At 32.1% G+C, this 288,358-nt stretch overlaps 1 protein-coding gene across 1 annotated transcript; it reads left to right on the top strand.

Annotated features, from left to right (window-relative positions):
- The first annotated feature begins 78,324 nt into the window (after positions 1 to 78,324).
- Positions 78,325 to 287,863, top strand: LOC114342221 (synaptotagmin-7). The gene is made up of 8 exons (XM_050656848.1): positions 78,325 to 78,337; positions 79,189 to 79,210; positions 79,304 to 79,442; positions 165,165 to 165,305; positions 201,783 to 202,040; positions 229,961 to 230,129; positions 274,656 to 274,868; positions 287,727 to 287,863. Exons 1-8 carry the CDS (start codon positions 78,325 to 78,327, stop codon positions 287,825 to 287,827), a joined length of 1,056 nt encoding a protein of 351 aa, XP_050512805.1. The 3' UTR covers positions 287,828 to 287,863.
- Positions 287,864 to 288,358: the final 495 nt, after the last annotated feature.

Below are 288,358 nucleotides of genomic sequence, written 5' to 3'. Positions count from 1 at the left end.
TTTTCAATAGCTATATGCGTTATAGTCAACCTTCATTAGTGGATGCGGCAATAGAAGAAGAAGAAGATGCAGACTTATTAAAGAAAGGCCAAATAGTGCCATTTAGGGGAGATATGCCTGACACGGCATACTAGCTGAGATGGCATATCACACGTTTTTCGTAAACTATTTCAAATGTTGTGCCTAGTGTGACAGTTTTTAGTTTCTCAAGTTAGCATTTGTCAACCTTGCTGAACTTACGCATGTTAGTTTTGTTTTGACAGGAGTAGCTTTTGGAGTGTCTAATAAATAGGACAAAATATTTATTAGCTTTTTTTGTATCACATTATAATTCGCGAGTCTTTACAAGTGAAGTTTTTAAATTTTGTAATGTTTTTTTACCTTATGCCTATCACACCTGTATCGATTTATATCTTAAAAATGTGCTTAAGAAAAGTTAGGTTAAAAAACCTGAGATGGCATACTAGGTAAGAGGGTTAGATGGCATAGGTATGCCATCGCATCCTTATGCGCTTTTAAACTGCATTAAGTTTGTTATATGATTGGAGTTTTCATTACAGTTATTGGTCGTTATAAGAGGAATACGAACCGACAAAGTCGATTCCGTCTGTGTTAAGGCGAGTGACCTGGAAGATGGTGTTTTTGCATTTTTTGTAATGGCCTCTTTCCATTATTTCGTTCTCGAGAAACTTGGCTAAGATGCCAAATTTGTGGCAAGTGGTCATATTCTGAATGTGCCGGTGTACCTAAGATTGTAAAAACATTTATTTGTGACTTATTTCGAGATTAGTGCCTTTATTTCAAGGGTATGCCATCTAACCCACATTTATGAGGGTGAGATGGTGCATGTAAAACTTTAAAATTTATTTTTTTAGAAGAAAACTGTAATATGTACCTTGTTAAAAAATAATGTTATATTTAAGTTAATGTTCCTAGCACTGACTTTGATTTTCAATACAAATCTAACTTTATCGATTATCGATTACAAAACATTTAAAAAAAAAGTATTCCGTCTTAGGCATATCTCCCGTACACATATTTTAGTAATTATACTGTTATTATGTTGCTACTATGTCGTTATGTTTATAATACGGGGGCCCACCACAAATTGTCGCGGAGGGCCCCCAATGTTCAGCTACGGCACTGCATGTAGAGTATTTAAAAGACACCGCACACATCTTATGGAAAATATAATGTCACTTAAATGGATGGATGTAATATTTACATGAATAGATTGGCCTCGAAATTTCATTAATTTCATATCATTGCGCCAAATCTGAATTATTATTATTAATGGCGTAAATTGATATAAATAAATAACTTAACGTGAAGTAAAAAAACTCCCTGGTGTAGTTGGTATAAAATTGAATGAAGAATTAAAATTCTCAAAAATCCAAAAGGACATTCATTCATTGTTCACAACGTTTTCGGACTTATCTTTATCCTTATTAAGGGGGTGAAATTTTGACTGTTAAAAATTGAAAAGTTTGGTTAAGTTTACTTACTCCGTGTCCTTGCAAAATAGCCACAATGCCAAACACTGGTTGAGTTAAATGTTTAAACTACAATATAAATACAAGAAAATAATGTGACTTATACGCTGTGAGCTCGTACGTAGAGGGGATATTTACAAATTCGCGAACGCCAGTAGTGACAAGTTTGTAAACGTTTACTGGAAATTTGACATAAATGTCAAAGTGATTAATTTAAAATTAAAATTAAAAACATTAATTATAAACAATATTCAATGTCAAATAAACGTCAGATTGAAAGGCAGTTTATTTAGAAGTTCTCCTAAAAATTATTAATTTTTAAGGTTTTTTCTTAACTTTTTGAGTATTACGAGTAGTATAAAGAAGTACTAAACCAGTGATCTGTAAGAAAGTGTGAAATTTAGCGCCTAGAAGTTAAATTTCAGGAAACAAATAATATGGAAGGTATACCACCCGAACCTCCAGATAAAGGTAAATTTTATGTAGAAATGGAAGGAGATGGGATGATGGAATATGAGGAATTAAATAAAAATAACAATAGAGTAAATAATAAGGTAACAAACAAACAAAACCAAACAAGTAGTACTATTGAGGTAAGTAACAAATTTAGTTGCAATAACGATGAAACTTTGACAAATTTAAATCAAACAGATAAGTCAGGTAAGCAAAATTTAAATAAAGTAATAAATTTAAGATTAAAACATAGATATCAATTTGGAGATAATGCACCTTATATAGTACACATAGAAAATAAAAACGGTAACATTGGTCGATTACACAGGATCGGCACGGCCCGTTTGATTTTAAGTGCAGTACCTGAAATTGAAAATAATATCACACAAATTACAGTAGTTGGTAGAAATAAAATCAAGGTAGAACTAAATAATTTTGCTAGTGCTAATAAATTAATTGATTCTCAAATTCTTAAAAGCAAAGAGTATGAGGCATATATTCCAACGTTTTTTACTCAAAAGAAAGGTGTTATAAAATTGGTAGATAAAGAGATAGAAGATAATGATTTATTATCATTAATTAAACCTAGATTTGGAATTAAATTCGAAGTATTACATGTAAAAAGAATTATGCGGAAAGTGATTCAAGATAATGGTAATACAAATTATGTAAAAACAGGAACCGTAATTGTCACTTTTAAAGGTCAGTCTATACCAAAAAATGTAATAATAGAAAAAATGATATACGAGGTGGAAAATTATACACCCAGAATAATCCAATGTTTAAAGTGTTTGAGATTTGGGCATATAAGTGCCCAATGTAGAGGAAAAGATAGGTGTGAAAGATGTGGCGAAGAACACAACAAATCTAATTGTTCCAATCCGAATAATTTACTTTGTGTATTGTGCAAAGGAAAACACAGCGCTACTGACAAGGGAGCAGATTGTACAGAAAGACAAAAACAGGAATATATTAAAAAAGTTATGAATAATGAAAATATAACATATTATGAAGCTAATAATAAATATAAAAAATGTTATTCAACAGTAAGTAAAGACCAAGAAAATACTTCAAATAAATATACAATATCTAAACGAAAAAGATCAAGTAGTATTGATTCTAGTAGTGTAGATAAAGAAACAATGGAAGCACGCAGAAAAATTTTGCAAACACCAAGAATACAAAGTCAGCCTTGTTATAATTTTAATAATCCCATTTATTCTAACACAACACAAACACAAAACGATAATCAAAATAATATAGGAGAAATAATAGTAAACTTTATTTCAGCAACATTAAATCAAATTAATCACAATTTAGATCAAAAAACGTTGGAATTATTAAAAAACAATATTTCACAATTATTATTACCTCGTGATGGCTAACGTTTCATTTCTTCAATGGAATGCGAGATCAATTAAAACAAATAAGGGTTATTTAGAAAAATTCTTGTATGACAATAAAATAGATATAGGATTAATATCAGAAACTTGGTTAAAAAAAAAGTAATTTTATTAACTTTACTGGTTATAATGTCTTTAGGAATGATAGAGATGATGGATATGGTGGAGTAGCCATCCTTTTGAAAAAATTAATAAAATTTTACAACAGTCCTACTTTTCACCAAATTAATGACATAATGTGCAATAGCATATCAATTAAAATTCAATCCGGAAAAAAGTTAAACATTTATTCAATATACGTAAAACCAAATCTTAAAATCACTCTAAATGAATGGAAAAAGTTTTTTAATAGTCTAGAGAAGCCTTTTATAATTGGTGGTGATTTTAATAGCCACAATTATGTTTGGGGTTGTAGTACTGTAGATACTATAGGAAAAAATCTGTTAGAAGCTATTGAGGACTGTAATCTTGTAATTTTAAATAATGGTAAAGAAACTTTGATGCGTAGACCGAATAGCAATAATAAATCTGCAATAGATCTTACAATATGCTCAGCAAATATTAGTCATTTTTTCGATTGGGATGTTGTGGACGAGACATTAGGATCAAATCATTTTGCTATTATTATTAAGTCAAATATTAATGTTAATAAAGCGGAATGTGTAAATACAAAATTCCAATGGAACATAAATAAAGCGGATTGGTCTCTTTTCTCTTCTATCACTGATAATTTCATGGAAATAGATAATAATTTAAATTACCAACAATTTTTAAATAAATTAAACGAATATTGTAAGATATGTATACCGGAGAAGAGAACAGGGACTAATCCACGATTTAGAAAAACTTGGTGGAATGACAATTGTAAAAAGGTAATAGAAGAACAAAAACTAGCTTTACGCAAGTTTAAACTACAGTCTAATATACAAAATTATATAAATTATAATAAATGTGTAGCGAAAACCAAAAAAGTTGTATTAGAGAGTAAGCGTAATGCATGGAGAAATTTTTGTAAAACTTTAAACAAAAATACACCAATTAAAGATATGTGGAATCAAGCCAAACGATTACAAAACATTTTTAAACCACAAGTAAATCCAGTGACTGAAGGAGAATGGGTTGAGGAGTTTTTAAGAAAATTATGTCCAGATAATATATTTTCAAAAATTAATGTAATGGAAAGAAAAAACTCTATGCATCCACTTTCAATTCCATTTAGTTTCTGTGAATTAGAAATAAGCCTTAAGAATAAGAAAAATACTTCTCCAGGTATAGATAATGTACATTATATTATGTTGGCCAATTTACATCAAAAAGGGAAAGAAACACTATTAAATTTTTTTAATCAAATATGGTTATCAGAAGATATTCCAGATAACTGGAGAGAGTACCGGGTGATTCCTATTCTCAAAACAAATCGGAATCCTGATTCAGCAGAATCTTATAGAGGTATTTCATTGAGCTCCTGCATAACAAAAACACTGGAAAGAATGATAAAACTTAGGCTCGAAAGTTGGCTAGAAAAAAACAATAAATTATCACAAACACAATTTGGATTTCGAAAAAATCATTCTACTGTGGAAGCTGTGAGTCATTTGGTAACAGATATAAATTTAGCGTTTACGAAAAATTCTTCAGTAATCGCTCTTTTATTAGATGTTGAAGCAGCATACGACAACGTTAATTTAAATATACTATATAACAAAATGATACAAATAGGTCTGCCAGAATGCTTCTGTCAAAAAATAATAAAATTGTATGACTGTAGAAAAATTTATATATCGGTAAATAATAACACATTTGGTCCAAGACTAGCGATGGGTGGTTTACCTCAAGGAGGAATATTAAGCCCTTTGTTATATTTAATTTACACTTCTGATATAGAAAAAAATTTAAACTCAACAAAAATTTTACAATTTGCAGATGATATAGTTATTTATCAAGAAAACATTAAAATAGAAAATGCAGTCAAATCCATTGAAGAAGGAGACAAACATATTAAAATATGGAGTGAATTACATGGACTAAATATATCTGATTCCAAAACCAAATTATGTATTTTTACAAGAAAACGAAAAGAAATACCCAATCACATCTTAATAAACAATATATCCTATCCTGTACAAAGTTATGTTAAATATTTGGGTATTACTCTGGATAGACAGCTTCTCTGGAAAGAACATATAGACCATATAGTTAAAAAAACAGAAAAAGGAATAAACCTTCTTCGATTCGTATCACACTTACGTTGGGGAGCAGATCCAAATATTTCTTTGTTGTTATTTAAAAATAATATAAGAGCTATATTCGACTACGGATCAATATTATACAGTGACGCATCACAGTGTCATTCAAATAAAATAGACAAAATCATTAATAAATCCCTTAGATTGTGTATAGGAGCCCTAAGAAGTACACCGATAAATAATCTACAAGTTGAATGCTGTGAAATGCCGATGGATATAAGACGAAAAAAACTTGGCATCAACCTTTTAGTTAGATTGTATGAAAAAAAGGCAAGTTTAATTTCCAAAATACATCAACTGTTTTTAGCAGACGTGACAGAAAAATATTGGATAAAAAAGAAAACTCTAAATATGGTAGATTTATATTCAAAAATGACAATATATGATAAACAACTTTATAAATATGACATAAACCCAAATTATAATCTTGACTTTAATAGTATGGAACAAGTTCAGGTATACTTTTTAAGGGACTATAGCAAGTTGCCTATATCTTTAAGAAAATTAGTGTTTATCCCCGACAGTTCACAAATGTTCAAAGATTATTGTATACTATATACAGATGCATCAAAAAATATTGAAGGTGTGGGATGTGCCTATTGGGATAGCAGTAATAAAATTAGTAAAATGTTTAAACTAAATTCTATTATGAGTATATACACAGCTGAATTAATAGCGATAATGGAAGCACTAAAATATTTATCTAATATAAATCATTCAAAGTTTATAATTTTTAGTGACAGTAAAAGTTCTCTTAGTAAAATTAGTGCTATAAATCCTAAATCAAAAGTGAACTACATTGAATTATATATCATAAATAAAATTAAAGAACTTCAGCAACAAGGAAAGTCTGTTAAGTTGGCATGGGTTAAAAGCCACTGTGGAATAACTGGAAATGAAATGGTAGATGAATTGGCTAAAAACGCGGTGACACAAGGAGTATTAACCCATTATCTTTGTACGCCAAAAGATATTGAATCAAATTTATTCAAAGAGATTAAGAAAGAATGGAAAGAAAGGTATATTGATGAAAACGTAAATACAGGAAACCACTACAGATCAATCAGAAACTATATAACGGATAAACCTTGGTTTTCTAAAATGGAGTCGACAAAAGATATGATAAGAACCATATGCAGAATGAGATTTGACCACTGTCTTATTCCATCATATTTATTTAAAATTAATATAGCTGATAGTCCACAATGTATTTGTGGACAGTTGGGCAATCTACAACACAAAATTTTGACCTGTTCTCTTATCTCTAATAAAGTTAATATGTTTTTAAATTCACTGTATTCTTTGACTGATGTCCACCATCCCATTAATTTAAATTATTTATTAACATTAGAAAATAATGAGTTGGTATACCGACTATTGTATAAACATATTTTAGATATTAAGCTTAAATTGTAATTGTAAAATATAGAGTAAGTATTTCTTGTAAATTGTTATATGTTAAAAGAAAAAGAAAAGAAAAGAAAAGAAAAAAAAAAGAAAAGAAATATAAAAAAAAAATAATAAAATAAAAATAAAAAAAAAATAAAAAAAAATAAAAAAATAAAAAAAAAGAAAGAAAAAATATAAAAAAAGATATAAAAAAAATAGAAAAAAAATATAATAATTAAAAAAATATAAAAAAATATGTAGATAAAAATGAATGACGAACTTGGACAGTCCATAGTAAAATAGCTTTCGAATGAAGTAGAGGGCTAAAGAAGAATGTTGCAGTTTTTGCTGTGGAACTCTGAGAACATCATTTGGAAAAAAATTAATAAAAATATATATATATGTATATAAAAAATTATTAAAAAAAAAATACAAAAATAATTATTTATTAGTAGAATTGTTTATTATATTAGTATTAGTTTTAGGATAAGATACGAAAAAATGACTAATAAAATAAAAAATAGTAAAATTGGCGAATGGATTTAGTATCCGCAGTCATATAAACCCAAACAAACAACAACAATAAACAATATTAGTTGGTCAAAGCTGTGGTATATATTTTTACCTTAAATATACTTACGTTTTAAATACTGAATTTAAGTTTTTTTAATGTTCCGTAATATCTATTATAAATAATCTATTATAATCTTAGCGCCATCTACACGAATATTTTCACAGTATCCGAAGTAAGAAATTGATATTTTATCAATAGAACGTCAAAATGATTAGAAAAATTTTAAAAAAATCGATTACAATTTAATTACTTTTTTGCGTTGTAAGTATTAAGCGATAACAATTAAATAATAAATTTAAAAATTACCGGTAAAAGTTGAATTAGTAACCGCTAGGAGCGACACCAGCGAAGCTCAGAGCGTATAGTCGATTGCAATAGGGCTTTTCATTCACAGTCATTTGTTTCGAGCTTCTGTCATGTGTCACATAATATTAATATATCTACGTCAAACGTTATTGGCATATACCAATGATACAAACCAAAGACGTATGACGTAGATGTATTAATATTATGTGACACATGACAGAAGCTCGAAACAAATGACAATCGATGAAAAGCCCTATGGATTGCCTCCAGGAACATGTGAATACTCTATTTTTACATAGTTTTTTATTACGTCTACTTTGGACCACGTTAAGTATGCCAATGGTTTTTAAGAATGTAGAAATACTTCAAATGTTAATGACATTGACATCCAGGATGGGCAATTTTTAATGTGTTGACCAAGGTTAGGATCCAATGTAAATTCGGAAATTTGAGTTTTAGTATGTATTGAAATGAACGTAAATTTAATTTTAAGTTTGATATTAGACATTTTTAAATTTTACCTTTTAATATTGTCATTTCGAGACCAATCTATTTATGTAAATTTTATTTCATTTGAGTGACATTATATTTTTCATAAGATGTGTGCAGTGTCCTTTATCTAAACCTACACTCACCTGCACAAGATTTCGCCACTAAAAATTTTTTATTAAGTTCGACAATTTATAAATTTATTATTTGTACTCCAATTTCCAAGATTTTTTAATCAGTTTGTAGGTACATATTTATGTCTTGATAGGGTTTGTTATTATTCCGGTAACAAAAAATTTTGCTTACATGGTACTACACGGGGATGAATATAAGCGTTGTATTTTCTCTTAACTTTAAAAAATTCTGTGGAAAAACTGAAGAACTGATTTTGCTAAAATTTGTTTTTAGTTAGGAGAAGAAGTGTTTATTGTAATTCTACTTTGCTTAACTATATAAGTACATATTAGATCCGAAAACCGTCCTTCTTATCGTCATGAGCATTATAAAAAATGCGTTCCAAGCGATCCAGGTACCCGTTTCGAAATCGGTAACTGAACGGTCCTTTTAATACATGCCTTCAAGCAGAAACTGTTTGTACTGACTTGCGCAGTTAGGATTGTTTTCATTTTTACTGGGCACTGCTATAGATCCATCTGATGATTCAATAATAGAATAATCCACAATCTACGCTATTAATAACTGTGAATCTTGATTTTCGTTTAAATAATTATTAATTCTTTTTTTTTCAAAATAATCTTAAAAATATGGAAAATTTATTTTTTTTTCATAGAAGACAGCGATGTTATGTCAAATATTGATTCTGAGGAAGATTTTTAAGTTGAAATGATAAATTTCATAAAGAAATGATAATTTCTATATTTCTAACCATCTAGCAAACTACTAGTGGTACTCGTACTGAAAATGGTTCGGCGCAACTCGAACTTTAAATGGTACACAAATACAAATAGTACGAGTGGTCGTTAAACCAGTACCTGTGGATCTTTTGATCACTGAGTGTGTTTCAAAGATCTACATCTTTTGTTTTTTCGTACACAAGACGTTCCAAGAGGGTTACGTACCGGTAATCGGTTCGGGATCGAATGAAAACTGTTCAAGGGCGATTCTGCGCATTAAAACAGTCCAATCGATTTCGTGACGGTTCAAGGGATCGTACAAATGTGTCATCTTGGAACGAACCTTTTTGGGGTTAACCATGGAGACATAAATATTCGAATAGTAGGTACATCGTTGCCAAGCCGATTAGGAGACATTCCAAATTAACAAAATGATGCCAACACTGATATCGTAATGTTCATAATATAGTAGTTGACGTAGACTTAAAAATTTAAATTTAAGTGTTTTAACACTAGAAAGTCGGGCTTAGCTTACCTACCTAGAAAATCGGAAGAGATCATTTTGGTCCCACGTTCTTTAATCAATTAAAACTCAGTTTAAAGAAATTAAATCTGCTCTAGACGATAGAATCTGATTTTATTTTTTACTTTCATTGTTTAACACATTCGCTGCCTATCAAAAACATTCGGAACACCATACAGTTTGCAGTTTTTGATTTTGCCACACATTGCCTTGTTACAGCCGCGGCAATGATTGGAAGTATGATTTCCTTTACAAAATATTTTCAACTGATATTTTTGTCGTTTTTGGATAGTAACAGTGATATTTGTTGGTAGACCTGGTGTTGCTAGGAGTAGTTCCAGATTTCGGGAGGCAAGGTATGGGGCCCATAATTCTTCACACAGCCGAAGAATCAACTTACAAAGACTGAGTCTATTTCCAGTTATTTCTTTATAAATAATCCATGCATTTTTTGCTTCCAAGTCAAGAGTATTATAAAACAGATAGGCCATCGTCTTGAAGTTACTTTTGTAGTATAAAGACGCGTCATTTGGTCCTCTACACCCACAATTGTATCTTTGTGTTCACTTGTGTTCACCAACAATTTTATCTTTATTACGTAGATGATCAGTACCAGTATAAGGGTAATTATTTACAATAAGCATACATAAATATAATTTTACCCATGCGACAAGAATTTGAAAGAAAGGCTCGTCGAATTTCCCAGAAAACGATAATAACTTACACAGGGCCAAGTTGGCCCCTTTAGACTTCTATGGTAGATTTGTTAGAAAAACCATTTAATAAATTTAGTAAACAATTTTTTTGTGCTAAATAAGTCTTTGTATCAAAATATTAAAAGTCATAAAATATGAAATTATTATTACCTCAAATAAAAAAACTACAATAACTTCAAATCGCAACAGGGGCCAAATTGGCCCCTTTGACTTTCTAGTGTTAAGATTTTTGAAGTTATACTTCTTTAGGCGCGATTGAGAGTAAAATTTCATAATACTGCGCGCATGCGCACACAGACAGTATGGCGTTTAGTTGCTGAATCTTTCAAGTTATGTATAAATATATCAGTGCAAGAAAAGGTGTGAAAAGAATATATTAGAGTTTTTAGTAAATATATTTATTATAATTTTTGTATCTTTGGGAGTATCTTCCTCAGGAGTAAGATGAGTATTATTAAAACATTTTATTGTATATTTATTATACTTCACCTTCCAGTCTGTTTGTTACCGTGAATTGTCATTAGGTACGTCCGAACCGATACAGATACAGTCCTCGTAGCGTATTTGGTATAGCATTCGGCTAGAGATCGAGAGGTCTTGAGTTCGAGTCCGGAGCAATCCTATACTTTTTTTTTATTTTTTTGAAAGCGGTAAGCACAAAATTAGTTTGATGTTTAAAAAAAATTAAAACAAACTGTTTAAAGTATATTTTTAAGAAATCATAATATAATAGAAGTATAACTTCTTACGTGCGTACAAAGTACACACACATTCATTTTTTTAAGTAATCTGCTTATCAAATAATGAATTGATCTTTGGCATTACACTGTATATAAAAATAACAATTAGGTGTAAGAACAGAAAGATAAAAATAGGAATATTGATTAGGAATAGAATAGAAATAGGAATATTAAAATTAAATAGTTGCTAAAAAATAAATATTTGTGAATAAAAAAAATATAATTCCACCATGGAATAATATACAAATAATAAATAAATAATACTTACATAATTTGTTTAGTTTGTTTTGGTGGTTTTAATTTTCGGAATTATGTCGACTGTACTTTTGAGCTAACAAAAACTTAATTATGCTCCTTAAATATTAAGGCCTGGTTTAAAACAGAGTTACTCCTTCCCTTACAACTTTCGAACGTTTCTATAAAACCACTGGCAACTTTATTGCTGGAAGTTTCCCAATTAAACTCTAATTTCTGTTTTAGGACATGTAAGATAACCTGAGTTTTAATTATGGTAAAAGGGCTTTGCAGTAATTAAGGACAGGAGAAAAATACATGTTTTACTCTAACAACGACAGGAAAATGTTTAATATGTATTACTTTAATTAGAAAAATAGTGGTTAAATTGTAGGATAAACAAATAAAGAGCTTCTATTATATGAATTAATTTCACTTTGGTATATATGACATTATTTTGATATTTTTGTTGATATCTTGATAAACATTTTTAACCATTTTTTTTTAATTTAGCTTAAAGTGAAGGTAACAAAATGCAAAATTTTGACGCCTGTCAAAATTTTCAATGTATTTTAAATGTAATCATTTTTTTCGAATCCTGAGATAACTAACAAGTATTTTTGAAAAACTTAAACTCAGAATGAAAGATTACTTTATTACCGAGGGCCGAAAGTCACTTAGAATGAATAGAAAGTTTCTTTTAAATGAGATATTTGAAATTAAAAATCACACTAAATTTTCTCTTAGATTTTCACCCCTGTAACTTATTAAAATATACATTATAGAAGTTTTTAGGGACTTTCGGCCCCCGTAATAACGTAATCGTTCATTCTGCGTTTAAATTTTCCAAAAATATTTATTAATTTTCTCAGGACTCGAAAAAAATTAATCCCATTTAAATAGCATTGAAGCCGAAATTGCGTACCTATCCCCTTTAATGCCTCAACAACTGAGGCAAATGGCTTCACAGAAAATTATTAACTCTGAGATTGGCATATTTTGTCTAGTAAATATAGTTTTAAATATTTATTATCAATTTTTTCTACGTGTTTCACTGGAAAACGGAAATAATTCAATGGTAAATAGAGGTCACTGAGGCGGTTCTACATAGATGTATGCACCACATTTATTGCCCCACCGATTTTTATAACCGAGTTAAAAGATGTTTTATCGATTTTCCCATTTCTTTCGGAATGCATAACTTTAGATCCACCTTGTATATTTTTTGATTTTTGGAACACCTCTGTCTTATTTAGAACACACACTACAACTACTAATCACAAGAAAAATCCAGGTCCGGATTAACAAAAAATTTAAATTCATTTTGACCTGTGTATTGAAATTTTCAAAATCCGTTTGCATATTTGACAAGAGCACAAAAAACTTAAGTTTAATAGTTCGCTTTAACTTTTTGGCTTAGAAAATTTATGGTAAGGGAGCCCAAGCGGGGATTTTGTGCGTTACTTGAGCACGTCTGAAAATCACATGGGGAGAAACCTTGTGCCCTGTAAATGTACCCCTTCCATATACAGTATGGTGCAAGTGAAAGGAATAAATTTGTTATTTCGTAAACCGGCGACTTTAAAGAAAAATCCCGAGACAGGTCGATTTTTAATTTTAAATTATATTTTGGCATGTATATCATACTAGTGACGTCATCCATCTGGGCGTGATGACGTAATCGATGATTTTTTTAAATATGAATAGGCTCGTCTGCTAGCTCATTTGAAAGGCCATTAAATTCTCTATTCAGTTATACAGGGTGTTTCATTGGAAAAGTAACATACGTTAACTGTAGAAAGAGGACACTTAGGCGGTCTCAAAAATACCATACTTAATGGATCTTACTCCATTAATAACAAAGATACTGGGTGTTTTATCTATTTTGCCATTTTCTTAATTGGTTCATAACTTTTTAACCACACTGTATATTTATTTTATATTTGGCACGCAAATATCATTTAAGGTGTACAATCAGTTAATGTATTTACAATTGTAGAAAATCCAGGTCCGGATTAAAGAATATTTGAAAAATGTTCCGACTAAAAAAAATCGATTTTTCAGTTGAAAAGAGGATAAAAAACCAAATTTAGTGGTATACTTTGAGTTTTCGGCAAAATGATTTTTCTGGTAAAATTTTGAGTTTGAATTCTGAAATTATGTGAATTGCGAGAGCTCTAAGTATAGTATTTTTACTACAAAAGCGATATTACGTAGGTCAAAATTTTTGACGTAAGAGAACTGTCAAAACATTAGAATGTGACTTTTCATTATTGCCATGTTTATTATAATTGCCTATAAACATGGCAATAATGAAAAGTCACATTCTAATGTTTTGACAGTTCTCTTACGTCAAAAATTTTGACCTACGTAATATCGCTTTTGTAGTAAAAATACTATAGAAAAAAATTGAAATACAGCTTACAACTTGTCAACCGCACTGTATATTTATTTTATATTTAACACGCGAATATTGTTTTAGGTACCCAATCAATTAATTTACTTAGGGCCGGTTGTTCGAACGCTAATCAACAATGATCACTATCAAATATTTAATTACTGTCACAACTGTCAATGTCAACTTTGGTTGGGTTGCTGAAAACATAATTGATTATAATTATGAGATTAGTTAATCAATTCACATAACAATTATTAACATAATTGATTAACTAATTTCATAATTCTAAGCAATAATTATGTTTTTAGCAACCCAATCAAAGTTGACATTGACAGTTATGACAGTAATTAAATATTTGATAATGATCATTTTTGATTAGCGTTCGAACAACCGGCCCTTGTAAAAAAAATCCAGGTCCGTATTAAAAAATATTGTATAAATATTCCGACCCAAAAAAATACCCTGTATATTAAATTTTTTTAAATGGATTTTGCATTTGAAAAGAGGATGAAAAACTAAATCTAGTGGTATACTTTAAATTTTCGGCAAAATGATTTTTCTGGTAAAATCTTGAATTTGAATTCTGAAATTATGTCAATTGCGAGAGCTCTAAGCAGAAAAAATTAAAATGCGACTTAATTTTAATTAATACCATTATTTAATCTAAATTGGTAAAATGTTAACATGTCAGTGTTTTTTAATTATGTGTGACAAATAGTTTATGGCGAATATTCATCTTTAAATAATGAATAAATAATAAAGGGTAAATAAATATTACATCAATTTAATCAACAAAGTATATAAAAATTATAACAAACAGCGAAAATTTGCAGTATAATAACTATTCAAAACTAAAGCACTTATTCAAAATTACCACCATAAAAAAATATTGTTATGTGTGCAAATGTTAATATTTTACCAATTTAGATTAAATAATGGTATTAATTAAAATTAAGTCATATTTTAATTTATTTTACTTGGAGCTTCGCAATGCACATAATTTCAGAATTCAAATTCAAAATTTTACCAGAAGAATCATTTTGTCGAAAATTCAAAGTATACCACTAAATTTAGTTTCTCATATTCTTTTCAAATGCAGAATCCATTTAAAAAAATTTAATATACAGGGTATTTTTTTGGGTCGGAACATTTATACAATATTTTTTAATCCGGACCTAGATTTCTTATAATTGTAAATAAATTAATTGATTGAACACCTAAACGAATATTCGCGTGTTAAATATAAAATCGATATGCAGTGCGGTTGACAAGTTGTAAGCTGTATTTCAATTTTTTTTTACTTAGAGCTCTCGCAATTCACATAATTTCAGAATTCAAATTTAAAATTTGACCAGAAAAATCATTTTGCCGAAAATTCAAAGTATACCACTAAATTTAGTTTTTCATCCTCTTTTCAACTGAAAAATCTATTTTAAAAAAATTTAATGTACAGGGTGTTGTTTTTGGGTCGGAATATTTTTCCAATATTTTTTAATCCGGACCTGGATTTTTTACAATTGTAAATAAATTAGTTTATTGTACACCTTAAATGATATTTGCGTGCCAAATATAAAATAAATATATGGTATGGTTAAAAAGTTATGAAACAATTAAGAAAATGGCAAAATAGATAAAACACCCAGTATCTTTGTTATTAATGTAGTAAGACCCATTAAGTATGGTATTTTTGAGACCGCCTAAGTGTCCTCTTTCTACAGTTGACGTATGTTACTTTCCCAATGAAACACCCTGCATAAACATTTACATAATTTTTTGTAAAGCGTGTCCAAAAAACTTTATAATTAAATAATTTGACAAAAAAAGAAGAATGTATGTAATTTATTTAATTCAAAATGCATTTTACTATTGCACGACATCATAAAATAGTTATTTATGAAACAGTTCGTGAAGTATGCTTTTTGCGAACGCACGGGATGTTTAGAGCATGAGCGACATAAGGTACTATAGGTATGTTTAGAGCTACGGAGCGAGTGCTATACATCGCGTAAGTTCGCAAAAAGTACTTCACGCACAGTTTCATACAATATTTTATCTACGAAAAACAAATAAAAAAACTGTAACTCTTCGTCACTGGAATTCATTTCTATTCTACAATTTTTAGAACTTTGACATTTAAAAATTCTAATTTCTTTCAAACCACAAAACTGTCAAAATTTTTGTTGTAATTTATTGTTCATTATGTCATCACCATGACAACGTGAAAGTTAAGGATATTTGATTATATGAAAGTGTGTCAAAAACAGTGCGAAAAAGTAAATCCCATTTAAAATACATTGTCACTTCACGCACACTTTAAACCTTTCACGCACTGCTATCTATAATGACAGTTTCACAAACTGAAAACTTATACATAATATGACATAGAGTAGATAAAAAATGTTTATTTCACAAATAAACATTGCTGCTCGATTAAATTCAATGTTCAAGCCAGCTCCCGCCAGCCACCTGCCTCTTGGAAGTTTGAACATTTAATTTAAGCGAAAAGCAATATTTATTTGTGATATAAATATTTTGTTCTTAATTGCTGACAGCAGTAGAATGTATTTTGAATTAAATAAATTACATTCTTCTTTTTTTGTCAAATAATTTAATGTAAAATTTTTTTTGGACACCCTGTATAAATAACTATGTAAATGTTAATATTACGGAATAGAGAATTAAATAACCTTTCAAATGAGCTAACACACGACCTCTACTCTTATTTAAAAAAATCATCGATTACGTCATCACGCCCATATGGATGACGTCACTAGTATGACATATATGTTAAAATATCATAATTTAAAAATAAAAATCGACTTGTTTCGAGATTTTTTCTTAAGGTCCCCGTTTTACGAAATAACGAATTTATACCGTTTATCTGAAGCACACTGTATATGGACTGTTAATACAGGGGCGTGCGTTGGGGCCAGTCCGTAAAAAAAAATATATCCTTCGAAAATGTAAAATTAAGTCAAGGTAAATTAAGTACATGAAGAACAGTATAGGTATTTCAAAAAACTGACAATTTGAGCAGATCGTAAGGAAATGGGTGAGTCACAAAGTTTCACAAAAAAAGCGTATATTTCACAAAATGAACATTAGATTAAAAAACTGAAAAATACTTGTTTAATATTTTTCAAAAATCTATCGTATGATACCAAACACAACCCCCACTCAGTTACTCGGGTATAAACATCGATGGGACAATAAATGCTGTATATTTAATACAGCCTCAGTGACCTCTATTCTCCATTCAATTATTTTCGTTCCCCAATTAAACACCCTGTACAATAATTATAATTTTAATACCACTTTTTGAAATTTAGCTATCTACCTCCATTTTGTCTACTGTCGAGAAAGTTCCGAATATGGTCTGATCCATGGATTTAACTTGGAAGTCATCTGTCTAACTAAACTTCTGAAAATGTACGTTTTTTGCTTTTACGTACGCCGTAAAACTAAACTCTAATACAGTAGTTAACTTTACAAATGACATTTTATTTATTGAATGATGAAAAGGTCAGGGATTTCCCAGTAGTTTAGCCTCTAGTCTCAGTCAGGCACATTTTACTAGATAAACAAACATATTTTATTTTAATCCCAAATTTTATTAGAGACTGGTTTAGTAATATTACCATAAATTATTATATCATGGGTAGCAGCATCTAATTAAAGAAAGACACAAATAGGTGGAATTTATGAAAAAAGGGAAAAGTTTACAAAAAACATACAGGAAATTTTGAGTAATTTTAAGAAACGCCAAAATTTTTCAGAGTTTAATTTTTTAGTTTTTTACCTTTACTGAGCATACACTGTGATACGCTGTGTGTATGTCCGACCCTGGCCACTTAGGCACCATTTGAAAGCTGAACTCAATAATTTACCCAAAAATTATGCTTTGTTCTACCTACTTAGTCCTTCTTCTTCTTTGGGTGCCATCTCTGCTACGGAGCTTGGCAATCATCATATCTATTTTAATTTTTGAGGTAGTAGCTCTAAATAGTTGTTTTGAGCTGCATCCAAACCATTCTTTCAGGTTCTTCAGCCATGAAATTCGTCTTCTTCCGATGCTTCTTCTGTCATCTATCTTTCCTTGCATTATGAGTCGCAGGATGCCATACTTCTCGCCCCGCATCGCATGTCCGAGATACTGTAGTTTTCTTTCTTTAATTGTAAGTTCAATTTTCTTCTCTTTACCTATTCTTCTCAGTACTTCATTGTTCGTAACTCTATCTACCCAGGAAACCCTCATAACTCTTCTATAGGTCCACATTTCAAAGGCGTGAAGTCATCTCATTGTCTCTACATTTAACGTCCATGATTCCACTTCATAGTATAGTACACTATATACATAACATTTTGTTAGGCGTACTTTAAGAGCTAATATTAAATATTTGCTACATAGGACCTTTTTAATTTTCATAAAATTAGAACGTGCTTTTTCTATTCTGACTTTGATTTCTGCAGTGTAGTCATTATTTTCTGTTATAAGTGTTTCTAGGTAAGCGTACTTTTTTACTCTTTCGATATGCTGGACATCTATTATCAATATTTCGTTATTATTATGGTTGTTTTTACTATTTCATAAACTTCGTCTTTTTGATATTGAGAAAGAGTCCGTACTCCCTACTACACCTTACTATTTTACTCATGAGTCTTTGCAGGTCTTCTAAACTATCGGCTATTATTACTGTATCATCTGCATAATATCTGATGTTGTTAATTAAAGTTCCATTTACTCTTATGCCGACTGTTTCATCTTCCAGAGTTTCTCACATTACCTCTTCAGAATAAGCGTTAAATAATAGAGGTGATAGTATGCAGCCTTGCCTGACTGCTCACTTTATTTCCATTTCTTCAGATGTTTCTTTTTCAATTCTTACTATTGCTCGCTGATTGTAATAGAGGTATGTTATAGGTCTTAAATCTCTTTCATCTAGGTTTTTAGTTTTCAGAATTTCCATGAGTCGATCATGTTTTACTTTATCAAACGCTTTATTGCAGTCTATAAAACAGACGTAAAGAGGACGGTTAACATCCAAACATCTCTGTGTCAGCAAGTTGAAGGAACACAATGCCTCTCTGGTACCCATACCATTGCGAAACCTATATTGAGTGTCACTAATATCCAGCTCCAGTTTAGAGTGTATTTTGGCGTGGATAATTTTCAGCAGAATTTTCAAGGTATGCACTGCATTCTTTGGCATTTACTTTCTTTGGCAAACACACAAATGCTGATGTCAACATTTCTATAGGGATGATTCCCGTAGTATAGATAGCGTTGAACAGGTCTACTATTATGTCTATTATGGGCTTAGTCCTATACTATTATGAACTTAGTCCTATAACTGAATTATAGTTGGTCAAAAGTCACAAACTATACCGGTTCTGAATCGGCCCCGACCTCCTCTTGAAACATAGAAAAAAAATTCAGATCGGTGTAACTTTTCCACACATACATATACGTACGTACATACATCAAACATCATTTTCCTATTTCTAAATAGAAATTGAGTCAATTTTTTGAGCTCGGTAACTTTCGAATGGTATAACCGATTTTTAAAAATTTTCGAAATTTTTGGGAGTTTTGGGGATGAGAACGAAAAACAGACCTCAAATGGGGAGGTTCGTAAAACCTACACCCTTGGACCAAAATATATGGTTGACATATGGATTGGCGGATCGTTTCCTAATCTTTACGATGGAATTTGGGCCATTTTTCAATTCGGTCAGGATGACAGAATTGAAAACTTCGCTTATATGATATATAGTGTCGCATGTAGGAGGGTGTGCGCCACTGACGAGAACTGTGGTAATCTGGGATACAAAATCAAAAGTTCAGATGCAATTGGAAACAAGTAAAGGTACAGACATAGTTTCTGGGGAAAATTAAAAGAAATCCTAAATACGAGGCAGATAATTGGGATAAAATTTAAAAGAACTAAACATATTTAAAAAAAAACAACCAGCCAATATACAATTAATTATATTAAATGAATTAGTCAGATAATGTCGTATAAAGAAATATCTAAAGAGTATTCAACAACAATGAGAATACCATAATAAGAAAATATTGCTTTGTAATTATTCGTTATTTACAAATAACACATCACACACAGAGGCCGAATATTTTCTCCCGAATAAATATTTATCAGGGAAACTTTTGTTTGCAATATATTCTGTATTGTATACATACGAATAAATCATCGAGAATTTATATATTTATAGAAAGCGTAGAAAATATCTGTTTTATTATAATATTCCATTCCATCTTACATCAGACAAAAAACACGCAATAAGACAGATCGATAAAACACTCACAAGGCTTATTCATGATGAATATCTACTTCGTGAGATACTGCAAAAATAAAGTTTATTTAACTGCAATCGTTCGGAACAATGGATCGGTAAACATTAGTAAAATTCGTTAAATGTATATCTCGTAAATGGTTGTTGAAGTCAAACGTTATACAGGGTGTAACATAAATCACATATTATGGGACAAAAAATAGTTCGATTGAGCCTAACTTATCTTAGTACAAAAATGTGCACATAAAAAAGTTACAGCCCTCTAAAGTTACAAAATGAGAATCAAATTTTTTCAATATATCGAAAACTAGGTATGTATTAGAGATTCTTTATTAAAAAGAAACATGTGGCATTTTTGTGGCAGGATCATCTTAAAAATAATAAAAAAGAAATTTGTGCAACCCAGAAAAAATTTATGGAAGTTTTGTTCCCTTAAACCCCCAAATATTTGTATTCGTTCCAATTAAATTATGATTGTGGTACCATTAGACAAACATAATGTTTTTAAAACTTTTTTGCCTCTAGGTACTTTTTAGATAAGCCAGTTTTTATCGAGATATTTTGAACATTTGTAAAATCCACCACATATTTTTAAATAAGTAAGTAAAATTATGCCGAATTTCGAACTCACACCGAAAAGTAGAAGAGTTTTGGATTAAGTAAGGAAGTAAGGAAGTAATTAAAATTATAGAGACCTGGTAATAATATTATGAAAATAATATTGTATAATTTTACTTAACCGTTTACAAATATGTGGTGGATTTTACAAGTATTTAAAATACATCGATAAAAACTGGCTTATCGGAAAAGTACTAAGAGGCAATAAACTTTTTAAAAATATTGTGTTTAAGTAATGGTACCACAATAATAATTTAATTGGAACGAACACTAATATTTGGGGTGGTTTAGGGGTTTAAGGGTTGAAACGTTTGTTTTTTTAAGATGTTCCTGCCATAAAAATGCCACATGTCCATTTTCAATAAAAAATCTCTAATAGTGATCGATATATAAGAAAAAATCGATCTTCATTTTATAACTTCAAAGGGCTGTAAGTTTTTTTATGTGCACATTTGTAAAGTAAGTTCAGAAGTTGTCAACATATTCAAGACCGAGAGAGGTGTTAGACAAGGAAGCGTGTTGTCACCTAAGCATGTCATGAGCTTTAGAAGGATGGGCCGGTGGAGTGACAGTACCTGGTAGGAAAATCTCAAATTTAAGATTTGCTGATGACACTACACGTATAGCAGAAAACAAGCAAGAAATGTTTGATCTCCTGCGAAGAGTTGAGTATGAAAGCAATAAAGTTGGTCTGAAAATCAATAAAGCTTAGACAAAAATAATGGTGGTCGACATATTCGACACTATTCAACTTACTAACAGGTTACAAAAATACGAGATAGTAAACACTGACATAGTCTATCTCGGGTCGAGTATAACTGACGATGGTAACTGTGAAGCAGAAGTTCGGAGACGCATTGGTATGGCAAAAAATGCGATGCGTCGCCTAACTAAAGTTTTGAAAGACAGATCTATCTCTCAAAATATCAAGAAGATGAGACTGGTGAATGCCCTTTTATTCTCAATATTTCTATATGGAGCAGAGACTTGGAGTTTTCTCGTACGCGAGCGCCAGTAAATTGATGATTTTGAGGATGTGCTGCTGGAGAAGAATGCTGTGCCTGCCTTGAACAGCTCATAAGACAAACGTTTCCATTCTAAACCAACTCAAGATCAAAAAAGGCTGTCCACAATATTTCTGCAACGAATTCTGCCATTCTTCGATCACGTGGTTCGCAGAGGTGACGATAATTTGAAGAGATTAATTGTTTCTGGAAACGTTCCGGGGAGAAGATCAAGAGGACGATCACCAACTAGATGGTCCGACCAAATAAAGAATTCAGCTGGAAACTCATTCTGCGAAGCTCTTAGAGCAGCTGAAGATAGAGACCAATGAAGAAACATTGTTAGGAATATTGGAAGAAATCACGATCCTCAGTAATGGGGAAACGACAAGAGGGAGAGAAAAGTTAGGTTTAGTTGAACTATTTTTGGTCCCAGAATATGCGATTTAATTTATGACTTGCCTTTTTGTTCCACCCTGTATATTTTTTTGAAGCAGACATTTCTTTAGAATTTTTAGTAACAATTAAATAAAGTCTCTTTAATAATTAATAAAGTCTTTTCCAATATTTTCAGGTAAACTAAATAAAATTTTGTTAAATAAAATTTTTAGTATTTACTGTTTGTTATTTTTGTTGTATTTTATATTTGATGCTTTGTTAGGTTTTTGATTTTAATTGGTATTTAGGTTTTTTTAATTGTAATAAGTAATCTATTTCCTAACTAAACATTGTCGCCTCAAGGGGCACATGAATAAAATCTAAAATCTGACATTGTGGAGGAACTGCATATTATGGTGGAGGAGCTGCAGATTAGGATTAAGGAACACGCAGGCAGCTCCCAATACGTGTCGTCATAAAAATCAATATGACAAAAATAAAAACGATGACAACAAGTGCCTGAATATAAACTTACGTGCATAGAAATCGGCCCACTTAAACATTTGGTAATTTTTAATGTCTCATATTTCCTAAACCTGTCGGCCGATTAGGGCGATTTTTTGAACATGTTATAGCCTGATTCTTTAACAATACCACTGTAATAATATTGTTGCTAAACAGGCAAATTTTCATTGTATACCGGGTGTACCAATCAAACTGTGTTTTTTTTTCAAAGTTCGCATCAACCTGTGGAATATTCTAGCATTTATAAAATACTGAAATTAAAACCCAACTATAGCCTCAGATTTTCTTAATATTTTGTTTTTTGATTCATTCGTTTATGTTGGATAATAAAAAAGTTAGGTACTTTAACAACTAGACATGTTCTTCATCAATACACGGTGTTTCTAAATAAGTGCAACACACTTTAAGGGGTAATTCTGCATGAAGAAATAATGAGTTGGATTTATAAAAGTATGTCCGCAAATGTTTCGTTTCCGAGATACGGGATGTTGAATGTTTTCTTACAAACTGACAATTTATTTATTGGTTTAAAACCAGTTGAGATATGCAAATGTAATTTGTAGGTTTTAAGAGATATTTGATAGTTGATAGTTGATAATATATGAAAGGTAAATATTTATTTAAGAGGAAAGGAACATTTTGACGCCTGTCAAAATTTTCAATGTACTTTAAATGTAATCATTTTTTTTCGAATCCTGAGAAAACTAATAAGTATTTTTAAAAAATTTAAACGCAGAATGAAAGACTATTTTATCTACGACTGATACATAATATATGTATTATACTTGTGGTGTTTGCAATATAATGCCATATAATAATCCCTTAGGGATTGATAATGCGGGATTAATAGCTATTAATCCCTCTGGCACAACAATCACAAAATTCACCACGGAAACAAAATAATCAACCTCAAAAAGTGTCACTGTCAAACGAATAGTATATTTGACAGTTTGTGTTGAGATGGACGAAAATGAAGAATCTTTTAATTGTACACCACCAGAAATTGTAGAACTAGCTACAGCAACAGCATCTACCTTAATACCTGAAACATCGAAATCCATTTATAATAAAACGTACGCAACCTTCAACGAATGGCGTGTTCGAAACAACGCGAAATCATTTTCCGAAAATGTTCTGCTGGCCTATTTCGCTGAATTAAGTACAAAATATAAACCGTCTTCATTATGGTCATTCTATTCAATGATTAAATCTATGTTGAGAATAAACCATGACGTTGATCTGGAAAAATACGGCAAACTAAGAGCGTTTCGAAAGAGAAAATCGGAAGGATTTCAAGCAAAAAAGTCTTCCACTCTAACCCCAGAGCAAATTAGGAAATTTATTGACAAAGCTCCTGATGAAATTTATCTTTTACATAAGGTAAATATACATATTTAATTTGATTTATTCAAAAACTCATATGCTTATTTGCTTCAGGTAATATTGATCATTGGAATTATGGGTGCATGCCGCTCAAACGAACTTTATCAAATGAATATACAAGACGTGAAGGATCTCCAAACAGATTTATTAATAACAATCCCCAAGTCTAAAGCCAAAATTGTACGAAAATTTACCATAAACAGTACGTTTTACAATATTGTGAAGAAATACATCGATCTCCGTCCGTCACATGTGAAAATAAATTCATTCTTTCTAAATTATCAAAAATCTAAATGTACAATACAACGTATAGGAAAGAACAAATTTGCAGATATTGGTAGGCAGATTGCCAAATATTTAAACTTGCCAAATCCTCAAAGTTATACCGGCCATTGTTATCGCAGATCATCTGCCACTCTGTATATTGATGGAGGAGGCGATTTAACTGGATTAAAGCGTCATGGGGGCTGGAAGTCAACACAGGTAGCTGAAGGATACATTGATCAGTCTATGAGAAACAAGGCAACTACAGCAGATACTAAAGAGATAAACAGTAATGTACCATCTTCTTGTTCTACAGCAATCGAGATCCCAAATATTTGTATTAAAAACTCTACTAAAGTTAATGATGATTCTCTACCAATTCAGTTTATTAATTGTACTATTACTAATTTTAATGTTTTTAACAAATAAAGTTGTTCATTAAAAATCTTAAATTAATTAATTTGTCGTAGATAAAGTAGAGTATACTACTCGCAATAATGGCTCTCATTCCCTCGGAATGTTACTCCCTCGCCGCTAACGCGGCTCGGTTCGTAAATATTCCTCGGGAATAATAGCCATCATTATTGACTCGTGGTATAATCTACTATTATTACCGAGGGCCGAAAGTCCCTTAGAATGAATAAAGCTTTCTGTTGAGTGAGATATTTAAAAATAAAAATCACACTAAATTTTCTCTTATCTTTCACCCCTGTAACTTATATAATAAACATTATAGAAGTTTTCTGGGACTTTCGACCCTCGGTAATAACATAATCTTTCATTCTTCGTTTAAATTTTTCAAAAATACTTATTAGTTTTCTCAGGATTTGAAAAAAAAATGAATCCTATTTAAATAGCATTGAAGCCGAAAATTCATACCCATCCCTTTAAGTCAAAATTACACAGGGGTGTCCCAAAAGCAGCGGTATGGTCGTATAATTCGCGAAAAAAATATCCGATCGAAAAACTGAAAAATATTATTTGTTTTATACCAGGACTAATTTGTAAAAAAACGTGTTTTTATGGATGTGAGAGGTGGCATTCGGATTTTTGCAGATAAAGTTAGGTAATACCTTCAGTAATAATAATAATTGATTTATGCTCCTTCTCAAATATGCCCGGAACATTAATAAAAAAATTAAAATATTTAAAAATTTCAAAAAACATCGATTTTTTTTCTGCTTTCTTTGCTTATAACTTTAAAACGATTCGTGTTGGAACAAAGTCGTACAAAAATAAAATAAAGATAATTGAATTTTGTATGATATACGACTGGTCAAAAATGTCTTAAGGTATTACCTTTTCTGCAATATAGCAATAAATACAAAATAATGGGGCAAAATACGCCTGTTGTTATTCAATGTTTTTTAACCACTTAGGTGGCACAGGTGGCTGACCTTAGTAATTCGCTTAAAAAATTCTTATAACTTACTTAAACGGTCTACCAAATTTCATTAAAATCGACTTAAAATGTATGTATTTCAACCTAATCCAAATGTATAATTACAATATGATTATAATAAAAACTAGGTACTTACCAAATTAGAATGAGTTTTCCTTGTCCAAAATAGTCCAAAAGTCCAAAAATATAGGTATATGAAAACTATTTAAAAAGGCAGTATAACTATTAACTAACTTTTGTTTGTTGTTTCTTTTCACACAAATTTTAAAACGCAACAACCATAAATAATCTAACTACAGCTGTGCCACAGCCACCATATTGAATAATTTTTGACATGTCATTTGAACATCCAATCAGAACAAAGTTATAATGCGCATGCGCCCGGTCGCTAGGTTTTCCCATATAAAAATTTACCCTCTATCGCCGGTAAAGAAGTATAACTTCAAAAATTTGGGTAAGTCCATCGAAAGAAAGGAGCCCGTAGCACCCCCCTCCTGGACACAGCACTAATTTGTTTATAAGCCAAAAAACTGTTTATAATCTTAAAACATTGCTTAGGCTGCTTAAAAAATCCGATTTGAATTCTGTAAAGTGCATTAGATAGGTGAAGTGCTTCTTTATAAGTAAAAAAAATGACAAGTCTTTGTATGTTCTAGTTTTTTTGTGCAAGATTATTATGCAAAATTATTATGCAAAATCTAGTAAGTCAATTTTAATGAAATTTGGTGGACGGTTTTAGCACATTACAAAAATTTTCTAAGCGAATTAGGAATGTTCCAAGTGTTACCTAAGTGATGGAAAAACATTGAATAAGGACAGGCTTGTTTTGCCCCCTTATTTTATAATTATTGCTATTTTGCAGCAAGGGTGTTAAATTAAGACATTTTTAACCAATCGTATCTGATGAAAATTTAATTGTCTTTGTTTTATTCCTATACGACTTTGTTCCAAAATGAATCGTTTTAAAGTTAAGCAAAGAAAGTAGAAAAAACCAAATTTTTTGAAATTTTTAAATATTTTATTTTTTTTTATTAATGTTTCCGGCATATTTGAGAAGGATCATAAGTCAATTATTATTAACGAAGTTATCACTTAACATTATCCGCAAAAATCCGAATGCCACCTCTCACATCCACCTAAAAACATATCCTTCCTGGTCTATTGAATATTTTTCGAAAATCTATCGAATAATACCAAACACGGTCCCCACTCCATCCCCTGGAGGTGGAGTTGGCGTCACTTTAAAAACTTAATAGGAACCTACCTTTTTTATTGCACAATTTAATTGCTTATACAAAAATAAGTAACTTTTATTCGAGACATGTTTTCGAATTGTGGGTAGATAACGCTATAATCTGAAAAAAAATTTATCCTGATACACTCGGTAAATTATAGAAACGGTCTAATATCTCGAGAAATACACTTCCAAATGAAAAAACAAAAATAAGTTTTTAATATTTTTCAGAAACCTATCGAATAACACTAATCACGACCCCCACTCCTTCCCACGAAGGTGGGGTGGGGTAACTTTAAAAACTTTAAAAACGGGGAAACCTATTGCACATTTGGATTCACCATGAACAAATAAGGAATATTTATTCAAGACATTTTTTAGAATTGTTGATAGATTGCACTGTAACTGGAAAAATACGATTTATTAGCGCCATTAGATCAGCAAATCTAAAAAATGCCTTAAATAAATGTGGGTGTGGAGAGTGGTGTGGTGTTTGGTGTCATTTGATAGATTTTTGAAAAATAATGAAAACATATTTTTCCACTTTTTTTATCCAACGTATATTTCGCGAGATATTCCACAGTTCCGCTACTTTTGGGACACCCTATATAATAGGTATCGATTAAAAAACAAAAAGTCAATCTTTACATATTTCGTGTGTTTCTATTTATTAGTATTGTAAACAACACACAGTGGTTGTTTAACTATAAAGTAAATATTTTCTTAACTACATTGTTATTTATTGATCACAAACTAACTGACTTTCTCTTTGTTTCATGTTTGCCATTGACCTCGTTGATTGGATCTACAAACAGAGCACAATTAGAGTAAGTATATCCCAGCTTAATGGTTTGTCGTTCGGTTTTTTTTTGTATCGATATTCCTTAGTTCAACCTATGTATTTATTTATATATTTACTTATTAAACAGTTATTTATTTGACTAATTTTTAAAGAACTTTATAGGTTGTTATTTAAGTCACACAGTTTCAGTAATATGAATAAAAACATCAATTTAATAAACTCGTATGAGCCTTATAGTCTAAGATCCGAATCTAGATCGACCTTCATGATCATGTAAACAGAAGTAGATTTAAACTTTATTTTACAGATATAATGGCAAATTAATTGCATCAAATGGATGGTCGGTACGATTAAAAAAATAAAACCGTATTACTCGGCTTTTTCTTCTTATAGTCTGTATAGTTTTATTACTATATAGTCTCTATAGTCTGTATAGTTTTTCTTCCTATAGTCTTCTTCTACTGGAGGTTGGCTATCATCACAGATATCCGTACCTTATTGGAGGCTACTCTGAAAAGATCTACCGAGCTGCAACTATAACACTCTTTTAGGTTTCTCAGCCAGAAATTTCTTCATCTTCCTATTGATCTTGTATCCTTAATTTTGCCTTGCGTTATGAGCCTTAATATCTCATATTTCGCAACTCTGTTAATTTATTGTTTTAATGTTCTGTATGACCTCGCAATCCTTTTGTAGCCTTCTTAACACTTCTGCATTTTTGAAACTCGTTGGATCCGTGGTATTTTCAAAATTCTTCTATAGTACAACATTTAAAATGCTTCCAGCTTCTTTATGTGATCCACTTTTAGTGTCGAATTTATCATTCCTTACAACAAAGTCGAGAACACGTAGCATCTTAAGGCTCTTATCCTCAGATCCAGAGGAAGGTCTGTATTAACATTTTTTTCATTTTTATAAATTCTTGTCTTGCAATTTCAAAGAGCGTCCTGATTTCTCGACCTTTGTCATTGTTTTTGCTTTCCAGGTTCCGAGATATTTGTAGTTATTCACTCTTTCTATTTGTTTTCCCTCTATATCTAGCCTTCCTACTGTATGTTGCTCAGAAATAATCATGAACTTGGTTTTCTTAACGTTCATTTGTAGTCCATACGGGCGGATGCAATTTCGGCCGGAAAAAGGGCAGGTACTAAAAGCCGGTAGGTAAATTCGGCCGGAGGTTTTAAGTTGCTTCCTTATCTCATAGGTATTTTCGGCCGCAAATCAAATAAAATAACAGAATGCTTTATATTAAAATATTTCTTTATTTCAATAAAATTATTACATCAACTTATTTCTATAACTTAAGTAAACTTAAAAAACGTTTAGATGTAATACAGATTTAACGAAATTAATTCTAGAAATATTGTCAGATCGAAGCATATTTACAATGTTTTCGATAAATTTTAGTTTGTGTTTTACTTGTTTGTCTTTAATTTTTGCTGGAATATTTAAATTTTTTATTTTTAAATATGCATCGATGTGACAATCTTTTAATTTTTCTATAAAAATAAATATAGAAGGGTGACTTGAATAAAAACTAGAATTAAAGTGCGTATGGAATTATTCGCAGGCATTTGTGGTTCTTTTAATTGATGGGTTTTCATATGCCCATATATTTGGTGGAAAATGAGATTCTGGCGCTATGTTGTTTTCTAATAAATAGTCTGCGTATTTATCTATAAGTTCATGGTCCGGTTTGTATGACATGAGATCAAATATGAAACAATCTTCAACTTCAGAGGGGTCTAAATAAGTTAGCCCAAAAGTATGAGTAAGCCATTTGCTTTCCTCGCAGTTTTTATCTTTATACATTTGGGTTAACCCTAATGATTGTATTTTCCTATACCACGCCTGGTGCAAGTGAAATCTACAACCATTTAGTTTGGTTTTGGGAAAGACAACTTTTAATGCGTTATGAATTGCGATTTCAAAATCCACAAATACCTCCTTCGGTTCAAAAACAATATTATAAAGTTCAAAAATTTTAGATTTTACCAACAGAAAAAGTCTCATATATGTGTCACTGGTCTTATTGGGCAATCCATGTAAAAATCTTTCATTTTACATAAACTTATTATATTTGTATGGCAAGAAAAAACAATGATATTATCAGCTGTGCTGTTAATAAACAAAAAATTTTCACCTGTTGTGGTTTTCGGTCCATAACTATCGAGTACAGAATGTACATCGTGAATATCCTTAGGCAGGGCTGGTAAGAGCTTACGGCGGCTGTTATACAAATTTCTTCTTATTAGACTGACATCTATCGATGACAAATTCTCTGGCAAATGATCTGAAAGAACGCTTTTAATAATTTTTGAAGGTTTCTCCGATATGTCTTCCACAGCTTTGCGCTTGCATGAAGTCGTCACTATTTTTCTCTCCAACGTAATTTCATCGGTCGTGGTTGTGGATTAATTCATTTCTAGTAACTGTGTATTCCGCACCAACAGTGTACAGTTTGGCTAAACATCTTAAATTTTTCTTTATACACCTCCAACGTACTTCACCACTTTTTAATACGTCCTGTTTACAAAACTGAAACTTTTCTACAACTAGTAAGTCACAACCGCGTGAACTCTTAATTACTGAAACAGATGCCATCGTATACAAATAATATATTTTATGCTTTCTATCGACTAGTAGCTTCAAGAAAAACAATACTACAAATACAATACAAACTGACTAGCTATAATAATTTTATACCTGTTATTTGTGAATTTTACAGCGGCGTAGGATTAGGTATTTCCAAATAAATACACAATTAATATTTTACAGAAACTATTAAGCGTAATTACCAATATTTTAATCTCATCGTAAACATCAACCCCTCGGCCGAAATTACCCCTGTCATAAATGGTACCCCCTGATTTATGCAGGTAGGCCAAGGGATTACCGGCCGAAATTACGCCCGCCGGTCCATGCTTTATACTGACTTAATGTAATCTATTCACTAATCGTTGCAGTGTTTCTAGACTGTCTGCAAAAATATGTGTCATCTCGGAATCTTATGTTGTTCATGATTTTTCCGTTTGTACTTCCTCTGATATTGCTTTTTTAAATATAGCTTCGCTGTACAGATTGAATAACAATGGGGACAACACGCAATCCTGTCTAATACCTCTTTTGATTTCAACGGTTTATGTTTCGGCATTTTCGATTCTAACCTTTGCTCTTTGATTCCAGTACAGATTGGTAATAACTTGTATATCTCAACTGTCCACACTCTTTTCTTTTAACAGTTCTATAAACTAGGTATTCTCTATGTCTTCTATTTTTTGTATTGTCTTCCATGTATTGTTTTGAGGAATATCTTAAGTGTGTTGCTTATTAATTTATACTGAGAGAATTTGTCACCTGCACCCCTAATAACACCAAACATTCCATGTATGTTCCTAGAATGTACACACAGGACATTGAAAACATTCCTGGAATTTCCTCAAAAGCACAAGAAAGTCCCCTAAATGTTCCAGAAAAGTCCTGTGTCAACATTTTAAACATTCCTTGAATGTCTTGTTGCAACATTCCATGAATGTCTACGAATGTTCTTTGGACATTCACAGTATATTTTTTAGACGGTCCCTAAATATAGTCGCTGCTGTGACATAATACCTCCTATTTGTTTTTCATGAGTTTTGTAAGATAGACTAAAAACTTTTTTTACAGTCACCTCCTGTTCTCATACGATATTTTTTGACATGTTTTGTAGTAAATTCAACTATCTATTTACTACAAAACATGTCAAATTTACATGTGAAAATAGGAGATGACCCTAAAAATTGTTTTTCGTCTCCTACAAAATTCATGAAAAAGCAGATAGGAGGTACTGTCATATCACCGACGATATACCGAAAGTATATGTGGCCATACCAAATAATACATCCTTGATAAATATAAACACTTTTATTGCACAAAATCTTGTCATATATTTTTTTCCATAATCATCACTACGACGATGATTCGTTGTATTGAATTGTACATTACAATTACAATCTGGTCATAACTGACCAATGCGCAATTTTAATTTAACCTAAATTACTACCGTTCCTTAAAATGAAGAGCTTGCCCCATAGCGTCTCTTATCTAATCTAACAAGATCGTGCACTATTTTAATATACACAGGCACACAAGCACTATACTCTGCTTTTCACTATCACCTATCACTCAAACTAGTTCAAAAGGCTTTCTCCTCTTTAATCTTCTAGTTTGCCCAATATTATCGAGGAGCTGGATTTTCTCAATATTCTCGTACTTATGAAGTGGTTGCTCGTGGCTTCCTGTCATCTTCTTGATGATTATATCCAGATTCCATTTCTAGGTCCCTATGGAGATCACTGTTTGTCACATACCAAGGAGCATCTACAATATTTCTCAGTATTTTGTTCTGGAGTCTTTGTATAATTTTTATATTACTTGGTCTAGTAAGTACACCCCCATAGTGGGCATCCATAAGTCCATACAGGCCTTAATATTTATGTATAAAGTAATAACTTATTATGCATCGTCAATGTGGAGTTTCTTCTAACTAGCCAATACACCTTTTACATATATCTTTCTTTTGCCTTTCATAGCCACAAGGACAAAGATATACGTTTCTTTCCTGATTTTTTGTAGACCACTTTCAGCTGATTCTAAAAAAAAATTAAAATGGATGGTAATTTTTCTATTCTTTACAATTAAACATCAAAAGAAATAGGTACTATTTACAGGTAATAATATGCATAAATAATTCGTTTCATAAAGAATAAAGAAAATTGGAAACGGATTTTATAATACTTACATAATTGTTTAAACAAAAGAGATCCAACCTGAGCAAAACTAACATACAGATCAGCAGAAAAAAGCCACTATAGATATAATTCTATTTTCCATTTTCCATCCAATCATAAATTTTTAGGTTATCATGAAATGTGAAAATGTGATGAACACGCGGCACGCGACCATACTTACATAGAACACGAGCGGCAAATTTGAAAATGAACGCAAATTGAATAGTAAATGGCCTCACTTAAAATATAGGACATTGGTAGTATGTTCATAGAATGTCTTGTAGTAACATTCCACCAATAATTTAATCAGATATTCACCGAACATTCCTTGAATGTCCAGGGCATTCCAACATTAAGAGAACTTTGATAGTACATTCCTGGGATGTTTTGTGTTGTTAGGGACTGACTTTGGTAGTGTTACAAACGTGGACAGCAACTAATCTTGGGGTTCTACTACGGTCGTATATATCTTGTTGAACATATCTAAAAGTATATGCAGTGTTTCTTCATCAATACATTTAATTGGCTCAGTGGGTATCTGATCTAGAGCTACTGCTTTTGCGGTTTTTGCACTTCTAAGGCGATGGTCTCTTTACGCAGCCTACGGCGTCTATTGGAGACAACCGGCTAAGTCGCTGGTACCTTCAATTCACCCCGTAATTTTTGTTTGTTTTAAAAGTACTCTTTTTAACTATTTTTGGTTGTAAGATGCTTTTTGTCCTTCAAATTTGATTAAAAGTGACGAAAATGAACAACTTTCCTACGGCGTGACGCTGTGCGCAGCCTATAGCGTCTATTGGAGACCACCGGCTAATTGCCTGTTCTAATTCATGCGTGACGCTGTGCGCAGCCTATAGCGTCTATTGGAGACCACCGACTAATTGCCTGTTCTAATTCGCACATCATTATTTTCGGCCCTGTTTGTTCATGTTCTTATTCTTGTATCATCCTGTCATGTTTGAAATGAGTGTACCATGGTCATCTTTGAGTATTCCATAGCGTGCTCGCTTTTTGGTATTTGTTCATCATCCAACAAATTTACGTCCACTGCTGGACAAAGGTCTCCCCCAATTGTTTCTACACTTTACAGTTGTGTGCTGATTGTTGTCAGTTTTTACTAATCCGCCTGATATCATCTGTCCATCGTGTATGCGGCCTTCCTCTACTGCGTTTATCTTCACATGGTCTCCATTCCATTACCTTTCTTGTCCATCTTAAATTCTTCTGCCTGGCGGCGTGTCCTGCCCAGTTCCGTTTGAGCTTGGTGACACATTCGATTACATATGTGATACCAGTTCTTTGACTGATATTTTCATTTCTTATTTTTTCCCGTAGGGTTACGTCCAGCATGGATCTTTCCATACGCCTTTGAGCAATCCTCATTTTCGACGCTGTTGCCTTGGTTAGAGTCAGTGTCTCTGCTCCATATGTCATTACCGGTAGCACACATTGATCAAACACGTGTCTTTTTAAACTGATCGGTATACTGCTCCTAAATATGTCTCAGCGCTCCGTAGGCTGCCCAAGCAAGAGTTCATCTTCTTTTTATTTCGCACGTTTGGTTATCTCTGCCAATTCTACACTCACCGGCAGAGAAAACGGGCACCCCAAAAAATGGGTCATTTTTAATGTCTTGTATTTCCTAAACCTGATGTCCGATTTAAGTAGTTTTTTTAATATGTTATAGCCTTATTCTTTATCAATATCGCTGTAATAATATTGTTGCTAGACAGGTACATTGTCATTGTATACAGGGTGTACGAATCAAACTGTGTTTTGTTCTCAAACTTTGGAACACCCTGTGGAATGTTCTAGCTTTTTTTAAATACTGAAATTATAACCAAACTATAGCCTCAGATTTTCTTAACATTCTGTTTTTTGATTCATTCGCTTGTGTTGGATAATAAAAAAATTAAGCACTTTAACAACTACCCCTGTTTTTCGTTAATACAGGGTGTTTTTAAATAAGTACGGCAAACTTTAAGGGGTAATTCTGCAGGATAAAATAATGACAGTTTGCTTTATAAACGTATGCCCGCAAATGCTTCGTTTCCGAGATAGGGGGTGTTGAAATTGTTCTTACAAACTCACAATTTATTTATTTCTCTAAAACGGTTTGTGATATGCAAATGAAATTTGGTAGATTTTAAGAGGTAGTTATTGCGCATTTTTTGGCATACAATTAAGACTTTTATATTCACTATTGGCGTGCATACGGGTATAAATATTTTAGATATATCCCATATGCACGCCAATAGTGAATATAAAATTCTCAATTGTATGCCAAAAAATGCACAATAACTAGCTCTTAAAATCTACCAAATTTAATTTGCATATCACAAACCGTTTTAGAGCAATAAATAAATCGTCAGTTTGTAAGAACCATTTCAACACCCCCTATCTCAGAAACGAAGTATTTGCGAGCATAAGTTTATAAAGCAAACTGTCATTATTTGATCATGCAGAATTACCCCTTAAAGCTTGCCGTACTTATTGAAAAACACCCTGTATTGACGAAAAACAGGGGTAGTTGTTAAAGTGCCTAACTTTTTTGTTATCCAACATAAGCGAATGAATAAAAAAACAGAATGTTAAGAAAATCTGTGGCTATAGTTGGGTTTTAATTTTAGTATTTTATAAAAGCTAGAACATTCCACAGGGCGTTCCAAAGTTTGAGAAAAAACACAGTTTGATTCGTACACCCTGTATACAATGACAATGTACCTGTCTAGCAACAATATTATTACAGCGATATTGATAAAGGATAAGGCTATACCATATTAAAAAAATTACTTAAATTGGACATCAGGTTTAGGAAATACAAGACATTAAAAATGACCCATTTTTTGGGGTGCCCGTTTTCTCTGCCGGTGAGTGTAATTTCATGACCTAAGTAAATGTACTTTTCCACTAGTTCTACTTCTTGTTCACGTATAATCAGCTGTTCGCTAGGAATCAGATTAGTCATAAATTTAGTTTTAGTAAAGTTCATTTTCAGGCCTATTTTTCTATTTTGGTATTTGTTAGTTCTTTTTATTTTTTTTTATGCATATTAAAGCCGTCGTATTTTCTGCCATACTCTTCCATGTCTATGCACTGATCTGTTAACCACTTTCTCTTGGACTTTTAATTCTACGTTGAAGTTCTTGGTATTTTAGCTCATTTCTCCCTTTGGCTTTTCACCTCTCTTCCATTAATATTATGATTTTAAAATTTATCCACTTCTGCTTTTTATTTGTCTTTTTAGGCTTTAAATTTTCTTCTCCAGCCTTTAGTAATGCCTTCTGTATATTACTACATTTTCATTGACATTTTCTGATTTTAAAATTTCTTCTTTTACTGGATGGACTTTTTCTCAATTTTGTATAGATAATCAAATGTTGGTTTATTTATACGTCATACATAAATTCTTTTTGAGTTTCACGTACATTACTGCTATCAGCGGGTTATGGTCTGAGTAGACATCTGATCCGGGGCATGGCTTCACTGCTTTAATTGAGTTTTGTATCTATGTAAGAAGCTTCCTCAAAGATAAGAAGCTTACTCAGAATACAAAACTGAAAATTTACAAAGCAGCAATTAGACCAGTAATCACATATGGTGTTGACGTAATGTGTCTGACACAGAAAGAGGAAGAAAGATTGAGGATCCTAGAAAGGAAAATAATTCAGAGGATAGCAGGACCACTAAACTTAGGTAATAATGAATTTAGAAAAATCATGAACCACGAAGTAAGAGAACTTCTGAAAAGAGAAGACGTCGTCAGATTTATCAAGGCACAGAGACTCAGATGGATGGGACCTATAGAAAGGAGGAATCTAGAAGCCGTTATCAAGAAAATTTCAAATGGAGACCTGTATCAGGCAGACCACGAGGAAGACCCAAAACTAGATGGGAGAACCAGATAATGGAGGACCTTAAGAAGATGGGAGTCAGAGAATGGGTAACCAGAAGCAAAAACAGGAACGAATGGAGGAAAATTTTAGAAGATGCCAAGTCATACAAACAATTGTAAAACCAAAATGTTAATGCGGATTGATTCACCGCGACAAACGAATCGGAAGAGCCCAGAGAGGAAGGCAATCACTCCGCTAGGAGTGTAGATGCCATGATGATGACGATGATCTATGTTTGACTTTGACTAAATATATATTCCATTTGAGTAGGTACTGAATATGCGATCTTTGTTGTCTGCAGGAGATCTCCAAGTTTACAATCTTCTGTCAGATAGATGGAACATTGTGTTCATAGCCCAATAAAATAAAAAAAAAAGTCAAAATTTAAATTCGTACAGGTTAAAACAAATTTTATATCAAAGTTTAGGTGGGTACAAAAGATATTTTCAAGAAAGTATCAAAATCATACAAGGGGATCATTGTTTAAAAAATTAAAAAGGGGTCATTTTTGCAAAAAATATACTTTTTTAACTGCTGAGGTTAATGGAGGTCTGTGGGATTTTTTTCTGCAAAGTTGAAGGGTAAATCTTTCACATAAGGCTTACTAAATTAAATTTGACCCCCTATTTATTTACATAATTGTATATAAAACTTTAAAAATAAATTTGCAAAAAATAATTTTTAAAGCGTTTTAAATAAGCATTATAAAATATCTTATTTTAGAGACTAAGTTGCACTATGTTATCAGTATTAAGCAAAAAAATTGGTCCAAAAATATTTAATATTTTTTGAGATATTTAATTTGTTTATTAAATGTTACTCTATTTTAAATTGCAAAAACGCGGTTGTTGCCAAAGAAATATTCACCTGCTTAAGATGTCATTATTTTTATTTGTATGTATATTTTCGACATATGTATTGATTAATTCAAATTTCAATTAAGCTCCCCCCTAAAATGGCATTTGAAAATTATTCAAATTTGTTTATAATTTTTTTTTAATAACGTCGCGGGGATTAAGTATTTTGAAATGTCGTTTCGATAATTGGGTTCCTGCGAATTTTTTACTAATTAACAAAATTTTTCTGTCGTTTTTTCTTATTCTTTTTCTTTTTCTTGGAGTTACATTACTACGGGCCCTTTTAGGGTTAAATTTTATTAACAATATCGAATCTCTGAGTTATAGATTCTAGACCTAAAAATATTAAGATTTAACTAAAATCTCTTAAATAAAATGTGGCTACTTACTGAGTTACAGGGTGTTTTATTTAAAAATTTAAAAATTATTGGTACCAAGTACTTTAAACTATTTGACGTATCCTTATCATACTTGGCAGAAAGTGTGGCTGTTATACACCCTACTAAATTGTGATTAATAAACGTTTCTAGCTAGTGCCAGATGCGTACGACAGGGGATAGTGAATGATTGACTCTTCCCAAATTCTACGCCACTGAGTGAATTACTATTTTAGCAAAATTTTTTGATTCTCCAATAGTTTGTATGTAAGTGACTTTATTGGTATTGATAAAGCCATGAGTTTGAGAGATATTGGAAGTTTAAAATGAATGAATGAATGAATCAAAATAACTATGCCGTTTCATTTTTAACGTCCAATATCTCGAAAACTAATGACTTAATCGTTACCAGTAAAGAGTATATTATTTACATAGAAAGTATTGGAGAATCGAAAAATTTCGCTAAAATAGTAATTCCCTCAGTGGCGTAGAGTTTGGGAAGGGTCAACCATTAACTATCCCCTGTCGTACGCCTCTGGTAGTAGTTAGAAACTTTTGTTTATCACAATTTAGTAGACTGTATAGCAAATACACTTTCTGCCAAGTATGATAAGGATACGTTAAATAGTTTAAAAGTAATTGCTAAAAATAATTTTTAAATTTTTAAATAAAACACCCTGTAACTCAGTAAGTAGCCACATTTTATTTAAGTGATTTTAGACCAATCTTAATATTTTTGTGTCTAGAATCTACAACTTAGAGATTCGACATTCTTAATGAAACTTAACCCTAAAGGGCCCGTAATAATATAGCTCCAAGAAAAAAAAAAGAGGAAAAAAGACAAAAAAATTTGTTAATTAGTGAAAAATTACCAGGAACCCAATTATCGTAACGGCATTTCAAAATATTTAATCCCCGCGACGTTATTAAAAAAACAATTTATAAACAAATTTGAATAATTTTCAAATGCCATTTTGGGGGGAAGTTTAATTGAAATTTGAATTTATCAATACAGTTATCAAAAATATACATAAAAATAAAAATAATAAGATTCAACACAGGTGAATATTTCTTTGGCAACAACCGCGTTTTTGCAATAGAAAATAGAGAAACATTTAATAAACAAATTCAATATCTCAAAAAATATTAAATATTTTTGGACCAATTTTTTTTGCTTAATACTGATAACATAGCGCAACTTAGTCTGTAAAATAAGATATTTTATAGTGCTTATTTAAAACGCTAAAAATAATTTTTTGCAAATTTGTTTTTAAAAGTTTATATAAAATTATTTAAATAAATAGGGGGTTAAATTTAATTTAGTACGTCTTATGTGAAAGATTTGCCCTTCTAGTTTGCAGAAAAAAATCCCATAAACCTTGATTGGTAATTGAATGACCTCAGCAGTTAGAAAAGTAATTTTTTTGCAAAAATGACCCCTTTTTAATTATTTAAACAATGATCCCCTTGTATGATTTGGATACTTTCTTGAACATATCTTTTGTACCCACCTAAACTTTTATATAAAATTTGTTTCAACCTGTACGAATTTACATTTTGATTTACATGTAATGTAATTTTATTTTACTAGACTATTCATTATTGCAAAATGTTCACTTTGACTAAAATCCACAAGTCTATCCCCTCTTTTGTTTCTGACACCTAGTCCAAATTCCCCAATATTATTACTCGTACAAATAAAGTATTATTAATTTCATAGGAAATAGATTTTTATCTCGGCAAATTAAACTTCAGGATATTTAATTTGGATCTACGAAAAAAGGTCGCCAACAATTGGTCGAGCGAAAAAATGTCGCGCACATTTGAGCGCGTATCAAAAGGTCGCCGGCGAAAAAACAGCGCCGGCGAAATAAGGTCGCGTGCAATTGATCGCGCGAAATAAGATCGCGTCAGAAAATATGTTTTCATTTGCATACTTTAACTTTCCTTCACACTTAATCCAGGCTTAGGTCAGATTTAGATGATGCAATAGAACTAAAGGATTGCTGTTAAATAATGACCCAAACAGTTAAATATTTTCTTATTAGTCATTTTAACCTATTGGTAAAAAATATTTCGTCAACCCAATATTGACTTCTAAATGACTTTAGTTTTATTTTCCACTTTAAATAATAGGAAAATAATTGGAAGTAAATAATCCTATTTGAAATTGATCATGTAAAATGTTCGACCAATTTAATGGTCGAATTAAGGTAATTTTAACTGTAAATGTTGTAGGGAAAGTACCTAGAGGTATTATTTCACGACTTGGCAGTGTCGCAAAATTTACCCTTGGTTATTTAAGAGTAAGTTTTAATATAAGCTTAATATATTTTACAGGGTATATACTACATATAGATAGGGTAGGTTAAGGGCTACCATCTTTATTAAAATAAAATTTCCCAAATAAAATAATGATATTGTGGTTAAAAATTATATAACAGGCACAATTTCATTAATACATTGTCACTGGTGAGTACTTATTGAAGATATCATAGTTAAAGAATACATTTATATTAATAACAGATTTGCATACTTTAACTTTCCTTCACACTTTATCCAGGCTTAGGACTGGCAGTTAGTAACTGGCGTGTTTAAAAGTTTTTTTAATTTTAATTTTTTTATTTTTTTCTAATTTTTATTTTTTTTTTTTTTTATTTTTATTTTTTTTGTGTTTTTTTAATTTTTATTTTTTTTTGTTTTTTTTAAATTTTTTTTTTAATTGTTTTTTAGTTTTTTATACTTGCAGTTGAAAATTTTGGGCAATTCCTCTTAAATATTCTAGATTTGGCCGGTTCCCGTATTGCAAACAAATCGTTTTTATTCGCCGCGCTGTATCTTTATTTTTTTTTTTTGAGGTTGTTGGTTTCCAGCTATGTATTGCTCCACTTTTAATCGATTTAAACTCTCTTCTTTCTTTAGCCCCGTAATAAACTTCCATAGATTTGGGTGTGCTGCATTTAATATCGAGGAGAAGCTGTTGTGCCAACCTTCGACAGCATTATTAGTACGCGGTAGATCTTCCTCTATAAATTCGAAGCAATTCCAAAGATTCCTTGGAAACATTGGCGGTCTTCTTTGTTGTCGTCGATCCAATCTGCCTATCCATACATCCTCAAAGTAGTTTATTAAAGGTGTTAGTAAATTTTCATTTTGAGTGTAAAACTCGCTGTCCAGTAGCTCTCCGAATGTTGCAACAACATCTACTTCAGGTACGAAGGCTAGGGCTGCCAATTGTCGCAGATGTAGAGCAAAATTCGCGTCTTCTGTATAAACTTGTTGCAGTCCTGTACCTTGCATGTTTCTCCACAAACATTGTGTGAAATGAAAGAAACATCCACGGATTCTGACTTCAGGAAACTCTTGTTGTAAAGCATTAATTGCTGCTTTTTCATAATCCACCATTATTGTTGTAGGACGTAAACCTGGTCGTAACGTTTTTAATTCATGGAAGAGTCGAGTGTATGTTGCCTGAGTTTTATTAGGAAGTAGAGCAAAAACAGTTGGAATAACGTTGCTATACTGTACGCCATGTATTGTATACAGCTGACCAAACAATAGAGGAGTACATGTGAATGTTCCATCGGCATACCAGTGTTCACAGCTCGCCATCAAAGTTAAATTTCTTTCAGTGGAAAATATTAAAATTCTCTGTTCGTTTGGACCACTGTCAAATAAAAGAAACGGTTCGCCGTTATTGTTGCTGGTGTATTCTTCCGGAATAATAAGCTCTGTTAAGCTTCTTGGATTTGCCGGAATAGCTTCCACTCTTTGGCGTGTGTTCTGAATAGTTCGCTTTAGGGATGAAATAGAAGGTAGCTGCCCAGTTGCACCCACAGACACTTCTTGTGAAACGGTAGCTATGATTCCTTGTGTTGTTAGTTCAACTTGATGAGCCAGTTCTTTCATTCTGTTACAAGCCTTTTTTGCTTCTAATATTGACGCATCGGCAACGTGGTTGTGACTTGTACTTTTCACTACTTCATCTCCCACTGTGTGAACTCTCCCGGTACATTTATGCTTATTGTACTGAGCGCACTTCCAAATTGTCTTTTGATCAATCGTTTTTTCCTTTCTATGGATATATCCATTATACACCAACATATTGGCACCTTTTTGACTCTTTACGTAAGTTAAGACCATCTTGACAAATCGACAAGCTAATGAATAATGAGATATACGATATTTTTCCCATCTTCTTATACATCCAAAATACATTAAAAAGTAATAAAAGTACGTTTCACGAATATGGAATAATAATTACCACATTAGTGAATAACGCACAATTAGACAAAGAACTTTTGTACAATATTTATTTTAGCATTTCCAATAATGTCTTATCGTAATGACTTCATGGAATTCCTAATAAATACCTACACAATAAGGTGCCCTTATCTAAACTACTTATTCTTCACTAATCTGCATAACGACTTTCTACTAAGAACCAATTATGCTAATTACCGGTCTCTGAAAATACCAAAAATAGGTAAACTGGTACCTGGTATTCGTTTGTATGTAATATATACTGTAAATAGAACTATTATTACTGTACGTTTTTAACGATATCCGATTAGGAAGAGCAAACACTTTTAAACACGCCAGTTTTTTGCTGACAGTCCTAAGCCTGTAAAAAGTGTGAAGGAAAGTACCTTTCTGAATTTAGATCCATATATTAAAATTATTCACGTAGAACAAAAAAATACTTTCTTCATGTTAAAAATTGTTCAATTTTCAAGTATATTCACTTGAATAACCTGAAAATACCATATGAAATAATTTCCCATTCTCCTATATTTCCCATCTTCCTACACATCCAAAATACATTAAAAAGTATTTAGATATACGTTATTTTTCCCATCTTCTTATACATCCAAAATACATTAAAAAGTAATTAGATAGAATTCCAAGACTAATCGGCTCATAATGCATAAAGTTAAAGTATGCAAATAGAATTTCTTTAGAACCTTTTTGAAAACCAATTGAATGGTTTTAATAATGTAAAACATGACGCGATCTTTTTTCGCGCGATCAATTGCACGCGACCTTATTTCGTCGGCGCTGTTTTTTCGCCGGCGACCTTTTGATACGCGCTCAAATGTGCGCGACATTTTTTCGCTCGACCAATTGTTGGCGACCTTTTTTCGCGACACCATTTAATTTTACTCTTGCGTTATAATAAATATATTTTATGGGATCCGGTCCTGAAATTTCAGGTAGTAAAGTCGAAATAGTTTGAGCTCCACAATTTTTATAGTTTTGAGAAGAAACATTGTAAATTTAAATTATAAACCGAAATATATAGAAGCAGTGTACAGTGGTCTGTTAATAGCTGTAAGTACAGTTTCCAAATTCGCAGTAGTTTGATTACAAACATTGTTTTTATATACACACAAAGAACATTATTTATATTTCGTATTCATTAATTATTTAAAAACTAGTTTCAACTCTTGGCATTATCTTGCTAATTGCTAGATCGACTATTTAATTTTAAATAAACAGAGTCGGACCTACCCAAATTAAAATTATTGAAATTAAAGTTCAATTTAAATTTAAAAAAAGATAGATTAAATTTGACAAAATGGCAGGTGGTACTTCTGACTACAGGGGTCCATCAATTAATCCCGATCAGCAAAAAATTACTTATTCTACCATTACTAAGCAACAACCATTAACAAAATTCCCAACAAAAAACCAGCCCATAATTTTACCGGCAGTAGATGGAATAAGAACAGAAGAGTACACCATTGCAGTAGGAACTATAGTCCATCCAAAAGATGTACTGTTTTCATCCAAAATGTCAAACGGAAGAATATGCATCTACCTTTCAAGCATACAAGTCGTAGATGATTTTCTAAGTCAACATGGTGAAATTAAAATTGGAGAACATACAATCAAAGCACGTAAACTAATTACACCCGCTAATAGACTAGTTCTATCCCAAGTATGTCCATCTATACCCCATAACATAATTGAACAGTCTTTAATCAATCTTGGTTTTAAATTAATGTCTCCGATTTCGTTTCTTAGAGCTGGAATACAAGACCCGCAATACAGCCATGTTCTTAGTTTTCGAAGACAAGTTTACTTTGCACCTACAGACAATTTTACTGTACCCGACTCCGTCCTAATTGATTTTGAAAATATTTCTTACCGAATTTTTCTTTCCGATAAACTAACTTGTTACAAATGCCACCAAACTGGTCACGTTTCCTCGGACTGTACCTCAAATCATTCTTATCCACAAAATACTCAAAAGCCCCAAACGGAGGAAAATTTTCTTTCACAAATACCATCTACTAGCCCCGAACAAAATCAAATTACACATGTAAATGACGAATCTCGAGAAGAAATGGATGCTCAAGTCAGCACTGATACCGATAATAAAAATAAACGATCTCACTCGGAAGTGTCATCCCCAACTTGCTCCACTCCTACAGAAACTATACCAACAGAATTCACGAAACCAAAACCAGTGCAAATTAAAAAGAAGAAAAAAATTATCAAATTAGACAAATCCACTTCAGAAACTACCAATATTGAGTCATTATTACAACCAGTCCAACAATTTATCCAGGATGCATCACCACCATATGTACTAAATTACACCCAATTACTAGCATTCTTAGAAGACGTTCACGGTTCTTCCACCCCAGTAGAACTGGCCCTAGAATACACAAAGGATATAAACGGGTTGGGACATATGCTAACTGAAATATATCCCATGTTGAACGAAAGAGCAATTAAATCTAGAATTACAAGAATCAAGAAAAAACTACTTAGTAAAATAAATCAAGATTTTAGTATGCAGGATGACACCTCTGAAGATACTGACGCATCACAGGAAAATACTCCTTTCAACGATAAATAAATAAAAAAAAACAAACAAAAAGTTAACAAAATGGCTATTATTCAGTGGAACATTCAATCCGTATTCACACATATAGAAATGCTACAGCTTTTAATTAAAGAAACACATCCACAAGTTATCTGCTTACAAGAGACAAATTTCACAACAAATAAAAAATACTCATTAAAACAATATGAGGCCTACCATAAAATTAGAACAAACGCTGGTAAAGCTAGTGGCGGCGTATCCGTTTATGTTAATTCACATTTGGAATCAGAGGAAATCCCCATACAATCAGAATTAGAGGTTGTAGAAGTTAAAATAAAATCTTCAACACAATATTCTATATGTAATGTATATATTCCATCAGATACCGAAATCACTGCCAAACAACTCGAAATGTTAATAGAACAAATTTCAAAACCCAGAATAATAGTAGGAGACTTTAATGCACATAGTACAGCATGGGGATGTCTATCTACAGATAAAAGAGGTGATACTATAGAAAGATTTTTAAGCTTAACCGACTTTGTCTTGCTTAACACTATATAATCAAAATTTGCAGTATGTAGAAGAACATTGATTTTTGGGAATGATATTAGATACAAAACTCACTTGGAATACCCACATTCAACAACTTAAAAAATCTTGCATGCAAAATATGAACATTCTCAAAGTATTAGCCAATCAAAATTGGGGATCTGATACCACACAATTACTAAATATATATAAAACACAGATTCGTAGCAAGCTAGATTATGGATCAATAGTCTACAGTTCAGCTAAAGATAGTTTATTAAAGCAATTGGACATCATACAAAATACCGCATTAAGGCTTGCACTTGGAGCCTACAGGACCAGTCCAGTAGAGAGTCTGTATGTAGAAGCTGAAGAACCTCCTCTTTCAATTAGAAGACACAGGTTAAGCCTACAATATGCAGCGAAAATTGGAGCAAACTGTAATAACCCTGCTTAATACAAGCAAACTGTAATAACACATTTTCTAACAATTTTCATTTAATTTTTGAACAAAAACCCTTTCTTTCTGCATCATTTAGTAAAAGAATTACAGGTTTCAATTTTCCGAAAGTTATTTCCAATGAAATAAACTACCCTCCTCCTTGGACCATAAAACTCCCCAAATGTAATACCAATCTTCTACTGTATCCTAAATCTGATACTTCATCACATATAATTCTACAACGGTTTCAAGAGATTAAAGACAAGTACAAAAGATATTACCAAATATATACAGATGCGTCAAAAACTTCTGAAATGGAAACGGTAGGCGCAGCTTTCGTTGACGAAACAACTAAACATCAGTTCCAGCTACCTAAGGAGTACTCCATATATTCCGCCGAATTATATGCCATATCTAAAGCCCTACAACATATATCAAACCAGCCCAAATTGGAAGATTTTCACAGATTCTTTAAGCGCAGTACAAGGAATATTAAGGGTTTACCCAAACCACCCAATACTATGTCAAATTAAAATTGATCTAGAAGAACTTTACAGTAGGAATAAACGGGTAGAATTAGTTTGGATTCCATCTCATGTAGACATAATAGGTAATGAAAAAGCTGATTGGGAAGCTAAAGAAGCCTGCTATACGAATAGACCAGATAAAGAGCTCCTAGAAATTCCTCATTCCGACATTAAAATCACCATCAAAGAATTTTCAATGAGAATATGGCTCGAAAGATGGAAAAAACTTGACGACAACAAACTACAACGCATCAACCCAAATTTGTCACCAATAGGGATAATGCCACAAAAACGACGAGACCAAGTTATACAACACCGCTTGAGAATAGGACATACCAGATTAACATACCAGTACCTAATGAAGAAAGAACAACAAAAACTGTGCTATGTTTGTGATATTCCTCTAACAATCGAACACATTATTGTTAGTTGCCCACTCTATCATCTGGAACGACTTCAAAGTGATTTACCAAGTGATCTGAAAAGTGCTCTGAACTATAGTAAATGTGATAAAGTGACTAAGTTTCTAAAACTAACTAAATTGTACAATCTAATATAAAAATAAGCTTAAGTTCTCAATTGTAATTAGTTGTTATAAGCAAACATCTGATTTTATGTACAATTCTTCCCCGCCAATAACCTTTCATGGTTGACGCGGTTTACTTAATAAAAAAAAAATCTATTTTATTAAACGAAAATAATCATGTCTCCTGCTATACCTTTCAAAACTTTTAAATTTGTATCCTTAACCACAAAATTTAAAAATATGCCGCGAAGCGTACGCTATTCAACTCTTTAGTGATTTATTACCCCATTACGGAGATTCCAATTTCCAGTTTAAATTCAGGTAGAAACATGTATACCAACAAATATTTGAATTTCCGTTATTATTTTCATTAATTCTTATGTGGGAAGCAGAACAGGATTATACGCTATGTGCGAAAATATTTTAGGACAAATATTTTTAGTACAGTAGTGATCTAAAAATCTGCAAGATATCAACCAAATAATAAAAGTCAACAAAAACTAAAACAAAAATAATTTCCATTAAAAATACATACTTTTAGCACGGGAGATGTTAGACATTTTTGGGCAGGTGTTTGAGGCAATCTGAAAAATGTTCAAATAACTTTTCCATGATAGCCTAATAAAAAATGCCGGTCCAGCTGGAGGATAGCGGTCATTTGCTACAAAAATGCCCCCGAAAGTTAAAAAAAAATTAGTCGCTTTAATGATCTTCTTCTTTCTGCTTCTTTAATAGGCTCGCCTTCAGATGCCTCCTCATCAGATATACAGGTTGTCACTCCATCCCTTCCTTGGCCTTCCTATACTCCGGCCGTTTGGTGATCTGTCTCGAACTATCTTTACCATTCTTCCTTCTCCCATTCTGCTTATATGGTATTTTATGTTATATGTTATATATTATGTTATACCACTCTTTTTTTCTTTTCAGTGTCCAGTCATTTATACTTTCTATATTACAGCTTTGCCTGAGGTATGTGCTACGTTGTCTATCCCATAATTATTTTCCTGTGATATCTCGGACTATTTTAATTTCTCACGTTTCCATCAGTCTTTTTGTCCTTGTGTTGTCAGGTCTTGTTTCCTCAGTGTAAGTCATAATTGGCTTAACTGCTGTCCTATAGATCTTGGCCTTTGTTTCTGTCCGTAGATGTGTGTTGAGCCAGATAGTGTGTTTAAGACATCCTGCTATTCTGTTGCCTTTGTTTATTTGTTGGGCAACTTCCGCTTCTGTATCTCCATAACTTTGTATTAGCACTCCCAGGTAGCTGATACTTCTTTCTTGCTGAATTATTTTGCTGTCCACTTCCAGCTTGCACCTTATTGGATCTTTAGAGATTACCGTACTTTTTGTTTTATTTGGTGATATTATCATGTTGAATTTTCTTGCTGTTATATTAAATTAATATAAAAGTCTCTGAAGGTCATCTTTACTCTCTGCAATAAGCATGACATCACCTGAATAGCATACTATAGAGATAATTTCTTCACCCTAATTCTGTACCCTACACTCAGGTTTTTGACTTTATGAATAATTTCATCCATGATGAGGTTAAACAGCAGCGGGCTTAATGAGTCTCCTTGACGTATGCCTCTTTCCACTGGCATCGGTTTTGTTAGTTTGTTATTAATTCTGGACTGTATGTTATTCCTTCTGTATATGTTTTCGATATTCTTGATAATATCTGACGGTAAGTTTTGTTTATATAACAGGTGAATTACATTATTCAGCTCTACACAGTCGAATACCTTTTGTACGTCTGTGAAGCAACAGTAAGCCGCGACGTTGTATTCTAGTGATTTTTCCATGACTTAACTGACGACAAAAACTGCATCGTTACAGAATCGTCCGGATCTATAGCTTTGTTGTTCATATGCTAGACCTACTTCGTTGGCAAGTTTGGTGGTTATGACTTTTGTGGTCGATTTCAGAGCGGTACTAATAATAGGGTAGCAAAGTATGTTAAATGTGCAGTCACTCGAGCGTTATGGGGACCTAATGGGTTGTGAAGAGTAGGTCCTAAAACCAAAAAAAAGTTAAGTAAAGTTTTCCATTTTAGTGGGCGCTTGCCATTTTTTAATTTAATTTTCCATTTCCAATAATCGTTTTTTCCAATTTTAACGCCATTTATCCATAATTCGAAAAAATGTTTCGAATAAAAGTTACTTATTTTTAAGTAAGAATCCAAATCTGCAATAAAAAATGGGGGCTCCTATTTAATATTTTAAAGTAACCCCCACCACACCTCCGTGGGGGGTCGTGTTTGGTGACATTCGATAGATTTTTCAAAAGTATTGAATAAGTGTATTTTACAGTTTTTCGATCTGATTTTCATTTCGCGAAATATCGCGGGATTCGTACTTAAAATATTAAATTTACCCCCCACCCCTCTCCGTGGGAAGTCCTGTTTGGTATCGTTCGATAGATTTTTAAAAAATATTGAGCACATATTTTTTAGTTTTTCGATCTGTCATTCATTTCGCAAAATATTCGCTTTTCCCTTGTGAAATTTTGGGACTCACCCATTGCCTTACGCCCAGCTCAAATCGTCAGATTTTAGAAATATACACTCTTTTGCATGTACTTAACTTACCTTATCGTAATCTGACAATTTCGAGTATTTTTAAGGATAGATTTTTTGTTTCGAGCCCCCCTTAACGAACTCCCCTGTGTTAAGAGCCAATATATGGTAGAGGTACATCTGCAGGGTACCAGGTTTCTCCCCATATGCTAATCTGACGCGCTCGAGTAACTGCAAAAATCCCCGCTTGGGCTCCCCTACCATAAGCAGGTATATTCCTCTATAGTTTTCGGGTAGCGTTTTATCACCCATTTTAAACATTAAGATCGTTGAACTAGTGCGCCAGCTGTTAAGTATTGTATGTCCCAAAAGAATTTTTTGTACTTGGTTGTTCAGTTCATCCTTAGTTCTTCAGTAAATATTTTTGCACCGTATTTCAGCATTTCGCTTGAAATCTTGTCCGGTCCTGGCGATTAACGGTTTTTCAGTTTTTCTAATGCATTAGTAATTTCCTCTGTTGTTACGATTACATTTTCGGTTGTTATTTCTGGAGTTTCTGGTAAGGTCTGGTCTTCGCCTGTCTTATACAATAATTGAGTGAGATAGGCTGTCTGTGACCGATAGTGCTGTGTTTATATTTGATAAATTTTTTTAACTATAAATTGCACACACAAATCTTTCCAAAGTTTCGAAAATTTCATAGCGCTCTTCGGTAACGTGGGCAATTCCGAGATCCGTTATTGCTTTCTGGTAATTCTGATTTTGCTACAGCGAATGGCCGCAATCGATGGTGCAAACAGCTATCGATATACTATGTTGTATACTCTGTCTCACACTTCAACTTCTCATTCCCATGCACGCATAATTTTTTTGATCACCTGGCAGGTAGAAAATCTCACCAAAATTATTTGTCTTTTTTTAAATTTTTATTTTTAATTTTAAAAAAAACCCTGTCCGGAAATAGAGTACATAGCTGTACATATATAGTATATATAGTGCTCCCATGTAAGCATTTGGCAGCGTTAAAATCCCTCGGAAATTGCCTGGCTTGTTTATTTTATTTATATTTGAATATCTAAAGTTACTTTAAAAAATTACAAGTCGCCTCAAATATATTTTTTGTAATAACAATGTTAACACTTTTATTATAATTTGGGGGATATTTTGGGGGAAAATGGCCGCTAACCTCCAGCCAGACCGGAATTTTTGTATTTGCACAGCTCTCGGACCATTATCCGAACCATATGACAAGATGACCGATTACAAAATTAAAAATGAGAAATGATTCATCCACCTATAATATAAATAAAAAATGGACAATATTAAAGAAGTGATAAAGTTTAAAAAAATTAACCTATAAAAAAATATTGCAAAACATAAAAAGATATAACTATTTGAATGGGATTTTGTAAAAATGCTGGAACAGATCGGTTTTTATGGACCGTGTGTGGCAGTTTATTGCACATAGTCCAGTAGAAAAGGTTTTTGTCGGGACACTTAGACAGCCAGGTTGCAAATGGATTTCTTGGGTACTAACTTACGTGCATAGAAATCGGCCCACTTAAAAATTTATTCATATTTCCTAAACCTGTTGGCTGATTTAAGTGATTTTTTAAACATGTTATAGCCTGATACTTTAACAATACTACTGTAATAATATGATTGCTAAATTGGTAAATTTTCATTGTATACCGGGTGTACAAATCAAACTGTGTTTTTTTCTCAAAGTTCGCATCACCCTGTGGAATATTCTAGCATTTATAAAATACTGAAATTAGAACCCAACTATAGCCTCAGATTTTCTTAACATTCTGCTTTTTGATTCATTCGTTTACGTTGGATAATAAAAAAGATAGGTACTTTAACAACTGGACATGTTCTTCGTCAATACACCGTGTTTTTAAATAAGTGCGACAAACTTTAAGAGGTAATTCTGCGTGAAAAAATAATGACAGTTGGCTTTATAAACGTCAACGAGATACGGGATGTTAAATTTTTTCTTACAAACTGACGATTTATTTATTGCTTTAAAACCAGTTGATATATACAAATGAAATTTAGTAGGTTTTAAGAGATAGTTATTGCTGATTTTTTTACATAAAATTAAGAATTTTATATTCACCATTAGCGTGCATACGGGTAATATGATCGGTTATATTACACGTATGCGCGCTAATGGTGAATATAATTCTTAATTGTATGTCAAAAAATGTGCAATAACTACGTCTTAAAACCCACCAAATTTCATTGGCAAATCTCAACCGGTTTTAAAGCACTAAAATAAATAGTCAGTTTGTAAGAAAAAATTCAGCATCCCGTATGTCGAAATCTAAACATTTGCGGACATACGTTTATAAAGCTAACTGTCATTATTTGTTCATGCAGAATTACCCCTTAAAATTTGTGGCGCTTGTTTAAAAATACCGTGTATTGATGAAGAACATATCTAAGTGTTAAAGTACCTAAGTTTTTTATTATCCAACACAACCAAATGAATCAATACACATAATGTTAAGAAAACCTGAGGCTATAGTTGGCATTTAATTTCAGTATTTTATAAATGCTAGAATATTCCACAGGGTGATGCGAACTTTGAGGAAAAAATACAGTTTGATTTGTACACCCGGTAAACAATGAAAATTTACCCGTTTAGCAACAATATTACTACAGTGGTATTGATAAAGAAGCGGGCTATATGTTTCAAAAATCACTGAAATCGGCCAGCAGGTTAAGGAAATATGAGACATCAAAAATGAACAAATTTTTAAGTGGGCCGATTTCTATGCATGTAAGTTATACATGTACCTAATACATTATAAATACGAAAATGCCCGTCACAGTTCGGACGAAAATTTTAGTTATTAACAAATAAGCGTCAAAAATGACAGTTTTTTCGCTTAAATCGTTAGACAGGTAAAAATAGAGTAATTAAATATCCTATTTACAGTATTCATCTTTTAGTAGATGGGCAAAGGTTCAATATGGCAGTTTTTGAATTTTGGTCCGATCATTTTTTGCTTCGCTAGTTGCAAAATAAGACTAAAATTTGGAAAATAAAAAATTTGCTATAACTTTTTTGAAAATGAACTTAAGACTTTGATACTGCCTAATTCAAATGTGGTCAAAATTAGCCACTTTTATTGTTTAATTCAGTTACTTCTATATACATAAAATTCTCGTGTAACATTGTTAGTTACCATATTTCTCCGAAACGGCTTGACCGATTTTTATAAAATTTTACACGTATATCTTGTAGAACTGAAAATAGGTTTTAACCTATTTTTATACCCATAATTTAAAAGGGGGGTTTCCTCCCTGACATTTCTTTATTTTTTTGAACAAAATTGTCTACTATACTTTTATATGGTGTAGAATTAAAAAATACATAGAACCCTTAAGTTTCACTCTTTTATCACCAACCCCTATTTTTTAATAGTCATCTATAATATTTAAATCTATAAAATTCTCCTGTAACATTGTTAGTTGCCATACTCCTCCGAGACCGCTTGACCGATTTTTATGAAATTATATATGTATATTCGGTAGGCCTTAGAATCGGTCGTAATCTATTTTTTATATCCCTGATTGATAAGGGGGTTCCCCCTTACATTTTGTAATGTTAGGTAGGGATATGTATATAAAACGTACTCTACAATACTACGAGTACATACAAATTAAGAAAATTATGATCAAAATCCATCAACAAACTCCGGAGATATTAATTGCACCATATGTTTGAAGAATCAGTTTCATTTTTGAGTGCACGGATTATAATAATTCCCCTCCACCGACCAGTAATCGATTTAGTTAAACCTTTATAAACCACTTTGTTGAAGTTTAAAGTTTACTCATACTTTTACATATAGACTATATACCTTGAACGTCAAAATGACGTTAGTTAGGTTGCCTTATTGTGATAAATAAAGTAGCTGTGAATAAAAAAATGGTGGCCAACTTTGACCGTAATTATTAACCTAGGCAAAAAGATTTTTTTGAAAATTCGTGTAAAAATACCAGCTTTTAAAATCCCAAAGCAGTTTTAGCCTAGAGTCAACATTAACAGAGTTATTTAAATTGTTTATAAGCCAAAAATGACTCTACTTTGATTCTACAAAAATACGTTGAAAATATAACGATTCTTCCTTCACATAGTATCCACAGAATTGCTATATCATTATTATTTTCTAAACAATAACATTGCAAAAAAAAGTTCTTTGGGATAAACAAATTAAAAAAAATTAAACTATTCGACGAATCGTCTTAAATTTTTTTTGTGCATTATATGTGACTCAACTTTTCATGCTATATGAAAGTCTTAAGGTCCTTTTTGCAAACGTTATAGCAATTTTTTATTTTCGAAATTTTAGTTTTGTTTTGAAATTTCCGAAGCAACAAATGATCGGGCTAAAATTCAAACACTGCCATTTAAAAACTTTGCTCATCTACTAAAAGAAGAATACTATAAATAAGATATTTAATTACCCTATTTTTACCTGTGGCAATTTAAACGAAAAAAACTGCCGTTTTTGACACTTATTTGTTAATAATTAAAATTATCGTCCGAACTCTAACGGGCATTTTTGTATTTATAATGTATTAGATATATAGTACCCAAAAAAACCCATTTGCAATCTGGCTGCTCAAGTGTCCGGAGCGTGGTATATTTTTGCCTTATTTCCCTGGCGTAGCAGGTATTTTGCTGGAGAAGTCAGGCATTGATGTTTTTTTTTTTTCATATTAAGTCTGTTCTTGTGACCAAGTATCAATATATTAAAAGTGTTACATCATCATAATTCTCTTTCCCTTTATTCTTATACGGGGTCGGCTCCCATAACTTAATTTCTCCATTATTTTACTGTCTTAGGTGATATCAAGTTTAATCCCCTTTACTGACAAATCCTCACTAATCGTCTCCCGCCAGATCTTCTTTGGTGTTCCTCTCCCATTCCTTCCAGGAACCCGTAGTTCAGGAATTCTTCACATTGGGTGATTGACGTCAAGACGTTGAACATGACCAAACCATGTTAACCTATGCTCTCTCATTTTGGCATCAATTAGTTCCACTCCTAGACTTCTCCTAATATACTCATTCCTAATCTTAGCCTTCCTTGTCACTCCACCCATCCATCAAGCATTCTCAGTTCCGCCACATGCATTCGTTGTTGCTATTTTGTTTTAACTGCCAAACATTTAGTTTCATATATTATAGCTGGGGTGTTGGCCGTTTTATAGAATTTTTCCTTCAGCTTCATTAGAATTTTTCTGTAACACAACACATTTATCCTTTCCTTCCGCTTCATCCATTCAATTCCCCATTTTACCAGTCGCTCCCATATCTTTGTCATTACTAGTTGTTACTCCCTCACACATATATCTCACACTCTTTACATATTCACCGGCAACTCCTTTCTTATTAAGTGCCCACCAGAGAATCTCTCAAGGAACTCTTTCATATGCTTTCTCAAGATCAATGAATACCATATGGGTGTTTGTTTCTTTATGCCTGTATTTTTCCATCAACTGCCTTACAATGAAAATTACATCTGTTGTTGACCTGTCCTGCATAAAGCCAAATTGACTATCAGATATTTCGGTTTCATCATGTATCAGTGTATCAATTTCTCTCTCGCATAGTTTCGTGATGTCACTAAGTAGTTTTAGTGCTCGTAATAGGCGAGCGGCATACCCCTAATTTGAGGCTTAGATTCGAAAAGCGACCATGATACGTAAATGGCAAATTTTGGTCATTCTTTATATTTTCGAGGTCGATGAATTTGAATAGGAAGATTATTTTTATCTATAATTGGTGGAACATGTTCAAAAATCAAATGTTATGCAAAAATGCGAAAAATCAATTTTGATGATATTTCATATTTACCTCGCTGTATCCTTGGTCGCTGTAAATATTTCCTTTTGAAAATTTTACTCTATCATCTTTCGAGTATTTAGATGACAAGGAGATTTGTCCAAAATATTTAAACAGATTAAAAGAGGGGTTGTTAATTTTTAAACATTTTGTCGTCAGATTTCGTTTGTTTCATGTTTACTTAAAAAAGTTGAGTGACAAACTTTTAAGTTTATAATTTTAACCAACACAGCAATAAAAAATAATTCATGAAGAAGTTTACTGGAAAATGTCAAGTCAAAATTTGTAATAAGAAAAAAGATATGCGACTTTATAGACGAGTGGCACTCTTTCAAAGAAATGCTTATTTCTCGAGATACTGATCACAGTGTGGTGAATGGCTAATTTTGGTCTTAATTTGTTTTTTAATAATGGTTTTTATGGTGCTGAAAACGAAAATAAGGTTTATTTTGAATTTTATATGGAGGAACATTGTCAAAATCTCAATTTTCTCTAAAAATTAAAAAATGAAATCAAGTTTTTCTTAAAATTGAACTTTTAATATAATCAGACAGAAAGATTGAAACATGTACTATTGTCTTTAGAAAGGTAAGAAATATATAGTGAAAAAATTTCAGAGAAAAATAAGAAAATGGAACAGATTTATTAAACGCAAAAATGTGATTTTATTTTTTTTATTTTTAGGGTAAAATTGCGATTTTGCCAATTTCTCCCTATGTAAAATTCAACATAAACGTAATTGTCGTTTTCATCACCATCAAAAAAATAAGTTATTACCAAAATTAGCCATTCACCACACCGTGGTCATTACACCACACAGTATCTCGAGAAATGAGCGCTATTTTGGTGTGCTGCTCGTCTATAAAGTCACATAACTTTTTCCTATTTCATATTTTGACCTAACATTCTCCAGAAAACTTCTTCATGAATTATGTTTTATTATTGTTTTGAGTAAAATTATAAGCTGAAAAGTTTATCACTCAACTTTTTTAAGTAAACATAAAACTAACGAAATCTGAAATTTAAAAATTAACGACTCTTCTTTTAATTTATATAAACATTTTTGCACAAAGCTCGTTGTTATCTAAATACTTCAAATATGACACAGTAAAATTTTCAAGAGGAAATGTTTACAGCGAGGTAAATTTGAAAAATCATCAAAATTGATTTTTCGCATTTTTGCATTAAATTTGATTTTTAAACATGTTCCAGCAATTCTAGATAAAAATAAACTCCATATTCAGATTCAGCGACCTCGAAAACATAAAGAACCGTCAAAATTGGTCATTCACCTTAAAGTTGATTTTCTTGGCAAGTATAGCGTAATTTTAGGGGTTGCTACCGCTCGTCTATAATGTATACACTGTTGTATATCTCCCTTTTTTGTGTAGACAGTCACTAATATACTGCTTCTCCATTCGTCTGGTATTTACTCAACTTCCATAATTCTATTAAAAATACACCTGTTAGCCAACGTGTTCCTGTCTTTCATAAAGCTCTTCACACTTCCCCAGAAATATCATCTGCCCCAACTGCTTTTCCTTTCTTTATTTTTTGAAGTACTTGAATCACTACCGACTTTGTTATTTTGGTGACCATCGGTCCTTTGCTCTTTGTTTAGCAACTTTATATAATAATATCTTTGTTTCCCCTTTCCTAGTGTCAAGTTGATTTTATGGATTTGTATACGCTTCTGCTTTAGCTTTTGATACTGCTACTTTCGCTTTGTTTTTGGCGACCGTATAATTTTGGCCACCGTATTAAAAGTGGTACATCTCTTAAAAACTAAACGGAACGAGTATTATATGTTTTCCTATTATTAATTACAAATTTTGTGTACTTAACCCTGTATAAAGAAAATTGTTTTCCATATAGAATGGAATAGAAATAATATGCTTTATTGTCACTGAAAATTTTTAGCTTATATACTATATACTGTCAAAAAATAACAGTAACAAATACAATTTACTAAAATTAGATAAATCGTCAATATATAGGGTGAGACAGATAACTGGCGTATTAGAAATATCTCGAGAACTAAAGGCAACAGAATCATGAAAATTGGAATAAAGGAGTTTTGAAGGATGATCTATTAGATTAAAATATTTTCAACTCTTTGAAACTTCCGGTTATACCAGAAGTTGCTTATAACTCCGTTTTTTTTTAATAGGACACCCTGTATATTTTTACATTTTTGGATTCACCTCAATATCTTCTTTCTTAAAATAGGAGGTTTTGTAATATTGTACAGGGTATATTAAGAGATATTTACGTTTTTTTATTTATTTCGTAGCAATATTCACACCCTGTAGAATTGTAATAGTTTGACATTAAAAACTCTGCTTACGTGCAAGTGATTTTAATATAGTCTATTATTGTTATGAATCATTAGTATAGATAATTTTGAAATTTTAGTTTACAGGGTTGGTCGAAAGTCGGAATGAATATTTTCTGAGTTTTCTTAAATGGAACACCCTGTATTTTAGTATCATAATGAAATGATATTTTATGGTACTTTTTTATTTTATAAGTATTCCCTATACCTAACTGCTTTAATTTGTGAGTTATTGGTGATTCAAGCTAAAAATTAATTGCAACAAAAAATACGTAAAATTGTATTAGGTTGGCCGTGAAAATATTCAATCACAAATAATTTTTCAGAAATAAATACATATTAATCCACACTGATTCTTAAAATTACTAATAATGGTTTAGCTATCAAAATACCTACGTAAGATTGTTGGTGCGATTAACAATTAAGCACAAATTAAAGCAGTTAGGTATAGGGAATGCTTACGAAATAAAAAAGGACCATAAAATATAATTTCATTACAATACTAAAATACAGGGTGTTCCATTTAAGAAAACTCAGAAAATACTCATTCCGAGTTTCGACTAACCCTGTATACTAAAATTAATAATTTAGCTATACTAACGATTCTTAACAATAGTAGACTATATTGAAAATCATTTGAACGTAAGTAGAGTTTTAGATGTCAAACTACTACATTTCTACAGGGTGTGAATTTTGCTACGAAATTAATAAAAAAACGTAATTATCTTTTAAAATACCCTGTATAACATTACAAAACCCCATATTTTAAGAAAGAATACATCGAAGAGATTTCAAAAATATAAAAATATACAGGGGGTCCCATTTAAAAAAACGAAGGTATAAGCAATTTCCGGTATAACCGGAAGTAGCAAATAGATGAAAATATTTTCATTAAAGAGACGACTTTTCAAAACCCCTTAATTCAAATTTTTATGATTATGTTGCTTCTAGTTCTTGAGATATTTCTAATAGGCCCTTTATTTGCCTCACTCTGTACAGTATATAAGAGTATTAAAGTAAAGCAAAAACAAAAACAATATCAAAATTTACTTCTTTTTTTTTACTAGTCGTGAATGTTTCCCTGCAACATTAATTTAAACATATAATATCTTTCCCCAGGCATAATATCTTCAGGTATTGCAGCTTTGTTATTTCCATAACGTCTTTTATTTTCATTCTCTCGTTTATTCTTCTTATGACTTCGTTGCTTTGTTGTGCTACATCCATGATATATTCAGGATTCTTCTATAAACGTAAAAGTTGAGTGCCTCTAGATTTTTAATAGTCGCCGAGTGCGTCCGTTCCCTAAAACAGTGCTGAAAAAATTTAACACCTTGCCAACATTATTCCAAGTCCAGTGTCACATCTCTTGTATTATAAGTTCCCCTTTTCAATATAGTGAAGTTTGTTTAAGTTGTTTATAACTAAAAAAAAGAGTGTGTGCATAGGCATGGATCCCGTGTACCAAAAAAAAGTTTATTACTAGCAAGCTAAAAATTTTTAATAGCTTAACGGTGTCTAGTCGGACAAATTTTGATATATGGGAACACTGGAAACGAGGTAGTTTTAATTGTGGAACGTGATTTTAATTGTGGAACTTTGTCACTCTGGCAAGTTTGTGATTGTGAAAACTAGCAGGTTGTTTTTAAATTTATTAAGTTTATTTAGCAAACTTTATATGGAAAAAATTTTGTCGGACAAATATGTTGGGCATTTTGATAAGTTCGACACGTAGAACATGTCAAATGACCGGAATTATGTTGGTGATAAATAGCAGTCTGATTTTGGCATGAGAGTTTAATGAAAGGGTAACAAATCAATTGGATGTTCTATCCGACAAAATACATGGGACGTTTTCGTATTCTGACGTTCGAAACTTGTAACCTGTTCCACATTTAAAACTGCCCCTGTTCCAGTGTTCCCGTACATCAAAGTTCGTCCGACTAGACACCGTGAAGCTATTAACAAATTTTCAACTTAATATTAGTAAACTTTTTTTATACCAGGCATATACTTTGTATGCACGTAAGAAGTTATACTTCTATTTTTCTGATTTCAACGAAACAAATATATTTTAAACATTTTAATTGTATTTTTATTTCAATATTAAACTAATTTTAATACTTAAAATAATACCAAAAATTGAAAATACCGTCAATACGTCATTTTTTATGAACTGGAGCGTCCCCGCAATTGCTTTTCTCGTTAGGAATCGTATAAACTATAAAAACGTCAGATTTTCTACACAATTTTAATAAGTCCAAAAATAAAAGCTATTTAAAAAGTCAGTACAACTATAAACTCACTTTTGTCTCTGTCTCACTTTTGTTCTCACAACTTTTAAAACACAAATTAACAACCATAACCATAATAATAAAAATGACAACAACACATTCTTTAACCACAGCCGCCATAATGGATACTTTTTGACATGTCATTGGAATACCCAATCAGAGCAAACGTATAACTTATCTGCGCGTAGCACCAACAATTTTTGATAAATTCGCGCACATTCACATTCACTCTCAATCCCACTTAAAGAAGTATAAATTCAAAAAATTCCTAAAAAGGCTACATAATAATAATAATTCCATTATCAGTGCTGATTATCTAAATTAAGTACAACTTATTTAATAAGAACAAACGAGAAGTAAAATTTTTACCAAGATTGAAAATTGCAAGATGGTTATATGTTATAGTACATAACTGAGCCACCAAGATATTTGGATAAAACTCCTTTAAATGTTGTATAGTTTGTTTACATTATGTTGTTGGAATGTTACATGTCATTGGAATACCCAATCAGAGCAAACGTACAACTTATCTGCGCGTAGCACCAACAATTTTTGATGAATTCGCGCACATTTACATTCACACTCAATCTCACTTAAAGAAGTATAAATTCAAAACATTCCTAAAAAGGGCTACATAATAATAATAATTCCATTATCAGTGCTGATTATCTAAAATAAGTATAACTTATTTAATAGGAACAAACGAGAGGTAAAATTTTTACCAAGGTTGAAAAATGCAAGATGGTTATATGTTATAGTACATACCTGAGACACCAAGATATTTGGATAAAACTCCTTTAAATGTTGTATAGTTTGTTTACATGATGTTGTTAAAAAGATGTGATGTTTAAAATAGTCCTGGATTTAACTTCAGGCATCGCAGGACTCTCCCCACACAGGTTGCAATGTCTAGTTATGTGAGGTTCTAGATAGAACCTCACATAACGGACTCTAAATGGCAACTAAATTTCAAGGCATTTTTGAATGATGTCAAAAACAGACTGTCAATTTTTTCAAGCTACATTGACAGTCTGTTTGTGAATTCATTCAAAAATGCCTTGAAATTTTAGTACGTTCTTTAAAGGTAGAATATTGCAAAACCTGTAAATTTTAAAGAATTGCTTAGATTGACATGAAATTTGGCAAATACATAGATATCAAGGCAAAGAAAAAAAGTGATATTGTGCCGATGTGTTGCTTTTGTCCTAGGGGTGAATTTCACCCCCTTTTGGGGGTGAAAAATATATGTTCGAAATATGTCCAGAAATGGATAAAATGACTAATTCTAAGCAACTTTGGTTCCATAAAGTTTTTTCACAAAGTTAATAGCTTTCGAGTTATTTGCGAGTGAATATGTTAATTTTTCTACAAAATAACCACGTTTTCAGACGGTTTTTCGCAAATAACTCAAAAAGTAAGTATTCCGGTCGAAAAAAAATTCTTATCAAAAATATAACACGTAAAAGAGTGAAAAACATGGTGTATATACTAGGTAGAAGCAGAGTTATAGCTAATGAAAAATAGGTTCATATTCGTCAAATTCCAAATCGAATATTTTAACGTGCCATAACCAAAAAACGAAGCATTTTTTGGGAAAAACTCATTTCACAAACTGTTTTCTAAAAAAATTTTTAGTATCAAAAGTAAACAAGTTACGCTCAAAATAAAGTTGGTCCCTTTTTTTTAGTAAGAAATCTGGAAAATCACCCCCTAATTATCATTTCAAATGAACTTAATTGTTACCACTTCATCACTTCAAGTTTTTTATTTGCGTATGTATTGATCATATGATCTGTAAGTTTCATCGGTTCAAAGTCCTTACTTTTGAAGGAGCTCTAGTTAAAAGGGCTTGAACGAGTCACTTATCACGAGTGTATGCAAATTTAGCAACACCGAATCTTAACCAACTTTTGTCTTACAGAAAAACAAAAAATACAAAATATTCAGAAAAGTAAAGCCAACTTTTTTTATTGTTTAAGATTTTTGGTATCTCTAACAATTTTTAAGTTATTTTGAAAAAAAGCATTTTTTAAAAATTAAAATTTTAAAAAATTTTATTTCAAAACCAAATTTTTTCAAAAATAAGCACTTTGAATCGATGAAACTTACAGATCTAATAAACACAACATAATAAGTAATAATATATGTAAAGTGACTTGTGAAGCGGTAACGATTAATTTCGTTAATTGTAAGTTGCTAATTGGGGGGTGATCTTCCTGATTTTTTTTGCCAATACAAAAGGGACCAACTTAATTTTGAGCGTAACTTACTTACATTTGATGTTAGAAATTTTTTTTATAAATACAGAAATAAAGCTATTTTTAAACACTTTAAAAAGTTGGAATGTGTTTTTCCAAAGAATTCTTCATTATTTGTATATTTCGCATTGAACTATTCTATTTGGAATTTTTCGAATATGAACCTATTTTTCATTAGCTATAACTCTGCTTTTGCTAGGTATAGAGACCTAATATATATACACCGTTTTTTAATTTTCTAGAGGCTATAGTTTTGCTAACAATATTTTTTCGACAAATGCTTACGTTTCGAGTTATTTGAGAAAAACCGTCTAAAAACGTGGTTATTTTGTTGAAAATTGAACATATTCACTAGCAAATAACTCGAAAAGTATTGATTTGGTGAAAAAACTCTATGGAACAAAAGTTGCTTAAAATTAGTCAGTTTGTCCATTTCGGGACTTATCTTGGACATATATTTTTTCACCCTCGAGATGGGGTGAAACTCACCCCCACGGCAAAAGCACACATTTGCACCATATCACTTTTTTTCTTTGACATGTTAGCTATGCGTATGCCTAATTTCATGTCAAAAACCGTGAAAGAATTTACTATTTAGTTGCCACAAATACTATAGACTGTAATATATACAACTCTTGACATTTCCCTTTAATTTTGAGGAAGCAAAAAATAGCGTCATCTAGCGGTATGAGTAGGATAACCAGAGTAATCTAACCTTACATTTATAAAATTGCTTTATTATTGTTTTTGTATAAGTGTTTGAATTATTTTTATTTTTATTTAATTTAGCAAAATTACCTCGGTATTCAAAAATTTATAAAATTAAATTTGAATGTTTACGTCAAATTTTACGTTGTCAAAACGTAGTTCAACTCAAGCCGACAGTGGCGCTAGCGGCAACGTGCTTCGAGATTTCTGTGGGAGTTGGATGTATTACAGTCGATAGTATTTGGTTGCCATTTAGAGTCCGTTATGTGAGGTTCTATCCTCTGGACATTGAAACCCGCGTGGTGAGAGTAATGTGATGGCTGAAGTAAAATCGAGGAATATTTTAAGCATCACATATATTTTTAAAAACATAATGTAAATAATTTAAAAATTTTATAATATTTAAAAGGTTTTTACCCAAATATCTTGGTGGCTCAGGAATGTACTTTAACCTGTCCCTTTAACCTATCCCTCTTGCAATTTTCAACCTTAGTCAAATTAATTCACATTTTTGTCTTAATTAAATGTGTTACACTTATTTTAGGTAATAAGAACTGATGATGGAATTTTTGTTCCAAAAACGTTCTGTAATGTAGCACTTTTTAAGGATTTTTTTTGAAAGGTTCTTAAACTGCTTAAAAGTTTTGAAACTAAGTTTATAAATCTTCCCAAAATATACCAAATATAATTCAAAACATTTGGCAAAAACTATTACAAAACTATAACTGTATGTAACCATTAAAAGATGTAAAAGTCAATGTTTCGTAATAAGTCTTTTGTAAGTCAGTAACTGTACGCCAAACATTTCTTCTTTCAGGTAATTTTGCCATGCGATTAGTATTTTGAAACTCATTGAAATCGATGTCACAAAGAACGTAGCAGGAAATGATATATAATTTAAAACAACTAGTGAATACCACAGAGACAATTTAATCAGAAAATCCCTCGACGACGGCGAAGAAATTTGGGAAAATCAACTAGAAGTTCCGAACAACTTTTAATCAATAAAACGCTAAATATACACAGATAACGACCGAATGAATTTTTGGAAGTTTAGAAAATCCCAACGGCGCAATATTGTATTAGAGTCGATTCAGCTTTGATTATTTCTGATTAATCTAAATATCCTTAAACAAAAACGAACAAAAAGGTAATATTAAAAAAGTTTAGATGAGGAGAGATGCCATAAAATAACACAGATATTTTAAATTTTCTTCTGATAAAAAACGACTATTTAGAGGCTATTGAATTTATATTTATGTTAATTAAGAGACCAGGGCGGATCTGTGAAAAAAGGTCTATTTTTGGATGTGCGAAGTGGCATTTGGATTTTTACAGATAAAATTAGGTAACAACTTCAACAATAATAATTGACTTATGCTCCTTTGTAAATATGCCCGGAACATTAATAAAAAAATTAAAGTATTTAAAAATTTCGAAAAACATCGAGTTTTTTCTACTTTATTTGCTTATAACTTTAAAACAATTCATTTTGGAACAAAGTCGTAGGGAAATAAAATAAAGATAATTGAATTTTGTATTATAACCAACTGGTTAAAAATGTCTTAAGTTATTACCCTTTCTGCAAAATAGCAATAAATACAAAATAAGGGGGCAAAATAAGCCTGTTTTTATTCAATGTTTTTCAACCACTTTGGTTGCACTTAGGACTTTTGTAATTCGCTTAGAAAATTCTTAAAATGTACTTAAATCGTTTAACAAATTTTATTAAAATCAACGTGATAAATTTTGCAGAATAATTTTGCAATCTAATTTTTTTTAAGTTCAAATTTTTTAAAAACTTTCTGAAGAAAAAGTAGACCGTTTCGAAGTTTGCTAATTTTTTTACATATAAATAATTTCACTACCTATCTAATACACTTTACAGAATTAAAATCGGATTATTTAAGCGGCCTCAGCACTGTTTTAAAGTTATAAACAATTCTTTGGCTTATAAACAAATACAATGAGAACGTTTGAATTGGTTATGCCAATTCAAACGTTCGAGAATAGGCGTCTCTAGGCGAATAGGTGAATAGGAAAATTCATTTTCTCGAGAATAGGCGTCTCTGGAGATAAATCCCGAAACAGGTCGATTTTTATTTTTAAATTCTAATTTTTTGGTATATATATATATATATATATATATATATATATATATATATATATATATATTATACTAGTGACGTCATCCATCTGGGCGTGATGACGTAATCGATGATTTTTTTTTAATAAGAATAGGTGCCGTGTGATAGCTCAATCGAAAGGCTATTCAATTTTGTATTCACTTATATAAACATTAACATAACTATTTATACAGGGTTTTAATCAAATAAAATTGATTTAAATTAGTTCCAATATTTAGATTACATCATCACACCCAGATGGATGACGTCACTAGTATGATATTTATGCCAAAAAATTATAATTTAAAAATAAACATCGATATGTTTCGGGATTTATCTCCAGAGTCACCCATTCTCAAGAAAATGAATGTATTCCAACTCAAACATCCTCACTGTATTTGGTTATAAGCCAAAATATTGTTTATAACTTTAAAACAGTGCTGAAGCCTCTTAAATAGTCCGATTTTAATTCTGTAAAGTGTATTGGATAGGTAGAGAACCTCTTTATATGTAAAAAAAACAGCAAACTTCTAAATGGTGTAGTTTTTGTTCAGAAAGTTTTTAAAAAATTTGAACTTTTTTTAAAAAATTTAGATTGCAAAATTATTATGCAAAATTGATATCTTAATGAAATTTGGTGGACGGTTTAAGTATGCTGTAAGAATTTTCTAAGTCAATTATGAAGGTTCTAAGTGCAATCAAAGTGGTTGAAAAACATTGAATAAAAACACTCTTTTTTGCCCCCTTATTTTCTATTTATTGCTATTTTGCGGAAAGGGTAATAATTTAAGACATTTTAGACCAGTCGTATATTATATATTATTCAATTGTCTTTATTTTCTTTTCCTACGACTTTGTTCCAAAATGAATCGTTTTAAAGGTATTTAAAGTTATATGCAATGAAAGTAGAAAAAAATAGATATTTTTCGAAATTTTTAAATATTTAAATTTTTTATTAATGTTTCGGGCATATTTGAGAAGGAGCATAAGTCAATTATAGGTAATTATTGAAGTTGTTACCCAACTTTATCTGCAAAATTCCGAATGCCACCTCTCACATCTACCTCAAAAACAGATTCGTCCTGGTATATTAGCCTTTTGTTTGCATTTGCAATGTTCTAAAATCTTTCTAAAAAGCTTTATGTGATACTTTGGTTTCCTGGTGAAAATAATTTTTAAAATAATTTGTAATCTGGAAACGAAAAGGCCAGAAAAAGAATATATAATGTTATATGTTGTGTTTTTGCCACCAATGGGAAATTTAATACGAGCCACAAGGAAAAAGATTCAGATAATTTTATTTAGTTCTTAAAAAATTCAATTGTATACATCTACATAGCGTTAACAGTTTGTCATACCCAATGACTCTAATAAAAACTTTCTAATTCTAGTGTTCAAACTGTATTGTAAGCAGTTACTAAAGCATTATGGACTAGCTGTGAAGACTAGGTCCTAAAACCAAAGAAAGTTAAGTTAGGTTTTTCTTTTTCGTGGGGACTTTGAATTTTTAAATTTGGTTTTCCATTTTCAACCATCGTTTTTTTTTATTATAGCGCCATCTATCCATAATTCAAAAAAAATTTTAGAATAAAATTTACTTATTTTTATGTAAGGAATCCAAATCTGCAATAAAAAATGTGGGCTTCTGTTTAAGATTTTAAAGTAGCCCCACACCCACCTTCCTGGAGGTTATGTTTGGTGTCATTCGACCATAGATATATAATACTCTAGATTGCGCCTTACGATCTTAAAATGGGTGACGGTTGCGACAGAGATAAATGAGCCTATTTGGTCGGTAGTCTCTTTCTAATTCAAGGGGAGTATCGACGACGTCACTATCCTACTCTGTCGTCGAGTATTTTAGATGATTTGACAGTTCGACCGGATGGCGACGAGAACTGGTCGTTTGTCTTCGGACGTGGATAATCCTGGTTCGAATCCCATACCAATCTTTACTTTTTTTATTTTTTATTTAATCAATATTGCGTTTATTAGATATTATTACATCTCTAAAGTAAATCTATGCAAAGAAATATATAACAAATAAGAAAAACTGTGTAGATACCTATAGATTTTTAAAAATATAAAAGCCAATGTTATTTTTTTAATAAGTTAATTGTAGAATAGTATAAAGTAATTGTTAAAAATATTCGTAAAAAATTACCAATAATTAATATCAACATAATGTACCATCGATTTATTAATTGAATCGGTCATTTCAAAAACAACATGAGTCACATATTCCTAATTTTACAGAAGAGCAAAGAAAACTAACTATATAGTCGAAAGATGGATGAAATGAATGACATCAAAATTCAGAGTTATATTGTAGTTTTGTTCCTAATGTTTTTACTGGACTGGTGTCGTTTTTGCACACAACATTTATCTTAAAGGAGTCTATTCCTCTCAAAAAGTTAGTTTCTGAAAATTGTGGACTTTTTTGAAATGACCGATTCAATTATAAGTAATTAGACATTATTTTTATTTATGAAACTATTGTTACAATTTTTTAAAAAAGTAGAAGCAAAACAAACATTCACATCATTCGAATAATGACGAATTTATATCTATTAATAACGAATTGACTTTTATTTTACTATGCAGTTCACAAATTATGTATTCCAATATTAACTTACTATACATACATTTATTATCTGCTAGATTTACTTAGGTCCATTTTTCAGATGTAAAAATATCTAATAAACGCAATATTGATTAAATAAAAATAAAAAAAGTAAAGTTGGGTATGGGATTCGAACCACGATTATCCACGTCCGAAGACCAAAGACCATTTCCCGTCACCACCCGCTCCAACTGTCAACACATATTACTCGATAAAGTGGGATATTCACGTCGTCGATATTCCCCTTAAATTAAAAAGAGACTACCGACCAAATAGGCTCATTTATCTCTGTCGCAACCGTCACCCATTTTAAGATCGCAGGGCGCAATCTAGAGTATTATATATCTATGCATTCGACAGATTTTTCAAAAATATTGCACACGTATTGTTTACTTTTTTGATCTGACGTTCATTTTGCGAAATATTCGTTTTTTTGTGAAACTTTGTGACATCCATTTTCTTAACTATGTATTTACTTGCTTTTATTATTATGTTTTAATTAAATGACCGTTCTAAGCTCCCAGTTTTTAATATCTTAGCATATTGCATATAAATAATTTAATTGAACTTCAAAGATCATCCAAGAATCCAAACAATACCTAATAATTTTTATAATTATCTTCTTTGACGACGGAAGTGAGTATAATTAATTATTTATACTGACAAGACATAATGATGTCGCCGCAATAACCTCCACGTCTTCCATCGTTGAGTCGTTCGATAATGAGTTGAGGACATCGGTGAGGAGGACTGATCTGAACACTTCACTCGCGTGCATATTGTATTTCGGGCAATATTTCCGGCAGCGGCAGGAGCAGTGGTGAAGGCCGAGTATAAATCCGGCTTACGATTTCCATGACGTAACATGCGAATCCTCAATGGACGTCTGGCATTCAGGACAGTTTCTTTACCTATTTCTTACAGTTTGGTTACACCCAGTAATATTGTGAGTATTTTCCAAGGCCTCTAAGAGTTCATGTGCAGTTATATGCACATTTCGACGAGCTAATCCTAGCATATGTTGATGCTGTGGAAGAATACTTACTTTACTTTTTCGTGCCTGGATCCGACTACAGTTTTTCTGCCCAATATCGGGCCACGTCTACACCCTTTGTATTTGCGAGCCATAAATCATCGAGGGTGCACTGTGATGGGCAAAGTCTGCATACTCTCAGGTGCTCCACGTTCTGTATTTCCCCACATTCACAAAGTGCGTCGTTATCTGTCTTGATGCCCCATTTAATGAGGTTCTGTTTTACAGGGGCAACACCTGTGCGTATACGGTTGAGTGTCCGCCAGGTTCTCCAGTCCAGGTTCATTCCATTAGGTCGTTCTGGATGTAGGGGGAACAGTTCGGTTGGTTCGACGCTGACATTTCTCATAAATCTTTTCCTTGATTTAAGTCGGCTAGTTCCTGGAGGTTCGTCAAACCCGTATAATTGGTGCCTTTCATCGAAAGTTTGCCTGAACTTCTCCACATATTGTGAGGCACATCTACGGTCGTCTGGTGATGGGAATCCAGCTGCCCGGTACAATAGGTGTAGAGAGGTAGGCTTCATGCAACCGGTAATTATTCTACATGTTTCATTTAACGTCGTGGTGACTTGTTGGGCGTGTCTAAATCTACCCCAAACGAGACAAGCATATTCCCCTGTTGAGAAACATAAGGCCTCAGCTGTTGACTTTAAGACCTGAGGGTTTGCACCCCACTTGCTCCCTACAAGTTTCCGGAGAAGGTTGTTTCTCGTAGAGATCTTTTGTCTTGTGCTCTGACAGTGGAATTTATACGTTATCACTCCAAGATATTTGGGCCTATCAGTATGTTCCAAGCGTTGTCCCTCCCAAGAAACATTCAGTTATACATGCGCCAGATGGTTGTTGAGATGGAATGCACATACTTGGGTTTTTGTAGGGTTTGGTTTTAATGAGTTTTGTTTGTAGTAAGTTGACATCATGCTTAAAGCCTCTTCCATTGTCGACTCCACTTGGGTGAGTGTTTCCCCTTCACGGCGATACCAAGGTCGTCAACGTAAACAAAACTCTCAGTCTGAGGGTGCATTGGTTGGTCGTTGGTGTAGATGTTAAATAGGGACGACGCCAGAACGCTTCCTTGAGGTAGGCCATTTTTTTGGGTTCTCCATCTGCTCTTCTTTCCATTTAGCACAACGTAGAAGCGTCTATTACACAATAGTGATCTAATGATATTTACCAGGTCATAGTCAAGCACAGTGTTATAGATCTTAGTTAGCAAGGTTCTGTGGTTTATAGTATCATAGGCCGCTGTGAGGTATATCAAGGCTACTCCCACTATCTCTTTCTGTTCAAATGCCTCCTCTATGTACTCTGTTAGGTTCAGCACCTGGCCTGTGCATGATTAACCTGGTCCGAAGCCTGCTTGTTGTGGGATTAGTTTTGCATCTAATTTTTCCTGGATGCGGTTCAAAATGAGGCGTCCATACAATTTATACAAATGACATAGCAGAGATATCGGACGGTACCTACCCGGTAGTTCAGGGTCTTTCTCAGGTTTCAGAAGGGCTACTACTTTTGATTTACGCCACAGTTTTGGAATCTGGTAGGTAGAGCGACAGATGTTAAATAGATCGAACACCCATTGTCTCGCTTTTTCCCCGTGTTTTATCTGCTCTGTTAGGATTTTGTCCACCCGAGGTGATTTTCCATTTTTCATACAGTCAATACCATTTTTGAGCTCTTCGATGGTAAATGGGTTTCGCAAGAGAGTTGTTTCCTGGTCTTGAGTTCTTACGATCTTTGGTGTTTTGCAACGATGATTTGCTTTGCCATTCAGAAGCAGTTGGTGGGCTATCGGATTTGGCGTTATTGCACATGGCTCTTTCATCTCTGTGGGATCACCAATAAGTTTTTTCATCATATTCCAAGCCTGCTTACTACTGTGCGTCATATCCATTTTACTTAATGTCTCGCTCAACCGTTCTTGTCTGGAGGCGCTTAATATTTGCTGCAGTCTCTCCCCTATCTCTGCCGTAACTTCGCTGAATAAGTCTTTACTATATTCTTCGGTGTACTTTGTCATAATATCTTTTGCTTCGTCATTCAGACCAGATATGTAATGTTGTTGACATCCTCTGGGTATATGTTTACATGAGGTTCGCTTTACAAGTTTGATGAACGCATCATAGTTTTTGGGGATCGGGAATATGTTTTTCACTTGTGTTTCCAATTCATCAGTATATTTTTCCCTGTTCGCTTTTTTGAAATTAAACCTTCGTTTGAAAGTGATTTAGGGAGCTTTTATAGCGCTATATACCGTTATTCCCACTGGCCTATGTTGTGTCTTTGGTATAGGCTTATATACCTTTCTAACGCAACGGTCCTCTAAAGACATGCTGATGAAGGTGAGATCAGGGTTGTAACCTTTCTTCCACACTTTGCTCTGGAACGAATAGGGTAGTTTTGGGTCATGCAGCAATGCCAGGTTGTTTTGTTCATCCCACGATTCCACAAGATCTCCATTTTTATCAGTTGAAGCGTAGCCCCAATGAACATTATGACTATTAAAATCCCCGAGGATAAATCTGATTTTTTGAGAAGCGAAATTTTTTGGAGGGGGGAAAACAAAGTCTCTCCAGGGTGGTTTATACACAGATGTCACTGTGCAGGCTCCTATTTCGACGGTCAGAATTTCAATGTCGTTGTAGCATGTTTTTTCAGCTGATGTTACATCAACATCTCTCCTTGCGAAGATGGCGCTTCCGAGTTTTGCACTTGGATGTTCAATGATAAGCTGCATTCCCTCAACGCTAGGTCTATGTGCTGATATGTCACGGTGAGTCTCTTGTATACATAATATATTACACTTGTGGGCTTTACACAGTTCAGACAAAATTTCTTGTTTATTACAAGTAATACCCTCAATGTTTATGGTCATCATTGTCAATGTAGGCTCTGAGAAGAGCCGTTGATTCTCGTTTGTTTCTTCGGATCCAGTGGTGGAAGGATTGACCGCCCGAGGGGAGTTTCCAGGGAGCGCCAGTGACATTTTGTTCTTATAATATTACTTGCGTGGAGGCTCCTTCCGTGTGGAGGAATAATTGAACGTTAACGAACTCCATGTCATTCAGAAACTTTACCAAATTGTTGATTTTGACGCCAGAATCACGAAACCATGCTCTGAGATACGTCAGAATGACGTGCAAAATCTGCCAGTAAAAGACCAGCCTTAATCATATTCACAGCATTTACAATAATTTGAACATGTGATGAATGCATACGCTCTATGACTATCGTTGCGTTTAATAATCTTCTTGTAAAATTTTAAAGTAAATACTGACTACCTTTGATCATTTTCCTTTACAATAGGGAATTGCATAAAATTTTAAGATGGGTAAAATGATGATCCGGTAAACGATAAATGATAAAAAAAACGGGTACCTACTGTTTACCGTTGTCGTCTCTGGATATGTGGCCCCAGTCAACTCTGCACTCTTCCATGCACCAATATAGCAACTTTTGACAATTTCTATATCACGATTTTTATTGATTTAGTCGAAATTTTTGATATTCGCGGACGGTACGATGTACGTTATCGCCATTTTCGAATTACTGGTACTGTCTTCCGCATATGCGCAACACCGGTTCTTTCGTACCCTGCGCAGAAGTACAGCTGTGTGTTTTTTGAAGTTTAATTTAAATATTTAGCGGTAAAAGTAAATTTGCGCTAACTACTGTAGAGAACATATTTCCGAGGTATCTATTAACAATAATGTTTTATTGAAAAAAGTGGAATATTAGTTATTTTTCTTTGGACTTTTTTTATGTCTGTAGTTTAAAATTTGTCTTCTGAGGAAGCTGTTGATCAGCGCCGGCTAAAACGGGCCTGCAATAGATGCACTGCAAGCGGACGCCAACGTTTGAGGGCGTCAAAGGCCATGTTTAAACTAAACTGATCAAATATCAAAAGGATGGAAAAGTTTGCAAAGTAATATTGCAAAATTCAGCAATACATATTTCAACCGGAAAATGCAGAGTGTCTGAAGAGGTGAAGATATTCCCAATCTTTCAAATATTGTTTTCTGCTTGTGTTGTAAGATTTTTACTGAAGTGTAAGTTTACCGTGTTAATTTTTTTACGATTGTCAAAATATGAAATAAATAAGTAAATTAAAAAACGAATAGCGCAGTTTCAAATACGTTTATTTTAGTCCTGTCGCCAGGGGGGGTACAACGGCCTCCTTAATTCAGATGGACTTACCCAAGTTTTTTTTATGTATTTTGACCCGTAGAACACGAATTTTTTGGGTAACAGTTGATCCGGATGTCGATAAGATTGTTATAAACCAAGAACTTGAGGAATTACATAGCAACGATTTTTCGCAAAACAAAATATTGTTTTGTATTTTTTGGGTGATTCTCAGCAAAAAATGGTCTTACAAGTTTTTTCGTAGGACGCGTAGTTTTCGAGATAAACGCGGTTAAACTTTCAAAAAATCGAAAAAGTGCAATTTTTGAACCGGAATAACTTTTGATTAAAAAATAAAATAGCAATTCTGATTACTGCATTTGAAAGTTCAAGTCAAATTCCATCCGTTTTGATTGTTTGCATTGCTAAAAAATAAGTTTTTATTTGTTAAATAAAGGTATAAACACATAGTGTTTCCCGGGCCCAATGCATGCGTTTTAATGGACGTAATGTACGTAGAAATTCTGTATGCGCGCCTACTCGTTCGATTTCAAATTAGAAATGCATTGACAACATCATTCAATCACTATGTGTTGATAGCTTTGTTTAACAATAAAAAAATTAATTTCTAGCAATGAAAATAATCAAAACCGATAACATTTTACTTGAACTTTCAAATGCGGTAAGCAGAATTGCTATTTTATTTTTCAATCAAAAGTTATTCGGGTTCAAAAATTGCAATTTTTCGATTTTTTGAAAGTTCAACCCCGTTTATGCCGAAAACTATGCATCCTAACAAAAAACTTGTAAAATAATTTTTTGCTTAGAATGACCCAAGGAATACAAAAACATGTTGTTTTGCGAAAAATCGCTGTTATGTGATTCCTCAAGTTCTTTGTTTATAACAATCTTATCGACATCTGGATCGACTGTTACCCAAAAAATTCGTGTTCTACGGGTCAAAATACATAAAGAAAACTTGGGTAAGTCCATCTGAATTAAGGAGGCCGTTGTACCCCTACTGGCGACAGGACTATTTGGATTTTTCGATTTCAATGTTTATTTTAAAATGAAGGTATTTTGAAATTGTGGTGTTCGCAACAAAAATAGTAAATAATATAAAAATGCCAGAAGAAGAAAGCAGCTTCAGAATAATAGTAGACATAAATAATTTAATGTCCATTAAGCATGCCCCAATAGTTGTACACAAAGTTTCAAAAGTTATGCATCACCTAAAATTATAAAATTATGCTTATTTTCACAGTTGATTTTTTCATGAACAGATTAATGGATTCCGCTAATTGTTTTATTATTTGAAATTTCTCTTTGGTATTTACACAGCTGAGCAAAGGTTTATTCAAATTTCTTTTTTTTTTACTTACACCGGCTGGAAGAAAAAAAATGTTTTAAGTAACTAAAGTAAAGTTGCCGACGAGAATTTTTATTGTGCCTTTCTGTTTTTAAGGTGTTGTTAACTGATATTTTTCATTGTTAATTTAGTTTTATTTCAGTTAAAACACTTCATGTCATAGAATAAAACCATCTATTTTCTTTGTTTTAAAAGATATCAGGGACATTCAAAAAACAAAATGTTTACATAGCATAAGACTACAACACAATTTTAATGTACATCCACACCTACACTTATACCTTGTCCTCCCTACAGGGTGTCTCAAAGTTAGAAAATAAAACATTTCTTTTCTTCCACCAGTTATAATTTCAAAAAAGAAGTTTGAGTAAACCTTTCCCCATCTTTGTCAATTCCAAAGAAAAATCTAAAATAATAAAAAAAATTAGAGGGATCCCTTAATGTGCTCACGAAGCAATCAACTATGAAAATAGGCATAATTTTGGGTGATGCATAACTTTTGAAAATATTTGTATACCGATTGGGAATTTTCTCATGGTTGGTTTGCGCCTTTAATGAGAGCGACAAAGAGACATGTATTTATTATACATTTAAAACGGGCTAGAAGATATACGCCGGTAAAGCGAGGTAGCGCGAACAACCCGCTTCATGTCGTAGGTAGGGCTATCTCAGCACAGCGTTGCCAAAGTAAATTTAAAAAAGAAAATAACTAAGTAGAAAAAATAATATTTAAATTATTGTAAACGAATATAATAAACAAATTATTTAAAAGAAAAAAACTTAAGTAAAAAAATATTGTTTTCACCCATTTTAAAAAAAAGTGGGTGAAAAAGGTTGGATTATATTTCAACGTTTTCACATTTTATTAAAATGGATGTAAACGATATTTTTCTACTTAAGTTTTTGTCTTTTAAATAATTTGTTTATTCTATTCGTTTACAATAATTTAAATATTATAATTTTTTCTACTTAGTTATTTTCTTTTTTAAATCTACTTTGGCAACGCTGTGCTGAGATAGCCCTACCTACGACATCAAGTGGGTTGTTTGCGCTACCTCGCTTTGCCGGCATAATCTCCTAGCCCGTTTTAAATGTATAATAAATACATATCTCTTTGTTGCTCTCATTAAAGACGCAAACCAACCATGGGAAAATTCCCAATCGGTATATATGTACATTTAAAGAATATTTGTCCTCTACAAAACATACTGTATACAGGGTGCGCCAAACCTCGGGTTTTCTTTGATTACGGCTAAATTATGGGATATACAAAAAAAATCTTTTTAACAAAATTAATGTATATCGAAGCCGTCTAGAATTTAAAATTATTTTCGATTATACGATTACGTTATTTTGAAAGTTGTGTTTTTTTTAATGGAACACCCTATATATTAAATCATTTTGGAATATACTTTTTAAAAATATTAAGAATTTATATAAGGTATTATAGGCCTAAAGTTAACAATTTTCGAAATATTTACACTTTTATTGAGAAAAATGGTAATATTCAAAGGGCTGTGGATTAGGCTTTCAAGGTAACAAAAGTTTAAATGACATGTCAAAGTTTTTTTAGTATACTGTTATTTTTAAACAAATTAACATATTTGACATATAGCCATAAAATATACAGTGTGAACACTATTTGCAAATACAACATTTTCTCATTTTTTTTAAACGGGACACCCTGTATATTAGTATTGCCTTTTGTAGTAAATATTACAACCTTTCTTTTGGTATAAGGTTGTATGTACCTAGCATGTTTCGTTTTGTAGATATTTAAAAAAAAGCTATAGATATCACGTTTTTGCGGATTTTTTACGAGTATTAAAAAATTTTTTTGCGAAAAAAATAATTACTTATAATCTGGTTTTAGAAACATACATCAAAATATCAAATATGAAAATAAAAACGTAATTAAAGATTAAAATAAATCGTATACTAGTACAATTCAATTGAATTTAATCACTTAAAATTATTTTACAAAAAATATTTTACAATGAATTCATAAATTAGTTACTAAATTAAACAACCTTTGATATCTACACTAGTAATTGTTCTACCACAGCAACTTTCCTGTACCAAATTAATTCTTATTATATTGTATTTACGAGTAAGATCTGTTAAACTTTTAATTTACCTTTTAAAACTTTCATCTTGAAAACATAATTTTAAAATATGCTTTGAAACAAATGAATGTTAAATATACCGGGTGTCCACTTATATTTTCCCCCACTTTAACTGCCTATAACTTCTAAACGGCTTAAGATAAAAATATGCGGTTTTCGCTAAAATGTTTTATTTTAGTGAAAGTTTTGTCTGAATGGACTGAATTTTTCATGTCGCTTTCAAATACGAAAAGAAAAATGGCTGATTTTTGAAAAAAACGTTGTTGACTTTTTTTAATGGAACACCCAGTATATTTTTCTGTAAATTGAAAGAAATGTCATTCACTTATCCAGCGATATAAAGTTTTTCAAAATCGGTTGTTAAATCACTGAGTAATTAATTTTTAAAATGAGCGGTGCAACGTGGATGTCACATACCTAAATAACATAATTAAGCAAAATGATATTATGTTATGTGATTTCCACATTGCATCTTTCATTTTAAAAATTATTTTCTCAGTCATTTGACAACCGATTTTAAAAAATTTAATATCGCTGGATAGGCAAATGACCGTTATTTTAAGCTACAAAAAATATACTGGGTGTTTCAATAAAAAAAGTCAACAACGTTTTTTTACAAATATCCGCCATTTTTTATTTAAAAGCGACATAAAAAATAGTCATTTACCTAAGAATTTGAAAAAACGGTCATTTCCCTATCCAACGATATAAATTTTTTTAAAATGGTAGTCAAATGACTGAGCAATTAATTTTTAAAATGAGAGATGCAATGTGGAAATCACATATTATGTTATTTAGGTATGTGATATCCACGTTGCACCTCTCATTTTAAAGATTAATTACTCAGTGATTTGACAACTGATTTTGAAAAACTTTATATCGCTGGATAGGTTAATGACCTTTCTTTCAATTTACAAAAAAAATATACTGGGTGTTCCATTAAAAAAAAGTCAACAACGTTTTTTTCAAAAATCCGCCATTTTTCTTTTCGTATTTGAAAGCGATATAAAAAATTCAGTCCATTCAGACAAAACTTTTACTAAAATAAAAAATTTCAGCGAAAACCGCATATTTCTTTCTTGAGCCGTTTAGAAGTTATAGGCAGTTAAAATGGGGGAAAATATAAGTGGACACCTGGTATTAGCCAAATTATTTATTAATATAAATAGTATTAACTGGTGTCACAAAAGCTGGTAATACTTTTGAAGTTGAAATTTTTGTAACAATTTTTTATACCCTAAATTTTAATTTTTCAACCGAACAATTGATGGATATGATATTTGTTTTGGGTGAAACCATTAGAAATTATTACCAGCTTTTGTGACACGACTACATAGATACTATTTACTTCATAATATACTTCTATAACGTTCATTTGTTTCAAAGCATCCTTTATACCTTCTTAATATGTAGGTAAATTAAAAAGTTATTAAGTGATCTTACTCGTATACAGTGAGCACGTAAAGGTTGGAATAAATTCATTTTCTCGAGAACGGACGATTTTGGAAAAAAATCCCGAAACAGGTCAATTTTTATTTTTAAATTAAGACTTTTTGGCATATATATTATACTAGTGACTTCACCCATCTGGGCGTGATGACGTCATCGATGATTTTTTTAAATGAGAATAGGGGTCGTGTGATAGCACATTTGAAAGGTAATTCAATTTTCTATTCAGTAATATAAACATTAACATAATTATTTATATAGGGTGTCCAAAAAAAATTGTTTTGGATTCAATTTATTGGCATAAAAAGAAGAATGTATGTAATTTATTTAATTCAAAATACATTTTACGGCTCTCAGAAAACAGAAAAAAATGTATATTTGCAAAATAATCATTGCTTTTAGCTTAAATTAATTGTTCAAATTGTCACGAGGCTGGTGGGTGGCTGCTTTAATATTGAATTTAAGCAAAAAACAATATTTATTTGCCAAATAAACATTTTTTTCCTGTTTTCTGATAGCAGTAAAATGTATTTTGAATTAAATAAATTATACACATTCTTCTTTTTGTTTCAATAAATTTAATTAAAAAAAAATTTTTTGGGCACCTTGTATAAATAATTATGTTAATGTTTATATTACTGAATAAAGAATTGAATTACCTTTCAAATGAGCTATCAGACGACCCCTATTCTCATTTAAAAAAATCATCGATTACGTCATCACGCCCAGATGGGTGACGTCACGAGTATGATATATATATGCCAAAAAGTCGTAATTTAAAAATAAAAATTGACCTGTTTCGGGATTTTTTTCCAAAATCGTCCGTTCTTGAGAAAATGAATTTATTCCAACCTTTACGTGCTCACTGTATAAAATTTAACTAACAAAATTGGGTACAATAAAGTTACTGGGGTAGAAAAATTTCTAAGGTAGATTTTAAAATTGGTTGTTTAATTTAATTATTAATTTATCCATATTAATTACTTATTAGTATGGTAAATTATTGTTAGTGACATAATTTTAAAGTTATTAAATTCAATTAAGTTGCACTTGCATACGTTTTATTTTAATCTTTAATTACGTTTTTATTTTTATCTTTCGTATTTTAGTGTATGTTTCTAAAATCAGATAATAATTTTTTTTGCACAAAAATTTAATTAAAATTATCGCGGATATTATAAAATATCCGCGAAACGTAAAATCTATAGTTCTTTTTTAAATATTTACAAAACCAAACATGCTATGTACATACAACCTTATACCAAAAGAAAGGCTGTAATATTTACTACAAAATGCAATACTAATATACAGGGTGTTCCATTAAAAAAATGAGAAAGTTTTGAATTTGCAAATAGTGATCACACTGTATATTTTATGGCTATAAGTAAAAGATATTAAATTATTTAAAAATGACACTATAATATAAAAACTTTGACCTAGCACTTAAATTTTTATTCCTTGGAAACATAATTCACAGCCCTATAAATATTACCATTTTTCTCAATAAAAATGTAAATATTTCGAAAATTATTAACTTTAGGCATATATGACCTTATACAAATTTTTCATATTTTTAAAAACTATATTCAAAAATGATTTATTATATAGGGTGTTCCTTTTAAAAAAATATATATTTGGTTCATACCGTCGTTCTGACTCACCCTGTATAATCGAAAGTAATTTTAAATTATAGACGGTTTTAATATACATTAGTTTTGTTAAAAACATTTTTTTGTATATCCCATAGTTTGGCTGTAATCAAAGGAAACCAGAGGTTTGGCGCACCCTGTATATATTTTACATTTATGTAATAAGTAGTGAACCATTTTACAGCTTTACTTTTTTGTTTTCTCTAGTTATTGGTCTATACTGGCTTGTGTAATTTTTGCAACGTTTGCAGTTGTGTTTGCAATTGCAATTAACTAATACAAACACACTTCCACCGTACTAAGTTTGTCTTTCTCTTTGCAGGACTACAGGCAGTCCCCAAGCCAAATCACCGGCAGGCAGCAGCCAGGGAGCACTTCCCCCAGAAGCACGTACCCCCACCGCATCGTCGAAAGGGGCGCTTCAGAATGTCAAGGGGGACCACCCATCGGTAAGCCAGGATGTAAGCATGATCTGTTTTCTATTACTATCCTAGTTTCTAAGTTTAGGGTTTTTATCCAGAGTATTAACAAAATATTTTTTGGTTAGAGTAATAAATAATGTACTTAATAACTTACAGACTAAAATAAATATAAAATATACATATTCTCATATATTTATTTAAAAAAACACACACTTTTTTTAAAACTTTAAAGACCTTTTCGATTTTAAAAATAAATAACATATTTGAGGCTCTGTTACGACATAAATTCGACGTCTTCTTCTTTTTGTCTGGCGTTACAACTTGGAGTGAGTCTTCGCCGCGTCCACTATAGCGTTCCATGTTCTACGATCTTGCGCTTCGATTTCCCATTGTTATACCACAATTATTAATGAAGCCATTTTGGAAATTTTGGATATCCGATTTGTCTGAAAATTGGTATATAGCTTCTGCGGGGCGTAAAAATAAGATATTTAAGGTCAAAAAATTTTTCTAAAAATGTTATTTTCTGCGATTTTACAGTGATTTGCTGTTTATTTAAACAAATTTGCATTTTGTGTCGTAACGTATCAATGAAAAACATACCATTTTAATAGAAGGGACTCAAAAATGTCATTATATGGCATTATAATAAGTTATTTTCATTCAAAACAAGTTTCTGATCAAATTTTATAGTGTAGAAAACTTTAAAATACTGTTTTTTACATTTTCCTCCATTGCTAAAATACGTAATCATCGATTTGGCTGAAAATTTGCCCACTGATAGCCAAGATATAGGACTTTAAGTGGTTAGAAGGATTTAAATTATGTTATAATATCAAAAAAGTTACATGCAGTAATATCAGACTCAAAAGTATATTAGTACAATCGGGATAGCATTTGACTTTGCATGCCGAGCTGCCCAAAGTTTTATTTTTCTAATCTTTAGGGGAATCAATAGTAGTCTAAATTTAAAATTACGAATGAATTTCTCCGTTATGTTAGCCGCCATCTTGATTTTAAAGGAGAACCTGTTTTGCTCAATATATCCGCCATTTTTAACTTTTCGACAAAAATTTTAGGAACTGAAATTATTCCAAAGAAATCGTATTTACAATTATTACAATTTCTTATTTAACAGTTTTTGTCGTGAGGTCGATATTTTCAAGTTAATTGTACTGTCTATATTTTTGACTATGATATTGCATGTAACTTTTTTCGTATTGTAATATAATTCAAATCCTTGTCACCACTTAAATTCCTATGTTTTGGCTATCTCTGGGCAAATTTTGAGCCAAATCGATTATGATGTATTTTGGGAATGGAGAAAAATATAAAAAACGGTATTTTAACCTTTTCTACACTATAAAATTTGATCAAAAACTTGTTTTGAATCAAAGTAACTTGTTATAATGCCATATAATGACATTTTTGGGTCCTTTCTATTGAAATTATAGGTATGTTCTAGCAAACAGTCAAACTAGTCAGAAACCGTCAGCAAACAGTTGGTCAGTGAGAGAACATAATACAGTCACCCACCAGTGCTATCCCCTCTACTCGCGCTGGTCCGCTATTCGATGATGGTTTCAAACCGTTTGAAACTGATGCTAGAACAAACCTATTATGTTTTCCATTAATACTTTACGATAGAAAATGTAAATTTGTTTAAATAAATACCAAATCACTGTAAAATCGCATAAAATAACATTTTGAGAAAAAAGAAGAAGAAGATTTTTTGACCATAAATATCTTATTTTTACGTCCCTCAGAAGTTATATACCAATTTTCAGACAAATCGGAGATCCAAAAATTTTTTTGCTCCAAAATTGAGTGATTTGAAATGGAATCACCCGTTTACGATAAAGGTGGCAAAGCTCAAAATTATAACGTGTACGCCATAACCCGTATTCCTGCACGCCTGTACAAAAATGGCTTAGGATTTTACGTTCAAAACAGCCTCAACTTTTCTGACGTATCACTTTTTGTCAACGTCCACGTTTCTGACACGTAATCAAGATAATGACACTGAAGCGTAGATAATCAGTGATCCAGAGGTTAGTGCAACCAAAAAACAAGGCTTTTGTGTCTTCACCCTAAAAAATTATTACTAAGCATAAGCAGTTGTCATTCTCGCAAGGAAGATTGAACAAGGCTGTACAAATGATAAGGAGATAAACATACGTCATATATGCCAGTGTTACGCATACGCATTGGTGAGGATCTGAGAAATGCTTAGTTTGAATTAGAAGACAGGTTATGTTTCATGGAATGTTTTACTATGCATGAACTGGCAGTCCCGGATTAAGAATCTTGAGACCCATAGGCAACCCAAGCTATAAGGCCTCTTAAGGCTTCCGCTTTCTCTCTCCAAAACCACCTCGGTTAACCCCTCCATCTCCATCCTCCATCTGCAGTTTTAAGTTTAATCCCTTTTCTCTGTAATGATTTACTGACAGCATTGATGCATTCTAAAATTGTTGCCCAAAACTCATTCATTACGAATGTTTCTTTTTTTGACATTTCTTTCAACAAACACTTAGCCTCTTGAACTGTTTCATCCTTTTGATTAGTGTTTTCAGCAAGGGAATGCACAGCAGATTTAAAGACGTTGTAACCTTTAGACAAAGCTCTTGTTGTATTAGCCCTTGCATTCCATCTAATGCTGCTTATTATTTTAATGACTAGATCGTGGCGAATGGGATCGCTTAGTGGAGTTTCATTTAAACATTTGATCATAACTTTCCGACGGTTGGTAGAGGCTAAAAAAATTGTACACGGACTGAACAAACCACAAATACGATATTGCTCCATAGTCTGGGCTGATTACCGGCGAATAGGCCATTTTTGGGAAAAGTTATTTACCAGCAATTTTATTGCTGGAATCGAATCATAAGATCCTATATATTAATAATATAGGTATGCAAAGTCCTCAGATAGTGTGCTACTTTTTTTATAAACAAAATGGCGCACGAAAATCGTGTTTTTTTCAATTATTGCTCTATAACTCCGAAGATTTTAACTTTACAACAAAAACACTCAAATAAAAATTCACCGTGATTAAATTCTGCATAGAGACGCGTTTTTCCCGATCTGTTCCGACGAAAATTTTCCTCGGAAAATGCGGGTTTTCCCAACAAAATCTTTAATTTTCAAATAAAGTTTTAGATAAGTAATTATCTACCAATAATTAAATAATTTGGTGACTTAAAAGCCTTTTTGGTTTAGATTATAGTTCCAGAAGAGCTGATGAAAATTAAACGAATATTTTAGCAACAATTCAATTGTTAATTAATAATTTACGGTCGCAATAATAACCAAAATAATTATGATACACTGATCAAGCTTTGAAATCTTATAAAGATGAGATGCCTATTTAATATTTTGTCGACAAAATATGAATTTTTTATTTTTTTGCATAATCTTTAAATGTTTAAAAAAAATAGTTATAAACAAATTAACGTTTCTCAGAAAGTTTTTATTATATTATAATTTTAAAAAATAGCTAAAATATGCATTTTAAATATCTTTAAAATGAATGCTTTAAAACTTTTTTGCAACCATTTGTAAAAAAGTTATGAAACAGCAAAATTAACATACGATTACTACTGTGTTTATATATTTTTTTAATTCTTTCAAAGCGTAGAAGTGAGTTTAAAGTACAAGCTAATTATTTACAAAAAAATATTGATTCTCCGTTTAATGGTTATATTTTAATTAAAGATTATAAATATATTTTTTTGTAATTTACACGCGCGAAAGTAGAGCAACACAGTACTGTAGCTAAAATTTTCACTCTGAGCGACGACCAGTCGCGTGATGTACACATTTAATAAATAATGCATGCTGCGTGTCAGTCGCTTCGAGTGAACATTTTAGCTCCGACTCTGTATCAGGCCTACGTTTGCGCTAAAAATTACAAAAAAAAGTATTTTTAATCTTCGATTAAAATATAACCGTTGCACTAATTTTTGACATTCTTTGTGAGTAATTAGGTTGTACCATAAACTCACTTCTAAGCTTTGAAACAATTAAAACAAATTATAAACAACGGAGATTTCGTATATTTATTTTGCTGCTTCATAACTTTTTTGCAAAAGGTTGGAAAATTTTTTTAAAGCATTCATTTTCAAGACCTATGAAATACGCATTTTAAGTATTTTTTTAAATTAGAATATAGTAAACAATTTCTGAGAAATGTTAATTTTTTTATAACATTTTTTTTAAACATTTAAAGATTATGCAAAAAAATGAAAAATTTATATTTTGTCGACAAAATATTAAATAGGTATCACACCTTTATAACCTTTCTAAGTTTGATCAATGTCTCATGATTATTTTGGTTGTTATTGCGACTGTAAATTGTTAATTAACAATTGAATTGTTGCTAATATGTTCGTTTCATTTTTACCGGCTTCTGAATTTATAATCTATAACAAGAAAGCTTTTATTTCACCAAGCTATATAATTATTGATAAATAATTACTGGCCCAAAAAATTTATTTGAAAATTCGAGATATTGTTGGGAAAACTCACATTTTCCGAGGAAAATTTTCGTCGGAGCAAATCGGTAAAAACATGCCTCTATGCAAAATTAAATTGGGGTGAATTTTTATTTGAGTGTTTTTGGTGTAAAGTTAAAATCTTCGGAGTTATAGAGCAATAATTGAAAAAAATACGATTTGTCGGCGCCGTTTTGTTTATAAAAAAAGTAGCACACTATATGCGGACTTTGCATACCTATATTAATAATGTAAAGGATCTTACAATTCGATTCCAGCAATAAAATTGCTGGTAAATAACCTTTCTTTGTACTTTACTAATTAGCCCAGCGTATTATAACTATTTTTTTTTCAAAATTTAAAGATTATGCAAAAAAAAGAAAAATTTATATTTTGTCGATAAAATATTAAATAAGCATCTCATCTTTATAATCTTTATAAGTTTGATCAATGTATCATGATTATTTTGGTTATTATTGCGATCGTAATTTTTTAATTAACAATTGAATTGTTGCTAAAATATTCGTTTAATTTTCACCGGCTTCTGGAATTACAATCTATATCAAGAAAGCTTTGATGTCACTAAGTTATTTAATTATTGATTAATAATTACTTACCTAAAACTTTATTTGAAAATTAGAGTTTTTGTTAGGAAAACCAGCCTTTTCCGAGGAAAATTTTCGTCGGAGCAAATCGTGAAAAACATATCTCTATGCAGAATTTAATTGCGGTGAATTTTTATTAAGGTGTTTTAGTTTTAAAGTTAAAATCTTCGGAGTTATAGAGCAATAATTGAAAAAAAAATACGATTTTTCGGCGCCATTTTGTTTATTAAAAAAATAGCACACTATCTGCGGACTTTGCATACCTATATTGTTAATATATAGGATCTTATAATTCGATTCCAGCAATAAAATTGCTGGTAAATAACTTTTCCCTGAATTTTGATAATTAGCCCAGAGTACCAACGCAACTTTCAGCAGCACTTACTAAAACTAAATTAAGTGAGTGTGCGGCAAAAGGAATGTGAATTGCAAGTTTGTTAATCTTAGATAAAGGAGCTTGGATACCATTATATTTGTCTGACATGTTTGCTGAATGATTGCCCCTCATGTCGTTTACATTAATGCCAGTCGTTTAAAATGATTAAAACAGCAAAAGAAAGATTTTCTCCAGTATGGCTACTTATATGTATGAATGTGAGAAAACCCTCATACACTTTACCATCAGCTGGATTTACATATCTTAATAAATAGGCAAGTGGTCAATATGAGACAAATCTGGTATTGAATCGACACGTAAGGAGTAGTATTTGGCTTGCTTAATTTCTTTAACAATTGTATTCCAAACGTGTTTTTCCATTACTTCTATTATTCCTTCCCAGATCTTTGAAGAAAAGTAAGAAGGCTTTAAAGTACCTTTTTCCATACTTAGCTAAGTGATAGTTTATAGAGGATCGTACTCTGCAAGTAGCTCTAAAATATCTAAGTAGTTTCCATTATTTTGTGAACGAAAGATCTCTGTATCACTTCTAAACGCTAATCCGCGAGAAGATAGAAACTTAACTGCAGACACTACTTTTTCAGAACTTGAATGCAGTAATTTCGTTCTTGATTAAATTAAATTTACAAAGAGCTGTTAATTCGACCACGAAGACGCTGCCTGTCGATGAGTGTTCGCCATGTTCGCCATGTTCGCCAAAAAGAATACATGAAAAGCAGTACAAATTTCCATTTGAGGGAGAGAGTACATTATATATCCAATCTCTTTTAATTTTTGTTACACTGATATATTTTCGGAAACCATAGATTGTGTAAAAAATCTTGTAATGCCTTCAAAATTTCTTTTTGATGCTGAAAAACTTCCATCAAGATTTTTACATTCTGAAGAATCTTTCCCAATCCAAAATTTTCATATTTCTTCAGTTATGGTATTCCATAATCCTGTTGTTTCCGAATTCTGGGCCCAATTTACCTTCAACTTCAATTTCTTACTTAGATTCGGTTTCTGGTTCTTTTCTCGAACTGGAGTATAACTGTCATTGTATGTTTTTCATCTTTTCCAGTTACGGAAGCTATGCTTCTTCAGCTTTTTCTATTTTATCACGTGCCTTTTCATTGGTTGCAGCTTCACTAGCTGTGGATTTCCGTGTGAAACCGAGTTTATGGTATTGCGCGATATTTGAATTTTTCAACATAATATATGATTTATATATTTTATTTAATTCTAATTACATATTATTTTTTAGTTTTGGGCCCCCTACGAGGCCCCCTTTGGGGCCGAGGCCCCTAGGCAATTGCCTACTTTGCCGGCACTGTGAACTGGAAATACCATTCACCGCTAAGGAGTTGATGTTATTACATTCATGAAATGGAAAGATTATATTTTTACCCTCAATTCTTTCTTAGACCTGTTAGCGTTAATACAAAGAAAACTTAAATACAACACCATAAATCCTATGCATGTATACGCCCCACAAACGAAACAGTGATGGATTAGTTCAGTTTTACGAGAGCAAAATTTAATAATCATAAATACCTTTTTCAAGGTACTCCACGCACACTAAATGCATGAACCTCTCAACAGCACAAAAAAAAATATGAGGAACTAGATAACAGTGTAATATCCATCAACAGAAAAAGGCCTGGATCCCGCGTACCAAAAAAAGTTTATTAATAGCAATCTTAAAATTTGTTAATAGCTTAACGGTGTCTAGTCGGACAAAATTTGATAAATGGGAACACTGGAACAGGGGAAGTTTTAATTGTGGAATAAATTAAAAGTTTCGGACGTCAGACTACAATAACGTTCCATGTATTTTGTCGGACAGAACTTCCAATTGATTTGTTACCCTTTCATTAAATTCTCTTGCAAAAATCAGACTGCTATTTAGCACCAATGTAATTCATGTCATTTGACATGTTCTACGTGTTGCATCTCAAGCTTAGTTATAATCTAAGGTCTGTGTTGCAGAGAATTGCTTGCATTTTTACAAAGGCATATGTTTGATCATTATTGTTTGAAATCCAGGTATCTAGATACTCGTATTTGTCAACCCTTTCTATCGGTATATTTCCCAAATTTGTTTATTTTTGTATTTGTTTTCTTAGTTATTATCATGTATTTGGTCTTTTTATATTACCCCAGGCTGTGGGTGAAAAATAGGTCGATTTCTGGATATAATTCAGGAATTTTTGAAACCTATCAGGTGTTGTAAAGGACGATGCCAGGAATAACTTCTACTAAAATGTAACCAAAAATATTGTGCGCTTTTTTTTAATTGCGATTTTCATTTGTTAAATTTGCAATTTTTATCGATTTTTAATTTTGCAGCTTAGGATATTGATTTTAGAGAAAAACATTTTGATAGAAAGTTGTAGTAAATTAAAAAACCTACAATTTGAGGTACGGTAGGTTTAATTTAGTTAATTGGTTATTGCAAAACAGCCTGCGAAAGGTCCAAAATGACCGTTTTTTACAATTGCATTATTTATTGTACAAATATTTTTTTTTTATTTTTTAAAGCTTTAAAATAAAGATCTTTCAATTCCAAACATAAAAAAAATTGTAAAGCCAGATTAACGAATTTGTTGCTTAGATATTATCCCAAGAGGTCAAATGTCGAAGGCTATAACTTTTTAAAAAAAATCGTAGAGAGTTGGTGAAACATCTAATCTCCTTCTAAAGAGTTATATTTTCATATTCTGATGTAAATAAATGCGTAAAACATTTTTAAACCTCTAATTTTTGGGTTTGAAAATAAGGGGGCAAATTTCGTTATAAACATTTAGAGCTGAAGCGGCCCTGTACATCCTATGAGTTTTTAACTTACAGATCATTGTTGCTAAAGATGAAACAAAGATTTATAAAAAAATTAAAAATTTCTACGACCAACTGAAGCTGAGATAATTTTTGGGTTTGGAAATAAGGGGGTATATTTCGTTATAAACATTTAGAGCTGAAGCGGCCCTGTACATCCTATGAGTTTCTAACTTACAGATTATTGTTGCTGAAGACAAATTGAAGATTTATAAAAAAATAAAAATTTTCTACAACCAACTAAAGCCGAGATAATTGTTTTTTTTTTCTTAAGTCGTAGTGCCTTTATTTATAACAATTAAGAAATTATTTTACAGTCATTGACTAAAGAAAGACTTATATTATCTTAAAATAAAAATTATTATAAAATATAAAAAATATAATTAAATTTAATTATTAAAAATTATTTCTAAAATCGGTGCATTTGCGAGCGGCCGAATTTTGCAAATCGCCCGGCTCGCTTCAAATCCGCGAGGTCGGAAAATTTTTACGTAGCTTGTATAAAATTTGGAGAGAAAACAATTTAATAATATTACCATTATAATATACAGTCTATTTACCACTGTATTTGTTTTTCTTGATAAACTTTTATATGTGAAATTTCATTTCTGAAGAAATAATATTACAAAAATGATACATATATATGAAATATATAACTATATTTTAATTTTTTCATTGTTATATAAATATAATAATAATAATGTTACTTCTTACTATAATATACAATATAAAACTTTTTCTTCTTGTAGTGACTATTCTTTTTGGATTTCACATATAAAAGTTTATCAAGAAAAACAAATACAGTGGTAAATAGACTGTATATCATAATGGTAATATTATTAAATTGTTTTCTGTCAAAATTTAATACAAGTTACGTAAAAATTTTCCGAGCGCGCGGATTTGAAGCGAGCCGGGCGATTTGCAAAATTCGGCCGCTTGCAAAAGCACCGATTTAAAAAATAATTTTTAATAATTAAATGTAATTCTATTTTATAATAATTTTTATTTTAAGATAACATAAGTCTTTCTTTAGTCAATGACTGTAAAATAAATTCTTAATTATTATAAGTAAAGGCACTATGATTTAAAAAAAAAACAATTATCTCGGCTTCAGTTGGTTGTAGAAAATTTTAATTTTTTTATAAATCTTCGATTCATCTTCAGCAACAATAATATGTAAGTTAAAAATGCATAGCATGTACAGGGCCGCTTCAGCTCTAAATGTTTATAACGAAATTTGCCCCTTATTTTCAAATCCAAAAATTAGAGGTTTGCAATTGTTTTACGCATTTATTTACATCAGAATATGAAAATATAACTCTTTCAAAGGAGATTGGATGTTTCACTAACTTTCTACGATTTTTTTTTCAAAAAGTTATAGCCTTCGACATTTGACCTCCTGGGATAAACAATTTATAATATCTAAGCAACAAATTCGTTAATCTGGCTTTAAATTTTTTTTATGTTTGGAATCGACAGATCTTCATTTAAAGCTTTAAAAAATAAAAAAAAGAATGTGTGTGTACTTTGTACGCACGTAAGAAGTTATACTTCTATTATATGATTTAAACGAAATTAATATACTTTTTATTTATATTTTGTTTAAATATTAAACTAATTTATACTTACTACTTCTCAAACATTTTTATTAGAACAGTGCCAAAAATTAAAATAATAAAAGAATAAAACACACACAAACACATTAAACAAGCCACAAATGATGTCTGAACATTAATTGTCGAAAATTTTTTTAACTAAATACGTATTTTCTGAAAATACAATTATATAATAAATATACTTACAATCATAAAATGTATTAAAAAAAAACAAAAAAGAAAGTTTCTATTGGGACTCGAACCAGCGCTGATAAGAGCGGTTGGTATTGGAATTCATTCTCCTTCTCCGCTTAGCCACGGACACTATGTGTCATTATTTACGAAGATCGACTAACTAAACGGATTAAACTTGTGATATTTTGATATTTTGAAAATTGATCAAATTATTTTAATTTTGAATTGAAATGATTTAGAATTGAAAAAATACAACAAAACATAGAGTAAAAAAACAATATATTAGGTGAATATTGATAGAAATTTTGATGGTAATCAAATTACCTATATAAATAAAAGTATTACATACTATGTATTTTGACAGATCAAATAGGTAGGTTTATACTCATGATACATTAACAATTATTACGTACCTGTTGCTTTTAAAAACTATTTAAAAGTCACTACAATATTATAAACTTTTTTGTTTCTGTCCTCACAACAATAAAACTAATATATTATACATTTGTTTACCTTCACCTTTACCTCCAAACCACAGCTGCCATATCGGATAATTTTTGACATGGCATTTGAACATCCAATCAGAACAAAGCTATAATGCGCATGCGCCGGGCTGATAGGCTTTAACATATAAAAAATCACCCTCTATCGCCGGTAAAGAAGTATAACTTCAAAAAAATTATTTGTACAATAAATAATGCAATTGTAAAAAACGGCCATTTTGGACCTTTCGTAGGCTGTTTTGCAATAAACCATTAACCAAATTAAACTTACCGTACCTCAATTTGTAGGTTTTTTAATTTACTACAACTTTCTATTAAAAAGTTTTTCTCTAAAATCAATATCCTAAGCTACAAAATTAAAAATTAATAAAAATTGCAAATTTAACAAATGAAAATCGCAATTAAAAAAAAAAGCGCACAATATTTTTCGTTACATTTTAGTAGAAGTTATTCCTGGCATCGTCCTTTACAACACCTGATAGGTTTCAAAAATTCCTGAATTATATCACGTTTTTTCACCCACAGCCTGGGGTATATTTATTTTTGGTCCATATCTTTCACAGAATCTGTTTGTTTTGTTTAGTAGTAATTGGTATTTTTCAGCAGAACTTGCCATAATCAAGGTGTCATCTGTATATCATATGTTGTTAATAGAACTTTCGTTGATATTTCTTCACTTTGAGATAGTAATGTTTCTTCAAAAATGGCTTTAAATATTAATGGAGACATAATACGTCCCTGCCTAATAGCACTCCTGATTTCAATTTCTGGATTGGATTCGTTATCTATTACAATTTGTTTTCATTGATTCCAGTAAAGGTTTGTTATTATTTGTTCAAAAGCCAAATTAAAGTCCCTTTTGTCTATGTTTTTGGTCTTTAGAATTTGGACTAATTTTTCATGTCTTACTGTGTTAAGTCCTTTTTAAAAATCAACGTAACAAACATGTACATCCATATTCATATTCATGCATCTTTGAGCTAATACATTAAAAGCAAATAACGCCATTCTGATTCATAGTCCGTTTCTGAACCCAAACCTATCATCTATTCCTTCTTCCGGTTTTTTTATATAAAGGGTGTCCCAGACTAACTTGCCCACACTATATCTCTTAAACGAATAGAGATTTTCGAATGTGACAAAAAGTGTTCTATTCTGCTTGTAATACACTTTAATATGGCGTAGAAAAAAATCATCCCCTAAATATTCATCCCTTGCTTAGTTACAACCCCTAACTTTAATTTTTTAATAGCACCCTGTATATTTTTTTGTAGTTTTGGATGTGGTTTTCTATCGTCTATTCAACAATTTTTTTTAAAATAAAATCGGTTCGTAAATAACCAATAAAATATCAGTTTAGTTTTGTTAATTATGTGCGTCCCAGACTAATTTATTAAGGCTATATTTCATAAACGAATAGAGATTTTCGAATGGGACAAAAACTGATCTATTACATTTGTAATACACTTTAATATGGCGTAGAAAAAAAATATCCCCTAAATATTCATCATTTAGTTACAACCCCTAACTTTATTTTTTTTAAATAGCACCCTGTAAGTTAGGGATGAATATTTAGGGGATGAATTTTTTCTACGCCATATGAAAGTGTATTACAAAAGGAATAGATCAGTTTTTGTGCCATTCGAAAATCTCTATTCGTTTAAGAAATATATCCTGGATAAATTAGTCTGGGACACACAATTTAACAAAAATAAACTGATAGTTTCTAGGTTATTTACGAACCGATTTTATTTTCAAAAAATGTGTTGAATAGACGATAAAAGACCACATCCAAAACTATAAAAAAATATACAGAGTGCTATTAAAAAAATTAAAGTTAGGGGTTGTAACTAAGCAAGGGATGAATATTTAGGGGATGATTTTTTTGTACGCAATATTAAAGTGTATTACAAGTAGAATATATCACCTTCTGTCCCATTCGAAAATCTCTATTCGTTTAAGAGATATAGCGTGGGTAAATTAGTCTGGGACACCCTGTATACGACTATGTATTATTTTCAAGAATTTTTAAGACTGTGACTTATTAATGATATTGTTTTGAATTCACTGCAATCTTTAGCGTCTGTATTTTCAGGGATAGCACAAAAGATGGAGAATGACCATTGTTTCGGTATGTGTTCTGTTTTGTACACTATGTTAAACAAGTCTACTCTAATGTCTAAGATTTCATCATTTATCCATTTTAAGCTTTCTACTGGAATTTGGTCTGGACCTACTGCTTTACCATTTTTGCTGTTGTTAATGCTAGTATAGGCGCCAGAGGGGTCACTGTGTCCTTTTCAATTCTGATGGACAAACTGAACGGTTTCTTATGGATTTTTGGCTGCTGATTACGAATTTCGAGGGTGGATTTCGATCCGAGTGGTCAAAAAATTGTTATAAACAATTAAATTGTTTATAAGGCTCTGGCTCATAAAATACAAAAGATAAAAAATATTGTTTCAAATAAAATTTGTTCCTTAATAAAAACGAAGAAAAAAACGCTTACTAAACTTAAATCGAACAATTGGAACTCAGGATATTGTAAAATTAGTGCACAATGCAAATTGCAAAATAAGTATTTTTCGAAGCTTTATCCATCGTAACTAAGCTTCTAAGCATGTAAATGAGTCTTACAATAGCTCATTTTAAAGCTTAATCAATAGAATTCCAAACAAAGTTTGTTAAATTACTTTATCTTCATTTGTTTTAAAGATATACCCGTTTTAATTTATAATTTAAAAAAAAATTGTACATTAATTTGTTTGTAAGGGTTTCAAGCAAATTTAAGCTACTTTAATTAACAATAATAATAGAATAACTTAGAAGGAACAATTTAGGCTTATATGAAAATGTTCGTAAGTTTATTTTTGGCCCAGATATCGATATTTTAATGCCTTCAAGATCAGATTTAGTACCACCAGGTATCTGTAAAAATTGCAAAATGGAAACCATCACATTTTAAAAAATTGTATATATGACATTCACTGTAAGTAGTTTACTTCACAAACATAATAACAGGCACAGATTAGTTGGTTGTCTGTCAACAACTATCTATTCGCCCTCAAGAATTCCTAAATCCCATAAACTTGTTTACCTTTGCAATATTCTCCGTCTATTCCACCATATCCCGTTAGCATAACTTAAGCAAAAACATCATGTTAATGAATACTGAGGCACAGTATGAAGAGGGACAGTAGAACCACTCTCCAAAAAATTGGAAGTAAAATCTGTAGTCGCGCATGGCGACCGCGCAATGTTCTTAGTCGCTTTTTCCCCACTCTTGCATTGCTATTCGCATAGAAACGTACGGCTTTTAACAGGGAAAACCCGCATCCACCACTGGTGAATTACCAATTGCGTACTGCCGGTATTACTACCTGAGATCAAAGCGCCGATGGAAGAGTGATTTTACTGTGGAACCTCTATATACTGAGACTGAGGTAGTAGCTCCTTGTATCCGAATCATTTAGTGACTTGTAACCGTTGACCTGATGATGCTCTGCAACCTATAGAGAGCGAAACCGGTCGTCGGAAGTACACAATTAAATGATTGAGAGTACGTCTGTCTTTTACTTCATTCAAAATGAACTCTCACATGCAACCCATTCAACGTTTTTTTCTTCGTTTTTTATTAAGGAATAAATTTTATTTGAAACGTTTTTTTATCTCTTTTAGTTTATGAGCCAGAGCCTTATAAATAATTAAATTGTTTATAACAATTTTTGACCAGTCGTATCGAAATTCACCTTTAAAATTCGTAATCAGCAGCCAAAAATCCATAAGAAACCGTTGAGTTTGTCCATCAGAATTGAAAAGGACACGGTGACCTCTATTTCGCGCCTAGACTATGCCATTTTAGTTTCCTTTTTTAATAAATTTAAAACCATATCTTCTTTTACTCCTACTTTCATCTGCTTGTCACGGGTAGTTCTTTCAGGACAGCAGACTCAGTACAACACAGGTTAAAACAAAATGAGTTAAGTTCCTTCCAATTTAGTAAATTGATTAGAACTGATTTCATGATCCTCGATTCTCTTCTTAAGTACACTCTCGGCTGCCCTACTTTGATGCCTCGGAGTAGAAGTGGAAATGAGTGGGGTTGCGGTGGTATTGGAACGCGTGCGGTTCTCTGCTGTTGGTGTGCCTAACGCCAGGGTGAAGGCCTATCGTTACATGCTCTGTTCTATTGTCTTTGAACAGTTCGTTAACGTATTCTGTCCATCTCTTTAATATATCGAAATATATGAGTTTAATATATCAATATATATATATATATATATATATATATATATATATATATATATAATGGATATCTACGGCTGTCGCCGCCTCTCCATACCCAGCTTCCAATTTGTTCTATCGTAACACATATCTTCATCTAATTGCCTCGAAGCCATTGCCTCCTGAATATTGTCCCTCCAGCTTCTCCGTGGTCGTCCTCTTCTTCTTCTCTCCGTGGGACCCACTCTAATATTTTTCTCGGCCAGCGAGTCTCATTCATTCTTTTAACGTGACCGAACCATGTCAGCTGTGTCTTTTCAATATCGTCTATTATAGTTTTTTCCAACTTCATACGTTTTCTAATTGTTTCATTTCTTATATGTTATAATCTCGAATTCTGACAACATCTCCTCAAAAAGTCGATTTCTGTACTAAGTAGCTTTTTTTATTTGAACCATATCAGCGGTATCTTTTCAATATCGTCTATTATAGTTTTTTCCACCTTCATACGTTCTCTAATTGTTTCATTTCTTACATGTTATAATCTCGAAACCTGACAACTTCTCCTCAAAAAGTCCATTTCTGTACTAAGTAGCTTCTTTTTATTTCTTGCCCTTATGTCCCACACTTCGGCACCGTAGATTGTATCGCTCTTCATTATACTTTCATATATTATTATCTTTGTTTCCTTTCTGATATCTTTGTCCCATAAAATTGAATTGAGAAATCTAGTGATGCTTTTACCTTTATTGATCCTGTGTTGTATTTCATCTTCACTATTTCCTCGTTTGTTAAATATAGCTTCCAAATATTTGCATTGTTTCACACCAACCATATGTCCTTATTCCAATGGTAGGTTTTCAATGTATTCGTTTCCCACTATGAAGTATTCTGACTTATCCATATTTATTACTAATCCTGCCTGTTGGTAATGTTCATTTAGCTTCCGTATCATATAGCTTATATTATCTTGATCTTGGGCCATAACAACTTGGTCGTCCGCAAAGTATAATGTAAATGGGGAGTCGTCTCACACTTTCAGTCCCATCAGTTTGACTGCTTTTGTCCACCTCTGTAAGGATTGGTCAAGGTATATTTTAAAGAGAGTGGGAGATAGACATAGACAACATCCTTGTCGGAGGCCTTTTGAAGTATTAAATGACTCAGTGAAATTTTTGCCGTCTTTGATTCTGGTGTTAGTGGTATCATATAACATTTTAGTTGCTTGTATGAGTTTCCCATCGATTCCGATGTCTTTCACTGACTTCCATAGTTCTATTAAATTTCTTAATATATCAATAAAAGTTAGTAGTAAGATTCTAATATACCTTTTTCAACCTATTATATCCATTGAGTTTTTACCTAAAATATTATCATAAATTGATACACAAAATACTAGTTATAAAATTTTTCTCAATATTATACTTCGGGATGTAAACCATGGAATTTTACATCAAGAATAAAGAGATGGTATTTCGTTTTAAATTGATCACGTAGTGCACCGTTTGTTCTCATATTGCTTATATTTCAACTTCAATTTAGAAAACAGTTCTAGAAATGAGAAAATTTACGGATACAGGTAATATTCAACATAATATGATTTATTTGACATGACTATATTACGATTCTTGATATATTACTTTTGTGATAGCAAATTTAAGTAAATACAACAATTGTCTGCTTTTATAAAATAATGACAGTAAGTTATTTTATTGTAATTAATATCGTTATACTAAGAATACTCTGAATAAAAATCCAGTTTTAAAAGAATTGGGTTTTTGGAACCTAAACGGAACTTTGCAGTTTAGCTCTCCGAAAAACATGATTCTGTTAAAACATTGTTAGAATAAAGGTACATTAAACTTAATTTCACGTTTGATTGCAGTCAATAACAAACACACTTTGTTGCAAAATGTCTATAATAAAGATCCACGAGGGAGCTGGCTGTACACCATAAATCACAAAAATAGATAAATTCCTTTGTAAAATGCATATTTATAAAAAACTCCTAAAAAGGGCTACATCACAAAATGTTTTTGGAATAATAATTCCATTATCAGTGCATATTACAGGTCAAAATACATGCCTGAGCTACCAAGATATGTGGGCAAAAACCCTTTAAATGTAAACCCTTTAAATCTAAAGTTTTAGATTGTTTACATTATAATATTAACATAGATATGTTGTTTAAAATATTCCTGGATTTAACTTCAGGCATCACAGGACGCACAGGATAATACAGGATATTTTATTATTTTTAGAATGTGTTTCATGCAGAAATTTTCTCATTTAGAAAGGTTTTTAGGATATGTAGTACTTTTTCCTTTATAATCTATGCACATTTTTCTCTTTCCTCATAAAAAACAGGTAGTTGCTTATATCATGTTTTTCCAAAAAAACATTTTGGCTTTCCATATACATATTAGTACGGTTAACTGACGCGACGGTAAAATATTGCAAAACCTGTATATTTTAAAGAACCGCTTAGATTGACATGAAATTGGAATACACATAGCTAACATGTCACAGAAAAAAACTGACTAATTTTAAGCATCTTTTGTTCTATAGCGTTTTTTCACTAAGTTAATACTTTTCGAGTTACTTGCGAGTAAATAACTCACAATAAAACACATTTTAGACGAATTTTTGCAAATAACTCAAAAAGTAAGTAGTTTATCGAAAAAACATTCTAAGCAAAAATATAGCTCATGAAAAAGTGAAAAAAGATGGTGTATATATGAGATCTTTAGGCCCAATAAAAGGTGAGTTGTAGCTAATGATAGTAAAATGATAATAAAATAGGTTCAAAAAATGAAGCACTTTTTGGGGAAAATTGGCTACAACTTTTTAACTGTTTAAAAAGCTTTACTTATGTTTTTTTAACTTAATTACTTTCGATGCTAGAAACTATTTCAAAAAACAAAAATAAAGCGTTTCTTAAACAATTTAAAAAAGTTGAAATAATTGTTCCCCAAAAAGTGCATAATTTTTTGGATATTTCACGTAGAAAAATATTCGCTTTGGAATTTGACTAATTTGAACCTATTTTTCATTAGCTACAGCTTTGTTTCTGCTGGGTCTAGAGACCTCAGGCATACACCATTTTTTTCATTTTTTTATAAGCTACATTTGTGTTTATATTCTCTCGATAAAATACTTTTTGAGTTATTTGCGAAAAATTGTCTGAGAACGAAATTTTTTTGGTTGAAAATGAACCTAGTCATTCAATAATAACTCGAAAAGTATTGACTTAGTGAAAAAATCTATAGAACAAATGTCGCTTAGAATTAGTCAGTTTATCCACTTCCAGACTTATTTTGAACCTATATTTTTCACCCCCAAGAAGTGGTGAAACGGTTCTTTAAAATTTGGAGCAAAGTCCGTGAGTAAATGGACTAATACGGAGATCATGTTTTGGTAATTCGAGTATAATGCATTAGTTAGTTAATATAAATCGATATTAATGATGAACACACCTAACACACCTTTACTAGAATTAAATGTTATAAGTTTTATACGAGTTCAAGAATGCAATCAAACTATTTTTATACGAATATAATAATTTATTTAAGAGTTTAATGTATACTTTTTAACTTATCCATGGGCAAATAATTTATACTTTTAACCTAAGTAAAAATGAAAATAATTTATGTCTTTAATAATTTGTTATTACTTTAATAATACATACATGTATTTATAGACCAGTAAGGATCTGTTTTTAGGTGGATGTGAGGGGCGGCATTCAGATTTTTGCGGATAAAGTTAGGTGATAACTTCGTTAATAATAATTGAATTATGCTCCTTCTCAAATATGCCCGGAACATTAATAAAAAAATTAAAATATTTAAAAATTTCAAAAAAATTCGTTTTTTTTTCTAATTTTTTTGCTTATAACTTAAAAACTATTCATTTTAGAACAAAGTCGTACAGGAATCAAACAAAGACAATTAAATTTTCTATCAGAAGCGATTGGTTAAAAATGTCTTCATTTATCACCCTTGCTTCAAACTAGCAATAAATATAAAATAAGGGGGCAAAACAAGCCTGTCTTTATTCAATGATTTTCCATCACTTAGGTTACACTTGGAACCTTCCTAATTCGCTTAAAAAAATTTTGAAATATGCTAAAACCATATGCCAAATTTCATTAAAATTGACTTACTAGATTTTGCATATTAATTTTGCAATCTAAACTTTTTTTAAAAAATTAAAATTTTTTAAAATCTTGCATAACAAAAACTAGAACATACAAAGATTTGTCAATTTTTTTGCATATAAAGAAGCACTCCACCTATCTAATGCACTTTACAGAATTGAAATCGGATTATTTAAGCAGCCTCAGCAATGTTTTAAAGTTATAAACAATTTTTTGGCGTATAAACAAATTAGTGCTGTGGCCAGGAGGGGGTGCTACGGGCTCCTTTATATAGATTGACTTACCCAAGTTTTTTTCATGTATTTTGACCGGTGAATTTTTTGGGTAACAGTTGATCCGGATGTCGATAAGATTGTTCTAAACAAAGAACTTGAGGAATTACATAACATCGATTTTTCGCAAAATAAAATATTTTTTTTTTGTATTTCTTGGGTAATTCTAAGCAAAAATTTTCTTACTAGTTTTTTCGTAGGATGCATAGTTTTCGAGATAAACGCGGTGGAACTTTCAAAAAATCGAGAAATTGCAATTTTTGAACGCGAATAACGTTTGATTAAAAAATAAAATAGCAATTCTGCTGACAGCATTTGAAAGTTTAAGTAAAATTATACCGATTTTAATTATTTGTATTGCTAAAAATTATTTTTTTTATTATTAAACAAAGCTATTTGTTTATAAACCAAAAAATTGTTTATAAATTTAAAACATTGCTGAGGCCCCTTAAATAATCAGATTTTAAGTCTGTAAAGTGTATTAGATAGGTAGAGCACCTCTTTATATGTAAAAAAATTAGCCAACTTCTAAATGGTCTACTTTTTGTTCAGAAAGATTTTAAAAAATTTGAACTTTTTTAAAAATATTTAGATTGCAAATTTATTATGTCGATAAAATTTATATGGTCGATTTTAATGAAATTTGGTACACGATTTAAGTATGTTACAAAGAATTTCCTAAGCGAACTGCTAAGGTTCTAAGTGCCACCAAATTGGTTAAAAAATACTGAAGAACAACAGACTTATTTTGCCCCCTTATTTTGTATTTGTTGCTATATTTCAGAAGAGGTAATACCTTAAGACATTTTTTACCAGTCGTATATCATACAAAATTCAATTATCTTTATTTTATTTCTCTACGACTTTGTTCCAAAACGAATCGGTTTAAAGTTATAAGCAAAGAAAGCAGAAAAAAATCGATGTTTTTCGAAATTTTTAAATATTTTAATTTTTTTATTAATGTTCCGGGCATATTTGAGAAGGAGCATAAGTCAATTATTATTACTGAAGGTGTCACCTAACTTTATCTGCAAAAATTCGAATGCCACCTCTCACATACAAAAATAGACGTTTTTTCGCAGATCCTTACTGGTCTATTAATAATATTTTACTCAAAGTATAATTACTCATAATTAAATATATGTTTTAAAGAGATGTAGTTACTTTTACTTTAAGATTCGAATTTAGGTCGACCTTCACCCATCTGCTTTCCGGATGAAACATTTTTTTTATTAAATTTCATACATAGACAAATATTTCTAGCATGGGTTGCCTATAAAAATCTTGTAATAGCTATCCTTAAGGGGACCATAGGGGTTTGAAATCAACATTTTAAGTACATTTTTGTGAATTTATTTTAAAAGTATGGTAAAATATTTTATTTTTAAATTAAATAAGCATATTCAGTATAATTCATAGAATATTTAAAAAAATTAAGGAAAAATATTGAAAAATAAGCCACTGGTGGCAAATTTTTAAAGACACCTCAAAACACAACGTGGAGGTCAGAATTCGTCATTTATTTTTTTATGGTAAACAAAAAATTCAAAAAGATTTTATAAGCTTCGAGTTTCTTGAAGTAACGCTCTTGAGTTTTTTGGTTTTATCGACTTTTGACTTTTTGGTATCAGTCGGAAGTCATAACAACGAATTTTTTTGCAAAAAAAAGATGAAGATCAACATATTTATTATTGTTAAACAATAAATAAGCATAAATCAAATAATATCTCAACAGCGCAGCGTTACCTTAAGAAATGTCTAAAGAAAGTATATACAAAATTCCGTGTGGGTCGGTCAAGTAGTTTTGCGTTACAATGACTACCGCCTTTGAAAAAATCAGTTTTGAGGAAAACGCGTTTAAAGTATTGTCAACTATTATTTTCAGTTTTTTTTGTCTGTCAAATCGTAAAGTGATGCACACCGTAATATGTTTTTGAATCTCGGAGTAATTTATAAAAGAGAATGAAAACATCTGTTGACCGTTGTTCACTACGTTCAAGCGCGCTGGCGCGAACCTGCTGCAAAGCGAGTCGAATCCGACATTATCTCCCTACCTCCCTACCTTCGACTCGCTTTGCAGCATCTTCGCGCCAGCACGCTTGTTGTGAACAACGGTCAACAGCTGTACTCACTCTCTTTTATAAATTACTCCGAGATTCAAAAACATATTCCGGTGTGCGTCACTTTACGATTTGACAGACAAAAAAAACTGAACATAAAAGTTGACAATACTTTAAACGCGTTTTCGTCAAAACTGCTTTTTTCAAAGGCGGTAGTCATTGTAACTCAAAAATTACTTGACCAACCCACATGGAATTTTGTATATATTTTCTTTAGAGATTTCGTGAGGTACGTTGTGGGGATACTTTTTATTTTGATATCCACCACAAACTCCATTATTTTTTAGGTGTCTTTAAAAATTTGTCACCGTTGGCTATGAAGCTATTCTATGAATTGTATTAAATATGCCTTAAAGTTACTTTTAAAATAAAATAATTCTACCATACGTTCAAAAAAATTCACAAAAATCTGCTTGAAATGTTGATTTCAAACCCTACGCCCCCCCCCCCTTAAGGATAACTATGACAACATTTTGATGGGCTACCCATGCCTATCCCTTTTGTCTATGCATAAAATATATTAAAAAAAATGTTTCATTCTGAAAGCAGATGGGTGAAACTCGACCTAGATTCGGATTTTAGACTATTAAAAATTTTTTTAAGTCAAAGTATAGTTACTCATAATTAAGCAAATATATTTTTAGGAAATAGATTTACTTACTTACTTTATTTTATTTAATTTGGAACAAACTAATACAAAGTAATAATTCCATAATTATTTGCCCACTGAATTCGACTTTCCGATGTTGCTCGATTGTTCTATTATGACCTGAGTTGGACCATTAACTGTAAAATGTAAATTTGTTGTCCCTGTTTCTAAGTTAATATTGTATTTAATTGTCTTGGGAATACAGTTCGTAGCCCCACTGAATGTACCTTCTGTGTAAAATATAAGCCACATATAGGTATTGCTATTTTTATGATATCTGTTATTGCTGGATTTATTGGCTAGTAGGACGGTGTAACCAGTTAAACAATGTAGTATCATCGAAGCTAGAAATCGAATTGGCGTTATCCCGATGGCATTGACAATAAACAGGGGTAGTAGATTAGCGTTATATATTGTCCAAAGCAGAACCGTGTTCATAAAATTTTATGATCGATATATTTGAAGTAATATTATTCAAATTAATAATCTAATAACAATATCATATAAACGTTTCTTAGTCCAGGAACTGAAGCTTTTCACCTCGCAATTTTTACAGAATGGATCGATTTGCTTGAAAATTTGAGAATAAGTAGTGGATAGTCCAAGGATCAAAATCTATATGATGTCGAAAGGCGCTTTTACCATGGGGGTGGTTGCCACCCCATCTCCGGGTGGAAATTTTTTATTATATTTTGACCGCAAAAGTTGATAAAAACATTCATTCTAAGCAAAAAATGTTCTAAACATTTTTTTGATAAAATTAATAGTTTTCGATTTATTCGCTATCGAAAGTGTTAGTTTTATATCTAAGAAATCAATGTTTTTGGTATAGATCCTGATTTACAATTCACTCAATTTGTGCCGCAGAAAAAAATTTTTCAAACCAAGTTCTTGGAAATTAAATAATCTACAATTTCATATTAAATCATTTTTTTCGTATCTCTGATGCTAATCTTTCTATTCTGAAGAAAATTGCATTTTTTAACGAACCTATCCAGCGCTGTCTTAGTCAAGCACTCGCATTCCAGTGAGACTGGCGCCAGTTACTGGATACGTGTAAACGTTACTTTACCTTTTATTTTTTATCTTAGAAAGTTTGGTGATAAAGAATTTTATAGGTTTTTATGAGATCTATAAGGCTATTAATATTAAATATTTTTAAAGTCCTCAGTCACACAATGAGGTGACTTTGAAAGGGTTGGTAAAGGTGGTTTTTGCATGTTATTACAAGTTTTAATTGTCAATAGCTCACTCCATTTTTGCCGTAGGAAAATTTTTTGCAAACCATGTTCTTGGGAATTAAATAAACTACAATTTCATATTTAAACATTTTTTTCTATCTCTGATGCTAATCTTTCTATTCCGAAGAAAAAGGCATTTTTTACCAAACTACAAAAATTAATTATTCGCTTTTAACTCCATTTAATTAAAAACTAATAATTTTAAGCCAGTCAAACTTCTAGAACCTATTAATAATATATAAATAAAGAAGCCATAGTAGGGCCAGTGACTAATGTTAATTAGGCTGGTGATAAGGGAGTTGTTTCCGATAAATTTTTTGCCGAAAAAAATAGGGACTTACATTCTTTTCATTATAAGTTATTTAATTTTTGAGCTAGAGCCTTTTTTTATTTATAGAGATAGATATTTTTAAACACTTTAAATTAGTTTCAAAGAGTTATCCTCGAAAAATGCATACATTTCGCGTCGTTTGACTTTGAATCTACAATATTTAGCATTCGACGAAGAAGAGCTAACATATAAAAAAGTATAGCTCGATTACTATTGGTTTTAAAAAAATTAAAAAAACCAGATTGGTTTATTTTTCAAAAGGTATATTTTTATTAAGCAAAGTTGTTTTGATAAAATAAAAAGAATGTGTGTGTACTTTGTACGCACGTAAGAAGTTATACTTCTATTATATGATTATATGATTATATGATTATAAACGAAATTAATATACTTTTTATTTATATTTTATTTAAATATTAAATTAATTTATACTTAATACTTCTCAAACATTTTTATTAAAACAGTGCCAAAAATTAAAATAATAAAAAAATAAAACACACACAAACACATTAAAAATGCCACAAATGATTTCTGAACATTAATTGCCGGAAAAATTTTTAACTAAATACGTATTTTCTGAAAATAAAATTATATAATAAATATACTTACAATCATAAAATGTATAAAAAAAATAAAAAAATAAAAAATGAATAACCACTTTCAATTTCGTTGCAAAACGAAAATACAGCCGAACCATATTCCAGTCCAATCAGAGAGTGCTGCAAGCACCTCTACCGGTTTCGAAACTTATTAGTCTCTCATCAGGAGGCACATATGCTGCTCTCCCTGATCCAACCAAAACAAACCCCAGCGTGCAGTCCCGAATTGCAACGAACAAAATAAAAAATAAAAAAAAATAAAAGTTTCTATTGGGATTCGAACCAACTTACCACGCGGCTGGTATTTGCGTTGTATTGGGATTCACCCGCATTAAAACTGCACCACAGAGGCAGCTTGTCATTATGTGCGAAGATCGTCTAACTAAACAGATTAACCTTTTGACATTTTTAACTTATGTAAATCAAATTATTTTGATTTTGAATTGAAATGATTTAGAATTGAAAAAATACAACAAAACATAGGGTAAGAAGACAATATATTAGGTGAATATTGATATAAATTTTGATGGTAATCAAATTATGTAAAAAAAAGTATTACATACTACTTATGTATTTTGGTAGGTTCAAGGTAGGTATCGGAGCCCGTATAACGACTAATACATTTCGCAATCACTTGCGTCGTGCAAAGTGGCTATGTTCAAATATCATAACAAAATTTGATCAACTATTTATAAAACACTTACCAGTGAAAAATTCTTTAGCTTTGAATAAGCGAGATCTGCGGCACTCATACTAGGCACAGTTTGATGAGCTTTCACATTGGCATGCAACAATCATATCTTCTATGTAAATAAGTCCAAAAATATAATATGAAAACTATTTTAAAAAGGCAGTATAACCATTAACTAACTTTTTGTTTGTTGTTTCTCTTCCTACAAATTTTAAAACGCAACAAGCATACATTATAACCAAACACAGTCCCACAGCTGTGCCACAGCTGCCATATTGGATAATTTTTGTCATGTCATTTGAACATCCAATCAGAACAAAGTTATAATGCGCATGCGCCCGGTCGCTAGGTTTTCCCATATAAAATTTCACCGTCATTACGCCCGTAAAGAAGTATAACTTCAAAAACTTTTTGAATTATTAGCAGAAAACTGATTAAAAACATTGATTTTTTCGATATAAAACTAACACTTTCGATAGCGAATAAATGAAAAAGTATTGATTTTATCAAAAAAATGTATAGAACGTTTTTTGCTTAGAATAAATGTTTTTACCAACTTTTGCGGTATAAATATAATAAAAAATTTCCACCACGAGATGGGGTGGCAATCACCCCCATGGTAAAAGCGCCTTTCGACATCATATAGATTTTGATCCTTGGACTAGCCACTACTTATTCTCAAATTTTCAAGCAAATCCATCCATTCTGTAAAAATTGCGAGGTTTTGTTCTATTCTAAGCTTCATTACTTGGACTATCTGCCAATAATTTGTTTCATTGAAAGGATAAATAAATAATCAAAAAATAAAAATTACAATATACTGGTTTGTACTTAGCTTGCCTTTTGGGCTTAGGTGAAAGAATTCACACAATGATTTCAACTGCCTTTATTAATCATTTGGTTTCAAAGTCATTTCGTAGCAATGACTTTGGTTATACAATACGTTAACAAACAATAATATTCATTGGCCAACTTCACTTATTTCAACATACTATTAACAATCTACTTTAAAATTTATACCCATTAGGCATTGAGAAAGCACGCACGCACGCACGGTCAAGTAATGTTAGGCGTAAAATACACTCACCGGCACAATATTCCGCCACCCAAAATTGTTGATTAAGTTTGACAATCTATAACTTTCTTATTTGTACTACGATTTTCAAGATTCTTGCATCAGCAAGAGCTTGATCAGTTTGTAGGTACATATGTGTTGATGTCATTTGTTATTATTCCCACTATTCACACTACAGCAAATTATTGAAAAAACACTGTTAAACAACGATACACTGTACCTGGCGTTTTTAGATATAAAAAAGGCGTTTGATATGGCCAATACAAAAGGAATATGGCAAAGCCTGATAAACAAGGAAGTAGATGAAGAACTTGTAAGTGTAGTAAAGAGTTTGTATGTCAACACAAAAAACCAGGTCAGGACAAGTAGCTTAATCTCAGGCGAATTTTCTAACAACGATGGAGTGCTGAGCCCACTGTTATTTATTTGTGTTATGGATGAAGTTATTAAAAAGTGTTGGAAAAAAACTAAAAAATGCGCTATAGGCTATAGAAATTTGCAGCAATAAAAATTGAAGCCTGTGCATATGCTGATGACATTGTATTAGTTGCAAGAACTGAAAAGGCTCTCGCAGATAACATAAGAATCTCGGCCGAAGAACTAAAAAACTACAACTTAATAATAAATAGAAAACTAAAGTAATGACAATAGCCAACAAAGAAGCAACTGTAAATATTGAAACCGAAGGGCAAAACATCGAGCAAGTAGACTTAAGTATTTGGAAATAATGTTAAACAACAAAGGTACACAAGAAGATGAAATTGGAAACAGAATAAAATTGGCAACGAGAACTTATTATTCACTGTATAAAAATTTCCTAAACAAAAAAGAAATATCGAGAAAAACCAAAATGACAGTATATAAAACCGTATATATGCCAATTACAATATACGGGGCAGAAAACTGGGTACACAATGACAGACAAAGAGAAAGATTAAAAGCTACAGAAATGAGATACTTAAGAAAAATGGTGGGAGCAAGAAGATTAGACAAAAGAAGAAACGAGGATATAAGACATGAATTACAGGTAAAATCGCTCAACGAAAAAGTTGAAGAAAGAAGTTAAAATGGGCTGGACACATGATAAGAATAAGTGGCGACAAACAAGTGAAAATGACATGGGAGGCCAAGGCAGTGGATAAAAGCACGAGGGGCGGACCAAGGAAAAGCTGGAACACTAGTGTAAACGAAATACTTAAGAAAAGAGGAACATCTTGGCAAGAAGTAAAAGTTTTAGCAGCAGATAGGAAGAAGTGGCATAAATTTGCAGAGAGTATTATATAAAGGAGGAATTCTCGACACCTAATGGTGAAAGAGGCAATCGATTATGTATGTATGTTATTATTCCGGTAACAAAAATTTTTTGCTTAGATGCCATTATACGGGGGTAAATGGAAGCGTTGTATTTTCTCCTAACTTTAAAAAATTCTGTGGAAAAATTAGTGGGCTGATTTTGTATCATACTCCTTTTGTATTTTCCTAGAGGTATCACTAAGGCTTTGTTTTTTGAATTATCGGAATATCTCCTTTTTTGTAAGAGCTGTGAATAAAAACACTGTTTTGACGGTTTTTTTAATTAAAAGTATCTAATGCACTAAAATTAACAAAACAAAATTAACAACAAAACAAAAAAACACAAGAGCGGGTATGTATAAGTCTTGCAGCAACGACTACTCGCAATCTGTTTGGCATCGAAAAAGATGTGTGATCCTTGCCCGGGGAATAGCCCGATATTCCTCTACCAGGGTCATAACTGTACCAAATTTTCTGGAGGTCTAGGTTGACGCCGAATAGCTTTCTTAGTTCATCCCATAAATGCTTAATAGGATGAGATCTGGGCTGCATTTGGGCCATTCTAATCTTATCAATCCAACCTCTATTTTATGAATCAATCAATGTTTTTATTTACAAAAAATTGTACAGCTCTTACAAGAAAAGAGATATTCGAATAACTCAAAAAACAAAATATTAGCAATACCTCCGGGATAATATGACACGGCTATGAATCAAAATCACGTATTCAATTTTTCCACAGAATTTTTTAAGTAAGGAGAAAATACAACTCTTCCATTCACCCCCGTATAATGCCATCTAAGCAAAAAATTTTATTACCTGATATAATACCAAACGATGCCAATATATGTACCTACAAACTGGTGCAAGAATCTTGAAAATCGGAGCACAAATAATAAAGCTATAAATTGTCAAACTTAATCAAAAATTTTGGGTGGCGGAATTTTATGCCGGTCAGCGTATATTTTTATATTAATTGTATTAAGGGTGGTTAAAACTTTACCACATTAGGATTCTTGACTTATTATATAAGGATACTCGATTTGCACCCAAGAGGTCCAGAAATCAAATAAAAATTAACATGTAGCATTTTTTTCATGTTTAAAGAGGCGGATGGAAAATCTTTGTAAGATACCAAGTCTTATTGCTGGTTATAAGAGATTCCCTCGCCGCCGTGTCTGTCTCACGAACGCATGGGTCCTTGCCCTCGTATCTTCATCCTAACACATCCTCGCAATCATATCACTAACAGAATTAAAACGAACACCATTCCTTCTCTCCAATTCTAATCTATTCAAACTCCATCTTGTACATTCCAGCAGTGTACCTATCTGACACAGTGTCGATCAAACCAAAGTAAGGAGGTTGTCTGTAGCTACCTTCCTGAACCTGAAGAGGTGCGAGCGAAAACAACCGTTACAGGTGAGCACTTGCAACAGGAAATAATCCAAACGCCGGCTCCCACATTCGAGCCACGTCTTCGGGTCGAGTACATAGTCCGGACTTAGTCCACTGTGGCCAAATCCAGAGTTGCCCCCTATTCAGTTTACCACATCCGTATAGATGTGGCTCTCTCATCACGTCTTAATTCACCCGTTATCACGAGTACGATGAAATAAACGGATCCTCTCACATGCCAAGATGTGAGAGGGTACATAGCCGGATATGACCCACAATGCAAGAGCCTTCAGTAGGACGATATTTCTACTGCCCCACTTTAGACTGCAGCTACATAAAGAAGGATAGAATGCACCTTGCCGTACAAAGTCCTCCTCCTTTCAGATTTGCGACTGCCAATGTTGGGGATCATCCCCATAACGCACATGCATGATCAACATTCATACCATGCTTTATACAGAAGTTCTTCCCTGTCCCGTGTTACTGCCAGCAACGCAAGGTCATCAGCGAATGCGAAGGGAGTGACCCCCTACCGTATTCAAGGCACAAGACCATCATATGCCAGATTCTGTAGCGGGGGGCCAAGGATGAACCCCTGTGGTACACTCGACTCTACAAACCAACGGCATAACACACTATGATTATATATTGTGAGTCCCTGTATCCTTAAAATATACTGTAAATATATTGTGAGTCCCCTGTATCCTTAAAACTCATCCAGCTGAAGTCTCTTGATAAGATTCCACAATCCACAACTTTGAGAGCGATAGAAAGCGTGTCATCATTCTCTTTGCCTTATCTCTATGCGGGGTCGGCTTCCCTAATTGCATTTCTCCACACAATTCTATTTTGGGCCATATCAATGTTAATCCCCTTTACCAACATGTCCTGCCTTATCGTCTCCCCCCAGGTCTTCTTTGTTCTTCCTCTCCTACTCCTTCCAGGAATCTGCACTTCAGCTATTCTTCGTATTGGGTGGTTAACGTCTCGACGTTGAACATGACCAAACCATCTTAACCTATGCTCTCTCATTTTGGCATCAATTGGTGCCACACCTAGACTTCCCCTAATATACTCATTTCTAATTTTATCCTTCTTTGTCACTCCACTCATCCATCTAAGCATTCTCATTTCCACCACATGCATTCGTTGTTCCTCTTTCTTTTTCACTGCCCAAAAATTCAGTTCCGTACATCATAGCCGGTCTTATGGCTGTTTTTTAGAATTTACCCTTCAGCTTCATTGGAATGAAGCTGAACAGAAAGCGATAGAAAGCGTGTAATACCTGTTATATTATAGCCTTAGTACTGTGAAGGTCGATTCGCACACACCCGTGACCGTACCGTGAACATGAACGGGAAATGATTCCACCCGCGACCTGAAAATATTCCTCTAGTAGAATAAACGGCCCTATCCTTGCATGCTCGGCATAGTAGTCAGGCAGTGCTGTCAGTTTGTCGACGGACCATACCGTATAGACAGATTTTTGGTCGATGATATTTTTATTTTCACTTATTTCCATAGAAATTATTTTGTGCTATTTATGTTATTTTTAGATATTGCTTTTGAATTTTTTAAATTACGTTTTTTTATATTCTTCTGTATTATACGTGTTAACTATTATTATATAAAATAAAAATGTTTTCATTACTTTAATTCACTCGTTTATCAAAACACCTCAAACAAATCACAAGCCGTTCAACTGGTGTGATATGCTTCTTTTCATGAGAATTTTTTAGTGCGTCACAAATGATAGAAAAAAAGGTAAGTTCGTGATAATATACTTCTTCTTCTTCTTCTTCTTCTTGTAATAGGACTATGTCCTGTTTCTTCTGTTACAGTCTTTGCTGCGATCCGGAGCTCCAACTCTCGTACCATCGTTTTTTGGGTCTTTCTATGGGTCGCTTGGTGTTGGGCTTCTGTGTTTTCACCCAATGCGCCATACGTTCAGGGTCCATCCGATCTACGTGGTCCCTCCACATGCGTCGTCGCGCTCTTGTCCATCTCACTACGTCCTGAACGCCTAGCTCTCTCAATGTGTCTTCGTTTCGTACTCTATCTCTGAGTGTGATACCTCTTATGGATCTTAGGGTTTTCATCTCTGTTGTTCTCATTATCTGTTTGGTCTTTGTTGTCTCGGCCCTTGTCTCAGCTGCGTATGTCAGTACGGGTCTAACACATGTCTTATAAATGCGGACTTTGCTTTCGGTGCTCATATATTTATTCCGCCAGATTATATCCCTCAGGAAACCAGATATTCTCGCTGCTTTCATTGCCTGCTGTTTTGATTCTTGCCACAGATGCCTGTCGCTAGATATTTCCACACCTAAGTATCTGCAATCCATTACCTTTTCGATTATATGGTCGTCCACTACTAACTTACATCTAATTGGGTTCCTGGATATTACCATCGATTGGGTTTTCTCTTTGGATAGTGCCAGGTTATAATTTTCGGCGGTTATTTTGAATTTTTGTAGTAGGCGTTGTAAGTCTTCTTCGTTCTCGGCTATTAAGATTGCATCATCTGCGTAGCAAAGTATTCTCATGGTTCGGTTACCCATTTTGTATCCCTGATTCATTATGTTAACACTACCTATAACTTCATCCATTATTAAATTAAATAGGCATGGACTGAGGCTGTCCCCTTGTCTAATGCCTGCATTGATTTTGATTTCTTCCGTGAGCCCGTGTGTGGTTTTAATTCGTGTTTTGTTGGATCTATTGAGCTCTTTGATTATGTTTCTCTACCTCTGACCTATGTTTTTCTTTTCAAGGATACTGAGCACGTCCTTTAATCGTACTCTGTCGAATGCTTGTTTCAGATCTACAAAGCATGTGAACATGGGCTTGTCGAATTCTATTGATTTCTCAACTAATTGTCGCATTATGAAAATAGCGTCTATTGTAGATCTGTTTGGGCGAAAACCCTGTTGTTCTTCCGATACACCGGCTTTCTTATATATTTTTTGGGATAGAATTTTTGTCAATAGTTTTGATGTAGAATTGAGTAGTGTAATTCCTCGGTAGTTCGTAGGATCTGTCTTTACGCCTTTCTTGTAGATGGGTATTGTTATACTCTCTCTCCATTCCTCTGGTACTGTCATGTTGTTTACAATTTTTTGGAATAATGTTGTTATCTCTTCTATTATTTTTGTACCTCCATATTTATGTAATTAATTCATTTGGTATATTATCCGGACCTGGTGATTTTCTATTTTTTGATCTTTTGATTGCTTCGTTTACTTCTTCTTGGGTGATGTTGTCATTCTCTGTTTCTTCTTGGTGAATGTTTTGTAGGTCATTTCTTTGTACTTCATTATTATCGTCGTTATCGTCTTTGTATAGATTCTCGAAATGAGTTACCCATTATTCTGGTTTTATTGCGTTAATTTGTAATTCTTCGGTAACCGGCTTCTTCCTGTTCCTCAACATGTTCCATACCTTCCTTTGACCTCCTCGTAAATCATGTTCCATGTCATTTGAGAATTTGTGATAATATACATTTATAATATTTATTCTAACATGACATTTTAGTTAAATCTGACAGCTGTCACATTTTATTTGCAATTTGGCATAAAAGCAAATCAATTGTGTTTACTGCATTTATAAAATAGTATATTGTTTGATTTGTATAGTCTTATAAATTGTACAGATTATATTCGTAGATGTATTATATAATTCGTAAATTTTATTTTCGATTATAGTGCCATCTATTGGCAACTAGAATAAATGTTATAAATGTCACCGACGAAATGTAATCACCGACGTGCGTTTTTTCTGTCACATACAATTTGATGCGTTAGAAAGAAATCGAAAAACTGTGACGCACTGAAAGATGCTCATGAGAAAAAGTAGAGCTTTTCCCAGTGTGTGTGTTTTTGTTCTAATCTGAGACATTCTGAAATATTCAAAAAACTTGTTTCCGTCGTTAATCAACTCTTTATGTAGAGTAAAGACTGCCACTTCCGTTGTTCGCTTCTTCCAATCTTGATATACCCACAAGTGTTTATTTTTAGTGTCTGTTTCCTTTCCCAGTTGTTCTTCATCTAAGATCACATGAACAGTTCGCTGTCAAAAAAACCACCATTCTGGCAACCTTCACGTCACGGCACTGTGTTCTGTAAACACGAAGTGAAATAGTCGAAATCACGGTCCGGTGAAGCACTGATATAGTCCGTTCGCTAAACTCAGACTCAACTGGCTAGTGATTTAAGCTAGTAATTTTGCCAATTTGATAAAATTGCCAAAAAAATCATTTAGTCCTGTCGCCAGGGGGGGTACAACGGCCTCGTTAATTCAGATGGACTTACTCAAGTTTTTTTTATGTATTTTGACCCTTAGAACACGAATTTTTTGGGTAACAGTTGATCCGGATGTCGATAAGATTGTTATAGACCAAGAACTTGAGGAATCAAATAACAGCGATTTTTGGCAAAACAAAACAATATTTTGTATTTTTTGGGCCATTTTAAGTAAAAAATATTTCTACAAGTTTTTTCGTAGGATGCACAGTTTTCGAGATAAACGCGGTTGAACTTTAAAAAAATCGAAAAATTGCAATTTTTGAACCCGAATAACTTTTGATTAAAAAATAAAATAGCAAGTCTGCTTACCGCATTTGAAAGTTTAAGTCAAATTATATCGGTTTTGATTATTTGCGTTGGTAAAAATTTATTTTTTTATTGTTTAACAAAGCTATAAACACGTAGGGTTTCCCGTGCTTTTACATGCGTTTTAACGCATGTAACGTAGAAATAGTCTTGATTGCACTAGTACCTATTCTACCTACTCGTTCGATTTTAAATGAGAAATCATAGAAACATCACTCACGCACTAGTTGTTTGTAGCTTTGTTTAACAATAACACAATAAATTTTTAGCAATGCAAATAATCAAAACCGACATAATTTGACTTGAACTTTCAAAGGCGCTAAGCAGAATTGCTATTGTATTTTTTAATCAAAAGTTATTCGGGTTTAAAAATTGCAGTTTTTCGATTTTTTGAAAGTTCAACCGCGTTTATCTCGAAAACTGTGTATCCTACTAAAAAACTTGTAGAAATATTTTTTGCTTAAAATGACCCAAAAAATACAAAATATTGTTTTGTTTTGCCAAAAATCGCTGTTATTTGATTCCTCAAGTTCTTGGTCTATAACAATCTTATCGACATCCGGATCAACTGTTACCCAAAAAATTCGTATTCTACGGGTCAAAATACATAAAAAAAACTTGGGTAAGTCCATCTGAATTAACGAGGCCGTTGTACCCCCCCTGGCGACAGGACTAATTACTAAATAGTTAATAATTACTAAATATTTAGTAATTTTGCAAATTTTGTCAAAATTGGCAAAAAACAAAAAAGTTACGTACTAAAATCATTAGCCATTTGCGTCTGAGTTTAGCGAACCGACTATAGGACAATTTATCGTTAGTCACGGAGTGTGCGAATCGACCTAAGGGTGCCTGCAGTGCCTGACAGTATTTCATCCCAACTCGTGGGAAAAATGACCAGCGAAATTAAAACAAAAAGGGATCGCTCCTAAAAGTATTCAAAAATCAGTAACACTTCTGAACCTATAAATATAATATAAAACGGGGACAGTCACATACGCGACTTGTATCCACAGATACAGCCGAGAATCAAATAACGTCCCTCTGAAGCTCAGCAGACCACGGCAGATCGATATAAAATCAAAGCGAGGGGCCAGAAAAACTTGGGGGTAAACTGTATTCCGACAATTCTACACCGATAAGATCTATCTAAGATTTTAGCAAAATATAGCCCGACTAATTAAGGAAATATGAGAAAACGAAAAATGTCGGAGCAATGGAACACAGCAATCATCTGCCCAATTCACAAGAAAGGTGATAAAACTATCTCTGAAAATTACAGAAAATTCGCACTGTTAGAAGTGCTTTAATATATAAGGTATTGGCAGAAATTATAAAAATCAGAATAAAAGATTAAGAATCAAAAATAATACGAGAGTACCAGGCTGGTTTCAGACAGGGAAGAGCAACAACCGATCACATTTTTATGCTAAAATTATTACAAAATAATAGTTATGAACAAAATCTAGGTTTGCGCATATACTCTTTATTGATTTTAAATATACTTACGACTCCATCTCACGAAACGGACGATACGAAGCAATGAGATCACTAGGAATACCAGGGATACTGATACGATTAGTTAAAATGACGTTAACCAATACAGTCAATAAAGTCATGATTTAAGGAAGTTTTTCAAATCTTTACAACTTCAATAGAGGATTAAAACAAGGATACCCCCTGTCAACAGACTTATTCAGTCTAGTACTAGAAATGACAATTACAGGAGCCAATATCCAGACAAGCGGCATGATTCTCAACAAAAGACAACAATGCATAGGTTTTGTAGATGACTTGGTGTTTCTGACACGCTCAAGAATAGAACTTCGAAAAATGTTCAAACAATTTGAAGAAGCTAAAAAATATGGCCTGACTATAAACCAAGAAAACCCCAAGTATATGGAAATGAGAGGGGAAAATGCAGAAGAAAATAAAAAAATAAATGGACCACTCCTAAGGACGAATGACAGAGAGTATAAATTTTAGAAGGTAACTGAATTTGAGTACCCTAAAGTAATAGTTACAAATAGAGGAGACGAAGAGAGGGAAATTGATAAACGGTTGTTAAAAGCTAGCAAACAGTAGGATCATTTAACGCAGTATTAAAAGCCAAAAACGTGTCCAGGTCAGTCAAGATTCGAACTTATGAGACAATAGTGAGACCAAAGGTGTTGTATGCATGTGAAACTTGGACCATGAATCAAAAATAAGAAATTTGGTGGTATGGTGGTATACACGAATATGTAATGTTACTATATCGGTCATATCAATAAACAGCATTTCATTGCAAGTCAAGCTACCATAATTCTTTTAGATGAGAGGTGAAACCTATAAACCTATACAGAAGCATGGTGGAGCTCGAATTAAAAGAAAATATAATAATTGTCTATTTTCATTTTAACATATTTTCCCTTCAGAAAGTAAAGAGTGCAAAAGCTGGTGTTTTGTAAGTTTTTTCTATATGTATATTCTTAAAAGATATGTGTCAATCGTTGAAAATGCTATCACGACTCTACGCAGATTTTATTAAAATGTTACTATAATTTTATGTATACCTTTTTATTATTTTCTCTGGTCCTTTTGAACTGGACTATTTTACCTGCTAATCCATAATATGCATTATGTTTATTTCAGTTTCTCGATTGTTCGACTCGTTGGTCTATTTTGAAAATCTAGTACACTTTACCATTTACAAACAACAACAACCTTTTTAAAATTTTACCTATCTAAAATTCTATGTCGATAGTCATAACAACGAGGTGCTTTCAGCAATGCAAGCTATAAATCGCTTTCTAAATACAATGGACCATAGACAGAAATAAAGCTGAGAGCGACCTACTTATAGTTTATTTCCCGATAAAGCTGTTTCACTTGAAGAATAATAAATGGTGTTTATTCTTAAAATTGCACGAAAATCGATATTTTTAAAGTATTTAATTCAAGCGGAACTTTTAAAATAGATAGTCTTATTTTGGTTGTTCCAGGTTTGGCGAAAATACCAGTAAATTATGATGGCGTATATTAAAAATTACAAGGTTCTTTTAGTATTACCTAGACTGTATTAGGACTTCCACAGAAATTAATAATAAAGTTAATGATATACATGCACGTTAATGCATAGTATGATAATAATTAAAAATGAATAACCATTTTCAATTTCGTTGCAACACGAAACTACAGCCGCATCATATTCTAGTTCAATCAGAGAGTGCAGCAAGCACCTCTACCGGTTTCGAAACTTATTAGTCTCTCATCAGGTGGCACATATGCTGCTCTCTCTCTAACCCAACCAGGACAAACCCCGGCGTGCAGTTACGGATTGCAACGAACGAAATGGCAGGGATGCCCTAGCGGCCACTGCTAGCAAATGACTAAGTTTTTAATCTAATAACATATAAAATAATACCAAAAATATTACTCTACATCCCACTAGATTGAAAACAATGGGAAACTTCTCCGGTTACACCTCCGAAGCTTCTAAAATTTGCAAGCCATAATGGTTGCTGAGACTAAAGAAGATGAGGGAATTGTACAATTTATAATTCACGTTCCATTTGCCCAGCGCGGTAAAGTTCCAACGAGAATAGAAGCCTTGGAGGTGTAACCAGAGAAGGTTCCCACTCTTTTCAATCTGGTGCGATGTAGAGTAATATTTTTGGTATTATTTTATGTGCTATTAGATTGAAAACTTAGTCTTTTGCTAGCAGTTGCCGCTAGGGCATCCCTGCCATTTCGTTCGTTGCAATCCGTAACTGCACGCCTGGGTTTGTCCTGGTTGGGTCAGAGAGAGCAGCATATGTGCCTCCTGATGAGAGACTAATAAGTTTCAAAACCGGTAGAGGTGCTTGCTGCACTCTCTGATTGAACTAGAATATGATGCGGCTGTCATTTCGTGTTGCAACGAAATTGAAAATGGTTATTCATTTTTAATTTACATATTAATTCTGATTGGAATACGAAGGGAACCATTCTCGTTGGAACTTTACCACGCCGGGCAGATGGGACGTGAATTACAAATTGTAAAATTCCCTCATCTTCTTTAGTCTTAGCATCCGTTATGGCTTGCAAATTTTAGAAAAATTAGATTGAAAACTTAGTCTTATGATAATAATATATATCACACTGTGCTCATAGACCAACCAGTGGCATACAATAGACCGGATCTCATACTAGATAATCTTACTAGGCAAATAACACTGATAGACCTGGCGATACCTACCCAATGCGTGTCCATAGTGCACGCTGGTTTCCGAGTCAGAAAGACGAGTCCGTGTGCGAATAATTGCACTTTGGATAGAGGTGCGTTTAAATACAAAGGATTACTTGCACACGGACTAGGCGCTGACTTCGGAAACCATCGTGAACTATGGACGCGTCCTATAAGGTAACATTCCGCAACAAGCGACTGAGACAGGAGACCGAGACAGGCATTTTTGGCCTTAAGTTGTTAATAATTTACAAAGTCCACCAAACCTACTACAGGAAATATAGAGGATTTTATTATTGAGATCCATAAACCCAAAAAACTTATCAGATACCTATCCGGATTAAAGTCCTTAACACTCCGAACATGATAGTTTTAATACCTTATTTTCCTGGACTATTATCCAAATTATTATATTATATTCTGGACTATTATAATTAAAGAACTTGAGGAAATGGTTCTCCACAACAATAACTAATCTATTTAAAGCATCAGTTAATAAAATAATTATAGCCAGAATGATCGCCAATATTCGAAACGAATAGGCACTAAAAGAAGAAGAATTATCCAAATAACACTTTTTTGACCTACCTGAACATCATTAGTGTGTCAAGTATTGTGTATCCGTATATTATATTATAAATATACCCATATACATTATAAATAAAAAAATGCCCGTCACAGTTCGGACGGTAATTTTAGTTATTAACAAATAAGTGTCAAAAATGGCAGTTTTTTCGTTTAAATCGCTACAGGTAGATTATTAGAAAATACTTCATCTTTTAGTAGATAAGCAAAGGTTTAAAATTGCAGTTTTTGAATTTTGCTCCGATCACTTGTTGCTTCGGAAATTGCAAAATAAGACTAAAATTTCGAAAATAAAAAATTTGCTATAACTTTTGCGAAAATGATCTTAAGACTTTCATATTGCATGAAAAGCTGAGTCAAATAGTCCCTAGAATGCACAAAAAATTTCAAAACGATTCGTCAATTAGTTTAAATTTTATTTAATTTGTTTGTCCCAAAGACCTTTTTTGCAACGATATCGTTCAGAAAATAATAATGATATACAGTATGTCCCTGTAAGTTGTATCCATATGGAAAACTTTTTTATTATTAATTTTACGAAAAAAAGTTATTCTTCATAAAAAGCTCTGCATGGTCCAAAACCTAAGATTCAACCATCAGATATCAAATTTTATGAATATTATACGAGGTATGTCAAAAAGTTTGAATTTCACTCAAGAGTAAAGTAGCTTTATTTTTCACAATTTTGAAAATTGCTATTATGAAAAGTTATTTGGAATTAATATGCAATTACATCCTTCTAATTGAAAAAAAAAATTTTTGAAAAATTATAGATAACTAACATTATTTTCAGTAATTTTAATTCTAATAACTCTTTTATTATTAATTTTACGAAAAAAGTAATTCGTAATAAAAAGTTCTGCATTGTCTAAAATAGTCTAAAACCTAAAATACAACCATCCTATGTCAATTTTATACGAGGTGTGTCAAAGAAGATAAATTTAGATCAAAAGTAAAGTACCTTTACAGTTCAAAATACTTCAATAAGAAGGATGTAATTACATACTGAAACATGGTTTTTAATTCTTAATAACTTTCCTTAATAACAATTTTCGATATTGTGAAAAATAAAGGTATTTTACTCTTGAGCCAAATTCATATTTTTTGACATACCTTGTATAAAATTGATAAAATTTGACATAAGATAGTTGTATTTTAGGTTTAAGACCATGCAGAACTTTTTATTAAGAATCACTTTTTTCGTAAAATTAATAATAAAAGAGTTATCAGAATTGAAATAACTGAAAATAAAGTTAGTAATTTTTCAATTAGAAGGGTGTAATTGCATATTAGAATATAGTTTTTAATCTAAAAAAACCTTTTTATAATAACAATTTTCAATATTGTGAAAAATATAGCTACTTTACTGTTGAGTGAAATTCAAATTTTTTGACATACCTCGTATAATATTCATAAAATTTTATATCCGATGGTTGAATCTTAGGTTTTGGACCATGCAGAGCTTTTTATGAAGAATGACTTTTTTTCGTAAAATTAATAATAAAAAAGTTTTCCATATGGATACAACTTACACGGACATACTGTATGTGGAAACTACATGAAAGAAGAATAGTTATATTTTCAACATATTTACAAAAATCATTAAAAGCCATTTTTATGATTCCGAATACATTTTACTAAAGTAGAGTCATTTTTGGCTTATAAACAATTTGAATAACTTTGTTAATATTGACTATCGACTAAATCTACTTGGGATTTGTAAAGATAGTATTTTTACACGCATTTTCAAATAAAAACTCTTCGCCTAGGTTAATTACGGTCAAAGCTAGCCACCTTTTTTATTTAATTCACAACTATTTTGTTTATAACACTTAAGCAACCTAGCTAACTCCATTTTGAAGTTCAAGGTATATAGCTTATGTGTAAAAGTTTAAGTAAACTTTGAACTTCAACAGAGTGGTTAATAAAGCTTTAAAAATGACGTCCTAACGAAATCGATTCGTACTATTCGTACTATATCGAATTATTAAAATCCGTGCACTCAAAAAATGAAATTTATTCTTCAAACATATGCTGCGATTAATATCTCCGGAGCTTGTTGATGTATATTAATCATATTTTTTTTAATTTGTATGTACTCGTAGTCTTGTAGAGTACGTTATGTACACATCTCCCCACCTAACATTATAAAATGTTAGGGGGAACCACCCTTATTACTAAGGGATATGAAAAATACATTACGACCGATTCTAAGACCTACCGAATATACATATATAATTTCATAAAAATCGGCCAAGCGGTCTCGGAGGTGTATGGCAACTAACACTGTTACAGGAGAATTTTATAGATTTAAATATATAGATGGCTATTAAAAAATAGGAGTTGTGATAGAAGAGTGAAAATTAAGGATTATATGTACTTTTTAATTGTACATCATATAAAATTAAGGTAGAAAATTTTACCCAAAAAAAAAATATCCGGAGGCAACCCCCCTTATAATTTGTCGGTATCAAAAATATATTACAACTTATTCTCAGTCATACAGGATATACGTGTACAATTTCATAAAAATCGGTCAAGCCGTTTCGGAGGAATATGGTAACTAACACTGTTACAGGAGAATTTTATGTATATAGAAGTAAATGTGAATTAAATAATAAAAGTAATTGACCGTAATTAGCCTAGGCGAAAAGTTTTTTTTTAATTCGAAATATATCAGCTTTTAAAATCCAAAAGTAGATTTACTGTACAGTCAATATTAACAAAGCTATTCAAATTGTTTATAAGCCAAAAATGACTCTAATTTAATAAAATGATTTCGGAATTATAAAAAGACTTTTTATTAATTTTTTTAAATACTTTGAATGTATTCTTCTTTCATATGATTTTCACAGAATTGCTATATCATTATTATTTTCTGAACAATAGCGTTGAAAAAAAGCTTTTTGGGATAAACAAACTGAAAAAAATTTAAACTAATTGACAAATCGTCTTGAAATTTTTTGTGCATTATATGGACTATTGAACTCAATTTTTTATGCAATATGAAAGTCTTAAGGTCATTTTAGCAAAAGTTATAGCACATTTTTCATTTTAGAAATTTTATTCATATTTTGCAATTTCCGAAGCAACAATTGATCGCACCAAAATTCAAAAACTGCTATTTTAAACATTTGCTCATCTGCTAAATGAGGAATACTATAAATAAGATATTTAATTTCCCTATTTATACATGTAGCGGTTTAAACGAAAAAGCTTCCATTTTTGACCCTTATTTGTTAATATCTAAAATTCTCGTCCGAACTGTGACGGGTATTTTTATATAATATAACAGGGGTGGCCAAACTGTGGCTCGCGAGCCACATGTGGCTCTTTGAAGGATTATTTGTGGCTCTCAATAAATAATGTCCTGAATTACTTTCCATTTTACTACAAGCCATCCTGCAAGGAAAAATAGTTGGAAAGCGAGGTCCAGGAAGAAGAAGAACATCCTCGTTAAAGAACCTCAGGATCTGGTTCAATAAAACATCTGTGCAGCTTTTTCGCGTTTCTGCAGATAAAATAAAGATTGCCATGATGATCGCCAACATTCATCACTGACTGGGGGATTTGTGAATCGAGGATCAAATTGCTGGAATTTGATGATGATCTAGATGCAACCCCCATCCCACAATAGACATGAGAGAGGTGTTTTCACAACTCAAGGAAGAAACGAGTAGTCTGGGCCTTCGAATAAATAAAGATAAGACGATATACAACTGTATTGGTGTATTGTATGGTACTTAAAACATCGTCAGACATATAAAAGCATAGATAAGATGGACAGGTCATGTATTAAGATCAGAGGAAGACAGAGTGTTAAATACAGTGTTTTTTGAAGATAAGTGTTTTTTGATTTCGGTAGATCAGTAGGCCGTCCTAGAAAAAGATGGAGAGATGATGAAGAATCGAAGTACCCAGAATTAGTAAAGGCGGCTTATAGCATTATTTGAAACAACGCTGTGAACCATTTTATTTCACTTTAAAATTCATGAAATCCAAACAGTGAGAGAAAAATTTGATACCTTTTTGCACTTTTTAAATAATTGTTTAGTTGCGGCTCCCGAAAAATTTCAAATTTTGAAAAATGGCTCGGACTATCAAGGAGCTTGGCCACCCCTGTAATATAATGTATTAGGTATATAGTACCCAAAAACCCCTTTGCAACCTGACTGCTCCAGTGTCCCGACAAAAACTTTATTTCTCTGGACTATGACTTAAAATTATATATTGCTTGAAGTTAACATTGTATTTCAATGAGCTTTGGAAATTTTATTTAAAAGCAAGCTGATATTTCCCTCCATATGAAAGGCTTAACTCATATATAATTTAGGGGTTTTTATAAATTCTATAATACTTTTATGAGGGATTAAATATTCTCCAATTTCTAAACCTTAAACCATTAGCATTATTAAAATCCTCTTATACTATTGTTAAGTAATTATATCAACGTAGTACCTACTTGGGTTGAAAATGCTTTCATAATTAAGATCGAATAACTGGATTTAGTCGATACACGAGGAATATTATTTAAGACAATATAATTTGATTCAAAATCTAGCAAACATTGCACAAATAATTGCAGAAAAATATCTATAAAGATCTAGCAGCTTAACTGGTCTGATGTAGTGTCGGAATAAAAGGGCATTCCTCAAATTGTCCAACAGCATGCAGTAAGCTTGGAGTTGCAGTTCACCTAATTCTCCATCGAATAGAAGTGTCCTGACTTCTCGTTGCTGATCTATGTTGCTCAGGTGGCTACTAGAGCACTCAGGTATATTATATTACTATAAACAGCATTTTATTTCAATTTCTTCTTCTTCTTCTGGTAGCACTACAACCCGGGGTGGGTTTTGGCTGACTGCACAACTAGCTTTCATCTCGAACGGTCGTCCATGATAGTTGGGTCAGTGGGTAGCCCCATTGTTCTTAGATCTGACCATATATTGTCTCTCCATCGCATTCGTGGGCGTCCTAAGGGCCTTCTTCCTCCCAGATCAGTTTGGTAAGGCGGTTATTAGGGAGTCTATGGACATGGCCAACCCATCTTAGACGCTGAGATTTAATTTCTTGGACTATATTGCTCGCCCTGTACATCTGTTTGATCTCCGCATTTGTTCTCATTCGGTATTGGTTGCTATTGAGGTCGTGATAAGGTCCAAAGATTCTTCTGAGGATTTTTCTCCCAAAACATCTAAGTTTTCTTTCAATTGCTTTGGTCAGAGTTCACGTCTGACACCCATACATGAGCACCGGTCTAATCATTGTTTTATATATTCTGATCTTTGATGCTCGTGTTAGGCTCTTAGGTTTAATAGTATTGTGGAGGCTATACATACATCTGTTTGCTGCTTGAATTCTCCCTTTAATCTCCTCAGTGATATCGTTATCTGCAGTGATTGTTGCTCCGAGGTATTTAAAACTCTCCACTCTTTCAAAGTTATATGGGTCTATTGTAACATTTTGCCCTATTATATCTCGTCCCTTTTGTCTGTTGATGCACATGTATTTGGTTTTCTCTTCATTTACCCTTAAACCAGTTTTCTTTGCCTCTCTACCTCCAACTTATTGAAAGTATCCTTCACATTGGTGACTGTGTTTCCCACAATGTCAATGTCATCGCGTGTGCTAGTAGTAATTTGGGTCCATTTACTGTCTGTAATTCTGTTCTAATTTGTGCTGTTCTTACTACTTTCTTCAGGATTATATTAAAAAGAAAAGGTGACAACACATAAAGTGCCTTGTTTCAAGCCACTGCTAATTTCGAATGATTCTGAGAGTTTATTACCTAAACGTACCATGGATCTACAGCCGTTTACGCATATCTTAAACATTTATCTCATTCATTTCAATTTGAGCTACCACAAGTCTTCCTGATTAGAGGAATTGCGAACTCTAACATAAACTAGAGCCTCAAACCTGATGTAAACTGTTTTACTTCAAGCACCAGTAATATAAATGGAGGTACTACCTGACTTGACAATGGCAAGTGCAATTTTGCTGAATTCATCATCATCAGTGGCGTTACAGCTCTTTATGAGCCAAAGCCTTCTTCAGAACAATCCTTCATTCGCCCCTGTATCTGGCAACTCTTCTCCGTGCTCTAATTCCAATAGATTTCAAATCATTTTCTAGGTTGTCTTGGTACCTAAGTCTCGGTCTTCCTCTTGCTCGTTGTCCTATTGGCCCTCTTCGGTCAAAAACTTTTCTGACTATGGCATCTTCCTCTCGCCTGATTACATGACCTATCCATCTAAAGCGTGCTGCCTTAATGAATTAATTGTACAACGTCAGGTTCTCCAAAATGTCTATACAACTCAAAGTTGTAACGCCTGCGCCACAAACCTTGTTCTTTTATGCCACCATATATTCGTCTTAGAATTTTTCGCTCAAAACGTTTGAGCAGTTCTTGGTCATTCTGAGTAAGTGACCAAGTTTCTGAGCCATATATTAGCACTGGTCTTATTAGTGTTTTGTAGACAGTCAATTTAATTTTCCTAGGTATTTTTGAGGCCATGTGTCTTCTTAAGCCATAGTAGCACTTATTGGCGAGCACTATTCTTCTTTTAATTTCTTCACTGACATTGTTATCTTTAGTTAGCAGCGAGCCTAAGTATATGAAGGTGTCGAGAACTTCCAGTTCTATGTCGTCAATTATTATTCTTGTAGGTATCGAGTTGCTTGACTTATTGCAACACATATATTTGGTCTTTTGAACATTTATATTTAGCCCCATTCTCTGTGCAGATGCTCTTAACGACCGAAATTCTTCAGTCAGAGACTTTTTAGATCTTCCTATGATGTCTATGTCATCTGCGTATCCGACAATTTGTACTGATTTGTTAAAGATAGTACCATTCGTATTAATTTGGGACTCTCGAAGTATTTTTTCTAATGCCAGGTTAAATAAGAGACACGATAGTCCATCACCCTATCTTAGTCCATTTTTGCAATGGAAGGGTCTTGAGAAATCGTTCTGGAATTTTACCACGCTCTCTGCTCCTGTGAGCGTAAGTTCAGTTAATTGGACAAGATTAAGCGTTATTTTAAATTCTACCATAGCAAGTAGAAGTTTGCCTCTATTAACTGAGTCGTATGCGGCTTTGAAGTCCACGAATATGTGGTGGGTGTCGACGCCGAACTCTAGGGTTTTTTCAAGGATCTACCTCACTGTAAATATCTGGTCCGTTGTTGATTTATTAGGACGGAAACCGCACTGATATCCTCCTACTATGTCTTCAGCGTAGGGGAGAAGTCTTTTGTACAATACATTGGACAACACTTTATATGCCATATTGAGTAGAGTGATGCCTCTATAATTATCACACACCATCATGTCTCCCTTTTTGTGTAGAGGACACAGTACACCCAACTTCCAGTCTGTGAGTGTTTCTTTCTGTTGCCAAATTGCAGTTACCAGTTTATGCATGTGTTTCAAGAGGGTGTCGTCGCCGTTTTTGAAGAGTTCAGCAGGTAGATTATCCGAACCGGGGGCTTTGTTATTTTTAAGTGTTAAGATGGCTTCTCTAATTTCTTCTTCGGTGGGGAGTGGCTGCCGATCATCTTCATTAATTTGAAGCATGAGATCTTTCATCTCGCCATCTTCATAATTGCCACTAAGCAGTTCTTCAAAATTTTGCGCCCATCTGTTTAGTATCTCTTCCTTTTAACTAATTATAGAGCCGTCTCTATCTTTACAGGCCATTATTCTGGGTTTGAAGTCTTTTCTGCAACTATTTATCTGTTGGTAGAATTTTCGTATGTCTTTTTCATTGTGGTAGTTAACAATTTCGTTTAGAGCGTGTTCGTATTGTTCTTTCTTTTTCCTTCTGAACATTCTGAACATTTTTCTTCTGAACATTGCTACCACAAGTCTTCCTGATTAGAGGAATTGCGAACTCGAACATAAACTAGAGCCTCAAACCTGAAGTAAACTGCTTTACTTCAAGCACCAGTAATATAAAAGAAGTTACTACCTGACTTGACAATGGCAAGTGCAATTTTGCTAAATTGAATTTCAATTTAATTCGAACCCCACCGGTGCCCTACACGATGTGTCTTGATTACTTTCAAATCTCATCAGAAGCACTAGGTAGTGTGTTCAAACTGAAATGAAATGCAAAGCCGTTTTGGTGGTTCTATAAACAAAACCGACCTGAGTACGCTGAGCGTGATCTCTATACGAAATAACGAGAAATAATTTTCTTTGGTAGCGAGGTCAATTGCAAATTCAAGCTTAACAGAAACCTATGAAACGAAGTAACGAAAACCTTTCGTCCGATAATACATCTACAATTCACCGTTTAATGGTAACCATTCCGTATCTTACGTGGAAAATACAGTAAAATGAGAAATAGACGATTGCAAGTCAGTTTAATTCGAACTTCACTGGTGCCCTACACGATGTGTTTCGATTAATATTAAATCTCGTCAGGAGCACTAGGTGGTGTGTTCAAACCGAAATGTCAATATTATTAGACCTATTCCTCTAACAAACATTTTTAAATATATTATATGCAAAGTTGTCTTGAAATTATATAAAAAATTTTATTTGAAATAAGTCGTTGTATAAGGAAGGTATGTTTTCCCGGGGTTCGAATTTTTAGATCCGTCGAATCGGGAACAGCATTTTGATAAGTTACCGGTTTGTTGTATGGGCGGTGGTTGAGTAGTCACTGCCAATTTTCGCAATAGTTCTTAAAATTTATCATCTGTAAATTGCACAAGAGTCCAGCACAAATTAGTCCTATTTTGGAGTCCGTTCACAAGTTGAGGTTCCGCGTTAGGGCGCCAGTTATAAGGAAGGTATGTTTTCCCGGGTTTAAAAAATTACCACGTGTGCAGGAGAAGGTTAAATCATATATTTTAACTGTAAAAAAGTGTCAACTGTCACTCTTCACTCTTCTGTCAGGCTGGCCTCTTGTAGTCAGAGCTATGCAGCCCGGTACCCCGTCAAAATAGCCCCGTCGAAAAAGCTCCGACAAAATAGCCCCGACATAATATCCCGCACACAAAATAGCTCCGACAAAATAGCCTGCAAACAAAATAGCCGTGGAATAATAGCCCGCCGACAAAATAGCCGCGACAAAATAACCCCTACAAAATAGCCCCGACAAAAAGATCCCTTCAGAATTCATGATGAAATAATTCCTTAAAAATACATTTTTTCGGAAATGATAATTACCTATACTCTATGGTTTCACCCCTATTCAGCTGTCCCCATAAGCGCGGTCCCCGATTGAGCGGTCTCAATACAGCTGTCCCCGTTTCAGCGGTACCCCGATTCAGCGGTACCCGATTCAGCGGTCCCCATAAACGCGGTCCCCAATAGAGCGGTCTCAATAAGAAAATAATCATATGACAATTATAAGTAATTAGTTTTATTGTAGGATATTATTTTAACCTATTCTTGTTTGAAAATATACAGGTAATATCTAAGTATCTGGTATATACCCCAGTTAATAGGGAAAAAATCATCGATTTCACGTAAAAATATTCTACAGGGTTTTCAAAGTTTTAAACGGTAGACGAGGGATAACTGATGATAATTCCGTGAAGACGTACAGCTGATTTTGCTTTTTTTTAAACAATTGTAAAGAATGAATAAAGCAGTTTTTTGACTATAAAACGTGTCTTGTACATTTTAGAGAAAAATGTTTCAAATAAATGTAGATCTTAAAAAGTTCTTTAATTTTGTGGTAAGCATATTGTAATATATAAACAAGTGACCGCGATAATTGCAACAAACCCTCATTTTTGCAGTAAATTATAAATATTAATAACTTTATTTCTTGCAGAATGATGTAAAATTTAATGACTTTAAATTATGTCAATTAATGAGTTATTTAAGTGTGGTAAATTTCAACCAGATCGACCAAATTGTTTATAAGTTATTCAATTTGTTTATCCCAGAGAGCAATTGTTTATACAACTGTTCTTGCCCTACAGTGACACTGTGAGATATTTAGCAGATCGCAGTCGACTATTTGAGACTTTAATTTTAAGACGTATTAAAAAATTTTTAACATTTTATTGAAATTGTTATTAAAAAAACTGTTTGAAAAAGACCTGACTTTTTAGCTTAAAAACAATTAGAATAAATTAGATATTTTTTATGTTCCGTGCTTGCATGTAGGCTCAATGAAAAGCTGATGAAAAAATGCATATAAAAAAGAAAAAATAATTTTATATGACAAACAGAAATCAAGTTAGCATTTATTTTTTAATAAATCATATTTCCGTTGTTCATACAAACTAAGAGCTGAAAATTGAAAAGATTGTATAAGAGAATCTACGTTTTATGATCCAGTTTATGAACTGCCTATGCAGTGAAATAATAAAAAGTTGTGACCCTTTAAAATGATGGAAAATCATGGAAAAATCAATTGATTACATTTTTTTTAATTATTGAATTTTACAATTATTTCGTAAGAATTCTGTAAATTTTATTAAATAAAGTATAATATTAAGATAAATATATAATAAAACGCTATTAAATAAACTTTTACAATTTTACAAAAACTATTGCATGAATTAATCTAAAAAATTTTTTGCAAATTATTTACTATATTACCCTACTCTTTATGCAATTGCAAAGCTATATATAGGGTGATTTTGGGACAATTTATTGTTTATTTTATAAAATTCGTTTTTTATTGTTAAAACTACTGTCCCCAAGAGGGTCCTGTTTTTACTCATTTTCCTGAACGATGCCTCTCAAACGGCATGCTCCAAATACTCCGGTCAACTTACGCATCCGAGGCTACAAAAATTACCATCAAGCTGAAAATTGGCAGGATTGTTAAAAATATCATCATAAATGAAATCTAAAAAGTCCTCATAAATCCGACCCCTGCTAAAATTTTTACGCGGGGTCAAAGGTCACCAAATATGGTTTTTAGCGATTTTCAGCGAAACGGTAAGCTTTATGGTAAAATTAGTACTGACAAAAGATGTAGATTAGATAATTATCTATAAAAAATGTCTTATTACTTTTTTTCCTGGGAGCCATCGTTTTTGAGATATAACGATTCAAAAAGTGGTAATCGTCATAATATAACATGTGCACACGTTTCCACACCACCTTTGAGGTAGTGTACTTAGCGCTTTTTTTTAACGTGGTTTCCCCAGTAGGCCTATTCAACGGATCTGTTATGATTCTGATTAATTTAAAGCTATTTAATAATTGATATTGGCAAGGGTTAAAAATGATTAAACTTTATATAAAGCGGTATAAATTAAAAAAAAATGAAATTTATCAAACTGGTTCATAATTTTCTAATACTTCTGCTTCCCTTGTTCTTCTTCCTCTTCTTCATCTTCTAGTTCTTCTTCTTCTTCTTCTTGTTCTTCTTCTTCTTCTTGTTCATCCTGGGTGCAAGTAAATTGTCCCAATAATGACACATCAACATGGCTCCTCGATAGAATCAAATGAATCCTCAATTGTTGGTGATTCAACATTGGAGCACGACCGGTTTTGACAATTGGTGCATGCTACCGAACAAAACAGTCCAACTTTTTTGCAACCACATTTAGCGCTACATCCCTTTTTACAGTTGCAAAAAACTGTGTTCAGGAGTTTTTCCGGCGCAGGGGAGAGTAAAGTTTGAATTGGTTCTAATGAACTGTCGACTAATTCCCATCCACAGTCTTTTGGATCTAGCTGATAACCAAGCCACACTTGAACTTGGTTATATACCCGAAAAAGATGTTGATGAGCAGCCGCTGAGGTTGGAGGAAGACAAGATAACTGCACTTGTTTTTTGTTTCGAGTACTTTTAAAAAAACATGCATATCGAACCTTATCTAAGCACGTAATTTTCTTAGGCGCTCCATACATATAGAGAAGAAAGCTAATTCCGTTGGAAATAACTTCTTGTGGAGTTGGATTAGTTTTTTTAAAAACTTCAGCACATTCAAGTAAATCTTGTTTTTCAAACATTTTAAAAACAGTCGTTTTACCCCTCCTGAAAAATGCAGATGTCGTATCACAGCCAGTTATTGCGTGTAAAAATAGTATATGATTTTGACATTTTGCAAAAGTAGATAAACTTTTCGATGAATATATTTCCGATTGGTGTTGAGCTTTTCCAGGTTTAAAAAAAAAGATAGTTTTTTCCATTGGAGTTCTACCAGTGAGTAATACGAGCAAGTCTACATCTTCACCTACAACAATAGTTGTATTTGTTAAATTGAATTGCTCTATGGCTGTTTCAATTATCATTACGCCAAATAATACGCGCTGTTGGATTTTTGCAACACCAAGGAAATAATTTTACACTGGTTTTACACTTCTGAAGCTAGGAATAACTAAAGACACTTTTCACAACTGATATTTTATTACAATAACACAAACTTTTGGTATTAAAGTAATTTTTGTGTGGGATCGGACACACGCCCTACTTTCCCGTTTTTTATTATCTTATTATTCTATATAACAACACCTTGGCAACGAACTTTTTTTTTGAATATTGCGCCTTTGTGTACACTTTGAATTATAGAACATAAAAACATCTTTGTGAAGTGTACACAAGGCGCAAACCACTAAATAAAATATTGAAACAAAATATAGTTTTACTAAATATTAATGTTGGGAATTTATTTCTCCAACATGCTGGGGGGCCTTGGTTTTGATACCAAAACAATATATTCCACCCCTTTTTTTTACACATTTTTTAAAGAATTTATTGCTTATATAAGTATAAAACTTTTACAAAGTTTTAAATTTAAATAGAAATAGTTATAAAGTTAAATTTTATTTATTATTATAAATTGAAAAAAAAAATAATTTAAATTTGTTCATCGTTAATTGGAAGAACAGCAATTTTTGTGACAGAACGTAAGTATGTTCCCTTTTTAGTTTTTACTTCCACCACTCTTACCTTTCCGTCTTTACCAGGAATAACTTTATTAATCCTTGCTATAGGCCACCCAAAAGAAGAAACATTGTCCTCCTTTACAAGCACAAGCATGCCTTCTTGTAAATTTGGCAACGATTTTCTCCATTTAGGTCTGTTTTGAAGTTGTGTTAGATAATCTTGGTACCACCTTTGCCAAAAATGCTGCTGCATTTGAACACACAACCTCCAAAATTTTAATCTATTTTCAGGAATCTCAGTTAAATTAGTTTCAGGGAAAGTTGTCAAAGGAGCACCTATTAGAAAATGACCTGGGGTCAAATATTCTAAGTCAGAGGAATCATTATTAATTGCCATAAGAGGCCTTGAATTTAATATTCCTTCAACTTGAGTAATCAAAGTATTAAACTCCTCATATGTTAAAATATTATTTCCCATCACCCTTTTTATATGATATTTAGTACTCTTCACCCCGGCCTCCCATAGACCCCCAAATACTGGAGAATAACTTGGGATGAAGCAAAATTCAATTTTATCATCAAGGCAAAAGTTGTTTAACGTAATGTTGTCGTTTAGAAGTTTTTGAAGTTGATTATTTGCTCCCTTGAATGTGGCACCATTGTCACAAAAGATCTTGGATGGTTTACCCCTTCTAGAAATGAATCTTTTTAATGAAGCTAAAAAAGTATCTGTTGTTAGATCAGAGAGTAACTCCATATGAATTGCCTTCACAGAAAAGCAAACAAACAATGCTATATATGCCTTTGTCGTTATAGACTTTCTAATCCGTGACTGTTTAATTTGGAAGGGACCACAGAAGTCTATACCAACATTCTGAAAGACCCTCGATGAACGTACCCTTTGTTCAGGAAGAGATCCCATTAACTGTTCACTGCACTTGGCCTTACATTTAAAACAGGTTACGCATTTGTGCAAAATCCTTTTAATTTCTTTAGTGGCACTAATAATCCAAAAATTTTGATTTAATGAACTTAAAACTTGTTTCGGACCTGCATGTAAAAGTCTTAAGTGCTCTCTGTGAATCAAAAGATCAGTGATATGATTGTTTTTGGGAACGATCAAAGGATGTTTTTTATTAAAAGAAATATCTGAGTTCTCCAGTCTACCACCAACTCTTAACAGTCCCTGAGAGTCCAAGAAAGGATATAAAGAATTTAAATTAGACTTAATTGCTGTGTTGTTGGTTAGACATTTTATTTCCTCAGAAAAATGAAAACTTTGTTCATACTTAATAATGGTTTTAAGGCTATTTTCTAGTTCTACAACTGTTAAACTTCCAGTAATCTTTTTATTTTTATTTTTTATATTATTTACAAATCGTAGGCAATAAGCCACTATTTTTTGAAGTTTTGTTAAGCTAGAGAATTTTATGAAGAAAGATTCTGGTTTGACCTTAGCTAAAGTGACAACTTTATATTCAGGCAAATGGTCTGGAGTAGAAAATGGAATTTCAAAGTGCAAGAATTCAATATTTGAAAGAATTTCAGGACCATTAAACCAAAGATTGTTTGAATTAATTTCATGAGGTTCAAGTCCACGAGAAAGACAATCTGCTGGATTTTCCTTAGTGTTTATATACAACCATTTAAATTCGGATGTCATTTCTTGAATTTTAATAATTCTATTGGCAACATAGGGATTCAATTTCAAAGGTTCGGATTTTATCCAAGCTAAGACAATGTTTGAATCTGAATATAAAAATACCTTACTGACTTTATCTTTTAACAGTTCAAAAACCTTGTGAGATAGTTTTGAAAGCAACAAAGCACTGTTCAGTTCAAGTCTTGGCATAGTTAGTTTTTTGTTTATAGGAACAATCCTAGATTTGGAACAAATCAAATTTACATGTACTTTATTTTCAAAAATAGTCCTCGCATAAATAACAGCTCCATATGCAATCAAGGAGGAGTCACAAAAGCCAACTATTTCAATATGAAGAGCACCAGTAAAGTTTAAATTTCTTTGGACAGTCACTGTGGGCATGCTCATTAAGCTTTCAACAAAATTTTTCCAAGTGTCAAGTAACTCACTGGAAATTATAGCATCCCATTTGACCTTACTTAACCAAAGTTTTTGCATAATTACCTTAGCAGCTACTAAAACTGGGCCCACTAATCCCAAAGGATCATAAAATTTGGAAACAAAACTGAGAATCTGTCTTTTAGTTACACATTCATTTATATCAACTTTTGGACAACTAAATTTAAAATTATCTGTTTTTGTATCATAAGTCAATCCCAGAGTCTTTACCGTTAAATCGTTTTTGCTGATGTTAATTTCATCAAAATTTTGTTTATTTTTAGGAATATCATTTAAAATTTGTAAATTATTTGAGCACCATTTGTGCAACTCGAAGGACCTTAATTTGAGCAGCGAGATAAGTTCATTTTTTAGTTTTATCGTTTCTTCGATTGTGTCACACCCACACAAAATATCATCAACGTAGGTGTTATTAAGAAGAGCTTTAGAAGCCAAAGGATAGCGTTTACCTTCAGTTCGGTCTAATTCTACCAAACATCTGGTAGCTAAAAAGGAAGAACTTCTTAAACCATATGTTACAGTTTGAAGTTGAATACATTGTAAACTGCCATTTTTCTCTCGCCACAAAATATTTTGTAACTGGCAATGGTCTGGATGTACCAAAACCATTCTATACATTTGTTTAATATCTGTCAAAAGGACGTAATTATATTTTCTAAAAAGAACAAGAATATCGAAGAGCTCATTTTGAACTACAGCACCATTATAGAGATAATCATTGATGCATTTTTTCTTTTTTGATTTCATGCTGCCATCAAAGACTACTCTTAATTTTGTTGTTTTTTTGTCTTCACGTATCACTGGATGGTGAGCCATGAAGTATAAAGAACCACTATTTAAGTCATATGTACTAAGACTTACTATTTTTGCATGCTTTAGAGCTAAATATTCATCAATAAAACTTTTGTATTGAGAGTACAGCTCAGGATTGACTTTAAATCTTTTTTCTAGATTTTCAAAGCGTTTTAATGCTACAGAAAATGAATCTCCTAAATCCAAATCAGGTAGATTTTGTTTTAATGGTAATTTAACTTGGTATTTATTATTTATTACTTGCAAAGAATTTTCAAAATTAATCTCACAAGCTTCCTGCTCTGTCGAATATTCCGGAAAAATTTCTGGAACCTTCTCGGTTTCCCAAAATTGAGAAACAATATTTTCTAAATTATTTTTCATGCTTAAATGAAAAGCAGAAAAATTACAAATTTGTAGTGATGGAGCAGAACCACTAACTATGAACCCAAATAGAGTATTTTGTAATATAATCTGGTCTACTTGTATTTTATCGGAGAGCAAAATATGAAATGAAATATTTGCCCCAAACAATATATCAATTGTGCCAGATTTATTGAAGTCATCATCAGACAATTTAATATTTTTAGGAATATTTAAATTTGAAACATTGAAATTTGTTTGTGGTATATCACTAGTAATTTTATCAACCACAGAACATTTTATATTTGTGCTATAATCAAACACACATGACTCAATTTTTAAATTTACAGCCTTTTGCACATTGGTAATATTCTCAGAAATACCTAAGATATTGACATTATTATTAAATGTTTTTAAGTTTAATTTACTTACCAATCTACTTGTTACTAATGATATTTGAGATCCTGTATCCAGGAGACCTCTGGCAGTGATATAATCACCCCTTTTTGTTCTAATTTTTACCTTCACTGTTGGTAACAGAACATTATTAATGTTTTCATTTATTGAACCAAATGTAGTCACCCTATCGTCTGCATTACCACTGTTACCCTGTCCAGTGCTGTCTAATGGAGTTTGTCTGTCCACATGCAGAAGAGAATTATGTTCTTTTCGACAAACTGAACACCTGAAACTCATTTTACACCTACCAGGATGATTATTCAAACAAATTCGACAAGCCTTATGACTGTCTATAAAAGACACTCTATCATTTACTGAAACAGATTTGAAACTGGAACAATTATAAATTTTATGGCCTGAGGATGAACAAAAGCTACACCTGGTTTCTAATTTGACTTTACTTGTAGCCAAGTGAGTTTTTTGATACCTTTCTTTGTTAGTGCTACATTTTTTATCTGGAGTGGTTACAGTTTCTAAAGCTGTAGCCCTATTTTCAATATAAGATAAGAAATCTTTTAAATTTGGCAATTTTGAGTTGTCCCTATCAATTTGAAATGATCTATTAGTATAGTGATCTAGTTTTTTAGTTAAAATGCAAATAAGGATCATATCCCAACTTTCTACGGGTTGCTTTAAGTTTTTTAGTGCACCTAACTGCTGTCTCACTTTACTAATGAACTCACGTAAGGCGGTGGAAGTTCCTTTTTGAATGGAGGGAATGTCAAGTAGTGAATAAATGTGAGAATTTATTAATATTGTTTCATTGTTATAACGGTTATCTAACATTCTCAATGCATCATTATAAGAGTCATTTGTTAGAGGTAGATCATTTATTAGGCTTCTTGCCTCTCCTTCCAAATGATTCTTTAAATGAAAAAGTTTTTCAACATTTTGCAGTGACTTATTTCTATCAAAAACAGCTAGAAATAAATCTATAAAAGGTCTATAACTTGTTAAATCTTTGCCGTCATAACAAGGAATTTCTATTCGTGGAATATTTGAAGAATAAAAAGAATTATTTACATCTTGTGGATTAGTACTTACGCTCTGTATTACTGTTTTTGAGAGTTGACTATTAATTTTAGCTAATGTGTCAAAGTATTCCTCTCTAATATTATCAATGGAATCTGCATACCCCTGTTTACAACATAAAATTTCACAATGAAGATCTTGAAGTTTATTAAAATTTTCTATTAATAAGTCTTTCCTAGTTTGTAATTGATTAATTATTAATTCAGAAATTTCTTTGTCCAAATGTTTTTCAACAAACCTTGTAATAGTTTTAATAGACTGAATTTCTTGAGATTTTTTAGTTTTTAGCATTTCAATATCCTTTTTAGCGGGCATTTTTTTTTTATATGAATCTACCTAAAACTTAAAAGGTAAAAAAAACTATTTTAAATATCAAAATAACAAAAATGTTGACGATTATTTACAAACCAAAACACAAACAGTCAGTTTATTTAATTTTGTATTCACTGTCAATGTCAGTTTTCTGTCACTTCATATATGATCGATTTCATAAAACATCGATTATTTCTCTCGATCGCTTGATAACCATTCGACGTCGGTCGTTCGCCCTCTTTTACATAGATGGCGCTATTGTATGAGCTTGACGTTTTACAAAATTAATTTTTTAATGATTTTTCTTTTTTGTAATTTCTTTTCTAATAATTTCTTTTTTGTTCAATAATTTCTTCTTTTTTTTTTATTAGGTGTGTTTCTTACCTTCTGGAAATTGAGTAATTCCTAGCTTCTTTTTATTTCCGGCTCGACTGGATCAAACTTGATGTTGGATTTTTGCAACACCAAGGAAATAATTTTACACTGGTTTTACACTTCTGAAGCTAGGAATAACTAAAGACACTTTTCACAACTGATATTTTATTACAATAACACAAACTTTTGGTATTAAAGTAATTTTTGTGTGGGATCGGACACACGCCCTACTTTCCCGTTTTTTATTATCTTATTATTCTATATAACAACACCTTGGCAACGAACTTTTTTTTTGAATATTGCGCCTTTGTGTACACTTTGAATTATAGAACATAAAAACATCTTTGTGAAGTGTACACAAGGCGCAAACCACTAAATAAAATATTGAAACAAAATATAGTTTTACTAAATATTAATGTTGGGAATTTATTTCTCCAACACGCGCAAATACGCGCAAATAAAACAATATTCTGACATTTTTGTTATAACAATGAAAATAACACGAAATACACGATAAAAAAATATAGGCTTAACACGTATTTTCACTCCGGAGTAGTACTCAAGACTAATTAATACCTCGAGGGTGTCATCTACCTGAAGGATTTCGCCACCCAGGAAAATTACGCTGTAATTTGCACCGATTTAGTATTTATTAGTACTTAGCAATAAAAATTTTGCCTAGAAAGTTGTCTTTCAATATTATGTTCAAACCCTTCGGACAAGAGAATAGGTAGGGTGATTAGATTAGCTGACGAACGTGTTTATTCCGACAAAACCCATCTTTGCAAATTGAACTAAGGCGCATATAAATAAAAAGAATTATTATAAGTTAATACTTTGTCATTTGTTGTATTTTGTTGTGTATTTTTGTTGGGATTAAGCCGTAAAATTCAAATAATTCTTATTATTTTCGCGTTACATTCACTTTGTAAAGATTTTTTTGTTGGCACTGTAATATAATACAGCTTATGGATTGGATCCCTCGGTAGAGCGCAAGCTGTATAGTAGAAACAGTATCATATTTATAATCTTATATTATTATGTGTAATATAAGTTAAGTTGACCGTAGAATATTATGTTTACTTGTATTACAGCTTCAGTGATGTATATACCTGGTGTACTAATACAATATTATGACAATAATTAGAAGTCTTTCAACTATTTGAATCATTGTATCTCAAAAACAGTGCCTCTTAGGAAAAAAACTATTAAGAGATTTTTTATAGATAATTATGTAATCTACATTTTTGGTTAGAACTAATTTTACGATAAAACTTACCGTTTCGCTGAAAATCGCTAAAAACCATATTTGGTGACCTTTGACCCCGCGTAAATTTTTTAGCAGGGGTCGGATTTATGAGGACTTTTTAGATTTCATTTATGATGGTATTTTGAACAATCCTGACAATTTTCAGCTTGATGGTAATTATTGTAGCCTCACTCCTATTTTTGAGTCTAACTAGACCGGTCTAAAAACCAAACGCGCGCCGCTGAAACGGGTCAGTGGAATCGAGAACCGCCGAAACGGGGACTGCTGAAATGGGTACCGCTGAACCGGGGACTGCTGAAAAGGGTCGGTGGAATCGAGAACCGCTGAAACGGGGACTGCTAAAATAGGGTCTTACCATACTCTATACAGATGTTTATCTTAACCACATTAAATAAAAATGGTATTTTCAGAGAACTCGAGTTCTGTCTTCTCTGCCTCTTGGAAGTTTGAACATTTAATTTAAGCGAAAATCAATGTTTATTTATTATATAAACATTTTTTTCTATGTTCGGGCAACAGTAAAATGCATTTTAAATTAAATAAATTAAATACATTCTTTCTTTTTTCAAATAATTTAAATTAAAAAAAAAGGTTTTGGACACCTTGTATAAATAATTATGTAATTGTTTATATTACTAAATAGAGAATTAAATAGCCTTTCAAATGAACTTAAAAATAAAAATTGATATATTTCAGGATTTTTCCTTAACGTCGCGGGTTTACGAAATAACAAATTTATTCCTTCCATTTGCACCATAATGTACGTCTTAATTGCTGATATGAATGAGTAAGATTAAATTTAAATTATTAGAAGAATTTTTTTACTGAGCAATAACATTTTTGTTTAGTTTAATAATATTTTGTATTTTGACAACGACGTCCGAAGTGGAAGTCGAAACGTTAATAAAATAATTTGTTTAAGTAATTTGTGGCTTATTTCCCAACTAGAATAGTAATTTAAAATAAATGGTACTCCGTTAAAAGGCAAAACTTTTTATTGGAGGTGTTTTCTAAGAGGCTCTTTTAGCCGGGGCTATTTTAGCCGGGGCTGTTTTGACCGAGGCTATTTTGTGTGCGATCTATTTTGTCGGGGCCATTTTGTTTGCGGGCTATTTTGTCGAGGCTATTTTGTGTCCGGGCTATTTTGACAAGGCTTTTTTGACGGGGCTGTTTTGACCGATCTATTTTGACGGGTCACGATGCAGCCCAATATGGTGGTATTAGGTGGGTGTTACAGTTGATATAATTAAAACATCCCTAAACAAGTAGCGCTGCTAATCGAGAAAAACAAATTAAATTTTAAAAATGGGACTTAACTTAAACTAGAACTTAAAAAAATACGAACTATCGAAATTCGTCGATATGAAGTTTGTTTTAAGCAAACAACTTAATAGTTATTTATGATATAAGTGTTAAAAGTACACGTTTAAGGCACGCATGTGAAAGTTTGCAGAATGAGCGATAGCGAGTTCTGCAATTCACATGAGTGCCTTAAAAATGTACTTTTTAACACGCATATCGTACAATATTTTTTCTACAAACGTAATTACAGGACAATATCTACAAAAACTTTTACTTGAACTTGACTGACATTCCATTTTTATATTTTTTTGACATTACATGAAAATTGCCTATACGGTCAATACGAACTGCAGTGCCTTAAAAATATTTTTTCTATGAGCGTGCAAAAATGTCTACTTTCGCGCACGCATTTTAGTTTAGAAAGTTTCACTTTTCCACAGGCGTGTTACTTTTCCGCACGCGTGTTACTTTTCCGCACGCGGTTTTTACTTTTCCGCACGCGTGTTAATTTAGATATTTTAATATGGCCTTAAAGTAATTATAATACATGCAATAAACTAATATTTAGATATTATTTACTAATTTATTTCAAATATATCGCATTGTGTTCCTGTTTTAATGAAATTAATGCTATAATTCGATGAAATAAAATTATTTTGACATAATATTCGAAAGTCAAATCGGTAGACAATAACAGTCGTTTTGAATCATCGTCATGAAAACCAAGATCGTCGTCATGCTAACTAATTATATTGAAAGTTTGGTTTTGACAACCTTGTCAAAGAATTAATTTTTGTATGTATTTTCATATTAATTAAATTAATTGATTTAGATTTGGTAATTTTTTAAAGACTCTTAGAAAAAATATTGTTCCCAACTCTTGCAGAAAGTCTCTTTTCCGCACTCGACTGCTTGCCGAACTCCCGCTTCGCGTCGTTCGGCAAACTGCAGTCGCGTGCGGAAAAGAATGACTTTCTGCACTTGTTAGGAAAATAACTATTAAAGCACTAGTGCCTTAAAGTAGTATTTTTAACGCTCGTATGGAGTGCTAAAAATTGCATTTTTAACACGGTTGTAGAAAAAGTTATTTAAATGTAAAGACCATTGAAACCTAACACTTTCTTGCAGACAAATTTTACAGTTTTATTTTTATAACAAATTTCAGCAAAACATGTTTATGTAACACATAAATGCACTAGAAATTAAATTTCCATTAATGTACAGCCATTCAATATATAGTTTATCCAGTATTTATTAATCAGTTTAAAAATGCTCCATATAAAATATTGTGTCATTAATTATTAAGGTTAATGTTAAAATTGTTGTTTAATGTTCGCCAATATGTACATTGATAAAATGTAACAAACTTCGTGTTTGTATATACCTATATGTGGTTTTTTGATACCTACTATAATTTAAAGTTGCTTTCTATGAACTGGTGCAACCGTATTTTGTGTTGTAAAATGAATGGTAAGTGTAATAGATATTGTGAAAAGAAACTTTATGTTAAACATCGATAAATTTGAACCTCTGATTATCTGATCCTCTCCACTAACTTATTGTAACTGTAAAATTAGTTTGATATTTACTGCCCTATTTGTATGAAAATGATGGAAAAAAAAGAAAACAAAAATATATTTTAGACATTATATTGTTATAAAAATATTATTGACAATATTCCAAGAAAATAAGGAAAAGGGTATAGCGGCATAAGATGGTAAAAGTCTGCACTCGGTTGGATTCGTATTTGGGATTGAGCACTAGAAAGTAACTCAAAACCCCATTAGCCATGTTTTTTCGAAAAAGATTTTTTTTTCTGAGCGATCCTTTACTTTAAAAGATCTGAAAAAAATTATAAACATACAAAGGTATGTTCAAAAATATATTGCTTTTTCCAGATTTTTTTGGTCAAAATTGAGCTCACCTTTTTGGTATCTTTCCCTTCCACACCCCATATTATTAGCACATAAACCTAACTATCTGTCATTAAATACCGATTTTTTATATTTTGTTTGTTATTTCTAATGACGGGAGCAGGTTTGACATTTTCAGACAAAAACATGCTCAAAATACAACACACCCTCTTTGTTTGGCTAAGGGGGTTTTGGGAAAGGTACTTTGTAGTGCCCGATCCCAAATACAATTCCAGCCGAGTGCAAATTTTACCATCTTATCCCTCCATAGCCTTTAACCTCTAGTCCAAGAGCTGGGAGCGGATTTTGCGCGTGGTAAGTATTATGGAAAAACTATACGGGGATATGTTGAATTAGTTGTGTACATGACTTTCACCAACGGCCGGAAACCAAAGTGGGAGACGAGGGTAGTTAAAAGTCGCGGATTTTATTATTTTTTTTGTGACGCTCATGATCGAGATTCAAAATTTGGGAATAAATAGGTGATGACGTAACTAAGTAAAATCTCCAGTAGCGGAACGCTGCGTGGACGACAAAGGGGTGGGGGCAAGGGGTGAATATAAAAATTATAAGGGGATTTTTGTGACGTTGGCTGCGTTTTCCAGTTAGTTCCTGCAGCTTTTACAATATCGTCCTTCCATCGCATCTGACGTCTTCCTCTTCCTCTTCTTCCTGTCCACGGTCTCCAGTTTTGTATTTCAGCATTCCATCTTTTATCTTCCTGTCTCGCATTGTGGCCCGCAAAGTTCCATTTTAACACTGCTATATGTTCAGTTACGTTTTTTACTTTTGTTTTCTCTCTTATCTATTTGTTTGATTTTCTGTCTTGTAGTTTTATTCCCAACATGGCGGCGTGAGCGGCCGGGGAGTAACGGCATAATCGCTGGCCTCATACGCCAGTGTACGTGGGTTCGAGCCCTGCCAAAGACAAACCATTTTCATTTCCAATAATGACACGAGCCGTCTCACCGTGCCTCGGAGAGCACGTTGAGCCGTCGGTCCCCCTGGGCTAGTTTACATCGGCACTAGTTACTTAAAACAGGGTTAAAGATGTAAATGGCGCTGGAACTGTCCGAAAGGATCTCTACGATATTATTATTATTCCCAACATGGATCTTTCCATTTGTTTCTGAGTTATTTCAATTTTGTTTATGTTGGCCTTTGTTAATGTCCATGCTTCTGAGCCATACGTCAGAACAGGAAGGATGCACTGGTCAAATACAAGGGTTTTTAGGTATTGTTGTATCTTTGTGCTTTTTGTGATCGAGATGGTGCACCACAATTTGGGAATAAGTAGACCATGGCAAAACTAAGTAAAATCCCCAGAGGCGGAAACCAGAGTGGGGGACGAGGGTAGTTATAAGGGGTCAAAGTCGCGGTTTTTATTATTTTTTTTGTGACGCCCATGATCGAGATAGTGCACCAAAATTTGGGAATAAGTTGGTCATGACGTAACTAAGTAAATTCTCCAGAGGCGGAACGCTGCGTGGGGGATAAAGGGGCGAGGGCAGGGGTAAATATAAAAATTATAAGAGGTTTTTAATGCACCAAAATTTGGGAATAAATAGATCATGCCATAACTAAGTAAAATCTCCAAGGGCAGAACGGTGTGTGGGGGAAAAGGAGATGGGGCAGGGGTAAATATAAAAATTATAGGGGATTTTCTGTGACGTTAGTGATCGAGATAGTGCACCAAAATTTGGGAATAAGTAGATCATGCAAGTCGCGGAAATATTCTCGACGACGAGCATTACTAAAACGTTTTGCATGTTGACCCCTGCCCGTCATCCTTTTGTCTCCCCACGCAGCATTACGCCCCAGGAGATTTTGCTTAGTTACGTTATGATTTACTTACTCACAAATTTTGGTGCACTATCTCGATCATGAGCGTCACGAAAAAAATAAAAAACTCCGACTTGGACCCCTTATAACTACCCTCGTCCCCCACTCTGCTTTCCGCCTCTGGAGAGTTTACTTAGTTTTGTCATGGTCTACTTATTTCCAAATTTTGGTGCACTATCTCGATCACAAACGTCACAACATACCCCTTATAATTTTTATATTCACCCCTTCCCCATCTCTATGTCCCCCACACAGCGTTCCGCCCCTAAAGATTTTACTTAGTTATGGCATGATCTATTTATTCCCAAATTTTGGTGCACCATCTCGGTCACGAACGTCACAACAAACCCCTTATAATTTTTATATTCACCCCTGCCCCCACCCCTTTGTCGGCCATGCAGCGTTCCGCCCCTGGAGATTTTACTTAGTTACGTCATGACCTACTTATTCCCAAATTTTGGTGTACTAAAAAAAAAGTCACAAAAAAAATAATAAAAACCGCGATTTTGACCCCTAATAACTACCCTCGTCCCCCACTCTGGTTTCCGGACGTTGGGGAAAGTCATGTACACAACTAAAACATATCCCCGTATAGTTTGTCCATATTACTTATTACGAGCAAATTCTGCTTCTATCTCACCGACTACTCATTCAGCACATCTCACTAATAAGGTACTAGTCCAGAGTACTGACACTTGAACAGCCAGGGTACTGAAGCGTTTTTTCGATAGGTAATATAGTATTTTTACTACAAAAGCGATATTACGTAGGTCAAAATTTTTGACGTAAGAGAACTGTCAAAACTTTTAGAATGTGACTTTTCATTATTGCCATATTTATTATAAACTTATTATGTGACTTTTCATTATTGCCATGTTTATTATAAACATGGCAATAATGAAAAGTCACATTCTAATGTTTTGACAGTTCTCTTACGTCAAAAATTTTGACCTACGTAATATCGCTTTTGTAGTAAAAATACTATACCTATAAGATACCAAATTGTAACTATTTCCTACGTAGGACCTGGCGGCCATTTTTATTTATAAAAAATTAAGTGTCAAATAATGGCATTTTTCACTTTTTTTTTCAAATCAATGGAAAACGGGGAAAGTTATGGTTTTTTTAGTACAAATATCTTCAAGATTATGGAAAAAGCTTTAAAAAGTTTGATGCACTCATTTATTGTTAATATAATTACGAAAAAAGGTCGGAATTGCAAAAAAAATTATTTTCGCAATAACTGTTGTAAAAATTTGTGTACAGCTTTGAAATTTTTGTCAAATAAGGGTTATTTGGTGCTTAATATGTGATAAAAATTTCAAAACGATTCATTTAATTGTTTAAATTTTATTCAAATTGTTTATCCCAGAGAGCATTTTTTTTTTGCAATAACATAAGTCAGAAGAAAATGACGTTAGAACCATTCCACAGGTATCAAATGAAAGAGCATGAGCTATATTTTCAACTTGGTTTAAAAAAAGTGAATAAAAAATGCATTTATTAGTCATAAATAATTATGCAAAAATATCGTAAATTTTCCTTATAAACTTTTTATTTTGTTATATAAGAAATTATACATATTTATTACAATTTTTTATCAATTATGATATAGATAACATTACTTGGTAGTTTGTGCACTTAAAACAGGGTAAAAAAGTTAATTTTTTGGAAAAAGTTATTCAAAAAGTTTATAAAGAGAAATTGACGATATTTTGCATAATTATTAATTATTAATTAATGCATTTTTATTCACTTTTTTAAACCATGTTGAAAATGTAGCTCAGGCTCTTTCATTTGACACCTGTGGAATGGTTCTAAGGTCATTCTTTTCTGACTTATGTTATTTCAAAAAAAATGCTCTCTGGGTAAACAATTTGAATAAAATTTATACAATTCAATGAATCGCTTTGAAATTTTTATCACATATTAAGCACCAAAGAACCCTCATTTGTCAAAAATTTCAAAGCTGTACACTAATTTTTACAATAGTTACTGAGAAAATATTTTTTTTGCAATTCCGACCTTTTTTCGCAAATATATTAACAATAAATGAGTATATCAAACTTAGTAATACGTCATTTTAAAGCTTTTTCCATAATCTCGAAGATATTTGTAGTAAAAAAATCATAAGTTTCACTATTTTCCGTTGATTTAAAAAAAAAAGGGGAAATGCCATTTTTTGACAGTTAATTGTTTATAAATTAAAATCGCCGCCAGATCCTAAGCAGGAAATAGTTATAATTTATTCCTATTCGCGGTGTGCAAGTACTTGGAAGGGGAAACGAGAAACAACCCTGCGCGAGTCGCGGAGAAATATTGCAACTATCTTAAATAATTCATATTGTCAATTGAAATTGTCAAATTGACGTATATTTCATACCTTCTGTCAATGAAGCAGAAAAATTATATATTGCTCCACAATATTGATATGATATGCAATTATTATATAAAGGTAAATTTAATTAATTTTATTTTGCTTGCAGTACTGCATTTTAATAACTAATTTTATTTACTACATTCAATTGTTGACGTTTTCATAACATAACCTGAAGCTTATTTTTCTCCTTATTATTTTTTTGGACTATGGCCTTGACAATTATCCAGTAACCAGGACTAATATAATTGGCCAATATAATTAAAAGTGCGAATTTTAGTATAGAGCGTAGAAATAGGGGTCGCTTTGCCGAACTTGCACGGTCCCAATAGGTATTACTTGTCGAAAAACGCTTCAGTACCCTGGCTGTTGAAGTGTCACGAACAGGGTATATTTTTGTCTTATTACCCTGGCCTATACCTATTCGACGGGTTGTTCTGTTAATATATCGCTATTGAAAGTTGCGCGTTGTGTTTTAATTATTAACAATTTATTGCGAAATCATTAAAAATATATCTATTTATTCTTAAATATAAATATTTCATACGTTAATACATAGAAAATCCTTCTAGAAAAAAATAATTAAAAATATTTTTTACAATGTCATACATGAATAAACCTATTGACCCTATAACAGATAACTTAGGCTTTATTTGTTGCATTTATGTGTATATTATTTGTTAGTGTCAACTTTAGTCAACTACATAAACCAATGTAATTTCGTCAGCTGTTAACTCTATCCCATAGACTTGATTTGATGTTGTATACCTGTATTTGTATAGAACAAGTACCGATGTAATTGAATGTAAATACTGTGTACGTCTATGTATATAAATGTTAAATGTAAATGTATACGAACGTGAATGTATGTATTTGTGTACATATTGTATCGCATTGTGTCTATTTGTTACATAGCCTGGTAAATTGTGTAATAATAATTTTTTTACATATTTAGTTTAACCAAATTAAAACAGGAAATATGGTTGAAGGATATTTATTTTTTATCTGTGCAGATTATTGGAAAAAAGACCATTTTTGAAGAGTTATTTACCAGCTATTTTATTGCTGGAATCAAATCTTAAGATTGCATAAATTAATAATATAGATATGCAAAGTCCGAACAAAGTATGCTATATTGTTTATGAACAAATTAGCGCTTAGAAATCTTCTTTTTTCAATTTCAATAAATAAAAGTTTTTCAGTGTTTTATTGTGAGATAAAATGAATTTATATCAAGTAACGGTCGAATCCAGCAATTATTTTCTGATTCGACATTAAAATTAGAGTTATATTACATAGCTTTTAGATGAAAAACTATCCTTTTTGCCGCTTGGATGCTAAATCAACTTGATTAAAAAGCAAAGTACTAGGAACTTTAAACCAATTGATCTAAAACAAGGTAAAGGGTAAAAGTGGAAAGGAAAATAATCAAATAGACGGTAGTTACTCTTTAATTAAAGAGAAGCAACTTTCTTTAATTAGCTCGTACAGTGTTTCTATTTTTCGTTAACGTTCGTAGACGTAGGACATTTAAAACACGTTTCTAGAAAGTTATTGGAACTTGAAGCAGTAGTGTTTGGTTTAGAAAGTATTTTTAGAGTAACAATTTGAGAATATAGCTTCATTTACTTTAGAGGAAGTTTTAAAAAAAGAATTTCTAAAATGTCTTGTAGGTCATAAAAAACAATTCTACAATATTTCACAAGTATCTGGGACGATAATGTAAGCGTTATGTTGGTACTGCTATATGGCGTAGGTGGCTGTACACTCAAAACGAGGGATATAAAAGATAGCATGTACGGCGAAAGTTACAAATGTAGACAAATGTAGATGTCCGTAAAATAATCAACCAAGTAAGCTAACTTTTCGAAACCATCAAGAAAAGGAAAACGGCGTCGCTGGGTCACATCATGCAAAACGAAATAAAAAATACCAGTTCCTCCAACTTATAATCGAGGCAAAATTAAAGGCAAGAGAGGAATGAGACGCAAGAAAATGTCCTGTCACCACAAGTTAGTTTGTAGACACCACTCTGTAGTTGTTTTCTATTTCGGCTCTTATTGTTCTTAATATATTTGCTTAAGTTGTTGATAGTTCTAAAAGCTGGTGTTATTCCTTTCTTTTTTATATATCTGGCTATTTTTGTTGTTATCTTGCCAGTATATGTGATAGAGCAAAAGGTACTGGGTTTTTTCTGTGGTGGTGAATATACTAATTTCAGGGCTTTCTTATGGAGTTTTTGGTTTAAAATTTTATTAGTTGTTTGTTCGTTATAGACGTTGTTTACTGCTATTTGTTTAATGATGTTTAGTTCTATTTCGAAGTTATTTTTTGACATGGGAATTTCTGTCAGTCTATGTATCATGCTATGGTAGGCTGCTAATTTGTGTTGTGTAGGATGGGATGATGAATTGTGTATAGTTGTGACAGTATGGGTAGGTTTGTGATATAGGGAGAACTCATGTTTGTTGTGTAGTCTGGTAATTGTTACATCTAGAAAGTTTATGTACTTTATTCTGTTCTGTTTCTATTGTAAACTCAATATTACTATGATGTGAATTAATGTGTGATAGAAATTGGTCAAGTTGCCTGTTAGTTCCTGTAAAGCATATCCACGTATCTCCACCAATATAATAATTGTAAAAAATACACTAAAACTAGTTAATAAAATACAACATTTTCAATTGCCCAACAACTCCATACTAATTTCATAACCTGACGTAAAAAATATTTTTCCTCTTGTTCCTCCTACAGAAACTTTTGCTCTGGTTAAAAATAATAGTACAAAATACTGAAATTTTACACCTACTAGAAATTTGCATAAATCAAGACTATTTTGAATTCAATAATCAAATATACACAAACAAGAGTTCAGGACTTATTATGGGTAATCCTCTAAGCCCATTTTTATCAGTTATATTTATGAACCGGCTTGAAACAACAATTTCTAAACATACCCTATCTAAACAGTTCTTATATTGGTGGAGATACGTGGATGATATACTAGTATGCTTTACAGGAACTAACAGGCAACTTGACCAATTTCCATCATACATTAATTCACTTCATAGTAATATTAAGTTTACAATAGAAACAGAACAGAATAAGTCCATAAACTTTCTAGATGTAACAATTACCAGACTACAGAACAAACATGAGTTCTCCGTATATCATAAACCTACCCATACTGACACAACTATACACAATTGAGGCGCTCAGAGCAACAGTGGCCTAACCCACATCCTACAATTTTACCAAAACGCTTTAATTACATTAAAGTTATCCCTTATTTAAATATTTTCAGATGCACAGTAGCTCAACCTATGGTTGCTTGAGCCACTCTGCATCTGAAAATATTTAAGTAATGCATAACTTTAATGTAATAAAAGCGTTTTGGTAAAATTGTGTGATGTGGGTTAGGCCACTGTTGCTCTGAGCGCCTCAATTCATCACCCCATCCTACACAACACAAATTAGCAGCCTACTATAGCATGATAGATAGACTGACAGAAATTGCCACGTCAAAAAATAACTTCGAAATAGAACTGAACATCATTAAACAAATAGCAGTAAACAACGGCTATAACGAACAAAATATTAATAAAATTTTAAACCAAAAACTCCATAAGAAAGCCCTGAAATGACTATATCCGCCACCACAGAAAGAACCCAGTACCTTCTGCTCTATCACATATACTGGCAAGATAACAACAAAAATAGCCAGATACATAAAAAAGAAAGGAACAACACCAGCTTTCAGAACTAACAACAACTTAAGCAAATATATTAAGAACAATAAGAGCCGAAAGAGAAAACAACTACAGAGTGGTGTCTACAAACTAACTTGTGGTGACTATTCGAAAACTTACATTGGTCAAACTGGCAGAACCTTTGACAAACAGATAGCAGAACACAAAAGGGCTTTCAACAATAGAAAAACAGACACTTCTACATACGCACTTCACCTTCTAGATCCTAATCATGCTTTTAATGAAGAGTTTCAAATTCTGCATATTCAAAATAACGGCCTTAAGCTATCATTATTAGAATCTATGGAAATTAATAAATACAGATATAATTCTGAATAACTAACTCGAGACAAACAGCTCCCCACTCCTTAACCTCTTCAGTTAAAGACTTTAAAAAGGCAAACCCATAGTAAACTAAATCCATTGAGAAAGGCATTCTGCCGAAACAGCTGTAGTCACATAGTTATAATAAATTTTGTGGAAGTATAGAAAACAAACGTTTTCAGTGTTTCATAGTTAGGAAAATTTGATCGCTATCATCCATTAGTGGATTTGTATTTGAAAAAGAAGAATATCAGTGTGTCTTAAACCAACCAAGGCAAGTAATGTTAAATTAAGAAACAATATAAGCGATTACAAAATTAACGACAACCTCTTTTCAAACTTCAAAAATCAAACCTAGAACCTAGCTCGTATAAGCCAATCAGATTAACATATTCTATGAGCAAAATGGTGGAAAAATTGTTAATCTCAGATTAGTGCGGACATTACAATCATGAAATCACTTAATTAAGGAACAAAATGGCTTTAGACAAAATCGCTCAGGAATTCACAATATTCTTGATCTAGAATATGAGATTCGTGAAGCACTAGCCACCAAACAACACTCTATTTCAATATTTTTTTATTTGAAAAGGGCATATTATCATTATTATTGGCTCTACAACCACTGTGGGTCTTGGCCTATTCTAGAATCAAATTCCATTCCTTACTATCTTTCGCCTTGGTTTTTCAGTTTTGTACCCTTAAGACCCGTAAGTCGTCTTCCTCCTGGTCCTTAAACTGTTCTCTGGGCCTGCTTATTTTCCTTACTCCGTCCGCTCTATGGTTATATTGTCTTTTAACGGCTCCAGCTCATTAATTCTCTCAAGTGGCTCAGCCACCGCAGCCTGTTTATCTTGATTTACCAATACTAGATTCGCTATAAAGACGGTAAAACCCAAAATTATATAGTATTTGCGCCACAATCCGTTCTCCTAAATGCCTTTATAAATATGTCTGGGGATTTTACGTTCAAAACAAAACATTCCTAAATAGACTAAGAGCCGCTGGTGAAATTTCTTAATCATTTTAGGCACGACGGGACCCTATAACTTAAATAGTAGAACCTAAAAGAAAACGTTTGAGCACTGTGCCGTCACTTTTCAGTGGCACATGCGTCTACAGTGGCGCATCAAACTTTCCGCTTATGGACGGGATACATAAATTAAAAAATACCCTCCCTCATTACCAGAATTTAATTTTTTTCATTTTTTTTACTTCTATGTGATTAAGACATAAGATTCATCGTAATTTTAACCCACCACCCCCTTCTCCCTGCCTCCACCATCAAAAACTTTATTTTTCGGTTTGATTTTTTTTTATGGGATGCAATCAATTTTAAAAATTTCAAAAAATTCGCAGGCATAGTTAAGGATTTTATAAACCACGTCTATTTTTTATAGACCTGTAGGTTGAGTGTACATAACCTCAACAAAATTTAAAAATTTTTTTTTTTGGAAAAAGGTATATAACTTTTTTTTGGGGATAGCTGCAGATCTAATTTTTTCTTAGTCTTGTGTATTTTATCAAACACTATGTTTCTGATTTTTTTCAGATTTTTCTGTAACGCCGGTCACCTTCAAAAATCTAGAAAACTGTTTTTTAAGGGGGTTTTGGGGGGTTGGAACGTGTTTTTCGGATTTCTAAATATTCTAAAGGACTCAGTTACTTCAAGTTACATATAACCTATAAAAACAAAATTGATTTGATATATTATGAAGTCTATAAACTAGCAAAAATCCCCCAAAACCCCCAAAAAACAGTTTTTCGGATTTTTGAAGGTGGGGAGCCTTACGGAAAAATCTGAAAAAAATTAAAAATATAGTGTTTGATAAAACACACAAGATTAAGAAAAAATTAGACCTGCAGCTATTCCTCAAAAAAGTTATACCTTTTTGAAAAAAAAAGATTTCTTTTAATTTTTTGAGGTTATGTACACTCTACCTACGAGTCTATAAAAAATAGGCATGTTTTATAAAAGCCTCAGCTATGCGTGTGAATTTTTTGAAATTTTAAAATTAATTGAATCCCACCAAAAAAAAATAAAAATGGAAAATGAAGTTTTTGATGGGGGGCAGGGGGAAGGGGGTGGTTGGTTAAAATTACACTGAATCCTATGTGTTAATCACATAGAACTTAAAAAAATAAAAAAAAAATAATTCTGTTAGTAAGGGAGGGTAACTTTTAATTTATTTTTCCCGTCCATAAGTGGAAAGTTTGATGCGCCACTGTCGACGCATGTGCCACTGAAAAGTGACGGCACAGTGTTCAAACGTTTTCTTTTAGGTTCTACTATTTAAGTTATAGGGTCCCATCGTGCCTAAAATGATTAAGAAATTTCACCTATAGCGGCTCTTAGTCTAAAACATTCTTCATAGCTTTTTGTAATCGTCCACGTAAATAGCCACGAAAGAGGCTAGAAAACCTAATTTTAAGCAAAAATTTGGTCCATAATTATTTTTTGAAAACTCAACACTTTTTGCGTTATTCGTGGTTGAAAATTAGCCATTTTCATTGAAAAATAACACCTTTTCGGACGGATTTTTGCGAATACCTTAAAAACTATGCATCTAACAAAAAAACGATATAAAATGTTTCTGTAGGCTATAAAAAAACAAAGAGATTCGTTCCTTCATAAATCGTCTAGTTAAAATACAAAGAGGGATATGGTAGGTAAGAAGAGTTTGTTTTTTTGCTGCATGCTCAAATCGGTGTATTCAACTAGAAATAACAGAGAAACTGTCGATTTTAGGTGTATAATGATACTAATAACTTTTGTAGTGCTTAAAAAGACCTTTAGAATGAGTAATACTAAATGTCGATTATATTCAAACTAAGCGAGATATTGTGCAAAAAAGTTGATGACTAATGTATTTTAAGAAGAAATGAGAACTATATTTAACCCCTCATCATACAGTGCTTTTTATTATAGTGTTATTTATATGTTCAAAAAGTTGGAATGGAATAAAATGAATGGTTTTGAAAAAAATAAGGTCAAATTATAGAGCGCATTTTTAAATTTTCTAAACTTCCTTCCAAATTTCCTTTTTATTTTTCATTACTGTATCTCTTATCATTCAAGTTACATGGAGAAAAAGGAAGATTTTTAAGAAAATTTAAAAATGCGCTCGATAATTTGATTTTTTTTTCAAAAATCATTCAGTTTAAACCATTCCAACTTTTTGAACATAAAAATAACACTACAATAAAAGGTATTGTAGAAGGAAAACCATGCATATACATTTTGGTGGATGTGGGCTAAAATTACTTCTCATTTTTTTCTTAAAATACATTAGTTATCAATTTTATTTGCAGCATATCTCGCTTAGTTTTATTGTAATGTACCTTTAATGTAGCTTATTTTAAAGGACTTTTTAAGCAGTACAAAAGGTATTAGTAGCATTATAAACCTAAAATTAACCGTTTCTCTGTTATTTCAAGTTGAATACACCAATTTGAGAATGTACCAAAAATAAACTACACACACCGGCAAAATTAGCCGAACAACTTAAAAATGGGACATGTTTGATGTCTCGAATCTCCTAATCCTGTTGTTCGATTTGAGTTATTCTTTTAGCATGTTATAGCCTTATTAGTTAATAATGTCGGTGTAATAATATTGTTGCTAGACAGGTAAATGTCATTTTATACCGGGTGTTAAAATTATACTGTGTTTGTTTCTTAAAGTTCGGAAGACCCTTTATAATATTCTAGCATATATAAAATATTAAAAATAAAAAATTGTAGACTTAGGCTTTCTTAACATTTTCTTTTTTGATTTATTTGCTTATGTTGGAAAATAAAAAAGTTATGTACTTTAACAACTATCCATGCTTTTTATCAATAAATCCTCATAGTAGAGGAGCAAAGTATGCTAAATTTGCAGTTACTCGAGCGTTATGGGGACCTATTGGATTGTGAAGACTGGGTGCTAAAACCAAAAAAAGTTAAGTTTTCCATAAAGTGTGAGACTCTCCATTTTTTAATTTAATTTTCCATTTCCACCAACCGTTTTTTCCGATTATAGGAAATATGGGTTATATCTATCCATAATTGGAAAAAATGTTGCGAATAAAAGTTGCTTATTTTTACGTCAAGGATCCAAATCTGCAATAAAAATTGGGGGCTCCTATTTAAGATTTTAAAGTAACCCCCCACCCCACCTCCGTGGGGGTCGTGTTTGGTGCCATTCGGTAGATTTTTGAAAAATATTGAATAGGTGTATTTTGCAGTTTTGCGATCTGATCTTCATTTCGCGAAATATCGCAGGGTTCGTATTTAAAATTTTTAATTTACCCCCCACCCCTCTCCATGGGGTGTCACGAGCCCCCACGGAGGTGAGGTGGGGGATTAGAAGCCCCCAATTTTTATTTCAGATTTGGATTTTTTACGTAAAAATAAGCAACTTTTATTCGACAAATTTTTTCGAATTATGGATAAATAGCGCTATAATCGGAGAAAAATGATGGTTTCAAATGGAAAATTAAATTAAAAAATTAAAAGTCCCCCACTTTATGAAAAACTTAACTTAACCTTTTTCTGATTTTAGCACATACTCTTCACAATCCAATAGGTCCCCATAACGCTCGAGTAACTGCAAATTTAGTATACTTTCCTCCCCTACTATGAGGATTTATTGATGAAAAACATGGATAGCTGTTAACGCACATAACTTTTACATTATCTAACAAAAGTAAATGACTCAAAAAGGAAAATGTTAAGAAGGTCTAAATCTACAATGGAGTACTGATTTTAATATTTTACATATGCTAGAATATTCCACAGGGTGTTCCAAAAAGAAAAAAACACAGTATGCTTGGTACACCCGGTATAAAATGATATTTACCTGTCTAGCAATAATATTATTACAACGATATTCTTAAATAATAAGGCTATAACGTACTAAAAGAATCACTCAAATCGGACCAGTGGTTTAGGAAATTCAAGACATCAAACATGTCCCATTTTTAAGGTGTTCGGCTAATTTTGCCGGTGTGTGTATTTTCACCTACCATATCTCTTTTTGTATTATAACTAGTAGATTTATGAAGGCAAGTGTCTCATTCTTTTTTTATAACCTACAAAAATGTTTAATATAGTTTTTTTAGTTAGATGCATAGTTTTTAAGGTATTCGCAAAAAACCGTTCGAAAAGTATTATGTTTCAATGAAAATGGCCAATTTTCAACCACGAATATCTCAAAAAGTACTGAGTTTTAAAAAAAATTATGGAACAGTTTTTTCTTAGAATTAGGTTCTCTAGCGAATTATGTGGTAATTTTAACCAAAAATTTTTCTAACCCTAAGAAGGGGTGGGAACCACCCCCAAGATAAAAGCATACATCGGCATAGGATAGACTTTGAATTAGGAGATAAGTAGAGGCTAGGCCCAAAATTTCATTAAAGTCCATGCAGTAGGATAGAATTCGGTGGTAATATCCTATTCTTGCTCCCATTGACTGGCGTAAAGCGTAAGTGAGGTCGGGCTTGATAAGAGTTCTGTATATCAATATTTTTGTTCTTTTTGTGACTATGTTTGATGTTAAAATTTCTTTAATCCATAGTATGATCTATTTGCTATATATGCGTCTGTTGATTTCTGCTGTTATTGTGTTACTTTAGTTAATTGGTGAGCCTAGATATATGATTTCTCTTACTCGTTCCAAAGTATGGAAATATACTGGAACATGAGTATACTAATAATGGAATGTAAATAAACCTAAAGAAAACTGAGTACCTAACAACGGAGGATACAGAAATAAAACCTCTGGATATAGAGGAAATTAAAAAAACAGACAAGTACAAATATTTAGGTGTCATAATATCAAACAATGGAATAACTGAAGAAGATATAAAAAATAGACTTGGACTAGGACAAACGAGAGACTGCACACGAAAATTGAACCGGGATAAGAACATCAGTAGTGGGAGCACGCAAAATAGAATTATATTTTGCTGACGTTCAAAATGAATTTCACAATGCGAAAATCGTCGGTTGCTAGCCAACGTGACGTCACTAAAATAGAATTCTACTTTGCGTGCTCCCACTACAGTATAAACTCAAAAAGAAGAATATATAAGACCATGGTATAAAGTATCCTGACTGACGGGTGCGAAAATTGAATAATAAATAAAAAAACCAAAACAAAATAATAGCAACAGAAATGGAATTCCTTAAGAGAAGCTGCAGAGTAACAATAAGAGATAGAATAAATAACATAGAGTTTAAGAAAAGAATGGGTATTAACTCAGGTATAATAGACTACATAGAACACTAGGCTAGGAAAGGATAAATCTGCAGGAAGGGGATTGGCAAAAGAGAAAAAACGGTTGAGTAAAGGAATACAGTGAAAACTGTAAAAATCCTTAGTATATATATATTATTCACAGAATTCACCACGATCCCATTTTGTAGTTAACAAGGTAGCTCCAAGTTTTTCTCATAAACAATGTTGATTGCCCGTCTAAAACAAACAGACAAATAAACATCAGTTCCTGAAGCACCGTAGATTTATGAAATATTTATCACTCTCAAATATCTGTTACTTCACTGCTATTTTCTTCTTCTTCTTCATGTGCCGTGCTAGATTATCGAGTGATTATTAAACCAGCTGTTAATAAGAATCTCAAACTTTAAATTCTTTTTGAAAACTTCGTCAGAAACCCCAAGAAAACCCGAATAATCTCTTTACATCAATTTAGTGTCGAAAACCCTCGAAAATACAGATGACGTACCTTAGCAGAATCCTTTGACGCCAGGTGCTCTGAGTGTCGATTCTGATAGCGTATTCATATTCAGCGACCCCAAAAGCCCCCGAACAACAAACTCTGGCCCTTGATATACTGATTTTGACATGTTTATGCACGTTTGTATTATTTTGTGCATTGTAAATTAGGGATGGGAAAAACCTACCGGTTATAACCTAAAACGGGTTTTTCCTTTGCAATAATCGGTTTTTCCGGTTGTTTTTTTGTCCCGGTTATAATCGGTTTTTTCTTTTTAAAGTAATAACCGGTAAAAAACCGGGTAAGTGGAAAAATACTGAATTTAGTGAAAAAATGGGAAAATTTTTCTCCCCCGTGCATAAATGAGAAATTTTAAGCTGGCTGAAACCGATTTTACAACACTGATGACTGATTTCTCTACTGGTATGGACTGATATCGATTCAAATGTAGTATCGCAAACTAAAGCGCAATGTAAATGTAACTTATTTGGTATTGGATATGACTAAAAAGGCTAACACCGGTTTTTAAAATAACCGGTTTTTTGACCGGTTATATCCGCCAGGTGAAACTGTAGTTAAAAAACCGGTATAACCGAAAACCGGTGTTTTTGTCAACACCCGCCATCCCTATTGTAAATGCAATTATGCATTTTCACCCATTTGTATATTGTAGCGTTTTTTCCTGACTTCATCCCGAACAATGCACCAAGCTGCAAATCGATATGGTATGGGAGCCCAAGCGGGGATTTTTGCAGTTACTCGAGCACGTCATAATATATAGGGAGAAACCTGGTACCCTGCAGATGTACCCCTACCATATATTGGCTCTTAACACATGGAAGTTCGTTAAGGGGGGCCCGAAAAAAAATATATCCTTAAAAATACTCGAAATTTTCAGATTAAGATAAGGTAAGTTAAGTACATGCAAAAGAGTGTATATTTCAAAAATCTGACGATTTGAGCGGGGCGTAAGGAAATGGGTGAGTCAAAAAGTTTCACATAAAAAGCGAATTCTTCGCGAAGTGAACATCAGATCGAAAAACTAAAAAATACGTTTTGAATATTTTTCAAAAATCTATCGAATGGTACTAAACATGACCCCCTAAACATGACATGTACCCCCACGGAGAGGGGTTGGGGGTAAATTTAAAATTTTAAATACAAACCATGCGATAATTCGCGAAATCAACATCAGATCGAAAAACTGAAAATACATTTATTCAATATTTTTGAGAGATCTATCGAATGGCATCAAACACGACCCCTCACGGAGGTGGGGTGGGGGGTTACTTTAAAATCTTAAATGGGAGCCCCCATTTTTTATTGCAGATTTGGATTCCTTACGTAAAAATAGGCAACTTTTATTAGAGACATTTTTTCAAATTATGCATAAATGGCGCCATAATCGGAAAAAACGATTATTGGAAATGGAAAATTAAATTAAAAAAATGGAAAGTCCCCACTAAAATGGAAAATTTTACTTAACTTTTTTTGGTTTTAGGACCTAATAATCACAACCCAATAGTTCCCTATAACGCTCGAGTGACTGCAAATTTAGCATACTTTGCTCCCCTCATAGGTACTGTATTTAAAAATCGATTTATTCCGGTTTTTTTGTTCTAAATGCCCTGATCTATAAGGCATTATATGGTATACAGTTACCATTATTGAGCGTTTTTTTAACAAACGCTAAAACTGATACTTAATTACCAAATTTATGTTCCGTAACTTTTCATTAAAAAAATATGATATAGAAATTGAGCAGAAAGGTTTAATTGCTTAAGAATAAAACAACATGAAGCCAAGAAGAAATTAAAATTCTTGTATACAGACTTTAATTAATATTAAATTTTCAATTTTGTCATCATTCTTTGAGTTAATTATTGACTCTCCATTCCAAAAGGATTTCGAAGGTAAAGGGTTTCTTTTGCAGGGACAATAAATAAATACCATTAGGAAATACTTTGGGGGAGAATATAAAATAAAATTTTTAGTAGAGAAAGATAACAACGGTAAACAATTTTTAATTTAAAAACATTTATTTTTTATCCATATGCCACAGAGAGAAACGATACTTCTAATGAAACCAAAACTATGCTACAAATAGTGAAAATAAATATACAGTCGATCCCGCTTATTAAAATAGCCGTCGTGCCACTCAAAAGTATTTCTATAATTGAGATATTCTAATAAGCGATCATTGGTGGCTAGTAAAACGTTTCGGGACCTCAAATTTATATTCCTTAAAGGGGATATTCCTATAACCGGTATTCTAATAAGCGGGGTTCGTCTGTATTATGTATATCAGGAAACACGCGAGAAGGGAAGACAAATGAGTACAACTTGTACTCCCACAATAGTTAAGGTGAACACAGAGACTATGTGATGTAAAGTGGCGGCCACAACGACGCTCCGCATTGCCCTTCGCACATCGTTGGGTACCAACGCCTCGCCTACATAAATTGAGCTTAGTATTTTCTGATCTTCGCACAGTGCTTATTCTAGGGATAGATAAAGATACATTAATCAGTTGTGTTTATGCTTGTACCAATTTGAAGCAGAAAATGCAAATGTCGCCACAATATTTTGGTTTTAACAAGACTGTGGAAAGAAAGGAAGGAAAGAAGTGGATTCGCTATAGTAAATTCGCTTTTTATATAGGTGATACACCGCCATTTTGTTTGTTCTTTGCAAAAACTTTGTCTTAAAATTGGAATTTAAAACAACGTTTTTTTTCCGGTGTAACGACGATGTTTAGAATAAATATGCGGTGTGTCAATACGGCCACTAATGTGCAAAGCAAAGGCTAAGCTATGTGCGAGGTATTGTGCTGGGCGTTGTGCGGTGCGGTGCGCCGTGGAAAATTAATTAGAATAACTTTTGAACCGTAACCTGTAGAAAAAGTATTTTTCCATATTTAGAAATACTGAATTTTTATACACATTTATAAAGAAAAACAATTGTCCTATGACAATTAGGGACGAAGTTAGCACCCTTCTTTTTTTAATTCACGGCAGCTTTGTTTATAACAATTAAGAAATAAAATTAGCCGCATTTGAAAGAACATACATCAAAGTTTTAACTTACCAAGTATACAAAAGATTTCCTTTCAAGGAAATCGTCCACAAAGCTTAAAATTGTGGCCCTTAAAATCGGCCAGCATTGAAATTTGGGTTAGCGATGAGAGGGGGGAAGGAGCTGTTAACTGTATCTCTGGTTCTCGATTATTTATTTCGTTGTTTCTTTTTTTAACTTCTATGTACTTTTTACGTACATTACGAATAGGCGTTATTTAAATAAACTAATTGTTATATACACTATCAAATTTGTTTAAACATTTTTTTTTCAATTTTTTAAATAATATTTGATGTAACTTTTATTGTAAAACGTACATATTAGTTTTACAGGGCGTAACAAACATACAGGTCATAAATTAAATCACATATTCTGGGACCAAAAATAGATCGATTGGACCTAACTTACCTTAATACAAATGTGCACATAAAAAAAGTTATAGCCCTTTGAAGTTACAAAACGAAAATCGATTGTTTCCAATATATCGAAAACTATTAGAGATTTTTTATTGAAAATGGACATGTATCATTCTTATGACAGGAAGATCTTAAAGAAAAACTATAGTGAAATTTGTGCATCCCATAAAAATTTTATGGGGGTTTTGTTCCCTTAAACCCCCCAAACTTTTGTGTACGTTCCAATTAAATTATAATTGTGGTACCATTAGTTAAACTCACTGTTTTAAAACTTTTTTGCTTCTTAGCATTTTTCGATAAGGCAGTTTTTATCGAGTTGCGGCTTCTTTTTTAATATGTTTACATAAAGATTTTATGGGGGTTTTGTTCCTTCACACCCCCCCCCCCAAATGTTTGTGTACGTTCCAATTAAACTATTACTGCGGTACCATTAGTTAAACAAAATGTTTCTAAAACTTTTTTGTCTCTTAGTATTTTTTCGATAAGGCACCTTTTATCAAGATTTGGCTTCTTTTTTAATATGGTTCAAACTATGCCTAAAAATGTAAATTATAAATAAATTTTCATACGATTACCAAGTCTCCATAATCGTACTAAACCATATTTAGAAATATGTAGTGGATTTGACAAATACCTATTCAAAATATCTCAATAAAAACTGACTTTTCGAAAAAGTACTGAGAGGCAAAAAAGTTTTAAAAACATTGTGTTTAACTAATGGTACCACAATAATAATTTAATTGGAACGTACACTAAAGTTTGGGGGGTTTAAAAGAACAAAACCCCATAAAATTTTTATGGAGTGTCAAAATTTTACTATTATTTTTTTGTAAGATGCTCCTGCCATAAAAATACCACATGTCTATTTTCAAGAAAAAATCTCTCGGAATTTTCGATATATTGCACAAAATCGATTTTCATTTTGTAACTTCAAAGGGCTGTAACTTTTTTTATGTGCATATTTATACAAAGGTAAGTTAGGTTCAATCGAACTATTTTTGGTCCCAGAATATGCGATTAAATTTATGACCTGTATTTTTGTACACCCTGTAATTATTATACACTAATCCTATTAAATTATTCCTAAATCTAACATTGGCTTATAATATTGAATTGAAAATAAAAAATCTCAAATAAACTAGGTTTTATTTATTGATAAACATGCTACTAGATATAAACGAAAAATAAAATGTAACAAAATTAGAGAGAGGATAAAAAGAACAAAATTATTTTCAGAAAGTTTCTACAATATTGTAATAATTGTATCTTACAAGATTGAAAGTTATAATTTTAAGATTGAAAAAAAAAACAAAAATTAAGATATTTCATACATTTTGGTATTATAACAAGACTATTAAAATAAAATTAAAGGAGATTTATTTAGGAATACTTGTATTTTTATGAAAAACGTAACAATTATCAGTTACCCATTTAATATAAGTTATTGTAAAGTCAAGTGCATATGCAAAATATCGTAAAAGAATTTCCAAAAATTGTTTACACAATTTACATAGTTATTTAAATAACCACTTTATTAAAAAAAACATATCCGTAACGTACGCAAAGAGTACATACAGATTAAAAAAAGAAACCACAAAATAGATAATAGTGAAAGATAGAGGTTTTGGTTATCGAAGTCCGTAAACTATTTATATCTCTGTACTAACAAGTACTCGGTGCAACCAGTTTTGCAAGAGCAGATAGTTTATTTTAATAAAATATCTGGTATAAAGAAGATCTTTTGATTGAATCGGTACTAACGGTTCTTAGCTTAATTTCCAACCCCAATCAACTACGTTTATCTCTTGTTTGGTGGTTCTGTAACTTCAGTTTTTCATTCATCTAATAGCATGTTTACCAAAAAAATAAAACCTAGTTCATTTGAGATTTTCTGATTTCTATAGACCAATACTATCTTTAGAAACAATTGAATGGGATAATTTGTTTTTTCATACTTTAAATTATTACTAAGTTTAATAAAAAACTAAGTATTATTATATTATTCATAAATATACATGTTTTGTGATTAAAATTACTTCAAATATTATTTAAAAAAAATGAAAAAAAAATTGTTTAAACAAACTTGATGGTGTATATAACAATTAATTTATTTAAATAATGCTTACTCATACTGTACGCAAAAAGTACATATAAATTTAAAAAAGAAACGTCGAAATCCGTAGGTGAGAACAAGAGATACAGCTAACAGTTCCTTCCCTCTTCTCATCGATCTCCCAAGTTTCAAGGCCGGCCGATTTTAAGGGTCATATTTTGAAGCCTTGTGGACGATTTGTTTGAAAGTATATATTTTTTATATTTGGTACATTAAAACTCTGAAGTATGTTCTTTCAAATGTGACTGATTTGATTTCGTAATTGTTATAAAGAAAGCTGCTGTGACTTAAAAAAATGGGGGCGGGCAACTTCGTCTCTAATTGTCCTAGGACAATTTTTTCTTTTTTTAAATTTGTATAAAAATTCAGTCTTTCTAAATATGAAAAAATAATTTTTCTGCGGGTAATGGTTAAAAAGTTATTCTAATTGTTTTTAAGCAAAAAATCGACATGTTCTTGCAAAATAATTTTGCGATACTTAGAATTATTTTTTGTCATTTTTTTTAAATTAAACTAGTAGCATAAATCTTCTTCTTTCATAAACTATCCAAAGTATTACTGTAATTTCATCATTTTCTGACTTATAGTGTTGCAAAAAAATTAATTTGGGATAAACAAATTAAATAACTTTTAAACTATTTGACCAATTATTATGAAATTTTGAGTATAATTTAAGCACCAGAAGTTCCAGCATTTCTTGTAATAAGAAGGTTCTAAGTTAATTTTTACATAAGTTATGAATATTTATATAAACTCAAAATTTATGAATTATTCTGCAATTTTCTAAGCAACCAATAAGGATAGACATATTCTTCGGACGCCATATTGAAGTTTTTTATATGATTTATGAGTTTCTTACTTCCAAATTTGTTTAAACTTAACCTTTTGGCAATAGACGAAAAAAGCGAAAATTTAGCGTTTTTTGATTTTCATTTGTTTATAACTATGTATATCATCAAAATCGGCTGCAGGAAACATATAGGTTATTATTATAGATGTCCACACTACTCAAAAAATTTGGTTTCGGCCTGGAGGGGGTTGTGTCACCAACATGATATTTTTTTTCCTTATTTCTCTGAACTATTATTTAAATGATTGTTTTTATATTTGAAGCATATACATTTATTTTTCTACTTAGCTCCGGTATTTTTAGAGTGTTGTTTCATATTTTTGTGGTATAATGTAGCATAACTCTTCTTTTTTCCACTTATTCTAAGATTTTCTTTATTGTCCAATGTTTGTTTATTTGTCGTCCTTAGACGGCTGAACCAAACAACACATCTGGTCAATATAATAAAGAGGCGCAAGCTGGAATACTTTTGTCACATTATAAGACACCCTGAAGAATATGATTTACATCTGGTCATTCAGGGAAAGATCAAGGTAAACGTGGTCCTGGTAGATAAAGAACATCATGGCTAAAAAATCTAAGGCAATGGTACGGAGAATCGACTATATCATTATTCAGAGCAGCTGTCAATAAAGTCACGATAGCGAATATGGTAGCCAACATTATATCCATCGATCGATAAAGAAGAAGAAGAAGTTAAAACAGTAAAATAAATGAATCCTCGCAAAAGCAGGAAGCTGTAATTTTCGTATATATAAAATGACGCTTGTGAAAAAATTATGCAAATAATCATTATCCAAAAGGGCATAAATGTAAGATGAAATTTTTTTAACAGAATTTACAATCTCAATTTCCTTGAGCCCAAAGCAGCGCTTATATCAATTTTTATAAAGAGCTTTATAAGATAAATTATTTTTACTTTAAATTAGCAGTTATGAGATGTGAATTCAAAATATTCAATGACTTTTAAATTATCACGTCATATTTTTAACTTCTTGTCCCTTAGGAATCAATACTTCCTTAGGCTTTATAAACATAGTAGAAGGTAGAAAAATATCGCTGTAAACGTGATTTTACTCTAAATATAATAAAACAGAATTAGTACAATTAAATTGTCACAAGTTACGCCAGTCAATGGGAGAAAGAATAGGATATTACCTCCGAATTCTATCCTACTGCATGGATTTTAATGAAATTTTGGGCCTAGCCTCTACTTATCTCCTAATTCAAAGTCTGCCCCATGCCGATGTGTGCTTTTATCTTGGGGGTGGTTCCCACCCCTTTGCAGGGTGGAAAATTTTTTGGTTAAAATTATCACGGAATTCGCTAGCGAACCTAATTCTAAACAAAAACTGTTCTATATATTTTTTTGAAAACTCAATACTTTTTGAGTTATTCGTGGTTGAAAATTGGCCATTTTCATTGAAACATAATACCTTTTCGAACGGTTTTTTGCGAATACCTTAAAAACTATGCATCTAACTAAAAAAACTATATTCAACATTTTTGTAAGTTATAAAAAACAAAGAGCCACTTGCCTCCAAAACCCTTCTAGTTATAATACAAAAAGAGATATGGTAGGTGGAATTAGTTTGTTTTTTGGTACATTCTCAAATTGGTGTATTCAACTTGAAATAACAGAGAAACGGTCGATTTTAGGTGTATAATGCTACCAATACCTTTTGTAGTGCTAGAAAAGACCTTTTAAATGAGCTATATTAAAGGTAAATTACATTAAAACTAAGCGAGATATGCTGCAAACAAAATGTATAACTAATGTGTTTTAAGAGAAAATGAGAATTAATTTTAACCCCCATCCACCAAAATGTAAATGCATCGTTTTCCTTCTACAATACCTTTTACTATAGTGTTATTTCTATGTTCAGAAAGTTGGACGGGTTTAAAATGAATGGTTTTTGAAAAAAAAAAAAGATCAAATTATAGAGAGCAGTTTTAAATTTTCTTAAAAATCTTCCTTTTTCTCCCTGTAACTTAAAAATGATAAGAGATACATTAGTGAAGAATAAAAAGAAAAGTTTTATTTGAAAAAACCCTATATTTTTGTGTAGTATATTTTTTTCGTATCTCTTATCATTTTCGAGTTTCAATGCGCTCTATAATTTGTTCTTTTTTTTTTCAAAAACCATTCATTTTAAACCAGTCCAACTTTTTGAACATATATAAAACACTATAATAAAAATATTGTGAAAGAAAAACGATGTATTTATATTCTGATGGATAAAGGGTTAAATATACTTCTCATTTCTTCTTAAAATACATTTTAAGATGGCTTAAAATCCATCAACTTTTTTGCAGAATATCGCGCTTAGTTTAAATCTAATCGACATTTAGTATTGCTGATTTTAAAGGTCTTATCAAGCACTATAAAAGTGGTAAGTATCATTATACGCCTAAAATCGACCATTTCTCTGTTATTTCAAGTTTAATACACCGATTTGAGGATGCAGCAAAGAAACAAACTCTTCTTACCTACCATATCCCTCTTTCTATTTTAACTAGAAGATTTGTGAAGGAGCGAATCTCTTTGTTTTTTTATAACCTACAGAAATATTTTACATAATTTTTGTCTTAGATGCATAGTTTTTAAGGTATTCACAAAAATCCGTCCGAAAAGGTGTCATTTTTCAATGAAAATGGACAATTTTCAACTACGACTAACTCAAAAAGTATCGAGTTTTCAAAAAATAATTATAGAACAGTTTTTGCTTAAAATTAGGTTCTCTGGCCTCTTCCGTTGCTATTTTAACCAAAACATGTTTCACTCCTGAGAAGGGGTGGGAAACACCCCCAAGATAAAAGCGCACATCGGCATGGGGTAGACTTTGTTTCATGAGATATTCCCTACTTACTGTGAAAATATCAAGTAACTCGATGTAGTAGGATGGAATTCGGAGCCAAATACCCTCATTGACTGTCCTAAAGATCTGGGGCACAAAAACAATTTTCGACAATTTGGGTGACACATCTACAATTAATTATATATCTCTGCTGTTTGGGAAAATGGACCTAAGTCATAAAATCAAAGTTTACAGGGGGAATACTTGAATGTTTCAAAAATTGTTATAAATCGCACATGTTACCTTTAACCAATTTAGTACAATAGTACCATTCAATGTACCATAATAAAATGATAATTATAGGAAGAAGACGATTTATAGCAAGAAATAATTTTACTTAATTAACGTCAAAATCATCCTTATGTCTCTTTATTTTGTATTAATATTTTTTGCAGATTTTATTCTTTCAAAATGTCGTTAATATATTTCCTATATCTAATGAAAAACAAACTATCTCACTAGGTACCTAAATATTTGACATTATTTTATAATAACTTCATATTAACATATTTATAAAGCCAGTATAATACCACTTATATTTTTTCAATATTAAAATTATTTGAACTGAGCAACTTGAAAGTCGATATATTTATATGAATTATGGTCAACAGATTTCACGTTGTATTAATGTTTGTTGCAGATGGCATTCCTTCAAAACCGCTCAATATCATTGGTGGACATGTACATTGACAACTCTGAACCCTCAGAAAATGTTGGCCAGATACATTTCTCCTTGGAATATGACTTTCAAAATACAACGCTCATCCTTAGAATAATACAGGTAAGTAACTGCATAACTTATAACTTTTGTTGATAATCATGTAACGATAGCACTACCAGAGATAGTTGAGGTGCTACTGTAAAATAATACTTCAAGCAACTATAGGAGCCCTAGCTTAGTCTCTGAGTGTAAGTAACAAAAGGAAAAAAATAACTAATCGTATTTATTTATCATGAAAAAGAGTGTGTGTACTTTGTAGGCACGTAAGAATTTATAATGTTTCATTGTCACTATTCAAAAAGATTTTAAAAATTTATTCAAAAAACCTATTTAATCTCAATTCCGCCCTCTTAATATAATTTTCTTCTTCTTCTTCTTTATGTATAGACATGACTCTGTCTGTTTTTTCAATGTGCCTCTAGAATGTTGTCGTTATATCTTTTTCATGGTCTTCCCACTGATCGTCTTCCTATTGGGGAACCGTCTCTCGCTGTCCTGACTACCCTATTTGTTGTCATTTGGCTTATGTGGTCATTACATTCTATTCTTCTGTTTCTTACCCAGTTATTAATGTTATCCACCTTGCATCTCCGTCGTATATCTGTACTTCTAGCTCTGTCCCATAGAGTCTTACCATCGATTTTTCGAAGGGTTTTCATCTCCGCTGTTTCGAGCAAACTTTTTGTCCTCTCTATGTCGGGTCGTGTTTCTGCCGCGTATGTCATTATTGGTCTGATGACTGTTTTGTAAATTCTGCCTTTCATTTCTTTTCCGATATTTTTATTTCTCCATATTGTGTCATTCAGGCAACCTGCGGCTCTGTTTGCTCTATTCACTTGATCTTCCACTTCTGTTTCGAGCCTTCCGTAGCTAAATAGTGTGATGCCTAGGTATTTAAACTCCATCACTTGTTCTATTATCTGACCTTCCAGCTCCAATTTACATCTTATTGGATCTGCTGTTATAACCATGCATTTTGTATTTTTTGAGGAAATTAACATGTTAAATTTTCTGGCGATTATGTTGAATTGGTGCAGCATACGTTTTAAATCATCTTCGCTTTGAGAGATTAGTATTGCATCGTCCGCATAGCAGATTATTTTAAGTTGTTTTTTTCCCATTTGGTATCCTTTTTTAGTTCTTACTTTTTTTATTATTTCGTCCATGACCAGGTTGAACAATAAAGGACTCAAGGAATCCCCTATCTTATCCCATTGCCTGCTTCAATTGGGTCAGTTAGTTCATCTTCCACTTTTACTTTTATTGTGTTGTTCTGGTAGATGTTTTCTATCGTTTTAATTATTCTCAGAGGTACCTCTCTCAAGTATAATAAGTGGATAACGTCCTTTAATGTGACCCTGTCAAATGCTTTCTTAAAGTCCACGAAACATAAATATGCCGGTTTGTTGTATTCCAACGATTTCTCGTGAACTTGCCTCATTATAAATATAGCGTCAGTGCATGACCTTCCCGACCTTGTTGTTCTTCTGCTAATGTTATAATTTCATTCAATTTGTTTGGTATCACTTTTGATGTTAATTTTAATGTTGTGTTTAATAAGTTGATCCCTCTGTAATTCTCCGTGTCTGATTTGTCTCCTTTTTTGGAGAGAGGTATTAGGATGCTTGATCTCCATTCTTGTGGTATTCTTTTTTGTTCTATTACTTTTTGTATTAGTTTTAATAGTTGTTTAGTTAGATCTTGTCCTCCGTACTTTAGGAGTTCCTTCGATATTATGTCCTCTCCTGGAGATTTTCTATTTTTTAATTTTCTTAATGCTTCCTTTACCTCTCCCTCCTCGATGTTTATTTCTTCGTTTGTCGTAACTTCAGGTGTTGGTGCTTCATTATCGTCGCCTTTAGAAAATAGAGATCGGAAGTAGCCTGCCCATGTTTCCTTCTGAATGTGTTTCGCTGTTATTAATTCGTTCATCTCCTTTCTTTGCCCTCTGATCATTATCCATACTTCTTTTTGTGTTCCGTAGAAGTCGTGTTCCATCTGTTTTGAGAAACTCTGCCGGTGCTCCCTTTTTATTTGCCTCACTAAAGTATTCGTTTCGTTTCTGATTCGTTTGTAGTGGTTCTATGTCTGTTGTGTTTGTTTTGTTCTGTATTGTAAAAAGGCTTTCTTCTTTTCTTCGCATTTTATCTTAACTTCCTCTCTAAACCACGGGGTTTTCTTCTTTAATATGTGAGTATTTAAAGTGATTCTGTTGCAGCGTCGATTATGTTATCTTTGAGTTTTTGCCATGTTTCATCGATATTATCATTTTAGACACCCAATATAATTTTAGGTTACATGTATAATACGTTAACAAAAAACTGAAATGCCAACTAGTCTACTAAAATGTAAATATCACAAATTTATCTAATTGCGATTTTTTTCTCGATAGCTTAGTATTAACCTTATTAAAATAATATCAAAAATGAAATATAAAAAGAAGGGAGGCAAACAACATGCATTGTACCTAATCGGTCACCCATCCAAATACTAACCGCGACCGATACTGCTTGACTTCGGTGATCGGACAAGAACCGGTATTGTTCGTCCGCTATAACTTTTCCCATGCGTCACGATTCATTTTCAAACAAATTAAGTCAAAACATAACGTGAAACGTACGCCGATGTGTGTAGTATATTATATAGTATACAGTATACAAAATGTATATACACATCGACGCACATACGTTTCACTTTATGTTTTGACTTAATTTGTTTGAAAATGAATCGTAACGCATGGAAAAAATTATAGCAGACAAACAATATATTCAGCGTGCTATGGCCGTTGTCGATTAAAAATAATATACGAAAAAAAAATTGATTTTTAAGTCTTCTTTATAATTTTTTTACGTGAAATTAAACTTCCGTAAATATTTACCAATAAAAATCCACTAGGAAGAATTTCCTGTAGCTGGCTGTATACCATTAATTACAAGTAAAATTTAATAAAAAATTTTGGTCTTGGTAAAAGGTATATTATTTTAAAAAGCCCTATAGGGCTACAAACATCGAACAGAACGTTTTCGCTCTAAAAAGAGCATCATCAGTGTTGCCTAAAATAAGTATAACCATATTAATTATCAAAATGTTGAACTTAAAGTGATGACCAAGGTAGAATCAAAGTTTGGTTATACTTACAAGAACATGGTGAGCCAACCAAAAAATACGAAGGTCAAAGCCTTTCAAAAATGGACTAAAAGTCACATCAAAATGCTAACATAGCAAATTCCAAAGGATGGATATAATCCCTAAGGATATGGCCCTAGGATAACATATGACTCCCACACGTTGTAAGTGGGTCAAAGGTAACAAATTAGGTCATTATGTTACAAGAGCTGACAGGCAACTAAGATGTGAGATATCAAAAGCGAATCTGTCTGATGTCAAGACAACAATTGTCAATGGAACTTGAAGTATCATGAAAAATTGGTTACACAGCTACTAAATTTATAGTTGTTTATAGTACAAGCAATGATAACAGCTAACATCAGTGTGTTGGAATTATAAAAATAAAGAGTTAGTGAGAATAGATTATCTAGATGTAAAATAGAAGGGGGGAATTTGAGTACCCACAATCATCAATGAAGTGTACGTAAATTGATGAAGAAAGGTAGGCAAAACAACATACAGATAATGTAATGTATGGTTTATGTTTTGAAATTAGATAATTTATATTTGTGAACCAACACAAATGATGGCTGAGAGACTGGCTGAAAAACTAGAGACAAAATAGGGGTCGTGATATCCAATGCTGAAAAAGTTGTAAATGCAAAATCTTATTTATAAATTAATAAAATATAGATGGGTTCATCAACACAAATTTACAAGACTGAAAAGGTTGTATTACAAGCTTAGTCCAAATTTCTTTATTATGTCCTTTTATGTTAAATAACATCTAGGGCTAAACGAAAAATTAATAACTTGGATAAAAGTGTCTAAGCTACAACTAAAGTGGGGTCAGATGAAGATAAGTGTTGAGTAAGATTATTGAGTATATGAGAAAATTAAAAATTGTGTTTATTTGAGATAGATGAGTTTGTGGTATATAAAGTAAATTTGACATCACTATTGAGACTAATTAACATTATTGAGAGACTGGGGACTCCAGAGACCAGGCAACCAAACAAACCAAATGATGAATGAAAGGTTGGCTGAATGGAATAACTACTAGATGTGTGAAACTTGAAAGATATATTGTACAGTATTATTGGTTGATTTAGTTTAGAATGAAATAGTTATGATTGGACACTAAACGAAAAACGGTTTGAAAAGATGATGTGGAGAGAATGGGATATATATTGAATAGATATCTATTATAATTATATGACCCACTTACAACGTGTGGGAGTCATATGTTATCCTAGGGCCATATCCTTAGGGATTATATCCATCCTTTGGAATTTGCTATGTTAGCATTTTGATGTGACTTTTAGTCCATTTTTGAAAGGCTTTGACCTTCGTATTTTTTGGTTGGCTCACCATGTTCTTGTAAGTATAACCAAACTTTGATTCTACCTTGGTCATCACTTTAAGTTCAACATTTTGATAATTAATATGGTTATACTTATTTTAGGCAACACTGATGATGCTCTTTTTAGAGCGAAAACGTTCTGTTCGATGTTTGTAGCCCTATAGGGCTTTTTAAAATAATATACCTTTTACCAAGACCAAAATTTTTTATTAAATTTTATTTACCAATAAATTATCAGTAAATATCGATCACCGTCGTATATTCTGAATTAACAAGAACACCAATATTTTTTTTTCACATTGTTTTTTTGAACTGACACTTAACTTGAAAGACTTCAAAAAGCAACTAACTTCAGACTGTCATTTTTATCTTGTCGGTGTGCGCGTACTCGCAGCAAATGAGCAAGAAATATTTGCTCTTCTGCGAAGAGTTGAGTACGAAAGCAATAAAATTGGTCTGAAAATCAATAAAGCTAAGACAAAAATAATGGTGGTCGACAGATTCGACACTATTCAACTGACTAACATGTTACAGGAATACCAGATAGTAAATATCTTTGTCTATCTCTCGGGTCTGGTATAACTAACGATGGTGACTGTGAAGCAGAAGTTCGGAGACGTATTGGTATGGCAAAAATGCAATGAGTCGCCTAAGTAAAGTTTGGAAAGACAGATCTATCGCTCAAAATATCAAGATGAGCCTGGTGAATGCCCTTGTATTCTCAATATTTCTATACGGAGCAGAGCCTTGGAGTCTTGTGGAAGATGTGGTGCTGGAGAACAATGCTGCGCATACCTTGGACAGCTCATAGGACAAACGTTTCTATTCTAAACCAACTCAATATTAAAAAAAGGCTGTCCACAATATGTCTGCAACGAATTCTGCAATTCTTTGGTCACGTGCTTCGCAGAGGTGACGACAGTTTGGAGAGATTAATTATTTCTGGAAACGTTTCGGGGAGAAGATCAAGAGGACGATCACCAACTAGATGGTCTGACCAAATAAAGCATTCAGCTGGAAACTCATTCTGCGAAGCTCTTAGAGCAGCTGAAGATAGAGACCAATGGAGAAACATTGTTAGGAATATTGGAAGAAATCACGATCCTCAGTAATGAGAAAACGACAAGAGAGAGAGAGAGAGAGGGAGAGAGTGCGCGTACTTCACACTGTCGTTTTTATAAAAATTCACTGCCAACATTTGAAAAAAAAATCCAATTGCGCTTAAAGAAGTATAACTTCAAAGAACATAGTAAAGTGATGATATTTAATATGTACAAGCAAACCCTGCCTATAGCTTTACAATGAATCAAAGTGATACTTATGGCATTGATGGATTGCTTCTTTCTATGGAGGATGAAGATGGGTGCTGTTGGCTACTGATGATGTGGGTAGGCCTTAGGTGATAACCAGTTGGCTGTCTTTCAGCCATCATGGTCTTGAAGACATTTTCAAGACCATAATGGCTTGAAGACAGCTGCAGTCTGGTTGTTAAGTGCCACGTGGATTATTTATCATCGGTGATGTTTTAGGATTAAGGAGTCTCTTCCAAAGAGGAAAACGGATTTATTGATTTATTTCCAAATAACTAAAATACAAACTTTGTATTATACATTTTTTATTATTATACAAAGATTTTTCTTTAAAGCTTCCTTGCCACGAAAATAACAATTAAACAAATAGCCGATGGGCAAAGATAAAGCGAATAGAATTATTATTAAAGATTAGTTTTTTGTAAAAGATTCCTACATGCATACGTACCTACAAATTATAAAATTAAAAACATTCTTTGGAGAAAAGTGAGGTTATGAAGAAAATACACCAGTCGAGTCGAGCAAAAACAGGATAAACCCATTTGTAACGGCCAGCGCGGCACGGCACCGGAAAAATGATCATTTGCCATAAATGATAATGTATTTTTATTAATAAAATATATACAGAGAGGGGCTAAATTATCGAATAAATTCATTTTCTCTAAAATGGACGGCTTTGGAAGAAAATACCAAAACAAGTCGATTTTTACTTTTAAATTACAATTTTTTGGCATATACAGTGAAACCTCGATTATCCGTCACCTCTGTTAACCGTCAGGGTCCATTAAGTTATATTGTATACACAAGTCAAAATTGAGTCATCAATTCATTTTGTTTCAGCATTGCGATAAGCCAAACGAAATTCATTGAAATGTACACGTGCAGTTATGCCATCACCGCATTTTTTTATGTAAATAATTTTTGTTCTTATTCAGGGCTCTGGATTAAATTTCAATTTAAATAGGTAATGATAAATGATACCATACTTTTAGAGTTCTATTTTTAGAATCGCAAGCCGAAAATAAAAATGTACATCACACAAATTATTAGTTAATATCTGTGTGTCACCGTAACAGTATGATTTTTATTTTTTTAATGTTCTGTTAACCGTCTTCTCGATTATCCGTCATACCCTTGGTCCGGTGCCCTGACGGATAATCGAGCTTCCACTGTATTTCATACTAGAGACGTCATTCATCTGAGCTTAATGATGTAATCGATGATTTTTTTAAATGGGAATAGGGGTTGTGTGGCATCTCATTTGAAAGGGTGTTCAATCCTCTATTCAGTAATATAAACAATAATATCATTATTTATACAGGGTATCCAAAACAAGGGCAAAAAAGAAGAATGTATGTAATTTATTTAACTCAAAATACATTGTACTGCTGTCAGTAAATAGAAAAAAATGTTTATTTCACAAATAAACATTTCGTTTCACTTAAATTAAATCACAAACAGCCTCCCATCTACCTCTTGACAGTTTGAACATTTAATTTAAGCGAAAAGCAATGTTTTTTTGCCAAATAAACATTTTTTTCTATTTTCTGACATCATTAGAAAGTATTTTGAGTTAAATAAATTGCATACATTCATCTTTTTTCGTCAATTAATTTAATTAAAAAAGTATTTTTTGGCCACAAATGAGATGCCACACGACCCATATTCCCATTTAAAATAATCATAGATTACGTCATCACGCTCAGATGGATAACGTCACTAGTATGAAATATAGGCCAAAAAATTGTAATTTAAAAATAAAAATCGACGTGTTTCGGGATTTTTCCCCAAAGCCGTCCATTTTAGAGAAAATGAATTTATTCCATAATTTAGCCCATCTCTATATAGGAGAAAAATGTTATGTATTGTTTTAATTTTATTTTAGAAACTCATCATGTCATCTATGATATATTTTAAAACTATCGTAAAATAAAACTTTTTAAAAGACATAAACTACACAATTTTAATGAATATGCATCATGTTAAAAAAACGAATTCATGGTTAAAAGATAATGTACGTACCTGTCCATTGATCAAAATGTTCGGATATTTGTACCCATGCATTGTCCTTTTTCTTGCTATCGTGATAACCTGGGTCCGATGCATCATACAAAAATGGGTATTCTCTGACACTCTCAATTAAAAGTTCGTCCATATTATTTCAAAAGAAACAACGCGCTTTCAATTAAAAAATCAACAATATAATATTTTATAACAATTATGACACACTGGCGCCGACTGGCCGTTCAGAGGCCGTTCGACTCCAACGGATTTTATTCTACTCGGAGAATTTCGGCCGTTCCGTTTGCGTGCTGGCCTGTGCCGGGCCGGGCTGGCTGCTCATAATGGGTTACGTTGCATTTAAAACTATACAAATGAATTTGGACTGTCCTGTGCCGTGCCGGGCTGTGCCGTGCTGGCTGTTCATAATGGGTTTCTTGCTTTACTCTAAGAATATCCTTTGTATTGCTTGAAAAGACCTTTAAAACGAGCACTGTTAAACGTCGATTACGTTCAAACTAAGCGAGATATGGAACAACTTGAGACAAAGGGATCCCCACTAGGGTGCATCGAAAAAGACGAAAAAAAAATTTTTTTTTGCGATGGAAAAGTAATATCGCACAAAAGTTGCCCAATCAACTGTTAAGTATTTTGGTAAAATTTTTTCGAAATTCTTCTGCTCCCCCCCCCCCCCCCCCCAAGAGGGCAGAAACGAAAATGTTATAGCTCACAAAAGTTTCCTAACACACTATTTAATATTTTAGTAAAATTGCCTTGAAATAAAGAAATATTTTCTGCCCCCCATGGAAACTAAAAATTAGAAAAAAAAAACATTAATATGCGAATTTTTTTAAGGGACTGTAATACCTTATAGAACTTGAATAAATAAATTCGGTTTAAATTGGAAAATATTTTCTGGTTTCACAAGGCAATTAATAATTTTACTTAAGAAAAGTATACTAAAATATTCTTTTTATAACAAAATAGCCTAACTTATCCGTCTCCCTGACGTCACCCAAGTATTTTAATACTAAAATAAATATAAAGCAAAGTACAAAATTAGGTATATAAATATTCCAAAAAAATATTGTTAAAGCATTCTATTCGAAGATGTCTTCCGATTTAGCATTAAAGTTAGGCATAGTTTTTCTGGAATCAATTCGAGTTTTTATAAATCCATCCCTCGAATACGCTCCACAAACTGCTAGAGAAGCTTGTGTCACAAGCTTGACACATCGTTCTACACATTGTTTGTGGCAGTGATATATCTCAATCTCAATGTTAAAAGGGTCTAAGTTAGGATTCTTAATAAAATCTCGCAGTATTTCACTCGAAAACCTAGAGAAGGTGGTTCTGTAAGGTGAAATTCTTGTTAGTTAATTAACTCAAAGTAGTCGTTTGAATCAAAATTTTATAGGAGAAAGTTTGAAGACCCTCACGTTTTTTGATTTGGTCACTGGCAAACTTCTTTTGATGTCCAAGGGGTAGGTCATTTGAATGTCGCAGACATACAAACCACTGAAGCGGTTTTTTAAGATATTCTTCTAACAGCCGTATTACATCACCCTTAACGCCAGTATTTACGACTGTTTCGTCACATGCAATAGCTGGATTTGATGCTTTTTGATTACCAGACAGCGGATCACCATATCCGAAATATTTGCACCCTGGCTCATGCACAAGAAGTGTTATGTGTTCTTCCACGATCGATTGACCATAAAACTTGGTGCTATTTTTTACATGAGCTAAAGTTTTATCTTTGCGTCGGTAACTTTCTTCTTTTACCGTTGTTCTCTCTGATTATATTTGTTTTTGTTTTCCCTATCAATCGAGCTTATCACCATTTTTCTGGGACCTCTTTGATTTAATAGAAATTCGCGATCATCCAGAGGCACTTTTTTAGATTTGCTACAAAGACAATTAATCAGTGTGTCACATTTGCACGCTGCAATATCGAAACATGTAGTTTTACTTTTGTTTTTAAAGCATTGAATTTTATTTTTGTAAAATTCACTGTTTTGCCTGTTCTTAAATGGTTTCATAAGTTTCATATATTTGTCATGATAGGCTTTTAAAAGCTGAATAATTCTTGTATGTCAAATTATTAAAATTAAAGCCTTTTTCCATATTTCCTCCAATTTAATTGCAACCTGCTCGGCAATACCAGAAAATTAGGCTCTTTCTTGCTGAGTTTTTATCATCTTGCAACCACAAAACTTCATCGCTTGTTTGTATTTCGGTAAAACATTTTCTGGTATATTTGGTGGTTGCCCAAAAATGGGGCGGTCCACAGCACATCTTAATTTTATTCCCCATGGTCGTGGTTTATCTATTTTAAAAATCTTTAATTTACAAACAACAATGATAACAAATAACAGTAAGGCATCGCACCAAACATGAGTGAAAATTACACGCACGGACTCACGAAGCGGGGCATTTCAAAGGGGTTGGGGAGATTAAAAAAACAAATAAAACTTTAAATATCGTTTAAATTTGTAATTGACAACATTTTAAGTTTTCTTTAATTGATCTTAGATCGAATTAGCACATATTTTATTCCAAATAATATAAATTGAAATTTCCATAAAAATTAGATATTTAATAAAATTCAAGGTCGTTGGGGCGCAGAAAATTCGCTTAGAAAAAAAATTTAAAAATACTAATATACTGAAAAATAACACTAGCAACTTTTTCACGCTATTAGATATAACATTTCCAACTTTTATTTTTTCGATGCACCCTAATCCCCACTCCTCAACCTATTCAAATAGAGACTTTAAAGTGCTGACACATAGTAAAATACATCACTTGAAAAGGCACTTCTCCGAAACAGCTGATATTAACTTATAATAAATTTTGTCAAAGTATTGAGATTTTTATTTCAGTGTTTTTCACTCATAAATAGTATTTTATTGTTAAGAGCGTAGGCGCAAAATTTCGGAACGAATGCAATCATTTTAAATACTTTCATTCTTTTCGAATCCTGAAAAAACTAATAAATATTTTTTAAAAATTTAAAAGCAGAATGAAAGATCGCATTATTACCGAGGGCCGAAAGTTTCTTAGAATATAGTCTAGTAAAATAAAATTACACTGCATGTAAATCAAAATGTAAATTCGTACAGGTTGAAACAAATTTTATATCAAAGTTTAGGTAGGTACAAAAGATATTTTCAAAAAAGTATCCAAATCATACAGGGGGATCATTGTTTAAATAATTAAAAAGGGGTCGTTTTTGCAAAAAAAATACTTTTTTAACTACTGAGGTCATTCAATTGCTAATGAAGGTCTATAGAATTATTTTCTACAAAGGTGAAGGGTAAATCTTTCATATAAGACTTACTAAATTAAATTCGACCCCCTATTTATTTAAATAATTGTACATAAAACTTTAAAAACAAATTTGCAAAATATTATTTTTAGCGTTTTAAATAAGCACTATAAAATATCTTATTTTACAGGAGAAGTTGCGCTATGTTACCAGTATTAATAAAAAAAAATTGGTTAAAAAATATTTAATATTTTTTGAGATATTGAATTTGTTTATTACATGTTACTATATTTTCAATTGCAAAAACGCGGTTGTTGCCAAAGACCTATTTACCTGTATTAAATCTTATCATTTTTATTTTTATGTATATTTTCGATAAATGTATTGATAAATTCAAATTTCAATTAAACTTCCCCCTAAAAGGGCATTTGAAAATTATTCAAATTTGTTTATAATTTATTTTTGTAATAACGTCGTGGGGATTAAATATTTTGAAATGCCGTTTCGATAATTGAGTTCCTGGGAATTTTTCACTAATTATCAAATTTTTTTGTCTTTTTTTCTCTTCTTTTTTTTCTTGGAGTTATATTACTACGGGCCCTTTTAGGGTTAAGTTTCATTAAGCATGTCGACTCTCTAAGTTGTAGATTATAAACCTTAAAATATTAAGATTTAACAAAAATCTCTTTAATAAAATTTGTCTACTTACTGAGTTACAGGGTGTTTCATTTAAAAATTTAAAAATATTGTTACCAAGTACTTTAAAACTATTCGACGTATCCTTATCATACTTGGCAGAAAGTGTGGGTACTATACAGTCTACTAAATTGTGATAAATAAAAGTTTCTAGCTACTACCAGAGGTGTACGACAGGGGATAGTGAATTATTGACCCTTCCCAAATTCTACGCCACTGAGGGAATTACTATTTTAGCGAAATTTTTCGATTCTCTAATACTTTCTATGTAAATAATATACTCTCTACTGGTAACGATTAAGTCATTAGTTTTCGAGATATTGGACGTTAAAAATTAAATGGCATAGTTATTTCGATTTATTCATTCATTCATTTTAAACTTCCATATCTCTCAAACTGATGACTTTATCGATACCAATAAAGTTATTTACATACAAAGTATTGGATAATCGAAAAATTTCGTTAAAATAGTAATTCACTCAGTGGCGTAGAATTTGGGAAGGGTCAATCATTCACTATCCCCTGTCGTACGCCTCTGGCACTAGCTAGAAACGTTTATTAATCACAATTTAGTAGGGTGTATAATAGCCACACTTTTTGCCAAGTATGATAAGGATACGTCAAATAGTTTTAAAGTACTTGGTAACAATAATTTTTAAATTTTTAAATAAAACACCCTATAACTCAGTAAGTAGCCACATTTTATTTAAGAGATTTTAGTTAAATCTTAATATTTTTAGGTCTAGAATCTACAGCTCAGAGATTCGACATTCTTAATAAAATTTAACCCTAAAAGGGCCCGTAGTAATATAACTCCAAGAAAAAGGAAGAAAAAAACGACAAAAAAATTTTGTTAATTAGTAAAAATTCCCAGGAAGGCAATTATCGAAACGGCATTTCAAAATACGTAATCCCCGAGATGTTATTAAAAAAACAAATTATAAACAAATTTGAATAATTTTCAAATGACATTTTAGGGGGGAGTTTAATTAAAATTTGAATTTATCAATACATTTATCGAAAATATACATAAAAATAAAAATAATGAGATTTTAAGCAGGTGAGTATTTCTTTGGCAACAACCGAATTTTTGCAATTGAAAATATAGTAACATTTAATAAACAAATTCAATATTTTCAAAAATATTAAATATTTTTTGACCAGTTTTTTTTTGCTTAATACTGGTAACATAGCGCAACTTCGTCTGTAAAATAAGATATTTTATAGTGCTTATTTAAAACGCTAAAAATAATCTTTTGCAAATTTGTTTTTAAAGTTTTATATACAATTATTTAAATAAATAGGGGGTCAAATTTAATTCAGTAAATCTTATGTGAAAGATTTATCCTTTAACTTTGCAGGAAAAAATCCCATAGACCTTCATTAATAAGTGAATTACCTCAGCAGTTTAAAAAGTATTTTTTTTGCAAAAATGACCCCTTTTTAATTATTTAAACAATGATCCCCTTCTATGATTTGGATACTCTTGAAAATATCTTTTTTACCCACCTAAACTTTGATATAAAATTTGTTTTAACCTGTACGAATTTACATTTTGACTTTTTTTTATTTTATTAGGCTAATAAGCAAAATGTTTCTTTTGACACATATTTGAAATTGAAAATCACATTCAATTTTCTCTTCTTTTGTACCCCTGTAACTTATTAACATAAATTGATATTATAGAAGTTTTGACGGATTTTCGGCCCTCGGTAATAACGTAATCTTTCATTCTGCGTTTAATTTTTTTTTAAATTCTTATTAGTTTTCTCAGGATTCGAAAAATGTGAATGCATTTAAAAATCATTGTACAATAATGTACTTTCAGATTTGAGCATAAAAAATAAGAGCATTAATAAATAGTGTAATTTGCTATAAAATACTAATAAAAACAAAACGTTTTTTGCCTCATGCTATATTATGTAATATCCAATACTAACTTTATTAAATAAAAAATGTTATAAATTTCACACATATGTTCAAAAAGCCCCAATTGCGGCTGAAACACATCAAAGGACGGCTTCAAATTTTAATGAAGCTTTTGCGCGTTATCAAGAGTGACATTTAATATGATTTATAAAATAGGAAAAAATTGAATTATCCATCAGCGGCAACTCTCGCTCCTTTATCCTTTTTTGTACATTTTGAAGGGTGTGATACGTCCTGGCTTCGGTGCCATCAGCTGAATATAATTCGACGGTTTTTATTAGTTAAACGTAATCAATGAACAGTGTTGCGTTAATCCTTTTTCGATATTAGCTTTTTGCTGCTAATCATTTTCGGCTATTTGTGTGTCAAGGGTATGCTTGATACATGGTTTAATTTTTGGAAAATTGGGACAAATTTAGGGATAGCCAGCGATTGATATAATTTGTAGTACAAAAGCATTAACTTTTATTATTTTTGAGTTTGTCTAATAGCCGTTGTAAAGCTAGTTATATCTCTCTTAATATTTATAAATATCTTCTTTGTGTGCTGTGCTTGTTTTCAAGCGTATTAACAAGCTGATGAAATGTTTCTCGGTCGGCAGCTATTTGAAACAATTCCTCAACCGTTCGACCTGTCCATTGTCTAGTGTTACGCAGCCAGGACAGTTTTTTCTTCCAATTCAGCGTTTTCCTTCGATTTTGGCCTGAATGATCAACCGGAGTAAGCCATATTTAGGTCCTTTCATTATATGACCGAAGTATTGAACCTCTCTCATTTTTATGACTTTGATTAATTATCGCTCTTTGTGCATGGTCTCCAGCACACGCTCGTTAGTTATGTGTGCTGTCCACGGGATTCTGAGCATGCGACGGTAACACCACAACTCGAACGCTTCTAATTTGTTGAGATTCTACATTTTTGTTGTCTAATTTTCGGTAACCGGTCAATTGCTCGAATGCAATTGCTCGAAAATCAATTTCTCGACATGAAAATTGCTCAAAATACTAATTGCTCGAATAAAAAGAAAATTATACCTATATCTAAAATATTTATTCAAAATAATACAAAATATATACATAAGAAAGATTCTTGAATTAGGAAAAATTATGTGATATGTCACATATATAATAGTATATTAATATATGCTGAAAAGTATTTATTACAAATCTGAACTATCTTTGAACTTTTAAAATAATAAGAAAAATAACGGTTTTGATTTTCTCTCATTATGATAATTAGGTATTATAATAATTTCCAGGTATTAGGGAAAGATTAAAATCATTAAATAACCATTAACATGCTTACCCATTACCAATGTTTCTTTATTGGGTATGTATTGAATTTTTCATTTTGATTGTATTCATTGTATTTTATGTCCCATTATGATAATAAGCCCTTTATCTTTAATCTTAATCTTTATCTGCCCATTATAATGTTAGTTATCAATGTTTCTTTATTGGGTAGGTATATATTTGCTTTTTCGTTTTGATTTTATTCATTGTATTTTTTGTGTCAGTGGTGATAAGTTGTTTTTATTTTTAAATATACTTTGTTAAGAGCCATGGAGTACGTGTTAAGTGAGAAAGATAAACGAAAATTTTGTTATAACAATTTCCTCTTCATCGAAGATCGAAGTGTCGACATAAAAGTATATTGGAAGTGCGATCTCAGTCGAAAATATAAGTGCCGCGCTCGTGTAATAACCGTGGATGGACAAGTGTCTTCATCTAACAACGACCATAACCACAATGCCGACGCTGCAAGATTACAAGCAACAAAAGTTATGCAGAGAATAAGAGAAGATGCAGAAAACACGAGGGATTCACCGAAATACATTCTGTCACAAGATTCTACAAACATAGGAGCAGCTGTTGCAGCCTAATTACCTTGCGTTGGAAATATGAAGCGAACCATTAGGAAAGTAAGAGAAAAAAAGACGTTGCACCAGCCAATCCAAGCAGAAGAGAGGATCTCATTTTACCAAATGAATTTAAAACGAGTGAGGCTGGAGAAACTTTTCTCTTGTTTGACTCAGGACCTATACCTAATAGAATCCTGATTTTATCCACTCGGCGCAACATTACTCTATTGGTACAGTCACAACATTGGTATGCCGACGGCACTTTCAAAGTATTTCCAACGCTCTTTGAACAACTTTATACAATTCATGGACTAAAGGACAAAGCGACCATTCCTCTGGTATTCGCTCTATTACCGAATAAGACAGAACAGACTTATATTACATTATTACAAGAAATAAAAATTTTTTTGAATGCTGCTGCAACACCAATTACTATCATGACTGATTTTGAATTGGCGATGATAAATGCTGTACAACAAGAGTTACCAGATACTGTACATAGAGGATGCTTTTTTCATTTTTGTCAATGGATCTTTCGCCATATCCAGTCCAACGGTTTACAAAGGGAATATGAGCAGAATCCACACACAGCTTTAACTTTAAAAATGCTTCCAGCCTTGGCATTTGTTCCTACAAATGATGTGGTTAACGCTTTTGATCATCTCTGCGACCAGAACATTTTCCCACCAGAGTTTCAGGGTGTCCTGGATTATTTCGAAGATACTTGGATTGGCCGCCCACAACGCAGAGGACATCAACGACGTCAACCACTTTTTGCCCATGCCATGTGGAATTGTTACGATGGAGTACGGGATGGACTTCCTAAAACAAATAATTTTATCGAAGGTTGGCATCGCGGATTTCAAATGCAAATAAGTGCGGACCATCCAAGCATTTGGAAATTTATTTCCGCCCTAAAACGTGAACAAAGTTTAAATGAACTAAAAATTGAACAATACATAATTGGCGAACAACCTCAAGTGGGTCATAGGAGATATAGAGACACTGCTGATAGGTTATTGCGTTTAATTAACAATTATGAACCACAAATTAACATCTGTGATTATATACGTGGAATTTCACATAATTTGTCATATTAAGATTGTCTTTCTTATGTAAGTACCTACATATTAATATTTTTCAGTATTGTGAATAAATATTTTAGATAATATATACTTCTCTTTTTTATTTTATTTTATTCGAGCAATTTGTATTTCGAGCAATTTTCATGTCGAGCAATTGATTTTCGAGCAATTGCATTCGAGCAATTGCACATACATATAACAAAACGAACCAGGCCTAGCACTTCAATACTCTTAGACGTACGGTCAATGACAAACTTCTACTGCACAATACAGAACGCCAGCTAATTAACCCATTAATGCCCAAAATTAAAATTTTATTAAAATGAAAACAAAACTTCAGAATGAAATAAAGAGAGATTGTTTTTAATAGCAATGTGTAAAATTTACGTTTTTTTTCTTTGTAACTATCTTTTTTTTGACGTATGATATATCATACGCTGGGCAACGAAGGACATAAAATATCATAAGGCATTTATTTATTTTAAAGTTTTTACAACTTGTGATATTTAACGAAACATTGCTCGGGATGAAATCCTACATTACATTTAATGCACGATATTAGGTGCACTTGCCACATTTGCCACACCTTCATTGTTTTTCGATTTTATTCACCAAACGACCCATATTATCCAAGCGAATTTCCTCACCAACATGTTTTAAGTAGTTTTGACGTACACCAAGTAGCGTTGGAATATCTGATCTGAAGCTGTCAGCAGGGCCTCCACAATTCTCTGGGAAAATTCTAATAAATAAATTGCCTCTATTTTGCGGTAAAGAAGCCATATGTTCAGGATTGCCCCATTCAAACAAAATCTGAATGTCGCCCAATATATTTTTTATATTGAATTCAAATACTATACAAAGCTTTTAACTTATCCTATTATTAACCTATCCTACCTATATTAACCTATCCTACACCACCTATTCCCTTGTTATATATTTGCACAATGTTTGGTTGAGGAACCACCATCTGTTTCTGGACAATCACATCGGTTACAGCTTCCTATAGTAAATACATATTTCTGAAATTGAAATATTAGTTGCCATAGTAACTTCATTATTACTTATCATTCCAGCGAATAAAAGTGAGCTATTGTTTTTCGATATGTAGAGCATGGAAAATTCCACGAATTTTTTTATCTCTTTGAGTGGGGTTCTTCCAATCCTGTCTTATCTAATTTTGCCGGTAAAGTGAATCTCTTGATCCCTCAAACTTGTCAGTAAAAGTAAATATGTACAAAAATTAAAAAATACCAATGTAGATAACAGATTCTCGTGGTATAATAAAAAGCCTACGCAGTGTTTCTGTGATGAAACTTCCTAACGGGTTACTCTGTAGTTTATCTCCACTTTGAGTATAGGGATGGAATTGTGCAAGGTTTACTGGTTGCAATACACCGGAATTTATATCCATAATGGATGGGTTTTCCCCGAGTAGACCGCTGCGTTAAATTATGTCCATAATACGACTCCATCGCTTCTTCTACTGAACAACTTCCAGTCACTACTGGAGGTAATAACGAAAACTTTAATTTAGATTTCCGTTATTTGGACAATGCAACGTGAGATGAACTTTGTTACAATGGTAAATTTGCTGTTCCAAAGTATCGTCATCTATTAAACTCTTATACATTTTGAACAATTCAACACATCCTTGGGATCATACTTTTTCTTCATTTTTTCTAAAATCGAAACAATTTTGATTAGTTACCACGAGTGCCCAGCGTATTATATATCATACGCAAAAATCAATAATCTTCAAAATACACACCGGTCTAAATTTCAACAATATTTATATCACTATTCGATATTTAGAAGCCTTACTGGTTGAGTACTACAAAAGTTTTCTCAAAATAAGTCGAAAAAGTCCTACAAACTCATTTGACATGCAACTGGTGCACTATAATGTAGCCTAAGAAACCTTAGCACAAATCTAATCACGCTTTACTGCCAAAGGATAATAACTTTTTAATATTATAACTAACAGTTACCTTCTAACATCTACTCTGTGCCCTCTAATAGGACAACAACTATTGTTTACTTTTTTTTCTGATAATTAGCTGGCGAAATATGTGACAGTGTCTTGCGTATTACATAAAATACGGTGGGCATTAATGGGTTAAGCTTTTTCGTGTCAGTTCTATTCTGGTCAAAATTTCCTCATCACTGTCAACCCTGCAGCCAATCCAGCTACCTAGATATCTAAAGTGTTCCACCCTTTCCAGGATTTTGTTATCTAATTTTGGTGCTGAGTCTTCGATATTAATTTTTCCGACCAACATCCGTTTTATTTTCTTTGCGTTGGTTGTTAAGCCCATTGCAATGCATTCTTTGTTTGCAGCGTTTAACAGGGTTTAAAGGTCTTCCGGACTCTCTGCCATTATGGCTGTGTCATCTGTGTATCTGATGTTATTAATGATTTCACCACCGATTTTAACACCTTTGCGACGATTATTTAACGCTTCTTCAAATATTGGTTCGGTGTAGGCATTGAACAATGTCAGTGACATAACACATCCCTGTTTAACATCACGCTTAATAAAAATTTTAGCTGAAATTTCTTGGTCCAACTTAATACAAGCGATCTGATGGTAAGAGAAAGTGCAATCTAATGTCGTACGTGTCCAGACCAAGTCCAAGCATTGAAGTAGTACTGTATGTGGTATTCCCCAACGCTTTAACTCCAAAGCAGCCGCACTGTTTGCAGCCTTCCCGGTCACCACTCGCACGTGCTCCTCCAGCTTTCCATTCTGGTGCAACGTCAATCCTAGGTACTTTACGTGTTTCTTTGGTATTAGACACGCCCCTGTATATTGTAGTTCGACCCTTTGCCTGTTCCTTTTCCCCTTCAGAATGATGGCTGTGGTCTTCTCTGCTGCGAGTTTCAGTCCGTGCTGCGTTCCGTACCCGGTATTTAAGATCTGGCTCGTCCCGCTCCACTACCAGCACAGCGAGGTCGTCCGCGAATGCGAAGGGAGTCGTACCCTCTCCATATTCATAATTCTTAATCCCGTCATATGCCAGGTCCCATAGCGTCGGCCCCAAGACAGGTCCCTGGGGAACAGATGCCGTCACATCGATGATCGTGACTTTCCTTTCTCCACCATAATTCTTTTCTCAGACAGATATTCCCCTACCACGTTCATCAAGTATCCAGCACATTCTCTCTCCTCCATTGCCTTCATTACCTCGTTCCACTGCAGCGTATTGAATGCATTCCTAACATCGAATAACAACAGGGTCGTCCAACGGTATTCATCCCCTCTACTGCGCAATGCGTCTAATACACTCACGATTCTAGCAATCGTGATTTCCCTTTACAAAAACCAAATTGCCTCGGGGAAGGCCTCCCGACCTCTCAATCATGCCATCTATACGTCCCCGCAACATTCTTTCATAAAGTTTACCGACGCACGGAAAAAGGCAGATGGGTCGATACTTTTCCCCAGCTTTGGAAAGCAGTACCAATTTCGATGTCCTCCAAGGTTCAGGAAAGGTCTGTGCATCCAGCAGTGTATTTATGTGCTCCAGAAGCCACGCAGGCTCCGCGCGTCCTAGACCCCTCACCGCCTCAGGTGATATCTGATCCAGATCGGGGGACCTGCACGTCTTGAGCGAGCCCAATGCCTCGACAAGTTCATCCATGATAAAGGGTACGGCCCGCTCAGCTTCCTCGTCTCACCGAACTCCATACCATCTGCTGGCGGGAAATAGCTCTCGTGTTACCTCTAGCTTCGAATCCATAGGCATTTCGTACGAGGGGTACGATATTATCAGTCTAACGAATCGTTGGTAAGTTCTATGCATAGTTGAATGACTAACACTTTGTCTTTGCCACATTATTTTGGCTTGCTCCATTTTCCAGCAATGTAACAATCTGAACAGACTTTCGATATTTTTCTACCGTCACGAAATACACTTCACTGCATGGAGGGCAGTGTGAAGGCTAATTTATGTTACACCGGGACGTGGACGGCACGGCGCGCAGAACAATAGAAATCGCGCATCCTCGGCACTTCCCGGTCTCGCCCCGTTCCGTCGTAAGGTAAATAAGCCAATGCTTTTCATATCGGACGATCCTTCAACGTGCCCCGTCCCGTCCACGTCCCCGTTGTAATGTACAGTAAGGGAAAAAACCCATACTGTATAATATAATATGTATCGAAAAAATGTATAAGTAATTTAGGTTGTTACAAAAGATATTGTTTCTACATACACAAATAAAACGAAGCTTGATTGACGAAGTTTGTTTGTGTAACCTCGCAGAGACTCACGTATAGTTTACTTCCAATGTTCGAGTTAGAAGAAGAGATAAATAGCCCACAGAGGGATTAAATTGAGCATTATAATATTGTCATTATTCGTAGTAAGATTAAGATCCTTACTATGCTAGTGAGCCGTCCTGCGAGAAGGGTGTCCTGAAAGACTACCCCGCGAAACAACATCTTAGTAACCTTATGTTGATGGATTTTGTAAATCATAAATAAAGTTATAAGTTAGTGTTGTTGATTCCTACATACTCGTAATCAGTTCTGAGTATGTTAAGGTTTAATAGTTTTTTCGGTTTTTTATCTCCTTTACAGGTTCGGTCTAGCTTCTCAGTACACGCAATAATTCATTTAATATAATTAACACAAAACAAATAAAAGGAAAATGGAGAAAAATATAAAATTTCCTATATTTTGTGGACGGCCCGATTTCTCTGACGCGCAGTGTATATTTGACCTATTTTTAGGCATTTCAATTCAGCGTGTGTGTGTACCTACAAAAGAACCCGATATGATTTATAGACAATTCTTTTTGTGATAAAAACTTCCATTTTGGTTTTTGGTTTTGTCGTGTCGTCGAAAGGGCAAACAACCTTCGTTAATGGAAACCGATCAATGAGCAATCAGGTGTACCATAACTCTCGCCCGCTTGCAAGGTAATTTTTTTGCACTTCGCTGATTAATCGATTTTGAGTAACGCTCTCAATTTTTCCTCCGTTCTTTTTGTTCGTGAAATATTCCATAACTGGCAATTATTTTTTTAAAATGTCATGTCTGTTTCAGACAAAAACAAATTTCCTGCCAAAAACAATCAATTGTGATGGTCACGACAACCTTTGTATTGGAAGTTCGTTGAAATACTAACGATTTAATTTTAAGAATTGCGACATAATAAGAAAATATTAATACACTTCCCTACAGTGATTTCCAGACCATCAGCTTAACCCATTAGCGCCCACGATATATGATTTTAAGAATTGCTATATTTTGCATTAGGTATTTATTAGTAACATTATTTGTAACAAAACTTCAAATGTGAAATACTTGCAAAACATAGAATTACTTAGATATATATATATATATATATATATATATATATATATATATATATATATATATAAACAAACAAATGAAATAGAGAATGCGGAAAAATCCCCTTACGAACAATTCACACATCCACTACTTCGGGCTGGGAAAATTTTTTTGAATAGAATCGAAGATCCAAACACCAGCTCTTAGAAATGTGTTTCGCCCTCTTCAACCTCTATGGGCTCATCGGTGAAGATGAGAGGTTGAATATCTTCAGACACATTCCAATCAAAAAACAACATTCGAGACCTAGACATAGCAGGAACGTAAATCTACGCCCAACCTGACAATGCCATTCTCAAGTTTTAATTCCCTAATTACTTTAGAGTAAGTAAGATAATGTTTATAAAAAAACAAAAGATGTAGATCTTTGAAACACACTCAGTGATCAAAAGATCCACAGGTACTGGTTTGGACGACCACTCGTACGAAAACAAACAAATGAAATAGAGAATGCGGAAAAATCCCCTTACGAACAATTCACACATCCACTACTTCGGGCTGGGAAAAATTTTTTGAATAGAATCGAAGATCCAAACACCAGCTCTTAGAAATGTGTTTCGCCCTCTTCAACCTCTATGGGCTCATCGGTGAAGATGAGAGGTTGAATATCTTCAGACACATTCCAATCAAAAAACAACATTCGAGACCTAGACATAGCAGGAACGTAAATCTACGCCCAACCTGACAATGCCATTCTCAAGTTTTAATTCCCTAATTACTTTAGAGTAAGTAAGATAATGTTTATAAAAAAACAAAAGATGTAGATCTTTGAAACACACTCAGTGATCAAAAGATCCACAGGTACTGGTTTGGACGACCACTCGTACGAAAACAAACAAATGAAATAGAGAATGCGGAAAAATCCCCTTACGAACAATTCACACATCCACTACTTCGGGCTGGGAAAAATTTTTTGAATAGAATCGAAGATCCAAACACCAGCTCTTAGAAATGTGTTTCGCCCTCTTCAACCTCTATGGGCTCATCGGTGAAGATGAGAGGTTGAATATCTTCAGACACATTCCAATCAAAAAACAACATTCGAGACCTAGACATAGCAGGAACGTAAATCTACGCCCAACCTGACAATGCCATTCTCAAGTTTTAATTCCCTAATTACTTTAGAGTAAGTAAGATAATGTTTATAAAAAAACAAAAGATGTAGATCTTTGAAACACACTCAGTGATCAAAAGATCCACAGGTACTGGTTTGGACGACCACTCGTACGAAAACAAACAAATGAAATAGAGAATGCGGAAAAATCCCCTTACGAACAATTCACACATCCACTACTTCGGGCTGGGAAAAATTTTTTGAATAGAATCGAAGATCCAAACACCAGCTCTTAGAAATGTGTTTCGCCCTCTTCAACCTCTATGGGCTCATCGGTGAAGATGAGAGGTTGAATATCTTCAGACACATTCAAATCAAAAAACAACTTACTGTAAATTTACAAAGTCGATGTCGAAAAAATAAAAAACGCATGTGTTGACTTCATAAACAATAAATCAAAACTAACAAACCAGCTTAATCATTCAACGAAATCTCTTACGGTTGTCCTCTGAGGGGTATTTAGTTTCCTGTAATTACTAAGAATTGCAACTATTTTATTCTGTATGGCACTAGTATGTCAAAAGAGCAGCTGTACTTAAATGAGTACAGTGGGCGCTAATGGGATAATGGGCCATATTTTAAAGATATTTCTAAAAAATATACATCACAGGCTATATAGACTGTGCGAAGAAAAAATCTGCCGTACACAGTTTGATTTTGGAAATACAGTGAGTACGAGAGAGGCTCTCATTAGTAGACAAGTGCTATTTCAATAATGTAGAGACGTAAGTTGCGATATTTATACATGCTTCATTGCTTACCATAAAGAGTTTGATACAGTAAAACCGAAAATCTGATGTAGATATTAACCGATATTGGAATAAACATCTGTGATCTAAGAATTATTAACAATCTATAATGGAATCAAACATCGTTTATCCGGACAGAGACAGGACAATTTGAGGATATCAAAATCAAACGTGGGCTCCGACAGGAGTGTATACTAAAACCAATGCTGTTCAACATATACTCTGAGGAAATATTTCATGATATTGAAGCCAGGGAGAATGTATCAATAAAATACGACATGCAGACGACACAGTAGTATTCGCTGGCAGTTCTGAAGCCCTCCAGGAGTTAACAAATAGGATCACAGAAATAAGTCAGAGATACAATTTCACTAAACATGAAGGAAATAAAATATATGATGAACTCTAAGAAAGAACAGCAATTTGGATGAATCGGTGTGAACGGTCAACAAATGGAAAGAGTTAAAACATACACCAACCTTGTTGAACATCAATGAAAATTGGGTTCATTTCCTAGAAATCAAATGTAGGATAGAGAAAACAAGATCTGTCTTTCAAAATATGGGGCAGGAATTCCTTTTAAGGCACACAGATCTGCGGGCATGGATTCCTTTACATACAGACAAAACGAAGATCCTTCAACATAATGTAATGCCATATACTGGATTTATTGTCTGGTATTGCTGGTTTTCTGCTAGTGCAAGATTCTGCGGCATCACACATGGCAAGGATTATAACACAATATCTTAAAGATAAACTATGCTGCTCAAAGTCTTCACCTTATTTCTAACGACCATAATATGTAGCCTTCTCAAAAGGCGTGTAAGAAGTCATATATCAGCTACAACAATATGTGAAGAGTTTTAAATTGCTCTTATTGAAGGATGGGCCACTTTTCCTCAAAGGGACATCCAAAACGTGGTCAGTTATATGCCAAATCGAATTATGAGTGTCATCCAGAACCGTGGTGGTAACACAAATTATTGCAACTAGTGATTCTTGGCTTGTCTTGACTCTATAAATAAATTATTTTTATAACTGTAATGGTACATCGAAATTTTTAATATATTTATTATTTTCTCAATTTTTTTCTTATTTTTCTTTTACTACTAACGATAATGTCAGGTTAGGTGCTACAAAAGTAACCGACTCAATACACAACATAAATATGTAATTTAATATAGTAAGAAAAATAATAAAAAGATAAAAAGCTTCTTAAATTTTGGGGTGGCCCGTTTTGTCTGAAGAGCAGTGTATTATCCATAAAAGTCATTCTTATCGCTATATCATATAGATTGGAAAAGTTTCAGTGATTAATAGATAATAAAAAGTTTAATATTTTTCTACTGGAAATTTAATATAGTTCTCAAGATATTTTTTGTAGCATTTTAAGTTTAGTATTTAGATTATTATTCAGAAATGTTTTATTGTTTTCACCTATTCTACATCGTTAAAAAAATTGTGAAAACGTTGAATTATTCACGTCCGTCTGTCCGTCCGTCCGTAATCGCATCTCCTCCGTTATTAAAGAAGATAAAGAAAAAACATAAGGTGTCAAATAACAGTAGTTGAATAGGGCAAGACAGTATGGGTGAATAGTTTCAATAAGGAGTTCCCGTTCTGGAGTTACAAGCGGAAGTGACATATATTTATCGTTTAAATGGGATGTATTCGAACCGTCTTCATCAGAACTGAATTAGACAAGGCGAAAACGGCGGGTTCGTTGGGAAAAATATTCCCATGAGATTTTTTTTGCATAATTACATTCGTGTGACATCCCAGAATAAGGTTCAAGAAGTCGCCCACGTGAAAAGTGGGCCAAATTTTTTTTTAATCAAATTGCAAAAATCAATATTTTTGGCCCGGACAATTTTTTTGTAGGTATTTTGGACCAGTCTGGATAAAAAAGGTCTCTTATAATTTTTCTCTAAAGTTGATCGTTTTCGAGTTATAAGCAATTTAAAATTGAAAAAAACGAAAAATGTCGATTTTCAAGGCTTAATAACTCGGTTAAGAGTTATTACTATGAAAGTCAGAAAGTGACTAAATCAAAGTTTAATGCCCCCCCTACAAGATCCTAAAGAAATTTTTGTCATTATTTTATTACTAAACTGTTATTTTCAAGTAATAATAGAGAGATATCGAAACCCTATTTCACATCGTCCTTTAATAAAAGATCCTTTATTTTGATATATACGCAAGCGCAGTATCACGTCCTTTATTTTTGTCCTGTAATAAAATACAGGCCGCCCGTATTTAAGGAAAAATAGAGGATAAAAATCTTTTAATAAAGGATCCTCTATTTTGATGTAACGTGTCAAAAATGTGACAAATTTGTCAAATTGTGTGAAGAAATAAGAAAAGAAAGGCGTCTAACTTTACTTATATTTATGTTTTTATCAAGAAATAGAATTTTATAAGTTATTTTTATATGTACAAAAATATTTAATGTGTCATTTGTCAAAATAAGAGATTCCTTAAAACTGCGTTTCCGATAACTCTCATTAGACATATCCTGTATGTGTCCTTTATTAAAAGATCCTGTAATAAAGGAACTTTTAACTTAGGGTCTCGATATCTCTCTATTATTGAGCGCAATGCACGTGGTGGCCGGCCGTAAATGCTGAGTGCGAGAGAGATTCCACTCCGGCAGTCCAATTGTGCATCTTACTTGCACTCACATTTACGGCCGCCTACCTCGTGCATGTTGCTCATTATTTTTACTTAAAAATAACAGCTTAGTAATAAAATAATGACAAAAATTTCTTCACGATCTTGTAGGGGGGCATTAAACTTTGATTTATTCACTTTCTGACTTTCATAATAATGACTTTGTAACATTTTTTTATATACTTTTATATACTATATTTTGATGGGTGTATATACATTGTTTTCTCTTTATTTCTTGTGTTTTTTTTGGACTCACCCCTCTGGTGAGCCATTTGTTTAATATATTGTTTTTTATTTATTTTACTAGTTTTATTTATCTACTTATAATAAATTCCCTGATAATAAATTACCGCTAAATATTTACTAATTAACTGTCTATATCTTTTCTTGTATTTGGTCTCAGAACCTCATTATCTTTTCTTACCTACCTGTTTTCGTTTCTAAGGTTTCTTAATTTTCCCCTTTCAACCCCAAAAAGTTAAGTGACGCCCTGTATCTCTTCTCTTATCTTAGGTAACTTTACCTATCTATCTTTTTATCTGTTTCTCTCTCTTCTCTTATCTACCTTCTCTTGTCTTATCTTTACCTATTTCTTCTATTGTCTCCCTTCCACGTTCCAAAAGCTAGTTTCGAACCCACGACTCGCTCTCCACCTACCATCTGGCTGCCGTCGCAGTGTCTCCATTGGTGACCTTTCTAGCACCATCCAAAAAAAGGTTTCCGAGGTTACAACTTTTAACCGAGTTATTAAGCCTTGAAAATCGCCATTTTTCGTTTTTTTTCAATTTTAAATTGCTTATAACTCGAAAACGATCAACTTTAGAGAAAAATTATAAGAAACCTTTTTTATCCAGAATGGTCCAAAAAATCTACAAAAAAATGTCCGAGTCAAAAATATTGATTTTCGCAATTTGATTAAAAAAAATTGTTAAAAAAAAAGAATGTGTGTGTACTTTGTACGCACGTAAGAAGTTATACTTCTATTATATGATTATAAACGAAATTAATGTACTTTTTATTTATATTTTATTTAAATATTAAACTAATTTATACTTACTACTTCTCAAACATTGTTATTAAAACAGTGCCAAAAATTAAAATAATAAAAGAATAAAACACACACAAACACATTAAAAATGCCACAAATGATTTCTGAACATTAATTGTCGGAAATTTTTTTAACTAAATACGTATTTTCTGAAAATAAAATTATATAATAAGTATACTTACAATCATAAAATATATAAAAAAAATAAAAAAATAAAAGTTTCTATTGGGATTCGAACCAACTTACCAGCGCGGTTGGTATTGGCGTTGTATTGGGGTTCATTCGCATTAATCGCTTCGCCAGGGAGACAATGTGTCATTATGTGCGAAGATCGACTAACTAAACGGATTAAACTTTTGATATTTTTGAATTAAATCAAATTATTTTGATTTTGAATTGAAACGATTTAGAATTGAAAAAAAAAACAAAACATAGAGTAAGAAAACAATATATTAGGTGAATATTGATAGAAATTTTGATGGTAATCAAATTATGTAAATAAAAGTATTACATACTATGTATTTTGGTAGGTTCAAATAGGTAGGTACCTATGATACATTTACAATTATTACGTACCTGTTGCTTTAAAAACTATGTAAAAGTCACTACAATTATAAACTTTTTTGTTTCTGTCCTCACAACAATAAAACTAATATATTATGCATTTGTTTACCTTCATATTGAACAATTCTTTATTATTGACAGATAATTTCAACACCCAATCAGAGCCCATATAACGACTAATACCATACTGCCGGTGTGCGCATACGCGCAGATTATTATAAATTCACCCTCAATCTCAATCTCGCCTAAAGAAGTATAACTTCAAAAATTAAACCATTTTTCACGTGGGCGACTTCTTGAACCTTATTCTGGGATGTCTCACGAATGTGATTATGCAAAAAAATCTCATGGGAATATTTTTCGCAACGGACCCGCCGTTTTCGCCTTGTCTAAATATGTACTTCCGGTTATGATATCACTTCCGGTTTTGATATCACCTCCGGTTTTAATATCTCTTCCGGTTAAACCGTTGTGACCGGAAGTTTTTTAAAAAATACCTCAAACCTGCAAATATATGATATATTTGTGAACGCGTATTGAAAAGACGAGTTCAAATATAAGGTTCCGGTTTTAATATCTCATCCGGTTAAAAAGTTGTGACCGGAAGTTTTCCAAAAATATCTCAAAAATAGACATAATATGATATATCAATGAACGTGTATTGACAAGACATGTTAAAATATTTAGTTCAGGCACAGAATAAATAACCACACAGAAGCGAAACTCCTGACGAAAACGGTAACACAATTTTCATGCTCATGTGTTAACGTAACTGGTGTAACCTTACTTTTGAGACTGACGTGACAGTTGTTTATAGTTAAATTTTATATTTATATATGTTTTGTTTTATATTTTATTTATATTTAAAGTTAAATTTTATATTTCATATTTAATTAATAACTACTTGTCAAAAATATTACCTAATTTGGAATCTTCTATTCCTTAGAACATCAAGTTCTATTCTGTAACTGGTGCACAAGGTCAAATATTTCGGTCCCTACAAAATCAATGGAAACGACAGTCAGATTCGCTTCTGTGTTGTTATTTATTCTGTGGTTCAGGCATTGTTTAAAAAGTAATAGTTGGTCAACGCTATGAATGAATTTGTTTGATTCTAATTGAGACAGTCACCAGATGTCACCACCATTTCTGTCAGGGTCGCAACGTCACGCGTAACTACGATAAATCCAAAATGCATAGACACCAAGTTGGATACGACCCTATTCATAACACACCAACTCGCACACATATTAGGAAAAATAAATAATGAAGAATATATTTAGAAATTGAATTAATGATGTCATGTAATGGGTAGTGAGTAGGAACTCCTTTGGACAGTCCTATCAGGGAAAATGAATCAATCCCTGCCCTCCGTAGATTCCGGGGGTTTCCTAATCCGGGAAACTAGTCCCTGTTTAGGGTCCCTTGTCCAGGGTTACGGATGAAGACCACAACGGCAGTCATGGCGGAGAAGAACACCTTCGGTACGGTATGGATGGCGGACATGGCAACCCCTAGATCTTAGGGTTGGTATGGGATCAAAGGGCACTCTTTTGTCCAGAAGCTGAGAAACGGCATAAGGATGCAGAGGGCAAGGAGAAACAACTGCATTAAAGACTTCTTGCAAGTATCTCTAGTACAATTATTATGGTGATAAAAAACTTAAAGATTTTGACTACTGATCATGAAAATCTTATTTCAGGATCCGGCATGGAAGGTAAATCTAGTTCAGACCGTGAGGCCTTCCAGGTCGTAAACAAGAAAAATCCTCACGAACCAGAATACATTTTAGATGATAGATCTCTAAGAGTTTTGCGAGCAGCCGTAAAGATAGGTACGTTAGAACAATGTATGAAGAGGGAAAAATCTATAATGCCATTCAAGAAATCGAAAGACTCTGGATTAGTATTATGGGAATAAGCGAAATGCGTTGGACAGATACGGGACACCGAGTTATCAAAGACCACAAAATATTCTACTCAGGAAATCTTAAAAACGAACATGTAAATGGAGTGGGCCTAATTATTAATGCTACAATCGCCAACTCTGTCAATCACTTTGTACCTGTGTCAGAAAGAATGCTCTTAGTTCAGCTAAACACAACTCCCATAAAAACAAGTGTACGCTCCTACAGCGGACGCCACAGAAGAAATTATAGAATAATTTTACAGTGACCTTACTAATATTGTCAAAAGAATTCGGAAAAACGAAATACTACTAATAATGGGCGACTTTAATGACAAAGTTGGCAAAGGACAAAGTGGAAATTTAGTAGGATTCTTTGGGCTAGGAGAACGTAACGAACGTGGAGACCGTTTGATTGAATTTGCAACTGAAGAACAGCTCGTAGTCACAAACACCTTTTCTGATCTTCCTTCAAGACGACTTTATACGTGGAAATCTCCTCAGGATACTCCAGATCACACAGTAAGAAATCAAATAGGCTATATCTTTGTCAACAAACGACTTAGAAACTCTATAACATCTGTAAAAATGTACCCGGGATCCGACATAAAATTGGATCACAATCCACTTGTCGCCAAAATGAAACTTAGTTTAAAGAAAATTTCAAAGACCAAAAACTCGGAAATACGATATTAATCAACTGAAAAATAAAACAGTAAAAGAAAAAGTACAAAAACGCCTAAAAGAAGCAATGTGGGTTCATACAGAAATAGATAACACAGAGTTAGAACTAGAAAAGATACACAAAGTAAGTCAAAAAATATCAGAGAAATACTTAAGACCTGAAAGAACAAAGAAAAAAGAATGGATGACAGAGGAGATTCTATGTATGGTGGAAGACGGAAGAAAAGCTAAAGATAATAAGAATAACTACAACAAAATAAATAACGAAATTAAAAGGGCTATTAAAATAGCAAAAGAAAATTGGTTAAGCTCGAAATGTACAGAGATAGAGTTATTACAACAATAATGTGATTCGTTTAAGCTCCATAAAAAGACCAAAGAAGCTGCAGGCTTATATAAACACAAGAACACTCGATTTCTGACAGATAATCAGGGAAACATAGTATTGGAAATAGAACAGAAAAGAGATATTTGGATTAAATACGTGGAGAAAACTTTTCAAGATATACGAAGTAACACTGGCATCACAACAAACACCAATTGCGAAAATGGACCTCCACTTACAGTTGAAGAAGTAACGTATGCCATCAAAAGTACCAAAGATGGTAAAGCAGTAGGCCCTGATCATTTTCATTCCGAATTCTTAAAACTTATGGACTTCGACGGCATAAAATGGTTGACAAATGTATTTAACAAAATATATGACACAGGCATAATTCCCCAAAAATGGCTAGAATCAACTTTTATAAATCTTCCAAAAAAACCAAATGCGAGAAAGTGCGAAGACTATAGAATTATAAGCCTTATGAGCCATTTACTTAAAACATTTCTAAAGGTCATTCACAAACGAATATATACAAAGTGCGAGGAACAACTAACAAGAACACAATTCGGATTTCGTGATGCTCTGGGAACACGGGAGGCCCTTTTTGCTGTGCAAGTGCTATTTTAGAGATGCAGGGATGTAAATTGTGATATATACGTATGCTTTATAGATTACCAGAAAGCATTTGACAGAGTAAAACATGACAAATTATTAACTCTAATGCAAGAAATTGGAATTAACAACAAAGATCTAAGAATTATCAGTAGTAATTGCACAAGAGCTCTAAAATTATTGAATTTTTCGAGTGACACTTCGACAGTTTCAATTTCACGAGCCGAAGGCGAGTGAAATTATGTCAAGGTGTCACCAGAGCAAAAATTCTATATTAATTTTAGAGATCGAGTGCAATTTGTTGCGATTATTTCATGAATAAAACTGTTCAACACCAAAATGTTATTGTAATTTTTGTATGTAAGTACAAATTAGTACAAATAAATAAACAGTTGTTATAAATATTAATTTGACGGTTGAAAGTCATCACTTGTATAATTTTTAAAACATTAATTGTCATTAATGTCACTTAATGTATTTTTTCATAGCAACGAAAGGCATCTGACATAATATACTTGACGACGTGAAATTATCAAAAATTATCGATTTAATTTAGATTTATGTAGCTTTCTATTGGTCAGAATCTCCTATGAATGAAATAATCAGTAGTAATTGCACAAGAGCTCTAAAATTATTGAATTTTTCCCGAGTGACACTTTGACAGTTTTAATTTCACGAGTCGAAGGCGAGTGAAATTATGCCAAAGTGTCACGAGCGCAAAAATTCTATATTAATTTTAGAGATCGAGGGCAATTTGTTGCGATTATTTTATGAATAAAACTGTTTAAAACCAAAATTTTATTGTAATTTATTTATGTAAGTACAAATTAATACTGTTAAACACACAGTTGATATAAAATATTTTACGGTTGAAAGTCATCACTTTTATAACTTTTAAAACATTAATTGTCATTAATGTCACTGAATGTATTTTTCGTAGCAACGAAGGCCATCTGACGTAATATACTTAACGACGGGATATTATCAAAAATTATCACCTTAATTTGCATTTCTGTAGCTTTCTATTGGTCAGAATCTCCTATGAATGAAATAATCAGTAGTAATTGCACAAGAGCTCTAAAATTATTGAATTTTTCCCGAGTGCCACTTTGACAGTTTTAATTTCACAAGCCGAAGGCGAGTGAAATTATTTCAAAGTGTCACGAGGGCAAAAATTCTATATTCATTTTAAAGATCGAGTGTAATTTGTTGCGATTATTTGATTAATAAAACTGTTGAAAACCAAAATTTTATTGTAATTTATTTATGTAAGTACAAATTACTGCAATTAAACACACAGTTGTTATAAATATTTCACGGTTTCAAGTCATCACTTTTATAATTTTTAAAACATTAATTGTCATTAATGTCACTGAATGTATTTTTTCGTAGCAACGAAGGGCATCTGACGTAATATACTTGACGACGGGAAATTATCAAAAATTATCGATTTAATTTAGATTTCTGTAGCTTTCTATTGGTCAGAATCTCCTATGAATGAAATAATCAGAAACATTTATTACAATCAAACGGCAAAAATCAAAATAGAAGACCAGTTAACTGATACAATTGCTATGGAACGAGGAGTACGACAGGGCTGTATTTTATCTCCACTACTATTTAATATTTACTCTGAATGGATATTTAAGGAAACTTTAGACGGTTGTGCGAAGGGAGTATTAATAAATAGTGAATGGTTGAATAACATTAGATATGCAGATGACACCATAGTTTTCGCCGATAATCTGAATGATTTACAGATATTAACAAATCGTATAACAGAAGTCAGCAACAGATATGAACTAACCCTTAACATAAAGAAGACCAAATTGATGACAATTAGTAAAAAACAAATATTAAACGCTCAACTTACAGTCAACCAACAGAATATCGAAAGAGTTGAGTAATATACATATCTGGGTACGAATTCAAATAACCAATGGGACCACTCGACAGAAATTAAACAGCGAATAATAAAAGCGAAAGCCGCATACGTTAGAATGAGATCCATTTTCAACAGTCGAGACATATCATTAAAAACAAAATACCGTCTGTTGAAAAGCTACATATTCACAGTTCTGCTCTACGGAATGGAAGCGTGGACACTAACTGTTGCATCTGTGAATCGGCTCGAAGCTTTCGAAATGTGGTGTTATAGGCGCATCTTACGTATATCCTGGGTTGACCGAATTACTAATGTGGAAGTCCTGCGTAGAATGGGGAAAGAGTGTGAAATTCTCATAACCATCAAAACAAAAAAATTAGAATATCTAGGACATGTAATGAGAAATCAAGAACGTTATGGCCTTCTCCAACTGATTCTCCAAGGGAAGGTAAATGGTAAAAGAGGACCGGGAAGAAGACGCATTTCCTGGCTTCAAAATTTACCAAAGTGGTATAAAACCACTACCACTGAACAGTTCCCCGTTTCGGTAAACAAAGTCAAGATAGCCATGATGATCGCCAACATCCGGAACGGATAGGCACTTTAAGAAGAAGAAGAAGATGTCATGTACTATTATGTAAAATGTAATGTCTTAATCTACAAGACAGCCATTTATATGCAGGACACTGCTTCCGCCGATCATCGGCTACTTTACTGGTAAAGGGTAGAGGTGATATCACACACGTGGGTTGAAAGTATTCGACGGTTGCCGACGGATATACAGATGATAATATTCATGAAAAAATTAAAGCAGCAAAGAAAATTGTGCTTGGGTCATCGAATGGACAGATAGGGGATAATGCCAATCATAATTATCCAGAATATAGACCTAATATTCTTTCGGGGTCTGCAATAATAATTAAGGACTGTACTCACTTCACTTTCAATTTCCAAATTATAAAGTGAATTATTATTAATATAATATATTAAGGGCCGGTTGTTCGAAAGCTAATCAACAATGATCATTATCAAATATTTAATTACTGTCACCAACTGTCAATGTCAACTTTGTTTGGGTTGCTGAAAACATAATATGAAATTACGTAATCAATTATGTTAATAATTGTTATGTTAATTGATTAACTAATCTCATAATTTTAATCAATTATGTTTTCAGCAACCCAATAAAAGTTTACATTGACAGTTTTGGTGTTAGTAATTAAATATTTGATAGTGATCATTGTTGATTAGCGTTCGAACAACCAGCCCTATTATTATGTTCAACTAATTATAATAAAGTTTTTTTTTATAATGGCTTTGGCTTAGCCAATTAGCCAGATAATTAATGATTTTTTAAATAGTTACAATAAAGTTAATTATATAAAAATAGTTTCATTTTATTAAGTGCATGTAGGAGAAATGTTGTATATATTACAAGCATAAAGTGACATTATTGCTTTAGGGTTTCGAGAGACAAGTATTACTCTCAAGCAATAATGTATCACTTTTCGCTCTTAATATATAGTAGTATATTATGCAACAAGTACAGAAAGGTATTAATTTCTCACGAGTTTGAAAAGCAATTGAAACGAGTAACAAATTACCTTTCTGCACGTGTTACACACTATACTTTTTTTGCAACCATAGTTTTTGCTAAAAATAAAAATCACAATTTCCAAACGAAGATTAATTATAATAGTAAATTATCAATTTTAATCTGTATTTAATTAATACTAATCAATTTAAATTCATTATACCTAAACAATTTACACAGAAATCAGTTAAAAAATTAATGCACTGCCTTAATTTGTTTGAATTTAAACTATTTTAAATAATTATCATAAAATAATGTCACATTTGACATTATATTTAAGCAGTCACAGATTTCCACCATACCCACTTCATTCGACTTATCTTGCTGAGGTTGCTAAGTCTTTATTGGTTAATTGATAATTCTAAAATGTTTATTAAGAATAAAATTGTAAAATAAAACAGTTGTAACATCCATAATTTAATTTCTGTTAGATAATTGAGTATAATAATTATTTTACAGGTTATATATTTGTCTACACTTTAACCACATATGTAAACAGAATATAGAACGTTACTCAGAATGAGGTAGTCATTTTGTAAAATACCAAATGTAAAGTTCAAAAATAATGTGTTAAAGTTGCGAATCTTGCAGATTTCTCGGACATGAGTTAAATCGGTTCTTTTTTGAAAAGCAATATCTATCAAATTTAATATCTTAAATAAAACCATTTTATCAAATCATGTTAATTATATTTATGATTTTATTGTGGAATGTAACGGTACTGTGCAGAATAGTTATTTTCCTAACTAGTGCGGAAAGTCATACTTTCCGCAAGAGTTAGGAATACAGTCGAACCCGCTTTTTGGAATAGCTTTCTTGTCAACCAAAAGTATTCTTATAACTGGGATATTCTAATAATCGATCACTGATTGCTATTAGAAACGTTTCGGGACCTTAAATTTTTATTCCTTAATCCGGGATATTCCTTTAAGAGGTATTCTAATAAGCGGGTTTGACTGTAATTCAACTTGAAAATGATTTTATTGACGTTTCGACTTCCACTTTGGATATCCTTATCGAAATACAAAATATGAATAAATTAAACAAATTTTGTTTATGTTGCTTGGTAAAAAAACTCTTCTAATAATTTAATTTAATCTGACTCATTCATATTGACAATTCAGACATATATTTTAAAGTATACGACATTTTAAAGTAGACGACTTGAGTTGCGTTCCTGGGACGACTTTATTGGAAGATAGTTCATTCGATTATATGAAATCAACTAACTCAAAAATGTCCATCAGCAAAATCATATCATGTGATTTGTCTTTAAAAAGGCAACCACATGCAATGATGACAGTAAAATTCTCATGTTAGTGATATCATATAGTATTAAAAATATTACGGTGAATTTTTTTTTTTGTGAACAGATATTTAAATATTTTCTTTTTTTTTTTCAGGGTAAAGATCTGCCAGCAAAGGATCTGTCAGGCACTAGCGACCCCTACGTTCGGGTGACGTTGTTGCCTGACAAGAAACATCGACTAGAGACAAAAATTAAGCGACGAACGTTGAATCCCCGGTGGAACGAAACGTTTTATTTCGAAGGATTTCCAATTCAAAAATTGCAGTCTAGGGTATTGCATTTGCACGTTTTTGACTATGACAGATTCTCCAGAGATGACTCGATCGGAGAGGTCTTTCTACCACTATGTCAGGTAAGAACATTTCATATATAATAAGCGAGTATATAATAAGCGAGTCTTCTGCAACTAGCGCCACGTCTCGCATCCTAATTTCCAGCGTTTTCTGTCGAAGCCATCTTCAGTTTTTAGATCTCTGGCGGCCATTGCATCGTCGATATCTTCTCTTCAGGGTTGTCTTGGTCTACCTCATTTTCTTCTAGTGGGCGGATCTTTCTATTTTTTTGCTATCTGTTTTCAGCAATTCTCTGAAGATGTCCATACCAGTTAAGTTTTTTGGCTTCGAGTGGGTCTATTATATCTACATCAATTTCCCTCTCTCTCCTAGTATCTTCGTTTCTCACCCTATCAAGTCTAGTGAGCCGGCAACATCGCCTCCAGTAGTTCATTTCCATGGCCTTAATTTTTTATTTGTTGTATATTTTCTATTGTTTTATAAAGTCTTCTTTTATTTTCTTTTGTTATTTGATTATTCCACAATAGTTCATGTGGTTGTCTGGTGGCTGGCCTTGGCCACTCCTGGAATTTATTTCTTTGTTACTCCCTGCTTTTGATATTACTTGGACTCCCAAGTATTTCAAGTAGTCCAAGTAATGAAGCTTAAAATAGGACAAAACCTCGTAATTTTTACAGAATGGATCGATTTGCTTGAAAATTTGAGAATAAGTAGCGGATAGTCCAGCGATCAAAATCTATATCATGCCAAAAGACACTTTTACTATGGGGGTGGTTGCCACCCCATCTCGGGGGTGGAAATTTTTATTATATTTTAACCGCAAGAGTTGGTAAAAACGTTCATTATAAGCAAAAAACCTTCTATACATTTTTTTGATAAAATTAATAGTTTTCGATTTATTCGCTATCGGAAGTGTTAGTTTTATATCGAAAAAATCAATAATTTTAATCAGTTTTCTGCTAATAACTCAAAAAGTTTTCGTTTTATCAAAACAACTTTACTTAACAAAAATGTACCTTTTGAAAAAATAAACAAAATCGTTTTTTTTTGTTTTCTTTAAGACCAATAGTAATCGAGCTATACTTTATTATATGTATGTTAGCTCTTCTTCGTCAAATGCTAAATATTGTACTTTCAAAGTCAAAGGACGGGGAAACTATGCATTTTTCGAGGATAACTTGTGGAAACTAATTTAAAGTATTTAAAAATATATATCTCCAGAAATAAAAAAAAATCTCTAGCTAAAAAAATTAAGTGACTTAATAATGAAAAGAATGTCAGTCCCTATTTTTTTCAGCAAAAAAGTGATCGTAAACAACCCTCTAATCACCACCTCAATAAAAATTTTGTTATTGACCTGATTTGGTTTTCTTGATTTATGTATTTTTAATAGGTTCTATAAGTTTGCTCGGCTTAGAATAATTAGTTTTAAAAAAAAGGAGTGAAAAGCGTTTTTGTAGTTTGGTAAAATATGCCCTTTTCTTCAGAATAGAAAGATTAGCATCAGAGATACGAAAAAATATTTAAATATGAAATTGTACCTTAGTTAATTCCCAAGAACTTGGTTTGCATAAATTTTTTACGAAAAAAATTGAGTGAACTATTGACAATTAAAACTTGTAATATCATGCAAAAACCACCTTTACCAACCCTTTCAATGCCACCTCTTTTTGTAACTGAGAATTTTAAAAGGATTAGCCTAGAAATATTAATAGCCTTATAGATCTTGTAAAAACCTACAAAATTCTTATTTAACAAACTTTCTAAGATAAAAAATAAAAAAGTTACATTTAAAAAATCAATATATTTTTTTGAAAAAAAAAGATCCAATTGGAAGCATAATAATGTAAGTTAGCGGTGTTTTTATTCATTGGACTTATTCATTCTTCTTTATTTATGTATTATTAATAGATTCTAGAAGTTTTACTGGCTTAGAATAATTAGTTTTTAAAAAACTGAAGTTTAAAGCGAATAGCGAATGTTTCCAATTTGGTAAAAAATGCCGTTTCCTTCAGAATAGAAAGATTAGCATCAGAGATACGAAAAAATGTTTAAATATGAAATTGTAGGTAATTTAATTCCCAAGAACTTGGTTTGGTAAAATTTGTTCTACGGCCAAAATTGCGTGAATCGTAAATGAGTATACCATCGAAAAACATTGATTTTTTAAATATAAAACTAACTCTTTCGATATCGAATAAATCAAAAGCTATTAATTTTATCAAAAATATTTATATAACATTGTTTGCTTAAAATGAATGTTTTTATTAACTTTTGCGGTCTAAAATATAATAAAAAATATCCACCCCCGAGATGAGGTGGCAACCACCCACATGGTAAAAGCGCCTGTCGGCATTATATAGAATTTGATCCGCGGACTATCCACGACTTATTCTCAAATTTTCAAGCAAATTGATCCATTCTGTAAAAATTGCGAGGTGAAAAGCTTTGGTTCCTGGACTAAAGGTAGCTATTCGCTTTATAGTTACATTTCAATTTGTACGCTTTTTGATTTTTTTTTCCTACAACTGAGTACTCAGTTTTTGTATATTAATTGTGAGACCGCACTTAGTGTACTCCTTCTAGTTTTATAAACATATAGTCTTCTTTATTAAGAGCTGCTTCGTTGAATATTGTCTTTTTCATATCTATTTCTTTCATGGTTATTGATGCATTATTCCATCTTACTCTGTGTTCATTGTCCAGGTACGTTAGCATGTTTGTTATTTGTTCCCTGATCAAGTCTTTGTTCTTGAAGTATGTTTTATGCTCGTTTATTCTGACACTTAGTGGTCTTGCGGTTTGTTCCACGTAGAAATTGTTGCATCCGCAGGTTATTTTATAGATGTAGTTTTTTATCTTTTTGTGTGTTGGTGGGTTTGGTTTTGGACAGGATACATCTCAGTGTGTTGGTTGTTTCGAATGTTGTTGTGATGTACTTATTTCCTATCATTTTTAATTCTTTTGATAAGCCCTTAATGGTATTGTTGTCATCTTTAAATAGCTTCTTATCTGGATTGCTTGGAATAGTGTTTCCTTTCCTCAACTTTGTAGAATGTTTTGTTTACCTTTATTAGCAGGTTTTTTCCTTCTTGAAATGCATTTTCCGATTGATGCTATTTTATATTTTTCCTAAGAGGCACTGTTTATTCGTTTATGTCTTTTTTTTGCGGTTCTGCATTTGTTTTTTTGAATACAACTTATCTAGGTTTTTTTATCGAATTGAAAAAAATTCCAAATATGTATTTATAATCGTAATAATTAAGATACAGAACAATACTTATTTTTAATTAAGGGGATCGGACAAAAATGCAAAATTTTGACGCATGTCAAAATTTTTATTGTGTTTTAAATGTTATTCATTTTTTTTGAAAAATTTAATCGCAGAATGAAAGACTACTTTATTGCCGGGGGCCGAAAGACCCTTAGAATAAATAAAAAGTTTCTTTTGAATGAAATATTTGCAATTAAAAATCGCACTGAATTTTCTCTTTTATTTTCACCCTTATCTTATTAAAATAAACATTATAGAAGTTTTTGGGGACTTTCTGCACTCGGTAATAATGTAGTATTTCACTCTGCGTTTAAATTTTTTAAAAATATTTATTAGTTTTCTTAGGATTCGAAAAAAATGAATACATTTAAAACACATTGAAAATTTTGACATGCGTCAACATTTTACATTTTGCTCCGTTCCCCTTAATATACATTTCAAATAATTAGAAAAGAAAACATTTTAAAAATAGACCAATGGAACCTAACTAATCTGAAGTTAAAGTTGCCGCATACTAGTAATAAAATGCAAATCTCTGCATGTTTCTAACTAAAACTTTACATGGATCCTTTATTAAACAAGATAAAAAGAACCCACGGAAAATATAAAAGAGCGTAGTAACGGAAAGATGAAAATGCTTAAACAGTTAATTATAAAGCCAGTTTGTAAAGGATTAACTTGCTTTATAATTTATATGTTAAATAAGATATCAATCTACTTTCATACCTGCACATTGTGTTTTAATTCTCATTACTTTTTTCATTCATTTTAACCATAAAACTTTTGAAATATAGCAAATCATTGATTTTGTGTTAGGCTAATACTTAAATCAATAATGTGTAATAGGGGAGTGCATTTAGATTTTCACTTCGGAAAAAATCAAACAAGATAAAACTTCTTGTAATTTCATTAAGAAATGTTTAATAAACAACATATCAAAAAGTTCTACTCGAGAAGTGGGTGCTTCATTTTTTATTAAACAAATGAACAGCGAAGTTAGATGTTTTTTTAAATAACTCCGAAAATATAATTTTTAGAAAAAAACTGACTTGACCATTGAAAAATTCAGAAAATTTTACAATAAAAACCTTATATGAAGATTTTTTTAAAATTAAATCTCTAGCTTCTGTAATTTTTTATTTATAACGCTAAAGTCACCCTTCTCACACACATTGGCGCACTGTAAACTAGCGTTGGAAGAAGTGCACGGTTGAGTTTTTTTAATGTAATTCTTTAACTAATGGATCAAAAGAAATTTTACAATTTGGGCATGAAAGAAGATGAAATAAGCTACCTTACGGTTGTAATAGAAAGAAATAAAATATATGGACATAACTACGGTGTGGGCGGAAAATGAGCCTTACATGAATTTTGTTTAAAAATGATTTAAAAATGTGTAACTAATACAATTTTACTTATAAAACTCTCAAATTTGCAAAACTTATCCCTCAATAATCTTACTAAACGATGTTTTATTCAAAAAAAAATCTCAAAAATTTAATTCAAATAATACCATGTCTCAAAAAATGTAATTTTTGAAAACTTTGTAGTTCTACAGAATTCCCACCAATTTAAGACGGTATTACTCAAGTTTGAATAAATCTAATACAATTTTTTTGCTATTTTTTTAAAGCCTGGGATGTAATCTTGAAAAAACACTGAATTATTTTAGTTTAAAAATGAAATAAACAATTTATTTTTGAGAAAATTAAGAAAGATAACAAAAATGTAATACAAAAGCCGAAAATTACCAGCTGAAAAAATGTATATACACAGTGATCAAAACTTTTTTCTGTAAGTAAATCTTACCTAAAATACATTTAACAATAAGCTTCAACAATAATAAATGTTCAACAAAAAAAATTTTTTTAGCTCATACAGTATGTCTGCGTAACTTGGAACCTATTGATAACTTTTTTAATATCAGTTTTACGAAAAAAAGTTATTCTTTATAAAATACTCTGCATCGTATATAACATAAGATGCAACCATCAAATATCAAATATTGTTAGTTTTGTACGAGGCATGTCAAAAAATATGAATTTCACTCAAGAGTAAAGTACCTGTATATTTCACAATATCGAAAATTTTTATAAAGAAAAGTTGTTTCGAATTAAAAACTATGTTCCAATATGTAATTATATCCTTCTAATCGAAAATTTGTTTTTATTCTTTCTAATACATTTTAATTTTTAATATTATTATGAAATTTTTTTTATCTTTTTTTAAGAATGAAATTTTATATTTGTTTGATTGTATTCTACTTGTTTTTCATTTAAATATCCGCCATTTTGAATCCGGCATTTTGAAATTTAAATTTTTAATCTTTAACTCAGATTCAACAACCTGTTAAAGATAAAGACAATAAATGTTTTAGAAAAATGTTATTTTTTATGTTCTTTTTAGAAACTCCGCATTTTGGATCCGCCATTTTATAGTTTATAATGTTAACATTTAAAGGTTTATCAAAGCACTCAAAAATAAATATATGTAGAAATAAATACATTTTGTAAAGAAATTATGATTTTACAACTACTTTTTAAGTTATTCGCCATTTTGGATCTGCCATTTTATAATTTAAATTATCAAAATTTGATTCAGGTTCAGCAACCTCTCTAAAATATCCACATATATGCAAACAAACACGTTTTATAAAAAAAATTCGGATTTTACAACTACTTTTTAAGGATTTTTAGGAAAAAATCCGCCATTTTGAATCCGCCATTTTGAATTTGCAAATTGTAATGTCAGATTCGGGTTCAGCATAATCAAAACTAAAATAAAAACATTTTTTATCAAAATAAAATGTTGAATTCACCCATATTCTTAACATTATTTATACAAAACAGTTGTTATTGTTTTAACAATTAATAAACAATTAGCGGCGAAATTTGTGAGTAGAACTTTTTACTTTAACATATTTATAAACTAACAAAAAAAGTTTTAGAAAAATATAACCTTGTTTGATTTTTTCCGAAACATTGTATCTTTTCGTTCTAATTGCACTCCCCTAGTTAGGCTAATACTTAAATCAATAATTTGTAATTTCGGAAAGTGTTTTGTTGTTATTCTTTTTTTTTACAAAATATTTAATGTGATGTATGTATATTAGAACCATACTATATCTATAGATAATTCATTTTTATCTTGTGTTTAATCATCATTTTCTTTTAGTGCAGTAATTGAAGCGTAAAATAGGTTTTTATTTTATTTTATTTTACCTCCGAAATTTTTTACTATGAACCGATTTACATGAGATTTTGGAATTAGGCTTATCATACCCTTATCTTCAAAAGTGATATTGAGTCGAGCTCGGTTTTTTATTTTTAAGGGGTGAAAACAACTCCTTAATGGAAAAATTGACATTCAGCCATTTTATCGCCAGAAAACATATATAATAATAAGGAATGACATTGTGAAATGTTTTCTAGCACAATAAGCTCATGTTAAACTAATTTTTATCCCCTTGAAAACCGTACAACCCTTGCAAACAACCCCTAAATTGTAAAAATTTACAAAAAATGGATTTAGTATGACATAAAAAGATTTAAATATAGAGTAAATGATATTTTACGTTCTCTATCTTAATTATCATATTGTTAACTACCTTTAAAGCCTGAAAAACAACCCCTAAATAGAAAAAATTTACAAAAAATTAATTTGGTTTGACAAAAAGACTTAAATATAGAGTAAATAATATTTTACGTTCTCTATCTTAATTATTTAATTGTTAACCCATTTCAACCCTTAAAATCAACCCCTCGATTAAAAATTGTATAAAACAACAGTTATTTAAAATAAAATGTAAACAAAACAGATTTTCAGTGTTCTCACAGTTTTCAGTGTTCTCATTTTTTATTAAACAAAATGTTGAAATCAGGAGTCTAGTTAAAATATTTAATTATATTATAAACACGTGCTTATTCCTTTGCAGGCGGAAATATACTGGTCACATTATATACCATACATATTTAAAACATTCGTAACGGAAAGATGGAGCACGCACAGTAGACCACCAACAATACACATACTTACCTTCCAAAAATTCACGCCTACGGTTAGTTTTTGGGCCTTAACTACTTCAATTTTGAAGCTATCACTACTTATAAAGAAACATTTTGAAGGTAATTAAAAGAGCTACAACTTTTTCAATATAACATGTAGTGAAAAACCGTTTATTATGAAACGGTGAAGGGTCAAAGGGCTCAAGAGAGATTGTGGTTGCGATACCGCGCGCTCTTTAATCAATCATATCTTTGTCAATTTTTGTGTGATATGAAAAACAAATAAGCAAAAATTTTTTGCAAAAAAAACCAATTTTTTTTATTCTTACACTTTTTTACGTATCTTTCATTATTTTTGAGATAATATGAAAAAAAGGGAATTTTTTTTTTATTTCGAATTTTTTTTTTTCTTAAAATCGGGATTTTTTCAAAAAATATGTGTTCCAAAGCAGCTAAACTGCTAGAATCCATCAAACTCTTTATATTAAAGTTGATTCTAGACGGAATACGATCAATTTTAATTTTGGTGGAAATGGCACTTATGAAATCCATTGATTTAAAAAAAAAACATTAGATGTTCTTCTTTTTTTCATTACAGCTCACTCATTTTACGTACAAAAGACTTTTAACAGTGCTCATTTTAAAGCTTATGTTAAGCACTATAAAATTTGATCTCACTAGTATGCATAACATTTATTCGCTCTCCGCTAGATGGCATTGAATTCATCGATTAAATTTCACACAAAATAAAAAACGGGTTTGATCTTTAATATCTCGCTTAGTATTGCACTTAGGACACTCTTTAAACAACCAATTTGTTCATTTTTTTACCTGCTACAATTTTATTTAGTATAATATTATCGTTAAAATTCATATTTTTGGAGCTATTTGCAAAAAACTGTTGAAAATCGTGAGAAAATTCCGAATTTTCAATTGCCAATAACTTGAAAAGTATTGGGTTTTTGAGAAAATTGTATACAACATTTTTTGCTTAGAATTAGGTCTTCTATCGATATTTGAGGTTATTTTGAAAAAAAAAATTCTACCACCGAAAAGGGGTGGCAACCACCTCCAGGGTGAAAACGGAGTTCGGGTCAATATCACTTTTGAAGTTAAGGATAGGATAAGCTTAATTCCAAAATTTCATGTAAATCGACGGCACTATTTACTTTTAGTTTGTAGATAGTCCATTAAAATGTTACATTTTTTAGGCCTTAGCTTGCGATTTTTAGAGGACGCAATTTTATTTTTTACTGTTTAGGGGGATTAGTAGAAGCTGAATTTCTAGTTTGTGGGGTCCCCACCCTTGTCCCCCGGACGCCAACTTGGAAATAGGGGTGCCAAGGGTTCTAGCGCTCTATCTCGTTAACTAGCCACCCTACAGAATATCTAATTCAACATAAAATGTGGCAAATTAAATTTTCTACAATTTATCGTCAAGTGGCCAACAAAAAAGTTATTAACAAAAATAAGTAAAAATTTTGTTTCCAACAAGTTTCCTTTTGGAAGTTTTTTTATTTTTTACAATAAAATGACGTCACAGCAATTTTGTATAGGGTTTTCAACAAACAATTTTCACTATATTGTAAAGTTGTTTAATTTTATTTATTTATCTAGGTTTTACAGCGCTCTAAACTTGACCAGACTCTCGAATGCTCATAGGGATACAATAAAAATAAAACGTTAGACTTATGCCCAGTTGCACCAACAAACTGTAAAGCAACTGATTTGCTAACCGTCAATTCGACGATTTAAATCAATGATCAATGGTTATTTTTCAAACGGGTTGCACCATTCAAAAAAACTGTTGGTTTACAAACCGACAATAGGGCTTTTCATCGATTGTCATTTGTTTCGAGCTTCTGTCATGTGTCACATAATATTAATATATCTACGTCATACGTGTCTTTGGTTTGTATCATTGGTATATACCAATAACGTATGACATAGATATATTAATATTACGTGACACATGACAGAAGCTCGAAACAAATGACTGTGAATGAAAAGCCCTATATAGAAGTGATAACATCGTACCTCATTCGATTATTTCATTCGAAACCGAGTGTCGTCTGTCAAACAAGATTGTCAAGGAAAGTTTTATAAGGTTATGTCAATTGAATTGAACTACATTGTTTTCTTGCAATTTTGTTTATTGTATTATACTTATCATACTTACGATGGAAGATAAAGGAAGCCATTATTATACAAATCATTGCGATCTCTTACAGATCTTATATTTGGTAGTATATATGCATTATATCTTCCAAATCGTCAGAAGATAACCTCGACGACGCGACGACGATGATGATAAATCCATTTTTATAAATTATAATTATGATGACACTATGATATTTTGTTATTATAGATAATTATAGATAATTATAAAATAAGAACACTTTATTATAACAACAATTATAATATTATAAATTTATTATAACAACATAAACACAATAAACGTCAAGCGTCAGGTAAAAAAACAGTCGATTTTACTTTATCGTACTATATACGTAGTACAGTATAATAGATAAAGTTATAGGATCGTGCAAAAAAAAAATTCAGATTTCACTTTTTTTCGACGTTTGGAGTCCCTCTGAGTCTAAAAAGCAAATAAAAAAACATGTCGGAAGTATGTACGTACGTACGTATGTCGCCACCGCCCAGCAAAAACTACCGGACCGATTTTGATGAAATTCGGTATGAGTAAGTTTAAGAGAATTTTGTCGAGAAACTAAGCTTTTAAAAAAAACCTCTCAAAGGGGGGCCGAAATAGGGGGGTTATTTAGGGCCCATTTTTGCAAATTTTGACCGAAATGAATTAAATTCAACTCAAAGTAAGCTCATCGACAGTTAAATAAAAATACGGAATTTGACATTTCCAAATTCAAAATGGCGGCCAACATGGCCGACCGCCCACTCGACACTATTCCCTACCAATCTAAAAACGTGTTTATGATAAGTTTAATTTGAAAAAGTCGTTATATAGCCTAAAGATGGGGCTATAATAAGGATGTTATCGTTTTTCAGAAAAAGTTACGGGTTGCCTATATTTAAGGGGTCAAAATTTGACATAAATTTGAACTAGATTTTCTCAAAAATGGCTCCAAGGAATTTTTTTATTTTTGATATATTTTTGATATCCTATCAGTAAATTCAATGATATTAGTCATATTTCTTAATTCCCCATAGGAGGGGAGTTATGAATTTTTTATAAAAAAATATTCGAGTGCCCGTAACTTCCTTCTTAATAAAAACTAAAATTTGAAATTTTGCAAACATATATGGTACTTTATTATCTATTATCATAATAAATTTTATCAAAATATGGCTTCCGGTTGAACCGGAAGTGAATAAAAAATCTTAATTTTTTTAGATACGCCCTGTATATTTTTACATATTTTGAAAGAATGCAAAATTACCTTTCCAATGACATAAAATTTATTGCTGTAGCTCAAAAACTCGAAAAGTTACGGTAAATAGAAATTTTGCTATAATCTTATGTGTGTTCTCTCTCACGCGATCATAGCAGAGCATTATTGTAGGGCAGTCAATGACGGTATTTGGCTCCGAATTTCATCCTACTGCATTGATGTACTTGATATTTTCACAGTAAGTAGGGAATAGCTCAAGAAAGAAAATCTACCCTATGTACTATGGCGCTTTTATCTTGGGGCCGTTCCCACTTCTTCAAGGGGGTGGAAAATTTGTTGGTCAAAATAAGCACGGAAGTGGCTAAAGAACCTATTTCTAAGCAAAAACTGGTCTATACTTTTTTTTGAGAACTCAATACTTTTTGAGTTATGCGTAGTTGAAATTTGGCCATTTTCATTGAAAAATGACACTTGTTCGGACGGATTTTTTGTGAATACCTTAAAAACTATGCATCGAACTAAAAACACTATATAAAACATTTTTTAGATTAAAAATAATAAAGAGAATCGTTCCTTCGTAAATATTCTATTTATTATACAAAAAGAGATATGGTAGGTGAAAATAGTTTGTTTTTTGGTGCATGCTCAAATTGATGTATTCAACTTGAAATAACAGAGGAACGGCAGGTTTTGGGTGTATAATGCTACCAACACCTTTTGTAGTATTTGAAAAGGCCTTTAAAACGAACACCGTTAAATGTCGGTTACATAAAAACTAAGCGAGATATGGTGCAAAAAATATATGACTAATGTAGGTACTTTAAGGAAAAATGAAAAGTATATACATTTAACTCCCCATCTACCATAATTTAAATGCATTGTTTTTCTTTTGCAATACCTTTTAATATAGTGTTATTTCTACTTTCAAAAAGTTGAACGGGTTTAAAATGAATGGTTTTTGTATAAAATGTGATCAAATTATAGAATGAATTTTTAAATTTTAAACCTCCCCCATGATAAAAGCGCCATAGTATATAGTATAGACTTTGAATTAGGAGATTGGGCTACTCCCAAAATTTCATTAAAATCCATGCAGTAGGATAGAATTCGGAAATAATATCTTGTTCTTAGTCTCGTGCATTGACTGGCGTAATCGAAATAGAATGAAATGCAAATATTTTAAACTATTAATTTCTCAGAAAAATGAACTAATTTGAAATGAAAGTATGACTATAATATTCTATTGATTTATGCAATAATCTATACATCTATAGTGTGTCCCCGAAATATGGCACCGAACGTTTTCTCAAATGCAGGAATTAATGATGCGTAGAACCATAAAATACTTTCAAGTACAGAAGGTGTTTCTAAAATATCAAAATAACGAGTAACTTTGTTATTTTTATAGAATACCAGTATCTAGTATCATAACGATAATAGATCGGTACGATAAAGTTCTCGGGCGGCCCTTCCGTCCAGCGTTTTTTAAATAACCGCAGAAAATCGGGTGATTCATTTTGACAGATCAAAAACTGTCGGTTTTAATCGAGTAATGGTCGGTGCAACGCATTTTGAAATAAACAGGCAATCCAAATCAAAAAATCAATCGTTTATTTGTTGGTGCAACTGGCTATTACTTTTCCACCTGTATATTTTTTTATTCATACAATTTTTTATAGGCCTGGATCCCGCATAACAAAAAAGAATGTGTGTGTACTTTGTACGCACGTAAGAAGTTATACTTCTATTATATGATTTAAACGAAATTAATATACTTTTTATTTATATTTTGTTTAAATATTAAACTAATTTATACTTACTACTTCTCAAACATTTTTATTAAAACAATGCCCAAAAATTAAAATAATAAAAGAATAAAACACACACAAACACATTAAAAATGCCACAAATGATTTCTGAACATTAATCGTCGGAAAATTTTTTAACTAAATACGTATTTTCTGAAAATAAAATTATATAATAAATATACTTACAATCATAAAATGTATAAAAAAAATAAAAAAATAAAAGTTTTTATTGGGATTCGAACCAGCTATCAGCGCGGTTGGTATATTGGGGTTCATTCGCCTTAAACGCTTCGCTACGGAGACAATGTGTCATTTTGTGAGAAGATCGACTCAATAAACGGATTAAGCTTTTGACATTTTTGAATTAAATTAGATTATTTTGATTCTGAATTGAAATGATTTAGAATTGAAAAAATACAACAAAACATAGAGTAAGAAAACAATATATTAGGTGAACATTGATAGAAATTTTGATGGTAGTCAAATTATGTAAATAAAAGTATTACATACTATGTATTTTGGTAGGTTCAAATAGGTAGGTACCTATGATACATTTACAATTTTTACGTACCTGTTGCTTTTAAAAACTATTTAAATGTCACTACAATTATAAATTTTATTGTTTCTGTCCTCACAACAATAAAACTAATATATTATACATTTGTTTACCTTCATATTGAACAATTATTTATTATTGACAAATCATTTCAACACCCAATCAGAGCCCGTATAACGACTAATACCATACTGTCGGTGTGCGCATGCGCGCAGATCAATATAAATTCACCCTCAATCTCAATCGCGCCTAAAGAAGTATAACTTCAAAAAAAGTTGATTAATAGCAAGCTGAAAATTTGTTAATAGCTTAACGGTATCTAGTCTGACAAACTTTGATGAAGGGGAAAACTGGAGCAGGGGAAGTTTTAATTATGGAACAGTTTAAAGGAACGTCAGATTACGAGAACCTCCCATATATTTTGTCGGACAGAACATCCAATTGATTTGTTACCCTTTCATTAAACCCTTTTGCAAAAATCAGACTGCTATTACCAACCAACATGATTCCTGTCATTTGACATGTTCTTCGTGTTTCACTCATTAAAATGCCCAGTTGGTGATAAAATCCAGTCTGATTTTAGCATGAGAGTTTAATGAAGTGGTAACAAATCAATTGTAAATTCTGTCCGACAAAATACATGGAACGTTTTCGTAGTCTGACGTTCCAAATTTTTAATCTGTTCCACAAATAAAACTTCCCCTGTTTTAGTGTTCCCATACATCAAAGTTTGTCCGACTAGACACCGTTAAGCTATTAACAAATTTTCATCTTGTTATTTAGTCAACTTTTTTTGGTACGCGGGATCCAGGTCTATTATTGTAAATAGGGAATAAGGGATATAATGGAAGTTAGCTTTGGCGTAGTTGTCGGTAATTAATCTTCCAATTCATTTTCTTCAATTATTAATGTTGATATGTCCACGATGTTGCTGCAGCTTTCACCACCGCAATGGAGGCACACTGCTAAATATTTGAGGCCTGATGTTCGGCAACCGCACGCACTTCCACAGTTTCCTTTGCATCTGCAAAAGATTAATTTCATAAGTTCGGGGAGTGCTAGAGGCTTGGAAGTTGGGACTGCTATCCAATCTTAAAGATCACAATTTTTACCGTGCTGTGACTGAATCTGGTGATACACTCGGAGATTGTGGAAATTGGCTGCATCTTGTGTTGGAGAAATTGAGGAGAGATCAAACGCATTCTTGTCACTATCTTAGCGAATCGTTTGTATCTCAGAGTGTGCAGAGAATTGTCTTTATTTCAACCATATAAAGAGATGAAAAACTTTCGCCAACAACACTAAATAAAGACGGCTTTCTCACTGACAAATTATGTTTATTCACTAGCTAAATCAGGATGCTTCTGCAAATTTTTTATGAATTTTACTTTACCCATGTTATACGCTGGTGACGTTGTGTCGCATCCTGAGAAGGCATGAAGAAACAGCAAATTCTCTGCAATTACGTCGTCAAAACCTAGAGGACAGTACAATTGTTCGGACGTAGGCCCTTATGAAGAATTAAAAAAATACATTAGGTTGCTTCTTTCCTAATTCCGTGAGCAAGTCAAGGATTTCGTTGTCTTCTAACCATTACAGTTCTTACCTTAATGTTCTCCAGAGGTTTCTTACAAATAAAACAATCACTCATGACGCACGCTTAAAAAAGTGAAAATGCTCATCACAAAAATATAAATTTTACCGACAAATCTTTCAATAGTATCGATAAAATTCAAAATACTTTTCACAATTTTTAATACGACTGCACGTGGCAAAATATTGAGTACAACTCCTTATCTATGGTACAACTGTAAGAAATAAGTAGAAGGAAACCGACAGCTGTGCTACCTAGGATAAATTATAATAATTATAGCAATACCAGGCAGATGTTCATTTGTCCTCAATCAACTACTTTTGCCGTTTCTACTTGCGTAGAGATCTATGTTTTGCAGTTGGAACAAGGGTCAAAAATGGTTTAATAATAGCATAGGAATATTAATATCACAATTAATTGTATGAATCAAAAAAATATAATATATAGATAGGAAAGTAAGCTTAAGGTGATACAGTAGCGATCAACAGGTAGCAAAAACGCGTTCCAAGATTGCGGCTGTAATTTTGAATATTTTTTCGAGATATTTGGCACACGTATTCGTAATATAATGAAGAATGGCGGTACAGAGCCCAATTTGAAAAATATATTAATATGTGAAAATTACTCTGTAATTAAATACAATATTAAAAAACGAGCCTGTACCGCCATTAAGAAGAACAAAAAATACACTTTCTTCAAATAAACTTTTTTATCCAATGCCTAGATTTTGTGTCATTTTGGAACTACTAAAATTTTTTATTTCATTAGTAGTTCCAAAACGACACAAAATCTAGGCATCGGATAAAAAAGTTTATTTGAAGAAAGTGTATTTTTTTGTTCTTCTTAATGGCGGTACAGGCTCGTTTTTTTAATATTGTATTTAATTACAGAGTAATTTCCACATATTAATATATTTTTCAAATTGGGCTCTGTACCGCCATTCTTTGTTATATTACAAATACGTGTGCCAAATATCTCGAAAAAATATTCAAAATTACAGCCGCAATCTTGGAATTCGTTTTCGCTACCTGTTGATCGCTACTGTTTCCTCTTAACGTTTTGTTTTTATTGTATCCCTACGATCATTCGAGAAACTAGTTAAGTTTGGAGCGCTGTAAAACCTAGATAAATAAATAAAATTAAACAACTTTATACTGGAAATTATTCGTTGAAAAACCCTCTACAAAATTTCTATGATGTCATTTTATTGTAAAATGAACTGAAAAAAGTTAATCTTGTTACAAAATTTCCACATATTTTTGTTTATAACTTTTTTGTTGGTCACTTGACGACAAAAAGTGGTATAAATAAAATTGTACGAAATATAATTTTCTACATTTTATGTTTAATTAAATTTTCTGTAGGGTTTTATTTTAGGAGATGCAGCGCAAAACCCTTTGCGCCCCTTTTTCCAAGATGGCGGCAGGCAGACAAGGGTGGCGACTCCACAAAGTTGAACTTAAGCTTCTACTTATCCCCTCTACACATTAAAATAAATATAATTGCATCCTCTAAAAACGTAACCCCAAATGTAACATGTCAATGGACTAAAAGCGGACTACTTACTACGTACATATGCTTTTTTTCCATTTCTTTCTCATCAATTAACGCAAAGTAGTTCCAGTTTCTGATATTTGGTAATAATCTTTATCAATCATTTCTTTTTTATAAAGTCCTCCAAAAAATCCAGAGCTCCTGCTAATGATAAAAGCCAGTAACTCTCTCACAGAAAATTTAAGAAGTTGCGTAGTCTCTTTTGCATTTACTGATCCGTCCTTTATTCACCCCACCTATGTTGTGAAGAGTTTTTCAGTTAGTTTATAGTGTTTGGTCACTAACTCAGGAACCTTCGTCAGTTCTAATCTGATAAGATCCATTAAACTAAAACAAATGCTCCTGTCAGTTTACTAATAGCTATGTTCTTTTAGAAGATTGGGTCCTCAAAGGGCTCCCCATAATGTTAATATTACTGTTTTTCGGATAGTTTTGAATTGGTTCCATGACATCTCGTAACGCGAGAGTTCGTAGTCTCACAAATGGTAACGGACAATTCGTAACCCTCTCAATTCTTAACGGCCACACTTCGTAATGGCGACAGTTCGTAACTATATTCATTTTGGCGCTACAAATATAAGGCCCCTTTGGCATGACGCTGTTTTTGATTTTTTGGCAGTAATATTCTATTCAATATATTCTATCAAGTGACACTTCGCACGTCACTGTACGTTAGCCTTTTGGCCGCTATTAACTTACGGCCTCTTTGACAATCCATCCTCTAGCCTCATGCTCTTCGATATTTACTTCTGTAGCTCCCCTCTATTAAACGGCCTCTTATACGTCACGATTCCTATACGTTAAGTCGTTTGTTTACTATTAACTTAAGTCCTCTTTGGAAATCGGTTATCTAGCCTCAAACACTTCATTATTTATTTCTTGAGCCACCCTCTTTTTGCGACCCCTCATCATGTTCCGACGAGCCGTTCTAACCCCCACCACAAAACGAGCTAAAAATGACCAGAATGGACCTTATGGTCTAATATCCGATACAAGAACGACCTTTACCGATCTGTTTAATGAATAAAAATTATTTGATATCTGGGCGGCACTAAACAGAATTAGAACCAACTGTGGTAGGTGCTCTGACTCACTTTTTAGATGGGGAAAAATAACTTCTCCAAATTGCGATTGTGGTGCTGAAAGAAAAACGGTTAACCATCTAATGGAGGAATGCCCCATCAGATCGTAGAGTGGCAATTGGTCAGATATTTTAGCGGCAACCAAGGAGTCGATTGAATATATTTACCAACTAAATTTTTGTTTATAAAAATTAAATATTCTTTATAATGTATTGTTATATTTATTTATATATACAAAAACTGTGATATAGTCGTAATAAATAGTCGCTAAATAAATAATAAATAAATAAATAAATTTGATATATAATCTAGAATGTTAAAAAATTATAAAAAACAGTGGGTGCCCGACTATAACTATGGTTTTGTCCAGACTATAACTAATTAATAATTAAAAAATTACATTTTTTCATAAATTCTACTAAAACCATTTCGGTCCGGGCAGATATTATTTTAGATTTTTTAGATGATTCAAAACAAAAAAGGTCATTTGTAATTTTTCTCTTTAGTTGATGGTTTTCTAGTTATAAATAATTTAGAACTAAAACAAGCTGAAAATGCGAGCATTATCATAACGAAAACTTTGTTTATATACGTATTTAAATTCATAATATAGAAAATTGCTATTATGAAAAGCTATTTAGAATTAAAAATTATGTTTTAATGTGCAAGTATATCATTCTAATTTAAATGTTGTGAACTATAAAGATACTTTACTCGAAATTCATATTTTTTTACATACCTCGTATAAAATTAATAAAATTTGATTCATGATAAATCTTAGACCAAGAAGAGATTTCTATGAAGAATAACTTTTCTTCGTCAAATTAAAAATACAAGAGTTATAAATGAAAATGATGTTGGTATCCATAATTTGAGAAAATTCGTCAAATATTTTTTTCCATTAGAAGGATGTAATTTCATATATCAGAACATACTGTTTTATTCCAAACCACATTTTAAATAACAATTTTCCAATATTGTAAAATAAATAATACATACATGATAAAGATACTTTTTACTGATGAACTTTACTTGGATCTACAGACCGAGCGAGTCTCGTAAATTCCACAGCTTTGCGCCACGCTTCACGCAACCGTATTTGCGTACTTGTGTTTCGAGTTGTGTGGTCGTGTGCTGGTCGAGTGGAGTTATAATTTACAAAATTTAAATATAATCGTTTCTACTGATTCATTATTAATATAGTATAATATGTATTATTGCTTTCAAAATATACTCAAATTGTATTTTTATACATTTATTACACATATTATTTTATATAATAATTAAATTCACTATAAAATGTCATTTATATTTTATTAATAGCTAAATAATTTAAAATTAATTTGACATTCACGAAGTGTCAAACTCAAATGTAAATAATAACATTTGCTTTGATTAACAAATTCAGATTAAAAAAGTAGCCTAGTTCCTAATCAAAGATTTCAGCTGACGTTTAGTGCGTGGTAGGAAATAACCGGATTGTGACGTCACATTTTAGATTTTGAGGTCGATTATCTCGAAGACGGTTAGAGATATCGAAATGCCGTTTTCAGATTTGGATTCAGAAGACAAAACTACATAAGAATCTATCGAAACATCTGCTCGACTTTTGCAAATTTATAAACGAAAAGTTTTCGTTGAAAACGAAAAACGGCGATTTTAAAAAGCTCAAAAACATAGTATAAGTAAAAATTATCATTTTGGAAATTACAGAGGACCTAAATTCAAAATCAAACATTATTCTATCGGTTCTTGATAAGTATTCTGGTCGTATTTCATTTTAAAACAATGATTTTTAGTTGTGAATGTAGCCTGATCGCCCACTTTATCAGAGGTTGGCGATCTTGGAGGTGAGGAACCTTTCTCAGTAACAATTAAAAAAATATATTTTAGAATAAAACATGGCAAAAATTCTTATCGGGACCTGATAGAAGAAAGTTTAAACTTTAGGTACTTGATTATTTCAAAAATGATATTTTTTACTTATGTTTTTGAGCCTTGAAAATCGTCATCTTTCGTTCTTTTTTTCAGTTTTAAATAATTTAAAATCGGAAACGATCAACTTAAGAGGAAACAGTAGCGATCAACAGGTAGCGAAAACGCGTTCCAAGATTTCGGCTGTAATTTTGAATATTTTTTCGAGATATTTGGCACACGTATTCGTAATATAATAAAGAATGGCGAATGGCGGTACAGAGTCCAATTTGAAAAATATATTACTATATGGAACTTACTCTGTAATTAAATACAATATTAAAAAACGAGCCTGTACCGCCATTAAGAAGAACAAAAAATACACTTTCTTCAAATAAACTTTTTTATCCGATGCCTAGATTTTGTGTCATTTTGGAACTACTAATGAAATAAAAAATTTTAGTAGTCCCAAAATGACACAAAATCTAGGCATCGGATAAAAAAATTTATTTGAAGAAAGTGTATTTTTTTGTTCTTCTTAATGGCGGTACAGGCTCGTTCTTTTAATATTGTATTTAATTACCGAGTAATTTCCACATATTAATATATTTTTAAATTTGGGCTCTATACCGCCATTCTTTTATTATATTACAAATACGTGTGCGAAGTATCTCGAAAAATTATTCAAAATTACAGCCGCAATCTTGGGAGGCGATTTTGCTACCTGTTGATCGCTACTGTTTCCTCTTAAGAGAAAAATTACAAAGGACCTTTTTTGTTTGTAATTATCCAAAAAATCAAAAATAATAATATGCCTGGGCCGAAAGAATTTTAGTAGACTTTATAACAACAAGTAATTTTTTAATTATTAATTAATTACAGTCGGGACAAAATTATATGGCACACCCTTGTTTTTAATACTTTTAACATACTAAATTATACATCAAATAATTTTTATCCATTTAAACAGATCTCTGAAGGTCGTTCTATAGATCATTTAAAAAATTTTGAATTATTGCTAATATTAATAATTAAATATAGTTATACATACAGCTATTAATCAACACTTTTGCAGCGGGTGATTTTTAGTCCAGAGAAATAAGATTTTTCTCGTGACACATCCCCCTCCAGGCCGAAACCAAATTTTTTGAGTAGTATGGACATCTATATTAATAACCTATATGTTTCCTTCAGCCGATTTTGATGATATACATAGCTATAAACAAATGAAGATCAAAAAACGCTAAATTTTCGCTTTTTTCGTCTATTACTGAAAAGTGAAGCATTTTAAACAAATTTGAGAGTAGGAAACTGATAAATCATATAAAAAACTTCAATATGGCGTTCACTTCATATATCTATCCTTATTTGTTGCTTAGAAAATTGCAAAATAAATCATAAATTTTGAGATTTTATAAATGTTCATAACTTACGTAAACATTAAGTTAAAACTTTCTTATTACAATAAATACTGAGACTTCTGGTGCTTAAATTACATTCCAAATTTGAAAGCAATTGGTCAAATAGTTTAAAAGTTATTTAATTTGTTTATCCCAAATTAATTTTTTTTGCAACACTATAAGTCAGAAAACGATGAGGTTACAGTAATACTTCGGACAGTTTATGAAAGAAGAAGATTTATGCTATTAACTTAATTTAAAAAAAATTACAAAAAATAATTATAAATAGTGTAAAATTATTTTGCAAGATCATGTCGATTTTTTGCTTATAAACAATTAGAATAACTTTTTAACCGTTACCCGTAAAAAAATTATTTTTCCATATTTAGAAAGACTAAATTTTTATACATATTTATAGAGAAAAACAATTGTCCTACGACAGTTAGGGACAAAGTTAGCCCCCTTCTTTTTTAATTCACGGCAGCTTTGTTTATAACAATTAAGAAATAAAATTAGCCGGATTTGAAAGAACATACTTCAAAGTTTTAACATGCCAAGTATACAAAAGATTTGCTTTCAAGGAAATCGTCCACAAAGCTTAAAAATGTGGCCCTTAAAATCGGCCGGCGTTGAAACTTGGGATAGCGGTGAGAGGGGGGAAGGAGCTGTTAACTGTATCTCTGGTTCTCGATTATTTATTTCGTTGTTTCTTTTTTTAATTTGTATGTACTTTTTACGTACATTAGGAATATGCGTTATTTAAATAAACTTATTGTTATATACAACATCAAATTTGTTTAAACATTTATTTTCAATTTTTTTAATAATATTTGATGTAACTTTTATTGTAAAACGTACATATTAGTTATACAGGGCGTAACAAAAATACAGGTCATAAATTAAATCACATATTCTGGGACCAAAAATAGATCGATTGGTCCTAACTTACCTTAATACAAATGTGCACATAAAAAAAGTTATAGCCCTTTGAAGTTACAAAATGAAAATCGATTTTTCCAATATATCGAAAACTATTAGAGATTTTTTATTGAAAATGGACATGTATCATTCTTATGACAGGAACATCTTAGAGAAAAATTATAGTGAAATTTTTGCATCCCATAAAAATTTTATGGGGGTTTTGTACCCTTAAACCCCCCAAAATTTTGTGTACAACCCAATTAAATTATTATTGTGGTACCATTAGTTAAACTCACTGTTTTTAAAACTTTTTTGGCTCTTAGTATTTTTTCGATAAGGCAGTTTTTATCGAGTTGCGGCTTCTTTTTTAATATGTTTACATAAAAATTTTATGGGGGTTTGTTCTTTTACACCCCTCAAATGTTTGTGTACGTTCCAATTGAACTATTACTGCGGTACCATTAGTTAAACACAATGTTTCTAAAACTTTTTTGTCTCTTAGTATTTTTTCGATAAGGCACCTTTTATCAAGATGTGGCTTCTTTTTTAATATGGTTCAAAATATGCCTAAAAATGTAAATTATAAATAATAAATTTTCATACGATTACCAAGTCTTCATAATCGTACTTAACCATATTATACAAATATGTGGTGGATTTGACGAATATTTAAAATATCTCAATAAAAACTGACTTTTCGAAAAAGTACTAAGAGGCAAAAAATTTTAAAAACACTGTGTTTAACTAATAGTACTACATTAATAATTTAATTGGAACGAACACAAAAGTTTGGGGGAGTTTAAAGGAACAAAACCCCCATAAAATTTTTATGGGGTGTCAAAATTTTACTATAATTTTTTTGTAAGATGCTCCTGCCATAAAAATACCACATGTCTATTTTCAATAAAAAATCTCTTCTATATATTGGACAAAATCGATTTTCATTTCGTAAATTCAAAGAGCTGTAACTTTTTTTATGTGCATATTTATACTAAAGTAAGTTAGGTTCAATCGAACTATTTTTGGTCCCAGAATATGCGATTAAAATTATGACCTGTATTTTTGTTACACCCTGTAATTATTATATTACTAATCCTATTCAAATATTCCTAAATCAAAGATTGGCTTATAATATTAAATTGAAAATAAAAAATCTCAAATAAACTAGGATTTATTTCTTGATAAACATGCTACTAGATAAACGAAAAATGAAATGTAACAAAATTAGAGAGAGGATAAAAAGAACAAAATTATTTTCAGAAATTTTCTACAATATTGTAAAAATTGTATCTTACAACATTGAAAGCTATAATTTTAAGATTGCAAAAAACAAAAATTAAGATATTTCATACATTTTGGTATGATATCAAGACTATTAAAATAAAATTAAAGGAGGTTTATCTAGGAATACTTGTATTTTTATGAAAAAGTAACAATTATCAGTTACTCATTTATTATAAGTTTTTGTAAAGTCAAGTGCACATGATCCACTCCTATAATTGCCAAAAAAGTCATCCTAAAAATATCGTAAAAGAATTTCCAAAAATTGTTTACACAATTTACATAGGTAATTAAATAACCACTTTATTAACAAAAAACATATCCGTAACGTACGCAAAGAGTACATACAGATTAAAAAGAGAAACTCCAAAATAGATAATAGAGAAAGATTGAGGTTTTGATAATCGAAGTCCATAAACTATTTATATCTCTGTACTAACAAGTACTCGGTGCAACCAGTTTTGCAAGAGCAGATAGTTTATTTTAATAAAATATCTGATATAAAGAAGATCTGTTGATCGGATCGGCACTAACGGTTCTTAGCTTAATTTCCAACCCCAATCAATTACGTTTATCTCTTTTTTGGTGGTTCCGTAACTTCAGTATTTCATTCATCTAATAGCATGTTTACTAAAAAACTAAAACCTACTTTATTTGAGACTTTCTGATTTCCATAGACCAATACTATTTTTAGAAACCATCGAATGGGATAATTTGTTTTTTCATACTTTAAATTATTACTAAGTTTAATAAAAACTATGTATTATTATATTATTCATAAATATGTATGTTTTGTGATTAAAATTACTTCAAATTTTATTAAAAAAATTGAAAAAAAAAATTGTTTAAACAAATTGCATGGTGTATATAACAATTAATTTATTTAAATAATGCATACTCGTACTGTACGCAAAAAGTACATACAAATTAAAAAAAGAAACGTCGAAATTCATAGGCGAGAACAAGATATACAGCTAACATTTCCCTTTTCCCCCCTTCTCATCGATCACCCAAGTTTCGAGGCCGGCCGATTTTAAGGGTCACATTTTGAAGCTTTGTGGACGATTTGTTTGAAAGTATATATTTTTTATATTTGGTATATTAAAACTCTGAAGTATGTTCTTTTCAATGTGACTGATTTGATTTCGTAATTGTTATAAAGAAAGTTGCTGTGAATTAAAAAATGGGGGGCGGCAACTTCGTCCCTAATTGTCCTAGGACAATTTTTTCTTTTTTAAATTTGTATAAAAATTCACTCTTTCTAAATGTGAAAAAATAATTTTTCTACGGGTAATGGTTAAAAAGTTATTTTAATTGTTTATAAGCAAAAAATCGACATGTTCTTGCAAAATAATTTTGCGATACTTAAAATTAATTTTTGTCATTCTTTTTAATTAAGTTGTTAGTATAAATCTTCTTCTTTCATAAACTATCCAAAGTATTACTGTAACTTCATCATTTTCTGACTTAGAGTGTTACAAAAAAAATTAATTTGGGATAAACAAATTAAATAACTTTTAAACTATTTGACCAATTAATATGAAATTTAGTGTATAATTTAAGCACTAGAAGTGTCAGCAATCCGTGTAATAAGAAGATTCTAAGTTCATTTTTACATAAGATGAATATTTATAAAATCTCAAAATTTATGAATTATTTTGCAATTTTCTAAGCAACCAATAAGGATAGACATATTCAGCGGGAGCCATATTGAAGTTTTTTATATGGTTTATGAGTTCTTTACTTCCAAATTTGTTTAAAATGCTTAGCCATTTGGCAATAAACGAAAAAAGCAAAAAGTTAGCGTTTTTTGATCTTCAATTGTTTATAACTATGTATATCATCAAAATCGGCTGCAGGAAACATATAGGTGATTATTATAGATGTTTACACTACTCAAAAAATTTGGTTTCGACCTGGGGGGGGTTGTGTCAGCAACAGGCTATTTTTTTTCCTTATTTCTCTGAATTATTTTCCGCAAATTTTCAACATAACGCAAGCAATTATATGGGTTTCCGGCACATAGTTTTGTCGGCTCCCTCAATAAAATCCATGAAAGTATTTGAAAAAAGAGGTATTTTGAAGTAGTCAGGAACTATTTAGAAATTTTTAAATTATCCCGCCACCAGCTAGTAAGTGTACCAACTAACGAAGCACCAAATTTAAGAGGAACAAATATTGTAATGTTGAGAAAACTCAAAGATTATTTTCCAGTTCAAATTGATTCCGTACTAGTTTACATTTAACTAGAAATTATAGATTAATTTGCACATTTTTGCATTTTATAAACCTCTGCAAATGGCCGAATAGCTAAATTATTTATAGTGCGACTTACCTTGTGAACAAACATTCTGAATAATGAACATTAATAAAATCCATTGAGGACCGCAATTGGTGATAGCTTATTAGAAGAGACAATTAGAATAAGTACTACAAAATTTCCACCCGAAATAGAAAGAATCAAGAAGGAGGACATAAAACTAATAAACGAAAACTTTATAAAAGCCATTAAGAGCGTAGGCGAAAATTTCGGACCAATGCTTTTTAAATGCATTAATTTTTTTTCGAATCCTGAGAAAACCAATAAATATTTTTGAAAAATTTAAACGCAGAATGAAGATTACATTATTACCGAGGGCCGAAAGTCCCTAAGAATAAACAAAAAGTTTCTTTTAAATGAGATATTTGAAATTAAAAATCACACTAAATTTTCTCTTCTTTTTCACCCCTGTATCTTATTAGAATAAACATAATAGAAGGTTTTAGATAGTTTCGGCCCTCGGTAATAATATAATCATTCTTTCTGCGTTTAAATTTTTAAAAAATACTTATATTCCATGTGGTGAGACCGCTCCCGTCTGGAAAAATTTCTGATTCGGTTTCTTTGTGGATTCCTATTCAAAAATGTCCGCTTTAAACAAATCTGAAGGGTGCCGGGCGGAATTTTTGGGCAGAAATTGTTTAAACAATGTTTTTAAACAAATACAAAAGATCACGTCTTTTGCTCCGTAACATATATTTTTGAGTTTTGTGAGTCATTCTGAACAAGAAATGTATCTTGTAAATTTTCTCAGAAATTGATAGTTTTCGCGTTATAAGCGATTTAAAATCTGAAAAATGCGAAAATACGCATTTTTGAGGCTTAAAAACTCATATTCGTATTAGTATTTTTAAGGTTGCCAGACACTTAAATTGAAGACTAAATATTCAGCTTCAAGATTCTGAAGAGTGATCGCGTCTAGCTTTAATTTATACCGTTGTTTTTAATTGTTAAATATGCGTGTTTATCCGATTTTTCTGCCAGTATTTTCCTCCGAAAAATATTTTTTCTAGATTCTTTAGGACATTCCAAATAAAATAAGTTTCTTGATGTTTTCCTCGAAAGTTAACAGTTTTAAAGTTATAAGCGATTTAAAATCCGAAAATGCGTCTTTTTGTCATTTTTCGGATTTTAAATCGCTTATAACTTAAAAACTATTAACTTTTGAGAAAAATGGCAAGAAACTTATTTTATTTATAATATCACAAAAAATCTAGAAAAAATATTTTTCGGAGGAAAATAGGCGATTTTTGAAATTGAGCGCGCCGCACTGGCAAAAAAATCGGATAAACACGCATATTTAACAATTAAAAACAACGGTATAAATTGAAGTTAGACGCGATCAATCTTCAGAATCTTGAAGCTAAATGTTCACTCTTCAATCTAAGTATCTGGAGTCCTTAATAATACTAATTGAAATATGAGTTTTTAAGCCTCGGAAAATGCGTATTTTCGCATTTTTCAGATTTTAAATCGCATATAACTCCAAAACTATCAATTTCTTACAAAAATTATAAGATACCTTTCTTGTTTAGATTGACCCAAAACATCTAAAAATATATGTTCCAGAGCAAAAAACCATGATCTTTTGTATTTGTTTAAAAAAATTGTTTAAACAATTTCTGCCCAAAAATTCCTCCCGGCACCCTTCTGATTTGTTTAAAGGGGCCATTTTTGAATAGGAATCCACAAAGAAACCGAATCAGAAAATTTTTTCAGACGGGAGCGGTCTCACTACATGGACTATTATTAGTTTGCTCAGGATACGAAAAAAAAATAAATACATTTAAAAAGTATTGGACCGTAATTTTGCGCCTAAGTTCGTAAGGTTCGTTTTTTGTATTTTAATAAATATTATTGTAAGTTTGTAAATAATAAATAATGTGTTTCATAAACCGTTTGTGTTTATGTGTTTGACCGGAGTAAAGTTACCGGAAAAACAACATGTTTAATATTCCTACTTTCCACTCACTTTGCAGCAGCTTGAGCGTAGTGAGAAATATTCAACAGCTGTTCCCTTTTTTTTGTAAATTACTACACGATTCAAAAACATTATTTGGTGTGCATCACTCTACGATTTGAAGGACAAAAAAGAAAATGAAAATAAAAGTTGTCAAAAATTTAAACGCGTTTTTTTTCAAAACTGCTTTCATTAACCGGTTTTATTAAACTGCCAAAGGTGTTGGACATCATTCAAACTAAAATCAAAAGCTACTTGACAGATCCACCTGAAATTTTTCATAGTTCTTTTTAGACCTTTCGTGAGGTCGATAACGCTGTCGAGAATTTTTTTGTTTTATGCTTATTTTTTGATTATTAATAATAAATATGTAGATTTTCACCCTTTAGAAAAATGTTTGTTACTTTGACTTCTGAGTGATATCATAAACTCAAAAATCGTTAGCATGATCGTATATCGAAATCGTTAAACTCATGAGCTAATAAAATATTTTTGAATTTTTTGTTTCATAAGATCCATTAACGAGTTCTGATGTCTACTGCATAATGCATTTTTTGAGGTGTCTTTAAAACTTTGCCACCGTTGCTGGCTTACTTTTCAATATTTTGTCTTGAAAGTTTTTTTGAATATTCTTTGAATTGTACTGAATATGTCTGTTTGATTTAAAAATAAAATACTTCTATCAAGTTTCAAACAAAATTCACAAAAATTTGATTGAAATACCATACCCCCCCCCTAGACAAGTATAAAGTTGAAAATTCGAACATGTCAAGGTAAAAAATATTGCGGCCCTCGGTAATAGACCACATTTTGTGGCCCATACTAAAAAAAGTTAGCCCGCCCCTGTTATAGATCCTCTATTATTAAATTTTGGTGGAGGCGTTCATGTTAATTAAATGGCCGCATCCACCAAACCGCAGTTATACCTTTTCTTTTTCAGGTTGATTTGAGCGAAAAGCCATCGTTTTGGAAGGCACTGAAACCTCCAGCGAAGGATAAGTGCGGTGAGCTGTTAACTTCTCTCTGTTACCATCCTAGTAACAGTATCTTGACGTTAACTTTGCTCAAAGCACGTAACCTCAAAGCCAAAGATATCAACGGGAAATCAGGTAAGAACGATATATTTATAATATTTTTTTGAAACGTTTATTCAGCTATCTGTTAGTTATAAACATTCTAACAGTAAGCGTTTTTGGGGTTTGAAGTAAAAAAATTGACATTAGAGAGGTCGGTCCAATGAATGGACCTCTAGTATGGAACAAACATGACATTCCGATTATATGCGACATACAAACATACATTTCACATTTATAAACAATATATACACATATGTCCAAAAGTTTGGTATATTGCAATATTTCATCTTTTTATTGATTTTTAAATATAAACTCTTCTGAATAATTAAACATCATTTTGATTCAATTATAATCAATACTAAATAAATCTCAAAACCAGATACACGATATCCAAAAAAAATGATTTAATCTCTTGGAGTGAAAAGCTTACAATGTACAACTAACATTTAAAAATAAACTGATATAGATAAAACAAATTTTTAATAAAACTAATAATCAGTATGCATACCTGTAGGCGATTTGGCATGCTGCCGATTAACTGGTCGAGCTGGGCTTGCGAAATTCTCTCCCATTCTTCACGAGCCGCATCTTTTACTTCTCGAAGTGTAATTGGGTGATTGTTTCGCTTCTTGATGCGTGTCTTGAGTATATCCCAAACATATTCAATGACGTTCATATCGGGGGAATTCGAGGGCCACTGTAATGTAGATATTCCTTGTTCTTCCACAACATTTTGTACTGCTGTCGTTCGATGAGGAGGTGTTTTGTCATGCATAAACACAAATCCAACACCTACTGTAACATCAACAGTTATTTACACAGATGCATCAAAGTCTTCTTTTGGCACTGGATGCGCTTTTTATGTCCCCTCAAAAAGTATAGAAAACATGTTTACACTGAATCATAATTTTTCAATTTTTACTGCTGAACCCATAGCAATTTATGAAGCATTAAAGTATTTTAAGAGTTCCAATGGCAACTCCGCAACAATTGCGTTTGATTCTCTGTCGGTTCTTTTAGCCATTGAGACTATGTTTTTACCCAGTAAAAACACAAATATTTACATTCTTCTAATTAAAAAAATTATTTTTTAATTATACCATTAGCAAAGAATAGTTAGATTTTTGTGCATTAAAGCTCACATAGGGCTCGAGTATAATGAGCATGTAGATATATTAGCTAAGAAAGCCATTGATTCTGGTGTGAAACCAGATTATAAGCTCTGCATTCCAGATGTATTTATAAAAATCAAGAATGATCTAAACAAGCAGTGGAAACAAGAATATTATGAATATAGTCAACACTCGCACTCACAATATGTACTGATACAATCCACAATCCCGAGTGAATTTTGGTTTAAAAATTACTCTGTCCCACGTAGATATATTACATCTATTATCAGAATGATATCTGGACACGCGTGTTATCCAGCCCATCTGGCAAAACTTAGAATTTTAAGTTCCAATTTATGCGAATATTGTCAAAAAGAAGCAGATTTAAACCATATTTTCTTTGAATGTACAGAATATATACAACAGATTGATGACTTAATAAAAAATTTAATCAAACATAAAATCCTTCCTCCCTATAACATGTTCTACCTTTTTTCATTAAATAATAAAACCGTATATGACTATTTAACAGAATTTATTTCAAAAAGTAACCTTAACTTCTGACACAGTTAAACTAGTAACCTTTGTTTTACCCCATTTGTTTAAAACCTTCTTTCCGTGACCAAGTCTAGTTTGTGTATTAATTTAATGTCTTGATGGGTCCCTAGACGAGAAGCGAGTAACCATGTGTATTCCTTATTGATAATCAAATAAGTATTGTGATAAAATTACTTTCTTTTCGTTGCTTTAGGAAGAACTTAAAAAGTTGTGACTGGCTGAATGGCAAAAGCCTATGCCAAAAAAAATCACCTACTGTCCCTCGGAATAGACGCACGACAGGATTTAAAACTTCCTCAATGTACACAGCACCAGTGACTCTTCTCTCCAGAACCAGCAGTGGCGTTCATGTAGCACCCATAATTCCACCTCCAACCATAATACTACCACCCTCAAATGGGACACGCGGTTGGGCTGTTTCTAGTCGGGTTTGTAGACCTGGGGCCCTCCGAACCAGAGTTCTTCGCGAATTAGAAATTAAGTTCATTTTTGGTTCATCAGGGAACATCACGCTATTCTAGTTAGGACCATGATGCACCATTCCTCTAGCTCATTGCAATCTTACTATTTTGTGTTGGTAGGTTAGTTTGAGGACATGTAAGGGTTTTCTACGATACAAATTTACCGCATTTAGTCTGTGTGTTCATGTTTGCCGTGAAATATTCTCTCCTTGAAGCCTACCAATTTCTCTGCATATACCACTTGGAGATTGCAGACGATTTCTTCGAGCTATCAGTGTTATCTGCCGGTCTTGTGCTGCTGTTTTACATCGATATCTCCCACTTCTGGGGCGATCCTTCACGTCATTTGTATTTTGGATTTTTTTTTAAATTTTCGATACAGCACTTTAAGTAACATCAACAATATTCGCGATATCACTTTGAATAGAGCCCTGTTGTAACAAAACAAATTACTCTAGATATGTCAGAATGAGATATCACGTTTCTAGGCATTTTTAACCGGCTCAGTTCAAATTTAAACAAAGACTGAAATAATGTGTAAATACGCTAATCAGTTGAATGTTACCAAAATTATACAAAAACAATTCAACTTTTTTATCATTTTCATGTAAAAACGCTCTGACATAAATATTACTCTGGGCTAATTAGCAAAATACAAGGAAAAGTTATTTACCAGCAATTTTATTGCTGGAATCGAATCTTATTATTATATGTATTAATAATATAGATATGCAAAGTCCGCAGATAGTGTGCTACTTTTTTTATAAACAAAATGGCGTCTGAGAATCATGTTTTTTTTTCAATTTTTGCTCTATAACTCCAAAGATTTTAACTTTAGACCAAAAACACCCAAATAAAAATTCACCGCAATTAAATTCTGCATAGAGACGTGTTTTTTTCGATTTACTTCGACGAAAATTTTCCCCGGAAAAAGCGGGTTTTTCCAACAAAATCTTTAATTTTCAACTAAACTATTAGATAAGTAGTTGTTAATCAATAATTAAATAACTTGGTAACGTAAAAGCCCTTTCCGTAGATATTATAATCCTAGAAGTCTATGGAAATTGAATGAACAGTTTAGCAACAATTAAAATGTTAATTAAAAATTTACGGTCACTATAATAACGACAATAATTATGATGCATAAGAATAACTATGATTTCATAAAAAGACACTATACCTATCTAATGTACTTTACAGAATTGAAATTGGACTATTTAAGCGCCCTCGGGAATATTTTAAAATTATAAACAATTTTTTGGTTTATAAACAAATAGAATATCTCGGGAAATATTAAACTGAATTAAATTGTGAAAACGGTATTCGAAAGACAGCGGCAGGATGCTTCTTTTAAAAGAAAAAACGTTTAATTATGACGAGTGGTTCCTGAGACACAACCGGTCAAAGTTGACCGGAATTTACGGCAAAGATATAAAAAATAGGATCATAATTTTCAAACCATCACCTTTTTATTTTTGTCCTCTTTCTCCGCACCAATTTTCATATCTTTAAAATCCTCATAACATATATTATTATAATAAAAACTATCGATAATACGTGTGAAAATTGCCAAAAATAGCAAAATTCCAATCAAAAATTAGGTTGGAGAAAATGTAACCCTCAAAGTTCAAAATCGGTATACGTTAACAAAATGCACTTTCTCGGCTTCCCATGGAGCAATTTCCTTCATTCTTTTTTTGTTCCCTAATAACTCGAGTAGAGCCATCGAACTAATGCATTATTAAATGTCAAATTTGCTTTTGTTTTGTTCTAATAGATTAATTTATTTATAAGAACAGAAAATTACATATTTTTTCCAGTTGTAGGCTTTTTTTAGATAAACTTACTACAAGTGTACCTTTTAAAGTTAAAAACATAAATATTCTCATTTGAAAGCTGTATAATTATTTAAACAATTTTTATCTAAACAAATTAAAATATTGTGTTATAATAAATAAATTAATTTATTATAACAAAACAAAAGCAAGTTTGACATTTAATAATGCGTTAGTTCGATGGCTCTACTCGAGTTACTTGGGAACAAAAAAAGAATGAAGGAAATTGCTCCATGGGAAACCGAGATAATGCATTTTTTTTAACGTATACCGATTTTGAACTTTAAGGGTTACATTTTCTCCAACCTAATTTTTGTTTGGAATGTTGCTATTTTTGGCAATTTTCACACGTACTATCGATAGTTTTTATTATAATAATATATGTTATGAGGATTTTAAAGATATGAAAATTGGTGTGGAGAAAGAGGACAAAAATAAAAAGGCGTTGGTTTGAAAATTATGATCCTATTGTTTATATATTTGCCGTAAATTTCGGTCAACTTTGACCGGTTGTATCTCAGGAACCACTAGTCATAATTAAACGTTCTTTCTTTTAAAAGAAGCGTTCTGCCACTGTCTATCGAATACCGTTTTCACAATTTAATTTAGTTTAATATTTCCAGAGATATTCTATTTGTTTATAAGCCAAAAAATTGTTTATAATTTTAAAATATTCCTGAGGCCGCTTAAATAGTCTAATTTCAATTCTGTAAAGTACATTAGATAGGTATAGTGTCTTTTTATGAAAAAATCATAGCTATTCTTATAGTCTAGTAAAATAAAATTTCACTACATGTAAAACAAAATGTAAATTCGTACAGGTTGAAACAAATTTTATATCAAAGCTTAGGTGGGTACAAAAGATATTTTCAAGAAAGTATCCAAATCACACAAGGGGATCATTCTTTAAATAATTAAAAAGGGGTCATTTTTGCAAAAAATTTACTTTTTTAACTGCTGAGGTCATTCAATTGCTAATGAAGGTCTATACGATTATTTTCTGCAAAGTTGAAGGGTTAATCTTTCACATGTAACTTACTAAATTAAATTTGACCCCCTATTTATTTAAATAATTATACATGAAACTTTAAAAACAAATTTGAAAAAAATTATTTTTAGCGTTTTAAATAAGCACTATAAAATATCTTATTTTACAGGAGAAGTTACACTATATTATCAGTATTAATTAAAAAAAAATTAGTCCAAAAATATTTAATATTTTTTGAGATATTGAATTTGTTCATTATCTTCAATATTTTCAAAAACGCGGTTGTTGCCAAAGACATATTCACATGTATTAAATCTTATTAGTTTTATTTTTCTGTATATTTTCGATAAATTTATTGATAAATTCAAATTTCAATTAAACTTCCCCCTAAAATGACATTTGAAAATTATTCAAATTTGTTTATAATTTGTTTTTTTTTTTTAATAACGTCGCGGGGATTAAATATTTTAAAATGCCGTTTCGATAATTGGGTTTCTGGGAATTTTTCACTAATTAACAAATTTTTTTGTCTTTTTTTCCTCTTCTTTTTTTTTTCTTGGAGTTATATTACTACGGACCCTTTTAGGGTTAAGTTTCATTAAGAATGTCGAATCTCTAAGTTATAGATTCTAGACCTAAAAATATTAAGATTGGTCTAAAATCACTTAAATAAAATGTGGCTGGTTACTGAGTTACAGGGTGTTTAATTTAAAAATTAAAAATTATTTTTACCAAGTACTTTCAAACTATTTGACGCATCCTTATCATACTTGTCAGAAAGTGTCGATACTATACAGTCTACTAAATTGTGACAAATAAAAGTTTCTAGCTACTACCAGAGGCGTACGACAGGGGATAGTTAATGGTTGACCCTTTCCAAATTCTACGCCACTGAGGGAATTACTATTTTAGCGAAATTTTTCGATTCTCCAATACTTTATATGTAAATAATATACTCTTTACTGGTAACGATTAAGTCATTAGTTTTCGAGATATTGGACGTTAAAAATGAAACGGCATAGTTATTTTGATTCATTCATTCATTCATTTTAAACTTCCAATATCTCTCAAACTGATGACTTTATCGATACCAATCAAGTTATTTACATACAAAGTATTGGATAATCGAAAAATTTCGTTAAAATAGTAATTCACTCAGTGGCGTAGAATTTGGGAAGGGTCAATCATTCACTATCCCCTGTCGTACGCCTATGGCACTAGCTAGAAACGTTTATTAATCACAATTTAGTAGGGTGTATAATAGCCACACTTTCTGCCAAGTATGATAAGGATACGTTAAATAGTTTTAAAGTACTTGGTAACAATAATTTTTAAATTTTTAAATAAAACACCCCGTAACTCAGTAAGTAGCCACATCTTATTTAAGAGATTTTAGTTAAATCTTAATATTTTTAGGTCTAAAATCTAGATATTATAGACTCGACATTCTTAATAAAATTTAACGCTAAAAGGGCCCGTAGTAATATAACTCCAAGGAAAAAAAGAAGAAGAAAAAACGACAAAAAAATTGTGTTAATTAGTAAAAAATTCCCAGGAACCCAATTATCGAAACGGCATTTTAAAATACTTAATCCCCGCGACGTTATTAAAAAAACAAATTATAAACAAATTTGTATGATTTTCACATGCCATTTTAGGGGGGAGTTTAATTGAAATTTGAATGTATCCATACAATTATCGATAATATACATAAAAATAAAAATAATGAGATCTTAAGCAGGTGAATATTTCTTTGGTAACAACCGCGTTTTTGCAATTGAAAATATAGTAACATTTAATAAACAACTTCAATATCTCAAAAAATATTAAATATTTTTTGACCAATTTTTTTGCTTAATACTGGTAACATAGCGCAACTTAGTCTGTAAAATAAGATATTTTATAGTGCTTATTTAAAACGCTAAAAATAATTATTTGCGAATTTGTTTTTTAAGTTTTATATACAATTATTTAAATAAATAGGAGGTCAAATTTAATTTAGTAACTCTTATGTGAAAGATTTACCCTTCAGCTTTGTAGAAAAAAATCCCATAGACCTTGATTGATAAGTGAATTACCTCAGCAGTTAAGAAAAGTATTTTTTTTTTGCAAAAATGACCCCTTTTTAATTATTTAAACAATGATCCCCTTGTATGATTTGGATACTTTCTTGAAAATATCTTTTGTACCCACCTAAACTTTGATATAAAATTTGTTTTAACTTATACGAATTTACATTTTGATTTTTTTTTATTTTATTAGGCTATTATGCATCATAATTATTGTCGTTATTATAGCGACCGTAAATTTTTAATTAACATTTCAATTGTTGCTAAACTGTTCATTCAATTTCCATCGGCTTCTGGAATTATAATATATACGGAAAGGGCTTTTACGGTACCAAGTTATTTAATTATTGATTAACAACTACTTATCTAAAAGTTTAGTTAAAAATTAAAGATTTTGTTGGAAAAACCCGCTTTTTCCGGGGAAAGTTTTCGTCGAAGTAAATCGAAAAAAACACGACTCTATGCAGAATTTAATTGCGGTGAATTTTTATTTGAGTATTTTTGGTCTAAAGTTAAAATATTTGGAGTTATAGAGCAAAAATTGAAAAAAACACGATTTTCGGGCGCCATTTTGTTTATAAAAAAAGTAGCACACTATCTGCGGACTTTGCATATCTATATTATTAATATATACAATCATAAGATTCGATTCCAGCAATAAAATTGCTGGTAAATAACTTTTCCCAAAAATGGCCTATTCTCCGATAATTAGCCCAGACTATATAAACAACAGTTTTGAAACCACCATATGCGTAGATTATATTATCTGTACGTATTCCAAACTTTTGGACATGTGTAATGTGTGTATATCTAAAATATAAACACAATTACGGTGAGTTAGTAAATTTATTTATAAATCAGGTCCAGTGGATTTTTACATTGTAGTCTGTGAGTTTGTTAACTATTATCAAGCAAGTTTATTGCCAAGGGATTTTGATGGCTTTATAGGCGTTTTATGTACCGAACATTGCACTGAACTATTACTTTACTGATCGTAGGTATTTCTAGATCACAATAAATGTCTTTGTTTGACACGAACCATGGGACGTCTGTTATAGAGCGTAGCACTTTATATTGTAATCTTTCCATTATGAATATGTTGATTTTGCTGCTGTACCCCATAGCTGGATCCTTATTTCAGGTCCAGATTGGTTTCAGTATTGTATTGTATACCAACCGTTTGTTACGATTTATAATAATAAAACAAAAAATTGTTAATCATTTAAATCACGTCCTATATACGGAATGGTGCAGCGTCAAATATAACATAGTAACCGCTGTTGAAAAGTATAACAATGGAAAATTATAAATTAGTGAATTTCTGATTTCCTATTTTATATTAGCCCTGTCGCCAAGGGGGTACAACGGCCTCCTTAATTCAGATGGACTTACCCAAGATTTTTTTATGTATTTTGATCCGTAGAACACGAATTTTTTGGGTAACAATTGATCCGGATGTCGATAAGATTGTTATAAACAAAGAACTTGAGGAATTACATAACAGCGATTTTTCGCAAAACAAAACATTTTTGGTATTTTTTTGGGTGATTCTCAGCAAAAAATGGTCTTACAAGTTTTTTCGTAAGATGCACAGTTTTCGAGATAAACGCGGTTGAACTTCCAAAAAATCGAAAAAGGTGCAATTTTTGAACCCAAATAACTTTTTATTAAAAAATAAAATAGCAATTCTGCTGACTGCATTTGAAAGTTCAGGTCAAATTCTATCGGTTTTTATTATTTGCATTGCTAAAAATTAAGTTTTTATTTGTTAAACAAAGCCATAAACACATAGTGTTTCTTGTGCCCAATGCATGTGTTTTAATATACGTAATCTACGTAGAAATTGTCTGTATGCGCGCCTACTCGTTCGATTTCAAATGAAAAATGCATTGAAAACATCATTCAATCACTATGTGTATATAGCTTTGTTTAACAATAAAAAAAATAATTTTTAGCAATAAAAGTAATCAAAGCCTATAGAATTTGACTTGAGCTTTCAAGTGCGGTAAGCAGAATTGCTATTTTATTTTTCAATCAAAAGTTATTCGGGTTCAAAAATTACATTTTTTCGATTTTTTGAAAGTTCAACCGCGTTTATGTCGAAAATTATGCATCCTACGAAAAAACTTGTAAAAACATTTTTTGCTTAGAATGACCCAAAAAATACAAAAAAAAATGTTTTGTTTTGCGAAAAATTGCTGTTATGTGATTCCTCAAGTTCTTTGTTTATAACATAAAAAAATTCGTGTTCTACGGGTTAAAACACATAAAAAAACTTGGGTAATTCCATCTGAATTAAGGAGGTTGTTGTACTCCCACTGGCGACAGGACTACATCCAAATTCGTTAAAAACTACATATTGGTGAAAAAAAAAGGTTTGTATTGGAAGCAACTGTCAAATATAATATATTTTGTTTTCTAAATTACCTATATTATAACTGGTCTGAAAGTGATATAAAAACCATTCCGTTCGAAAATTCACCTATATGCAATAATGCAGTAGAAGTAGCGTTAACTCTTTAGTATTTTACGAGATTTTCTTCGATAAATCTAATAAAGAATATTGTATACAAGACGAATTTACACAGTAGACAAAAAACTGCGGTAAGTGTCAACACAAACACTTTCAAAATGACAGACTTTTTCTTCATTTTGATTTTTATGTGGATAATACAGCTGCCAGCAATAGAAGATTATTGGGCCACTTCTTGAGGAATTCCTCTCGTTGCTGATGTTATGTCCCCAAAAAAAAGACCGCTACTTCAAAATTCGTCCCGTGTTAGATCATATTTCTAGAAATTGTTTTAGGTAAGTATCAGTTCGATAACCAATATGTATTCCATAGATGATCCTATGATTGCAAACAAAGGTACATACAGCGACAATACATACAAAATAAGCCACATAAATGGACATATGAAAAAACATAAATTTAAACGAACGTCGATGTGTATATATATTTTGTATATTGTATACTATATACTACACACATCGGCGTACGTTTTACTTTCTGTTTTGACTTAATTTGATTGAAAATGAATCGTATCGCATGGGAAAAGTTATAGCGGACGGACTATATATATACGGCGGCTGGGAATACAGACCCACTTTTTCAAAAACATATATATGCAGGGTTGGGACAGAAAGGTTTAACGTACATGTAATCGACAGATACCACACTTTTTACGTCATGGGTGGCATTTCTTGTATTGCACCAAAACATGCAACAGCTCCTAACCAATCCATTCCTCGGCTAAAAACTAAACCTGCACCTGAGGTTTATGGAAATCAGAGAGCTATTCAACTAATACATTTTGAAAGGACAAAACCTTAAGGTTTGAACATCAGAAATCAAGATCCGAAGGGAATGTTCACACCAACTGAAACTCTGACTCCATCTATGCCTGATCTTCTGTGGCTCTAAGGGAAAAGCAGAGACATTCTCGGTATGTTAGGATGGAATGGATTCATGGAAGCTGTGAGAAGAGACATAGCATATTGATATTATGAACTAACATTTATGATTTGTACAGAAAACTAGGAGAAATTTATCAAATGACAGCATTCTAATAAAAACTAAAGTTTTGGAATGTAAAAAGTGGGTTTTGTCGAGACCGTTAAAAATTGGCAATTTTCAACTTTGTTTCGGCCCTTTAGACCGAACGGTTTGTTTGAAAAAAAAAGTAAATAGTGATATTTGTAGATAATTTTAAGTACTTTAATTTCTGTTAGCAGAACATTTACTAAAAGTTAATAGTTTTCGAGATTTGAGAAAAAAGCGGAAAAAAGCTTAAATTCTTCGATTTTCTCGCGATTTTTTCAATGTTCCAGTAAGAAATCTTGTCCGCAAACCTCATATTCGGATTTCGCAGCCCAAAATCCATATTCAATGAAAGAAATCAGAACTACCCCAAAATTTTCCCACTAGAGTGCTCGTAGGGTACAATTTGACTGAATCATATACTATTATCAATAAAATCCAACACTAAGTGCAATAGGGAATTATTTTGTTTATACATATATTATGGTGTAGTTAATAAAGATTTTACACTTCTTAAAAACAATGTTTTATGACCGTAATATAGATTACTCAAAAATTAAATATTCGCAACTTATCGACAGATCTTCAATTATCTATATCTTTTTAAAAACATGAAGAGAAGTATCCATTCTCAAATGTGGTCTCGAGGTAAGAAAGTAGAAAACTCAAAGAGGTACCACAAAAATGTATATTATAAAAATGTCATACAAGGACGCGTTTCTACCTCTTTGAGTTTTCTACTTTCTTATATCTTTTTAATTTTATAATTGAATTTTTTGCTTTGATTAAATTCCGATCTATTCCATCTATTCCGCTAATTGGAATCAAAATATGAGGCAAGGCTCCAACTTGACAAAGTTTACGTATGATTACATTTTCGTTAACAGGATATTCGCGGGATAATTCCGTTCGCTCTATTTGTGATTTATGGATCCTACCAAGCTATCTAGATAGATTGATTTAGGGAGGACAGCAGTAATTCACGTTTAATGCCCTACTTGTCTTTGGACGCTTATATGGGTATGCGTCGCATTTATCTCTGGTATTCCAAATATTAGTTAATTTACGGTAATTCCCGCTATTAAGTTTCTTTGTTAACTGTGTGTAATAACAGAGGTATTAAAACTCAAGCGCCATTAACTGATTAGTTAGAGATTTACAGGCTGTCCCGAAAAATAATGCGTTTTTTAAAGGTATGGGTAGAATGCACCATTTAAAAGAACACTTGTTTATAATCTATTTTCTAAAGTCATCTGTTGCCTCAAGAAATAAAGATAAATTTATTTTATCTATCTATACAGGGTGTTAGTAAATAAGTATGAAAAACTTTAAGGGATAATTCTACATGAAGAAATAATGGCAGTTTGCTCCATAAACGTATGTCTGCAAATGCTTTGTTTCCGAGATACAAGAAGATACAGGGTGTTGAAATTTTTATTTCAAACTGCCAATTTTTATATTGCTCTAAGACCGGTTGAGATATGAAAATTAAATTTAGTGGGTTTTAAGAGGTAGTTATTGCGATTTTTTTGGCAAACAAATAACAATTTTATATTCATCATTGGCGCATCTAGGGGTAATGGTCTGAATTTTTTTAAAGAAAAAAATGGTACGCCACTGAGATATTTCAAATTAAAAATTATTTTTGTATTCCACGTTTAATTTGTGAAAAAGAGCCTTTCTTGCATTTTTTCCTATGGTGAGTCGTTTTTATGCAATAAAATAAAACATCTTCGAGCGTATTTTTCATTTCTTAATACAGTATCAAGAACTGTCCAATATAATAATACCAAAATAGAACAATAACAGAAAATATTACTAAGAAGATTTTAACTAGGTGCAAAGATACAACAAATATTCAAAATTACCTCCTTTAAAGGTGACAGAATAATTTTATATTCACCATTGGCGCCCGTACAGATAATGGTCTGAACTTTTTAAAGAAAAGAAAATATTATGCCACTGAGAAACGTCAAATTAAAAATTGTTTTTGAATTTCTCGTTCAATTTACGACATAAAATAATTCCTGTCTTTTTTTCATATGCGGTGCGGTTTTATACAAAAAAAAAACATCTTAACGCTTACAAATTATTCGAGGTAGACTCCATGCATAGTTATTTCAAATACTTTGTAAACGTTAAGATATTTTATTTTTTTGCATAAAAACGGCGCCTCATATGAAAAAAAGACAAAAACAATTTTTTATCGTAAATTGAACGTGGAATTCAAAAGTGATTTTTAGCTTGACATATATCAGTGGCGTACTATTTTTTTCTTTAAAAAATTCGGGACGTTACCCGTACGCGCGCCAATGAATATAAAATTACTCTGTCACCTTTAACGGAGGTAATTTTGAACATTTGCACATAGTTAAAATCTTCTTAGAAATATTTTCTGTTATTGTTCTAGTTTAGCATTATTATATTAATGTATTACGAAATGAAAAATACGCGCGAAGATGTTTTATTTCTTTGCATAAAAACGGTGCACCATTATGAAAAAAGACAAGAAAGGTTTTTTATCATAAATTAAACGTGGAATACAAAAATAGCTTTTAATTTGAAATATCTCAGTGGCGCACAGTACCCCGTTCATTTGTTTAATACATGTTCTTGTCTGCGCTAATCTGCTGTTTGTTAAATTTATTTTAGTTAAACTTTATTTGGCAACACGTCGGTCTCATTTATATTGACACATCGTATTGTCATGTTGTCAATTCGCGAGTATTATGATATATTAATTACTTACAGAGAAGCTCACTGTGACATAATAGGGCTGTTAGACTTTATGTTAAACATTATCCCAAACGACGAGAGCCTAATACATGGAGTTTTATGGATGTGTCCCAAAGGTTATTGAGAACGGGTTGTGTGTGTGGCACCTAGAAAATCTAGCGGTAGAACACGAAGTAACCATAGATTAAATGTAAAATAAATGCTTTTGGATATACATAGTCAGTGATTATCCAACACTAGTTACCCGATCTGTAGCTAGAATGGTTGGCATTTCTAAAAACATTGTTCATAAGACATTTACGGCGGTCACTTCGAACATTTATTGTAATATTAATTTTTCATGTAATAAAGCAGTGCACAAATCTTAATTATTAGATATTTAATAAAAACAAATTATTTTTCTCTATCCGTGTTATTAGTATCAATACCATATTTTGCCTAACTATCTTCGATTCATGATAGTTGAATTTTAACGTAGTATATTAAGAAGAGCAACGTTGCCGGTTGTATTTGCTTTTCGGTGGACAATAATCAACATTATTAAAATTAATATATTTTTTTTGAAAACGGTTGACTTTACAAAAATATATTGTAAGAATATTTGTAATCCTGTATTAACATGTGTTTACACATTACAGAATACTGAAAATAGTTTTGTGGTAAAATGGTTCAAGCGCACTTAAACCCGTTTATTAGTATTTGTTTTTACATAATACTAAAAGTAGTTTTGTGGTAAAACGGTTCAAGCGCGCGGTTAAACCTGTTTACTACCAAAGCAAACTGCAATTGTTTTCAGTGAACTAAATGTAATGGCGATAGATGGCGACTGTATTGCGAAATATGCTTAAATTGTTTTACCACCAAGTTCTAATACCATTTAAGTATGCGAATCTGTACTTAGAGTAAAATTTGAAAAAGTGCACTTAAACCCTTTTACTTCTAACCCCCTCAATTGCATTTTGTAGATTTTCTGTAGATCCTTTTATAGTTGCTCCTATTGTTAAGACTGCTGTATCATCAAGAAATGTATGTGGCTAGTTGAATGTTTCCTTTCCGTAATGTCAGTTGTATACAAAAGGTATAATACTGGTCCAAGAACGCTACTTTGTGGAGCCCCTGCGTTTATTGGCTTTAATTCAGTATACTCATTTTCCATTTTAACTCCAAATATTCGGTGGTATAGGTAATACTGCAATATTTCAACGAGTTGCATAGGAAATATTTTCTTTAGCTTTATTAACATAGCATTTAGTCCCATACTTTGTCAAATGCTTTTACGATATACAGTAATACTGCTGAACAAATTTTATCCCCTTTCAGTGCTTTCTCTATTTCAATTATTATTCGATGGATCTGATCAATTGAGGAATGTTTATCATATCACGCAATCCAGATTTTTGTATCGTGGAGTAATATTTTTTTCTTCAATTTTTATTCATTCTTCGCAGTAGCAATTTTTCAAACACCTTTGAGTTTATGGATAATAAGGAGATTGGCCTGTATGATGTTAATTCATGGTTATCTTGTTCTACTTTGGGTATCATTATGAACTCTGCAGTTTTCCAAAGGATGGGAATATACTAAATTTAAAATAGGCATTAATTAGTGTAGTCAGCTTTACTATGGCTTTTTTAGGTAATTTTTTTTAGTATCACTCCATTGACCAGGTCAAACCCAGTCGGTTTTTTTATAGTGATGTTGATTAATTTTTGAACTTCTTTTGTACTAGTCAATCGTATATTAACAGAATCAGTAGCTACTCGTTTATCGTCTACATAAGTTTCCCCGGGGTTTGGTTGAAATATATTTTCTAAATAATGAGCGAACGCATTCACTTTCTCTTTGGGATTTCTTACCCCAAACTTTTTTTGGGGATTTGGGTTTGGGTTTTTATGAAACAAGCCCCACAAAAAAATAGAAATTGAATTGTCCGAGAATGCTTTTGTTTTTTTGCATCAATAAAACGTGGGTGGAAAGTTGTCGATGGCCCACCCTTCATAAAGTAATTTACTTATTTATTAATTCTGGAGATGAAAGTATATTTCGTGATATTATATTATGTATATAGGGTGTGTCAAAAGTAGCTGGACAAACGAGTATTTCGCGAAACGAACATCGGATCGAAAAACTGAAAAGTACGTGTTCAATATTTTTTCAGAAATATTTTGAATGACATCAAACGCGGCTCCCCACTCCTCACCCTGGAGGCGGGTGTGGGCAACTTTAAAATCTTAAATAGGAACCCCCATTTTTTATTATAGATTTGGATTCCTTATACAAATATCCTTTAATCTTAAAGATATCACAAATATCTTTTAAGTATCTTTTAATCGAGACATTTTTTGAATTATTGATAGATGGCGTTGTATAATCGGAAAAAATGACTTGAATTTTAAATTAGGAAAATTATGGAAGCAGTCTATTATATCGAGAAATATACAGAAATATTATATCATATCGAGAAGTTTTTTATTACGACTATTCGTAGTTTCTATTACTTGCAAACCAAACGAATGATGAATGAAAGAAGACACGGTGAAGTCTAAAAGTTGCACTTCACTACCTGTCTATTCATCATGGGCAAATTCCAATGAAAACGGTTTCGATACTCAGTTAGGAGTAAAACTAATATAAAACAGTTCACTGTAAGACGAAATTAAGAAACATCTTATAGACCAGGACGGATCTGTTTTGAGGTGGATGTGAGAGGTGGCATTCGGATTTTTGCAGATAAAATTAAGTGACAACTTTAGTAATTATAATTGACTTATGTTCCTTCTCAAATATGTCCAGAACATTAATAAAAAAATTAAAATTTTTAAAAATTTCGAAAACCATCGATTTTTTTACTTTCATTGCTTATAACTTTAAAACGATTCATTTTGGAACAAAGTTGTAGGAAATAAAATAAATATAATTGAATTTTGTATGATATACGACTAGTTTAAAATGTCTTAAATTATTAACCTTTCTGCAAAATAGCAATAAATAAAAAATAAGGGGGCAAAATAAGCCAGTTTTTATTCAATGTTTTTTAACCACTTTGGTTGCACTTAGAACCTTCGTAATTCGCATAGAAAATTCTTACAACATACTTAATCCGTCCACCAAATTTTATTAAAATCGAAATGAAATATTTTGCATAATAATTTTGCAATCTAATTTTTTTTTTAAAAGTTCAAATGTTTTAAATACTTTCTGAACAAAAAGTAGACCATTTCGAACTTTGTAAATTTTTTTACATATCAAGAGGCCCTCTACCTATCTAATACACTTTACAGAATTAGACTCGGATTATTTTAGCGGCCTCAGCACTGTTTTAAAGTTATACACAATTTTTTGGTTTATAAACAAATATAGTGAGGACGTTTGAGTTGGAATAAATTCATTTTCTCGAGAATGGGCGACTCTGGAGATAAATCCCGAAACGGGTCGATTTTTATATTTAAATTATAATTTTTTGGCATATATATCATACTAGTGATGATTTTTTTAAATGAGAATAGCGGTCGTGTTCTAGCTTATTCGGAAGGTTATTCAATTCTCTATTCATTAATATAGACATTAACATAATTGTTTATACAGGGTGCCCAAATATATTTTTTAATTAATTGAGACAAAAAGAAGAGAGTATAATTTATTTAATTCTAAATACATTTTATTGTTGTCCTAAAACAGAAAAAAATATTTATTTGATAAGTAACTGAAAAATGAATTTATTCCAACTCAAACGTCCTCACTGTATTTGTTTATAAGCCATAAAATTGTTTATAAAACTTACATTAAAACAGTGCTGAGGCCGCTTAAATAATCCAATATTAGTTCTGTAAAGTGAATTAGATAAGTACAGCGCCTCTTTATATGTAGAAAAATTAGCAAACTTCTAAATGGTCTACTTTTTGTACAGAAAACTTTTTAAAAATTTTAACTTTAAAAAAAAAATTAGATTGCCAAATTATTATGCAAAATCTATTAAGTCGATTTTAACGAAATTTGGTGGACAAATTAAGTATGTTGTAAGAATTTTCTTCGAATTACGAAGGTTCTAAGTGCAATCAAAGTGGTTGGAAAACATTGAATAAAAGTAGGCTTATTTTGCCCCCTTATTTTGTATGTATTGCTATTTTGCAGAAAGGTTAATAATTTAAGACATGGCTAACCAGATTTATATGATACAAAATTCAATTATCTTTATCTTATTTCCCCACGACTTTTTTCCAAAATGAATCGTTTTAAAGTTATAAGCAAAGAAAGTAGAAAAAAAATCGATGTTTTTCGAAATTTTTACATATTTTAATTTTTTTATTAATGTTCCGGGCATATTTGAGAAGGAGCATAAGTCAATTATTAATATTGAAGCTGTCACCTAACTTTATCTGCAAAAATCCGAATGCCACCTCGCACATCCAAAAATAGACGTTTTTTCACAGATCCGCCCTGGTCTATTATTCAGATAGGAATATACGTACGGCCCTTACGTACGTTTCACTCTTATTATAGATCTTCATGTGGGTATATATTATTACCTCTAAGCGAACTGAAGCATATCCAGCCTCCCAATACCGAATTACAACAAATAAATCGATATGATATAAATGAAAGAAGACACGGGGAATTCTAAAAGTTGCACTTCACTACTTGTCTATTCATCATGACCAAATTCCAACGAAAACTTGGTTTCTATACTCAGTTAGGAGTAAAACTAATATAAAACAATTCACTGTAAGACGAAATTAAGAGATATCTTATTGAGAGATTTTATTCAGAGAGGAATATAAACACCCTTACGTACGTTTCACTCTTATTATAGATCTTCAGATGGATATATATGTCTACATCTGAACCAACTGAAACATATCCAGCCTCCCAATACTGAATTACAACAAATAAATAGATATGGATGCCGTAGCGACATCTGCTTAAAACAATTCGAAGTTTTATTTTCGGGGAAATAAAACCTCTAATGGAACCAAGTTTCTGGTTACGCCTATTCGTGGTTTCTATTACTTGCAAACCAAACAAATGTTGAATGAAAGAAGACACGGGAAGTCTAAAAGTTGTACTTCACTGCATGTCTATTCATCATGGTCAAATTCCAACGAAAACTTAGTTCCAATACTCCTGGCTAGGAGTAAAACTAATATAAAATTTTAATTTTATTTATTTCGTCATTCCCCGTTAGAGGACAGTCTAACCACAATATACTGCAGATATTTTAATAGATGCAGTTCTTCTTCGTTTCGAGTTGATTCAATTCAGTCTACTTGCAATAGCCTCTTTGAAAAAGGGTAGAGACCCAGAAACACTGTGTCAGAGGATGGCAAGAGACTCGAATTGAATCAAAACGAAAACGATTATTTTCTTTTTCTTAATATAAAATAATTCGCTGTAAAACGAAATTAAGAGACATCTTATATTTCAGTTTGTTTAGAGAGGACCATCAACGCCCTTACGTATGTTTCACTCTCATTAGAGATCTTCATAGGGTTATAATACCGGGTGGACCAAAAGTCAGTTAACCCTTTTGTATATTAATAAAAGCAAAAATAACTGAAGTAAAAAAAACGTTTATTGTTAATTTTAAATAAGTAGGTACAAAGAAGTGCATGCTTTACATTTTATGTTCAAAATGTATTCATCAATACATTTTTGGCAACGCTTTTACACAGTAAAATAAGTTTTTATACAGACTTCCAAATTGGCACGGAGAACTTCAAATTGGCAAAAACTTTATCTAGAAGTACCTACTCCCTACAAGGCAAAATCACAGGGCGTCAAATCTGGCAAACGCGCGGGCAATTCAATTGTGTCTCTTCTCCCTATTCAATCACTAAACTGTTCATTTAGAAACTCACGAACTTGCAGGGGCGTGATTTGAAATTTTGATTGGGGGTACAAGCATTATATATATATATATATATATATATATATATATATATATATATATATATATATATATATATATATATATATATATATATATATATATATATAATATATATATATAATACATTATAATATTTATGATGTAGTGATGAAAATTGATGTATTTTTTGTAAATTCCAGTCATTTTCAGGGTCGGGGGCGGGCAAATGCCCCCCACCCTGACCCTATCAAATGACGCCCCTGCGAACTTGCAATCCATAATGAGGCGGTACACCGTCTTGCTGAAAATATCGAATACCTAGTAACTGTGGATTATTGGCAAAGCCTTTCACAGAGCATGATATATTTTCTTGGAATATCTTGCGCGTGACTTTTTTGATAGCGTTAACTGACTTTTGGTCCACCCGGTAGATGGCTACCTCTGAACTAATAAGTTCACCCTGAAACGTTCAGTTTCACTCTCAAACGCTACAAATAAATCAAATAACAGTTATAACCCTTCTCTAAATGAATAATCTTGCCGCTTAATTTAATATTGTTATTTATGAGGCCCAATTAGACCGTCTATGCATATTGATTTAAAAAGGACAACAGTGATTTACATTTTAATGCTTCGCTTTGTGTTGCTATAAATGGGCATTGTATTTGTCGCGGGTATTCAAAATGCTAACTTCATTAATGCTAATGCTTGGTATTAAATATAGGACTATATATTTCACAATAGAAGTGATGATTGAAATTACTATCCATTTTCTTGATAATGTTGTTCTGAAGCTATTTTCTTGTGGCATTTTTGCAATTAACTAGTTTTGATGGTAAATAAGCCACAATTTTACTAAACATATGATTTTATTAACGTTTCGACTCCCAAATCGGGTGTCGTTGTCAAAATACAAAAAATATTAATGAATTAAACAAAAATGTTGTTGCTTGGTAAAAAAATTCTTCTAATAATTTATTTAATCTGACTCATTTATATCGACAATTCAGACATATATTATACATTTTAAAGTAGAAGACTTTAAAATGATATTGCCAATATTTATGAGTTGCGTTCCTAGGACGACTTTACTGAAAGATAGTTCATTCGATTACATGAAATCAACCCCAACTCAAGAATATCCGTCACAAAAAAATCATAGCATGTGATCTGTCTTTAAAAAGACAACCACATGCAATGGTGACAGTAAAATTCTCGCGCTAGAGATTCCATAGTAAATCACGAGACAAAACCAGAAAAAAAACCTCGTGATACTATCCCGACATCGTAAGTATTAGGTCTTACTCTCTTATTTTAGTTTACTCTCAAAACTAATACCAAATTCGGACCTTAGTATGTACATATGTTATTTTAAATTATAAATAATATTAATAATACATAGATATATAAACAATACTAAAACATAAAATATGTACTCACTGGATATGTTATTGAGTTACTAATCCTGGTATTTTCTTTCTATCGACTTCCTCTTTTAGTATGGGTAACCACATCCTACTGCATTCTACCCAGGAATTTGCGACACCATTGGTTTCATTTAGCATAATTAAAGCCGCTTCCTTGATTTTTCTCTTTTCACTATCTGTTTCTTTCAGGACTATACTTGAATCTTTCCACTGAACTCTATGTTCATTATTCCATGAGTGTTGACATATTTGAGATCTATCAAATTCTCTATTTTTAATATAAGACTGATGTTCATTTTTTCTAAAGTTTAATTGTCTTGATGTTTCACCTAAATAAAATTTCGCATTCGCAAGGTATTTTATAAATACAATTCTTTGTTCTTTCTTGTTCACTGTTAGGTTTAGTTTTAGATAGAATAGATCTCAACGTGTTTGTTGTTTTGAATGTTGGTGAAATGTTGAATTTATTTCCTATTGTTTTCAGTTTCTCGGATAGTCCTTTTATATATGGTACTGATATTTTCCTCGTATTATTTCTTGTGAATGCTATAGGATCCCATAAATATTGGCAATATCATTTTAAAGTCTTCTACTTTAAAATGTAAAATATATGTCTGAATTGCCGATATAAATGAGTCAGATTAAATAAATTATTAGAAGAATTTTTTTACTAAGCAACAACATTTTTGTTTAATTCATTAATATTTTTGTATTTTGACAACGACAACCCGATTTGGACGTCGAAACGTTAATAAAATCATTTTTTTAGTAAAATTGTGGCTTATTTCCCATCAAAACTAGTTATTTTCTTGATACATGTGAAAATTTATATTCTAAAATAGAGTCTAGAGAATTCTGAATACTTGCACTTTATTTAAAATACAGAGCAAATTCGCACAACAAACTCCCTAACAACAACTTTTACATACACTTTAGTTTGCATTTTTTGAAAAGTTTCTTATAATTTTCAATACATTAAAACCTCTAGTCTGTCTAGATATAACTCCATATAGACTCCATATAACTCGTGAAGTTAAAAATGTACAACCTCCAGTAAAGAGCGAATCAAATGTATAAATCGTATTGATATAAGAATACCATAACTTTTTATCTGTACAACTTATAAAGACGAAACTATTTTCAGATCAAGTCATTTACCACTTTGTTGTTTCATGTGGTCAATATTTAATTTAGTTCCATGACGATATTCCGTCGAAAGTTGGAACTTTAACATGAATAGCACCTCCATATCTTTCAAATATCGGCCGTGGCTACAATTTTTTACTTGAAACCCGTTCTCACGAACCCAGAATTCAGGTAAGAAACACCTTCTAGAAGAAACTGGACGATTTACATTTTACAGTTATAGCAACGGACTCTCTGATGTGGGCGACCGGTGTAGCAAAATATAAACGAAAGTTTTGAAGTCGCGATTTATTTCTGAACATAGTCTCCTTTTACCTTGGTACACAAGACCCAGCGATGCTTCAACTTCTTTAACCTGTTTGAAAAACACGTTTTTTTAGATCTGAAAAATATGCTTCCATGGCTTCCTTATTCGACTTTTTCTGTTCGGGAGTGACTTTTTTAATTTTCGAAACAAAAATAAGTTGTACAGGGCCAAATCTGGAGAATACGGTGGCAGAAGCTCGTATCCCAATTCGGCCAAATTGGCCATGGCGACGGCGCAGCGGAGTTGTGAGCCAGTGCGTTGTAGAACAGCACTATTTTCTTACCTAATTGGGGCTGTTTTCTGCAATTCGGCGTCGAATCGGCACAATAAGTCGGCATAGTAAAGCCCTGTTACCGTTTTTCTATTCTTTAGACTAATCCTTGGTCTCTAGTATGTACCAGTGGATACATGTTTCGTTAACAGTTATGAAACAACGTAAAAACTCCGTCGGATTACGCCTTAAACAGCTTCAAACACTTTTCTGAAGTGGTCTCATGGTTACGCTCGTTGTCCTAAGTGAGCAAACACGGCACTCATGGCGCCTACAGCTTTCTTATGCCACAAATATCATGCAGGATATGACCCACGCAATCTTTTGGGATGCTCACTAACTCATCTATCTAGAGCAAGTCCAGACGGTGGTCTGCAAATACGAGATTGTGGATTTTTTTACGTTATCCTCCGTGGTAGCCTTTTTCGGAGCACCTGGGCGTGACTGATCAAAAACCAACGTGCGACCACTTAGAAACTCGTGGAATCAATTTTTGATGGTGGTCAACAAAGGAGAAGAATGTCCGTACATAGCATTCAAGCGCTCCTTGTGAGCGGCCGTGGGTAACGGCATAAACGCTGGCCTCATACGCCAGTAGACGTGGGTTCGATCCCTGCCAAAGACAAGCCATTTTCATTTCCAATAATGACACGAGCCGTCTCACCGTGCCTCGGAGAGTACGTTAAGCCGTCGGTCCCCCTGGGCTAGTGTACATCGACACTAGTTACTTGAAACAGGGTTAAAGATGTAATTGGCGCTGGAACTATCCGAAAGGATCTCCCCGGCAAAAATGCCATACGATATTATTATTATTATAAGCGCTCCTTGATTTCAGTGCGCAATTCCCACTCCAAAAACAAGAATCTAGTCACCGACCTATATTACTCTTTTTGCATTTTTCTAAAACCCCCAGACTACGAGACCAATTCGGCTGAAATTGTGGCATAGACTGTCTACAGAATTTATTACACGATAGTAAATTTCCATCTACTTTGAATCTACTTGAATCTATTTTTTTAACACTATTTGTTACATACATTCAAAAAAAAAAGGTTAATACTAAAAGTTTTTTTTGTATAGCGATACTTCAATAAATTCTCGGTGTTATTGCTAATCATATTCTTTTTTTTTATGTAATTATATTTATTTACATTCTACATCATTAAAACAGTATTAAGTAAATTTGTTCCATGTTTTTGGGCATGAAGAAGAGACTTCCAATGATGTCTCATCTTATTCTATTTATGTTTAAGTTTTAAAATAAGTCCTGAGGCCAGGTTCTATCTAGTCTCCTTGTGGCAGGGCCATTATGGAATAATTCCCTTACTAACTTATTTTCATGGTGAATGGTACGCTCATTTTGTGACTCCGCGGTTCGATCGATTTCTTCTCTGATGAAAGGTATATTTTAGTCTTCGTGAAGTGTTTGATTACTTACGTACCATGGTGTATTCACTATTGATCTTAGAACTTTAGACTGAAATCTTTGGATGATATTCAGTGATGTTGACTTTGCACAGCCCAGAGGTGTAGTCCGTAGTACCAAATAGGTTTGAGTATTGCTTTGTACAGAAGAATTTTGTTTTGGATGTTGAGTTTGATCTGCGCTCAAGGAGCCAATACATTTGCCGGAATTTCAGGTCTAGCTGTCTTCTTTTGGTCTGGATATGCTTCTTCCAAGTAAGACGTTGGTCAAGATGGAGGCCAAGGTATTTAGCGTCTGTTACTGTTGGTATTTGTACATTTTCCATTCTTACAGTTGGGCATGTGTTGTGGCGGTTGGTAAACGTTATTTGATGATTTTGTTTTGTTTCGCCATTTTGTGTACCATTCACTGAGTATGTCCAGATGGTGTTGCAGGTCTTGTGGGGCTTGTATGGGATCTTCATTTACAGCTAGTATTGCTACGTCATCAGCAAAGAAAGCGATCGTAGTATTATAAGACTCTGGTAGATCGGCTGTGTAGAGTGAGAAAAGCAGCGGCCCGAGAACACTATCTAGCGGAACTCCGGAGTTAATAGGACAGAGGCTGGATTGTTGGTCTTTGAATTTTACAGAGAAATATCTATTTCATAAGTAGGATTTGATTACAAGGAAATAGTTACTAAATAGTGCTAATTTTACTTTGTAAAGCAGATCTCTGTGCCAAACTTGGTCAAACGCTTGTGGATATCTAGGAATACAGCGTTGCAGTATTTCTTTTCTTCGAGAGTTTTTGATATTTCATTTACTATTCGATGGACTTGTTGTGTAGTAGAGTGATTTTCCAGAAAACCAAACTGATGTTCTTGTAGTAATGTTAGGAATTCATGATCTGCATATATTCTTTGTAGCAGCAATCTTTCAAAAACTTTGCTAACGATTGTCAAGTAGGCTGATGGGTCGATAAGATGTTACTTCATTGGGCGCGTTGCCTGGCTTAATGATCATTATGATTTCTGCAAATTTACATATTTTTGGAAAGCATGATAAGCTTAGCAAGCGATTAAATATCACTGTTAGCATAAAAATGGCCTTACGAGGAAGTTGTTTTGGTACTTGTGCCGAGATTAAGTCATATCCTGGAGCCTTTCGTGAGCTGAGTTTGGTTATTTCTTTCTTGACTTCTATAGGAGTAAAACTTTTGATTGCAATAACTAATCATATTCGTGTAAAATATTTTTTAACCAGTAAAGCTGACTTTACATTTTTACGAGTACTCGGCTCCGAGTTACTTTACTCAGAGTGAATCTTGGAAGTATAAACGACTTCTTGGAACCTTTTGCTACTTATACCTGAAATATGTGACGCTCTTGTAAACCATGCTTTACCAAACCTCTTTTCCTTAATTTTTTATCTTTGTTTAAAATATTTAATATCACTAATACGACAGCAGCTCGTTTTCTTCTTGAAGGAGCGTTTTTTAATTGTCTATGCCAGGGGTTCCCAACCCGTGGTACGCGTCACGTGTGTGAATCAAGCGATTACGCTGGACCTCTGTCTGCGAAAGTGCCAGTGCAGTTGTTGTGCTTCCATATTAATCTATGAAGCAGTTTTTGGTGAACCCTGGGACTTGAAAGGATATAGTTAAAAGACTTAAACCGCAGGCCAATTAAAAATACCACGAAAGCTACTTACAGTGTGGTTTTATAGTGAATTGTGGCACAGAAAATAGTGACAATCCTATTCCTCAATGGGTTGATTGTTTAGAAACGCTTTCGAACCAAAGAATGAAGCCTTCTATGCTGTCACGTCATCAACACACAAAGCACTCTGATGTGATTGGTAAGCTGATCGAATTTTTTTAAAAGAGAATCTCCTTTTTTGTATGTTTTGTATGTAGAATTGCAAAGGATGAAATGAAAAGCCTCACACAATAGGTGAGACTTATCTCACCTATTGACAAAATGACCCAAACCGTGTTAGGATAAAAGGCAGTTAAAGAAATTTAAAAAATACCATTGTCAAACAACAGAGTGAAAATGCGAATTACTGATATGTCTTCCAATATTGACGAACAACATTGTTTAAAACTTCAAGAATGCACATATTTTGCACTGCAAGTAGACGAAAGCACCGCTATAACAAACAGCACAGCTACTCGCATTTTTGCCATTTGATTTTTATAAAGAAGTTATAGAAGAGTTGTTGTTCTGCAAACCACTTGAATCATACACCACAAAGGAACTCATATGTCAGGTAAATTGACAGGGCTGACAGCAAAAATAAAGAAAATTGCTCCTGTATGCCGAAATATACATTGTGTTATACACTGAGAATAATTATAATTAGAAATAATTTAGTAGATACTTCTAAAAAAATAGGATCAGGAGGCTTTTTTTCTCTTCATGTTCCCATCCCCGGTGTTTGGTGGTACTCCAAAATCTTCAAGATATTTTAGGTGGTACGCAGTTGCTAGAAGGTTGGGAACCCCTGGTCTATGCATTGATCATATCGTCGGTATACTGCAAAAACTGACCAAGTCAAAAATTACTGTTTTCGAGAAATTAATGTTTAACTTGAAAGTTGTTTATAAAATCGGATATTGGCTACTTATGACTGCAATTTTGATATCCTGTGTATTAGAAACTTTAGTTTTTAACCACGATATTTAAACATTGTGGACTTTGAACAATTAAAAAAAATTGTATTTGATCACTTTTTGTGTCGAAAAGAATTAGAAATTTGGCTTGGTCAATATAAGCGACACCGTATTAGGAGATTATATTTATTAAGTACGGTGTGTACATAAAAAAAATTAAAATTAATCAGTTTCTGTGTCGTCGCTTTCAGAAGAAGCTGGTATGAAACCTTTTTTTTGACTACTGGAATCGATTTATACCACTCATGGAACTCTTGCGAAATAATTTTGTTTCTACGCAAGGAGGCTGTTTTATTTTGCTCTGGTATGGACAAAAGTCTTTTGTATAACATTGGAATGTTCTTAGGAATAACAGCTGGTCTAACCTTGCCACATACTCTAAGAGTAACGCATAACATTTAATTTTAATCACGATATTTTTTTTCCATTTTAATCTTAGTCTCTGTTTTTTAAGAACATATGTGCTTAAGATCGAAAAAGTCTGAAAACCGTAATTCTTCAACTCTCTAGGTACCGCTCTTTTTGTTGCTTCTTGTAGAACGGGCTAGCTTGAAAATATTCAACAGATCGTTCATTGTAAAAATGGCAACATTTTTATTAACAGACTATATGGCACTGTGCATTGAGTTTACCTCCATGTACGAATGTCCTTTTTCCATAAAATTATGCTGCAAAATCTTAACGTGTGTGCTACAACAACATACAAATTAATGCGGCAATGAACGAATATAAAAATCACTGATAAGTCAGAATATAATCTGATCTCTGTGACGCCTTTTGATCATGTGATTGCAGAGTTTTTATCCACTTGATCAATGCTATTCTAATTTTATAGCTTCCACGTTGACCATTAATTTCTGTCCAAGTATAACATTGCGCATTATTTGGAGGTGCCGCTTCATAGATTGTAAAGTTGTAAACACACAATTTAAAAGAATAGTATAGTTGTGACACACCTGAGGGTGGTATTTGCAATATACTTTATAAATCTTACTGTTAAAGTATAAAATATCGTACTCTTTTTAAAGTCTAAATCGTTCTGAATCATAAACTAACGATACGCAATAAACGGACAAGTGCAATTTGCTGATAGCCAAAAGTGACTAAGTTGACTTAGTTAGTTTTGTTTGTAAAAAAAATTGTCTTATGCACATAGTCATTATAGACGAGTTTTGTTTGACGGTTGTATTACGTTTAAACCACTTGGTCAATTTTTGCAGGATACCGACGATATTTAGTGTAAACGCTCGCAGTTCGTAACTCGGATCCGAGCTTCTCGGATCCGAATACTCATAAATGTAAAGCCGGCCTAATATTCTGTTTTCTGACTTTATTTTTATTTAACTTTCATGAACCAATAACTATAATATTTATGGAATAAATTCTCGTATTTTTATAAGGAACTTGCTGAGTTAAAAATATCCAGCGAACAATCTTGCTCCGATTATGAAACGTATTATAGCAATAGCCACGCTTTACTAATTTACACTACAGAATATCTTTCTTTATCTATCCCCGTCCTTCTGTTTACCTATATTAACCCAAGCGGTTCGACAAACATACATCTCAACGCAAAAAGAAACAAAATAGACTTTCTGCTCTGGTTGCTAGATGTGTTTTCCGTTTGTACGAAGACGCAACACTGTCAAGAGAGATGTTTAGTATTTTTGTTTATTTTTCAGTAAAGTTCTTCTATCTCAGAAGTTACAACTTTGATGTTTGTGTTGGATCGCTACCATTCGAGCTAATCAAAAGTTAGTAGAAACAGAAAATGGGGAGCTTTTTTAGAGACTTTATTACTTGACAATATATTCTTTTTTCTTGTTAAGGGAGGATTTTCTTGCTTAGTAATTTCGAGAACGAAAGTTTAGTGGCATTATCTTTTTACTAAAATCCTTTATAAAAGGTAAATTTTATTTAAAATCCCTTAAAGAGCTACATCACAAAACGTTTTCGATCCAAAAACATCTCATCAGGGGTTTTTACCTGAAATAAGTAGGTATAACCGTTTTAATAAAGGCAAATATAAGGCATACTCAAGCAAACACTCAAGGTAGAAGGGCCATATCTCAACTAAATAGTATTATTTGGGATCAACATATATCCAAAAAAAATAAACATCGAATATACACCACTATTATAAAGAGCATAGTAATGTATGGAAGTGACGTGTGGCAGTTAAAGACAACTACTGAAAGAACACTACAAGCCACGGAGATGGACTACTGGAGACGTGCCGCAGGAAAATCAAAACTCGAAAGAATTAATAACGAACGTATACGAGAGATTATGGGAGTCACACATACGATTGTCGAAGATATAAGAGTACAACAACTAAAGTGGTATGGACATGTGCAGAGAATGCCAGAACACCGTCTGCCAAAACAGATTCTAGATTGGTCACCACATGATAAGAGAAAAAGAGGCCGACCCAGAAAGAGCTGGAGAGGCTGGAAAGGCCGAGAGAGAGGTTTAGACGAAGACCTTTGGGAAGATAGAGATGCATGGAAATTGGGCGGAAGACGTCGGAGGACGTTTTAAACCGATTATATTTATAAATATAAGGCTATATTTTGACTAAGGTTGAAAAAATTATAAGGTGGTTATACTTACAGGTTAATGGCATGCTTGAGCTACCAAGATATGTGCGTGAGAACGTTTAAATATTGTACAATTATAAAAATTTTACATTATTATGTTAAAATGAAAGTGATGTTTAAAATATTCCTGGATATAACATCATGCATCATAGAACTCCCCACGACATGTAGGTTGCTTTGTCCAGAGAATGGATTCTTACATTACGGACAATAACTACTAGCAACTTAATTAAATGGTATTTGAAGAATGCCAGAAATAATCTGTCAGTGCACCATAAAGTATGTGTGTGTATTTATTGTTACTCTAGCCAACAAATTGAAAAATATAGTGATATTAAATAATTATAGCAGTAGCAAACATCAATGTATTGCGGTTAAAAGTTACTCTACATAAGGTGGAAAATATAAAATAATTATTTTTCTTCATTTACCATATCTTTTCAGAACGTTGGTTACCATCATAGCTATCTTAATTTTATTCACTGCCACCCTAAATAGCATGCTGGTATCGACACCATACCAATCTCGCAAGTTCTTCAACCATGAGTTTCTTCTTCGTCCTGGACCGCGTTTGCCTGCTATTTTTCCTTGCATGATATTTTGTAGCGACCTATATTTGGGACCTCTCATTACATGTCCGAAATACTCCAGCTTTCGCTGCTTGATGCTTTTTATGATCTCAGTAATCTTGCTGAGACGTTCTAGTATTGTGGAGTTTCGAATCTTCTCCACCCAGGAAACTTTTAAAATTCTTCTATAGCACCACATTTCGAAAGCTTCAAGGCGATTTAGATCGATTTTATTCACAGTCCAGGACTCGACACCGTAAAGTAAGACCTAGAACACGTAGCAGCGAAGTAGGCGGATCCTCAATGCCAATTTTAGGTCTCTGTTACATAACACCTTAGACGTCCTTCTAAAAGCGGCTCTAGCCTGCTCTATCCTAGATCTAATTTTGCCGTGACTTTCTGCGTTACAATTTAATTGCTGTCCAAGGTAAACGATTTTATCAACTTACTCAAGTTTGGTATTATTTACATAATAGACGGTTTTATATGCTGTTGTTTACTAATTACGAGTATTTTGATTTTCCGTATGTTCAAATCCAGACCTGCCTCCCTACAACTCTCAACGACACTATTAAGTACCTAGTGTTTGCAGATCTTCTTGAGTAGAAGCTAGGAGTACTGTATCGTCCGCCTATCGCAAATTATTGATGACTTCAACGTTTACAAGTATTCTTTCTTGTTTTTCAGAAAGTGCTTTTCCGAAAATTCTTTCGGAGTAAACGTTGAAAAGCAGGGGTGTCAAGGCATCCCTGCCGTACTCCTCTTTGAATATTAAGAGCCTGTGATTCCACACCATGTACGAAAACTGATGTTGTTTGATTCCAATATAAATTTGCAATTATTCGAACATCTCTGCCGTCCAAGCCAATGTCTTTTAGAGCTTCGATCAATATAGAGTGCTTAACACGCAAAATGCCTTTGGAAGTCAATAAAATTACAGTATATGTCTACAGATATATCTCGACATCTTTGAGCAAGTAAGTTCATTCCAAACAGTGCCTCTCTCGTTCCAAACCCGTTACGGAAACCAAACTGTGTGTCATCCAGGTATTATTCGCATTTATTGTAGATACGACCATTAGTCCATTAAAATGTTACATTTAGGTTGCATTTCTTAGAGGAGTCAATTTTATTTTTTTACTGTGTAGGGGGGTTCAGTAGAAGCTTAAGTTTAAGTTTTTGGGGTCGCCACCCTTGTCCCCCGGCCGCCATTTTGGAAAAAGGGGTGTAAAAGGTTTTCGCACTGTATCTTCTAAACTAGCAATCCTACAGAAAATTTAATTACACATAAAATGTAGCAAACTAAATTTTCTACAATTTTATGTCCATTACTTTTTATCGTCAAGTGACCAACAAAAAAGTTATAAATAAAAATATGAGAAAATTTTGTAAGGAGTTTCCTTTTGGAGATTATAATTTTTGTTCCGTTCATTTCACAATAAAATAACATCATAGCGATTTTGTAGAGGATTTTTCAATGAACAATTTTCGCTATAAAGTTGTTTAATTTTATTTATTATCTAGGTGTTACAGCGCTCCAATCTTGACCAGATTTTCGAATTCTTATAGGAATACAATAAAAAAAATACTTTTCTATCTATATATTAGTCGAGCTGCAGCAATCGTTATGCCGACCACGAAAATCAAATTTAAGGTGAATGACCAATTTTGGTCTATTTTTATGTTTTCGAGGTCGCTGAATCCGAATATGAAGTCTATTTTTATCTAGATTTGGTGGAACATGTTCAAAAATCAAATTTTATACAAAAATGCCGAAAATCAATTTTGATGATTTTTCAAATTTACCTCGCTGTATCTTTGGTCACTGTAAATATTTCCTTTTGAAAATTTTACTGTTTAATCTCTGAAGTACGTAGATAACAATGGGATTTGTCCTAAATATTTAAACACATTAAAAAAGGAGTTGTTAGTTTTTAAACATTTTGTCATCATATTTCGTTAGTTTCATGTTTACTTAAAAAAGTTGAGTGACAAACTTTTTAGTTTATAATTTTAACCAACACAACAATAAAATATAATTCATGAAGAAGTTTTTTGGAAAATTTTAAGTCAAAATGTACAATAGGAAAAATGTTATGTTACTTCATAAACAAGCGGCACATCCCAAAAAACGCTTATATCTCTAGATCCTGACCATGGTGTGGTGAATGGCTAATTTTGATCATACTTTATGATTTTGATAACAAAAATTCTTTTTTTGCTCTTCTTAAGAATTTTGCAATGTACGGTTGCGTCATTCTTCTTCTGAACCGGCGAATTTGTCCTCAAACAAGTTCTTGGGCCGTTTCTATATATGCTTCGGGTTATAAGTTTTATAGTGGGGAGAAAGGTCAAAAATAGATTAATAGTAGCATAGGAATGTTAAAATCATAATAAATTGTATGAATAAAAAATATATGTAGATAGAAAAGTAAGCCTAACTTTTGTTTTTATTATATCCCTATGAGCATTCGAGAATCTGGTCAAGTTTGGAGAGCTGTAACACCTATATAAATAAATATAATTAAACAAATTTGTAGTGGAAATTGTTCGCTGAAAAACTCTCTACAAAATTGCTATAATGTTATTTTATTTTAAAATGAACTGAAAAAAAGTTATAACCTCCAAAAGGAATCTTGTTACATTTTTTTTACATATTTTTGTTTATATCTTTTTTGTTGGTTACTTGACGATAAAAAGTAATAGAAATAAAATTGTAGAAAATTTAATTTGCTACATTTGATGTTAAATTAGATTTTCCGTAGGGTTGGTAGTTTACGAGATAAAGCGCGAAACCCCTTTGCACACCATTTCCAAGATGGCGGCCGGGGGACAAGGGTGGCGACCCCAAAAACTTGAACTTAAGCTGCTACTGATCCCCCCTACACATTAAAGAAATAAAATTGACTCCTCTAACAAATGCAAGGTACGGCTTAAAAAATGTAACATTTTAATGGAGTACATGTATTAAGTTCAGAAAAATTTTCAATAAATGGAAAAAATAAATTAAATAAATTTAATATCAAATAATTGGAAAAATTAAATAGGAGTAACTGTGGAGTGGTTTTAACAGCGGTCCATTGTTAATACCTCTAACAAATAAATATTGGCAAAACTTGTAGGGGTAAGGCAAAGGACGGTATTTGTTTCAATACCCAAAAACCAGGGAAGACTAATCAAGACATAGTCTATGTTAGAGGTGGCCGATCGATCACTACTTCAGACGGACAAGGAGTGGAGTCGATTGACCAATACTCGATCGCAAACGGTGAATAGAAAATCGGCGTTTTATACCTTTGCCGGTGTTCTATCTCCAACTCGCATCGATTGCAGCGGTGGCCCGCTGGTTGGAATGCAGGAATGCGGAGGGAACGCTGCCACGTCACTGTGGCAATTAAAGTCACTCTGTAGGGATTTTATCAGCTGTGAGGGAAAGTTATCCGGTTCTTCGAAGGAATAGTCAATGTTTGGCGGATTGTAGATGGACTCTACAGTAAGGAGTTAAATTCTACTGCCATAATCTCGATAAGATTTCGGTTTTTTAAGGATGTGGAGGCTGCCATACTGACCATGTTGTCTCTCCAATATAAGCTTCATACCCAATATTGGACTGCAGCATGCAGTACTTCGATGGGTTTTTTGAACCATCAGGGATCGACACCATGACCTTAGCACAAATTAGACAGCAGATCTTTTTTATCTACCGATATGTCTTCAATAGTAATGAACGTAGTTATCAAGGATGGCCTTGTTATGAATGGTGTTAAAAGGATTATCCGATATTACTCCTTGGTCCAGGAGACGTCCGATTATGTTGTCTAGTAAACACAATTTCCGTGGAGGCTCCTTTCATATCCTCCTTCTGCTCTGACTTTCTGCTCTGGTTGCTAGATGTGTTTTCCATTTATAAGGAAACGCTATACGCCAAGAGAGACGTTTAGTATTTTTGTTTATGTTTCAATAAAGTTCTTCTGTCTCAGAAGTTACAACTTTGATGTTTGTGTTGGATCGCTACCATCGACAAAAAACAGAAAATGGGGAGCTTTTTTAGAAATTTTATTACTTGATAATACATTCTTTTTTCTTTTTAACGGAGGATTTTCTTGCTTAGTAATTTCGAGAAAGGAAGTTTATAGATATTATCTTTTTATTTTTATAATTACACAACTGTTATTGTAACAAATAGAATACAGAAATAGACCTTTCTCTGTTTCCATGATTTCCTACAATATTATATTAGAAAATAGATGTAATAATATGCTCCACTTCATATTAAATATATAGAGCTCGTATACCCTGTAGTGGATAATTCTGTCTTCTCCCTTGCTCAAGTATTTGCTCAAATAGAAAAAATCGTTCCATGGTGGGGATACATGAAACGATGCCAGCGTCCGTAGTGGCGAAATATGACAATTTTGGCGATTGCTTCTAATATTAGTGTCATTGTTTGTATAGCAAATTTTATCAAAAGTGATAAATCAATGTTGCGTAAGTATTTAAAAGCGTAATTTCTATACTGCCGTGCTAAGCCCAAAGGCGGTAACTGATTTTTTATCGAAAATGAGATTGTTGTATTTCTACGTAGATTATAGGTATTTAGAATATTTTTATCAAGTCCTTAGAGTTGTTGAACTATTATAATGGGCATCTAGAATATATTTACAAAGTCTTTGGAGTTGTAGAAGCATTATAATATAATGAAACCTACCTAGAAATACAAAAATGTCATTTTCGATAAAAAATCAGTTACCGCCTTTGGGCTTAGCACGGCAGTATAGATCTCTAGTAAGGACAAATAAATTAGAGAAAATATTTAAACTAGGCGGAATAAACTCAAGAAACAGATTCATACCAAATAATGTCGCTATAGAGATCACCTGATTCATCTTTTTTTTGTTGACCATGTCGACTGTAATCCAGTAATCAGTATGGGAGATCTCATAATAAGCGAGCGGCAGCAACTCCTAAAATTACGTTATACCGACCACGAAAATCAACTTTAAGGTGAATGACCAATTTTGGTGATTCTTAATGTTTTCAAGATTGCTGAATCTGAATATGAAGTTTATTTTTATCTAGAGTTGGTGGAACAAGTTCAAAAATCAAATTTTTATGCAAAAATGCGACAAAGCAGTTTTGATGATTTTTTAAATTTACCTCGCTGTATCTTTGGTCGCTGTAAATATTTCCCCTTGAAAATGTTACTGTGTCATCTTTGAAGAATTTAAATTACAACGAGCTTTGTCCAAAATGTTGAAACAAATTAAAGGAGGATTTGTTAATTTTTAAACATTTTGTCGTTAGATTTCGTTAGTTCCATGTTTACTTAAAGAAGTTGAGTGACAAACTTTTTAGTTTATAATTTTAATCAACACAGCGATAAAGCATAATTCATGAAGAAGTTTTCTAAAAAATATTAGGTCGAAATATGTGACTTTATATACGAGAGGCACGCCCCAAAAATGCTTATTTCTCGAGATACTGTGTGGTGTGATGACCTCGGTGTGGTGAATGGCTAATTTTGGTCATACTGTATGTTTTTGATGGTGCTGAATACGTAAATTAGGTGTATTTTGAATTTTACGTGGGAGAACATTGGCAAAATCGCAATTTTGTCCTAGAAATAAAAATAATTAAATCAGATTCTTCTGGGTTTGACTCGCTACAACTGTTCCATTTTAATATTTTTTTTTGAAATTTTTATAGCATATATTTCTTACCTTCTGAAGACAATGGTACCAGCTTCAATCTTTCTGTCTTATTGTAATAATAGTTATGAATTGTTTAAAGTAAAAGGTGCAGACTCCTGAATTGCAAAGTTTAATCGCAAAAGTTTAGTGACAAATTTTAAAATTTAGCTTTTTAATTAAATTTATGTTAAAATATAGGGTAAAAAGAATAACTAACATCTTTTATAGAAAAAAAATGGCGCGACTTTTAATTTTAAGAAACACGTGATTTAATTTTTTTTTATTTTTAAGGTAAAATTGCGATTTTGACAATGTTCCCACAGTTAAAATTCAAAATAAACCTCATTTTCGTTTTCACCACTATCAAAAACATAAAGTAAGAACAACATTAGCTATTCACCACACCGTGGTCAGTATCTCGAGAAATAAGCATTTTTTTGGGGGAGTGCCACTCGTTTATAAAGTCACATAACTTTTTTCCTATTTCATATTTTGACTTGAATCTTTCCACGAAACTTCTTCATGAATTATTTTATATTTCTGTGTTGGTTAAAATTATTTGCTAAAAAGTTTGTCACTCAACTTTTTTAAGTAAACATGAAACGAACGAAATCTGACGACAAAATATTTAAAAATTAACAACGCTTCCTTTTATTTATCCCAACATTTTGGACAAATCTCGTTGCTATTTAAATATATAAAAGATGACACAGTAAAATTTTCAAACGAAAATATTTACCGCGACCAAAGATACAGCGAGGTAAATATGAAAAATCATCAAAATTTATTTTTCGCATTTTTGCATAAAATTTGATTTTTAAACATGTTCCACCAATTCTAGAATAAAATAAACTTCATATTCGGATTCAGCGACCTCGAAAATATAAAGAATGATCAAAATTTGCCAATTACCTATCATGGTCGATTTTTCGACTTTTAAGCCTCAAATTAGGTGTGTGCCGCTCGCCTATAATACGAATAACAATTTGTTAAAGAGTTCTAAAACAACAGTTTGTTTATATAAATGCAGATTAAAAATCTAAAAATTAAAGAAATTGCTCAGAAATGGCAAAAAAATTGTCGATATAATTAATTAACCTACAAAATTTAAATGTCAATAAGGTCAAAATTTTATAATTTAGTGGAGGAAACTTGCATGCGGTTAGACCAATTACAAACAAACATTATAGCGCGGTAAATTTGAATTACTCCTCTTTATTTAAAAACGAGGATAGATTTTACCCTTTTTGTTCCGTTTGGGGTTGAAAAGATAAATTGTGATGAATTTTTAGAAAACCAATTCTTAATACTATACATCCATTTTATACATAAGTTGGAAAAATATCGTTTAAAATCTTATTATTAATAATTTTCAACTTCACAGTAGTTATGTATTATCATATGCTTAACTTCAAATTGTTGTCGCCAAAAATGTCGTCGTTAGGTGTCGCGTCAGTTATGCACGGAGCGAATACCTAATTAATCCACAAACGTGTATTAATTTTATTAAAGATTATTCCACAGTGCTAAAGATGGGAGAAGATTTCACAGTTTTTGACTGGAAAGGTGAGGTGCATAAAGTTCATAAATTTCCTGGGCCCTGGCCATTTCGTTTTCAATAAAATACAAGAAAGGATGAGTTTATGTCACAAGCGAACCATTTTATACAATACATTTAATGTACTTTCTGAGCCTAAGAACATCTGCAAGAAAGGAAAGAATGTTACTTAAATCCAGCTAAAACGATTATTTCTAGGGAGACTTTAAAACCAGATAAAATAAAAAGCAATATCATTTTTGTTGAGATGCAACACGAGCACTTTGAACGGATGAAACTTACAGATCATATAAACGATACTTCAGTAAAATAACTTGTGAAGCGGTTACGATTAATTTCATTTTGAATGCTAAATAGTAGGTGATTTTCACGATTTTTTTTTTTACAAAAAAAAGGACCAACTTTATTTTGAGCGTACCTTACTTATTTTTAATCCTATAAACTTAAAAAAAATAAAAATAAAGCTTTTTAATACTTGTTGTGATGTAGTTTCCACGAAAAGTACTCCAAAGTGCTTGAAATATTCGATTTGAAATTTGACGAATAGGAATCTACTTCTCATTAATTACAACTCTGCTTCTATAGTGCAGTCACTGAAGGTTTTAACCTCCGATTTCGTTGAACCTTCATCAATTTTCATGAAAATTGGTGAGTAGTTAGAGGATACCTCAGGGAACAAAAGTGATATGATGCCAACTTGCACTTCTATCCTTGGGATGGATGCCACCCCTTCTCAGGGGTGAAAATTATTTTATTAAAAATAATACCATAAATCGATATAGCGACAAATTCTAAGCAAAATTGGTAATATGAAGTTATTAACATAAATCAATAATTGAGTTATTAAAGATCAAAGATTTTATTTTTTCGTGAAAAAAATGCATGTTTTAGAGCTGTTTTTTACGTATAACTCAATAACTACAAGTTTTTTCAAAAAATATGTTATTACCGAAATTGAAGATAATAAAAAATTGAATATATGTCTCATTTAAAGAACTAAACCAATGTTAATTCAAAGTGAGTTATGGGTAATTGAATGTATATTTTTTTCGACGAGTACTCAATTCTAAGTATTCAAGCTTAAATAACTGGAAAACGATGCATTCTATAAAATATACCTGTTAAGCACTTGTCAAAGTACTTCGGAATACCTATCAAATGAGCTCCAGAAGAATTTAATATCATCAAAGTTATAATGAAAATAAGAGAACCCTTTAGATTTTTTTAGGAAAAAGTGAAAAATAAAACATACGCCATTTCCACAAAAATTAATATTTTTATTAATCCTTACAAGAATTTCTTTATATTAGCATAAGTAATGATTTCTACAATTTCGACCGGTTCAAAATGCATATTTTTGAAAAAACGATATAATTTTAAAAAACCAGAATTTTTAAAATTATGCTCAATAGACGTAAAAATGCTCAATAGACGTAAAAAATGATATAACCAAATTTTAGTTTTTTTAGTATCAAATATTTTGCCTGTTTTACTATTTCTGTAGTGTAAAAAATTACCGAGATAGAAACCTTTGATTTTTAAAAAAGTAAGTGGTTTAAAATATTAAATTCAACGTAGTTTAATAGCCCTTGGCATTATTTTCAAATGGTTATTATGTAAACCTGATATCTTAAAATTAACGGAGTTATTAAAAAAATCATATTATTTTTTGGAAAAAATTGTATAAGATAAATTTTGGAAAATGTTTGGATCATAAATTTTAATGCTATCAACTTGCTCGGGAGCTCATTTGATAGATATTTCTAAGTACTTTAAAAAATGTTTAATAAGTTTATGTCATAAAATGCATCACTTTCCCGTTATTTAAGCTTGAATACTTAGATTTGCGTATTCGCCGAAAAAAATATATATTCAATTACCTATAACTGATTTTAAGTTACCATTAAAAGGTTTTTCTAGTAAGGAGTTTATTTTGTTTTTTATTAGATTTAATTTTGGTAATACAGTCGAACCCGCTTATTAGAATACCTCTTAAAGGAATATCCCGGTTTAAGGGATAGAAATTTGAGGTCCCGAAACGTTTTTACTAGCCCTAAATGATCGGTTATTAGAATATCCCGGTTATAGGAATACTTTTGCTTGGCACGAAGGCTATTGCAATAAGCGGGTTCGACTGTAATAACTTTTTTGTAAAAACTGATAGCTTTTGAAGTATTAATGAAAAATTGGTTAAAAACATGCATTTTTCTCACGAAAAATTAAAATCTTCGATCTTTAATAACTCAAAAAGCTTTGATTTATTTTAATAACTTTATTTAACAATTTTTTCTTAAAATTTCTTCTTCTATCGAATTAAGGGGTTATTTTTAATAAAATAATTTTCACCCGCGAGAAGGGGTAACATCCACCACCAGGGTAAAAGCGCAAGTTGGCTCCACGTCGCCTTTGTTTCTTGAGATATCCTCTAACCTCTCACCAATTTTCATGCAAATCGATGGAGCTTCAACGAAATCGGAGGTAATGGCTCATATCCACCTTCAGTGTCTGCACTACTACTGGTTCTACAGACATTAATCATACACCATTTTTTTTTGTCCCTTTTATAGGCTCTAGTTTGGCTGAGAATATTTTTTTCGATAAAATAAATACGTTTTGAGTTATTTGAGAGAAACCGTCTAAAAACGTGTTGTTTTTTATTGAAAAATGAACTGTTCACTCGCAAATAACTCGAAAAGTATTGACAGTGAAAAAACTGTATAGAACAAAAGTTGCTTAGAACTAGTCAGATTATCTCCTTCGGGATTATATTGAACGTATGTTTTTTTGCCTCCGAGAAGGGGTGGTACTCGCGTCCAGGGCAAAAGTAGACATCGCCACAATATCACTTTTTTTCTTTGACATATTAGCTATGTGTATGTCAAATTGCATATCAATCCAAGCCGTTCTTTAAAATCCAGAGGTTTTGCAATATTTTACCGTGAGTGAATGGACTAGAAACGAAGCCGAAAAATTGTTTTACTATTGATTTTTATGCCGGTTTTCTTTGTTCTGTTGGCAGTATAGGAAGGGCACTGTTTTAGTTAGATGTTTTGCAGTCGAACGATCTAATTTTTCCGTTAAACTGAATTCATTGATAGCCATGTCATTGTTCTCATTAGCACGTAAAAAGTTTGTCACTTGGTGGCGTCTCTGGAGATAAAGCCTCCTATATTGGGCAACCAATTAAAAACTTGTTGTTGTATTAAATTAATTAGGGTTTTCGAATCACCTTTATTAATTTTACTATTATTTAACTAATTAACTGAATTAATTAGTTGAAAGGTATTTGCCACACTCTGACGTGTCTTCGTGACGTAAATTCAAATTGTACGTTAATAAATCTAGCAAAAAGTATATAGAATAAATCATATTTCCTTCTTTAAAAATGTATGTTCATATACAGGGTGTAACAAAAATACAGGTCATAAATGAAATCACATATTCTGGGACCAAAAATAGTTCGAATGAACCCAACTTACCTTAGTACAAATATGCATATGACAAAAGTTACAGCCCTTTGAAGTTACAAAATGAAAATCGATTTTTTCAGATATATCGAAAACTATTGGATATTTTTAATTGAAAATGGACATGTGGCATTCTTATGGCAGGAACATCTTAAAGAAAAATTATAGTGAAATTTGGGCACCCCATAAAAATTTTATGGGGATTTAGTTCCCTTAAACCCCCCCAAACTTTTGTGTACGTCTCAATTAAATTATTATTGTGGTACCATTAGTTAAATTCAATATTATTAAAACTTTTTTGCCTCTTAGTATTTTTTCGATAAGGCAGTTTTTATCGAGTTGAGGCTTATTTTTCAATATGTTTACATAAAAATTTTATGGGGGTTTTGTTCTTTTAAACCCCCCAAATGTTTGTGTACGTTCCAATTAAAATATTACTGCGGTACCATTAGTTAAACACAGTGTTTTTAAAACTTTTGTGCCTCTTTGTATTTTTTCGAAAAGGCACCTTTTATCGAGATGTGACTTCTTTTTTAATATGGTTCAAAATAGCCCTAACAATGTAAATCATAAATAAATGTTCATATTATTACCAAGTCTCCATAATCGTACTTAACCATAAACAAATATGTCGTGGATTTGACAATTATTCGAAATATCTCGATAAAAACTGATTTTTGGAAAAAGTACTAAGAGACAAAAAAGTTTTAAAAACACTGTTTTTAACTAATGGTACTACAATAATAATTTAATTGGAACGTACACAAAAGTTTGGGGGGGTTTAAAGGAACAAAACCCCCATAAAAATTTTATGGGGTGTCCAAATTTCACTATAATTTTTTCTTAAGATGCTACTGCCGTAAGAATGCCACATGTCCATTTTTAATAAAAAATCTCCAATAGTTTTCGATACATTCGAAAAAATCGATTTTCATTTTGTAACTTAAAAGGGCTGTAACTTTTTTTATGTGCACATTTGTACTAAGGTAAGTCAAGTTCAATCTAATTATTTTTGGTCCCAGAATATGTGATTAAATTTATGACCTGTATTTTTGTTACACCCTGTATAATGTGTAGGGTACGACATATTCTGTATTACTCTTTTGACGTAAAAGATACAAAAAAAATTATTTAGGTAAGAGTTGAGGCATAGATAGGACTATAATTTAAAAATATTGTCAAACCTACAGGGTCATTGACACGGTGACAAAAACTTATCTTTTTTTAATGGAACACCCTGTATATTTTTACATTTTTGGATTTTCTTCGATGTTTTCTTTCTTGAAATCTAAGATTTTGCAATGTTATACGTGGTAGTTTAAAAGATAATTATGTTCTTTTTAATTTCGTAGCAACATTCACACCCTGTAGATTTGTAGTTATTTACCATAAAAAAATCTATTTATGTTCAAATGATTTTTAATATAGTCTACTATTGTTAAAAATTATTAATGATTAATGTAGCGCAACGTTTAATTTAGGTATATAAAGGGTTGGTCGAGACTCAGAATGAGTTTTTTTTAATGGAACACCCTGTATTTTAGGATTGTAATTAAAGGCTATTTTGTGGTATTTTTTTAATTCTTAAATATTCTCTATACTTAATTGCTTTGATTTGTGAGTTATTCGTGATTCTTTAAGCCAAAGGTTAATATTGCAACAAAATTTATGTGAAATTTTATTAGATTGGCCGTAAAAATATTCAATCCAAAATCATTTTTTGCAAAAATAACTACATTTTAATCTAGATTGATCCTTAATTTATTCAAGTTGGATGAGATATCAAAATAGTTAAAATTGTTAATGTATAAAATATTAATAGAAACGCACAATATTCCACCTAGTTGGCTATCACTTTGACATTAAACTTGCTTAAAAATTTAACATTATACATTTTTGTATTTTCAGTTGCTTTGTTACTTTACTAATATGAACTTTTCTAATGAGAAACTGATTTATATGGTTTTTGTGATAAAAGAAAAATATGCTACTAGCACATTTATCATCAACAATTCCTGATAGACGACAACCAAGAAGAGAATCTTTACAAATTTTACTAGAATGGTTTCAACGGACTAGACGCCTAGATTACGAGAACTGTCATGTTAATATGCGAATTATCAGTGACACTAAGGATAAAATTTTATTCATTTTCTTAATTTACAATAGTTTTTGTTTGACCACATTTCTTGTAATCAAAGTGTCCACTCCCATAAAACCGTTCTAGTAAACTTTATTTCTTGGTTGTCGTCTATCAGGGATTTGCTGAGCATAAATTCTTACTGCTACTAGCACGTTTTTGTTGTATTCTCCTAGCACAAAAACCATATTAATCAGTTCTTCATTAGAAAATTTATATAAATAATAATAACAAAGTAGGTAACTGGAAATATAAAAATGTATAATGGCAAAATTTATGCAACTTTAATGTAAAAGTGATAGCAAACTAGGTAGAATATTGTGTGTTTTTATTAATATTTTACACACCAACAATATTAGCTACATAGGTATTTTGATGACTCATCCAATGTGAATAAATTAAAGATCCGTCTAAATTAATATGTAGTTTTTTCCAAAAAATTATTATTGATTGGCCATTTTCACGGCCAACATAATAAAATTTCACGAAATTTTTGTTACAATTATTAATGTTTGACTTGAACGATCACGAATAGTATGGTATAACTAGACCCAAACCCAGACATCCAAAGGGAAAGTTATCCTTCAACACCAAATTGTTCTATATGGTCCACATAATGTTCAGAAAAAAGTCACACCATTTTGAGCGTCCGGTTTGGGGTGAAGAGGGGGGAGAAATGGGTAAATTCGTAGCTTTTTCCGTTTTTCGTCAATATTTCTAAAACTATGCGGTTTAGCATGAATAACTTTCCATACAAAAATGTTCTACATTAAATTTGATATAAAAAAGTTCCTTTGCATAATCCTTCTAAAATGAACGGTTCAAAAGTTACGGAGGTAGTATAGTATAATTGGTCCAAAAAATGGCCTAACCCAGACATCCAAAGTAAAAGGTTTCCGTCAACACCAAATTATTGTTCTATATGGTCCACATATTGTTCAGTAAAAAATTACACCATTTTGAGCGTCCGGTTTGTGGGGGAGATGGGGGAAAAGCCGGTAAATTAGTAGTTTTTTACGTTTTTCGTCAATATTTTCTAAAACTATGCTTTAGCAAAAACAATGTTTTATACAGAAATGTTCTACGTAACATTTAAAACAAAAAAGTTCCAATACATAATTGTTATAAAATCAACGGTTTCAGAGTTCGGAGGGTAAAAAGTGGAAGTTTTCGATACTTTTATATTCTTTGGGCAATTTATCGAAATTTTCTTTAACGGGATTGTGTTTTGTAAATAAAATTTGCTATTTTAGTGGCCGATGATATGTTAGTGATGAGCCCTTGAAGAAACGTCAACGTCACCACCCAAAATCATCAATTTCCCAGTTAATATAAAAAGTATCGAAAACCTCCACTTTTCTCCCTCCGTAACTCTGGAACCGTTGATTTTATAACAATTATGTATAGGACCCTTTTTGTTTTAAATTTTATGTAGAACATTTTTGTATAGACCATTGTTTACGCTAAAGCATAGTTTTAGAAATACTGACGAAAAACGTAAAAAAACTACTAATTTACCGACTTCTCCCCCGTCTCCTTCCCAAACCGGACGCTCAAATGGTGTAACTTTTTACTGAACAATATGTGGACCATATAGAACAATTTGGTGTTGGAGGAAAACTTTTACTTTAGATGTTTGGGTTAGTCCTTTTTTGGACCAACTATACTATACTACCTCCGTTACTTTGGAACCGTTCATTTTAGAAGGATTATGCATAGGATCTTCTTTATTGCAAATTTAATGTAGAACATTTTTGTATAAAATTTTGTTCATGCTAAACCGCATAGTTTTAGAAATATTGGCGAAAAACCTAAAAAACTACGAATTTACCGATTTCTCCCCCCTCTCCCTCCCAAACCCGACGCTCAAAATGGTGTGACTTTTTTCTGAACATAATGTGGACCATATAGAACAATTTGGTGTTGGAGAATAACTTTCACTTATGTCTGGGTTATGCCATTATTTGGATCAATTTTATCATACTAGAATAACTCACAAATTAAAACAGTTAGGTGTAGGGAATGCTTAAAAAATAAAAAAAGTACCATAAAATAGCCGGTAAAAGTACCGTAAAATACATAATATGAGATAGAGTAAATAAAATTTATTTATTATCGTCACTTTATATTATTTCAGATCCGTACGTGAAAGTGTGGCTTCAATTTGGCGATAAGCGTATTGAAAAACGAAAAACAGCGATATTTAAGTGTACTCTTAATCCTGTTTTTAACGATACGTTTTCATTCAATGTACCGTGGGAGAAGATTAGAGAATGTTCATTGGACGTAATGGTTATGGACTTCGATAACATTGGCAGAAATGAGCTGATAGGAAGAATTTTGTTAGCTGGTATGTATTGCAGCAATTTTTTTTTATATTCATTTTATTGCGATCTATTTTACACAAAACAGTAAAAATACACGTGAATGTAGGGATGGGAAAAACCTACCGGTTTTAACCTCAAACCGGTTTTTTTTCTCTGTAATAATCGATTTTTCCGGTTGTTTTTTTGTCCCGGTTATAACCGGTTTTTTCAACGAAAACTTTTCGTTTATAAATTTGCAAAAGTCTGTGTGTTATTGCGTCGCCGCTCCTGCAATATTTAGAGCAGGTGTATCGATGGATTCTTATGTAGTTTTGTCTTCTGAATCCAAATCTGAAAACCGCATTTCGATGTTTCTAACCATCTTCGAGATAATCGACCTCAAAAACTAAAATGTGACGTCACAATCCGGTTATTTCCTACCAGGCACTAAACGTCAGCTGAAATCTTTGATTAGGAAGTAGGCTACTTTTTTAATTTGAGTTTGTTAAGCAAAGCAAATGTTATTATTTACATTTGAGTTTGACACTTCGTGAATGTCAAACTAAATTTTAAATTATTTAGGTATTAATATTATTATTAATAAAATATAAATGATATTTTATAGTGAATTTAATTATTATATAAAATAGTATGTGTAATAAATGTATAAAACTACAATTTGAGTATATTTTGAAAGCAATAATGTATTAATAACTTTCAAAAGGTTTGTACGAGTAAGTGTACGGCCTCCCCTTTAATGTTAAATAGACTGTTCCATAAGTACCTACTACTTACAGTTCATCAGTAAAAAGTATCTTTATGTATTATATTATATATTTCACAATATTTGAAAATTGTTCTTAAAATGTTGTTTGGAATAAAAAATTATAATATTTGACGAATTTTCTCAAATTAAGGATACCATACATCATTTTCATTTATAAATCTTGTATTTTTAATTTTCTTCATAAAAAGCTCTTCTTGGTCTAAGATTTATGATGCAACTATCACGAATCAAATTTTATTAATTTTATACGAGGTATATAAAAAATATAAATTTCGAGTAAAGTATCTTTATACACTGCGCGTCATAGAAAACGGGCACCCCAAAAAATGGGCCATGTTTGGTGTCAAGTGTCTCCTAAACCTGTCGTCCGATTTAATTAATTTTTTCAATATCTTATAGCTTTATTCTTTAACAATATCGCTGCAATAATATTGTTGCTAAACACGCAAATTTTGATTGTATACCGGGTGTACGAATCAAACTGTGTTTTTTCCTCAAAGTTTGCAACACCCTGTGGCATATTCGATCATTTATAAAATACTGAAATTAAAATACAACTATAGCCTCAGGTTCTCTTAAAATTCTGTTTATTGATACATTCGCTTATATTGAATAATACAAAAGTTAGGTACTTTAACAACAAGCCATGTTCTTCATCAGTACAGGGTGTTTCTAAATAACTACGACAAACTTTAAGGGATAAATCTGCATGAAAAAATAATGACCATTTTGCTTTATAAACATATCTCCGCAAGTGCTTCGCCTCTGAGATACAGGATGTTGAATTTTTTCTTACAAACCGACTATTTATTTATTGCATTAAAACCGGTTGAGATATGCAAATGAAATTTAGTGAATTTTAAGAAATAGTTATTGCGCATTTTTTGACATGCAATTAAGAATTTTATATTCACGTATGCACGCCAATGGTGAATATAAAATTTTTAATTTTATGTCAAAAAATGTGCAATAACTACGTCATGAAACCCATCAAATTTTATTTGCATATCTCAACCAATTTTTAAGCAATAAATAAATCGTCAGTTTATAAGAAAAAATTCAACATCCCGTATCTCGGCAACGAAGCATTTGCGGGCATACGATTGTAGAGAAAACTGTCATTATTTTTTAATGCAGAATTACCCCTTAAAGTTTGTCGCACTGGTTCTCGCATTTAGAAACACCCTGTACTGATAAAGACCATGTCTAATTATTAAAGAACCTAATAACTTTTGTACTATCCAACATAAGCGAATGAATCATGAAACAGAATGTTAAGAAAACCTGAGGCTATTGTAGGGCTTTAATTTCAGTGTTTTATAAATACTAGAATATTTCACAGGGTGTTGCAAACTTTAAGGAAAAAACACAGTTTGATTGATACACCCGGTAGGTATATAATGAAAATTTACCTGTTTAGCAACAACATTATTACTATATACAGCGATACTGCTGAAGAATAAAGCTATAAGATATTGAAAAAATTAATTAAAGCGGACCACAGGTTTACGAGATACGAGACATGAAAAATGGCCCATTTTTGGGGTGCCCGTTTTCTATGACGCGGAGTGTAGCTCACAACATTTAAATTAGAATGTTTATTTGCACATTAAAACATAATTTTTAATTCTAATTAACTTTTCGTAATAGCAATTGTCCATATTATGAATTTAAATACGTATATAAACAAAGTTTTCGTTATGATAATGCTCGCATTTTCAGCTTGTTTCTTTATAAAATAATAACCGGTGAAAAACCGGATAAGTGGAAAAAATACTGAATTCAGAGAAAAGAATGGAAAAATTTTTCGCCCCCGCGCCTAAATGAGAAATTTTAAGCAGACTGAAACCAATTTCACAACACTGAGGATTGATTTCTATACTGATATGGATTCGAATGAAGTGTCGCAAACTAAAGCGCAATGTAAATGTAACCTATTGGGTATTGGCTATGACTAAAAAAACCGAATACCGGTTTTTGGAATAACCGGTTTTTTTACCGGTTAAAACCGCCAGGTTAAACCGTAGGTTAAAAAAACGGTATAACCGAAAACCGGTGTTTTGTTAACAACCGCCATCCCTGCGTGAATGGTAAGAAAGTGACACAGTCAGTATTCACCCAGTGGTGAATACCTAAAAGACGACAATAATGATAATTTAATTAATTTTGTTATTAATTAATTGTACTAATTTGAGGAGTACAATAATAATTGAAATAATTAATTAATTAGTTAGTAGTGTTTAGGTGCAATGCTGAACGTGAGGCTTCGAGACCACATAACAAACCAACACATCAGGCAAAGATCAGCATAGGGATTACGAACACTCGATACGAATCGTATCCGCCATGTTTTACCATAAGGCGCTACGGTAAAACATGGCGGATACGATTCGTATCGAGTGCTCGTAATCCCACCTCAGGAGTTCAAGACGTCATCGAAGGAATCACGAGGCTTAAGTGGAACTGGGCAGGGCACTTAGCTAGAACACGAGATGGACGGTGGACAAGACGACTCATGAAATGGAGGCCCAGAAACTATAAAAGAAGCCGAGGACGACCACCGACTAGATGGACCAATGACATCAAAAGAATAGCGGGAAACTGGCTACAAGCGGCCCAGTGTAGAGAACACTGGAAAGAACTGAGGGAGGCCTATGTCCAGCAGTGGACGCGTTTGGCTGATTGATTGATGATGATGATGAGGTCGAAAAGTGTCTGCTCTTTTTAGTCTTCTATTCTGTAGGGGTGTCAAGAGATTGGTGACCAATATGTTTGGGTGAACCTGCAGTCTATTGTGGTGCTTGGAGCACAGAGAAATATAATTTCTTCTTTGACCGTTTGAACTTGGGGATTCCTATGTATAACATTGTTGAAAGTGTACCAGGGAGCTTTGTAAATATGTCTTAGAACTTTTGATTGTTAATATAAGTGCACAGGAAGTACGAAAAACACTCGAAAAGCTGAAGAACAGAAAAGCTGTAGGTAAGGATGGAATATCAAACGAATTACTGAAATATTGTGGAGCAGCAATGACAGAATAATTAACAACATTAATTAACAAAATCATAAAACACAATAAAATACCGGAAGAATGGAGAACGAGCGAACTAATTCTACTATTCAAAAAAGGAGATAAAAGCAGCCAGAAAACTACAGAGGTATCAACTTGTTAAATACTACCCTAAAATTTACAACTAAAATCTTACAAGACGTAATCAATCAGAGGATAAGTTAGTAGATGAACAACATGGTTTTTCAAACTGGAAAATCGTGTACAGATGCAATATTCGTCATAAATCAAATTACTGAGAAATCACTAGAGTATCATAGACCAGCATTTCTATGTCTGATTGACTTAAAGAAAGCATTTGACAGAGTAAGACTCAAAGACGTAATCCATCTTCTGTATAATAGACAAGTCCCTCTAGATATCATAAAAACTATTGAGAACATCTACCAAAACAACAAAATAAGTCAGAATAGATAGACAACTTACAGAACCTATAGATATAGGCAGCGGAATAAGACAGGGAGACTTATTAACTCCTAGGCTCTTCAATTTAATCATGGATGAAATCATCAAAAACGTCAAAAAATGAAGAGGATATAGAATGGAAAACAAAGAAGTAAAAATAGTCTGCTACGCAGACGACACAATATTGATAGCCCCAAGATGAAGATAGTCAGCAAAGATTAGTCCACAGATTTAACATAAGAGCAAAAGAATTCAATATGACAATTTCATCTCAGAAAACCAAAACAATAGTAATCAGTAAAGAACAATCAGATGCAAAGTAGAAATTGATAGTATCAGTGTTGAACAAGTAATGGAAGTAAAATACCTTGGAATTACATTGTCAAGTTATGGAGACCTAGACAAAGAAGTGAAAAATCAAGTACAAAAAGCAAATAGATTGGCAGGATGCCTTAATAACACTATATGGCGAAACCGACATATTAACACTGAGATAAAGTTAAGAATTTATAAAGCCAGTGTAAGACCAATAATGACATATGCATCAGAAACAAGATCCGATAAAGCCACAAGACAAAGACTACTGAAAATGGCAGAGATGAGAGTACTGAGAAGAATTACAGGAAATATGCTGAGAGATCGAAAGAGAAGCGAAGGTTTTAGAAGACAATGTACGTACAGACGTATAGTGTATAAACGAATGGACACTAAATAGAAAAAAAATGGAACAACCACATAACCAGGATGTGGGAGACACGTGTGGTCAAAATAGCAAGAGATAAATCACCAATCGGCAGAAGAAGTATCGGCCGACCGCGCAAAAGATGGAGTGACAACCTTCCATAGAGGTATCAGTCCACCAATGAACAAGCAGAATTGCTTATAAAAAGGAAGAAGAAAAAGAACCTTTGACCTAAAGCGCTGAATCTTGTGTAGGTTCGTTTCGCTGGCATTTCCCCAGATTTGGATGCCATAGGTCCAGATGGGTTTCACTACACATTTGTCGATAAGCAGTTTGTTGTCTAGACTTACACCACATTCACATAGCAAATTCCCAACTATAAACAAACGCACGTGTTACTATTCGCCGTCTCATTCGTCAACGGGCTGTTAAATGTAATTTATTGCCCTAAACGAGGCGGATTCTCATTTTACAGGTCCAAACTGGTCAGTGTGCAAATTCAAATTGTAGGTAGCGTGTTGGTTTTTAAGATACACTTCAGGACGACCCTGTTTAGCTTCCATGTGCGTTTGTTTACAGTTGGGAATATGTAAAATGAATGGACTGTAGGCGTGATTTGTGATTCGTGAACCAGTACATCTTTCTATATACGACTCCCAGTTGCAGTTGTTTGTTTCAAATATGCTTATGTCATGATAGGCGGCTATCTAGATAAATACCCAAGTATTTGACGTCACTCTTTGCTGGCAGTGGAGTGTTGTTAAAGGTTACAGCTGGATTGATCCACTTCCTTAGTCTAAGCGTAATGTGTGTTGACTTTGAGCTATTATCTTTCACTCTCCATTGTTTGAACCATATTTCAAGTCGTATTATTACTGAATAGAGAATTGAATAATCTATCAACTGAGGTAGTACATGACCCCTATTTTTATTTAAAAAAAATTATCGATTACATCATCACGCCCAGATTAACGCACAAGTATAATATAATATTTTCTTCTTCTTCTTCTTCTTCTTCTTCAGCCTGCGTTCGTCCACTGCCGGACATAGGCCTCTTCCATTTGCTTACATCGATTTCAACTCTTGGCAGTTCTCATCCACTGCTTGCCCGCGACTTGTTTGATATCATCTGCCCACCTCTTCTACAGTCTGCCTACTCCTCGCCTGTTCTCTCTTGGTCTCCAGTTTGTTAGTCTCTGTGTCCATTTTTTGGGATTATCTCGGGCAACATGTCCGACCCATTGCCACTTGAGCCTTGCAATACGTTCTGTGACATCAGTAATCTTTGTTCTTTCACGAATGTCGATATTTCGAATTCTGTCTCTCAAACTAATCCCTAGCATGGCCCTCTCCATCGCTCTTTGGATTGTACTGAGCTGCTCTAAGGTTTTCTTTGTAAAGGTTATGGTCTCCAGTCCTTATGTAGTTACAGGCAAGATACGTTTGTCCTAAACTCTACGTTTTAGACACATTGGTATATTTTTATTCTTCAAGATAAAGCTTAACTTGCCGAAAGCTACCCAAGACAATTGTATGCGTCTTTTTATATCGGCCATTTGGTTTTATTTGCCGATTTTAATGGTATGTCCAAGATATATATTATTGTGTTTCAATTTATCAATCAAAGATGGAATAAAAATTTAATTTTTTTTAAAATAACGCGGGCACATAAATTTGATACACCCTGTATATTGATTTGTAAATATTTATTAGAAGTTAGCTTTCACGCAAAGTGGGTTTCTCTTTTGATGAGTTTTCCATGAAGAATTAAAAACATTTTTGTAAATAAAAGTGAAGTGAAAGTTATTTAGGATTATAATTTTAAACCGATTGTTTATTACGGAAAAGGGAAATCCACAGGTAGATGTAATTATTAGTTTTTAGAAAAATAAAAGTAAAGAGAATTGGAATGTTAAATATGTTTGTTTAATGACGGAATATTTAGATAATTTCCGAAAACTCGTTAGTTTTGAGTAGAAATATTGTTTGAAAGAATGACTAGGTTTCTCGATTGAAACAGAGGGAGGTGGAGAGAGAAATGTTTCTGATTGGCTTGGCAATTTGGAATGGGGAAAGTTTTTGTTTGAATGTTGAGACAGTTTTGGAAAGAGGAATCATTGTGTTACCGGCATCCAAAAAGGGCAGTCAAAAGTTTTCGTGAGTAGTTCAGTAGCAAGTACTAGTGTTTTGTTTTGATAGTGGGAGTAGCCGAAAAGTGGTACGAGAGACAAATCAAATCGAGAAGAAATATCTCTTTGATTATGTACAGTCCAATAGAGTAAGTCACAAGAATTATCATTATAAAAATTATTTGTGGCACCAAGTAAAAAAGATACTTGGGTCTCAGGAGCTTATTGTTGAGAGAAAGAGAGGAAAAAAGAGGCCTGGCTTGTGTTTTGGAGAAATAGTTGCTGGTATCCTGCTGGATTGTTTGCTGAGAACGGAGAGGGCTTTGATTGGTAGCCTAACATAATCAACAAGGAGGAGCTGTTTGGGTCAAGAGGAGACATCATTGTGTGTGAATCAAAAAGGTCAGTCAATAACCTATGTGATAGATTTTTGTTATAATTAGAAGTTAATTTTTTTACGTAAAAGCATATGAATTTAAGATTCCAACATTTCAAAAATTTAATAGGAAGTATAAGTAATTTTGCGAATACCAAATTTGTTTGTTTAGCTGGGTTTATTAATGGTATCAAGAACAAAGCGATAAATATTTGTTTGAATTAGATTAATTTGTATGGTAAAAGTTTCTTTTGGACAGTTATGCCCACAGAATTTAATTGATAAATTTACAAAACATTGCTTTTTATAATAAAGGTAATTGTATGTTTTTATTTATGATTTTTCTATTTATTTCCTTTTCCTATTTTATCCCGATAAGGATCAACTAAGAGATACTGAAACCACGAGAGAAGATAAGTATAACATAAGATAATTTAGACATTTTTTTATATTATATAAAGGCACCTGAGATTCTTTCTTAATTTTTATGTGTGATTTGCGTTAATTAAATAATTGATCAAGTAAATAATAATTAATATAAAAGTAATAAGAAGCAGATCATAACAATATAGTGGTCTATATTTTCAAGACTGACGTTGTCAATAACAAGATTAGTTTGTACATTACTCATTATTTTTGTTTTGTGACGATTTATCTTGAGATCTATTTTATTTGACTGCTGATTGAATTCCTTCATCATTTGCTCCAGTTCCATGATATCTGTACTGAATAATACTATGTCGTCCGCAAACCTTCAATGACTCAAACGTACACCGTCAATGTTTAGACCTTCTTCGTCCCAGTCGAGCTGTTTGAATATATTTTCCAATGCTAAGGTAAAAAGTTTTGGTGAAATAGTATCACCTTGTCTAATACCTTTACCAGGGCGTATTTTTTCGGTTTTTGTCGTCTTCATTGATTTTGATGTGGAATGTGGCCTATTCATAAATGTTTTTAATGAGTGTAGAGTACCGTGAGTACATTCGAGCATAGATCATCGTGAGCAATAATATAATATATACTTACCAAAATAAAAATCGACCTCTTTCTTTCGGGATTTACTTCCAAAATCGCCCATTCACGAAAAAATGAATTTATTCAGTAATTTTGCGCGGAGGCTAAGCGGATTCCTATATGTAGTAGGTAGATTGCTGTATAGGTATTTTGAGCAGCTCTGTGTGTAGCAGTATACCTATGATTGACGTTCGATATAAATTCTGGCTACACCCTGTATATGACAAGAAGTGACAGACGGAAAGAAGAAGAATGATGCTACTCATAGTGTATTTTTGGCAACGACCAATAGGCGTGAAGATATGTGACCAATACTTTTATGGTATTATGATGATATATGATCTTTCTATAGCATTCAATTCTATTCGTTCTAGGTCATTAGTCCAGAGAAATAAGATTTTTCTCGTGACACATACCCCTCCAGGCCGAAACTAATTTTTTTGAGTAGAATGGGCATCTATATTAATAACCTTTATGTTTCCTGCAGCCGATTTAATGATATACATAGTTATAAACAAATGAAGATCAAAAAACGGTAAATTTTCGATTTTTTCGTGTATTACTAAAAAGTTAGGCATTTTAAATAAATTTGAGAGTAAGAAGCTCATCAACCGTCTAAATAATTTCAATGTGGCGTTCGCTGAATATGTTTATCTTTATTGGTTGCTTAGAAAATTGCAAAATAAATCATAAATTTTGAGTTTTTATAAATATTCATAACTTATGTAAAAATTAACTTAGAACCTTCTTATTACACGAATTGCTGAGATATCTGCTGCTTAAATACTATTTTAAATTTCAAAGGAATTGGTCAAATAGTTTAAAATTTATTTAATTTGTTAATCCCAAATTCATTTTTTTTTGCAACACTATAAGTCAGAAAATTATGAGGTTACAGTAAGACTTCTGACAGTTTATGGAAGAAGAACAGTATACTATTGATTTAGTTAAAAAAAATGACAAAAAGTAATTTTAAACAGTGTAAAATTATTTTGCAAAAACACGTCGATTTTTTGCTTACTTATAAACAATTAGAATAACTTTTTAACCGTTACTCGTAAAAAAATTATTTTTTTATATTTGGAAAGAATGAACTTTTATACACATTTAGAAAGAAAAACAATTGTCCTAGGACAATTAGGGACGAAGTTAGCCCCCCTTTTTTAATTCACATGTTTTTGTAAAATAATTTTGCAGTTTTTAGAAATATTTTTTGTCATTTTTTTTAATTAAATTAATAGTATAAATCTTTTTCTTTCATAAGCTATCCAAAGTATTAGTGTAACTTCATGATTTTCTGACTTATGGCGTTGCAAAAAAAAATGAATTTGGGAAAAACAAATTAAATAACTTTTAAACTATTTGACCAATTGCTTTGAAATTTAGGGTATGATTTAAGCACCATAAGTCTCAGCATTCCGTGTAATAAGAACGTTCTAAGTTATTTTTTACATAAGTTATGAATATTTATAAAAACTCAAAATTTATTATTTAATTTGCAATTTTCTAAGCAACCAATAAGGATAGACATATTTAGCGAAAGCCATATTGAAGTTTTTTTATACGGTTTATGAGTTTCTCACTCTCAAATTTGTTTAAAATACTTAGCTTTTTGGTTATAGACGAAAAAAGCGAATATTGACCGCGTTTTGATCTCCATTTGTTTATAACTATGTATATCATCAAAATCGGCTGCAGGAAACATATAGGTTATTAATATATATGTCCATACTACTCAAAAAATTTGGTTTCTGTCTAGAGGGGGTTGTGTCACCAACAGGATATTTTTTTTTCCTTATTTCTCTGAACTACACGTGACACCTCGCACATTCCTCTACGTTAAGACGTTTAGGCACTGTTAGGTTCGGGTCCGTTTAGTAGCCAACTGTATCGTTGTACTTTTTACCCCCTCCTCTTTCCAATAGCGTCTCCATACATCACGATCCTAGGAGCCGTTGCGCCTCCACCACAAAAAGCATCAAAAATAAACAGAATTAACTTTAAATTTTGGTGGAGGCGACCATTTTAATTATTATCTGCGCATCCAACAAAAGGCAGTTTTTTGTACGGAGGGCACATAGCCTATTTTACTGAAACCCTTTATAAATAATTTTGTTATTGTTTATATTACTGAATAGAGAATTTAATGACCTTTCAAATGAGTTGCCACAGGACTTCTATTTTTATTTAAAAAAATCATGTATTACGATGATTTGGACCCAGATGGATGACATCACTAGTAGGATATACAAAGTGTCCCCGAAAATAGTGCGTTCCTTAAAGGTATAGGTAGAAGGCACAATCTAGAGCAAAAAAGTTTTATAACATTTTTTTTCTAAATTGATCCGTTTGACCAAAAAACGAAAATACATTTTGATATGCAAATTGAAGTCTGGCAACAACGCACAACTCAAAAATCTAAAGATTAAAAAAGTAGGTTTGTAGGTCAGTTACATCTGGCAGGTAAAATAATGTAAATATCAACCAAACCCATATCCATTATTTTGCAGGTAGGTACCTACGATGTCAACAATCCAAAAAATCACATCTCAAAGTAAATAAACAAGGGGTTATTAGATTAAATTTTCACAGTCACAGCAAGTTCTTCTATGAAAATAAAAATTCACTTATATGGAGAACAATAAAAAAATTTTCTTGGAAACGGTGAACTTTAGAAAAAAATGTTATAGGACTTTTTTGTTCTAAATTGTGTATTATATCCATTCCTTAAAGGAACCCACTATTTTCGGGGACACCCTGTATAACACTATAATCTGTATTATGATAAAAAAACACTATTGTTATTTTGGGTATGGTAGGAAATGATATTTAACAATCTAAAGGCAAATACCACAAAATAGAAAGACATCGTAATTAGTAGATTTGGTAGCTCGTCCCGTGAAATCGCTACAATCCTCACTAAAATTCAATTCACAGATTTGGGATTGTAATCTTGAAGCAAAATAAGATCGGTATTGGCAGGGTTTGATCCTAGGCTTAGGGTGTTTCTAAATTACGGGGCGACAAACTTTCGCACTAAACCCTTTTCATCGAATATATGTAGAAAACAGGATACAGACAAAAAACTTCTTAAAACTTATAAATCGTTCAATAAATTTATAACAAAGATTTACATACAGTGAGGACGTTTAGCATAAATTCATTTCCTCGAAAATGGACGATTTTGGAGATAAATCCTGAAACGGGTCGATTTTTATTTTTGAATTATGATTTTTTGCCATGTATATGATACTAATGACCTCATCAATTTAGGCGTGATGACGTAATCGATGATTTTTTAAATGAGAGTAGAGGTCGTGTGATAGTTTTATTTGGAAAGGTATTTAATTCTATATTCAGTAATATAAACGTTAATATAATTATTTATACAGAGTGACCAAAAAAAACATTTTTTAATTAAATTAATTGAAACAAAGTGAAGATTGTATGTAATTCATTTAATTCAACATACATTTTAGTGCTGTCAGAAAATATAAGGAAATGTGTATTTGGCAAATAAATATTGTTTTTCGTTTAAATTCAATGTTAAAGCTGCCCCACCTGTCTGTTAGTAGTTTGAACATTGAATTTAAGCGAAAAGTAATGTTTATTTGTGAAACAAACATTTTTACCTATTTTCTGACAACAGTAAAATGTATTTTGAATTAAATAAATTGTTCACATTCTTCTTTTTGTGTCAACTAATTTAATAAAAAAAATGTTTTTGGACACCTTGTAATTATTACTGAATAGAGAATTGAATTAATTTTCAACTGAGCTAGCACACAACTACTATTTTCATTTAAAAAAATCATATATAACGTCATCACGCCTAAATTGATGACGTCACTGATACTATATACCTACATGCCAAAAAATCATAAATCAAAAATATAAACCGACCTGTTTCGGGATTTATCTCCAAAATCGCCCATTCTCGAGAAAATGAATTTATTCCAACGTAAACGTCCCCACTATATATTCGTACATATATAACGGAAAAGTCTAGGGATATTTTTAGAAAGAGACATAATTTCTGCTTTAATTGTTTTTAAGAAATATTATAATCGATTTGTAGTGATTAGTAGTATTTAATATACCTACGACAAAAGTTGACATGTCAAAAATATCGAGAATGCCTTTCATAAATGTCAAAAATACCGGGAAGTACAATTTAAGAAACTGGGTCATTACAAAATATGGTCATAATAAAAAAAACAAAATTAATACATAAAGTATGGCGTCCACCCTGGTTTACCGATCTTGCCTTTCCTATGCTATGATAAAGGAATGTTACACGGTGTTAAAATAATAATTAAAATTAAAATTAAAATACTTGGTACAAATTTAAGTTTAAGTATTTTTAGTATAAGTATTTACTAATATTAATGAAACACACACAGACTGATTTATGACAGATTATTTTTTCAATTTTTTAGGTAAAAACGGATCCGGAGCATCAGAGACTAAACACTGGCAAGACATGATAACTAAACCCAGGCAGACTATAGTACAATGGCATAGACTTAAACCAGAATAAGGAACATAGATTAACGAATATAAAAACTTTCGAAAGCACCCCATCATCTTTCAAAGTACTTATATTTATAATTACAAAAATCGGATATTATCTATTATAATATTCTTTCTAAAAGCACTATTAGTGCAGTCAGTGAGGGTATTTAGCTCCGAATTCCATCCTACTGCATCAATTTACTTGTTATTTTCACTGTAAGCAGGAAATAGCTTAAGACACAAAGTCTAGCCTATATCCCATGATGGTTTTATCCTGGGGGTGGTTCCCACCCCTTTTCGGAAGTTGAAAATTTTTTGGTCAAAATAACCACGTAAGTGGCTAGAGAACCTAAATCTAAGCAAAAACTGTCCATAATTTTTTTTAAACTCAATACTTTTTGAGTTTTTCGTGGTTGAACATTTGCCATTTTCATTGAAAAAAAACACATTTTCGGACGGTTTTTTGCGAATACCTTAAAAATTATGCATCTAACGAAAAAAACTATATAAAATATTTGTGTAGCTTATGAAAAATCAAACACCTTCATTTCTTTAT

Source organism: Diabrotica virgifera, chromosome 7, assembly GCF_917563875.1.
Source record: "Diabrotica virgifera virgifera chromosome 7, PGI_DIABVI_V3a".
NCBI lineage: Eukaryota > Metazoa > Arthropoda > Insecta > Coleoptera > Chrysomelidae > Diabrotica > Diabrotica virgifera.
This window is presented reverse-complemented; position numbering and strand designations above follow the sequence as displayed.

Excerpts from the sequence above, each read along its gene's own strand:
- LOC114342221 (XM_050656848.1), top strand. Across the intron at positions 79,443-165,164 it reads ACCCATCGGTAAGCCAGGAT|ATGGCATTCCTTCAAAACCG; the intron begins GTAAGCATGATC and ends TGTTTGTTGCAG. Across the intron at positions 165,306-201,782 it reads TCATCCTTAGAATAATACAG|GGTAAAGATCTGCCAGCAAA; the intron begins GTAAGTAACTGC and ends TTTTTTTTTCAG.